This window comes from Prionailurus viverrinus, chromosome D4 (assembly GCF_022837055.1).
Source record: "Prionailurus viverrinus isolate Anna chromosome D4, UM_Priviv_1.0, whole genome shotgun sequence".
Lineage (NCBI taxonomy): Eukaryota > Metazoa > Chordata > Mammalia > Carnivora > Felidae > Prionailurus > Prionailurus viverrinus.
Window position 1 is genome coordinate 41,533,443 of NC_062573.1, and position 244,193 is coordinate 41,777,635.

Below are 244,193 nucleotides of genomic sequence, written 5' to 3' on the forward strand. Positions count from 1 at the left end.
ACAACTCTAACTGGATGCTTAAAAGTTCCACAAGAAAATTAAAAGTCTTCTTCCTAAATGTCTAGTATCTACAGTCTTCCAACAACACAAAATATTTAAGACTCGAGGCTCTTATCTCAGAAATAAGCCATGAAAAATCTATGACCCAAAATATTCCAAAGACTCACTTCATATATGTGATATTTGAGAAAGACAGTGTATTAGACACGTTAAGCTTTTGTTGTTCTCAATTCTCTCCGGTTTGGGTTAAGCATGTGATCCCGAAAGCACTGTTCAAGGGATAACATGCACCAACTAGGATTTAATATCATGTCCCCATGTTTATAAAAGAAAAAGAAAAAGAAAAATACAATGATTTGAATTGAGTTAGACTTTTATAAAAAAAAATCAGTTTGCATCATTTTATTTTTCAGACTGTTAGCTTTTTCTGGTATTGAGACTTTGTCTTACTTGTCTGTAAACTTCAATATCTAGTAGAGTGCCCGATCATATAGTAGGTGCTCAACAAAAGAAGAAAATCAATTAATTGGACTTTGGGCTAGTAAATCTATAAGGACCAATAACTTTACCCTCAGTTCAATGTCAGTAAAAATGCTATTGCTGCTCTGAAAATTGTGTGTGTCCTCTTCTCTGACAAATAGCACTACATATGACAACAGTTTTCACTTTTGTCTTAGCTGTCAGGAAACTCCAGACTAAATTTTGTGCCCTACCATAACTTTTGCCAGAATATCAAAAGCACAGAATTATGAGGAAATTACAGTGCATTCTTATTCATTTATCAAAACATACAAAAACAAACATTGTTAGCCTGACGCTAGTCACCAAATGTACTTAAATGTAACAAAATTGCATTTCACCTAAAATAACCTATAATTCCCAGTGACATTCTTCCCTCACCCTTTTCCATAAACTCAGGCCAATGAGAGTTTATCTTTTGTGTGTTCCAACTTAATCTGGCTTTAGGAATAGAATCCAGAACAGAACTAAGAACTCTAAAAGCCAATGTGCTAAGTACTTCTAGGTAGAGTGGCGGCCGGGTGGCCCAGTCGGTTAAGCGTCCGACTTCGACTCAGGTCATGATCTCGCGGTTCGTGAGTTCGAGCCCCACGTCGGGCTCTGTGCTGGCAGCTCGGAGCCTGGAGTCTGCTTCGGATGCTGTGTCTCCCTCGCTCTCTGCCCCTCCCCCACTCATGCTCATGCTCTGTCTCTCTCTCTCTCCCTCTCAAAAATAAACGTTAAAATTTTTTAAAATATTTCTAGGAAGAAAGTGTTAATTGAAAATGTACAGATCCTTTTTGAGGACCAGACGGGCTATACGGACAAAGTTGCATATCTGCATAGCTTGTTCCACATTAGAGGGGACACGGGAGGGGTTGTAACAGAGTGGGACCTTCAAGACACTTGAAAAGCTTGACGCCAGTACTTCCTTCGATGGTACTGGCATGCTGTTTTCCCAAGGAGAAAGAACCATTCCAACAGAAGCAAGATCATGGTCTCCAAGAGGCAGACAGATGGTAGTGTTGGTCTTTGCAACATTAATCTCACAAAAGCATAAGGCTCAAAAATAATCCTGATGTTAGCAGCTGTATATAATTCGGTACTTGTGGTGGCTCACCGATAAGGAATGATAATCTCTCCTCCCTTATAAAAGGGATAAATCTGAGTTTGTTTGCACAGACTAAGGTTACTGAGAAGGCCTGAAGTATAGAGAGCTCATAAGCTTATTTGGTTACAGATATGATCTTTAACTTTCCCTAGCCTGAGAAGCCAAAAATAAACATTTCATAACTTTTAATGTGTGGTTAGCAAATAGAGCTGGCCCACGGTCGTGTCCCCGTAGCCCGGAGTCCTGGACGGAGTCAGCTTTAGCTGGATGCCTGTGGCTGCCTGCTTAGAGCCTTCCTCTGTAGTTTCAAAAGAACAGGGTCTTTTTTATCCGCTTAGCTCATTTGCTATAAACACTTGCTGTATGTTAAATGACTTCTCAGGTCCATCCAATCCGATTTGCACATCATTAGTCTGTGTAGGATGAAATGGATGCCTTTGGATATTTAGTTTTGTTAAATACTGAGCCCTTTGTAAGTGAAAAGCCCTTCATATAAAATATTACATCAGGCTTGGCTAACATTCCTGTTTCATGAATCACTGGTACCTCCAAGTTGTCCTTGAGATTTCAAATGCACTGTAGATGCTTCCAGACATGTACAGTACTTCTTTTTTTGTTTGTTTGTTTATTTATTTATGTTTTGATTTGGATGCCAACTCTGCTATGAAAGAGCAAAATTTAGCATCAGAGCAAATGCCCTTCACGTACATCAAAAGGGAAAAGAAAAGCAGCATTAAAGCCTCGAGAGGAAAACGCTAGTCTAAATGCCAGAAAAATTCACCATAGATCCTTGCTTTGCCCTGACTCACCACACTATTGTTCAGGGACCATCGCTCACCTTTTCTATTTCTCACTGGTGATGGCCACATTAGTACCTGCTACAAGCCTCTCCCTACAGGCATTCAAGTTCGAGTTAAAAAAACAAAACAATAAATAAGCAACAAGTTTAGTATTTCATACGTACTTGTGAATTTTGCATTTTGATTTCGACAGAGCTCCTGCCCTAATTGCTGATAATTACCAATAGGACTGCTGATCACTGTTAAAAACGACATTCTAATTAGAACAACCAACCATCAGTGCTTTGAAGGCTGCCACTGTGATGTGATCGCAACGAGGCAACTGTGACGCTTCATTGCCCTTTCTGTGATGCTGCGGATCTGGGCTCTACCTTCACTGAGCTGTCACAGAGGTGATGAGTTGCCACTGTGGCAGCCACACAAGGGGAAAAAGCTTGACAATGCAAACCGTATCACTGTCATTTCTTGGCAATACCCCAGTACCCTTTTGCTCATGAAGTTTTCCGGCTACCATTAGACGCTAGCCATCAGGCCAAGCACATCTAGAACTCTCACCAAATTTCAGCTCCTGTCATTCTGCCTGTAGTGTTGCTGGTAGCAGATTTTAGCTGGTAAGATGCCGGGACCAGTTGCCGCGGCTGCTTTCAAATGATGGTCTGTTTTGCGCCAAGAACGTTTCTACAGCCCTTGGGTCAGAATTGTTTTGGGCGAGGTTGAGCTTTTGTTAAGATTAAAGAAAAGGGGGGTTCTTTGATACTTCTTGAATGTATTTGATGATAAGAGTTTAAGATTGGTGTGTGTCCAATATTATTAAATTCCAACCTAGCCCCATAAAAGAGGATTTCCTCATCTTTGCTTTACCAATACAGAAACTAATCTCACAGGGGCCTTGTTAATTTCTTCCAGAAAATATTTTAAATAAATTACTGAAAATGTGACAAGAAGGGTAACCGCCTTTCGAGTGAAAATTACCGAAACTGCGGCAGAATGTTTTTTAATCCAAAACGTTGCTGAGAAACTAGAAACGGGAGAAATTCCTGTGTGATAGAAAGCCAGTGGGATTATGGCTCAGAAAAACAACACCAGAGAAACGCACAATGTTTAAAACCTGTAGAGGTGAGAAGTGTTGTGGAGCTAGGAGTGACTGGGAGATCTTCAGAGCCAGAATCGATAGACACAGGACATCACATTCGGCCCTGGATGAGGCTGCAAGTAAGTTTTTGGAGAACCACGGGGAGCAATGGCATTTGCACCCTGGTTAAAGCCAGGATTATGGGCACTGAGATGAAAGAGGCAGGACATTGCCCCAGGTAGCCCCGTGCCCAGAAGACGGCTGGTGGGAAACCCAGGAGTGTGTTTCATAGCTTGTCCACAATCTGGAAGGAATCCAAATAGAAATATCGTCCATAGACAAGTACAGGGGGAATTCCAAACACAGGGATGACTGCGTAACTAAAAATCACGAAGCTCAACATGGAAGAGACAACAATTTTCCATAAAATAATGATAAATTCAATATGATGCCAGTCAAACTCATGATAGGACTTTCATATGGAACTAGACAAGGCTACCTGGGAGGGACAGTTGGGATGACTTTGCCATAACAAACACCAAAGCAAACTGTGACGCTATGACCATGCAAGGCAGTTTATTAGCACAGGGATAGACAAAGAGATCAATGGAAAAAACTGGAGGATCCAGAAGAAGAGGCGAATGTGCATGTGTGCACATGCACATTAGTGTGTGTACCAATATGTGAGAGAAAAATGGCAATTTAAGTGAGCAGGAAAAGTTTGGATTATTTACAAAGGGCAACTAGCCCTTTAAGACTAAATTAGAACCCTACTGAGCACCATACATAAAATAAGCTACAGAATGATTAAAGTGCTAATGCAAATAACATTTAAAAAAATTTTAAATAGAATAATGGTTTTTTAATCTTGAGGAATGAGGAAAGGGCCTCCCACAAACTAAAGAAAATAATTAACAGAGAAACTATATAAAAATCTTCAAATTTCTTTTTGGCAAAGAGCGTAACAACAACAGCAGTAATAAGAGACACTATTGAAGAAAATATTTGCAAAAAAGTTTAAGGGACAAGTAATAATGACCGTTGTATAGCAAGATCTCCCACATGTTAGGAAAAGAGGCAATGGTAAGAAATTAGATAAAAGATGCAAGGAAAGAATTCAAAGAACGACAAACTGTATACTACATATAGGTAAAATTATGCCAAACCTTAGTAGCAATCAGGGAAATTGAAACTGAAACAACATCACTATAGTTTTTTCTCCACAGGGTGTACAAACTTTGGAAGTTTGCTAATATTTGTTTTGGGGAGGGTATGAAGGAATGGGTACCTTTCAAACCCATTGGTGGGAGTCTGAAGTCACAAACCATTTTCAGAGGGTATCTTTGTCAATATCTATCAAAACTGAACAATTCTGGAAGCCCCTATGCATGATCTTTCCCTCCATATATTTAGCCTATAAGGAATTCCTATTCACTCAAAGATTCATGTGTAAGAAAGTTCGTTGTTGCATTGTTCTAAAGCAAATAAATCAAAGCAATCAAATTGCTGTCAGGATAAGTAAATAGACCATGGCATGTCAGTTTTATGGAATACATTACACTTATAAATCATGACGTATATCTGTATAGACCGACACTAAAGAGTCACCTGGATAAACGCTTAAAACAATAATCCATCTCATAATGTGTAAATGTTTCTAAGATCTCACTTAAATTTAAAAAATGGAGACATGTGAGTGTAGATCTGTATAAAAAGGAGTGTGGATGTAAGTTAAAGAGACAGTGGATTATTTTGAATTAAGTTTTTGATGGTGGTAAATGGCTGGATTTGAGAAGGGAAATATCTCCTATAAGGGATGCAGCAAATTTTGAAGTATCATCTCTCTGTGTCTAATTATAAGTGAAGGTACATAAGCTTTGTCCTACAAGCCTAAGTTAGCCTTTGGAGATCAGCTAATAAAAATTCCCTGATTATTTGGGGCGCCTGGGTGGCACAGTCAGTTAAGCGTCCGACTTCAGCCAGGTCACGATCTCGCGGTCCGGGAGTTTGAGCCCCGCGTCGGGCTCTGGGCTGATGGCTCAGAGCCTGGAGCCTGTTTCCGATTCTGTGTCTCCCTCTCTCTCTGCCCCTCCCCCGTTCATGCTCTGTCTCTCTCTGTCCCAAAAATAAATAAATGTTGAAAAAAAAAATTCCCTGATTATATAGGCTTCACCTAGCAAAAAAATGTTTCTCCCTATTCCTCATGGAAATTTCATAAAAAGAAATTATAACATTTTTACACCTAGATAAAATCTTTTAGCTAGTAACTCAATTATGTGGAATCACTTTTTATTTTTTACTTCCAAACCAAAAGAGCAAAATATTTAAATAAAAAAGAAAACATTGGTGTGGAAGAAACAACGACTTTAAAAACAGCCATGGAAATATCTCTTTTCCAGCTCTTTACCACAGCTTTTTACTAGACCTTAAATCATTTTAGCACTCTTTCCACGGATAAAATTTCTAATTTTGCTTCAGTTACTTGGGTATTTGAGACCAAGTGAATTTGAAGTATGAATAACAAAAATAATTACTGCAGACTTTATATTTTGGCTGCGAAAACCATCATGTTCCTATTTGGCAAGATTTCCCAACAAAATCTAATCTACAGCTAGCTGATGCATTTGACACTTTTCTGTAGACATAATTTATTCACTGGTGTTATAAAATCACATTAAAATGGAGACAGTCTTACAGTTTCTTTTAAAAAAATTAAAGATAGAGTAATCTCTTTATTTTGTTGTAAGTCTTCAGAACTAAAAGTAGTTTAAAATAAGCTCTTCTATGATTTCAGTATCAGTACTCAATTTCTAAATAAGAACTGGGAACGAACAACAGAGAACATCTTTCTCTTCCATTATAAAATCTCTTCAATGGAAATATTTTTCTTTAATTCTAACCAGAAGCCATAAAATCCTCTTTTTGTTTGTGGGTAGTGGCTCTAAGGATCTCCACAATGCTCATAAAATGTCTGGAATTAGAAAATATGTGTGAGCTTACGCAGAAATGGTCAAATTATTTCTCTTCTTGCATTTCGATTTTTGAGCTCCTTGTAGGGGATAACATTCATTTCAACACTACTCACTGAATATTGGTCATTGGAAACTGCAATGAATGGGCCAGAGGCAAGAACAGGTTTGGGGGTGGAAGGCAGAAGTGGCAAGATTTTTTTCAGTTAAATTAAAGCTGAACTGTGGAGTCTGGAATGAGGCTAACTCATCTTTGAAGAGATATGGACAAATTTCACTGCATTCAGACTATATAGTTTAGACCTATCGGTCTGAAATTTTAATGGTTATTTTGCAAGAATACATGTTACATGTTATTTATTTAATGGCCAGGTAATTGTATTCCATGATAATTTAGACTGAAAGGCACATATTATTTTCCTTTACAGGTCTCTCTCCTATTAGATGGAGTTCCAAGAGGATAGGGTTAGGATTTAAAATTTTTTTTAATTTATTTTTGAAGGAGAGGGAGACAGAGTGTGAGTGTGGGAGAGGAAGAGAGACGGAGACACAGAATCCGAAGCAGGCTCCAAGCTCTGAGGTATCAGCACAGAGCCCGACGCAGGGTTCAAACTTGTGAACCGCGAGATCATGACCTGAGCCGAAGTCAAAGTCAAAGGCTTAACTGACTGAGCCACCCAGGTACCTCAAATAGGATATTAGAATTTTCTGAATCCTCAAGTCCTACTATACTGACTGCTAAATAAAAAGCTGGGAAAATTAATACATTATTGCATCAATCAATCAACCATAAATCAATTAGAAAGTGACTCAATATGCCCTTTCCAAATTCTGAACAATTCTTCTGGCTTTATACAAATTGGTAGATAAATCAATACTTATTAAGGTCCTACTATTTATGTAGTCATATGCTTCCCTATGTATTAGAGAGTATTTCTAATGTGTGAACCATGGTGCATAGTCCCAAGAAGTTACAATCTAGTGAAGTGAAAAGAAAGGATAACACTATGAAAAAACAACACAAGAGAGTGACAAATAATATCGCTTGTTTCCCTGTGGGAAATCTAGATTTGTAAATATTTCAAGCCTTAATCCACAACAGAGTATGGCATTAGATAGACACATACAGGAATGGATAAATCAATACATCAAATGATTGATAGATCAATAGATAGAGAGAAAGAGACAGAAAACAGCTAGATAACCAGTGTATCTAGCGTGTTTCGTTCATACATCTGTGGGCCCACTGGAAGTCGGCTGATCTGGGCCGGGTGTGGTTGGGGCAGCATGCCAAGTTACTGACGGCCTAGGCTAGAGCTGGCATACTGTCACTCCTCCCTTATTCTATTAACCAAAGCATGTCACATGGAGGAACGTAAGTCAAGGGCCAGAGAAATATGTTCTTTAATAGGAAGAACCATAGTCATATACAAAGTGCTTATACACAGGGAAGGAAGGGTAAAGGTCAACGTTTGGGACAAATAGGTAATGTACTACAAGAAACAGAAAGTGTAAATATCAAAGCAGAGTATACATATACTACCAATTAGATATGGAAGTGGTCTCGCCAGTATGTAGGGTTTTCATGGCATTTGTAAAGAATTTGTTCTCTACATCATCCTAGTTTCAGTTGTTCTTCAAATACCATGTATGACATTTAATGTTAATTGTCTTCTTGGGATTTTTTAAGCTTATCTATTTATTTTAGACAGAGAGAGAGAAAAAGAAAGCACATGAGTGGGGAAGCGGCAGAGAGAAAAGAAGAGACACAATCCCAAGCAGGCTTCACACTGTCAGCGCAGAGCCCAATGCGGGGCTCCATCTCATGAATGGTAAAGATCATGACCTGAGCTGAAATCAAGAGTCAGACGCTCAACCGACTGAGCCACCCAGGTGCCCTGACTGTCTTTTTGTTTTATACTTAAGTATGAAGAAATTCATACTGAGCATTCTTATTCTAGTGTTCAATTACAAATGAGATAACCATTTTTGTCAACTTGTGTCTTAAATCATAGAAATAAAACTGATCCCCAATACTATTCTTCTTCAGTGTCATGTTGTTATAATTTACTATATATTTTAAAAGCCTATATAATTATATATGCTTTATACAAGGATTATATATGGATGTATATTTAAGGAATATATAATAAATGTAAGGATGTATATTTAAGGATTAACTATAAAGATCAATCATCTTCTTGGAGGAAAAAGAGTTTGTGTTCTTACAATGATGAGACTCACTTTCTTTGACAGGATGATTGGGTCTCCAACATGAGGAGGGCTCAGAGCCCCTGAACTCGATGCCGTTACAGAGCCCTGCAAGGCTCCTTAGTGTTCACTATTTAATAGGTTCCCAAATCACAATGACCCATATATTCTATGATTTCCACACCAATATAATATTGGCCAACCATACTATGCCTGTGTGCGCTGTGTAAAAGCAGTCTTTCTTAACTGTTTTCAGTTTCAATACCCTTTTTGGAATTTACTTATTCTGTTTCATGCACAGATTATTATATGCTCAATAGAAGACAAGGAAATCTTGGCAACCTGTTTTAATCATTTGCAGTAGGAAACACCCTAGATTGAGCCACATAATTTTATAAATTGGACAGTACCTGGTGTACTGAAAAGACAAAGAAATAGAGGAGAGACCAAAGGAAGCAAATGTATAGAATATTTAAGGATTTTAACCTGTGAGAATGTCAATTAAAGTTCAGGGGAAAGTAAATGGCTATAATTAATACCTGTGAACTGCTTTTGGCCTTCAGGCTCACCCTGTCCAATGATGCATAATAATTAGAAAACATTTCATTACCAGCTGGCATCAAAGGATTAAATGTGTGTGAAGGAGCTTTGCAAGCTGTAAAGTTATGAAACAAGGTAGCTGTTATTTCCGTTATTAGTATCAAAAGATGCACCAAGTGGACAGGCCATTGAAACCTCACCAATAAATATTTAGTGACTAATAAATTTTCAATACTATATATACATATCACAAGTAGATTATGTGTCGATTGCTTTTTCCACTAGTCATAAAAGCACAAATTTAAGATTCAACTGAGTTTTCTAATTTTGTAATTTATTTTCAAGTGTAAATTCCTCACTAAATTAATATGAAGAGAGACTACATTTTTCATATATATTTACAGAGGTTTAAAGAGATGGGAAACTTCAAAGTGGTCCCAAATATCAATCATGATTATTCTCATTTACAAATTTAAAAACTAGGAGCACCTGGGTTGCTCAGTCGGTTAAGCATCCGACTTTGGCTCAGGTCATGATCTCACAGTTGGGGGGTTTGAGCCCCATGTGCGGCTCTGTGCTGACAGCTCAGAGCCTGGAGCCTGCTTCAGACTCTGTGTGTGTGTGTGTGTGTGTGTGTGTGTGTGTGTGTCTCTGCAACTCCCCCATTCAAGCTCTCTCTCTCTCTCTCTCTCTCTCTGTCTCACAAAAATAAATAAACATTAAAAAATTATAAACAAATTTAAAAACTAAATGAAACAATTAATGATCAGAGAGGTTCAAGCATTGCCAGTTGTCATGCAATCAATAAATACTGAATGTGGGATTCGAATGAAAAGTCAATCAGATTCCTGAGTCCAATATGCCACTCCAACATAAAATATTGTATTAGAGATTTAATTTCATTATATATAGATACATGTATATGTATATTCAAAATTATTACTCATTAAAATTAAAATTCCATATGAATTATAATACAAATGTGTACGGTAAGAGTTCTAAGGCTTCTGAAAGATGTCGGAGAGATAGGAAGCTATAAGTCTTTACATCTCCAGAACTGGTCTGTTAAAGAGTACATCAATAATTGGTTGCAGTAGTTGGATTTGTTTATTGAGATGTTTTCCCATGTGACCTAATGACCAAAGTCCACCATTCAATACTCAGCAGTTAAACATGAGTTTTGCTTATACAAAGTGCTCATGACAGTCTTCCTCCATTCAATCAAATAGGTACCTTCTGTGAACCAGGTAATTTGATTAGGAGTGAAGGATACAGGATTGAACAGTCATACTACCTGCCTTTAAAATATTTATATCCTAGGATGCCTGGGTGGCTCAGTCAGTTAAGTGTCCGACTTTGGCTCAGGTCATGATCTCAGGTTCGTGAGTTGGAGCCCCACATTGGGCTCTGTGCTGACAGCTGGGAGCCTGGAGCCTGCTTTGGATTCCGTGTCTCCCTTTCTATCTGCCCCTCCCCTGCTCATGTTCTGTCTCCCTCTCTGCAAAAATAAACATTAAAAAAATTAAGATGTTTATATCCTAGGGGTGCCTGGGTGGCTCAATTGGTTGAGCCTCCAACTCTTGGTCTTAGCTCAAGTCACTGTTCATGGGTTTGAGACCCACATTGGAGCTTGGGATTCTCTCTCCCTCTCTCTCTGCCCCTCCCTCACTTTCTGTCTCTCTGTCTCTCTAATAAACAAATAAATAAACTTTTTAAAATGTTTATATCCTAGCGGGAAGGCATGTCTGTATACTAACAACAACTAAACAGTAAGATAATTTTTTAATGAAGAATAGATCTTCCTAGAAGACAGAAAGTTTTTGATCTGAAAATTGATGGGTTCATCTTCAGAAAAGTACCAGAGATATGATAACGTGGTTGTCTAGAGGGAAGAGCAAGTGCTTCTATATGGCTGGAAAGTAAAGAACAAGAATTATGGTATATGGAAAGCTGACAGGGGTCAGAGAGCCAGAGGCTGGATGACTGTTTATCTTACTCAGATGTAAAAACTGAAGAGCAAGTGGACTATAGAATAGAGTAGGTACTTCTGGGGAATATGTTGAAATAACAAAAGCATCTTGCTAAATCGCCTCAAAAAAATATGGGGCCACAGAATATTTTAAAAAAACAAGCAATAAGTTTTATTAGCTATGGAAACTAGAATTTTATCCATCTGTCAGGAATATAAGGAATTTTGGTATGTACAATGCAGATCAAACGAGACAGAATAAGATATAGAGATCAATGGCAAGAAAGTAGAGGAAATTTTAACTGAATCTCACTCAATAACCTTGAACTACAAGGAGTTAGAAAATATCAGGCTAAGGCCAATAGGACGAAGCTTTCTTCAGAGTCCAAGTCCATAGCCAGGAGGCCACAAAGGGGTAGAATAGTAGATATCTCCATCTACCAAGATGGAAAAACAAGAGGAGAAAAAAACCAATAAAATATATGAAGAACTATAATTCAAAAGAAGAGAATATCAATGAGCAGGGGGAAAAAAAACAAAAGAAAAATGCAAGGAAAATTTGGATTCAAATTCTCAGTAATTTCAAGAAAACATCCAGCATCTAACATCAAAGTAAGCAGTCATGAAAACAATATTTTCTGAGATCAGAGAAGATGGCATAGAAACGAACTCATTTGTTAAATTACCAAATATAATGGAGATAGTAAGCGACATATGTCCAAACACAGGCAATGCAATTAAAAATTATACGGCAAACTCTAGAAAATTTTTCAGAACTCAGAAATAATAGGAGATACAGGCTTCCAGTGATGGAATGAATAGGTCATGGAATAAAAAGCACAGCATAAGGAATATGGTCAATGACCTTGTAAGAGTGTTGTGTATCGCTTCTCGGCCTTGTGGCTGAGATCGAGAGTGATAGTGTTGCATGGTGACAGATGGTGACTAGTGGTGAGCGTAGGGTGATGCATAAACTCGTCGAATCACTGTGTGGTACACCTGAAACTAATGTTTTCATGTGTGCCAATTATACTCAAATAAAAAATAGAAATAAAAGCAATAGATAAATAAACATGATGAAAGAAAAGAGATTTGGGAACATTTATATGTACTGGAAATAACAGCATAAAGATACTGAGAAATAGTAAAGAATAATGGAGTAAACCCTGAAATGAAGCTAGACATGGCTTTTCAGATTAAAAAAAAAGCGGGGGGGTTTACCAAGTAAGGGCAGTTCTTACCAAGTAAGAGGTCAAATCCTAGATGCATATGTTGGGAACAATTTTTTAATCTTGTGTTTTTTAAAGTCTTTATTTAAGAAGCTTCTATCACTATAGCAAAGAAAAGAAAGGAAAATATTTTTTTAGAAGAGCAAAAAAAAGGAATCTATTTGGAATCAGACTTGTCTCCAAGGTGCCAAGCACCAGGAATCAATGGTGTGGGAAGGAAATGCTTTTGAAACAAGAATTCCAAGTCCAATCAGTCGGTCCTGCAGGTTCAAGAGTAACTAAAGTTATTTTAGACACCTATATTCTCTTCCTGAGCAATTGACCAAAAACAAACCCTGGCTAAGCAGTGAACCCAGGTAAGGAAATCAGCTATGGAAATTTCAGAGTAAAAGAATTGATAATGATAAAATAATTCAATCAAATATGTTTTGTATTTATAAATATGGTTAATCTTATAATAATTAAAATATAAATATTAACAAGTTCTTACTTCAAAACACTAAAGTAGTATCTAAAAGTTAGTCTTACGGGCGTGACTCAGTCAGTTAAGCATCTGACTCTTGGTTTCTGCTCAGGTCGTGATCTCACAATTCGTGAGATTAAGCCCGTTTGGCTCTGTGTTGAAAGCATGGAGCCTAGTTGAGGGGCGCCTGGGTGGCGCAGTCGGCTAAGCGTCCGACTTCAGCCAGGTCACAATCTCGCGGTCCGTGAGTTCGAGCCCCGCGTCAGGCTCTGAGCTGATGGCTCAGAGCCTGGAGCCTGTTTCCGATTCTGTGTCTCCCTCTCTCTCTGCCCCTCCCCCATTCATGCTCTGTCTCTCTCTGTCCCAAATAAATAAATAAACGTTGAAAAAAAACATTAAAAAAAAAAAAAGAAAGCATGGAGCCTAGTTGAGATTCTCTCTCTCCTTCTCTCTCTGTCCCTCTCTCTTTCTCTCTCTCTCTCTCTCTCTCTCAATAAATAAATAAACATTAAAAACTAATAAATAAAAGTTAATCTTAAAAGAAATAACTGCTAACCAGGACCTATATCCCAGCTAACAGAAAAATTGAGAGAAGAAAGGAATGAAATGAGTACATGCCAAAGTTTTCATCATAATCAAGACAAATCATTTAATAGTATTTTAGTCTTGATGTTTGTAATTATAGAAAATGCATTTGATTATACGACCCATACTTTTGGAACTTCCTCACAATGAAAATATACTGTTTCTAACACTAGGAAAACAAAAAATAACTGGAAATTTAAAGGAATTAAAAGAAAAACAAAAATCAAATGATGACTCTTACACTTTTTTACTTTATCCAAGTGATAACAATCTGCTAGAACTTTACTAAGTCCTTAGATTTCCCTTTTTGCTTCCATACTACCAAATATTACAAGAATAAACAAAGAACTCAGGACATCATGTGGTATTTGTCTATTTTTCTTCTTCCCCATGTCATAACTGGTCCAGAAGAGTAGCTTCTATGCAAAATAGAGAAAAATAAAACAACATTGTGATCAAGTTAAATATTACTTTAAAATTCTATTACAAGGATGCCTGGGTGGCTCAGTCAGTTAAACATCCACTTTTGGTTTCAGCTTCTGATCTCACAGTTTGTGAGTTCGAGCCCCACATCAGGCTCTGTGCTGACAGAGCAGAGCCTGCTTGGGATTCTCTTTCTCCTTCTCTATCTACCCCTCTCCAGCTCTCTCTCTCTCAAAATAAATAAATAAACTTTAAAAATAAAAAATAGGGGCGCCTGGGTGGCGCAGTCGGTTAAGCATCCGACTTCAGCCAGGTCACGATCTCGCGGTCCATGAGTTCGAGCCCCGCGTCAGGCTCTGGGCTGATGGCTCAGAGCCTGGAGCCTGTTTCCGATTCTGTGTCTCCCTCTCTCTCTGCCCTTCCCCCGTTCATGCTCTGTCTCTTTCTGTCCCAAAAATAAATAAACGTTGAAAAAAAAAATTTTTTTTAAATAAAAAATAAAAATCTTTCATGCATTCTTATGAAAACAATGCCATATTAAAAAAAAAAGATGCCAAAAAGCAAGCTTACAGACTACAAATGCTTAAGAGAAGAGGTTATCTACCTTGGAAACAGGTAAGACAGGGAAACAGAAGGATGAGAAAGCATTTATCCATGGTGGTGTAGACTGCTCTACAGAATATACACCTGAAGATTCTAGGTCTCAGTTTGAAAACCAATTATAGTTACTTAGGAAATGACGCTTCTTGCTTTGGGAATTGGGCATGTCTACCTATCACAATGTCATTACGACTTGTGACAGAAAAGCCTTAATGCCTTTTCTACCACAGTTCTTCCCCCGGGTTTTACTTTCATTTGTTTAGACTGTTAAATACAGTGTCGCAAGCAAATCAGTTGTCTCCATCTAGTCATCACAGACTCATTTGTCTGTCTAAAAGCTCTTTTATTTTATCAGGGAAGAAACCGGTTTAAAATATAGAAGCCTCGGGGCGCCTGGGTGGCACAGTCGGTTAAGCGTCCGACTTCAGCCAGGTCACGATCTCGCGGTCGGGGAGTTCGAGCCCCGCGTCGGGCTCTGGGCTGATGCCTTAGAGCCTGGAGCCTGTTTCCGATTCTGTGTCTCCCTCTCTCTCTGCCCCTCCCCCGTTCAAGCTCTGTCTCTCTCTGTCCCAAAAATAAATAAACGTTGAAAAAAAAAAATTAAAAAAAAAATAATAAAATATAGAAGCCTCAGCTCTGAGGCCCAGTTTTCACCTCAGTAAAATTAAAATGTTGAATTATACGACCCCTGAGTCCCTCTGAATTCCAAACACCTATACTTCTACCATCTGGCCACCTAAGGCTATAGAGTTCAGGGAGATACTTACCATGTAGGCCGATCGAAAAGTATTTATGAATAGTTAAAATAAAAGCATCTTAGCATTTAGACTTTTAACTAGTCTAAGCTGATTTTTTCAGTGATCAATATAAGGACTTCCCATTTTTCTCTTCTTCCACAAAACAAAGCATATCTCAAACTAAATAAGCATGCAGTTCATTCAGGAAATTTGCTTACATCGTAGTTGTCAAAATATCCACACTTTAGGCCTGAAAAAAGAACTTGAGTTTTTTGTAAAGACTATAGAAAAAGGATAACTATAAATACTATATCTGTATATGCAGGTAGTGAACCTGATTAAATCACAATTTACCCTTGTAATAAATATGCCAACACATGGTGACTCTCCATCAATTATACTGGGCTCTATTATATTGGTGTCAGACATGTTTTAACTTGAGTTTCAGAAGCATTTACACAGTAATTCATTTCAGTTGCTATACCTAGAGATTCTATTACATTCATGATCATTTACTGCGCACAGAAGATGTCGCGAATATTTTCCTTAAAATGATACGTCAAATGCCAGGAAAGTGTGACTCAGTACCCTGCCTCACTATCTTGCTCACATCTACATCAACTCCAATCACCCAAACACCATATGCTGTAGTGCTAGTGTCGATGAGATGTCAAGTTGTGGAGTGAGACTTGTTACTTTGATGATTCCCATGTTAGACTCTTAAAAGTGAAACTAATTAGAGCATAATCATAGTGTGAATTATAAGGGAGGAAATAAGATACTAGAGGTCGAAGGGGGTAGAAGGGGAAAAAGAAAATTTTATGCATTGAGACCAAGTTAGACTTCAGGTCCAGAGCTCTGGGAGCCTATAGCCTGACGCTACAAATTTGGAACACTTCCCGGAGAACAAGCTAAAAAAGTAAAAACAAGACTAGAAACCTCACGACTCAGACTTCCTTTGTGCTCCAAGGACACATAGAATTAGTAGATGCAAAAAAAAGCAAGATGGCAGTGATGGTTTCACAGGTGTATAACAGATCTCCAAATTCATCCAATTGTATGCATAAAATGTCCATTTTTTAAATATATCAATGATACCTCAATAAAGCTATTTAGAAAAAAGAAACTCTGGCAGATGGGTTTATTTCATGGTACTATTTTGAAAAATATGGAAATAATTGAAATAGACAAGAAAATGTTTTTTCTTCCTGCTTGTCTAGGATCCATCACCATAGCTTCCTTTCTTGGTTTTGCAGGCAGATCAAAGAATTGCAAGGAGCAAGAGAAAAAGGAATGTGTCCTTCAAATTCAGTAAGATAAATTATATTATAAATTAATATTTGTATACCACCTTACATTTTACAGACAATTTTTGAAGGTTAGGCAATATTGGGGATTACATGGTCAAAAACAAACATACTCTGATCTGAGAAATGTTATAATTTTTTGCAGAAAGTGTTATGACATCCAATTTTTCCCCCAATAGAAGATAAATAAATTATCAGGTTGGTTCCTAAATAAAAAGTTATTATTCTTGTTGAAAGAGTAAGATATGTGGACTTTCCAGTTACTGAAATGGGACAGCCAACATAAACAAGAAAATTAGGAGAAAGAATGTCATTTCTTGTTAGAAAGCACGGTCAGTCATTATGTAGAACTTAATGGAAAAACGACGCTTTCATCAAAACTAAATGATAAATATTTGAACTTTGGAAAATAACATTAGCAGAGTCTAAGAATAATCTGCAAAAAGCATTATGATCCAATGAAGCAAGGAGGCATCACATTCCAGTGAAATTAGAAAACAGGAAAGAATTCTTAGCATGTGGGAGAAGATGAACCCAAATCAAAAGAAAAGCACTCCTTTTAGTCTCAGTCCCTGAACTTTCCACCAACTTTTTCACCATCTTTGTGAAAAAGAACTAGAAAAATGCCAAATTCCACTACCCCACTTAGTAGAGTAATGTATCTATGTATCACATAGCTGTGCCATTATATGCAGTTTCTGTTAGGCAGCATGGCTTTCTCTTTTGATGTTCTGAGACCAATTTCAATGTGTGTGTGTGTGTGTGTGTGTGTGTGTGTGTGTGTGTATTTTGCAGGGAGGAAGGAGCTCTTACACCGATAACAAGCAATTCTCTGGACACCCGCAGGGTGTCCTATAATTCAACCCAGTTCTGACACTATCTTTCCAGAGACAGCATCAAATCAGACAAGTTAAGGTTCAGTCCTACAGGACTGACTCCACCCAGCACTTCAGAGTCCAATCACAAACCCAAGTTATCACTTCTATTTCTGACCCACCAGCTAAAGATCGGGGGTTCCAACCACTCCCTCCATGGACTTTAGGTGTCAGTCACAAGCCCAGGTTGGTGTCTGTGCTTCTGACTGACTCACTGTACATCAGAGGTCCCCATGACCACCTCCTTGGGTTTGATTACTTTGCTAGAGCAGCTCACAGAAGTCAGGAAACCAATTTATTCATGTTATAAAAGGATATAATTCAGTAATAGTCAGATAAAATAGATGCATAGAACAAGATAGGGAAAGGGCTTTGGTGCTTCCATGCCCTCTCTGAGTATGCCACTCTCCCCAAATCCCCATGTGTTCACCAACTCAGAAGCTCTCCAAATCCTCTTTTTGGTTTTTTTTTTTTAATGAAAGATTACAAAAATTTGATTGATTAATTCATTGGCCATTGGTGATTGATTCAACCTCCAGCCTCTCTCCTCTGTCTGGGGGTGGGGGGGGGGAGTGTGTGGGGGGGTTTGGGGGGTTGAGAGTTTCAACCCTGTCATCACAGGGTTGGTTATCCTGGCAACCAGCACCCATTCTTATACGGAGGTCCAAAATCACCTCATTAACTAACAAAATACACCTTTATTACTCTTAGCATTTAGGAAATTCCAAGGGTTTTAGGAGCTCTGTGACAGAAAAGAGGAGAAAGATCAAATATATCTTTCTTATAAATCACAATATCACACTTCCCTTAATCTCAATTTACCCTTTTGTTATCTTCAGAGGGTTTTGATTTAAAGAATTCCTTCCAGGAGCCTGGGTGTCTCAGTCAGCTAAGCATGTGACTCTTGATTTCAGCTCAGGTAAGGATCTATGGTTCATGAGATCAAGCCCTACATCAGGCCCTGCACTGGCAGGGTGGAGCCTTCTTAGGATTCTCTCTTTCTGTCTCTCTCTCTTTCTGCCCCTCCCCTACTTGAGCACATTCTCTCTCTCTCTCTCTCTCTCTCTCTCTCTCTCTCTCTCTTGGTCTCTCTCACACAATAAATACATTTTTAAAATCATTTCTTCAACTATTTTTATAGATGCATGTGAACTTGTGAACCTTAGGAGATTCTTAATAGTTAAGATTTGGTTTCATGAGTAAATAAATCAACCTTAATAAAGTGTAAGTGCTCTATGAATATTTTAAATTATCACTAACATAATCATATTTGGTATTCACAAAATTCGTGTGGAATCAATATGGCAGATATGTTAATTCTTCTTTATAACAATGCTTTTAAAAGAACTTATTCAAGAGGCATCTGGGTGGCTCAGTCATTTAAGTGACTGACTGCAGCTATGATCTCATGATTCATGGGTTCAAGCCCCACATTGGGCTCTGTGCTGAAAGCTCAGAGCCTAGAGCCTGTTTCAGATTCTGTGTCTTTCTGTCTCTGCCCCTTCCCCAACTCACATTCTGTCTCTCTCTCAAAAAAAAGATAAATATTAAAAAATTTTTAAAAAGGAACTCATTCAAGCTCATATAGCTTGTAAGTGTAGGGAAGACTTTTTTTCTCCTACCCCTTTAGTCTCTTCAGCTGGTCTAATAATTAAATCGGCATAAAACAGAGTAACAGGAGAAAAACGAAGTTAATTTCATACATATAGGAGCCCCATAAAAATATGAGATCCAAGGGCAATTCAGGAAGTTGAGGCCTATATGCCATTCTGAGCTAAGGAATGGGAAAGAGGCCTGGGACTTCAAAGGGGAGGATGGTATACACAGAACAGTAAGAAGTGTAGGTGTTTGGTAATTAGATATTTGGTCTGCCATATAGAGAGGTCAATTACATAAAATTGTCTCTAGAAATAGCTCTCTCTAAGCCAGGCCCCCTACCATAAATTCTTCTAGGTAGTTAAGGGAGAGGTAAAAGTTTTTCTTGATTGCCTTTTGCTCAAAATAATCCATGTCAAAGTGGCATATTTTGGGGTCACATATTCTGCTTCCCTTCAAAACCATTATAACTTATTTGATACTAAGCTGTCATAAATCTAGAACTAATTCTAAGCATATAACACTGCTCTACCCAAAGCCACACTGAAAGCCTAAAAATTTTTCAGATAAAAACAATTTAAAGGCTCTTCACCCTTCTGTTTAATTTAAAACTCCATTCTTCTCAATGCCAAGCCAAATTTTCATGTTTTTTTAACTGCAACACTTGAATGTATATTTCATTTCAGATAATATCTTTCACAAAAATAAAACTTACCCTGAGAACAATCAGTGTAATTTCCATGCTCAAATGACAGAATTTGTCCATTGATTTTCCTAGTTGACACATCAGAAAAGGCTTACACTAGGGAAGTATCAACACATACCCACTACAATGGCTAAAATCACAACAACTGAAAATTCCAAGTGTTGACAAAATATGGAGTACCTACACTGTGAAAATCACTTTGGGAAAATGGGCAGCAACTACTAAAGCTGAACAAAGTAATGTATTCCTTTCTGGGTATCTAACAGAATCACATACACGTGAACACCAAAATCCACGTACAAGAATTTACACAGCTTTATTCATGATAGCACCAAACTGGAAAACAATCAAGATATTCAAGGGTGGACCACAAGGTCAAATCCAGCCTATTACCTATTTTGTAAATTATTGGAACACAACCACATCTATTCATTTACACATTGTCTATGGCTGCTTTCATGATGCAATGTCAGAGTTGAATAGTTTCAACAAAAATCATATGGTCCACAGAGCCTAAAATACTATCTGGAGATTCACAGAAGAAGTCTACTAACTCCTGGTCTGTAGTATACTAGCTTAATTTTTTGAGGGGTATATTCATACAGTGGAAGGCTCTTTGGCAATGAAAATAAATGAACTACATCTAAATGGAATAATATTGATAAACCTCACACACATAATGTTAGGTTAAAGAAGACAGAAGCAAAAAATGTATATTCTAGGATTTCAATTATATATATTTCAGAAGCTAGCAAAACTTACTTTTGGTAAGATAGGATGACTTTGGGAAAAGGAAGGTATTTGTGGTTGGAGGGACTATAACGGGGCTTTTGGATGATGGAAATGTTCTGATTTGAGTAGTATTAGAAACATTTTCTAATAATTCATTGAGATATTCTTTTATATTTTGCGTACTTTCTTAATCGTCATTATAGTTTGTTATAAAAGTATAAGATCTTAAATATAAACTTTACAAAAATGTAACCAGATGAAGAAAAATAAATTTAACAGGCTTCTTTTGCTCAGCTACTTGGGGTGCAGATCAGACCCCCACTTCCAAAGGGATGTGACAGGAAGAATAAGGAACCCACACATGCACATCCATGATATTCACATCCTAAAAATCTGGAACCTGTAAATATGGTAGCTTAAAGGGCAAAAGGAACTTTGCAGATGTGACTAAGATAAAGAACCCAATATAACCACATAAGTCTCTAAAAAGTAGAGAACTTTGCCCAGCTATAAATACTAATAAATGCTATTAAGAAGATGAAAAATGGTTATATGCTAGATTTACTGGGGAAGAGAAGAAACCTAATTCAGCTAGGATAGCCGAGAAAGACCAACCTTGGAAATACAGTGTGAGCAAAACATCGAGAAAAAAAGCAGCCAGCCAGAGACCTGGGATGAAATGGTCCCAGCACAGGGAATGGCTGCTGCAGAGACTCTGAGATGAAGACAAGACCTGAGGCTTCTCGAGTCAGAAAGATTAACGTGGCTGTTGCGAATGGTGAGGACCCAGATCTGGGTGAGTTCTTTTAGGCTGTGGCTAAGGATTGAATTTGATTCCAAGTGGCTTGAGATAACATGCTCCAGTTTCCATTTAAAAATTTACATTCTGATGAGCATATAGAAGCTAGATTCGAGTGGGGAGATGGAAGGAAAAGATCAACTGGTTACAAAGATCCAGGTGAGAATTGACGGTGGCTTGGACTAGAATTTTAGCAACAGAGATCTTAAGAAGCAGCAGGACTGAGAATATTTCTTAAAGGCACAACGAACAGGATTTGCTGAGAGATTAAGTGTAGGTTATACAGGAAGGAGAAGAATCATGAATAACTCCTAGGATTTTGACTTGAGTAATTGAATAGATGATGATGGTGCCGTCTTTGTTGGAGCATTATCTGCAGACAAATATAAAACGATGATTCGGTTTTGGTCATATATGCTTTTTATGGTCCTTGCAGAAAGGTGTCTTTTGCCATCCAAAATTTCATTTTACATTATCAGTCTTATGTTCCTTAATAAGCTTTAATCTCCTGATGAATGGCTTCCCTTTGTAAACTGTTAACCAAACTAGTAATGCCTGTCAACACTAAGCTAAACAATGGAAAATATACTGACTGTGCAGTAAGCTGACTACTGCATCAACAAAAGCCAAAAAACTCAAGCTGAAATATGAGCCACATCCAATTTTCAGGAGACCGTGCTTCACCAATTACCACTGAGGTGAGTTACTGAACAATGTTCCAATAAAGATCCCACTCATTCCAAATAGGCTGACCCAGCCTGACTTGCTGAATAATTGCTCACATACTAAATCACATGGAAGATAAAAGTTGTCGCCAGGTGGGTTTGAGACATCCTTGAAGACAGATAACTATTAACCGTACAAGTCTCTGGATAATCAAGAGCTTAGCTTGCATTGTTTCCTTCTAAAGTATTCCTTTATCCTTCCCCCACCGCTGGCAGGATGAAATACCTTTTTCTTATGCGATCCCATAACACCCTCATCAAAACATTTAATTCACTATCTGTTTACTGTCTACTCGTAACATTTCTGTCTCACTGGAAAAACTATCCCTGCAGTATGGAACGATGACTCAAATAACTTACCTGAAAAAAACCCTCAAACTATCTACATCAGCCCTTTTATTCTCATTTCATCTTAAATCAAACAATCTTCTAACTAAATGCAACTTCCTGAAGTTTTTCCTATTAGAAAACAACTTTCTGATCATGTTGACTTGAAAATGCAAGGTACATTTCTCATTGTCTTTTTAATTCATAGATCAATCATTGCAAGATGGATTCACTTTGAAAGAGTTATCCAATCCAGTTGCTGATTCTGCCGACGGTGAACACTCTCTGCATAGACCCTTTGGGAAGCACTCAGTTGACCTCTGCTGGTAACAACTTGACTTCATTGACTCTCCTTCAATTTAAACTTCAACCCTATGGATTGGCATTTTGTAGTTTGTTTCATTACTGATTTATTAATGGATAGTAAAATGTCTTCTTGCGAATAATTGGTCAAAACAATCATTATTTTCCTTTAGTTGTTTGTTTTTAAAGGATTTATTGCCTTAGTATTTTATTATGCACTGGACCAAAAACGTGTACGGTGAGATACATTTTCTATTTTATTGTAAGATATAAGGATAAAAATCATTTCATTGCAAATCAACTTGCGCAAAGTTCTTTTGGAAAATCAGCATTCCATAACATGATTAATGCTTATAATACATTGACTGAACTTATAATTGTACCTACTTTCCATTGTAATAAAATATTTATAAGGTGCTGAGAACCAGAAACTCATATCTTCCATTGTCCTTGTAGCTTCACAAGCAGCGAGGGTAGTGCTTATTAGACATCTCTCCTTTGATCATGTTTTGGAGCCCTTAGAAGTAGGCCACATCATAAAAAGAATAAGATCAAAACTGAGGACTTCGCTACCATTGTTCCATGCTGCCTTCTACCCATCTATCACACACACACACATGCACGTGCACACACATACACACACACGCACACACACACCCCTCCAGATGATCTTTACAAAAGTATCACAGGCAATCATCATGTTTTTTAAATTTGTGTGCTTATACTTCTTGCTCCCCAAATGTTTAACAGAAACAGGCTATGATCACCGGTGCCAAAATTATAATATTCCTGATTGCCTCACAAAGATGCCTGGGCTAAGTGGAGTTGGGCATCATTTCTACTGGATCATCATCTCTCAATGTTCTTTTCCAGGGAGAGAATATTTGGAATGAATGTTAAGCCAGAAAGATGAATATAAAATGATAGCAGCAGTTCTTTTCCCTTTAAGGAGCTGGTTAAAAGGGATTCTGGCCAGAATTTTCTCAAGAACTTTCAAACACACCGAAGAACTTAAGTTTGCACTCTCTCCCAATTTTTTCTTGAAGGAGTTCATTTCTCGTGATTCATTTTCTGCATCACGCTTCACCTTCCAAACTACTGTCTATTTTGAATGAGATACTGGAAAGCGAAGGGCAATGCTTAAGAAGTGCATGAGCTCCCTCTTGTGGGGCTGAGAAATCACTTCTGAAACTTGAAGCTCCAGCCACTCAAAGTTGGTGAATTTGTAGAGTCTCCAGGGGAAGTTGTGGCACCTTCTCCCATCCTCACCGATTTGTCAATCCCCATTTCGAGCTATGCTCAGTTGCTCCAGGGATCTATCTTGACTCTTTAAATCAATCCTAGAACCATTACTATGCATTAAAAATTTTAAACTTTCATGAAGGGCTTATTTATATGAAGATCAATATATTGAGATCTCAATTCTTGAGATCAATAATTCAGTTGTGACCAAAAATGCCTACCATTTGTTTTACTAAATTTACATCTTACAAAGTACATTCACATAACATTATTTCGTGTGAACCACGTAAACACTGAACATGTGGTATTAAAATTCTCAGTTTTAGGTTTGGAGTCGGCAGGGAACAAACATTAACCTGCCGTCTCCTGGCACCATGTCTAACATCCCTTCCATCCCCCTCAACCCTTGCTTTCACAACCTTGCAGTTCCTTCTCCCAAGGTGATTCTTTCTCAGGTTGCAAAGTCTCAGATCACTGTCTCAGGGTCTCCTTCTTCAAAACTTCCATGCCAAATCTATAATTGCAAAATTAGAACAAATAATCTGGCATGGGAGTCAGGTGACTCTGACCTTTAACCCGCGCATCAGTTAACACCAGTAGCTTTCTGCACAGTGACAATAATTTTAGCAAGAATTTAAGATCATTTTGGTAGGTATGGGACTGCATTTGGGGACAAAGTGTTTGAAACAGAGTCTCTCGAAAATTCGGAACGTAAAGGTTTCATTCCTATATCCTTTTCATGTCTGGTTACACAGAAACAGCCACTGAATTTGAGGGAAACTATGCTGAAATCTCATTTATCCAAACAAGGTCATTGACTGAATCTTAATCAAATGATAAATGATACCTGTTACACACCAGGAGATGCATTACAAGGCTCATTACAAGGAGATAAGTGACATTTTACTCATCTCCTTATTTACCCAGTCCAGTTCATATCCACTTACAACCAGAAAGCGGTATTTAGTCTGAAAACCAACTCTTCCATTTATTAACTGTGTCCTTGGGTAAGTAACTTAACTTCTCTGAGACTTGGTCTCCTCACATGTAAAATTAAGGTGACAACAGAACTCACCTCATTAGGGTGGTAGGAGGAATAAATGATACAATTCACAAAAAGTACTTAGAGTCTGGCACAGATCAAATAGTCAATAAATGTAACTCTTTTTTTTCATCTTTTTTAATGTTTATTTATTTTTGAGAGAGACAGAGTGTGAGTGGGGGAGGGGCAGAGAGAGAGGGAGACCCAGAATCTGAAGCAGATCCAGGCTCTGAGCTTTCAGCACAGAGCCCGATGCGGGGCTCGAACTCAAGAACCATGAGATCATGACCTGGGCTGAAGTCAGACACTCAACCAACTGACTCACCCAGGCGCCCCTAACTGTAACTCTTAATAGTACTGCTAATATTGCTAATCTATGAGTCTATAAATGCCCTCCATTTCTTGCAGCTTTTGTCCCACTCCTGATATCCAAATATCTTGTCAATTTTGACCTGTCTCTGTACATATACAGTTGCCCTGGTGTCTTACCCTTTGTTCTTGATCTTTGTTGCCTTTTATCATATACTCTCGCTCTCAGTAGTGTTGACAGATGGTACCACCTGAGCCTTCCTGCTAAGCTGGCTTTCATTGCCCCGATGGCTGGCCCTGCCACATCCTCCCTGGAACAGCTGCAACTCCTAATCCTAATCTACACATGGACAGCCTCGTGCTGCTGCCTCTAAGTTCTATATAGAAACAGGACAAGGACATGGGCACTGACTCTTGAATTCTATGTCTCTGTTTGTTAACAGCCCTGTTCCATCCTTCTCAGACATCGACCATTCAACTTATAAGTCAGATCAACAGAAATCCAACAAGAGAAAGTGTCACTTAGTTGTCCGTTTGTTCATTCATTCATTCATTCATTCATTATTTGTCTATGTAGGTACGACTGAAGATGAAAGATGAAAGCCTGCCGCCACCAGAGATGTTTCTGGATCCAGCCACATTTATTACAGCATTATCCACAAAAAACAAGAGTTGGAAGCAACAAGATGTCCATCAACAAATGAATTTAAAAAATGTGTGATACGTACATAAAATGGAATACTATTCAGCCTTTAAAAAGACAGAAATCCTGTCACATGCTACAACGTGGATGAACCTGGAGGACATTACACTAGTGAAATAAGCCAGTAACAAAAAGACAAATACCGTATGACTCCACATAACGTGCAGCATCTAAAGTAGTCAAATTCGTAGAAACAGAAAGTAGAACAATGGTTTCCAAGGGCTGGTGGGGAGGCAGAAAGGACGAGTTGTCGTTCGGTGGGTAGAGAGTTTTACAGATGAACAAGTTCTAAAGATCTGTTGCACAACAACGTGAATATACTTAACGTGACCAAACTGCTTGAAAGTTCTTAACTACTTAAAAATGGTGAAGATGGTAAAATTGATGTTATGGGTTTTAATTTCTTTAAACAGAGCTGCTTGAATCTTCTTCAGCATTCTCTGTGGACACATGTGTGTGTGTTCTTCCGGCTGGGAGAAGTGAGTAAATTCACCGTGCCCAGCCGCTACAACTACTCCAAGCAAAGCAGCCTGTCATGACATTAGTGTGGGTGAAGAAGGGGCAAGAAATCCACGCATGGAGATAACTCAGTTGGAAGAAATGAAGGACAGTCCCCTCTTTCTCCCTTGTTAGAGAAGAACTTACAGGTACCAACTGCTGACCAAAGATAGAGCACCTGGTGCCAAGTTTGTTACAAGGATTTTGCACACACACACACGCGCGCGCACACACATATGTGTGTATGCATATATATGTGTGTGTGTGTTATTACATATATTACATATATATTACACATGATTGCAGCCCTTGTTACTTATGATAACACATGAAACTTTGTAAATAATAAAGAGTATTCCTACCTTGTAATATGTTCTCCAACAGGGTCCAAGCTCCATTCTTTTTGATATGCCCAATAGAAAGTTTTAAGCATCCATTGCCCAAAAGCCTCTCTCTCTGTCTCTCTTTGTCTCTCTCTGTCTCTTTCTCATCCTTTTTCTCTCTGCCCCTCTCTGTCTCTCTCTCTAGCTCCCTCTCTCTCTCTCTCTCTCACACACACACACACACACACACGCACACTCCTATCCTAAAGTTTAACATCTCAGGAATCTTGAAAAGAAAATCTATTTCACCATTGTGATTACATTGCTGATAACTTTATAACTTTGGGATAGTTAATCTCAGTAATGGCTCTGCCTATTTTTGTTGATATTCTTGCTATCTCTGCTAATGCCAGACATGCCTATATTCATTATATATAATGAGACACATCCAATTTGCTCAACTTCTGTGTTTTTTTTTGAGTCAAGACAGCAGGCATGATTATAAGTCATTATCAGTATATATCACAAGTCGGAATCTTGGGAAATGCAAAAGTCATTTTGTAAATGTCTATTAGTTGAATTTTTCTGTCTTCAGAAAGCCTCAACTGTAAATGCTGATATTTTCTTACTCTCTTTGAGACAAATTCAATTTTAGATTAATAACCTCATAGCATATGGCAGCTCCATAAATTCTTACAGCTAAGTCAAGGGGACTCTGCAAAGCACTTTAAACATTACCTTTTTCATTCCTCACAGTAAGCCTATGAAAAAGATATTATCATTATTGCCCCTAATTGATGAATGATAAAATTAAGATTTACAGAGATTAAATAACTTGCCCAAAGTTACATAGTAAGTAGAAGAGCAAAGATTTTAACTCATCTGACCGCACTCTATGCTTAGTCACCATTTTACTACCCATAAACCCAATATCCAAAGCCTTGTAGGAAACCTCTGTTTAACCCATTATGCATTTTACCTAAACAACACTCTCACCTCCTAGGTGTATTTTTAAATGTCCTGATGCATTCATTCACTTTTTCATTCGCTCGTTCATTCCTGTATTCATTCAGTAAGCATTGTTCCAGGTACCATGTGTATAGTTATGTACACATTAAGTCCCTAATCTCGTGGAACTTATGGTCTAGTCCATGTTCAAGGGGGTTTCCTATCTGCACACATGAAAAGGCTTTCCACAGAGAAAGACAGAGTGCTCTCTCTTTCACAGAGAAAGAGAGCCAGTGCAAGACAGAAAAAGTCCACATGCTGTGCTATAGAAAAAAGCAATTGGTCTTGTGAAGAATAACTTTTTTTTTTTTTGCATTTCTATTTGGATCAAGGTTTACAGACCCAGCTTAGCTAAGTGACATGGTTTTCACAAATATTCTTAATTATGTCCTATGATATAAAGTTAGCCATGTATGTGTCTGTGATGTTGTGTCCAAACTTTCCCTTTAAAAAACACATATACAGGGGCGCCTGGGTGGCTCAGTCGGTTAAGCGTCCGACTTCGGCTCAGGTCACAATCTCACGATCCGTGAGTTCGAGCCCCGCGTCAGGCTCTAGGCTGATGGCTCAGAGCCTGGAGCCTGTTTCCGATTCTGTGTCTCCCTCTCTCTCTGCCCCTCCCCTGTTCATGCTCTGTCTCTCTCTGTCTCAAAAATAAATAAACGTTAAAAAAAATTTTTTAAAACACATATACATACTCACTCCTCAAATATCTTCTTCAGCTGTGACTAAAATCTTAAAGATCATCATTTTAGGAGAATGGTTGGGGTTCTCTTCCCTTAAGTGCTTTACTTTTCGTTTGCCCATTCATGAGCTCAAAACTGTTCCATATCCAGCCTTCACAAAACACGGGGCAATTAGTAACAAAGCCGATATCTTGACAAATGGGGATTTATTTTCTCATCATAACAGATTTTTTTCAGTTAGAGTCTCCAAGTGGCAAAACCAGACATCACCCGTAAGTTCGCAAGTCTTAAGACTTCAATATTGCTAACTGAGCAACTTCCATGCCCCATTAAATGTGCAGACCTGAAAATCCCAGATTTACCCTTGTTTTATTTAATAAGGCTTGATTAGCTTTGCAATTAAGCCATATAGTTCGCTGGCTTTGCTCTGAAAGAGTACCCATCTACTTACTGCCACTTAAAAAGTCTTACTTTCAGGGTAATAGCCTTTTCGAGTAGTTTCAATTGGAAAGAACAGACAATATCTCACAGCACCATTTAACACAAACTCTGTCTACAAGTACACCAAGGAACAAGCACCCCTCTCAGTTTGCAGTTAATGAATCAAAGTTTAAGACGACAAATTGGCTCGCTGAGGCAAAATAGTTAATTAACTTTTAGTCAGAAATATTCATCCTGCTTTCCTGGCATAAACAAGTCTCATAAACTCTGTTTACTTACTCAAGTGTTTTTCTCCTCTTCTACATCCCTAGGCATCATTCAGAGCTCTTAATATATCATGTCAGAGTAGCTCCATAATTTTAATCCAATTTTTTTATGTTTTCAGCCTCCAAGACAAGAAAAAAAATACATCTTTCCATCATTAATTTAAGTTCTGTAAACACTGGAGTATAATTGAAAAAAAGAGAAAAGAAAAGAAAGAAAAACCTCCAGCATTAAACTCTCGAGCCTCCATGACTTCGGATGCTGATTGAATCAGACTTTGTGTTTCTTAAAGTAAACACATTAATTCTAAACGTTCGGTTAGCTCAGGCTGCTCGGCCTGTCAGGTGAGGCCGCAGACTGATGTTGGAGCAGTAGCTGGCGTGTTCAATTAGCAAAAAGGTTTAATGGCAACCACTCCAGACCCTCTTGCCTCTGGTACTTTATAGATGCAACATTTCCTTAAAACGACATTTTAAATATTAGCTAATAAGAGAGCTGTGTCAACAGCTTTGATGGATTTATACCTGAACAGCCATTACATTATATACCCCGTACCCACTCTTCCAAAATCACCCTTTGCTAATTTTTTCCCCAATTATTATGTTTCTTCTGGAGAAAACACTCCTACTTTTAGTAAGAACGGCATCTATTTGTTATCTTCTGTCACTGGCCTGTGTTTTCCAAAAGAAGACTGTCTGGGGCATCTGGGTGGCTCAGTCGGTTAAGCCTCTGACTTCAGCCCAGGTCATGATCTCAGTTCCCGAGTTCGAGCCTCACATCGGGCTCTGTGCTGACAGCTCAGAGCCTGAAGCCTGCTTCAAATTCCCTGTCTCCCTCTCTCTTTGCCCCTCCCCAACTCGTTCTCTCTCTTTCTCTCTCTCTCTCTCTCTCTCAAAAATAAAGAAGCATTAAGAAAAAATTAAAAATAAAGGGAGACTGTTACACTGAATGCTTGCATTTAACAGCTACCGACCCTGAACGCTACTCACATTTTGTTCTTTGCAGTGTTGCACAAAATTTACTTTTTTTCGAGCTCTGTGCCAGACTTCTCAAACCTCAAGCCGTCATCATTTTATGAGATGATTTTTCCAAAAGCAAATTACAGGTTCATGAATTAAGTAAGTGTTGGACCAGAAATGGTGCTTAGTTTTGAAAGTGACTCATTCGTGCGTGTATGAAAAGTCAGGTTAATGCCTCTCTACACACGTTTATAGATAGACATGGTGGACTAGAGAACACAAACCTCAACTCAAAATAAATTATTTTCCAAAAGTTTATTTGCAAATTGATGTGTTCCCCCTAAGTTAAATATATTTTAATTTATGTGAGTGTTTAACTTGCGTAAGTGAAGCCTATTTTCCCATGAAACCAACCCTAACCAAGACTGATGTTGTTCAGTTCAACAAACCTGTGTTGGGCTCCTGCCAGGCATCAGGTGAGGTTCTACGAGCCAGGCGTATTAAGGTGAGTAAGACAGAGTGCTGTCTTCAAGAAGTTACAAGATAACAAGACAATTTATTTTTATGGGAAAACCATTCAAAGCTCTTCTTTGGAAGCCTGAACACGTATCATCCTTCGCTCTGCTGGTGGTCTCCTCATCTCCCTCCACCTGCCACCTGGAGCAGAGACTCTCCTATGTATGGTTCCAATACAAGGTGATCACCGCATAGGGTGTTACTGAAGCAAAGAGGGTAGTCATCCAAGATAGAGATGGGTAATGGGAATACAAATGGATAGAAAGATTTCCTAAAGGAAATGATAGCTCAGTTGAATTCTGAGGGATGGAGAGAATTTCGTAAACCAGCGGTCCTCAGAAAGTGCGGGCTTCAGACCTGTAGCGTCAACATGGCCCTGGAACTTGTTAAAAATATAAATGATTGGACTCCAGCCCAGAGTGGCTGAGTCGGAATCTCTGAGGGCGGGGGTCCACAATCTGAGTTTGAACAAGCCCTCAAGATGATTCTGGTGTGCAGTAAGGTTTGAAACCCGCTGCAATAAGGCAAGTTTTCAGGCAGTAGAGCAAGAAGAGGGGCTGGTGATTTTTCAGGGAGTGAATTACGTGAGCAAACACTCAGAACAGTTGTAGTCGATCTCCCAGCTGTTTGAGCATTGGTTGTTAGCAGCTCACAGCTGTGCTCTTCTGAGAATTGTTCCAGACTAAGGGAGGTGACCTGCCTGGGAATGCCTGGGAGACTGTGCCCTTTCCAAAAGAGGCCAACAATCAATGATGGACAGACTTGGAGATATAAAAGGCCGGTTCCCCTATCTCAAAAGAGAAAACTCTGTGGTATAATTCCTGCTCCAGAGCTCCCTATAGGATCAGCTGAACTCATGTCTTTGCCTGGCATATTTCCCTGTCCCATCCTGCTTCCCTTGCTCTGTTTCAGGCTTCTCCTGTGAGCATTCCCTCCATAAATCCCTGGCACAGAATCCACACAGTGGGCAGTTTCTAGGGAACCCAAACCAGGTCAATGGCACGCAGTCTGAGAATGCATGGGGAGCTGCAGGAGATTTGCATTGATGGAGCATAAGGTGAAAGTCAGAGAGTGGCGAGAAAGGAAGCTGGAAGGGTGTGAGGAACCAGTCTGTGAGGTACTTTGGGCAACAATTCATAAGAGCATCAAAATTCACACACACACACACACACACACACACACTGAACTTCAATACACATAAAGTATTGACGTGGGTGAGGGAGGGGAAAGGGAGTGCCACTTTGGATTGCAAGGACAGTATCTTCCCTCCTTACAATAATCATTTACATTCTACCTGTCATCGGGCACCAGATATAAGGAGACTCCTAGATCCAAGCCACAGAGGTCAGGGGCTGTGTGATCACTTGGAGAAATGGAGATTCTCAGAGATCTCAAAGGGAAAGAAGGACTGGCAAAGAGAAGAACCGGGTAACCCTCTAAGTGACGGGAGATTGTAAGGAAAGAGACACTGGGATGAGAAGAAAAGATAAAGACCAAAAAAATGAGACTCAGTGAGGGCCAGTCATGGCTTCATTCTTTCCATCTCTATCTTCTGCAGCTTCTTCTTTCCTTGACTCCGGGAGCTCCGGCCAGTGCAAACTACTTGGGGCACATTTCCAATCCAGGGCAGTTCAATCGTCATACACGTTCTTTTCTTCTAAGAGCTCCTGCTTTCCTTTCCATCCCATCGGTGATTGCTTCTGACCGAAATCTCTCCGATTGGCTCCAGTGCAGTACAGCAATCCAGTCAACACTCCAAGCTTCTCCCCTTCTCCTGTCGCTCAAGTAAGCACACATAGAGCATGTCCTAAGGGTTGTTTTCTCCTATTCGTGCAATAGAAAAATAGATTGGGCAGATGCCTTAGGTTACTGTTCCGACATTTTGATTGTCTGCCTTCCTTGGCATCCATTCCTTCTTCCTTTAAAAAAATGTTGTTAATGTTTATTTATTTTTGAGAAACAGAGAGAGTGCAAGTGTCGGGGTGGGGGGGGGGACAGGGAGAGAGAGGGACAGAGAATCCAAAGCAGGCTCTATGCTGACAGCAGCGAGCCCCAAGTAGGGCTCAAACTCACAAACTGTGAGATCATGACCTCAGCCAAAATCATGAGTCTGATGCCTAACTGACAGAGCCATCCAGGTGCCCCACCCATACCTTCTTCTTATGACAACAATCCTTAGTCTCCTTTCAAGGTCCTCGCTGCCTCCATTCAGAATTCATTTGACCCGAAGGGATCTCCATCTGGGTCTCCAGCTGGATCCCCATTTGCTAGTTTTACCAAAGAAGGGGTCTCTTTCCCATTGATTCTATCCTGAAAACAGGAATGGTTGGAGATTCTATAACTATCATGCCACCACACATAGAGAGGATGGGCTTTCAGAGACTATACAAGGACTCTGAGAATAATGTTAGCACTGGAGGTGGAGTAAAACATTGCTCGATCCCTAAATTTAGCAGTGTCTGGCCAAGTCTACCGTGGACTTTTCAGTATTGTCAAATACTAAATTCCCTTTTTTACTCTAAGCTACTTTGAAAGTTTTTCTGTCCTTTTCGACAGAAAGTCTTCATGGATATGAGATGCCTTATATTTTTCAGAAAGTAAATATGACTGCATGTAATCTTTCTCCAGCCTTCACTCTTTTGCTGAAGAAATGTCTTCATCTTCCTTCTTTCATTTACACACGGTAACCCGAAAACACATTCCGAGGAAAATTAATTTGGACTGTTGTGCCATATAAAACACAAAAGGAAAAAGATGCTCTGTAGTCACATAAATGTGGAACTTACTTCCTCTCACAAAGCTAAATTGGTTTCTTTACTGCAGGACTTCTCAGAGTCTTTAACATACACTTGATGTGCTAAATCCTTAAGGGAGAGTCATCACATGCCTGATGCCCCCAGTGGGTTTGGCTGTGGAAATCTTATTTTCATTGAGTAATTATGGGACAAGATTACACGAAATACATTTCAGAAAATGGGGATCCAGCTGGAATTCTAGGTTCCATTCTCAACTGCTTGGCATTTAGGGGACTTTTGTTTCTCCCACCTGGGCCTTTTGGTCATTTCATCTGGTGAGGCCTAGAAGGGCTCTATATGAGAACAAGTTTGTATATGTGCTGCCGAAGCGAGCACTATGAGAACAAGTTTGGAGAACACCGGGGTGAAGGAGAATGCCAGCTCAAGGAGAGGTATAAATAAGTGTGATCCCCACCGTCCAACATGAAATGAGGTTTCATCACCTTTGGACAGATCATAGGTCTTCAGTGGAATATGTTCATTTTATTGCTTCATGTTATATCCATTTGTGGAACTTGAAGTGGGTATATAAAAGCACATGAAAACTTCTGAAACCCATTAACTTAATTAAAAAAAACAGAAGTAACACAACAATAACAAAAACAACAACAACAACAAAAACCAACAACCTTTACCCAGGATATGAAAACCACTACACCAGTTAATTATCTTGAATGCATCCGAGCATAACAGATTTTAGAAAGTCACGTATAAGGTTTTGGCTGTACTTCCTGAAATGTTTTTGATGAGCTTTTAATGTTTTAAAAGTCTGACAGCTGCTCCTGAAAATTAAATGCTGTTTGTCAGCAAGCTACCGTTAACTCATTTCAATAAATAGGTAATTTGTTTCTTTAGAAAACACTTGAAAGCATTCACTGACATTTGAGTAAAGAAGAAAACCTGGGTGATTTGGGGTGGGGGGGGCATCAAATCTGACGCACCCCCTCATCTTAAGCTCTCTGAAGGTAAGAAGGGGATTGGCACGAGACGGCAGACCTCTCGGTGTCTCCAGTGAAAGGAATCAAGTTGCAAATGATTCTTTTTTTTTTTTTTTTTTTTACCGCTTAACTTAGAGAAAATAGGTTACAGTATGAAAATCTGATTCCTCTGTGCGGTCTTTTGCATTTACTTTAAAGACACAGATCATCCAGAGCCTCTCCCTGAACTCACACTTCCATGCATTAAGGAATGTTCTCATCACGGATTACATGAAATTCAGACATGTTCTTCCGAGAGCTGCTTGGTCAAGACGGTGTCTTCTGTAACAATCCTCTGATGCAGCTAGGAGTTTGCCAGAGCAGATCGGAGGTCGTTCTATTTGTCCCCAGCCTTTGGAACTCCCAATTGTCTGTCTATCCACTCCATAGTTCAGACACACAAACACACACAATCAAATTCTGGTCAGGCAAACAGAAACCACTGTAATATTTCAAAATACACAATTTTTTAAAACACTTTTACATTTATTTTTGAGAGACAGAGTGCAAGTGAGGGAGGGGCAGAGAGAGGGGGGACGGAAGATCCAAAGCAGGCTCTGCACAGACAGCAACGAGCCTGACATGGGGCTTGAACTCAAAAGCATAAGGTCATGACCTGAGCTGAAGTTGGACACTCGACTGACTGAGCCACCTGGAGCGCCAATACAAAGGTTTTAAAACAGGGAATTAGTTGGGGCGCCTGGGTGGCTCAGTCGGTTAAGCGTCCGACTTCGGCTCAGGTCACGATCTCATGGTCCGTGGGTTCGAGCCCCGCATCCGGCTCTGTGCTGACAGCTCAGAGCCTGGAGCCTGTTTCAGATTCTGTGTCTCCCTCTCTCTCTGCCCCTCCCCGACTCGCACTCTGTCTTCCTCTGCCTCAAAAATAAATAAACATTACAAAACAGGGAATTAGTTACAACAGGTAATGGACAACCAAAAGAGTTTTGGGGAAGCTCAGAGAGGAAGCAGCTAGCACCCTAGGGCTGGGGTTAATGTGCCCTGTGAACTTGGACCGGGAGCCTGCAGATGTAGTACTTAGGCCTCTGAGGTGGGGTCGCACCACTGGCTGTGGCTGGTGCCTCCAAGTGGGTAGGAAGACACCGGTGCCTTGAGTGCTGCAAGTAATTACAGATAGGAGCTAACTTACACTGCGGGAACAAGTAAAAAGGAGAGAGAAATCCAGGCCAGTCTCTCTCTAGTGTCCCTATTAGCACATCCTACAAGAGAACCTTCTCAGCCAGTAAAGGAGCCTTGAAAATGGAGTTTGCAGAGACCCACAGCCTCCCAGAGGACAGTGGGAGAGCTGACTCGGAGCTGAGAGGACATAGGTAAATAGCCAGCCCTACATCAAGCCTCTTCCCTCCTCCGAAGCTAGCTCCAGGCTCTACGCTCCACCTTCCAGGACCAAAGAGAACCAAAAGGATAGAAGTAAATACCCTAACAGCCTTCCCTAAGCACCAAGCATCACGTGTCTTGTCCCGGGCCACCATGCTGGTATCACAGACATGGCAAATTCCCCCAAGGACAAGGTGATTGACTTTGGACAAGGTACATAAATTCGCTGACATTAATTTCCTCTTCTGGGATAATTATGTCTACTTTGGAAGGTAGGATCAAGCATACAAATGGATTGCCTGAATAGAGGCTAGCACGGTGACTATTTCATGACAGACGCACAGTAAATATTGGTTGACTTCTTTCTTTTCCTCCCATCCTTCCTTGTAGAATGAAACACTTTGTACCTAGTTACTGGAATTTAGGCAGCAGCAAATACCTGTGAGATCATTGGCAGGAAAATGCCTCTTTTTAGCTGTAGAGGTTTTCCTAGTCCAGCAGGTCAGATTCTTGAGAGTTCCAAGGAAAAGATACACAGATTGCTTACAAGGATTAATTCATTGCAAGGATACAGGGGAAACAGAACGGGGGATCTTAGAAGAACAAGTTCTTGCTCAAGAATGTGTGGCAAACTTCATGAGACATTGGGAAAATCTGCCTGACTTTGCTAGGGACAAGAACTTTTGCTTGAGTGACCTTTTCTTTGCTTAAATGGCATTTGTAATTCCCCCAAATTGTGAATTCGAAGGGTGCTTTTTGCCCAACCGGTATGAAGCCCTACTGTCACACAGAATTCATCCCAAGTCATCTCAGAGATGATCGGCTTCTTAAACCCAGCCCCCAGGTGGTTGATTCCAGCTCATGCACCTTCCCCTACGCAATCACTGTGTTAAAGTAGCAAGATTCAGGCTGGTCTGTAAAAGGCCCCTGTCCTCACCCATTCACCTCAAAGCAAAAGGCTCTATAGGTGTTTTCTTTTGGGAGTCACTTCGCATACTCCTTCCTTCTGTCTTGATAGAAGAAAACACTTTCTACTCCTCCCTTATAATGACCATGTCCCAGAACTCTCTGCCATTGAACAAGGGCTTTATGAAGCATGCTGAACAGTGGTGCACCCAGAGTCCACCAAAGTAAATGATTTGTCAAATAGAAGACACTTCGTCTTTCAACCACATCATCACATGGATCTCAGAAGTGGACAGGAGAGGACAGGGGAAAACAAATCCCTAGATTTCTAAACGGAACAATTAGCAGTTACGAATGTGCTATTATTAACCGAAATTGGGAAAACAATGATAGGACTTGCTTGTGATAAATTCCTTGTAGAAAAGTTGAAGAAGCATTTGTGGAGTGTCCAAATAGATGTTTAAGAATGATAATAGAGATAATAGCTTTAAATCAGAAAATAAATGGGGTGTCTGGGTGGGTGGCTCAGTTGGTTAAGCGTCTGAGTCTTGGTTTCAGCTCAAGTCATGATCTCATGGTTCGTGAATTCAAGCCCCACATTGGGTTCTGAGCTGGCAGCTCGGAGCCTGCTCGGGATTCTCTCTCTCTTCCCCTCCCCTGCTCACGCACTCAGTCTCTCTCAAAATAAATAAATAAACTTAAAATAAAAAAAAATTAAAAATCAGAGAATGAATGAGGGATTTTTTTGTTTTACTTTATTTTTAGTGTAATGATTCCTAAACTTTTTTGGTATCTTAGATCACTTTGAGCATCTAAGGACAGCAATACACACTCAGAAAAAAAAAAAAGAAGAAAAATGTTCCAATGTATATACAGCTAAAACCATGTACACACTTTGAGAAGTTCTCAGAACTCCCAGGTCAAGTTTTACCATCCGACTCCATCTAGTGAAAAAATATTATAAACAGAGATGTCAGAGCACTGAATCTGTGCTGCATTAGAAATTAGTATTCCCTCCTCTTGTATTTGATCTTCCTCACCCAAACAAACTAAAATTTTGTGGGGGGCAAATACAATAGTGCCCCTCTTATCTGCGGTTTCCACTGCTCTCAGTCAACCACAGTCCAGAAGCACATAATGCTCCTTCCGAAACACCGTCAGAAGGTCAGTAGTAGCTTAACGCTACCTCACGATGTCTACGCCAGTCACCTCACTTCATCTCCTCCCCTAGGCATTTTATTATCTCACATCATCATAAGCAAGAGAAGGGTGAGTACTGTACAAGACATTATGAGAGAAAGACCACATTCACAAAACCTTTATAACAGTATATTGTTATAATTTTTTCCATTGTGTTAGTAGTTATTGCTGTTAATCTCTCATTGTGCCTAGTTTATAAATTAAACTTTATCATGGGTATGCATGTATAGAAAACTCATGGTATATATAGGGTTCAGTACTATCCATGGTCTCAGGCGTCCACTGGGGGGGTCTTGGAACATATCCTCTGGGGACCAAGGGAGACTACTGTAGCTTTTTTGCCTACCAATGCTTTTGAGAGATAATGAAAAACAAAACAGGGCAATTCAATGATAAGAGTTTCTAACCACTGCCAGCAAGAAAACGACCCAAGATGTTCATTTTCTCAATTACTGAAATGCTCATTTTCTTGTTGGATGGGCGAGTGCTCCTGCGTAAACCTTAGGGCTAATTGTATATATCCCGGCATATACAGCGCGTCCCAAGCCCAGAGGCAGCAGCTAGCAATTATATTTCACTGATTAATGTGCAATCGTAAATTTACAGGCTTGATGGTCCAAAGAGGCTCCCTGCTATGTGAGATAATGAATAGGAAATTTTCAGAATAATTAGCCAAGTAAGACCTCGCAAGTCTACCTGGGAGTTAAAAGCCATGAAAGAAACAAAAATAATGCCCATCGTTTAACAGAATTAGAGACTGAAAAATGGGTTATAGAGAAGGAACAGCATAGTCAAAATATTCCTTCTACCATTTTTGCTTCATTTAGTTCACTGGCCATAGTGTTGTATTGAATACCATGCTATCCCCCTCAGATCCCCCTTCAGGGTACCAGGACTCATTCCTATTACTCCACCCACTCAAAGTACTGCCGTCTTTCCAACCAATCCTCTCCCAAAGGCAGGCTGTCATCCCAGGGAGAAAAGGGGGCAGCCCCCATTCAATGAGTGGTCAATGCCAGATTAAAAAGGCCTGGCCCCTCTCAGAATAAGACCAGAATTGGAAGGGTCAACCCATCTTCACAACCCCTCTACAGGGTGGACTGAAGCCTTGGTTGAGACTGCGATGCAGACCAACTTCTCCCTCTGTCCATTCTTAGTTCCCTCCCTGAGAAAACTCCCTAGTGAACTTTCTATACACTAATTGCTATGTGAATCTGCTTCCCAGAGAATCCAACATGCAGCAGTACAAATCACACATCAGTGTCAGGATTACTACAAAGAAGTGTCATTGACACAAGGAATAGTCACTTCAACAAATATTTTTTGTACATGCACCATGTGCATGGCAAGTCAGAAACTAAAAAAAGTAAGTTTTCCGTGAGATTTTCCCTTGAGAATTTTTTAAATTACTGTTTGCTTCTTTGTTTTGTATGGTCTTGTGAATCAAGTATACAGACATTAAATTCTACGATGGTTCTTTGAGTAAATTGACCCTTCTTTGGCATCCTCTCAATGTCTAAACTAAAAAGATAACACAGACTTTCAAAAAATGCCCCCAAAGGGGGCGCCTGGCAGGCTCAGTCGATAGAGCATGTGACTCTTGATCTTGGGGTCATGAGTTCAAGGCCTACGTTGGGCATAGAGATACTTTAAAAAAGTAAGTGAATATAAAAAAATAAAAATAAAGAATGCCCCTAAAGGAAACTGTTTATGATAAAAATCAATAACATTTCTATGTTCCATTTGAATTATATAATTATGTGCACAGCTTCACTATAAATTCAAGTAGATCAAAGGAAGGCATAAAAGGATTTTACAGGTCACCTATGAAAGTGATATTTGAAATAAACATCATTATATAGTGTCAATACAATAAAGCACACCACAATCTCTCTTAACTAAAAAGACCAAGAGTGGTGAGCTGCATGGATCATAGATGATAAATTTTTTTTTTCAACGTTTATTTATTTTTGGGACAGAGAGAGACAGAGCATGAACGGGGGAGGGGCAGAGAGAGAGGGAGACACAGAATCAGAAACAGGCTCCAGGCTCTGAGCCATCAGCCCAGAGCCTGACACGGGGCTCGAACTCATGGACCGCGAGATCGTGACCCGGCTGAAGTCGGACGCTTAACCGACTGCACCACCCAGGCACCCCTGGATCATTTATGATAAACAATGGACTAATTTTTAAGAGTTATATAGATATATTTTCGGATTATACAGATGAATCCCACCTTAAGCAAATCTGATATATGAAAACCCAGTTACTCTCGATGACAGTGATTTAAAGAAGAATACGCTACAGGGTTTTTAAAACATTTCATTAATAATATGTCCCCAATTTGAAAATATATTTAACTTTTTATCAGCATATGTTATAGATCTCTGTTCTAGCACTGGAAATTTCCTTTTTTGACCGCATCTTCTGTACATATTATAAATTGTATTATTGTTTTTGTTTCTGTACGCATTGTGATTTATAATAAGAAATACAAGTTTTGTCTTCATCCCCTTTTCTGGCACAGAGCTCCTAAAACCCTGGGATTTAAGTGATGAGAGCAATAGACCATTTTTGTTATGTAATGGGGTGGCTTTTGGACCCCAACTAAGGATGGGGGCTGGTTGCCGGAAGCAATCATGTGATTAGAGGGTTGGAACTTTCAGTCCCACCCCCTGAAGAACAGAGAGGGGTGGAGGTTTAATCCATGGCCACTAGCCAATGAGTTAATCAGTCATGGCTATGTAGTGAAGCTTTCATAAAAACCCAAAAGAATGGGGGTTGGAGAGCTTCATGTTGGTGAGCACACGGAATTTGGGGAGAATGATGCATGTGGAGAGGGTGTGGGAGCTCTGAGCCCCTTCCCACATACCTTGCCCTGACTCTCTTCCCTCTGGCTGTTCCTGAATCACATCCTTTTGTAATAAACTGGTAACCTAGTAAGTAAAATGTTTCTCTGAGTTCTGTGAGCTGCTCTAGGAAACTAATTAAACCCAAGGAGGAGGTCACGGAAACCTCTGATTTATAGCCAGTGGGTCAGAAATACAGGTTACAACCTGGGCTTGACGACTGGTCTCTGAAGTGGTTGGGGGGATTCTTGTAGTGCCAAATTCTCAATGTGTAGACCCTGGTTGTATCCCTGTGTAGACAGTGTTAGAATTGATGTGGATTCTCAGACACCCTGCTGGTATCTAAGAATTGCTTGGTGGTGTTTGGGGAAGCTACCCACCCAAACACACACACACACACACACACACACACACACACACACACCGGAATTCACACAGTGAATTGAGTCCAAGAACTCAAAAGATTAACCTATACGTATCGCTCACACTGTTGCGCCTTACCAGCAGTGTGATCGATCGTACAAGGGTCATTTATCTAGCCAAAGCCTCAATTTTCTCTTCTGCAAAATGGTGTTACAAATAGCTGGCTGAGAGCTATTGAGCACTAATGAGAAAACACCTCACAATTCTCAATGGTTATTGTTTGTTGTCAATAATATATAAGGTTCGATAACATTTTCCATGCAGAGATTTAAAAAGGAATATATCTAAATAAAGTGATGATTTGGGGAGCCTACGTAGCTCAGTCAGTTAAGCGGCTGACTTTGGCTCAGGTCATGATCTCACAGCTCCTGAGTTTCAGCCCTGCCTCAGACTCTGTGCTGACAGCTCAGAGCCTGGAGCCTGCTTCGGATTCTGTGTCTCTCCCTCTCTTCTGCTCTTCCCCCACTCACACTCTGTCTCTCTCTCCTTCAAAAATAAATAAACATTAAAAATTTTTTTAAATCAATAATGCAATGATTTAGGGCACATTCAAATCCTTTATGGCTTACATAGCTCTGTACATTTTAACACAAAAAGAATATTTTTAAAAATAAACCATTAATTCTGTATGTATAAATAATTCCCTGATATAGAACAACTCCCTATTTCTCTTGAAAATGTCCTGAAATAAAGGAAACTCCTTTCAGATTAAGAATATCTACTCAAATCTACTCAAATATATAATGTTCCTTTTACATTTTGGTGTTGGAAAAAAAAAGGCGTCATGAGAAGAGGCAACAGCCTGGTTAAGTACCCAAGTATTTTGTAATATAAGGATCTAGCAAGGGTAATAGGCCTTAAATAATCTCTCTAGAAGAAACTCTGTACTGTGTTTAGTAAATAATTTTGGCTACTGGGATCATTTGCTTTAAAGCTGAATTTGCTGAAAAGCCTCGGGCACCATTTTAACAGTGTCCCAAAGCACTGTAATTGGGCAACTAGTGCTTAATGATATAGAAGAAGGGTATAGCTCTAACCTACATAAAATTGAGAGAAAGGTAGTACTCGAGCTGTTAAGACCAAGGAAGCATGCATTTTCCACTGTCAGCATTACAAGCATTCTGTTGTGTTTTTGTTTTTTTTTTTACCATACAGCAACAAAAATATATTTAATCCAAAGGCAGTCAGTCAACATTTAGAAGCAAAGACGTACAAATGAAAGAGGTTTTGACTTTCATGTTCATGGAGAAGTCTAGCTGAGCGCCTAGCACATGCGTGTGTTTGGTGAGCTTCCTTCCACCTTGTTCTAGTCCCGTTCCATGCACAACACTAGGCTTGACTACGTTTTATCATTTTATAGTTTTCATGCTTTTCCAGTTTAGGACTTTTCTCCTTTATGGAGATAAGGATTTCAGTAAAATTTAGGAACTTTGGGAAATGACTTCTTGATTCAAAGTTTACTCCCATAAAACCTATGTTGCGTCATTTGAAATATTCAACTAAGCAGATATTCACCCAGTGCCACACACTCTGTGAGGCACTAGGAACATAGACCTGACACCGTGTGTGAGCAAGAAGCATTCTCTCTGGTGTTCCTGGCAAGGGGTTTTTATTATAACTACAATCTTCTATATAAGCAACTCATACAAAATTAGGGTTACACTTTTAGAAGGCTGATGTGAAATGACCTTTCATGGATGAATTGTTCTTCTGAAAAACTGACATCAAACATAAGCAGTAATTCATAGAGATATCATTTAAAAAAAACAAAAGAACTACTTTCTTTATGAGATGAACCAATTTGGAAGTAGAATTCAGACTAGTTCTGGCTTAAAATTTACCCAAGGGATAGGTGGTTAACTACTCACAGGACTGAAATATGACCAGGACTGGACCCAAGTTGATGTTAAGTCACAATGACAAATAGTTAAATAGTTATATGCTTAAAATAATCATTCAATTTACCAACATAAGTCTCAAGAAACAAAATAGATTTTTAAAAAACCATTTGAGACCTTATGCATCCAAATCAAAGCTGAGAGCCTAGGGTGAATCTCAGCTTTTGAGTCTCAACAATTCATAAGCCTTGTTCCCTCACCTATGAGTTTGACGTAGTAATGCTTGCCCTTTATTCAAAATACAAATCATAAATATGAGAGCATTTTGTGAATTATTAAATGCCACAATAATGTGGGCCAGCAAACTGGCTGCCATTAGGAGTGTCTTCTAATAAGACCACATATGTTTACTTTAAAATGGTACAAGGCTCCCAGACGCATAAGTCATTTTAGGAATATACTCACCCTCAATTCCCCTGAGCCGAACTTCAGATGGTGTTGACCAGACCTGATGAAGAAAAGGCATGTTTTTTTTTGTTTGTCTGTTTTTTAAAGGAATTTTGAAAATAAAATCAAGGCAACAAGTGTCTGGACTTATTTTGACGCACAAAGTAGAAAGTAAATTCCTGAATTAGAGAATATGCACTAAGAAACAGAAAACGCATTCCTGAGAACACAGTGCCGCCTTCTCTAATCCAAAACCCTCATGTTGCTTGACAGATGGAGGGTTCAGGTGCTCATTGCCAAGTGGGAGGTAGCACGGGCAGGGAAATATGAATTCCATGAATCCTATGGCTGTATGCTTCTTGGACATCATTCTAATGCCAACACTGAACTTTCTAGAGAGTGTTTTCTTCTCATTTATGAAGTTTTTCAAACAAATTTTGAGTTGAGAGACTGCTTGGTCTTCTCAGAATGACTAAGTATGAGCAGATACGTTCCAGTGTGAAAGCCAATGGATTGATCACACCATCCCTTGAGGTTCAGACCCCCTTTTTAAACAATGTAATACAGCTTAATGTGATATCCAGACTCAAACTCAAGATTAAAAGTTGAATTGTCCTTCAAGGCCACCTGGATGGCTCTGTTGGTTAAGAATCTGACTTTGGCTGAATTGTCCTTCAGATGACTGTCTTTGGACACTGAACATCCAAATTAGCAGTGCATAACCTGAAACCCATGCACTTCAGGGGAGGAAGTATATCAGGAATGTTCCAAGATCACATATAAAATATTTGTAAATATGAACAGTTTTCTGGGTAGGGAATTCATTTCTGTCAGGCCCTCAAGATGATCTAAGGCAAAGGTAGTGAGAACTACCTTTGGCTAAACAAGAGTGAGGATTTCAGGCCTATCAAAGCTTCTGTAAAAATTGTATTTTTCATATGCCTTGCGTCCTGTAAAGGACAAATTGGCAAACAATCATCAAAAGCTACTCTTCCCTTGTGTTAAGTACTGTTTTAAACTTTGGGTTGGATTGTTAATTTCAAGTGATGATGACAAATTATGCATTGAACTGAATCAGCCCATAATCGTTCTTCAGCCAGTGTATATAATCTGGGCTCTAACTCATGACATTGCTCCACTCAGCTCTTACTTGTCGGCACAAAGAAATGAGTATGAAGGTTCTTTTCACCCTATTTTCAAGATTAAGAGATTCTTGAAATGATTTCTCTGATTGATGCATACTGACATTTTAATGAATTTTTAAAAATATAGGCTCCCTGCTTCCCCAGCAAAGAAAGCATGACCATAATAAAGATTCTGATTAATAAAGCTGTCTGCATTGCCTCAGCTCAACACTATTCAAGCACTCATGGACTAAAGTTAACTGCAGCAAACGAAGTCGTTTTGGATTAAGGCATCTCCTTCCTTGCCTGTACATGAAACTTCAGAGAACCTGAAAACCATCTCCCTAACTCAAACCTAGGAGTTTTAAAAAAGAAAGTGTTTGCTGATTAACTATAAGGAAAAGGAGCTCTCCAATTTAATGCTTGTCTTTAGAGGGACAGATTGCTCTCGCAATGGTGCTGATGACTAACATTGATACACGACTTTCCTGTAGGAAAATCCTTCTCCCCACTTTTTAACTCCACTCAGTTTTTATGATAACAGTGTAATATTAGTGTTCTCCTGTATTTTACAAAGAAGGAAACAGATTCCCACCTGTGCTCTGAATCCTGGATCCTCAGGAAACTTTCTCATTGAGATACTTCTGCTGCTAATGGCTTATTACCCTCAGCACTAGTCAGTAGTGTAGTCAGGAGAGACAGGGAGGAAGAAAGAGGTGAAGGGGTGAGGAGAGAGAGAGAGAGAGAAGGAGAAGGAAAAGGAGAACAAGGAGGAGGAGTGGCAAAGATGAAGAAAAGGAAGAAGAGGAGGAAGAATAAGGAGAAAGGGGAGAAGGGGAAAAGGAAGAAGAGAAAAGAAAGACAGAAGAGGAGCAGAGAGGAGAGGAGAGGAAGGAGGGAGGGAGGGAGGAAAGGGAAGAAAGGCAAGAAAGGAGGAGGGGAGAATGAAAGCTTTCCCAAATCTTCACCCAAACTTTCTTGTGAGTAGGTAGCATCCATTGTTTCTATGTCGTCACATCTCATTCACCCTTCAACTCACTGTATCAGGGCTTCTGTTATCACCACACTATCAGAACTATCCTTACTAATATAATGGGCTAACTCTATAAAAAATTCACTGGGAGCTTTTCAGTCCTCTCATGCCTGGTCTCTCTGCAACATCTCATGCAAACCTTCCTAACATTTCCAACATCTGACTCCTGTATCACCATATCGTGAACATCTGAAACCTTTGAGTCTTCTTTGAGATTCTCTCTCTACTCTCAAATTCTTGCCTTACTCTTTTAAACGTTTGTGTCACTGCTCAGGAATATACCCTGAACTGCCTTCTTTTAATTCATTTCTTCCCTTCTCCACACACTTTACTAAATGATCTTGTCTGTTCTAATGGTTTCAACCACTAACTATCTTTTGATGACTACTGAATCTTTATCTCCACCTCTAACCTTCCTCCTGAATTCCTACACAAATGGCAGCTATCGCCCAGTTGGACACTTACATCTGTGTGTACCATAATCCCCTGATACGTCCAGAGCCAAACTCAGTTATTTGCTTCATCAGACTTTCTACTCTTGCCACATTCCGTATCTTTATGAAGACACAACTATCAAACCATTTGTCCCAGCAGGAAAGGATCCTCCTCTCCCTTGCCCCAAATTTAATCAGTCAGTCAGCCCCACTGAGTCTACGGTCTTAAGTATATAACTTATCTTTCCCCTCCCCACTACCTCTGACCATGGCAACATCTTCTTAGCTACTCTCACCAATCTACGTTTCACAATATTAACAGTGATCACTCCAAAAAAATATGTTCATGCTGATGGACACATTTAAAATCTCTCAGTGTCAATCAATTAATTTTAGTCCAAGATCTTAAGTCCTTAACATTATATAAAAAAAAGTCATGGGGCGCCTGGGTGGCGCAGTCGGTTAAGCGTCCGACTTCAGCCAGGTCACAATCTCGCGGTCCGTGAGTTCGAGCCCCGCGTCGGGCTCTGGGCTGATGGCTCAGAGCCTGGAGCCTGTTTCCAATTCTGTGTCTCCCTCTCTCTCTGCCCCTCGCCCGTTCATGCTCTGTCTCTCTCTGTCCCAAAAATAAATAAACGTTGAAAAAAAAAATTAAAAAAAAAAAAAGTCTTACCTATCTTTTTAGATCCATCTCCCACTGATTCCCAATGCACCTTGCAAACTAAGCATACTTTTTTTTTTTTAATTTTTTAACGTTTATTTATTTTTGAGACAGAGAGAGACAGAGCATGAACGGGGGAGGGGCAGAGAGAGAGGGAGACACAGAATTGGAAGCAGGCTCCAGGCTCCGAGCCATCAGCTCAGAGCCCCACGCGGGGCTCGAACTCACGGACCGTGAGATCGTGACCTGAGTCGAAGTCGGACGCTTAACCGACTGAGCCACCCAGGCGCCCCAGCATACTTTATTTCCCTAATCATAATATACTTGGCCTCACGTCTCTGTCCTTGCACATACCGCTCTCTCTGCCTGGGGCTTTCTTCTCCAGATAATAGAATTAAGAAAACCATCATTTTACAATCCCTAATGAAATAACGGATTCAGGCAATGGTCACCAATGGATCTTAAAACCATTAGGCATTACGTTTGATGAGAATAACACACCTTCGTCATCTCAATTTACTGATTACTAAAGATAATTTGACTCTTGATGTGATGTGATATGATGTACTCAGCACTGTCTACGAAGAATTCTTGACCTTCCTCCGTCCCCCCAAAAAAACACTGAATCCAAAAAAAACCAAAAAACAAAAAAGAAACCAAAGAAACAACTTTAGTTCTAACTTCTAATTTATAGAAATAGATTAATAGTAGATTAAATGATATAACAAGAACTATTTAACCAAATTTAGATTGTGGCTACCTTAGGCTGGTTCTCCCCAAAGCAGACCTTGAGACAGGTTTATGGTTTATTTGTGGGATATCGTTGGCAGAGAAATGAGGAAGCAAAACAAGCCAGAAAAAGAAAGGAAACCATCAACTGGAGTATTATTGAGCAGGTAATGGCTGCAAGTAACTGGGGTTCAGTCCAACTACGGAAGTTCAAAAGAGTAGATTGTATCTCTGAGTTATCCCAAAGGTTAAGAAGTTGAATCATTTATCTACTTCCCTCAATCATTTGGTTGAAGACTGCTGGGGGAAGAGGGAGTGGCATTATTAGCTCATGCATAGCTGGTGGTGGAGAGAGGCCAGAAAGCCCGAAGAGTCACAGTTGCCTTTTCTTGGAAGCCATTGTGTCAGGTCACTTGGGAACAGTGAGTGCCAAAGGAAAGCATTCAAAGCACTAGGGACATCTGCTCTAGCCAGCGAAGTCATCTATAGGACAACTGAAACCAAACCACAGAAAAAAGGGAGTGAGGAAAAGGCATTATTCCAGAGTAAAGGAAATTGGCAAAAGACTTCGGTGAAATAACCAAATCAGCAAGGGGCTTGTTTGGATCCTGATTTGGACAAACTGAGATAGTTTAAGACAATCAAGGGAATTTGCATATGGAAGCCCATTCCTAGGCAGATTCAAGAACTGAAATATTTTATATAATTTTGTGAATTCCATTTTAACCTCTCAATATAAAGATTGTATTTTCAAATTTAGAATATACTTGCATGTACCCTTCTTCTAGACCTTTAAAGTAGAACTTTTTAGATTTATTGCATTTAGTGTGCATTTTCTTGTCCTCTTATTTAGAAAATAAGCTGTAGGAGAACAGGTATCATTGTCAGTTTTGTCCACAGATATATGCCAAGTGCCATAACCATGCCTAGCAAACAGAAAGTGCTCGTTAAGTGTTTATTGAAAAGATGAATGGACTTAGGAGCTTCAATATCATTCAGAGCTATGGCAGCCAGAAGTTTCATTTAATGGAAATAAATTGGGAGTGTTGCAATGAGGTGATCTTTTCAACTTAGGCTCAATTAGAAAGGCCGTCTTCCTTCCAAAACCCAAAATGGGATAAAACCTTTCGCATCATCACTGCATGATAAAAAGAATGCAGAAGAAATTAGGAAAGAGATGCCTAGAGAGGGAGGTCACAGCACCATGAGAATGGAGAGTCATTGCCAGGAGCTTATAATTATTAGCAGATGTTTTGCAGGACACATTCAGGAAATGTCAGTCCCATGTTTTAATAATAACAAGTAAAGACTCACTACTGAAAGGGTCTGTAGTGCTACAGCAGAATTTTCTGCAAGGAGTTAAGTTTGATGATCCAAGCAAGACCATGTCAAAGTAATATACCAACAGAAGAGAGAAGAGTATCTACAATTCAGTTGTGGGAAAAGAGAGAAAAGTAGTTACTTTCATTGTGACTATATTCCCCCCGGGCATGATCATACACGATGGTCAAGAGAAATAGGTTTCGTTATGAATTGATCTTTCATAACGGTTACAATACTAGGAAGTGGGGTGAGGCCATCTGCTGCATGTGACTAAACTCAGGGTCAGTGTGTTTGTTTTTAAAAACAGGCTAACAGGGGTGCCTGGCCAGCTCAGTTGGTAGAGCATGTGACTATTGGTCTCAGGGTCGTGGCTTGAGCCCCAAGTTGGGCATAGAGAAAATAAAACATTAAAAAGTAATAAAAACAGGCAACGAGTCAGACTCTGAAGCAATTTTCAACTCCTGTCTCAGGTTAATAAGAACGGAAATTATCTCTTTAGTGAAAATACCAATGGAGCCCATGTGTGATTTTGTGATACCCTAAAGCCTCTCTCAGCAGGAAGGCATCTGGGAGATCAAATCTTTCTGATTCCCTTCAATTCCCTTCACAGCAACATCGTCTGAGGGCTTTTGCCATTTCCTCATTCTAGGCACAGAGCTAAGCTTGGGCCAGCTGCTTTCTCTCAGCTCACCACCACGAATGACTTCATCCTGTGGCCAGCTTTGCTGAACCCCAGTAAGCAAGCCTCAAAGTTACTGATTTATGTACACTGCCCTCCAAACCAACCCCTGACATTATAGATGTCAGGCAGCAGCATGATTATGAAACACTGTGTCAAAAATTGGTACCTTGAAAAAGGTATGTCCTGTCATCTGGAAGGTTTTCTGATGACAATCTCTTACCAGCTATGATAGGAAACAATTGATCAGATTATCACTCTACTGTAGAGTTCACAATAGCCCTAATTAATGTGAAAGAACTACACCTAGCCTCATCACTCAGCACATACCTTCCCAACCTTTCATTCTGTCCTTCTGCCCTGTGGAATATCTATCAGTTCTCTGAATATGGCTTCCTCCCTGTCACCATCACATAAGTTGTTCCTGTCACCTACCAGATGGCTATCTCGGATTAACCTTTAAGATTTCAACTTGGATGTCACATCCTCCACAACAAGTCCCATAAGCTCCCTGCCCAAGTTGGACAACTCCTGTTTGCCCCCTCACTTCTCTTCTCATAGTACCCAGGTGCTCCTTGCTTGTCCTTCTAGAATTCTGAAGCCCACAAGGAGGGAGACCATAAGTAATTAGATCAACACTGTATCTACAATAATTAGCACAAGTGCCTAGGAAACAGCAGCCACTCATTTCATATTTATATGGGATGAATAAATGAATAAACAATTTATCTTAAAAATATAGAAGAGAAGGGGCACCTGGGTGGCTCAGTTGGTTAACCATCTGACTCTTGATTTCGGTTCAGGTCATGTTCTCACGGTTCATGAGATCTAGCCCTGCATCAGGGCTTGGGATTTTCTCTCTCCTTCTCTCTCTCTCTGTCCCTCCTCTGCTCATACTTTCTCTCTCTCTCTCTCAAATTAATTAAATAAAACTTTAAAAAATACAGAAGAGAAGGCAAAATAAATTTTGATCAAAGAAAAAAATATGATCCAGAATCCTTGCCTTGATTATACAGAGCCTAGGACTCACCTACTTCCTGGAAGTGTGAGGAGAGGTTGACGCATCATCTCTCCATCACCACCTAAACATAGCATCACAAGCGTTACCTGTAAGAGCTCACGTCATGGAAGGCCTTCTAGGCAGACCTCCAAGTGCTTTTGTGCATTCATTTACCTGATCCTTGCAACAACCTCAAAACATAGATACTAAAATTATATCCTTTTACAGATGAGGGAAATGAGGCACAGAGAGGTTAGTTAACTTGAGAAAAGGCACACAGCACAGAATCAGGATTTATATTCAGAAATATTAGATGACAATAAGAACCATTTCCATGAGATACAAGCAACAAGGTTTTTGCATCAGGGAAATGGAAAACATGGATTAGTTATTTAATGGCTTTGCCCCAGAATAGTGTGCTTCCTCCATCATGTTTAGAGTAGAAGACAAATCTATCTGGTCTACTAGTAGCAAGAATTTTGGACATAAAACTCTCCCTCAAAATAGAAGAAACTACAATTCCAAAATACAATTTCCAGTGATAATTTCACTTTTATTTACTGCGAAGTAAATAAAGTCAAAGAGTAGTTAAATTCTGCATATTCCTTCTTGGTCCTAAAGTTAAATACTGGCTGTAATAGAAAGTTAATATAAACACCTGCCTTGGGGAAAATTTTAATAAGAGAAAATAAGCATACGATATGTTCCATGGATCCCGAGCTTTGCACAATATTACGGGAAAAAAGAGTCATAGAAATTTGGGACTGGTAGTTAAAAGCCAAATAAGAATGAGTACTGCTGGTATTCTCAGAAGCTTTAACATCTTATTCACTATGAAACTCCATATATATTATGCAGTGTTTCCTAAGGTATTTAACCATCACATTATTTTCTTAAGGAGTTTGCTCAGGATTTATGGGTCAAGAAAGTTAATTGGGGAAATTATTGTTCTAGCAGGTGGCATTATTCTCATTTACAAACACCTACAAGTTAACCATTGGAGACTCATCTTCTGGTTTTTACCAATTTAGTATCATAGATAAATGCTATAAAAATCTATTAATTGGATTAGAATTATGGAAAGCTCTCAGAACTGACGTGGTTCAGCATCCCACTCAGGATGAATGATGCTATAAAAAATTGAGGTTTGGTTCAACTTTCCTGTGTAATAATCTTACTAGAAAGATTAAAATTTCCAGAGTAAAATTTTCTGCAAGGAGATCATCACAGAAGTAATTAGATGCCACATAAGCTGCCTCACTAAACTAATTATAAAGGGAGAAATTAGATTGATACTATAATGAAACATAAGTTTCTATTATTGTATTCCTTTAATTGGACTAAAGAGGTTTAACTGTGACTTTGCACCCTGTAAAGAACTTATTCCAGGAAAGTAACAATAAACTCAGGGCAATAAACAGGGCACACTTTAGGTCTCCGGTAGTCCATAATTAATAAATGTCTAATAAAAGTCCACAATTAACCAACAGCGAATAAAAGTCCAGAACACACGCTAGGCAAAGACATAAAGAACCAGTTGATGACACAGAACAGCAGATTTTAGGGGTCAAAATTATGAAACATCAAAATGAAAATGGTCTTTCAAGTCAATATGACTTGAAATGCCCATTCCTGCCATTTAACAGATGAAAACAGTAAGGCCTAAAGGGAATAGGTGAATTACCAAGGTCATAAGGCAAGTCAAAGGCAGAGTCAGAACTATTAGGTTGAACCAACTTAAATTGCCGGTATTCACTGTTTTGACCTACAAAAATGCTAAAAGAAAGAGGAGGAGGAGGAGGAGGGAGCGGGAAGGAGAGTGGGGAGGGAAGGGGGGAAAAAAAAGAAAAACAAAAGGAAAGAAAGCTCCTTAGTCCAGAGCCTTAAAAAAAAAAAAAAAAGCCAGAACTTTGGCGTCTGCAACCACACTATACTAAAAAAAAGGTGGGGTTGGGGGTTGAGGCAGAGAAAGATCAGAGATGTTGAGTCTGAATTACACAACTAGAGCCTTGACCTGAATTTTGAAAACTAAGTTACTGGGAAACTTGAAGAAATAAAGTATCAGATCTTCCCATTTGAAAAATAAGACAACCAGTGGACAAAACGCATTGGAGAATAAATGTCTGGCTCAAATAAGGTACCCACTTACAAATCTTAGAAAATAACAATCTTTCAAATTATTTACAGCACAGTCTGAGGCGTTGTAGTTCATGTCCGAGCTTCCCTGCGAGGCTCCTTAGCGCCACCTAGTGCCAGCCAATCAAAATTCACACCGTAAACACGACCTGGAAATCATTGCCTAAAGCTGCGGGTTCCTTCTTTTCCTTAGAAAAAGCAAGCTACCACCTGGGGAATTGTTAGCCTCTTCACCATAAATAGAAGCTGTGAAGTGTTTCAGCTCATTGGGATCCTCAAGGTTTATGACAACCCTAGGTAGCTGGATACGTCTACGCACTCATATCCTGAAAAAAAAAATTCAACCCAATACACAATTCATTCTTTGGATCGGCAGACCTTATTCAGCGCCTCCTTTGTACCATGCCCTGTGCAATTGGCTAGGGACAGGAAACAAGACCTCACGGTCTGCTGGAGGAGAGAAATAAGTGATTAAATACAATAGAGTGTAATAAGTATTTATTGCCTGAATTAACTTTTAAGAATAGCAGGAAGCATCCAAGTGAAGAATCAAGGGAAAAGGCCTGCCTTAGAGAAATCATAGCCTTGAAACGGCTCATGAGCACAGATGGGAAGGCCAAGAGGAGTTGAGTACAGCAGGGGCCCTGAGGGGCCAGTGGTTAAGAAGGAGGCTCTGAAGCCAGAATGGTGTGGTTTCATCTTGATTCTGCTTCTTTTAATTCTGTGTGCCTTGGTTTCACCTTTGTCAGACTGGGGTAATAATAGCGTCTCCCACATCAGGAGGTTATGAGAATGTGCTTGTAAGGGCACCTGCGCAGCGTGAGTGCTCACCAGCTATTGGCTGTAACTGTTTTGGTTGGAGTGTCGGTGCTCGTGGACCAGAAAGCGAGACAGTCCGCACAGGATGCATGAATGGTTATGCTGCGAACAAACGGGAGCTGAGACTCCTCTCTCCCTCTCCTCTCTCCCTCCGCACACAGGTTCCAGAGTAGAGTGAGCCCAGGGATGCTCACAACCAGGTCTATTTCCCTCGGGCAAGGGCACAAAGGGGTCGTCTAGAGAACCAGGTGCCTCAGAGGTGATCATTTTCACCTTTTCATCCCCGTAGGTGACGTGTCGCCAGCACCTTTCCACAGCCCTTACGGTAACCAACGGCTCATGGCTACATGGGGCTAAGAGTCTCAGACTAGAGAACTCTGTGGTCCCTGCAGCCTCCTCCACGTCAGGACAGAGGAACGGACAGGGGGGACAGAGAGAGAAAGACTACGACTCACCGGAATTATCTGTGATGCTTGTCTGCCCTCTTTTTCTGGTGTCTTGCATTTCCTGGTGCATTCTTGTCGTCTACCCACCAGGGGATCAAGGAGGAAATGAAGTAAAAGGAGACAAGGAAGAGGACAAACAAGGAGGAGGAAGACAGGGAGGAGGGCTGGGACTAGTATTTACTGAGTGCTTATGCCCTAAGCATCTTCCATTAATCTCATCTAATTAGCACGACAGTCCTATGTGATTTTTCTATTATGATTCACATCTTACAAATGAGAAAACACTCTAAGCCCTAGGAAGATTACACAATTTACCCAAGTCACACAGCTGGCAAGTGGCTGGGACTCGATCACGCCTTGTACATAAGGGTGCACGTACATATCCTTAAGCTTTCTGAAAGCCCTCAGCATGAAGGCAACCAGGCACGCCTTCCTCTTGAGGTGTTCCATGCCCCAAAATTCTGTCTCCTCCTCCCCACCCAGACCTTGCCTAAAAGGGCTATTCCTGCAAAATGGCTGAATTCAGTTAGATAATAAAATAGATACGTGCATGCATTCATGCATATGTATCTGTGTTTAAGTCAACTGGCATTAAGATAAAGAGGAGTTATAATTCTCTCCCAGCAGTACGCATCGAAACATGCTGGTGCACGTACACACACATACACACACACACACACACACACACACACACACAGCTCAACACTTAATCCTCCCAGAAACATTTGACTTTTGAAAGGATTGTTAATTTGAATTACCCCTCAACAAAAGATAAAGAAATCTATTTATTTCTTGAGAACTTCTCCTTTTATTTATTTATTTATTTATTATTTATTTGCTGTCACGATTTTGGCTGGAGTTTAAGAGCTTATCTTCACCATATTCAAACAACTAATATCCACAAGATCAGAACCGTCCTCCACTATCAAACATGCACACAGTCCCTTACAGCTCCCTATGCAATGAAGTTCACGTGTTACTTCTCCTGGGGATTGCTTTATGAGCTTCAACTTTATTATAGAATATAAAGTTGTCTCCCCGGTTAAAAGAATTCAAATTCTCTCTAAACCATGCACAACTATTTTTCCTATAAGGACCAAAAGTCAGACTTATGTGAGAGTAAAAAGTCAAACTTGGAAGGAAAGAGAAAGCATAGGTCAAAATTCCAGAGAATAATAATTTTTACACAAAGATATTTGTGTTTGACCCCCCAAATTTTGATATATTACCTTCCCACCAGGAGTAATATAGGTTTGTATCATAAAAGCATTTCGGATCCCTCCAAAGCTAGGCTATAAAAATAGAAAGAGGAAAAGGGAACTAAGTATTAAGAAGGACTATGTGAAATAAACTTTATAAAAGTCATTGTAACATAATCAATTCAAAAGTCAGTGTAATGTAATGTACTCACTACATTTTACAATATACAAGGTCACTGTCTTAGGTTCACCAAACCCACATCATTTGTTTTGTGGGCACCCTGCATGCTGTAAGAAAAAAATCTCAGGCAAGCAATGACTAAGCAGGATTTCAAAATTGGTTTCTTGGGGCACCTGGGTGGCTCAGTCAGTTAATCCTCCAACTTCAGCTCAGGTCATGATCTCGTGGTTCGCGGGTTTGAGCCCCATATCAGGCTCTGTGCTGACAGCTCAGAGCTTGGAGCCTGCTTCAGATTCTGTGTCTTCTTCTCTCTCTGCCTCTCCCCTGCTCACACTCAGTCTCTCTCTGTCTCTCTCAAAAATAAACATTAAAGTGTTTTTTTTTAATATTGGTTTCTTATTCTAAATTTAATTTGACTCATCTAGTGCATTATCTACATGGTTTCTCATTTCTCACTTCTATTGAAACAGCCTGAGTCACTATTTGGGTTTAAAATTTACAAAAGAAATGCTGTCTGCAGACACCGAGCAACTTGAGTCATTGATGTTTTCATAGTCAGAGTTTCTGAAATAGAAATGCGATCTGTAGGTGCTCAACAACTTGAGTCAGAGATATTTTTATAGCCCCATTTTCTTACAGAGACCAAAGGAGATTTTAGGGGTTTTCCCTCAGCATGACACAAATATTTTTAAAGCATGTACTATGAAAGACATTATGCTAAAGTACAGGGCCGAGTAAGACTTACTATCTAACCTTGAGGAGTTTGCTGTCCAGTTGAAAAAATAAAACACATTCATTTTATTGAACATGTATTGTGTTAAGGCAATGAATGCTAATGAAAAACAGGCTATGTTCCTTTGAGAAATATGGTTGGGGGAGAGGGAAATAACTTACATTGACAGTACAGTGTAGTAAATGTTAAAATAGTCATGCACAAGGAGATCTGGGAGTGCAATGAAGATGGGGGCGGGAAGGGAGAGAGGTCATCTGGAGAACCGCTAAGCTAAATCTTAAGGGACAAGTGGAAATTAGAAGTTTACAAGATATCAGGGCACATGGGTGGTTCAGTCAGTTGAGCAAGAGACTCTTGATTGCAGCTCAGGTCAGGATCCCAGGGTCGTGGGATGGAGCTCTGTGCTGAGTGTGGAGGCTGCTTGGGATTCTCTCTCTCTCTCTCTCTCTCTCTCTCTCTCTCTCTCCCTCCCTCTGCCCCAACTCACACTCTCTATAATATAATATAATATAATATAATATAATATAATATAATATGATATAATGAAAAGGAACGGAAAGGAAAGGAAAGGAAATAGATAACAAGATAAAAATAAAATAAAATAGTTTACAAGATATAGTAGCCAGGAATTAACCCAGTTTAAAAAAAGGGTAGAGGCAATCCAGAAAGTAGAAACAGCACAGAAATGAGAGTTGAATGAAATAGCCAGATAACCTGGAAGACAAATTCTGATAAAAGCCTTGAAAAGGTCTACTGGACCTGGAGGTTGCCTAATCTGAACTTCCAAGGTTTTCAAGAGGCCTCAGGGGAATCTAGGCCCCCACTGATCATAGTAACAATTTCAATAACACACCCTCATATGGGATTTCCCACCTTCCCTGTCTCACTCTCCTTTCTCACTCTTGGAATTACTTCCTAAATAAATGACTTACACACAAGTCTTTGTTTCAAGCTCTGCTTTCTGGGAAGACAAAGCAAGACAAAATGATTCATATTTTAACTATAATGTGAGAAAGTCTTAAGGTGAATATCAACTATAGAAATACCTTAATACCTCCCATAATAGTTCACTAGTAGGTAAGGCTTAGTCACATGCAGGGCAAGGACTATGGATTTGTGTGTTAGCTACTGACTAAAGAACAGACTTGTATTTTGGGATTAGTTCTCAACCCACAAACTGAGGGAATGAAAGATGTTTTCATTACACAAAGCTCTCTTGTGATATAAATTTGTCCCACTGGAATTTGAACTAATGTAAGTCTGCACAAATGATGTATAAGAAACATCAATTGAGATGCCTGTTTTCAGGAGGGAAAAATTATTTTCTGAATGATAGAAAGATAAAGATTCTTCTTGGGGGCCAATTTTTGTTCATTTGAAACTCTCAGCAGCCAGAAATAATCTCTGAGGCAAAGGGGATTCCCCAGAAGGCTGCTGAACAAAACAAAAGCTTGGTCAAGGGAAACGTTGGGTGTGTTAGTGTGTGGAAATGATCCAGGACCTTTTTTTATTAGCAGGACTGGTTTTGGTCATTCAATAATGAGCACCCTGCATGAACCAGACACCTTGCTAGGTACAGGAAGCAAACAAACCACCAAAACAGGCATATTCTTCTTTCCACCGAGCATACATTTCTAGGGGACATAGACAATAAACAAATACAAACACAAACACATAGCTAGAAATTATGGTAGGCGTTGAGAAGTAGTATAAGGAGAGAGAATAAGGGAAAAGAGCAAATGGAAATTAGGGTCAGGAAAGAACTCTCTGGGAAAGCCAGATTGTGTGGAACCCTAAGAGTGAGTAGGAGGGAGTTAGCCAGATGAAAAGTAGGAGAACAAGGGGTCCAAAAGGAAGAACACACGTGCTCTAATTTCACAAGGAAAATTTAAAAAGAGCTCCGTTGGTTCACGGAAGAGTTTTAAAAATTAATGAGTAGGAACACGATAAGCGGGGGCCAAGAGTGGTGCAAGATGAAGCTGGAGAAGTGGGTAGAGACTAGCTACGTGGCTCCCAGAAGGTCATATTAAAATGTTTGAAGTTTATAGTAAATGCAGTGAAGGTCATGGAAACCATCTAGTCTAAACTTAAGCCGTATGCAAAAAAAAAAAAAAAAAAAAAAAAAAAAAGGTATCATTAGCCTTCCTGGCAAAGACTGGATCCCGAACCACAACTGCCTGGGAATTTACTATTAAAACATCCGGGTTTGATGCTAGTATCCTAATGGGAAAACTGGCTCTACAGATCTAACTCCATGTTGATTTACCTTGATTGCACAGAACAGACTTATAAGACAAATCTGGGGCGAGCCTGATGTGAATTTCAAGTGAGAACCCTCACAGGGAGACGTGTTTAACTTCTAGGGATCAACTGGGATTAGGTAAAGAGAGAGGGGAGAGGCTTAACAATTATTTAGTATCAACCAGATACTAGGGACTATGTGAGCTGCTTCGACCTTTTACATAATCTTCACAACCACCTTAGGAACTAAGCACACTCACCTCCATTTTACAAATGAGGGAAAGACAAGTCAGAGAGATTAGGTCTTTGGCTCTAAAGACACAGCTGGGAAGGCACACTTTGCCACCAGAGGTTAAGAGGGGGAGAAAAAAACCCTTTCATGCAGATCTTTATCTCGTCTTTGTAACCCCCTCGAAATGCCTGCCTAAACTCAGCAGACCATCAACAACTGTTTATTAGTTGATGAACTGACCAGATTGCGGCCATTGTGTAGCCTTAAAAAGAGGTCATTGGCGTCAAATAAACAATGAACTCATTAAGGACCACTTGTGAGACAATTAGATCCAGGGGAATGTCAGTTGGCAAGCGTGGAAGTTGGGAGAGGGAACTTGGCTGCAGACTCCGGCAAGGGCCCGTCAGTCACCCAGGGCCATGGCAGATCTGTCTTGAGGCTGAAGGCAACTCCTGGCTGCCAGAGTGCCAGCTTTGAGACAACTGGGTCCCTCCCCACCAGCACTACATCCTTCCTGGTTTCTTTCAATTTGCCTTTGAAGAACCCAGCCAGTAAACCGCCGCTAGGTGTCCCCCGAGTAAAAATAATGAGAGACAAAGTACTTGGGCCCTTTGGGTTTTTTTGTTTTTTTGTTTTTTTTTTTAATTCCAGTGGAGTTAACCTACAGTGTTATATTCACTTTTGAGAACTAACTTGACTTATGTGTCCAGGTTCTTTGACTCCTGGGCTCTTAGGGATAGGGTAGTACTGAGTAGTTCAACGGGAACAAACGACCTCTGTAAATGAAAGGGAGTTCTGTCAAGAAAGCGGCATTTAAGCTGCTCCTTTTCATTTTCAATTAGGGTCTGTATCACCCTGCCTAGGGAAGACAGGCCACGGAGGCCTGGAATGGGCAAACAGTGTTCTCGCCCAAACTGCCTGGCTCTCTGCAGGGCGCTGCACGGGACAGAACCCCTGGGCACCCCTGAGCCCTGGCAATTTCCTACTGAGCAAATGTAAACATAGAGAACGGTGCTCTGGCACGTTTCTAACATTTAAACATCTTAAAATTTAAATGAGGTGAATTGCAGCCATTGCCTTTTCCTGAAACAGCAGGTGCAAGTGCCTTGTTTTCTTTAGTTATGGCATGGGCAAACAGAAAAGCATGATTTGGCAAAGTGTGTCCCAAGTTGGCAAAGCTACAAACACAGACTTCTCACCTTGGGCTCTCCGGGCTCGGCGTCCCCTTTCCTCCTCACCTTCCCGCAGGCCCCTTCTCCTTTCCAGTCTTTTTCCCCATCTCCCCTCTTTTGTCTCTCCTCTTCCATTTTCTCCCTCTTTTAACCATTTTTATGCACACACAGAATCAATCTTCTGATTATGATCTTTGACACATTCAACAGAAATAAGTCCTTGCCCTGGCTTTAAAGAGTCAGGAAAGGGAGGGGAGGGTGGGGGGAAAGAGACCAGAAAAGGAAAGGAGAAAGAAAAGATTTAGAAAACAGGTGCCTCTATCTGCACCTGCCCAAAACTTAAGCAGGAAAATGGGCCACCAAGGGATGGGGATAGTGACAAAAGCCTAGAGGTCCGCTTCCCTTCACTTTCCCTGCCTCAACTGCTGGACTCCTATATCATGTCGTAGGAATTTCTAATCTAACCGCAGCCAGATGACTCACACTCGCCGACTGGCTCCCTAGGCTTCCGCAAAACACCTGGAAAGATCAACCTAACCCAGGAAACAATCTCTCCCCAGGTTAACCTTTCAAGGTAGGTCGGGGAATTTTCAGCACTCGCCTCCATCTTATTTGCCAAAGATTCATAAGCCTTAATCTTGATTTCAGACATAGTTGTATCTGAGAGTCCAAAACAATTTCCAAACGAAGTGATGGACTGGAATTGCTTCTGCCTGGAGAGGAAAACTGAAATGACCTTATTTGGGTCCAGAAAGAGCTGAGACGCCTATGAAAGGGCACCCTGTTTGCTTACAGAAGCTGGCTCTCTGGCTCCTCAAAGCATTCCTCCTGTCAAGCACCTCAGTGGCCCCAGGTTGCCTTTCAGGGACATGTCTTCTTTATCTCCTTAAAGCCTAAGAGGACCTGTAACTAAATTCTAAGTGCAAGCCATAAGGGAAAGAGAAAGTGGGGTCCACAGAGGCTAATTCAAAACTTAAATGTTGACTAAACCCCAAAGAAACAATCCTATACCGGTTCGCCTTTTCTTTTTGTATGAGAATCAGAAGGGAAAAGGAATTAAGGAAATACTTTTTGGGAAGTGTATAGGGGAATCCTGAATTTAGAAACTCTAGATGTAAAAGTAAATCATACATGCAAACCAGTTACTACTTTTTCAACTCTTGTTTCTAAGATAACAGCTAATGTTTATCAAGTGCTTCAAATACTCCTGGCTCTGGGTTAGGGGCTCTACAAACATTGATTAATCTAATACTCTCAACAACCCTAAAACGTGTATATAATTTTTTAATTGAGGTATAATTGACATATGTTAGTTTAAGGTGCACAGTGTGTTAATTTGATACATTTATACATTGCAATGGTATCACCACCATATATCATTATTATGTCCTTAACAGGAAAGCTGTTTCTCAGAAAGATCTGAAACTTTCCTTGAAGTGAACAGCAATTTCCTCTGACGTAATTTGCCTGAGGCCCTGAGCATGCCTGAGAGCCTGAGGGACCTGGGTATTAGGAAAAACTGAATTAGAATTTAAGATGGGAAATTAGACCATTTATTAATTTTCAGACCTTCAGAAATGAAAACACCTAATATTTCTCATTATACAAAGGAGAGAAACATATGTTTTGACCATCCCCTGTTTTTGCCTTTCTCTTATTTAGAAGATTATCCATATTCTCTCCCAGTAGACTCCGTAACTCATTCAAAATATCCATGGGTGCAGAGCTAGCAGGCAAATGTCCAAAATTTGAACCCGAGACCATCCAGTTCAGAGCCTGGACTCCCATTCGTTTCCCAGGCTGACTTTCCACCTTTGGCATCTTTCATGCCCCTGCCATGGTGACCAGGTTTGAAGGGTAGAGGGACTGTAACTTTTATAAATCTGAGTACTCTTGTGTGAATGAAGGGGAACAACTGGGAAATGCCAATGGAATGAAGGAAAATGGACTGCCATAGCCAAGTTGCATTAGAAACTGGCTTGTCTTTAGGAAAGCCTATCCACAAGACATTTTCTGAGGTCTTTTATTTCAGTGCTACTCAGTGTTGCCCAAGGGCCTCTGGGTGAGATAAAGACAAAAATTGAGAGTGTGTAGAAACCTTTAGTAGTCCCATATCATCCAAGCAAAAGATTCTATATGTCCAAAAGTATGTCTGCCATGGATTGGAAATAAAAACAACCGGTTCTTCAAGACAAACAGTTCAAGAATCTTTAATTTAGTCCATTAGGATCTTGGTAGGTGTTTCCAGGTCTCCCTCATAAGGCTGAAGAATCATCCAGCGAAACCCAAGTCGACTGTCACCCTTGTCCAAATAAAACCTAAGTTTTCCCAAGGGCGGGACTTTGTTTTGCCCACTGCTCCATCCCTGGTTCCTAGAATCACGCCTGATGTTCAAGGAATATTTGTTGAATGACCAAAATGCACTCATTTCTCAGTGGGAAGTGCCCAAAATCTTGTCCAGGAGTTGCCCTTGTCCATTTTTCAAGTGGGCCTCAAGACAACCCCGGTGATGGCTGGTCCTCTACACCTAGACCACCACCTCACCTTCCTCCCATCTCCACTCCTCACCCAGCCCAGACCTCCACCCCCACCAGGAAGAGAAGTAGGACAAATTATTGACATTTATTTCCCCAGATGAGTTTCAGAATCGTTTGAGCATATTTTCCAAACTGTTCCATTGAGATTCTGACTGACATTACACTAAGCATATAAACTAACAGGAAAGATACACATCTTTACAACATTGAGTCTTTTCACGCATGAGCATGATATGTCTACTTATTTTCTTGTCTTTTTATTTTTATTTTTTTTATGTTTATTTATTTTTGAGAGAGAGAAACAGAGCACAAGCAGGGAAGGGGCAGAAAGAGTGTCTGTGTCTCCACACAGAATCCAAAGCAAGCTCCAGGCTCTGAGCTGTCAGCACAGAGCCCAACGTGGGGCTCAAACTCACAAGCTGTGAGATCATGACCCGAGCTGAAGTAGGAAGCTTAACCAACTAAGCCACCCAGGTGCCCCATTGTCTTTTTATAACTCGTAGTAAATTTTGTAGTTTTCATATACTTTCTGCATATTTATTGGTAAACTAATTTTAGGATGATTTATTTTTATAGTTGTTATCGTGTATGGGGTCTGCCTACTGTTTTGTTTTCTAATTCTTAGTATAAAGGACGAAAGGAATCATTTTGGTAATATTTATTTTACATCTCTTCACTTTAACTAAGTGTTGACTAATTTTCATTTGATTATCTTGGGTGTAATATCATAATATCAACAACTGATCATTTTATCGTATGCCATTTCCTTCCTCTAGTTGTACCTCTTTTTCAGCTCTTTTTCTTATTGCATTTAGGAGAGTAAATTCTTCTTAAATAAACTTTTGGTTGGGGAGACATTTAAGATGCAACAGAAAAAAATTACAAGAGTCTACAGGGATGCTGCCAATGTAGTACGTAGAGGAGATTTATTGCTCTTGATGCCTATACTTGGGAAGGGGAAAAACAAGAGAAACAATAAATTAAGTCAATACCTGATAAACTCTGTCCCCTTTAAGTTACAAACCAAGAGAGAGAAGAAAATGAAGTCATAAACTTAAAATGGAGGAATGCAAAAAAGAATTGGTTAAGAAAAATATCCTTCACCATAAATAGTTTAAGAAGCACTAGTTTACTACACTAAGGTCTTGGTAAGTACCTCTGGGTCTGCCTTATAAAGCTTAAGAATCATTAAACAAAAGCCACTTTATAAAGAGACATTTTCTTTCAGCCAACAGACTACTCTCTAAAGTGCTTGAAGCCTGTAGGTCTTGAAAATAAAACTGATACCAATAGTAGTACTTTTTGAACTTATGCTCCAATGATATATGTGAAATGAAATACATAATTGTGATGAGCCACTATCTGCATATGTTTTAAGAATGGTGGATTTCATGTGCTCAGGCAGTTCAGCCAGAGTCCTTGGTCATTCTTGATAAGAGTCAGAGCTATTCCTTGCATGCCCTATAAAAAAGAAGAAAGAAAGAAAGAAAGAAAGAAAGAAAGAAAGAAAGAAAGAAAGAAAGAAAAAGAAAGAAAGAAAGAAAGAAAGAAAGAAAGAAAGAAAGAAAAGAAAGAAAGAAAGAAAGAAAGAGCAAACCTAGTGGGAATTTCTTCTAGAGTACCTACAGAAACCAGCTCCAGGAATTGCCCTGATGAACAGGATTGACCCAGTCTTCTTGAAGATACAGAGGCGGTGGAAACAGCCCTCGTGGTGCTTCATCAGCATGCACTAGAAGGTGAGCAAATGTCACTTATAACCTGCCTGTGTCAGTCCTTTGCTCAGTGAAGAAAATATCTCCCTGATGAATTTTGAAATTCTATGTTTCCCATCAGGAAATCCAGGGTGGGAGGTTTAATTTGTACCTCTGGGCAGCTCTGGAACATGAAAGCAAATATATTTAATTAAATGTGCCTCTAGGTTGGTAACACTCCAGGATCTTGTCAAAATGAAACACGAGATCTTTTCTGGAACTTTGGGCATCTTCATCCAAGTATCCTCAGTATTCTGAAACAATTATGATTGGCTAAATATGAGGAACAAGATGTTTGCAAAAAGGAGCAAAAATATGTGAGAAAAAGGAAATAAACATAACTTCCAAGAGTGAAAATCTAATTGCCACAATTAAAAACTCACTAGATTATTTAAATAGCAGATGAGAATAAGCCAAAGAAAACTGGTAAACTAGAAGCTGGATTTCAGTAAATTATGCTTAATACTTCACAGAGAGACAGAAAGTTGGAAAATATATGTTAAGAGATGTGGAAGATAGAATGAAAAAAAGGCTAACAGTTGTCCAATTAGAGTTCCAGAAAGAGAAAATAGAGAAAATTGGATTGTGTTAGTTATCAATAACCATGTAACAAATTACCCTAAAATTCAGCTGCTTAAAAACAACAAACAGGGGTGCCTGGGTGGCTCAGTTGGTTAACCAACCAACTCTTGGTTTCAGCTCAGGTCACGATCTCACAGTTTTGTGAGTTCAAGCCCCACATTGGGCTCTGCGTTCGCAGCACAGAACCTGGTTGGGATTCTCTCTCTCTCTCCCTCTCTGCCTCCCAACTCAAGCTGTCTCTTTCTCAAAATAAATAAATAAACTTTAAAAAATAAAATAGCAAAAACAACAAACAGTTGTTTCTCATGGTTTCAGAGGGAAGTTTCAGTTTTGGTGTCAGGAATCTGAGAGCTGCTCACCTGAGTAGTTCAGCATCTAACAGGAGTTCAGGGTCTCACAGGAGGTTTCAGTCTTGCTGTCAGCCAATGCTGCAGTCACCTAGAGTTTGACTAGTTCAATTAGTCAGAATGATATAAAAATTACAAACCCGTATGTAGCTATTAACATGGCCTCCTAACATACAAAGCCAAAAAATTAACGAAGTTGCAAGGGGAAGTTGACAAATGCACCATAATTGGGGGGAATTTTAACACACCTTCTACACAATTAATAGATAAAGCAAACTATTATAATCATGGGAATAAAGAATATTTGAACAAACACAACTAATAATTTTTGTAACGGGGACAAATTAAACCCCGCACACATTATGATCAGAGAACATATTCTTTTCAAACATACGTGGAACTTTGATGAAAGCTGACCACATATCCTACCATAAAAAGATTTACAGTAAATTTCAGTCAGTATACTTCAAACCATATTCTATTTGTTCAATGCAATTATATTTGGAATAAGTAAAAACAAATATTACAAGAAAATAGATTTGGGAAAAGTCATAAACATAATTTATTAAACAATCAAAAGATTAAGAAAAATCATAATGAAAACTAGAATAAAGTTAATACTAGACTCAACTCTGATAAAGACAAAAGCTATGTGTGTTTAATAACTTTACATTCTAGAATTTAGCAGGGACCTCATCAGTAATTGTCAAATAAATATCTGAATGGATTTGAGTCATAAAAGTTAAAAAATATTGCATGTAACTGTTTATTACATTCTTGTTGCTGCCTGCATTTTTCTGAGGTAATTTTAAAAAATTGTCCTCTCACAGCTGTCAAAATGGCTAAAATTAACAACACAAGAAACAAAAAGGGTTGGCAAGGATGTGGAAAAAGAGGAACCCTCTTGCACTGTTGGTGGGAATGCACGTTGGTGTAGCCCCTCTAGAGAACAGTATGGAGATTCCTCAAAAAACTAAAAATAGAACTACCCTATGATCCAGCAATTACACTATTAGGTATTTACCCAAAAGATACAAAAATACAGATTTGAAGGGGTATGTGCACCCCTATGTTCATAGCAGCATTATCAACAATAGCCAAACTATAAAGAGAGCCCAAATGTATATTGACTGATGAATAGATAAAGAAGATGTGGGGTGTGTGTGTGTGTGTGTGTGTGTGTGTATAGGAATATTACTCAGTCATCAAAAAGAATAAAATCTTGCCATTTGCAACAAGGTAGATGGCGCTAGAAGGTATTATGCTAAATAAGATAAGTCGAACAGAGAAAGACAAATACCACATGATTTCACTCATATGCAGAATTTAAGAAACAAAACAGATGAACATATGGAAATGTGGAGGGAGAAGAGGAGAGAGGGAAATAAACCACAAGAGACTCTTAACAATAGAAAACAAACTAAGGGTTGATAGAGGGAGGTGGGTGGGAGATGGGCTAGATGGGTGATGGGTATTAAGGAGGGTATTAAGGTATTAAGGAGACACTTGTTGTGATGAGCACTGGGTGTTGTATGTAGGTGATGAATCACTGAATTCTACTTCTGAAACCAATATTGCACTGTATGATGGCTACCTAAAATTTAAATTTAAAAAATGTTTATTTAAAAAAGCCCCCTAGATGTTGTTATATTGCGAGATGTCCCTAGCTGAGTTCTTTAAAAAGTCAGCTTGCAGGAAGATTAGTTAGATTATTTTTTCCTCTTCAGTTTTACTGAGACATAATTGACAAGTCAAAATTGTATATATGTAAGGTGCACAACTTGATGTTTTAATATACATATACATTGTGAAATGATCACCACAATCAAGTAACTAACATATTACTTTTAATTTGTTTAAATTAAACAAATTAATTTGGTACCTTCTTTTTAATTTGTGATGAACACTTATCATCTATCCTCCTAGCAAATTATAGGTATAAAAGTACACAATGAAGTATTGTTAACTATAGTCACTGTGCTGTACCTTAGATCTCCAGAACTTATTCTTCTTGCATACCTGGAACTTTGTAACATTTAACCAAATTGTCTCCCATTTCCTCTATCCCCTTTGCCCCCAATTACGTGGCAATCACCGTTCTGCTCAGTGTTTCTATGAGTTCAACTATTTTAGATTCTACATATAAGTGAGATCATACAGTATTTATGTTTCCGCATTTAGCATAATGTTCTCCAGATTTACCCATTTGTCACAAATGGCAGGATTTCTTTCTCTGTAAGGGCCGAATAATATTCCATTGTACAATGCGTGTAATTTTTGTAATGACCATAACAGGTTGAAGCAACTATTTTCATGAAATCTGTTTTTAAAAAGAAAAAAAAATATTAATTATAAAATAAAGGAAAACATTAGGAACAATCTATTTTCACCTGGATACAACTACACACATAAAAATGCTATTGTTTCAGAAGGTGAATCATATATCATAGTGAGTGAAACGGCATGAAAATGTTACCTTCAGTTAAATCTCCACATTGTCCCTGTGTACTTATCTTCATAAATTCTACCATTTTTATCAGTTCCCAAGGAAACACTGGCATAAATATTTCTGAACCAACTACCTATGTGCTCAGGAGAGGAAATAGGACCGAGTAATGAGCATTTGTTCTAGCTGAAGATGTCTGAAATTGGCTGGAAATGTGCCTTTTTTTTTTTTTTTTTGCATTCTGTAATCCAAGTTTAATTTTTTTAAGGATAGCAGGGTTATCACTTGCAAAACAGAAATGGAGGTTTATCTTTCACAGTCTAAAGTATTCCAGTAAATCATAAATCAACTGGTCATTTCTCTATTTAATGATTTACCACCTTATCAAGAGCATCTCCTTGTTAGCTTTTTATGAGGCTTATCATCTAGAGCCAGTCTCCAAAATTAGAGGCTAATAAATTATTAGCTACATGTCTAGATGTGCAACAGCTGACTGAGGAGTAATAAAAGATCCCTCCTTCCTTACCATTCAACTGGGTAATTAGTCTGTATTCACCAGCACAATGTTGTAAAGATCTGGAAGCGATTCTATTCATGCATTCAGTACAGGCAGCTGAGGGGAAGGTCTGGTCAAAACAGCTTTGGAGAAAGCAGCTCAGTAATATTTGACTGTTTCTTCTGATCACATTTAGAAGTCTCAGACCTCTACCTCCCTCTGTCATCCGTCTGTAGACAGAGGCAGATATTGATATTTTTATTGACAATTCTGAAAAACATGGGCTTTTCAAGCATGCTGTCCAATTTCACCATTCCTGACTCAGGTTCCACTAATTCAGAAGTCCAAATAATGCTAGCAATAGCTGCAAAAAGGCCATTTTTTAAAAGCAGATCCTTTCTTTCCTGGTAAATTTGCAAGTAAATTATGTAAATATATTTTAAGGGAAGAAGATGTTTTCTATTCCCTTAGACAGTAAAAGTTTTCATGCATCTGAGAAATATCCTTTCTAGCCCAATCTAGACACAGATAGAGTAGATAGCTAGGTAAACAGATGGAAGGAAGGAAGGAAGGGAGGAAGGGAGGGAAGAAGGGAAGGGGAAAGGAAGGGAAGGGAGAGAAGGGAAGGAAGGGAAGGGAGTTGAAGAGAAGGGAAGGAAAGGAAAGGGGAAAAAAGAAAGAAAAAAAGAAAGAAGAAAGAAAAGAAAGGAAAAGAGAAAAGAAAAGAAAAGAAAAGAAAAGAAAAGAAAAGAAAAGAGAAAAGAAAAGAAAGAGAAAGAAAGAATCTGCAGATCACTAGGGACCTAGCACCTACCATCATTCTTGTTTGTAGATCTAGAAACTTGATACGCTTGATTTTCTTGGGATTGATCAGCCTCCTGGAAGCTGACGCAGCCTAACAATCCCACAGAAGAATATTTATGTTGATATTTACAGTCATTTTAAAATTTCACTGGAAGAATACTCCCTGACTAAGGTCTAAGGCCAATCGCCTGCCTTCTTATGGAAAGACATATTCAACAGAAAAGCTTGGTCAGTGGAGAAAGAATTTGAACCCAAGGAGTTGGTATTCTCTGGCAGAGGTCACTATTAATATTACAGAAAAAACAGAACAGAGTAACTAAAGTAGGTGAGCTGATGGCCGAAGCAAAAGGTTACAAACAGCCCTGCATTCTCGGGGTCACCACATTCAAGATTCAGTCCAGAGATCTGAAAGGGCAGAAACTCAGTGCTGATGGTGCAGTCACGGAAGATCAACCAAAGAGGGAATAACCCTTCTGGATATCATTCACAATAGCTGAGTGCATATGGCAACACTCTCCACAAAATGTTTCCTGCTTTTCACTTTCCTGATACATGGTAGGATTATCTTCCCTCCCACCACCATTGATATTAGACATGCTCTTTAGTTTAGCCAAGAAAATATAAATAGAAGTGAAATGTGTCATTTCCAGGCTGAAGCTCGAAGAAGCAGGATGTTATTTGCCTGCTATGGTTATTATGGATGCACAGAAAGGACTACAAGGAGCAAGGAAGGCCCTGTGTCAACCTTTGTTGGGCATGTGTGTGAGAAAGAAAGAAATAATTGTTGGGCTAAGCCCCTGAGACCTTGGGGGTATACTGAACATAACCCAACCTACCCTTCCTGTTGTGGTATATGTCCTGAAATTAAAAAATATTTTACATTAAGGCTTCTTAGAGTCAGGGTACATTGATAAGCTAATTAATACTTAGAAGGTGACTTGCTTTTTATATAATCAGAACAAAGAGAGCTGAATAGTGTTTTGAGATGCCTGGAAAAGCATAATGGACCCCTCCTGCACTGTAATAGAGCATACTCTCTGGTAATGGCATTAGATCCACCTGCCAAACACCTCATTTACTCATTCATTCATTCATCCGTCCCAAAATATGTATAGAGTGCTTACTACGTGCCAGACACGGTGCTGGATCCTGGGGATATGAAAGGATTGAGACAGTCCCGCTCCTTACGTATGGACTTAGCCTCTTTACTCTCATTCTTCTAGATTCCATGCAGACCATGTACTTTAAGCCAGCACATATTCCTTTATCATAACCGTTTAGTATCAAACTGCCACTTTCCTTAGTCATGTTTTTGTTCTAAACACACACTCTACATCAGTGCTTCCCAAACTTACCATGTTTCTTTTCTGCTCAATTCCAGACTAGGGCTTAAGTAAAACACTATACAATAAAAATAAGTTACTAGAAAAATTATTTCGTGTGATTGAATGCCAACACAATGGCGATAAGCTATAAAAGTTTCTAAGTCATTACTTGCAGTTTCGGGACTTCTTTCCTTCCAGGTGGACAAAAGTTCACTGACCATCGCTGGTCTGCGGACTATTCTCTGAGAAGGACAAGCAGTGAGGACCTAAGCAAACTAAGGTTTCTGTTTTCATTTGTAAGACCATCTGCCTCTTAATTACCGAAGTTAAAAAGTTTCATGTGCTGGGTACCTCTTCCGATGAGCCCCCATTGCCTATTCAGCCAACCACTTGCATCATTCTTTAGTTAATGTTTTTTCCAATCACCTCACTTTTTATATGGATACATTTTTTAAAAATGTCTACTCCATGTAAATAGAAAAGCTGTTTAACTTACAATAAATAAGACGTAGCTTACACTTACAATAAATAAGTGAATAATAAATAAGTGAAAATCTGTTTCACTTACAATAAATAAGACGTGCAAAGAAGGGTTATGAATAAGTAGTTATTCAAGCCTAGGGAAAGAGAGGCGGTCGCCTGCTCCGAGGAGAACTTAAATCTTACTAATGTGGAACTAAAACTTCCTACTTGACATAATCAGAAAACTGAGAGAAAACTAAAGAGAGCTTTTACTCATTATGTATTTCAGTGCTATGTAATCCTCTATTTATGTTTCCGTCTAAAACCATTTTAAGGACCAAACAGTAGTCTCCCTATTCTTCAGAAAACAGGGCAATATTTTAACTTGCCCAATATGAGGGCTGTTCCAAGTTGTCCACCACGTCTACAGTCACCAATCTGGTGGTCATAATCACACGGATAACTGAACACAAGCATCGAATGTCACCGCTTCCTTTCCTTGGTAACCCTGTCATAGGGACTACTGGCGCTGTAGGCCATAGGCTTACTTCAATTCTGGAAGTAACACTCTCCTCAGGTCTAAACAGTCTTTATGAGATTTTTTTTTTTTCAGCAGACCTCATGCCCAACATGGGGCTTGAACTCACAACCCAAGATTAAGAGTCTCATGCTCTTCGAACTGAGCCAGCCAGGTGCCCCTATGAGACTTTTGGGAGTCCTACCATGAGTACCCAACTAACCTGTATTTTCTTCCTTCTTCCAATAATGATCAGTTTCTTCTCCTGATGAGACAAGAAAAATATTTTTTAAAGACTGTAATTCCCCCTCAGGCTCCTTTGTAGCTACAAAGAGAAAAATTAACTCTTACCCACTTATTTTTTACTGCTTTAAGTGACTTAATCATAATCCACAGTTTTTTAAAAGAATGTTTTGCATGGTGGATACACAAAAATATTTACAGAATCCACCAGCAGTTAGATGCCATGATTAAATTAGGCGATTCACAAAATTCATGTGGTTTAAAAAAAAAATCATGATCCACAATTATAATATTGGTCATATCAGACAGACCTTAGAGGTTTGCCTTGGCCTCTCTGTTTTCATGTACCTACAGCACTATCCAACTCTGAGCATTACTTTGATGTCAGGGAGCAGGAATTCTAAGGACAGAAGAAGAGTCATTTAGCCTGAGTTTACAATTCAAGTTGTGAATTCTACGTTAATTACCCCTAAGTAAACTCCAGACCCAGGCTGCTGTGTGCACTAGCTGCAAATATGCACAGTGTGAATATTTAAGTTTGTGTGATATTCCCAGAGACGTAAATATGAGCTGAATCTTTACAACAACGGAGAGATCCTTCCAGAGGCATCGCTTACCTAATGCTGACCTTTTATCAAAGAATTTTTTTCCCCAACTAACTGTTTCAAATAAATGCTAACCATACAGGGTCTCTTCTCTCCCTTCAGGATATACAAACCACAGAATTCCGATGACTCACCCCAAAATAGCTTATGAATATGCCAGGGGCGGAAGGGCATGCTGTTTGGTTCTCTAAAACTTCCTGCCAAACTGTAGAAACTGAACATACACAGATATTTGGGGACTAACTGTGAGTAATAATGAGAATTTAATCCCCTTTAGTCTTCTGAGTTAGCAACAGCTTGCCTAACATGTCCGGTTACATCCTGTTTGCTACGCATGTGACTTCTCAAAAAAATAATAATATAATATTAATAGCACAATGTTTCATTGTTAAGACTGCTATTATCTATGTCAATGGTTCTCAAACATTGGCAGCCATTTGTAGACTAAGGTCACTTCTTGGAAGAGCTATAAATTCGTGGCTTTATGAAACAAACATATTATTATTATGTCTTTGAAATAAAAAGCCAGGATTCAAGGTATGGAATTTTAAGGCACCCAAGTCCTTAAAAGGGAAAGGCAGTTACGTATATTGATTAGAATCTTGAGTTTGAATCAGTTCTTTCGCCACCTAGGCCACATTTTGCAGGTACTTGGCCTAAGTCCTAATTTCCCCATATGTAAAATGAAGAAAATGGTAATACTGTCCATATTTAAGGTTAGAATTCTAGGTCCATACAGTGAGGATTAAATAGGGAACATCCCTAAATAAGGACTACTGCTAAGTAGCCCAATAAATAAATTATCTAGTGCCATCTCTTTTCACAAATAAAGAATCTGAAGACCAAAGCTACGAAGTGCCCTATGAACAGCCACTCACTCCTCACAGCAATGCCAGGGAAAAGCCCTATAAATGCTGTGGGTAAAAATGGGTTCTGAATCCAGTCAGCCCAAATTCAAGCCCCAGTTTTCATTCTTGCGAGCTGTATAACCTTGGGCAAGTCACTTAATTTTTCTGTGCCCCGATCTTCTCATCTATTAAATGTTAAAATAATATTTAAATATTAAAGTAATAGTAAAGTTTATTAAAATATAATTAAAATAAGAAGGGTATTATTATTAAATAATACTAAACTTTTAAAATTATTATATCAATATTAAAATAATAATAGTATTTCTCTCACAGGGTTGTTAGGACAGCCTAAGAATGTAACATGTAATAGTGCCTGGCGTGTACTGACTAATCAATAAATACTACTACACCGATATGGAAAAGTTCTAGTTCTTCTAAAAACAGATTTTAGAGTAAAATACACATCCACAATGGCAGGCTTGAAAAAGCTATATCCATAAAAGCAACCCAAACCTAAAAAAAATAAAATAAACAACTCAAAAATTTATTTAATGCAATTTACAAGGTCATCGCAATAGGTACAGATGTCTTTTCAGATTAAGGTATGTGTCTTCTTTAACCACGTTTAGGTGTCATATTTCCCTTCTCTTATCGAGAAAGGATACCAAAAAACAACTTAATATTTCAAACAACAGCCACAATTGTTCAAGAGTCATTTTGATCGGACTTTGAAAAGAATGCCGGTATCCAGTTGCCCTTGACATTTGTGGAGGAAGTATAAGGCAATGGGAAAAACACCAGACTCCCCTTTCCAGTCTAGGCTTTGCCATTTAACAAGCTATAGACAAGCTACTCGATCTCTGAGTCGCCATCTATAAAACGGGGACAGCTTCTGCCTTGTTACACATACTACACGGAAACAAGTGTGAGACATGTTTCATAAATAGACTTTGTTCTATTTATATGCATGATTTGTTATGGTGCTTTACCTGAGTAGTTTGCTCAAAACTGTTCTGCAATAGTTAAGCGTCAGAAATATACTTTCCTTTGCTTATTACATACTCAAAGGACACAGAGACTCTCATTTTAAGGAGATGTGTAGAAGAGAAACAGGAGAAAACCTTTCAATCTCAGAGAAAGAAAGAATTTGAAACTTACCAGTATTGACACGTGACAAAGAGGCACACAAGACTATATACTTCTCCATCTCTTGACAATAATTCGTACCCATAATAGACGGTTAAGATGTATCTGTTAAAAGAATGGGCAAGACATGAATTAAAGGATTTATGGTGTCCTAAATTATTTTAGGATTTTAGGATTTATTGTGTCTAAATTGACACAATTAGTATGCCCTCGTTGACACCACTTTATCCCTACTCCCACCCAATTAGTCCCTGATTTGAAAATCACTGACCCAGGCACAGCCATTGATGACCTCCGAGAGCTATATGCCTATAACTGCTAGCACCTTAACAAAAGGTTTAAAATGGGACCGTGGAATCAATAAAGAATTTCTCCTAAACTCATCATTTGTTTTCTAAGCAATAGACTATACTTTGTCTTTGAATTGTCTTAAAATTCTGCAAGTGATTTCAATCCTGAATTGAAACCAAGAGGTCAAAGGACCTGAGAAACCATACTTCCTACCCTCATAGACGTCATTTCCAAAAGTGAGAGAGAAAAAAAAAAAATATCTGCATGACCTTTGTACTCCATTTGTCTCTTGAAGCACCATAAAAACATGAGAAGGAACGTTTTGTGATGCAGGATGGGGGCCTGGACAGGTATGGACCCTCACAGCTCCTCACACCTCCCAGGAAAAAACCTGCTGAACAGAACTCTGCTTGAAGACTTCAGGGAGCATCACAGTTCAGGCTCCTCCCTCCCGGTCACACGGGACCCAAAGATCAGATGGAGACTGGGCTTCAGCGTTGCACGTGTTTGCTGGCACAGGGTCCTCAGTACGTCAGAGCCTCACCTGACACTGACTCATTGCTGGGTGGAAAGCCAAGGCCTAATTGTGTTGGTCATATGTAACTTGCCACTCCCAGCCAAGTATTCCAAGCCCTTTCAGAAATAGTCCACCAACTTGCTTTCCCACTATACCCTGAAATAGACCCCACAGACTTCTGAATTCTCTTGCCTCCTCGAGTTTACTCCTGCCTCATCTGATGGCTTCCCCCCCCCCCCCACGCCCGCCCGCCCCTGCCCTTGCCCTGTTACTGCCGACCTCTGTGTCAAACTTAATGCAGAGGCTGGGAGGCTCCTCTTTGTGGGCTCTCAATAAATATTCATTCCACTCAATTCAGTCACTCTCAGAGATAAGAGGCAGCAAGGATTACCAGATTTCCTAAATACATCTGAAAACCCATTGCCTGGGGTCAGGGTGACAGGAGGTTGTTTCTTTACTGAAAAACCAATTTTCTCAAATGCACAGCAGTAAGCCTCAGTACAGATACTGTGTCTTACTCGAGCTTTATACAAAATTCAACACGTCTGTCACAGGAGCTTATGGCTTCCAAGGCAGAAAATCTAAATCCGTAACAAATTTCTTCCAAAGTAATAGATGGTTCAAAGAGTCGAACCCAACACGAAATACGTATTGGACAAAAATAGCAAAGAGTCAGCTCTTATTTCTTGATATTTCAAACCATATGTTCACCCATTTTCCATGGTAGATTCCTTGTCCTATTTGTTTGTGTACACACTGTGCCTGCCATGTGCCAGGAACATACATATTTTGGATTTTTTTTGGTCACAGAAATAAAGAACGGATGGGTATGGGATTGTGAGAAATCAGGAAAAGCAAATGAAAAAGGAAAGAAAAAAGAAAGACTAAACCTGTGGCAAATCAACATTTATTCTATGAACATAAGCACTTTAGTATGATTTTTGTGTGAATTAACATCTTAAGTCTAAAAAGGAGCCTCTGGAGCCCAATTCTGTATACAGTGGAAAAAGAGACATAACACCTAAGCCTTGAACCCAAAAGAGTAAATTGGGAAAAGGAATTTTCAACACACACTGTTAAAAAAAAATACCGAAGTTATTTATGATAAAAGTGCTGGACATGTGGCCAAACAAAGCTAATTTACCCAGGACTGGCATATTCTACATTTCTATAATTCGAGAGGCAAGAAAGGCCATGATAGGCAAGAGTACAATGTGTATATATATATATATATATACACATAAACAAGCCAATAAGAAAAAGTAGGTGGGCCTCAAAAAATTGGGGGGGACTTAAACAAAATAGAAAAGAGAGAATTTCAGGGACAAAACTGGGAACGATGTTTCCCAGGTGCATGTGTGTGGAATGACTTAAATTAAGACAAACAGTCACCAAGGAGTGAGGAGGAGATAGATCCAGAGCTGTCCCTCCCCTTCCTGAAGAAATCAACAACCTTTTTTTTTTTAAGTAGGCTTCCCGCCCAATGCAGGGCTTGATCTAACGACCCTGAGATCAAGAGTCAGATGCTGTACCAACTGAGTCAGCCAGGCACCCTGAAATCAATGAGGCTTAATTGTAGATGATAATTAGTAATATTATATTATAAATATTAATAATGCCTGTTAACAAGTAACAGCTACAAATCCAAATTGGGTGGGAAAAGGATGGAGAAAGAGAAAGATGTTGAGAAAGATTGAGTTTGGCAAGGCCATTTGGGGATAACTGGGGAAGGCAAGGGCTGTCTCAAGTAGAAGGCGGGTCTGTGGAGCCATACTTGGCCACTGGAGAGGGAACGGCTCTCTTCCGGGTGCACACCTAGCTCTTTTCACATTTATAAGCCAGAGAAAGTATTCTTATATATTACTGAATTTGTTGTTTTCCTTGCCAAATTTATCACCTCCTATCATGGTGTTAGCTTATAGCAGCTACTTAGTAAACAGTTGTTAAATGAAAAGAAAATCAACCAACAATAGAGACTCTGACACTGGCAGACTTTGCAAGGAGCTTAGGTGGGAGTAAGTTCAGCTCTGGTACAGGCTCTTTGGAAAAAACCCTAACCCTGACTCTAAATTTGAGTCTGCCCTCGCATACCCTAAACAAGGAAATTCAGTAAGAATGGTCTCCCAACCTGGACAAAGCTAAACTCTTATCTATTCTCTGCACCTGTAACCGCTTGATTTATAAATAGTTTGCCCTTTTACTTGGCTTCACAGTCAGCTGCACAGCAGAAGAGATGCCTAAGATCACGTTGCTGTCGTGACTAATCTCTGAGAAGAACAGTTCGTAGATGAAAGGGAAAGTATCTCCAGAGCTCTCACAACCAGGAACAGGGTGTGCACCAGCTCCATGCACACAGTTGAAATGCAGACATCTCCTGAGATGTGACTTGTTGAAAGAAAGGAAAGAAAGAAAGAAAGAAAGAAAGAAAGAAAGAAAGAGAAAGAGGAAAAGAAAAAAGAAAAGAGAAAAGAAAAGAAAAGAGAAAAGAAAAGAAAAGAAAAGAAAAGAAAAGAAAAGAAAAGAAAAGAAAAAAGAAAAGAAAAGAAAAAAAGAAACAGTAAAAGCACTGAAAAGGACTGGGGCACCATGGGACAGAAACAGCACCAGAAAATAAAATAATTGACCAGTTTCTGAGGATTTTTGCACTTACATGACTGCTGTTACAGAATCTTAGTTAAAAATACACTGCCCCAATTAATCAATGCAATGACACATTACACAGCCACAGAATTATCATGATGCTTATATGGTAGCATAAAAAGTCCCTTATTTGTTGATCTGATGAGTACTTATCGACCTTCTCCTATGTGCCGGCTCTGCTTTATATGGAGGTGTGCACGAGGGGGCGAAACAGGCAAAAATCTCTGGTATAATGTGCATGATATAATGCTATATCAAGGCCCAGGAAAAAAAAAATCCAGGGCAGTAAAAATCCAGGGCAGGAAAGAGCTTTCGTGGCCTGGCAGACACAGTATTAAATCCCAGTTGTGCTCCTGACGTATATAATCTTCAGCAAGCAATCAGCTGCTCTTGCTGATTCCCTTTTCTATATTTATAATAAAGGGGGACATAATAGCTATTTTGTGGTATTATTGTAAAGATGAAACAAGGTAGAAAATCAATCAGAACTGAATCTGACAATACAATGCCTTAGGTGTCCAAAGAAATCCTCCCAGGAGAGAATACCCCCCATTCACACACATACACACAAAAGTAACATATAAAGTAATTGTTTTTAATGTAATGCATGGCTAAACATGCAAGCTTATCAGGGAAATCCCCAAAGGCCAAAAACAATGAGAAAACACACATGCAGAGAGATAAGCAAGTGCCTGAGACAACATTTCTCTCCTGGGCACCTGCCACACTACTCACATTGGACCCAGGATCAGGGTACCAAAAAGATGGAGGGAAAACCCTAAAGCTTGGATTCCCCAAAGATCACACTTTCAAAGGGGCATGGTGATACTTCCTTGTCTCATCCTTAGATCTGGTTGGAGAATAAATATCCAGAAAGCTACTAGCCATAATTCTGCACTCACACAGATTTAGGACCTTCTGGTCTCAGTACCTGTGTAAACCTTAAAAAATAAAAAGGTGAAAATTTAGATGAAAAGATTCTTGGTTTGCTGGTGCCTCTGTCCTGTGGCCCACTCCCTACCCCACCAGCACCTGACAGCAGTAAATATAAATTCTTTCTACAGGACAGCTCTTTAAACTCCATCTTCGAAGCATTTCCACAGATAAGGTGGCAAGGCACATGGTGTCTACACACAACAAAACCAGCCACTACGGATGAAAAATCCATATAAATAATAAATGTTAACAAGTAGTCGAAAGTATTAAGTCTAATAAATATTTCAAAGAAAGAAATTAGTACAAAAATACATAAAAGGGAATGAGATTTACAAAAATGGCCAGGCAGATTTGTTTAAAAGTAAAACTCCTAGAAATGAAAGATACAATCATTGAAATTAGCAATGTGCTAGGGGAGGTGTCCAGCCCATATACGGGGGCATGTTTATTTCCGTACACTTATATCAATGAGCCTTATGTTTTCATTGTTACTTTTAACAGCTTTATTAGGTACAATTGATATACAAAGAACTGCACATGTTGAACGTGCAATTTGATAAGTTCAGGCAGATGTAAACACCTCGTGGTATCCTCACCATAATTAACACCTTCAACACCTCCTAGTTTCCTTGTGTTCCTTTGGGTTTTTCTTTGTTTTTGGTTTATTTTGGTTTGGTTTGATTTTTTTTTTTTTTTGTAGTCAGAACACCTACCATGAGGTGTGCCCTCTTAACAAATTTTGAAGCGTGCGATCATTGTGTATCATTTTGTTAACTACAGGTACTGTGTTCTACAGCAGATCTCTATAACTTATGTACGACATAACTGAAATTTGGAACAATCACTCCTCCTTTACCCCAGCCCCCAGCCCCTAGAAACTATTACTGTATTCTCTGCTTCTTTTTTTAAGTTTATTTACTTATTGAGAGAGAGAGAGAGAGAGAGAGAGAGAGAGAGAGAGAGAGGTGGGGGAGGGGCAGAGAGAGAGAGAGAATCCCAAGCAGGTTCTGCACTGTCAGCACAGAGCCCGACGTGCCTCACGAAACCACAAGATCACAAACTGAGCCGAAATCAAGAGCCGGACAGTGAACCGTCTGAGCCACCAGGAACCCCAGCTTCCAAGTTTTTATATAGATGTTTGTCACAAATTTAATAGTGAAAGAGGAAAAGAGTAAAGAGAGAAAGAAGAAGTAGAAGATGCGTTTTGCAATCTATGGAGCTATAAACTCTTACCTCCTGTCTTACAGAAAAAAAAAAGTCATTTCAATGCCTCTACTTTCCTAGTTATTTCCAATTCACTCATCTAAAAATTTCTGCTGGAAACCGGGCATACTTTCAACCTCTTGAGGAAGCAAATTGCTTACATTTACTACCCGATGTTTAAAATGCAATTAGTCTTGAGATGTTTGTCTGAGTTTGGTATTCCGTGCTGTGTTTAAAAGGCGGCGTGAAAAATTAAATAAATAAATAAATAAATAAATAAATAAATAAATAAAAGGCTACGTGATCACATTGTCTGAGATCTTTTTCCAAAATACAGAAATGAAATTCAAATATTTTCCCTTCACACTGATAATTTTACTCACTTTAACTCCCTCTCTGGACCTTTTGTATGGCATTCTCTCTTAGTCCTCGGATGTCTACACGTTTGTGCCTCGGGTTCATTACACTCAGCTGACCCACCACACCCCGGCCAGAACTTCAAAAGAAGCTGGGAACAGCCGCACTTGTTCTAGCTGGAAGATCATCCCAAGTCCCTCCCTGTTTACTCTTGAGATGTTTGGGCCTTTCATCTCTAGTTCTCAGATTCTGGCACAATAACCCAGCTCTGACGTCAGGATCTAACCCTCCGGATTCCAGGCTGTCACTGAAATGTTTATGCCATGATGATTCTGTGGCTGTGCTCTCCACACTAATTGTACAGTTGCCACCGCCTTGAGTGAGAAATCTCCCTATCTAGGACGAGCCTTCAAATCCCCAGATGACGGGGATTTGGACATCTACTGTTTCTTTTCATACATCCCAGCCACACCTGGAAAGATTTATATCATTAGCCATAGTTGAAACAGGACTTTTAAATGATCCACTGTATGATATCATTGATTTTTTTTCCCTGTAACTAAGATAAAATCAACGTTCTTGTTACACTTTCAAGGTATATTTTTGTTATTTGTTTGTTGTTTTATTTTAGAGAGAGGCAAAGGGGGAGAGAGAGAGAGAGAGAGAGAGAGAGTGAGCCAGTCTTAAGCAGGCACCACACTCAGCAGGGCCTGATCCTGTGACCCCTGGATCGTGACCTGAGCTGAAATCAAGAGTGGACCTCTCATCTGACTGAGCCACCCAGGCGGCACCTTCTTGTTACACTTTCAAATCTACTTCAGCAAAGTGACATGCCCAATATACGTGAAAAGTGGCCTTCTCTGAAGTTTTCTCAAGGGTTGGAAAATGCAAGGAAATACACCTCACAACCCAGGGAAAATTTTCCCAAAAAATGTTTCTTACTCATCTTTCCCTACCAAATACAACATCCAGCAGTAGCCTCCCCCCACCCCCCGTCTCTCTGTGCCTCTCTCTCTCTCTGAATCTCTAGCTGATTGCTGCTTTCTAACTTCCATGCAATTATAAAAGAGAATGAGGAATATCACTATGAACTCATTTGAAACAACTTCCCAAAGACGTCGTGAAGTGACCGACAGCACAATGCATAACATCATATATATTATACTACCTTTTGTGTAACGAGTTATACATATACCTGCATATCTTTACAAAAAAAACAATAAACGAGAAACCTGAAAACAATGCCCATGGTTACCTACAAAGAGTAGGGGAACCTGGTGGAAGGAATATGCAAGGCAGTGACATTTCCCTGAGAATTCCTGTTTTTATAGTTATTACTTGAAATCATGTAATTACATACTCAAAGAATAAACATAAATATAAAAAGAATAAAAAGGATAAAAAAGGATAAAAAAGAAAAACTAACAAAGCAAAGTGAAACAAATGAATCCAATGTTATTTCCAAAAAAAAAAAGGCCCATAATATTACAGGGATGGAACAGCAGTGAAAGAACTAGCCCAAGTCCCTAATGACCACAGTATCTGACTCTTGGCCTTGGGCCCAGCATAAAGTAGGGAGTGGAGAACAGCAAACACATTCTAAATTCTTATTAACAGGTTTGTTTTCTAATTGCATGGGCAAAAAGGTCCTGGAATTATTTTATATCTATTATAGGATTTAGAGAATAAAGTAATGCATCGAGATTGTTGAGAACCATGGTTTTCTCACTGGGAAGAATGGGCAAACTGATATGAAACAAGGAAGGCAAAAACCCTGGAGGATACAACTGAATTGGTAGTATCAGTGTGGACTCCAGACATCTGTTTTTGTTTTTGTTTTATTTTGAGGGAGAGAGAGAAAGAGCACATGCACATGTGCACAAGCCGGGGAAGGCAACGTGTGAGAGAGAAAATCTCAACAAGCAGGCTCCACACTCAGCACAGAGCCCAACAGGGGGCTCAATCTCACAACCCTGGGATCAGGACCCGATCCAAAATCAAGAGTCAGATGCTCAACCGACTGAGCCACCCAGGTGCCCAAGATTTCATATATATATATATATATATATATATATATATACACAGACACATGTATATATATATACACACACACACACATACATATGTATATATGTCTACATATATACATACATATGTATATATATGTTTCTATGTGTATGTGCACATATATATTTATGTATGTGCATATGTATTTACATATAGCCTGTATTTTCATAATTTATATATGTGTATATGTATGGTGTGTGTATACATATAGATGCTGTCAATAGAATTCTATTCACAAAATGGCTTAAAGGCTATCACAGTAGTAATGAACACCCCTAGTGCCCAGATATTAATCTCAAATACCATTCCTCAATAAGGGAACCGAAAATCCTAGTTTCCTTGACACCAGACTTCATTTAACTGCTCAAACTAAAACTTTTTAATTAACTTTTAAAATGAATAGCCATTACTAATGATTAAAGATCTCCAAATGCTCTCCATGTTTTTTTGAAAGGTATATAAAGACCCTCAACCTTTAATACTTTAAAATCAAATCAAATTCCTAGAGTACTTTGGCAAATAACTTATTAAAATCCTTAAAGAACCTTATTTTATCATTTGAAACAGAAATAAGCTGTTGATATGAGTTTACTGGGTTTGGGGATAGCAAAAATGTCAGAATGCTAGAAGACATAAAACTCTGTCTATATCTATGTCACCCAAGAAACTATTTAGGAAATTAACTTGTAAATAGAGTAGTCTTAATGTGGAAAACACATCTATCTTTTGCTTCAACAAACTTTTCCTAGATTAGATAGAAGTTATTCAGGAAGATCTCTGATCTACGAGTTAAGTCAAAGGTTTGTCATTAATGCTTCTTCTAACCTCCTTGAGAATAACTAAGTGAACATTTTTTTTTTCATCTAAGACAGTTGACCATATAAGGAGAGTTGTACACCTTTGTTCACTCCAGGCGACCTCCTGTTTTGCATCCTATTTCACTTGATTTAACTTTTTGGCACTAAACCTACAGTTTTGTTCCCAGTAATAGTTAGCAGACTTAGCAGACTAGCCGATTGTAAAGAGTGGCTTACCATAAACATGGTCTTAGCGTGTTCTTCTTTTAATGAGGTGTGACCTTGGGTTCCTTCATGGGACTTAGGTTCAGATGGCATCAGGAAGCAGCCCTAACTCGTCAGCAAATGACTCAGCCTGCTTCCTACTGATAAGGCCAATGAAGAAAGGAATGGCCAAAGCCCCAAGGGGGGGGAAACCCCTAATTGGGAAGGACCCAAGACACCATCCTAGGCAGTTAAACCTATAGTCTACCGGGGATCTGACTACAGTCAGTTCGCCAGCCAGTCAGCGTGGGTGTCCTGAAAACTCAAAACAGGAAAGACACCTGGATTTCATTCAGGTCTACTAGTTCATTCTTCAGAGATCAAAAGTGAGGCGAAGCGAATTGCCCAAGACTAAACAAAACAGTGGCACACCTGGGACTAAAACTCTAATCTTTGGTCTAGGTTCCAGAATTTTCTCTGGAACAGAATTCGTGTAATGCTGATCTTTTATGTAAGCTGTTTTAATCAGCTCATGGATATAATGTACACAAGTTATTAAATGTATATAAAGGAATTGTTGAGGTAAAATTGCCTATTTTTGAAAAACATTACAGATGAAAACAAAGGCAAGTGATGCGTTGTAAAGGAAATGAACAAAAATGCTTAAAGCATGGCGCGTTAGCGCTGAAAACATAACTGAAAGATTGTCTGCTTCAACGATTTTACAAGGAGTTTTTTGTTACTGCTGTGTGTGGGGGGTGGGGTGGTGGTTATGTTTTTGGGGGGAAGGGGAGAGTGTTTTGTTGTTTTGGTTTTGCTTGTTTAGTTCACTTTAAACAGCGCCCCCTGAGGCACCTTTTTCATTCCCAAGGACTCAATCCGTTTCAAAAGCCCCATCTACTTCAGCCCCGGGTTTTCTTTCAAGGGAACTGAAGGCCAGACACCGAGGTCTTTCCGTGAGAAGCAGAGACGTTACTTAATGAAGTAACGGAATAAAAATACTGTCTTCATCCGTTCTTACTAGGCTGCAAAGGGAGACGGAGAGAAAGGGGAGGAAGTGGGGAGGGGCATCTATCCTCTGTGCCCCTTGCCCGGAACCGTGTGTTGCGTCCGGCCCCGGGCCAGACCCGCAAGCCCAGAGGCCGAGCCGGCGCGGACGCGCAGCCACACAGCGCCAGGGACGCCGCGGCCTCCTGGAGACTGGGAGGAGGTAGGAGGTGGCCGGAAGGCTGGAGATCCGCTCCGCTGCTCGGGTGGGAGGAGGAGCGCAGCAAGGTGCGGGCTCATTCAAGAAGCCAACATCTGGAGAGTGAATGCAATACTGCAGGAGGCTGCAAAAGCAGAAGATCGCGTCCCTGCGGGGATGTAGTTTACGGTCAAGTTGGATCCCTGGGGGGCGGGGGGGGGGGGGGGGGCGCGCGCGCGTGCGCGCGCGAGCGAGCGGGACGGGGGTTGGGGGGGGCGCTAAGAAAGAAGCCCCAGAGGCAAATTCTTAGGAGAATTTTGTTGAGCTAGTCCAGAACTAGTTGGTATATATGGATATCCTGCTGAACTGATAAGACACAATGCAATCTTTAAAGGTCTTTTTGCAAAAGATGTCTGCCCGTTACGAGGGTTTCAGAAATACCAGCCTGCGTCACAATTGCTTTGGATGATGAATTAAAATGCCTTAGATCCAAATGTTAATCTTGATCCTGGGGACCGTGAGAATCTAGCTTGGTGCTCCGATTTAGTAAATAACTATGGAAGTTAGTTACATGAAAGAATCATAAGATGGCAGGGTCATTAAAAAACCCATCAGGCTCAGCACCTTTTTCCCCCCAAAGTTAAATATTTAAAACAGTCAAAGCAGACATTTATTTAACTTAAAGTTAATACCTTCTCAGGTATATTAATGACTCATTAATCGCTTATTTCACACAACACATTTTCACTGACTACCATGTTCAAAGTAATGAAGGACAATCTACCAAGGAAAAAGAATAGTAGACAGCCCATTTACTTGTAAATCAATGCACCATTATAGGCCAAAGTGGAGATAAAAGTTTAGTGTGTGAAAAAAAAAAAACTTACTGTGTGATAAAGAAGTTTAGTATGTGATAAAGTTACTATCAAAAAAAATTAATAAGGAAAGGAAAGGTTATCCCTTAATATGATATGAAAATGAAATAATTGGCAAAAGTCCTGTTTGTGCTTTTCATCACACCATACTCCTAAAGTTAATTCAGAGAGAATGAAGGATAAAGTATTTTTAAAAATCATAAATCGACAGAGGTAAATTTGAGTATATATTTACTATTTGAGAATGGGAAAGACTAAGTAAAATCTTTGAAAGAAATAACAATAAAAGCCATTGATAGGCTTGACTGTAAAAATGTAAAAGTTCTTTAGGAAAAAACAAATGAAATTAGAAGAAAAAGAAAAATATTTACCAACATAAGACACACAAAATGTTTATATCTTCACTGTAGACAAAATATTAACAACTCAGTGAGATGAGCCCTGAAAGAGAAAGTTGGTCACACATTATAATAGGCAAAAACTTACAGTTATGGATATAAACATTTGAAAAAATAGTTCAAAAAACACTGAAACATAATTCATTCTCACAGAAAGTTAAAAGAAAAAAAGAAAACAGATGTAGTATTTCATACATCAATTTATCAAAAAGATTGCATTTTAGTATTTCATGCTAATGAAGTTGAATTAAAATTAGTGCTCATTTTCTGGAAAAGGAAAATAATTTCTGAGGGATAATTAAGCAATAGATACTAAAAAGCTTACAAGTATTCATACTCCTGAACACAATAATTCCATTTTAGGGACGTATGCCATGGAGTAGTCATAGATTCACACAAAGATTTTTAAAAATAATAATTGTTGCTCAATGGCTTGGGAAATGCATAAAATAAAATGTAAATTGTAAAAAGTAGGTTACAATAGCCACACCAAAGACTGCAGGAAATATTCCAGGATATTGAATGGTCATCACTGGGTCATGAAATTGTGATTGATTTTCCAACATTTTTATAAGGAACATGAATTACTTTCATAACCAGAAAAATAAATATTATAAAATGGAAAGCAATGTAAAAGAACAAAAATAATCTATCCAACATTCTCAGGAAGCCAACTACTATAAAAATTAAAAAGGAAGAACTTTTAGGAGCACCCGGTTGGCTCAGTCGGTTAAGTGTCTGACTCTTGGTTTTGGCTCAGGTTGTTTTCTCAGTTGGTGAGATCAAGCCCCACATTAGGCTCTGGGCTGACAGCTTGGGATTCTCTCTCCCTCTCTCTCTTTCTCTCTCTCTGTCAAAATAAATAAATAAAAACTTAAAAAAAATTTTTTTAAATAGCAAAACTTTTATTTATTTTTTTTGTAAATTTTTTTTCAACATTTATTTATTTTTTGGGACAAAGAGAGACAAAGCATGAACGGGGGAGGGGCAGAGAGAGAGGGAGACACAGAATCGGAAGCAGGTTCCAGGCTCTGAGCCATCAGCCCAGAGCCCGACGCGGGGCTCGAACTCACAGACCGCAAGATCGTGACCTGGCTGAAGTCGGACGCTTAACCAACTGTGCCACCCAGGCGCCCCAATAGCAAAACTTTTAAATTGACTCTCTAAAGTATTATGCAACTTAAAACTAAGGATTTTTTTAGCTTAATCCCGGAGACAATAATTATTTTTACTATAATAGATCACAAGTCTGTCATCATCATCATCATATATTATTAGTATGTTCCTTCAAATAAGTGGCTTTTATGATTTCTAGTGACTTTTCACATTATTTTTGCATAATTATAACACAGGGAACTTATTGTTAAAATATGAGATAATGATGTAAATTTGAATATATTGACTATATTAAAATTGAATATATTAAGATTGTGAATTGGCTATATGAAATATATATTGAATATATTAAAATTGTTAATTTTGTTAAGTTGTGATAATGGCACGGTTTGTACATAAAACAGTCTTTTAATTAGCAATGCATACTGAAGCATTTATGGGCAAAATGACACAATGTCTGGAATTTGCTTAAGTGCTCTAGGCCCTCCTCACACACAAAAGTGAGGGTCAAAATGAAACAAGATTGCAAAAATATTTATAACCCTTGAAGCTGGATGATGGGTTCATGAGAACTTATACATTTTTCTCTACTTTTGTGTATGCTTTAGATTTTTCACAATTAAAATTTTTTAAAAGCCCAATGGAATAGTTTGGGTAGCTACCAATAAATACTTTTCTCAGATAGGAAAGAACATCATCCAAAAGAAATCCGACAGAATGACACATTTGAAGGCAGCAGAATCTTTCCTCAGCACTTTGTATCTTGTTCAAGTGTAAAATACCACTTGCTTCCGAGTTGCCTCCCCTCCACACCCCCCATGTTCTTCTCCTCTCTATTAAAAATGTTTGCCACTACATGAATACTAGCAGTGGGTCAGGAACCATGGTGATAATGTTTTAAAATCTCAATAACCTAAATGCGGTGTAACGTATTTTTTAAAACCATGTTCTCTAATGTATATATTTTTAATAAGTAATAGAAGCATATTACTCCATTTCTATTTTTTAAATAAGTCAACATCCCCATCAGTTATAAATGGAAATAAAAATGTCTTTGTGGGGCGCCTGGGTGGCTCAGTCAGTTAGGTGTCCGACTTGAGCTCAGGTCATGACCTCACGGCTCGTGTGTTCGAGCCCCGGGTCAGGCTCTGTGCTGACAGCTCAGAGCCTGGAGGCTGCTTCTGCTTCTGTGTCTTCCTCTCTCTCTGCCCCTCCCCCACTCACACTCTGTCTCTCTCCTCAAAAATAAATAAACAATTAAAAAAAATTTTTAAATGCATTTGTATAACTGTTGCCAATGTCAATCTGCAAAAAAGTACCATCCCCAGAATTGGCCCTACTGTGCTATATTCGGTAAAGTGTTCCTTACTGCTAGAGCAGGGAGCAGAGTTTGGGAGGACCATTAAGATGAGATGGACTGCTGTAGATATCTTGTGTTCTTCCAATTTTTTTCTTTTCCCCTGCTTTAGATTTCAGATGGGAGGTAGTACAGAAACATATTATTACAGAAAATGAAACCTCTTACTTATGAAAATCTTTCATCACTTTAAAACCGATATGAGACTTCCTCCATATGGCCGAGCGGACTCTGTCCCAGAGTCTTTAGTTGGCCTGTTTTAGTGGTGATACGCAAACACAATGGGACTTGAGGCCATCAGGTTTCTTTGATTCTAACACATCCTCATAGTCCTTACCCATCTCTGAACTTCTGGCTCTGTGACCCATTCCCATCCTTGGCTGCCGCACCACCATAGGTCTTAATGTTTATAAGTTTTTCCCTTTCTGCAGTTTCCCCCCAAAGGCCTTGATTTACCATGCTTTCGGTTATTCCCTTTTGCCTTAACTTTAGTTCCAATGCGTTCTACATGCCCGCCTCCAAGTTTTTTTTAGCTTTCCTACTTCCCTGCCCCTCCTCCAGCCACTCAAACCACAACCCAATATAACTCAACATAAGTATCTGATGCTCCCAGGGCTACGGACTTGTGATATCGCATCTACCAGCCCTAAGCACTTGATTCTCACAACATGTCGCTTTGAAAAATATTACAAAAGATATGCTGATAATACGTATTCTCTTGGGGTGTTTTGACCATCACCTTGGTCAGAAGGAAAGGATGTGGGCTTCATGTACAGTTGTGGGAAAAATGACACATATATTTTGAAAGTAGGACTTTCCTCATACTCGCTCAATGCAGATACTGCTTCCTGGTAATAAGGAAAATGAGTAAAAACTTAAACTTGAGGCTAAAACCAAAAGCTTCATTTGAGTCAGTATTTTCTAATTTGCCAGAAACCAATCTTACACCAGAAAAGTGGACCAGATTGAAAAAGAACTTAACTTTGAATTTCACTTAATGTCCCTCAGTTCGCATTTAAACATTGTGTAACTGAAAATATTTTCTTTTCAACTCTTCATCTATTCCATGAAACACCTTTTTACTGTGGACTACTCTAGTCAATACAACCAACATTGCCTAGGCATCGGTTATGTTCAAAATACTGAAAATATAAATGTGTCATAATAATCAGAGCTCAGTTATTGAGTGCCTACTCTGTGCACGGCAAGTGTCGTGTATTATTTAACCCTAATGGCAAAAGTCTGAGGCAGAGGGCCTGTTATTTTCAACTACTAAACTGAAAATTCCTTCTCAAGCTAAAAACTTTAGAGATCGAAGTTTAGAGATACTCTAAAGTATTATCAAAAAAGTGAGTTACATTTTTAAACGAAAAAATGACATAAGAAACACATACAGGCTGGAGGCAAAGGTACTGAAGACCATCTCCCACTTATGCAGAGTCTGAGTTCACAATGGGCCTTACCATTGATGTCCTACTATAAGAGTTTCATTGTTTGTTAGCATTTCTTCCAGGAGATGGGAAGGTGTGGGGATAAGAGGAGAAAGGAGAGAAAAATAGAATTAAATTTTTTCAGCTGCTCTGGGGAGAAGTTGGTTAAGGGATAATTGGAAATGACTGATTTAGTCAAGATTTTGAATTCACCATAATCTCCAAGATCCAGATATATATATATATATATATATATATATATATATATATATATATATATAAAAGTTGGAAATTAAGCGAGAAAGCATTCACTTTTGGCCACCTATAAAAACTAAAGGCTTTCTCTACATTATCCCATTTAGTAATTACAACCATACGACGTAGTAGGTTTTCACATTCCTATTTTATAGATAAGGAAACCAAGTCCCACAAAGATAAAGTAATGTGTTGATGCATCAAAATTGTGGTATCTCGGGGGTGGGTAGCTGAGAAGCCTCGAGAAAAAACTGAGTTTTGAGCTCAGGTAGGTATGAGTTCAAATTAGAGCTCTGATACATTCTCGCTATGTAACCTTGGACCAATTCCTTAACCTGTCTGAACTTCTGTTAACTATAAAATGGAGAGAATAATGCCTATTACATAGAAATACTGTAATAATTAAATGAGGTAACATGTGAGGTAGATGATAGTTCTTCAAATGATAGTTTGAAATGATAGTACAGATTATATTTATTCAGATTCCTACCCAATGTGATTAATGTAATAAAGGGAGAATCTAGGTCTGTCTCACTTGGGCCACGAATTTCCCCCAAATGGCAGTCGCTGTGTCCTAGAGTCAAAATGTAGAGAATGACAGAAAATAGGATGAAGTATATATGAGGTGTGGCCAAAATAAGGAGGGCCAGAGAGAGCTATTCATATTGAATGATACCATATCAAAGTTTCTTTCAAACAATGTAAACCACATTTGGAAAGGAATTTATTGGAAAGATATGGGATGGAGTACCTCACAAAACCAAAAAAAAAAAAAACAAATAATGAGACTTCTCACACAATGACTGCCTCACCAGTCATAAAGGCAGGTTGGATAATCTCTTCAGATACTGCCATGGCAATGAAGCCTCCAATCATTTTCCCTTCTTAAGACACTCCCTAGGATACAAGATCCTGGGAGAGAGTGTCAGCCTATGTTGGGTCACATACCTGCTCCTTGGTTAGTCACCTTGAGTGGTAGTCTGGTACACTTCAAATGACAGGTCCTAATTGGGAAGGCATGATTCACCAGGGAAAATTGGGGCCCTGTTAGAGAAGGAGTATGGACAGGTGAAAACAACTGGGTCTACAACAAAGTATATGTGGGTGGTGTGAGAAAAGGCACAGGAGGAAACCTCTTTTATATCATTGATCAAAATGTTTTACAAATGTTCCTTTACCTGGGGGTTCCATGACAGTGTGGACTTCTTGAGGGCTAGGGGCTACTTTGAATATTTGTCCTCAGTGTTGGTCACACAGAGAGCTCTCAATAAATCTTAGACTCACAGAAATTTCCTAATTTACCGCACAAGTGTCACCATGGAACCATTATTGGTTGGATCCCATAAACAAAGGAAGAATATTCATTAACACAAATGCTGCATATAGATGAGTAATAGTCAGGATGAGAGGATGAATCTAAATAAATTTGCTAAAAATTATAATAAAGTTAATAAATAATTTAATAATAAATTAGTTAAAAGTTCACATTTCATTCTCTAGAATTTGTGAGTAATATAAGTGAGAAAGACTGGGGCTCCTGGGTAGCTCAGTTGATTAAACGTCTAACTTCGGCTCAGGTCATAATCTCACGTTTCATGAGTTCGGGTCCCGTGTTCAGCTCTGTGCTGACACCTGGGAGCCTGGAGCTTGCTTTGGATTCTGTGTCTCCCTCTCTCTCTGCCCCTCCCCCCCTCACACTCTGTCTCTCTCTCCCTCAAAAAATAAATAAACATTAAAAATGTTTTTAATATATATATATGAGAAAGAAAAAGATCTTAAAAGTCTGGTAACCAGCAATAACAACTTTTATTGTGTATGTTGATATGCACAATAAATTTATTCCTGGCTAGTTTTAAAAGAAAGTCGAAATTTCATTTAAAGAACGAATGGGATGCATCCAGAAAGAGGTTGTTCCTTTACTTCCATCCATGGAGAGGTGATGACATCCTTTATCAACTACCACTCCCCAACAACCTGCAACTCTGAGTTGTTTTCTCACAGGAGCATGTGTGTATATTGATTTTCTCACACCTCTTGCCCATTCCCCTTAGTGAGTAAGATGATATTTCAGAGGGTTAGAGACATAGTTTAAAATGTTGGGATGCAGTCTAAAACATGGGCCTTAAAACTATATGGTTCATGTGGGAATCCAACTCATGTTCATTGGCCTTGGACACTAGTAACTGATAATAAAGGACTTGCCTTTGGGGATGTTTGTTTTTTAAAACCTGATAGGAATGAGTTTTAGAGTCAGAATTTAAATGAAAATTTATAAATACTATTGGAAATTGTTATGATTATTTTTATTTCAAATAATCACAAAGTGATCTTTAACTTTCATGTAATTAAATAATGAGTCCATTTTTCTAAGAAAGTAGAATTTTTTCTTGTCAACTTTAGATGATCCGTATTGAGTGTGGGACCATTATAGGTTGGTGTATTCAGCATCATGGCTCCAAAATGTACAGGAAAAGACTTTAAAAACTAGAAAGCAGGAAGAAAACTCTCCCTTTTCTGTCATCAAACAAGATTGTTAGCAAGCTTCCAGAATCCATCCCAATACCCCTTTTCTTCTTTCTTCTTTCCACCTGGTCATTGGGGTTTGAAACATTGCCTTGTAAAAAGAAAAGACTGTTCATTAGAAATGGAGGCATTCCTTTTTTCTAAGTGGAAAATCTCAATTAATCTACAAACCATCAATTTAATGGGGTTCCACAATATGTCAACAGTGAAGCTAAAGGGTATTTAGCCGTTATCACAAAGTTGTGAATGAAAGGATCGTGTGATAATTGGAAAAAAAAAAAGGGAAGTGTTCAAATAATGGTACTTGTCACCTTGAATTTCGGGGCGGGGGGGCAGTTATAAAATGCTCTTGCTACTTTATGCCTCCCTTCAAGTGTGAAGCAGGTAAGGAGAGGGGCCCTCTTTCTTACTGATTGCAGCCCTAAAGTAGAAATGGTCAATTGACTTTGCTTAAACTAACAAAGTCACCTCTCAACTAAGGGTAACATCATAAATTCTTTCTGTCAGCAATGGTTAATTTTAATGTGTCAATCTGGCTAGGGTGTAGTCTCCAGTTGTTTGGCCAACCACCAATCCAGATGTGATACTGTGAAGCTATTTCTTAGATGTGATTAATGTTTAATCAGTAGACTTTGAGTAAAGCAGATTACCCTCCATGATGTGGGTGAGTTTTGTCCAATCAGTTGAAGGCCTTAAGAGCAAGGACTGAGGTTTGGGGATATATATAGAAACATATGCTATTGATCTGTGTCTCTGGAGAACCCTGACTTCTACAACATCTTAGAGTGTTTTCAAGGTTTTCAGAAGTGCAAAGTAAGTGACTCTCCTTTTAACATTTAAAATGGTTTGAATAGATGATTTTCTTCTGATTCCATATTTTATAAATCTATAAATAGTGCCACATTTTCTCTCACTTCCTTGTTTAAAACCCACAAATGGCTTCCCAGCTCCCCCCCCCCCCCCAATCCTTAGCATGGTCTACAAGACCCTGTGCAACCTGTCTCAGATAAAAGGTTCATCTAAGAAGATTACTGGCACGAGGTATGTGCCCAAATCACTTCTTCCTGTTGGGTATGAACAATCAGTGGAACAAGGGATGCCTCAGTCTGTCCCTTGTGAACACAGAATTAGAGCACTTAGGCATAGATGCTCTTAATAGCCTCAGTGGAATATCTGAGTGGATTGTCCTATCACTTGCTAGAGATTTCTGTCCAGACAATAGGGGCCTGGCCTCAGACACAGACTGCTGTCTACTCTGAGAACTGCTAACCAGCCAGTGACAAGGATTTACTCATGGGCACTCATTTCTCCGGACTCCATGTCCGTAACTCTTATCGGTTTTGACAATACAACATTCCTATAGGTGGGTTGCAATACTACCGTCCTGTTTTCCTAGGGTACACATGCTGACCACTTTGATGGAAACTGAGAAACATCCTAGTGCCTATTAATTAATAGAAAGGACATCTTTGTCTCATTAGCAGCACATTTAAAAATCTATCTCTTAGGTTATTGCCACGGAAGTTACCTTACATCTACTTTGGATCTGTTTTTATTTTCTTCAGTTTGAGTGAGAAATGTTTTCTAACACAGTCCTTATGTAATCTGAGGGTAATGTTCCCTTGTGGGATTTAGAGCTCCCTGTGCACTGATTAGGTGGTCTCATTCCTGAGTAATATGGCCATGTGGTTTGTCCCTATCTTTGAGTCATTCAGCACCCTGTCCTAAACCTGTCTAATAACACTCTGTTGTCAACATATTGGAAGAACTTAGATTATTCCATTCAAACCCCTCAATAAGCATGGTGCAGTGCTTACTTTTTGGGAGATATGCTGATAAAATGTCCCATAACAGAAGCAGAGATCTATAGAAATTTCGGAATAAAAACTAGTAACAAAATGAATGTGTGGAAAGTTGCAACTACACCCACAGCCATCAGGGCTGCTACCATATCTCAGGGCTATACCACACACACACACACACACACACACACACACACACCCTCACCATCACCACCATCACACCAACAACAAAAAAGGATAAGGAAAAGGGACAAATATCACATAATCTTAATCAATTATAATCACAGGAGGAAACCCTGACCTAATTAAGCAAAATCTGAATTGTGTGGCTGTAAGTGTTAAATGTATCAACAGAAGGAAGAAGGACCTTGAAAAAGAGAAGTAAAAAAGCAAGAAGTGGTCAGTGTATCTCATGTACCATCCAAGGGGAAGTACCTTGAATCTTGAGCTTGGAAATTCCATTTTTCTAGGCAGATAATAAAGGTAATAGCTTGCACCCATATAGTTCCTACCCTGTGCCAGGCAAAATTCTAAGCAATATGCATTTACTAACCCATTTACTATGCATAGCAGCCCATACGTAAGTACTGTTCTTCTCCCCGTTTTCAGAAAAGGAAAACTAAGGCACAAAAGATTTATTTATTTCACTGGCTCAAAACCAAGAGTAGAGCTGGACTTGAATCTAGATAACCTGTCCCCAGGATCAGTTCTCCAATATTAGAAGAGCAAAACTGGAAAAGACTGCTTCCCTTTCTATTTAGGAAGCAAGAAGAGAAAAGTAGCATTTGTTGGGCAACTGCTAATTTCTTAAGATCATGCCCGGAGTTTTATATACATTACGTTGGAAACAACCACATGAATCAAACCATCTGCTCCCTATTTTATAGAGGTAAAATCTAAGCCTCAGAGAGGTCCCTGGAGAATCAAGTACTTTCTCGGGATTACCAAGAACTTGTCAAAATCAAAGCCAGTATTGGTTTCCTTTCATTCATCTTGAAACTAAGCAACAAACACGTTTAGAATATATTAAACGGACCCTGGCAAGAACAGACTTTGGCTCATCTGTTTTTCTGTTATGGACCAGTTGATAACACACACACACACACACACACACACACACACACACGAGAACAACAAAAACAGGAAGTTTTAGTTCGGCTGTCTCCTGAATTGGTCAAATTTTGTCGAGCATGGCTTAATTTAGTAGATTCCATTCTACTGACTATGTGTTGTGTTTAATGAAAAAGATGTCTCAGAATCTGAAGAATTGAGCACATTTTAAATCACTCCAATTGTTTGGTTAACAGCACAAAAATTTGTTTAGGTGTAGGAAAGAGATATAATCAAAGTTACAATAGAAGTCAAAGCTGGAGCCAGGATTAGCATCCCATGAATCTCTTCAAGTATAACGACTTATCCAGCGACATTTCTTTTAAACAAATTTACATTTTCTTTTATTTTTTTTTTAACTTTTTTTAACGTTTATTTATTTTTGAGACAGAGAGAGAAAGAGCATGAACGGGGGAGGGTCAGAGAGAGAGAGGGAGACACAGAATCTGAAACAGGCTCCAGGCTCTGAGCTGTCAGCACAGAGCCCGACGCGGGCCTTGAACTCACGAACCTCAAGATCATGACCTGAGCCCAAGTCGGACGCTGAACCGACTGAGCCACCCAGGCGCCCCTACATTTTCTTTTAGGATAAAAGTAGTGGATCTTCTAGAAGGGTCTATGGAAAATAAAGATAAAACTTGCAAGACTCTAAAGCTCACTATCCTATGGTGATCATGTTAATATCTGAGGCAGAGATAGTATTTTATGATGCATTCATTTTAGGTAATATTTAGATCACACCACTATATATACATTTCTGGATCTTTTTCAGTTAATATTTTATTCAGAATATTGTCCTATGTTATTAAATATTTTTTGAAATTTAAAGACTGCACAATATTTATAGCATAGATATACCATAGGATATCTTCCACTGTTGGACCTTTATGTTGTTACCAGCTTGCACTGTAATGAACCAATGTGGATAAAGGTAGCAGGAGCATTGACACATTCCTCTGAAAATTGATAAATAAGGGAAAGAATCAAGATGTCTTTCCAGCATGAACTGTTTCAGAGTGATCAAACTGTTGGAGAGGGAGTGATTCTGTATAAAAAGTTTCCAGTTAATGCAAGAGGTAGAATTAGAAAAATACCATTTTGTAAATTCTAATGAAATAATGGATCTAGGCAATAGTCATTAATAAATGTTATAACTAAAAATTATATAAAAAGTCAATAGGGACTTTGATAAAAGAGGCTCATCAGAACCTACAAATCTTAGCGTCACTGAAAGTGGGGCAACCAGAAATTATGTGCATGCTGTTATAATATAACAGGAAGTACAAAACACCACACATACAGTATTCTTGCCAAAAAATAAAACTGAAAATGAGCCTGTCTGTAATCAAGCCTCATTCTAAGTACTAGTTTACAGGAAATAAGAAAGAAAAAGAAAAACATTAAATGATACCATGAGGCAGACATCAGCTAAATCTAGAATGTATGACATTCTACAGGACAAATGACCTAGTTTATTTATCAAATAAATAACAGGAGAAAGAGAAAGGGGAAGGAACTGTTATACATTAACTTAAGAGACGTAATATCAACATGTGCAATGTGCAGACCTTTTTGAGATTCTAATGTGAGCAAAGCAATTATTAAAAGACATTCTTTAGTCAATGAAGAAATGTGAACATCAATCTGTTTAATACCCTAGACTTAATAGCGGCCTTTGAATTTTTTAAGGCTTTTATCATACAGAAGTTTTCACAAATAAAATAAGAGGTCCTGCATTTGCTTTTAGCATAGTCCTGGAGAGACAGAAAGCACACAGAAACAGATGAAATAAGAGCGGAGAAATATTAATAATGTCTGAAGTCAGGTAGTGGCTACATAGAGACTGACTGTCATATTCTCTCTACTTTCATATTAGTGTAAAATTTTCCATATAAAAAGCTTTCCTAAAATACAGAAATAAAAATCTTTGCATATATATAACACATATATGCACACACACACACATATACACATAAAGCTATATATATATATATATAATTTATATATACATTGATATATATATTTCTGTGATATATATATACATTATATGTTTTAATTTTTTACTAAAACCACAGAGTATATTCCCAGAAAGAGAATTATGAGGTCAGAAGGTACAAATTTATTTGAAGTTTTTTAAAAAAAATTTTTAAGTGCTTTTCAGAAGGTTTGTGCCAACTTATAACCCAACCAATATGTGTCCATCTCATGAGACCATTACCAAAATGGAATATATATTTTGAAACATTCATTCTATTTTGGTAGAGAAAGGCTATCTTGTTTGAATTGATGCTTTTCTTAGAAAATGAGTTGAAATCTCTTCATTAAAATTAGTCACTTATATGTTGTCTTCACTGAATTTTTCTGGTTATACTTTTTATCTATTTTTTATTGCAGTCTTAGTGATTTTTGTCTTTGATGTGTAAGAACTTTTTATATATTAAAAAGGACTGCCTTTCTTAGTCTGATGTCAAATATTTTCCCATTTGTTGATTGATTTTCATTTTGTTTATTTATGACTATTCAAAAATCAATTTTTATGTACTCAAATCTATAGACATTTGTGCTTTCTTTCATTGTTTTTATGCTTAAAAATTCCTGTTCTCTCCTTAGATGAGGTAAATATTCATGTTCTTACACTTTTTTAAATGACTGTTTGCATTAAAAAATTTTTTTTAATGTTTATTTATTTTTGAGAGAGAGAAAGACAGAGCATGAGCTCTGAGCAGAGAGAGTGGGAGACACAAATAATCTGAAGCAAGCTCCAGGCTCTGAGCTGTCAGCACAGAGCCCGACATGGGGCTCGAACTCATGAACCATGAGATCATGACCTGAGCCGAAGCCAGAGGCTTAACCTACTGAGCCACCCACATGCCCCTTAAATGACTATTTACATTTTAACCCATCTGGATTTCATCTTGGTGTGTGGTTTATGGTGTCAACTGGGATCTTTATTATTTTTCAAATAGTAAGGCAATCATTTTTCTGTTTCCTTTTTAAGGTTTAAGATACTTCCTGGCACATAATAAAGTTCTCAATATACTCTTGTATATTTCTGACCTTCTCAATAACAAGGCACCCTCTTACTAGTGAATTTTGTGCCTACACCATATGATTAGGATTCCGTACCTGGTGAATAGAAATATTTGCAAGTGGCATATCCAATAAAGGGTTAGTATCCAAAATATATAAAGAACTGATACAACTCAGCACCAAAAAACCTAAATAACACAATTTCAAAAGGGGCAGAAGACATGAACAGAAATTTCTCCAAAGAACATCCAGATGGCCAATAGACATGTGAAAAGATGCTCAACATCACTCATTATCAGGGAAATGTAGGCCAAAACCACAATGAGATATCCTATCATACCTATCAGAATGGCTAATGCCAAAATACATAAGAAACAACAAATGTTGGCAGGGATGTGGAGAAAAAGGAAAACTTGTGCGCTGTTGGTGGGAATGCAAACTGGTGCAGCCAGTGTGGAAAACAGTATGGAGGCTCCTCAAAAAATTAAAATTAATCACCATATGATCCAGTAATTCCACCACGGGGTATACACCCAAAGAACATGAAAACATTAAGTTGAAAAGATATTTGCACCCCTGTTTACTGCAGCGTTATTTATAATAGCCAAATTATGGAAGCAACCCAGTGTCCATTAATAGAGAGGAATAGATAAAGAAGATGTGGTAGATATGTTTAATGGAAGATTACTCAGCCATAAAAAGGAATGAAATCTTGCCATCTGCAACAACATGGATGGAGGGGGAGGGTATAATGCGAAGTGAAACACGTCAGTCAGAGGAAGACAAATGCCGTATGATTTCACCCCTATGCGGAATTTAAGAAACAAAAATAAACAAAGAAAAAAAGGCACAAGTAAAAAACCCGACTCTTAACTAGGTGGGTGGGGAGATGGGTGAAACAGGTGGAGGAAGAGTACACAGACCGTGATGAGCACTGAGTCATGTAGAGAAGTGTTGAATCACTAGATTTTACACCTGAAACTACCATAGCACCACATGTTAATTATACCGTAATTAGAATGTCAAAAATAAGAATAAAAAATACAAATTACTCTTTTGAAAAAAGAGATAGGGTTGTTAAACTAGGATAGGAACTGAGAGAAACAAGGAGAGGGCAAGAGATTACTACAGCACGAACAACAGATTCCTATGTATATCATCTATATCACTAGATACAGAATACCAAAAACAGCTATACAAAATGTGTGCTCTAAAACAGCAATGCCCCTAAGTTGGTGTCCACAGATTCAGAATGTGATTTTATTTATTTACTGGCTGTGTGTTCTTGGACAAAGTACTCAACTTCTCTGATACTTCACTGCAAAACCAAGATAATATCTATACCGTGAGGTTCTTACAAGGTTCAAATGTAGGTGAGAGATAGCTGAGAAATTCTTGTAAGACATAAAATGGTGTATTTTTTTATTTTTTAAACAGAAATGTTGTTAATGCCCAGGATACTATAAAATAAACCAACCAATTAATTGGGAAGATGCTAGAAATGTTTGCCATGTCTTTTTCAGTAATTTCTGTTGTAAAGATGTCCACTTTTGGGACAAATGGGTATTATGTAACCTGCCAGCTATGCTGAAGGGAGTTAAAAACACACACAAAAGGTCTTGTTTAAGTCCCGGCATCATTAAGAGAATTAAAAATTTTGCAGTTGACTCCAATTCTATTTGGTCAACTTGGCTGAAGTGTATGATAGACTAAAATCTAACTTCATGACTCTGCGTCTTTTGGCCACTACGAACATGGCTTCACCAGCACACTGAGGAACCGAGAATAGAAGAGAAAAAATCCCCACCAGAGCTGTAAACAGATGGAGCAGAAACAGAGTCATCCTTAAAAATACTTCAGCAAGTAAGCATTGTATGAACTCTCTTCTCTGCTATCAGAAGCTGTGATCTGTGCCTTTAAAAAGATGGAACCAGCACTCACCAGTGCAGCTAGGAGGACTGAAACACAGCTGAAAACACACTTGGGGAAGCAGCCAAGCTTCCAGCAGTAATCTCGAGTGCTTGCTTTCTTTCCCTCCTCCTGCTTTAGCAACTTTGCGGCTACCGGCTACCCTACCGACGGCTGAGCACCCCGCCGTCCTTCTCCTTCTTGTCAATCCTCGGTTTTCCCCCATGCTGGCTTCTCTTCTCTTCTCTTCTGCCCATCTGGGTTCTGCCTCCTCACTGGCTTCCCAAACTTCTGCTGTCCTCACTTGGTGTGGCTGGCTTCCTCCCTCTGTCAACCAGCCCCAGCATGGGGAACAGAAGGGGGAGCAAATTTTCAATCAATATACTTGATGAGAAGAACTGAATTTCAAGTGAAGAAAGAAAGAAAAATGTGCTACTAAAATGGTAAAAGATGTCAGGCTCAAAATAGAAGAATGCAACCTTAGGGCAACCACAGCCATAAAGTTATACAAAGGCTGAATCCTCATGGAACATAGATTCCCTGACTGCTCACGTTTGCATTTCTCTTAGATCAAAGAAGTCTGAGTGGAAAGAATATATGTTGAAATGAAACAGGTACGAATAACTTCTCAGCCCAGCTTGGGTTCTTTCACTTTTAGTCATGAAATCTCCGGAGGGATTTATTAGTCTTCGCATGAAAGCAATTGAAAGAAGAAAAGAATAGCATAAAGGCTATATCTATATAAGAGTGTGAACTATCCTGGAAATCCATATAAGATCCAATACTTAAATTTAATTCATCCAATGTGTTCCCTGTTGATCTAGATTCATACCTACATGCGTAAGATTGAGTTGAATGTAAACAAACTCATCCTTTGCGTCCTACTGTAAAACCACCAAGCACAAACCAGAGCCCCAAATTGACTACAGTCCAAAGGCATAGCCTTTCTCCTTAGACTTAAGTCTTGAAGTTAGAAGCACTTAATTATATTTCTTTCTAATTTCTCAAACTCCTATGAAATGCCTACCATGTGATGATAAGCACAGCCAGGCATTTGCCCATACATTTTCTCACTTAAACCACATAAGAACCGTAGCATTATTATTTTGAATTCACAGAAGAAAATAAAGCTGAGACAGATCAGGCAGCTGTAATGAGCAGAACTAAAATGTTAGCTCAGGTCCTCTGATTCTAAGATCTTTGCATTGCTTAGCTTTCCTTTCCTAAAATCCTTGCTAAATTTAGTCAGTAACTGGGTATAACGTTTTCTCACCATTAATAATAGCAAACATAGAAAGTATCATGATAGAGTATGCTTTAAAGTGTAAAATTGTTTTCCCTTCTATTTAATATTGGATCAAGGATTTTCAAGTAGAAAAAAGACCAAAATCCAATCATTCTCATTAACATGTAAAAACAGAGTGAAGGCAAAAACCCAGACTCTAAAGATAAACAGAAATTCCTGAGAACAAACTCTGGCTCTGTGTGTACTTACTATCTCTGTTTCTCTGGGTAAGTCACTTCACCTCTCAGAACCTTGGCTTCCTCATCGACAACATGAAAATATAATTCCCTCAGAGTGGTGAATCAAGGATTAAATCAAATATCACATAATTACAGTAATACGTATCCAAAAAATCATCGCTGGTAAAGTATACTTTCGGGCTTTTAGGAGCAAATTAACTGATTTGCAGGAGGAAGATGAATCAAATTAAAAAGGGGTGGCGCTTGGGTGGCTCACTCAGGTGAGTGTGGGACTCTTGATTTCAGCTTAGTCATGATCCCAGCATCATGAGATCGAGCCCCAGGTCAGGCTCCATGCTGAGTGTGGAACCTGCTTAAGATTCTCTCTCTCTCTCTCTCTCTCTCTCTCTCTCTCTCTCTCTCTCTCTTTCCCTCTGTCCCTTCCCTCTGTTCTCTGTCTCTATCTCTCTCTAAAATTAAAAATAATACTAAAAATTAGAAGAAGTAAGGGGTGCCTGGGTGGCTCAGTCTCTTTAAGCTCCCGACTTTGGCCCACATCACAATCTCATGGTTCCTGAGTTCAAGGCCCTATGCTGACAGCTCAGAGCCTGGAACCTGGTTTGGATCCTGTCTTCCTCCCTCTCTGCCCCTCTCATGCTCATGCTCTGTCTCTCTCTCTCTCTCTCTCTCAAAACTAAATAAATGCTAAAAAAATTTTATTTAAAAAATCGGAATAAATAAATACATACATTCACATACATAATACTATATTATATATGTGTGTGCATCTGTGTAAATTAGGAGAATATACATGATATTTTTTAATATCATGATAATTGCAGCCTCTGGGATCAAACATGCCGTACAAAGTTGCAGCTTTGTCTGCTCGGCCTCCTCAGCCCAGGTCCTTCTCTTCCTTCAGTCTTGCCATGCCCACTTCATGGCTCTCTTCCAATCCAGGTCAAGATTTGACCTCTTCTCCCTTTTCTATCCTAGCTGCTGCCTAACCTTCCCACGCATGCAGCTCAGCTGGGGAGGTGACAAGGGACCAAGTTCCCTCTGCACCCAACAACAGTTAACTGGCACCTACAAGGCATGGAACTAATATGGTTACATTTACAGATTATTTGGGATTAGTTGTGACGTTACAACACCTTGTCCCACTCCAAGCCCCATACACAAAACACCATATGCCACCGTTGTCAACACTTTCATCTTGGTTAATTTATGTTTGACTCTTGCGTTTTCTTCACCTGGCCTTCCAAATGGCCCTTCAGCCTGCCTGCCTATACCCTGAAAGATAGGGAAGTAATTTATTCTTAAAGATGCATCATATTTAATATTTTGATAACTCTGGAGAATTCCTTTCTCATACTAGGCCAGAGTCTTCTTTTGGATAATATTAATGTATAGGTCTTCTTCTCTTTAATGATCCTTAAAAAAAAAAAATCTTACTTAATCCCTTTTCTATAAAGTCAGCTTTTCTGATGAGTTCCTATATAAATCAAGCTGTACCACAAGGGCATTATCCTAAGTGAAAGATGCCAATCTCAAAAGATTATATACAGTATGATTCCATTTATATGACATTCTGAAAAAAAAAAAAGCAAAACTATAAGGACAGAAACCATATCAATGGTAGCAGGGGCTGGGATCTGGGGAGAGAGGTTGGCATTAGTATGTGACCACAGGGAGGTGCATGAGGGAATTCTTTTGAAATTGTTCTGCATCCTCTTGTGCTGGTATGTTCATGGTTACAATAAGCTATGCATGTATTAGAACTCCTAGAACTGTTTACAAAATAAAGGTGAATATTACTATCTGTAATTTAAAAATTTTTTTAATGTTTATTTATTTTTTTTTAATTTTTTTTTCAATGTTTTTTATTTATTTTTGGGACAGAGAGAGACAGAGCATGAACGGGGGAGGGGCAGAGAGAAAGGGAGACACAGAATCGGAAACAGGCTCCAGGCTCCGAGCCATCAGCCCAGAGCCCGACGCGGGGCTCGAACTCACGGACCGCGAGATCATGACCTGGCTGATGTCGGACGCTTAACCGACTGCGCCACCCAGGCGCCCCAATGTTTATATATTTTTGAGAGAGAGAGCAGAGCAGGGGAGGGGCAGAGACAGAGGGAGACACAGAACCTGAAGCAGGCTCCAGGCTCCAGGCTCCAGGCTCCAGGCTGTCAGCACAGAGCTGGATGCGGGGCTCAAACTCACGAACAGTGAGATCATGACCTGAGCTGAAGTTGGATGCTTAATCGACTGAGCCACCCAGGCGCCCCACTATCTGTAAATTTTTAAAAGAATTACGTTTATTGATCTCTTACTGTGTGCCAGGTGCTTATCATAATTCTTTCATTTTAATCTTCATAATAACCCCATGAGATAGGTAGCATTATTATCACCCCCTTTCTCCAAGTAAAGAAACAGAGAGAGAGAGAGAGAGCGCAGTTAACTAACTTGCCCAAGGTCATAAAACTTGATAAAGGCTGAGCTTGGGTTTAACCCAAGTAGTCTGACTCCAGAACTGAATATCTAGTCTGTCCTATGCTGTCTCTGAAAGAAAGTGAAAACGAGCTTCGCTTATTCTCTGTCAATGAAGCCACATGACCTATTTAAGGAGTAGAACATCACACAAAACTGCATGGACACAATTAGCTTGCAATTGGCAATTAGCATGCCACCAAGACAAACATATTTCTGGGCCACAAAAAGTCTTCACTGCTTTTTTAATAACTAATATTTCAACTCTGCATTTTCCCATTTTCTTTGCAATAAAATGTCTTGTTACTATACTAAATGAATTGTAAACTCAACTTTCTAATGCCTATGTACACTGGGAGTAAAATCTTTCCTTAACTGTCCCTTAAGAAAACCTGGTTCTGATGTAAAGAAAATGGAATATATCTGTTGAAAGCTCAAATAAATTGTTTAAAATTTCAAAAATCTCATTCCACTCCTTCTCCCTCCCCACTTCCCCAAAGCTAAATCCTTCCGGATATTTTTTAGAACTAAAACCTCTTAGTAATGAGACAAGCAGATAAATACACCCACGTTGGGTGCCTTGTGGTCATTCTTACACATTCACTTGGGTTTCTCAGTGCCTGCATTCTATATCCCCACAAACTCCAGCCAGATCACTTTGCAAAAATAAAGCCATCACTGCAGAAGTGGAGCGTGGCATGCCTCAAATTCAGTAGCAGCAGCAGCTGCAATGACAAAACAAAGGGAAAGAATTATGGTGGCTTTGAAAAACAAGCATTGCAAAGGATGTCTTGGTAAGGGCAATCTTGAGATAATCCAGGTTGCTTACTTTGGATGCAAAAAGTTGGTGCCAGAAAATCTGCTTCTGGATTTTTAGTGTTCAAAAACTTGCTCCTGTTGGATTTAATCCCTTCAGTGCTATCCCCAAGACAGATGACAAATGCAGTCACGTACGTGTTTGCCCATCTCCAGGCAACGTCTGGAGACCTGAGGTCTCTGTGACATTTCTGCCTAGGACCACCTTCCCTGAAATATTCAAGAGCTCAGCGAAGCTATTTTCAGCCTACCACCATTTCAGCTACCAAACAGCTGAAGCCTAAACCCCCTTACTATTCAGAGACAGTTCTTCTAATCAATTCTATACCTTATGCAACCTACAATTAAGTTTCATGAAAAGTCACATCAGAAAAGGAACCAAAGAGAGATTTGTGGACTCTAGTTGGTTGTTGGAGTCCAACTATCCTGGTCCCATTCATCATTCTATCATTTGCCATCAGTGTAACACAAGATACATTATTGAATTCTCTGGTGACCTTTCTTCCATAAAAGTGCTTTAGCCATATTTATGTTTCAGGGCTCCCTTAGAATAAAATAAGATGATGCTGACCTAAAAAAGTTCTTGCCACGTACCAGGCAATCTCTGTAAGGGATCATTATAATTACAATCAAGGAAAGAAATCCCACGGATGGAACAGTGTTCATCTATGGCCATTTGCAGCTTTATTTCACAATATTTCCTTAGGCAAATTTGCCTACTCCCTTCCTCGATATCAAGTTTGATCTTGTTACAAACTCCTGGGTTTTTCAGTGTTAATTATTAGTTACCAGCACATCTCTCATGGAATACAATGGCTTTTGGTTTATGAAATCAGGCTTGCTAGAGAAATATTTAAGGGATCTGAAATGTCTTTGCAACCTGATGCAGCTAGCAGGGAGATTGCACAATTGTAATTCACAGGCGCAAGCACACACGCCCACACACCCAGGAAATGTGGGGGTTCTTGTGGAAATCAGTAGCTTATCTATTATGTGCACTCCGGAGCTATAAACAAGACCATGTGAGGACTCAGCTAGAATGCTTCCTCTGAGTCAGTATTAAACAAACTTCCGAACTGTTAGGAAGGAAATAAAGCCACCGTACCCCAAAAGACACCCAAGACAGAGAGCCAGGGATCATGGGAGTTGTATTTAATATTCTGCCACAGACAGATACAATCATTCATGTAAGTTTTTAATGAAAACAAAATGTTGCTTAATAAACAAAAGCTAGCATGAATTAGAATAAATTATAAGATCCACGTGGAGTGCCCTATCAGAAATTTGCACGACCTATGTGGAGTGGCAGGATTCTTTAAAAGCTTTGATGTTCTATTCCATGAGAATGCTAACACAACTGTCTATTTGACGATAATAATATTGGTCTCTAATACAGTGTGTTGGCTCAGAATGAATCAGAGACAAAGATCTCATCAGTGGTGGGGAAAAAAAAAAAAAACCAACACCAGAAAATCATAGATTCTCATAGACCGCGTAGCATGATGCAGTGGAAAAGACACAGGCTTTGAAATCAGGAGTGTTCCAACTCTGTTTTCTAGTGTTGTGATCTTGGGCAAGTTACATTTCCTTATGGAGATTCCATTTTCTCACCTGTAAGGTCATGACATTGATGAATCTCTTGTTAAGAACAAAGCGGATATTCGATGAGTAAGCATTTTGACAAATACAAACAGCTATACGATTATGAAACATTACAATTCACTGCTTTATCCTACAAATGTCCTCATATCAACTAAAACAGAGTTATAAATCAAATTCAGAACGCCCTGGAATTGTTGTTGCTTGAGGTAAATAATGAATTCTAAAGATTACATCCCTTTTGGGCCTTACAACATTTTGGGGTTTAGAAAGGAAAAAAGGTGGAAATCACCTATAACTGGAAATCTGAAGTTATAGCTGAATCCAGAGACTCCAGCTCTTACTTATATATAATTCTATTTCTGAGTTTTAGAAGACTGAATACAGAAATCATCAATCATAAAATAAGAGGAAATAGTTAAAGCTCTTTAATCCTTACCAATGTCCACAAAATAGGATGTTTTATTAAGTGTTGTCTGGGTGCTCAGACAGTAAAGGACATTACCATTTCCGGCAACCCAAAGCTTGACCTCACACTTGGACTTCTGAAGGTAAACTTCCTGAGAGGAAATTAAATACAGAGAACCTCTTCCAGTTTGAGTTACCAAGAACACTGTAAGAAACATTTAGACTAAATTAATTTTTTAAATTTTTCCCTCAAAATATTAAATCCAACTGAAAAGTCCGTGTTTTTTAATTTAGAATAGGAAGTGAAATCAAAATCAAAGATGTCCAAAATGTCCGTTTCCTCTTGCCTATGTCCCTATAAAAATATGCCCTAAAGTAAGATGAGCGTTCTTCCTTCTTTCCCTATAATATTTTTACTTAAACCTAATCTCCAAGCCTTAAAAATGAAAACATTGACCAAAAGGAAAAGAAAGAAGAACTCTAACATTCATAATTTACGTACGTGACTTATGTAAATCACATCAAATATGAAACTTATCCACCTTATTTTCATTACTCAAGAGACCCCGGGTCATTCAGGCTTGCTTTCTTCTCTAAGGTATGATGCACCTTCCTGGTTCAATGGACACTTTGAAAGGTCAAACAGAGTCCATCCTTCAGGCAGATGAAACACTGTTCTATTTTTAAAAGACCTCTAGAGAAGGAAATTCCACAAGCTTCCCCAGCTACACATTCCAGTGTCTATCAAATCGCACCGTCTGAAAATTTTTCCTCTTCTCTTATCTAAATCCCTCATTCTGTAATTTAAGCCTGTTGCCTCCTGTCTGGTCCCTGATGGAGATAGTCATCATCCTTCATAGATCAGCCTTCTCGCACGAGGCTCTTTTCAAATTCTGCAAGCCAGAAACCACTTTATTTCCAACTGTCTTTGTCACAGCTCTTAAGTGATCGCTGTTACTCACCTGTTATTTTCTGCCAAGTTTTCTTCCTTCAACCCTGTATTCAATTCATTTGTCCCTTAAAAATAATACTTTTAAAAAGCAAAGGAAATGAAAATTATCTGGTAACTTTATTACACTAAGCGACCTATTTTTGATTTTCTTTGTTCTTGCCCTCCTCCATACACATTCACACATCATCGTAACTGCAATGTGTACTGAATTTCGTCAAAGTTTTAAAATCTCTCCTTTAGTTTCACAACCCAAAGCATGTGGAGGGTGAGCTAGTTTATTGTCATAACTTTAACAAAGCTGGTACAAAGTTCATGAAGAATTGCCTCCTTCATTCAATAAAATTAAATGATGGATTACATAGTGCTGCAGCACCGTTAGGTTCTAAGGACTCAAAACATTTAGCATTGTCCTTGCCCACACACCAGCCATAACAGGACACACAACCAACTAATTAGAATGAAAAAGTTCCTGTGTAAATGATTCCTGCATCTACCTATACTGTGCAAACTTCGGTTGATTGAGAGAGCAGGACCTCAGAAGAGGGCTGACCCTGCAGAAGCCAGGAGTGGAAAGTCAGATATTTGAGAGGGACTCTTACCATCTACTGGGAGATCAGATCATCTAAGGACAGAATTCTCAGTGATACCCAGAATTCATACTCCCCTGCCTTCAAATTTGTAGTTTTCTCTTTCAGGAATGTTCCTCCTCTCCTGGCCCATGTATCTCTTCCAGATAATTCATTGTTCAAGACTCAGATCTAGGAATACTTGACTCAAGAAGCTGTACCTAATACCCTAGACTGAGTTGGCTTTTCCTCTTCAGGGCTTCCACAGCAACTTCTGCATGTAGGAGCAGAGATTTCTGGGGTGGGGTCTATGTCTGATCCATCTTTTATTTTTTTTTCAACATTTATTTATTTTTGGGACAGAGAGAGACAGAGCATGAACGGGGGAAGGGCAGAGAGAGAGGGAGACACAGAATCGGAAACAGGCTCCAGGCTCCGAGCCATCAGCCCAGAGCCTGACGCGGGGCTCGAACTCACGGACCGCGAGATCGTGACCTGGCTGAAGTCGGACACTTAACCGACTGCGCCACCCAGGCGCCCCAGATCCATCTTTTAACCGCTCATGCTCACATAGCTTCTGCCATCTGAGTGGCTTACTAAATGAGTGAAATAAATATAAAGAGGTATTTAGTAGAGAATGAAGTCACTTCAAATTGGGTAGATAAGAATAGCTTTCATAGAGGAGTTGACATTTGTGTTAGATCCTGAAGGACGGTAAGGATTGGGGCATGCAAATTTAGGACAAATGCTTTTCTAAAGAATTGTGGGAACAAAGGAGCATAGCAAAATAGAATGTTTGGAGAACAGTTCAGTGCTCCCTTCAGCAGCACGTATACTAAAATTGGAGAACAGTTCAGTTTGGCCGGAATATAGGGTCTATGGTGGGGAGATTTTTTTTTTTAAACACAAACAAAAAAATGGAGTGTATTTAGCCTAAAGAATCTGTTTTTATCCTTTTGACAAGGAATAACCACTGAAGTTTTTTAAAGAAATACATGACAAGGTAAGAGCTAATTAATAGGAGAGTCTGGTTCTAGAAGTGGCTGAATACCTATGTTAGACCAAACCTCCTACAGATAACAATTATAAACTCCAAACTAGTATAAAAAACAATTATTTGAAGTTACTTGAGAACATCCAAAAGGAGTCCCAGATGGAGGTGATTCAACCCTTTCAAGAAGGCAGTTGCATTGGGTGAGATTTACTTTTAGAAAGCTTTTCTTCTCAGGGCATTTCTCAGTTCATGTGGCTCAGGGTGGCTAAAATTCATAAAGAGAGCCATTGTCTTTCTGACTGAAGGAGTCAGAGAATGAATTCACAGATGCCAAAATGACTGAAATGAGGGAAGAGAGAAGAAAGCCCCCAAATCTCCATACAGACTCCCTTCAAATCCTTGACTAACCACTGAACTGTGGACATATGGAGGAGGCTCCAAATAGCCCAGCAGAGAGCAACTGTTAAAAGGCTGAAAACCTGAGGGGTGCCTGGGTGGCCCAGTCCGTTGGGTTTCTGACTTTGGCTCAGGTCATGATCTCACGGTTCGTGTGTTCGAGCCCCGCGACAGGCTGTGTGCTGACAGCTCAGAGCCTGAAGCCTGCTTCAGATCTGTGTCGGCTTCTCTTTCTGGCCCTCCCCCACTATTGCTCTCCCTCTCTCTCTCCCCCCCTCTCTCTCTGTCTCTCAAAAATGAATAAACATTAAAAAAAATTTTTTTTAAAGGCTGAAAAACTGAGCAGAGATTTCAGCTGATTGCCCCACCCCCACCACAAAAAATCAGCATTCTTCAGACAAAGGGAGCAGACCCCAAAACCTCTGCAACAAATTATCTGCAATGCCTTGTACATAAAAGCACTAGAAGAAAAAGGAAACTGCGACCTTCAGTCAATAGACAAAACAGTCAAGACAGAGCAAACTCTGAAATGATTGAGATGTCATAATTAGCAAAAAGGACTTCAAAGCAGCTATCATAGTATGTTCAAAGACTGAAGAGAAATATGGCCGTCAAGAGAGAACAGATATGGAATATCAACAGAAAAATGAAAGCTATAAGTACAAAATGGAAATTCTAGAATTACAGCATATAAAATCTGAGGCAGAGAACTCCTCAATGAATTTAAAAACTGGAGACTGGAGATTTCAGGGGGAAAGTAGGGGTCGGGGAAGAGTGAACTTTAAGATTGACTTGCTAAAAGAAAAAATATTGGGGAAAAAATGAGCCTTCATATTTCAGAGCCTTTATGGCTGTGGAACAATAATATCAAGAAGTCTACATGCATATAATTGGAGCCCTACATGGAGAGGAACAAGAAAATGAAGAAGAAAACATTTGAAGAAATAATGGCCTAAAATTTGCCAATTTGTTTAAAATACTAACGTACAGGGGCGCCTGGGTGGCGCAGTCGGTTGAGCGTCCGACTTCAGCCAGGTCACGATCTCGAGGTCTGTGAGTTCGAGCCCGGCGTCAGGCTCTGGGCTGATGGCTCGGAGCCTGGAGCCTGTTTCTCCTGTTTCTCCTGGAGCTCTGATTCTGTGTCTCCCTCTCTCTCTGCCCCTCCCCCGTTCATGCTCTGTCTCTCTCTGTCCCAAAAATAAATAAAAAAAGTTGAAAAAAATAAAATAAAATAAAATACTAATGTACATATCCAAGAGTCTTGGTAACTCTTAAGGGATAAATATAAAGGAAACTAGACCTAAGTACATCAATAACCAAACTCCTGAAAAACAAAGATAAAGGGAAAAGTCTTGAATGCAGCTCAAGGGGAAAGAACACCTTACATACAGGGGAACAATGATACAAATCATGCCTGACGTCTCATCACTCACCACAGACACAAAACACAATAGAACATATGGAAGTAAACAAACAAAAATCTATCAAACCAGCATTATATATCCAGTGAAAATATCCTTTGAAAAGGAAGGTAAAATGGACTTTTTGAGATGAAGGGAAACTAGAAAATGTATTACCAGCAAGTCTGCTCTAGAAGAAGTTTTTCAGGTTGAAGGAAATGACGTCAGACGAAAGCTCAGGAATTATAGGAAAAGAATGAAGAGCGATCAATGTGATAAATGTGAGTAAATATAAAGACTATATTTTTTCTTCTTTTGTTTTTTTATTTTTTTTTTCAACGTTTATTTATTTTTGGGACAGAGAGAGACAGAGCATGAACGGGGGAAGGGCAGAGAGAGAGGGAGACACAGAATCGGAAACAGGCTCCAGGCTCCGAGCCATCAGCCCAGAGCCCGACGCGGGGCTCGAACCCACGGACCGCGAGATCGTGACCTGGCTGAAGTCGGACGTTTAACCGACTGCGCCACCCAGGCGCCCCTTCTTTTGTTTTTTTAAATTTATTCTGAGAGAGAGAGAGAAAGTGAGCAGGGGAGGGTCAGAGAGAGAGGGGGAGAGAGAGAATCCCAAACAAGCTTCCCACCATCAGTACAGAGCCTCATGATGAGGGGATCGAACCCACAAGCTGTGAGATCATGACCTGAGCCAGAGTCAGACACTTAACAGACTGAGCCATCCAGGCGTCCCCATCTTTTCTTCTCTTAATTTATTTAAAAGACGACTGAAAAAAGTAAGGCCTTCCAAGGATTGTCAAACATCCGTGGAAATTTTTAGCATAGAGGTCAGAACCAAACAACAGAGCTTTATCAAGACACTTCATTTGAATCTTCAGAACACTGGAAACCAAAGAAGATTCTACAAGCTTCCGGGGGTGGGGAGGGTCACATATAGAGGATGATAAACAAAACTGCTTTGGCATTTTTCAATAACACTGAAAATCAGAAGATACTGCCTTCAAATATTTAAAGGAAATAATTTCTGACCTGTAACTCCATATCCTTTCAATCACATAGAAGGCAAAAATAAACACTTCTTCAGACATTCAAGGATTCAAAAAAAAAAAAAAAAAGAAAGAAAGAAAGAAATTACCTCCTATGCATCCTTTCTAAGACTATTGAGGAAGTGCTCCAAGAAAGAAAGCATGGGTTATAAGAAATAGAAGTTTTGGCACAAGAGGATAATTACGAGAAATCTCAGGATAACATCTGTACACCAGATGTGGAGATAAAAACAGACTTTTCAATGGAGACAAACTTCAAAACAATCTATTTTCAACCATTCTCTGGACTGCTTAGTGGACCTTTTCAATTTGGCAGCTTACATCTTGTGGAAGTTCTATTCAATTATTTGTTGAATTTCTCCATTTATTTCTCCATTTATTTCCTTGGCGTATACCAAGGAAGTAGCAAAGACAGACAGCATAAAATAGGATAGAAAATAGAGGACAGAGATATATGGGAATGTAAGGATTTTTTTTTTTTTTAGCTTGAATTTTCCCAAAAGTAGTGCTTGAGGCAAGAAGTTGTAAGCAGGGAGCAGAAGTGAGGGAAGAACGAGGGAAAGTGGAAACAAAGCAAATGCGCAGATGCATTATTAAAATAACTATTGTACACACACACACACACAAAGAATAAAATGAATAAAAATATGCAATATATAACTATAGAACATCACCATTGTTTTCAAACATACCAAAATGTATACATTCAAATAAAAGGTATCCACCTCAAGTATACTTGTTACTTTTCAAAAAAAATAAATAAATAAAATAAAAACAAAACAGAATAAAATAAAATAAAATAAAATAAAATAAAATAATTATAGGCAACTGGCACTGGATCGTGACTGGAATTTTCTAAAGAGGATAGAGAATGCCTTTTGGAATTGTTTGCCTGAGAATTGATGATTTTTATCCACAGCTTATATCCCACATTAGTTGAAATTTACTGTGGGATATATAAATCCCTATATACTTCCAGACTGAGCATACCTGCTGGAACAGAGGACTTCCCAAAGGCAACTGTGGCTTTGGAAAGTCCCCGGGGGCAAAAGTGCAAAACAGCCAGTGCTTGAGAAAAGATGTCAGCATGAGGTAAGCCAAACTACCCACTGAATGTGCACTGAAATCAGAGACGAGGCTAAGCGGATGTGAGTCAGGAGTCCAGAAGCAATCGGCACAGTCTGTCCTTTGTACCCCTCAGATATACCTGTGCCCTAGGTAAGCCCCAACTGCCGCTGAGTCTTCAAGGTGGTAGTCAGCCACAATTTCTACACATGACTTAATAGATCAAGATTACTGCAATAAGCTGCAGTCTTTATTGCTGCAACTGGTCCCGAAGTCATAACTGATATTTATTTTATCACCTCCTTCCTCCACCGCCCATATTAAATTTCCCTCTCCTTCAGCCATTACTCCTACTTGTCCAGGTTTCTATCCTAGTGGGGTGATGTAGCCTTCATCCCTGAGCAGGCTGAGCTCTTGACTATCTTGCTGTTGTCAGGCTGCTGTTGCTGTAATTGTCACTATTATCACTAGGCATGTGAATGGCAAGAAATGCCCATGATTGACCCGTACCTTGCTAATGCCTTAGCAACCTCAAATTGCCCAAAACTTCAGTTTCCCAGGTCTCCTCTTCATAAATCACTCCCATACATATATCTCTTAGCTTGAGTTGTACCAGAAAGCAAAGTCCTGGTCAAGGAGATAATCCCAGAGTACAAGTGGGGAACCAGAAAAAAATGGGGGAAGGGGAAGAAGTCTGTATAAAGCTGCCTTTCTGATATCACGGCTTTTGGATACCGGGGTTTAATTCTGGTGTCTAAGGAATATACAGAATGTATCTTGGAGTTGTCCTCTAGAAGAACAATTGGGGAAAACACTGATCCTTAGGTTTCCATCCCTTGTTGATTGAGGACTGCTCTTAGAGTTAACTTTCATAAATTTGGGGGCTTCCTGTTTGGGCTTAACAACTAGAATCTCATGCCCAGCTATAGCGCTGGAGAAGTTAGGGAGCACATTTGAGATGAGACTCTGTTGTAATATAAGTCAAATCCGGAATACCCACTACATCTAGGTTGGAATCAGAAAGGAGATGGAGAAGATGTGAGTTTGAATCCCAGAGGCTCTGATACAGTCTGTATGAGCTTCTCAAGGAGTTTGGACTTAAGATGTAAAACACAAGCATATAGCAAAGGTGGAGAAAAAAGGTGGAGATCATTAGGTTTGTATTGTAGGAAGATTACACTTGAGACACTGAGGAGGGTGAATTAGGCAGAGAATGGGACAGTAAAGTACATGAGACCATTCTGGAGACCCCACCTATAGCTGATTGTGCACTAGGGCAGTGCCAGTGGAGGAAAGGGGAGGAATGAATTAATGAGCTACTTGAGATACTAAATCAAGGGGGTGGGATGGGGGGGGGGGGATTTGGGAAAAGCTCCCCTCTGATAATTTGTTCAAGACTACTATTTAACAAAGTATCAGCAACTAGGCACTGCCTGTCAGTTGGTAGGAAGCAGGGTTTGTTAATACAATCAATGTGGTTTCAAACTTAGGTCAATGAATAGATCATGAGCCCAGTCATAGTACGTGCATAGAAAAAAAAAAAAAAAGAAAACAACTCATGTGTTAACTGTGGTTACATACAAAGAGGTGGGTAGAGGAGAAATTGAAGTGATTTTTCAAACTTTCATTTTCTAAATTATTATCTTTGTGGCATTTTTATCTTTCAAAATGAGATAACAGTCAATATTTGATTCTAAAATCAGGGGCAGGGGGAATAAAGACATCAAAAATTTAAAAAAAGGAATAGAACTTCTCCCATATACTCAGAAATATATACAAAAAAAAAAAAAGAGAGAGAAACTCTTGGGTCTAAGGCCTAGAAAATTTAGTGTTTTATACTTGAAAGAGAGGGGGTTTTTAAATAAATAATATAAAAGGAAGTATAAAATAACGTATGAAAAGCATTCCTGCAGGAACAAACCAAATGCCACGAAAATGCTGAAAGTACCAAAGTCTATCACTTCATACGGTAGTGAAATAAGGTGGAAGGAAGTCTACAAAGCTCTTTAGTTTCAGGGTTTGTCAGTTCTGATGTGGCTTTGTGCTATCATCGGCTAGTCATTTCTTCAGCTATTATTTGAACACTTATCAGATTATATGCCACTTTATTTTCCTTAGTGGAATTTATATCCCTTCAAATACCTAGCACCATCATTTAAAAAAATTTTTTTTCATCAGTAGTATTTAATGAGCAGCTACTATTTACTACTGGGGGAGGGGCTGTTGATACTATCATTGGTAACATAGACATGGTACTTACCCTTCTGATAGTAAATACCTAAATTTGTATCTGACTTTAGCACTTAATTAGCAGTGTAACTTCAAGTAATTTACTTAATCTTTTTTCTGAGCCTCAAATTCCTCATTGTTAAAGGGAGGAGGGAATATTACATACACAGGAATGCATTGAGGTAGATATAATTCATTCATTCCTGCATAACTTAATTCAGTAAACATTTGTTAAGTGCTATGTCTAATATATGTGTGTTTTGTGAACCAAAAATAATATGTCAATAGTGTAAGTTACTATTATGTGTTTGCAATAAACTGAACTGGTATTTTTTTACTTATTGGTCTGCTTTGTTTAAAAAGCATTTTTAGCCATAATGTTCGATAAATTCAAGCACCAAAATGTGTCATCTTCTAGTTCAGGTTTGCTAAACATTTTAATGTCTAAATTCAACAAGTTTGTGAATCTGATGAAACAGATAACATTTTATTTTGAAATAGTCAGACACTCAGCCAACAAAACTGGAAAGTAAATTGAACCAAAAAGAAGAAGAATGAGTAAAAAGAACATAGAGAAAAGCAGGAAATTTGGGGGATAATTTTAAAATGTGCTATCTCAAAATCACATGTGCTCACTTTTTACTATTAATATTTTTTTTAATTTTTTTAAACGTTTATTTATTTTTGAGACAGAGAGAGACAGAGCATGAACGGGGGAGGGTCAGAGAGAGAGGGAGACACAGAATCTGAAACAGGCTCCAGGCTCTGAGCAGTCAGCACAGAGCCCTACGCGGGACTTGAACTCACATACCGCGAGATCGTGACCTGAGCCGAAGTCGGACGCTTAACCGACTGAGCCACCCAGGCTCCCCTACTATTAATATTTTTAATGTAAAGACTGACTAAAGAAAACCACATGCCTCACTGATAACCAAACTGTTTGTTAACTGAAGGTCTGTGGAACATTTTATAAAGTGACTCAACATGAGAAGTCTGTAATATTTATGTTTTGATATTTGCATTACTTGATTTTTGAGACTAAATCTCACACTTATCTTTACATTATAATATTTAATATAAGTAATAGTCATGGCAGAACATTAATGGTACATAGGTTGCACTTACTTTGCTGAGAACATCAAAAATTAAAAAAGATTTTTAACATCTATTTATTTTTGAGAGACAGAGCATGAGTGGCGGAGAGGCAGGGAGACAGAGAGAGAGGAAGACACAGAATCTGAAGCAGGCTCCAGGCTGAGCTGTCAGCACAGAGTCGGATGTGGGGTTCACACCCACAAACCGTGAGATCATGACCTGAGCTGAAGACGGACTCTCAACCGACTGAGCCACCCAGGTGCCCTGCACATCAGAAAAAATTTTAAGCTTATTTCCTTATTTTGAGAGAGAGAGAGAGAGAGAGAGAGAGAGAGAGCAAGCAGGGGAGGAGCAGAGAGAGAGAGGGAGAGAGAATCCCAAGCAGGCTCCACACTGTCAGGGTGGAGCCCAACTCGGGGGTTGATCCCACAAACCGTGAGATCATGACCTCAGCCTAAACCAAGAGTTGAATACCCACTGGACTGAGCCTACATGTGCCCTGAGAACATTAGATTTAAAGGGAGAGAAATATTTTATTATAAAGCCCACAACATTCATCCAACTTAACCTTTTTACATATATTGGTGGGATTAATTATGCATAGACATTTTTCATGCCATTTTCTACCTGCAGTCTAATATCAGCTTTTCTGCTTGATCAAGGCTTTATGATAAATGCATGCACATACACATACATTTTATGACCTCAAAGAATTTGAAACTCTCCCACATATACCACCTGTTCCCTTTATCACTATGTCAACATCATGACTGACAACCAGGAACAAGAGGCAAACGTAGACAGGAAATGTAATAAAATAAGAGTTAAAAATCAGTGGACAAACAAAATACATTTGGAAATGAGTGGGGTCTCTGACTCACAGTAAAAGGTACTGTGCATAAGGACTCTACTCCAGTTGATAAAGTCTTTTGCCACAGGAACAAGGGTTAACGATTCTTTTGTTTTTTAAATGTTTATTTATTTATTTATTTTGAGAAAGAGAGAAGGAGAGAGGCAGAGAATGTGAGCAGGGGAGGGGCAGAGAAAGAGGGAGAGAGAATGCCAAGCAGGCTCCACACGGTCAGCCCAGAGACCGACGCGGGGCTCAGTCCCATGAACTGCGAGCTCATGAGCTGAGCCCAAGTCAAGAGTCGGTTGTTTAATCAACTGAGCCGCCCAGACGCCCCAGGGGTTAACGATTCTGATACTGCTATACATGTATATTGGAATTGGCAGATGGTGGGAGCAAGTTTACTCGCTGTTGGAGCGTGTGCATCCAGATAAGCAAGAGTTGGGGGGGGGGGGGGCCGCTAACATGATACGAGTGGTAATGGATTGCAGTTGGAAACGTCAGTACGAACTCATGTTTAGGTGGAGAAGGTAATCTCATCAGACAAATGCCGGCAGAAGTATCAATGGATACATAACCTTTTAGTATGTGTTTACAAGAGCCTTACAGTTGTTCATGTGTGAATCTAATCATCTATCCTAGGGGTTAGCAAACTGTTTCTGTAAAGCCCTGAGAGCAAATACTTTAGGCCTTGTGGGCCACATGGGCTCTGTTGAGACTACCCCATTCTGCCCTTGCAGCATGACAGAGCCATCCACAATTCTGTGAATGAATGAATGTGGCTGTGTCCACTCAGCGCACCAGATTTGGCCCACAGTCGGCCAATCTGTGATCTCTTCTAAAGAGTAACAAAAGAGGGGCGCCTGGGCGGTTCAGTCGGTTAAGTGTCCAACTAACGCTCAGGTCATGATCTCCCAGGTGCGGGTTCAAGCCCCATGTGGGACTCTGCACTGACAGCTCAGAGCCGGAGCCTGCTTTCGATTCTGCGTCTCCCCCTCTCCCTGCCCCTCCCTGCATGTGTTCTCTCTCTCTCAAAAATAAATAAACAAACATTAAAAAAAAACATTTAAAGAATAACAAAAGTGAAAGAAAGTGTATGAATACAACTACATGTATGTATGAGCTCAAATATTTAAGAAGTACTTGTAGAAAAAATGCTAGCAGAAACAGCTTTAAAACGTTAGCCACATTCTTCTCTGGCTGGTAGAATAGGAACCTTTTTCCCCCTCCTTATTCCTACAGTTGCACTTTTTATGTATTGAAAATTTGAAAAAGAAATCCTCAAAACCAGTGTCTGAATTTGTGCTTCCATCAGTAAGCTAGAGATTCCCAGGCCAATTTAAGCTTTGAAAACCTTCTTACTTGTGATATTTATATACATTAAAAAAAAAAATACTTAATCTTCATCCAAGTCTCCACAATAATAGACTTGTTTTGACATTCAGAAGCTATATTTTGAAATATTTACTTGCTTCTGATCAATTCGGATTATGATTCTCAAACTATTGTTAGTCATTCATGAATGCTTCACTTCGTCCAGAGCTGCTGAAACTTTATGAGGATCGCCTAGAGCCACAATATTGGAAAATGTTGCCTGCTTTCCTAAAGCTCTCTTTAATGACCCGTGTTCTTAACAGCCTCTGTTTAAGCGACAAAAGAGGCAGTGTTGTTAGGAGGGATGTACAGTGCATTGCACAAGTTTACCCTGGCAAGCCGCAAGCCCTGATCTGCAATCCTGTGTCAGCACTTTTCAGTCCCACTAACATGGATACAGATGGGTGTGCGGGCTGCTCCAGGCTCCTCCCGGGGCCAATCAAAACATGGAAAACAAAGGCCTTTATAAGCTCAGCACTGACCACAGTCCCTACAGTGTTGCTAAAGTCACATTTTTCCTTTGACTTTCCATCTACAGAATACCTCTCACCTGAGAGAAATCAGATTGCATTCACAGCCGGGGACTTCAGCCTGTTGTTCTGGGGAGGGGATGTGATTTTTCCCTTCGGAAAAGGGAAAATGAAGCCCTTCTCGCTCTTTCTGTAAGAACTTATGAAACAACCCAATAGCTCTCTGAACACAGGATGCAAACCAAGGACACCTAGTCAGCCCAGAGCACGGGCACACAGTTGGACAGACACTATGCAAATAAAGGAAAATGAAGAAAGTGAAGCCGTTATCTGAGACCATTCAAGGGAGAGAAAGATATGCTCGCTCAACTTCACTAGCATCTCCAAGAGCCCTACCTTAGCCACCATAAAGGTCATCCTCTCCAGTCCTTCACCCCACCCATTATTCTCTCTCAGAAAGACTTTTGTGCTATTATAAGAATTTGTCATCATATTCGGGTTTAAATTGACTTGTTTTTGTCTATTTCCCTTATTAGAAATCTGTTCTTTGTGAGGCCAGAGACTATAGTCTCTTTGTTTTCAGTTTTTGTGGTGTGTGGTGCTGTTTTCCATAGTAAAATGTGATAAATATTTGTTGAATCCCTAGATGAATAACAGGATAATTGTAGCAAGACACCAGATTACTAGTCAGTGTGTGTTCTAGTCTGGCCCTACCATCAACTAGTCAGGTGTAAAACAACAAGGTTCCCACTATGATGGGAACACGCATCCCAAACCTCAGGGACCTACATCAGAAAGCATGGACTTTCGCTCACAAGTCTGTATATTTGCTGGGGCTCCACGAGGCTTGGTTCCAGCCAGCCTTCAGGGTAGAGTCAGGTGTCTCCGTATTCTGGGACCGGCCGCCATTTGCGGCATGTTTTCATCTGTTTTCCTCGAGAATGGCAGAGCCACAGAGCAGAAAGCAGAAACACACAAACCTCCCAAAGCCTCGGCTTGGAACTGACACACTGTCACTTGTGCCTACGTTCATTCCACTGACCAAAACGAATCATATGGTCAAGCCCAACCCCAGGGGGCAGAGAACATACTCCACACAGGATACACCACAGCAAGGATGAGGAGGGAAGGAAGAATTGTGGACAAGCCACATCACCTAGCGCATGACACAAGCAAAATTCAGTTTCAATTTCCAGGAAAAAAAAAAAAGACTGACAATTCCAGTCCTGATAAGCACAGGGCTCTTCTGAGGGCCAGATGCTCTCATGTAGACATTATGTAATTAAAATTGTTTAACCAAGAGCTAAACATTGTGTAGGCACCAGATAATGATTGAAAATGACCATTGACAAGGCGCCTGGGTGGCTCAGTCGGTTAAGCCTCTGACTTGGGCTCAGGTAATGATCTCACCGTTTGTGAGTTTGAGCCCTGCATCAGGCTCTGTGCTAATGGCTCAGAGCCTGGAGCCTGTTTCAGATTCTGTGTCTCCCTCTCTCTCTCTCTCTCAAAAATAAATAAACACTAAAAAAAATTAAAAAAGAAATGACCATTTGCTTTTTCTTATAGAGAAAAAGACTACAATCAAAATACAATATGATCAGGGTGCCTGGGTGGCTCAGTCAGTTAAGCACCTGTCTTCAGCTCAGGTCATGATCTCACAGTTTGTGAGTTCAAGCCCCATATCGGGCTCTTTGCTGACAGCTTAGAGCCTGGAGCCTGCTTCAAGTTCTGTGTCTCCCTCTCTCTCTGCTCTTCTCCCACTCATGCTCTGTCTCTCTCTCCTTCAAAGATAAATAAAAACATTTAAAAAATTTAAAAAAAAAACAAAAAAACAATATGATCATTACTTAACATAAGTTGTGTGTAAAATACTGTGGGAACAGGAGACAGAGTTGTTGAGTTGGCCTGGGTGATGTTCATGATGTTCTGCAAGCTACTTTACAATTAAGGAAGAACAACCATTGTGGAGAACAGGGAAGTGGAAGTGTGTAGGAAGAGAGGAGGCATTAACTTTATCAGTAATATTTCCTTTTTAGGGTAAAAAAGGAAAGATTTGAAGCAAATATGGAAAAAAAGTTGTCATCTGATAAATCGAGATGTTGAGAAAACGGAATCTGTTACATTATTTTCTGTGTATGCTTGAAATATTTTATAACCAAACATCAAAAAATTTTGAATGTTTATTTTTGACAGAAAGAGATAGAGAGATAGTGGGGGAGGGGCAGAGAGAGAGGGAGACAGAGAATCACAAGCAGGCTCTGCAACTATCAGTGCAGAGCCCGACGTGGGGCTGGAACCCATGAACCGGGAGATCATGACCTGAGCCGAAACCAAGAGTCCATTGCTCAACAGACTGAGCCACTGAGGTGCCCCCAAACGTTAAAAATTTTTGAATTATTTTAAATTATTTTCAAATTATTCAAAATAATTATTTTAAAATTATTTTAAAACACACAAAGAAGGGAATGAGGATATTCTTGGCAGAAAGAGCACAAGTGGTAGGAAAAGTAACTTGGTCTTAATGGATAATAGTGCAAAAGGGACAATGGTGGAAGAGAGTCAAACAGAAGAATGAGAAGGCACTGTAGTCATTTCTCAGGGCTGCTGTACAAATAAATACTGGGTGGTTTAAAACAGCAGAAATTTATTCTTCCACAGTCCTCAAAGCTAAAAGTCTGAGATCAAGGGATCAGCAGGGTTGGTACCTTCAAAGGGCGCTGAGAGAAATCTGCTCCATGCCTCTGTCCTAGCTTCGTGATGGTCAGGAATTCTTGGCATTCCTTGGCTTAGAGAAACATCATTCCAACCTCTGTCTCCTTCTTCACATGGCATTCTCCTTGTGTGTCTGTGTCTTCACATGGCCATCTCTGCACCGTCTCTGTGTCCAAGTTGCCTCTTCTAATAAGGACACCAGTCAGGTTGGATTAAGAGCCCACCATACTCCAATATGACCTCACCTTAATTTAACTAATGACATCTGCAATGACCCTATTTCCAAAAAAGATCACATTCTGAAGTACTGAGGATAAGGACCTCGGCAGATCTTTGGGGGAGACCCAATTTAACCCGGAAGAAGAATCAAGATGTTGACACTACTTTTCTTAGCTATTATTATCAGCATATTTTTGTACTAACTAAAAAATTCACAAGAAGGGCATAGTATGTTGTTAACCAATTGAAAGACCTCCTCAGGGGACCTATGACTTCTCTGACTCTGTAGAGGGAAGGAAATCACACGAACGATGATGCTTTCTGCATTTTTTTCCATTTTACTATTTATTCATGTGCCTCCCAGGCTAACCCACATTATGCTCTGCTTCCCTGCTTCACACCAGCCCACGCTGGGTGACTCACCATCCTGCCCTATCAGTTTCGTCATCCAAAGAAAAAACCCTCTGGCTACTACCACCAGTGTTTTGGACGGCAGTGCTTTGCCCTGGAGTTAATTTTTAACCCCGGGCCCTTCAGAAACTCACTTGCACACCAAGATCCGGCACCAGGGGTCCGCTTCATACTTGGTGTCCAATTTAGGAAACTTCCTCAGGAAGTTCTTCACAATGTATGGGCAGAGTTTTCAGGCGTTCCTGACCTGTTTTCTGGTTTACAACTATAGAAACAGTGAATTACTTCAAATCAGTCATTCGACTACTTGGCCCATGCCTTACCCTAGCCAAATGCTTTTCCCCTCCAACTGTATGATCCAGCTCTTGTCAATTTCTCTATCCCCCCATTTCACTCCACCCTCTCCTTTGCTCCCTATTCTTAAGATCGTCTTCCTTTTGTCCTTTTCACCTCCAGGTCATTCCACAAGGTTCTCCCTCCAGCTCCTCAAATGTCTACGCATTCTCAACCTTCACTCTCGGTGGTCGAATATCACTTCTTTGGAGAGGTTTTCCCTACCCCTCTCTACACCCCTCTTCCCTAAAACAGCTTCCTCACATTCTCAGACTTACTGTGGCATTTATTTTCTTCTAGATTCCTTTGTTTATTTCATTATTTACCGACTTATTGTATGTCTCCTTTAAAAAATGAGATCATCTGTCTAGTTCAGGAATAGCCTCTGCTGCTCATACAGCACCTGGCACATAATAGGTGCCTAGTAAATACAAATTGAATGAACAGAATAAAACACTGAGCTTCCCAAAATCGTTACAAGTTTGGGGTCAAAGCAGGAAATGTAGGTCCCTTGCATTACTGGCCTGTTAGTGCTGGTGTCCTAGGCCTCTGGTCCTGTTTGCTGAGTTACTGACACTTTATTGTAAATCCCTTATCTTGAGTTTTTGACTCAGTTCCAAAGTTCTGGATTCCAGACCCTGCTTACAAGAGACAGGGACCTAAAGAACCAGCTGGTCTTCTCCCTCTCTCTCCCTGCACTCGAGCTTTTGCGTGCCGGATATTGTAACTGCTGCTCCTATCCGCCTTGACCCCAAACCCGCCAAAGTCCTTCTTGTCTGACTCAGTTCCTGTCCTCCTTCTCTCTTGTGCCTACCTTTCCACTATAAACCTTCTTTCTTGCTTCTACCCCAAACATGCCATGATGATAAGCATAAAGGAATGGTGAATCTGAACACATTTTTAGAAGCTAATCGTTCCAACTCACGGTGGCCTCTATTGGAGGCTTGTGCAAAACTGCTAGTATATCTGTGTCACTAAAATACAAATAAATGTCCACATCAATCTATGCGTTTGCCAACACCAATATAGATAGGGACTAAAGCTGCGAGGTTTTCACGTTTGGGTACTTTTAGACAACTTTCGGGTATAATTGAGACCATTTATAGGATTGATAAGGGGCATGCCTTGAAGACTCTTCTCTGTAAACCTAATTATATCACTTTCCTTAAAATCCAGTGTCCAGAAAGCATTTGAGAAAAGTTACTTTGAGTTGCCTGGATATTTTCCAAGCTCTGGATACCATAGTTAGTCACATGGAATGTGGAATGGGCTAGACGTTTTGGAATTGTTCTTGTTAAACTGGTGTAAGCGATTGACCCAAAAGCTTTAATAATCATTATTTGTTTAACGAGTTCCTGTGAGGAAAGCTATGCAGTTGTCTTGTGAAGTAGCTTCTTAAAAGGCTTTTATTTTGTCTGGATATGATAAGAATCATTACATGGTATGTCTAACCGATGAGTTAGTGCTCTTTCAGTGCATAGAAACTTCTATGGGAAAAAGAATTAGACAATAAGCACCAATGACTTAATACATGCCATGTTTCCAATTCAATTTGCTTTGATAAAAATCTAATAATCTCCAGGAACACAAATATTTATCTACAGTGATTGGACAGTTGGTTAAAATCGGCATTCTCGGTCCCTTCAAAACATTCATTTGTCCTTTATACGACCCACACATTGTCAAGAGGTTAATAATGTTGAAAAATTCCTGTGGTGTTTTTAGTTTTTGTGCTATCTGGCACAGAAACATCAGGATCCTTAATTTTGTTTTCAACATAGCATATTCCTTATTCACAATCAATGCTCCTCTGTCTTAATCAACAAAATAGGAAACAGATTTTTAAATTCTGAAATCACTATAAATTCATAGCATTTTTCCTTTGAAGTAAAATATTTTACATGACTATAGTGAAACAGGAGAAGAATTTGTTTGATCAGAAGGCTCAACAACTAAAAGAATAATAATTTGTCTTCGGAGAAACAGATCAAGATTTTAAAGGTAAACAAGTATTATTTAAGAATTTGGTAAAAATGATTTTTAAATGCGCTAGGTTTTATGTTATAGAACGTGTTTCAGAATATAATTCAGCCCTAAATACAATTATATACCACATTGCCTGTGTGCAAATATTATTCTTTCCTATTTAGACATTGTTTTAAGTATGACATTCTACCTTAGTAGCAAATATCCTGGCTCCACAGTAAAATGTACCTTAAAAAAGATAAGTTATCTGCTCCAATAAAACCATGGCAGATAAACCCTTTCATTGAATATGTCAAGCACGTGTTAAATCATAAAATCTCATAGGACTGACTGTAGAAGATACCTGCATACAAGGTTCCTATCTTTATATACATTAGATCTCTAATACGTTTCAAGTAAGCCTTTGAAAAAAGAATAATTTATAATTCGTAAGATGTGGCAATTAATATTAGACATCAAATTCAAAAGCATAGATGGGCTTCACTTCTTTCAATAAATCTCAGGTGTCTAGAAGAAAAGTACAATGGGAAGAAAACGCTGCGGATCAAAACAGTGGGTAAAGAGGAACGAACCCAATTCTAACCCATCAGAGAGATGGAAGCCTCCAGAAACAGGATGCTGTATAAGCCTCCCATTAGTCTATATGATAAGCATGTTGCTATTAAAAAGCAAAGCAACTGACCACCATTTCTCTTAAAGTATGTGAGGGAGCCTAGAGATGTTTCCATTGTCCCCATCTGTCCCCAGCTTCTTGTTTGGACTTGAAATCTCCTCCATTACCTTTATTTACCTAATCCACTGACCACCCCTCCTCTCATATCTACCGCTATTTTCTCACCTCCTTAACTTCCTTCAAAGTGATCTTGCCCCATGGGCCCATCCTGATCAACCCCAACCAACCATGTTCACGCCTTTCCCTATTTTTATCCCTACAGTTTCACTCTCAGGCACAACTCCTCTGCTCAAGGCTATCTTGCCTTGGGTCCATGTTCAGCAGCTGGTGTGTGTGTGTGTGTGTGTGTGTGTGTGCGCGCGCGCGCACGCATGCCCACGTGCCACAGCTTGTGTTTCAGGGTAACCATTCTCCCTGTGCTCAAACCCCAGCTCTGCTCTTCTGTTGTGAGGTACGTCAACTAAACCCATTAAGCTTCAATGCTCCCTTTCTGTAAAGTGAGGATTATAATGGAATTTACCTAGTAAGGATATTTTGAAGATAGAAGAGGTAATACAAGTAAATCACTCAATACAGTGCTGGTAAAGAGTAAACACATAATAAATACTGGTTTTTATTATTCTTATTGTATTTATTATTTCATCTACACAGAGGCAATTCTCTTCAGTGTGGACGCAAAATATTTTATATTACTTAGTATCACCTGTAAATTTGGTGACTGCACTGTTTGAACTAAAATTGGGACAAATCCAGAAAATCACACGTACTTATGCAGGAAAGAAACAGAAGCAGTGAAATAAAAACAGTACCAGGTGATTTGAGATGGGGAAATCACTGTGTCCCTAAGTCCTGTGCTATGCTTTTTTTAATAAAATTGAGTCCTCCAAGAAAAGTATGCTGGGTCTACACAAGTGAAGTGAAGGACTAATTGGTTTGGGGTTGAATTCTGAATTCGCAGGCAGGTTAGAACAAGCTTTTTCCCCCCTGCATGGGATGCATAAATACAGACACCTGTGCAGTGTACTAGGTTATTGCTGTTAAAGAAAACCTTATCTTCTCTTCCGACAATTTGTTGTGAGGACAATGTCAGGAAGAAAACCTTCCCAGTACCAGGGTGGGAGGGGCCAGCAGACAGAACAAAGTCGTGAAACAGACTTATTATCATGTGAAAACCAGAGCTGGAAGGAAGTTTTTGATAGAGCTGGAACCCCTGTTGCCAAGGAAAATGGGCCAGGAGGTCTATGATATCTAAGGTCTTCAGTAATTGTATCTGAGAGCAGACTTGTAACAAATGCTTTCAAGTCTGTCAACTGGATTGCTTTGGAAAATCCCAGCTGAACTCTTAGAGTCTCATCTGCCTAATTCCAATTTTGCCAATATTTTAAATGTGTATATAGTATAAGAACCAGGGCTTTCTGAAACCCTGCCATTAAGGTAATACCAGAGGAGGAGACAGAGAGGGGAGCAGGGAAGGTGTGTGGCTGAAGGTTGGTGGCACAAGAAGGCAGCTCCAACAGAGACGGACTATAACAGAATGGCCTTCTATGCTTTTTAAAGGGAATTTCCAGGATAGACACACCTCACAGACAAATCTAAGTATGGCAATACCTTCCTCATTTTCTATAATCCATGCGTCTGTTCTCAAGCACTTATGTGGATAATTGAAAAATGACAGTATATCAGGGACCTGGTAGCTCAGTCAGTTAAGCATCCAACTTCGGCTCAGGTCATGATCTCATGGTTCGTGGGTTCCAGCCCCACGTAAGGCTCTGCGCTCAGAACTCAGAGCCTGGACCCTGCTTCGGATTCTGTGTCTCCCTCCGTCTCTGCCCCTCCCTGCTTACACTCTATCTCTCTCAAAAATAAATAAACATTGAAAAATTTAAGAAAAATGACAGCATAACACATTTCTTTCCTTGAGTCTCCATTTCCCTAAAGGCAGATGAGCTTCAATACTGAAGACAAATGCTCCATGTGGCAAAGGACAGTCGTGTCTCAGGTAATCCAGTGATCTCATCCTGATAGCCCGGCCCTACCAGTGCCCTTCCCAACAACCCTGAATGGAAGCAACACCCATGCACCCATGGGAATAGAATGGCTCCAAATGGCCTTTTGTTTTCATGCTCCTAATCTTCAGAGTCCTCATGTTCTTCTCTTGACCTTGCTTTGTTTCCAAGGTGAAATATTTATATTCCTACTGTACCTTATTTTGATAGCTGGTTTATGGTGTCTCTCATTATGCTCTTTAAGATGTCATTACTGATAACCCATTAAGACTTTGTAATGGAGGAAAAAATATCCATCCTGTACTGGGATAAGAACTAGGGTCTAGGGGCGCCTGGGTGGCTCAGTCGGTTAAGCGTCCGACTTCAGCTCAGGTCACGATCTCACGGTCCATGAGTTCGAGCCCCGCGTCGAGCCCCGCGTCGAGCCCCGCGTCGGGCTCTGGGCTGATGGCTCACAGCCTGGAGCCTGCTTCCGGTTCTGTGTCTCCCTCTCTCTCTGCCCCTCCCCCGTTCATGCTCTGTCTCTCTCTGTCTCAAAAATAAATAAACGTTAAAAAAAAAATCTTAAAAAAAAAAAAAAAAGAACTAGGGCCTAAAAGGTAAAAAGAATATGTATGGTCCATTATCTACTTACCACCAAATGCAGACACACCATAATTTATGCCAACATATATAGAGTATATAGACAGCATAAAACTAGGGCATGAATTATTATTATTGTTGTTTTGAGAGAGAGAAAGAAAAAAAGAGAGTGGGGTAGGGGCAGATGGAGAGAAAGAGAGAGAATCTCAAGTAAGCTCCACATTCAGCACAGAGCCCAACTCAGGGTTCCATCACATGACACTGGGATCATGACCTGAGTCAAAATCAAGAGTCAGATGCTTCACCAACTGACCCACCCAGGTGCCCTAAGGCAGAAATTATTGAAGCCAGGTCCAGGTACCCAGTTCTTCAATATACTGTTCAATATACTGTTCTCTCTACTGTAGTGTATGCTTGAAAATTTCCATCACAAAAAACTTCAGAAATATATATGGGATCCGACAGACAAACTCAGAAAAGAAAAAAAAAGTGATCTGAATGATATTCTCTGATGTTAGATTACTGTAGGCAGCATTCCTATGCTTAGGAGACATCCAGTGTTCCTCTCTGCAACCTTGGGAAGCTTGTGGGAGGAAGAGGGGTGTTTATTTTTAGTGTATGTTACTTTAGTGAGTGCCCAGTTTTCTTGCTGAGGTGGTCCAGGCACGAAATGCTATGTATTTGATTTTTTCAAACTACATGGCGGCAAGGAAATAAAAGTGTAAAAGCTTCGGTATTGGACAGACTAGATTCAAACACTCTTAGGGTACAACTTGGGAGCAATTACTAATTTCTCTGACCTTTCATCCCCTACAAATATCAGTTTCACAAGGTTATTATAGAAAAAGTGCCTACCGATAGGTCTAGCAAATAACAGATTGTCGATGCATTCTCATTTCCTTCCTACTTGTCATATTTTCAGCTGCCAGTCATATAGCATGTTGAAAAAATTCCAAAGACTTTCTAGATATAACTCGGAAACCTTTTCAGTTCTCCAAAACACCAGCAAAATCTTGGCATATCCAGTCACTGCACATTATTAATAGTAGAGCTATTAATAGACAAGGAACCCACGCCTTTAGATAGACACCAGATTGTGTGGTGTTATTAGAAAGGACAACAAACTCTCAGTTAGGGACATGAATTCTCATCTCCACTCTCTCACTAAGAAGCATTGCCTTTAAAAGGGACACCTAGCCATCTCCTGTCCTTGGAGAAGAAATTTTTCTAAAGCATTTTTGAGCCCCCAACTTTCTAAAACGGAGAGAATGATAAGCATAGAAACAGACTAAACTACATATGCCATTAATAATTTGATATGTTACTATACTAAATAGACATCAGTTTGATTGTCCTCAGGTATGAAAACCACCCTTATTAGATTCTGACAAAGTAAAAGCACTATACAAATATGAGGTTTTGACTCTGAATCAAATGGCCTTGGCCAGAGGCCACTGCAAATAGTTCTGTTGTGTGATTATTACTGTTTTTACTATGATGAAAGCAGGATTATGAATTTAATGCAATAAATAGCTGCAAAGTAGCTAAAGCTCAGCATAGAGAATAATTAACAGTGTGGGACATCAGCAGACCCCTGGCCTGGCCCCGTGCTTACCGTGGCCTTGGCAAGTTACAGTTGCTTGATTGCTACAACAAAGCATACCCTGTCTTTAAAAGTTGTTAGAAGTTAAATGAGACAATGCTGGTAAAATGTTCCTGGTATTACTAAGTGCCTAAGAATCTATTTTCTTCATGAATTTCCACTTTGGAAATATTATATCAGTACTTTATCAATCAGGTTGATTTTCCAGAGTTAAAATTCAAAATTTTACTTTTCATATTTATGAGTCATTCACTGTTACATGTGTATGTGTGAGAGAGAGACAGAGACACAGAGATTACACATTTATAGGGTTTAAAAAAACAGCAAAATCTTAATTAAATAGCAAGAGGACAGTATACAGCTGAGCTGAGCAGTCATGAAGGCAACATGGAACTCACAGACAGACTAGAGGGAGTTAAGGAGTGGGTGACTCTCAGTAAGAAACTGCTTCCTTCCATCAAAAGTCACAGATGTCTCTACAGCCCTTGCCACCACAGCCCCGGTCACAGGCAAGTTGTGCACGCACATCAGTCAAGACGATATGCAAATCACCCTTGAACAACAAAGGAGTCACATCTCCAGCATATTCCATATCTGAAGAATTGAAAGCTAAGAAAAGAAAGAGCCTGAACAAGGCATGTAAACACAGTTGAAGGGTCTACATTTGAGATGCTACATTTTGAACAATTGCCGGAGACAGCATTCTCTTCCGTGGAAAATCAAGCTTTCATTCAAGAGAGTGACCCATAAAACCTAGACAGTGCTGGATGTGACCCAGCACTCTGCTACTGACACAGAGCAGCAGGTGCCCCAAAACCCAGAGGACAGGAAGAAACCAACACACAAATGGAACCACCCAGACCCAGCCTTCCTCCGACCTCATTTATCATAATCCTAATGGATGGGGACAGAGGACAAGCCGCTGCTGGTGTGTGCTGTTTTTGCTACGTGTGAATTCAAGGCACAGATGAATCTATGTATTTCCACCGTTTAGGCTGAGGTCTTCTCAAAGATGGCCTGCAGTTTTGTTTTTTTTAAAAAAAGAAAAAAATCAGGTGAACTGGACTGATAACCATACAACATTTGCAGAGAAACACCCATGACAAACGATGGCCAGACAGCCTAATCCTATCTGAGGGCACCACCTCTGATGTGTACACGACAGATATTGATTTTGGCCCTGACAGTCTTCAGCCTCTCACCACAAGACGGGATTTGGAAACCTCAGGCAAGCTGGCTGTCTTTCCCTAGGGGCTCAGTATCATCGCCGGGGACTCCGGGGGAAGAACAGACCCCAGGGCTTTTACTATTTGAGGACCAAGGGATTATCTTCCTGTCTCCGCTCCAAACTGAAAAAGCAAATCGTCTACTTTTACGTTTCTTCTGGCTCATAAGTCTTCCTCAATGCTTCCCTCATTTTTCTTCTTCCTTTCTCTCCTCACAGTTTCTTTTCCCAAAGCCATTCATCTTGTCCTCACCTCCTATCAACCAGGAAATCATTTAGCTGCTGAGACGGGTGGCCCCAGTTTACTTTGTTTTAAAGATAGACTTACCCCCTAGTGGAATCCCTGCCAGAAAGCCTGCTCCACCGCCGCCCCCACTGCCCCGCCGCCCTCACCTCCTCATCCTTGAGTAAGAAAACCCAGACATTTATCTGGGCCTGCAACTGCCCTTGCCGGAGGAGCCAGAACCTCCCAGACAAGGGAGGAAATGCTGTAGACAATAGCTGAAGCCACTCGGTCCACAGCACTCAACTTTTCAACCACACCCATTGGTGGAATTTGTTACCGGTAAACACGCATTGCTCTAAGCACCATTATTTGTTAGAGATGAAAGGGAAAAATCATCTGCTCCTGAAGTCAGCCCAGCTCTTACAGATGATTCTGGATCTGATACACATGAAAAGTGGATTATTTGTGCTTCTCTGAGCCAGAAACTAGACAGGGAAGCCCTTTGCTACCTAAAGATTGCCCTTTTCTCGGTACCTGGAGCCCAGTTGGTCTGCTGAAACTCCAGGATGGGCAATGACTTCAAATCAGATTGTAAAGTAATGAGGGCAGAGAACATGAGAAACCTGTGCAACACTGCTTGGAAACCTTATCAAAATCCCCTTTAAGAATTACATGGTGGTTCGAGTTAGCCTTACAAAATTACATTTAACCTAAGTAAAATGATAATAAGAATAGTGAAGGATACGGAAAAAGAACAATGAGAGTACCAGCAATGATCCACATCCTGAGGGGGTCCTTCCTGACTCACCCAGCCTGTCTCCCCATAGGTGAAGCTGCTACCTGTCAGAACTCGCAACATCTCTCGGGATCCTCTTCTCTTTCGTGGTATCTCTCAACTTAGTCCAGCAGCCATAGCTCCAACCTCTCTCCAGCAACTGGCAAATAATGAGCAAATCATTCAGTCAATGTATTGCATTCAATGTATTTCAAATACTTTGCAGTTCTGTGTAGGGTCTTCAAAGTCAGCATAACCCTGTTATGTTTCTATCTCTTCCACGGTAAACGCTCTGTCTTTTAATGACGGATTTGATTTTTCCAATAGCCAAGAGGTGTACATAGCCAGTCCCTCTGGGAAATAAAATTGGTTATCAAGCGAGATAAAATATTTTCTGTTAAAAATGAAGTGTATTCTATTTTTTTAATGTTTGTTTATTTATTTTGAGCGAGTACAAGTGGGGGAGGGGGCAGAGAGAGGGGGAGAGAGAATCCCAGGCAGGCTCCACACTCAACACAGAGCCCCACGAACCGTGAGATCATGACCTGAACTGAAATCAAGAGTCGTGTGTTCAACCAACTGAGCCACACAGGTGCCCCCAAAATATACTGTTAAATAATGTGTGTGTGTGTGTGTGCGTGCGTGCGTGTGTGCGTGTGTGTAATAAATTGGCTCTGAAAGATGTTTCCACTGGTAGGTTTAAATATGTTTTATACCAGTAGGTATGAAAAGTTTCCAAGGGTCACAGCTCTGAAGGACAATTCACATTTGGATATACACATTATGCTATGTTTGCTTTAAAAGATTGATTATTTTATAGCTACAATTCATAAAGCCTGTGGTCATAAAACACCTCCCTCTATCTTGGAGGCAGACTACACTTGTACAAATAATGTTATCAGGTTCTAACTCAGCTAAGACCACTTCTGGCCCTAAACATGGCTAGACTCCATTCCACTCTCAAGTAGCCAGGACCACAGGATCTATTCCCAAACATGACTTCTAGCTTACACAGGAAAATAAAAAAGGAAATTTCATTGCAAAGGAACCAATCCTGTAAAAGGATAAGAAGTCACTAAAAAATCAAAACAGCTTCAACCATAGAAAAAAGCTTAATATTGGTTTGGGGGCATTTTTGTCAATTACAAAGGGCTTTTAAAGAGAGAGGCAGCAACTTTATCTCGATACCACATCTGCCACTTGCCAAGGTGTGGCATCCATCTCCAATAACCCTGCTTTGTCACCATCCAGCTCCAACGGACTCAACGGTGCCCTTTGTCACTTGCAAGTCTCACTCCTCAAATCTGCTGCTTGCTACTTGAAAAGCTCCTAATCTACAATTTCGTATTCTGTGCCCACAACCTCCACGTTATGTTTACTCATTCTCTTCTTAATTCTCTAAAAAGTGGGATTCTGGTTTCCAGAAATAAAGACTGGACTTGAGATGGATTCAATTCTTGGCTTTTAGTTGTGGCCTCAGAAAATGTCATTAAACTTCCTAAGTCTTTCCAAATAAAAAAGAAACTATTATAGGCTGTCCTAAATTATTTAATATATATTCCTTAAAAACTGAAAAAAAACATGACTATATAAGGCAAGTGTTTATGAGTTTGGTGTATTTTCATCTGCATATGTTACATACATAAGTTTTATGACGTGGGAACATAGTATAATATTTATTGTTGTGCTGTGTGCTTTGCTTCCCTTTACAAGATTACCAGTAATGCAGCCTCCGCTTATACATGTCTTTGCAGTGACCAAGAGCCACATAATTGTGAAAGTAATCCCTTCTGTTGTGGCTGCTGAAATGCTGGCATTGTATCTGATATTGAGAGGTCCTCCCCATTTTGGTTTTAGATCTTCCTCCCTCTACCTGCATACCTTTGCCCTCCTGCGGTCTTCTAGAACAACACATATAAATCTAATCCCTTTGCCATATGACAACCCTAAAATATTGAAAGTGAGCTTTCATATCTCTCCAGCTCTTTTCTTCTCCGATCTGAGTAGCCTTGGTGTTTTTGTTTTTCTTTGTCCATTTCTCCTCTGACGTTATTTGTGGGTCCTTGGTCGTCCTCACCATAGCATGTGCCAACTCTAGCTTCTCACACCCCTGAGGCCTCCTTCAGTTCCATCTCTCACCTGAAACCCTTACCCTGTCAGTGTAAACTCCTCTCTCTCCCCCAACTTCTACTGAACTTCATTCTGTTTTCATAGGTCTCCTCATCTAGGCTGTAAAAGATATGTCTTGGATTTCTTTTGGAACAAACCACTACCCACTTTTCACCTCTGCCATCATCAACCTCATAGGAGACTGTCTCAAAGCTACCTTTAGATTCTTTTGGTTGACTTTGGCAGTTATTTCCTTTTTTTTTTTTTATGTAACCAATACATTTTCTGTGCATTGTTGCAACCTTTAGAACAGTCTCAAAAGCTAATAAACTAATCAAAAGGCTTTATGAAGTGGAAAAAGGAAGGATCAAACATAAAGAGAATTGTATTCATCATCTGGGCCCAGTTTTATTTTCTTTAATGTGCATATGTATACATAGTTGTCAAAATGACTACTCTAGAGTCCAACTGCTAAGGTTCAAATCCCTATCACTTAATAGCTCTGTGTCCTCTCTTTATTTCTGTTTCTTCATCTGTAAAATGGGGATAATAGAAGCCGCCTCATGAGGTTGTTATGAAGATTTCGCGATTACCAGTAATACGTGGGAAGTGCCTAGATCAGTAGTTGGCACTAGGCAAGCAAATGTTTGCTACTGTGATGCTGAAGAGGACAATGATCTAGGTGCTCGGGAAAATCACTTTTCATCTTTCCAGGTCTCAACTCCCTAACCTGTAAAACGAGAAGGAAAAAGGATTAAATGCTTCCAACTGTGATAGTGACAACTGTACGATCCTAGAGCCCTTGACATTTTACAAAGCACGTCCATATGCAGCAGCTCACCGGGAAACACTCATCAGTAGCCCATGCTTTCAGTATACCTGACTTGCTGAAACAGCTGACCAATGTACTGGAAAGTCTAAATACTGACTCTGGGCCCTGGCCTCCATTTAGCAGAAAGATCCAAAGTCCTCAAATAGCTTATGCCTTCTCCAGTATCTGGCTTGCTATCTGCAAAATAATTCACCTTGAAAATCTGGACTACCAAATGGCATGTAAGAAACTGGAAAGAGGCAGGCAACGAATAAAAAAAGGCAAGGATATTTATTGAGTATCTACAATATAGATCATTATAATGTCAATCCCATTAAGCCCTCACAACAACCCGCGTGGAAGGTTTTACTACCCGTATTTCTGAGATGATTTCCTCATAGAGGCTCAATACGAGTGCCAAAGTCACACAGTTACTAAGTTGAAATCAGGTTGGAAGTCTGACTGAGCTCAAAGCTTGAGCTCATGCTAAAGTTCCACACTGTCTCCCTGAGATTTGCAATCTACTAGGATTGGGATACTGGTTGCCATTTTAACTTCTCTGCTCAACCTTAAGCCCACTGAAAGGTTTTGTTCGATAAATGGTGCCAAGAACATGATGAGGTATTTTATCATAACAACTGGCCTATAGGTGGCAATATTTTCCACTCGCGACTGACCCAATCCAGCACTCATCACGAAAGCCTCAATGCAAAAATGTCACTGTATTTTGAAGGCACCCTGAGACAGCTCTACCTCACAAGTCCACCCCGTAAGCGATCCAGACAGCTATTGAGCAATGACATTTCTTCCATATTTACAGTGTAACAGAGAACAAACACGTCTAAACCATGATCATTGTTCCATATAATAAATATTGTCATTGAATGAGCTCAGGCCACTTTTTTTTTTGTTCTTGTTCTTCCTCGTTTATTTCCCACCAACACATTTTATTGCTCCCTGGCTTGATGGCTGCTAGCCCTGAGGGCACGTGAAAGTGAAGTCAGCAGAACTGTTGCTGAAAAGTCTCCAGTTGGTCAACAGACTTGCTTGCCCATTCAAAGGAAGTAGCATGAAAGTGAGGGAGCAACGAAGCCGTGGTCTTGAGATCCCAAAGATATCACTGTGTTTGGCAAACTCCACCGAACTAGAACGTTTGGCCTTAAATAAGTGAAATTATAATTATATGTTAAGCTACATCTACATCAGGGGCTCCTGGGTGGCTCAGTTGGTGAAGTGTCCAACTCTTGATTTCAGCTCAGGTAGTGATCTCAAGGTCTGTGAGTTCATTCAAGCCCCGAATCAGGCTCCCCGCCTGATGTGTGGAACCTGCTTGTGATTCTCTTTTCCTCGTTCTCTGCCCCTTCCCCGCTGTCTCCCTCTCTCTCAATGAATAGATAAACCCTAAATAAAAAAAAATTTTTTTAAAGCTACATCTACATTATCTTCATGGCCATTTTAAGAGACAGTTACCTGATGCCAGGCAGGGTACACTATATATTACTCTGTTTGGGCCTCACATGTAATCTTGTGAGGTAGGCACAGTTGTTATAACCATATTTAATGAGGAAACTGAGGCACAGAAATGTTTTGTAGTGTTCTTATTGTCATAGAACAAAACAATGGTAGCATGAGGATCCACACGCCAGCAGCCAGCCTCCAATGCCCATGCTTTTTCAAAGCAAGTTTCTGATTGCTTCTGGAAAATGGTAAGATACTCAAGTGCATGCCCATAAGCAGAACCATTTAGTTTAATAGTTTTCATGAGATTTCCCAATCCATTTAAACAATCCTGTACCAAGCAGTTAGTGTGATGAAAATGAACGCGATCTGCGTATGCTAAGAAAACCAAAGCCACGGTGATCAAATGAATTTCCTCTGTAGGGTCACTTCACATACCTATTAGATTGATCACACACAGCATTTGAGATGGAATTACTCTGAGAATTTTTGGTATGGCTGGAGCTAACTTATGGTGAGTGTACTTAAGGGATTACATTTGATTCTTACCATGACTTTTAGTCAAAGTATCTGACAATGAGATGAATAGCTGTTAGAAAGGAAAGGTAAAGAGAAAACTGTCAGCCCACAGAACAACTTGTCACTGATTTGTTTCAGAGGCTTGAATTCATAACTCTTCTTCCTCTTTTTAACTCCACAAAGGTCCTTCTCCTTCCAGAAAGTTCCTCTTCCCAAAGCCAAGGACTGATAAGGAATGAGGACAGAATATCAGGTGCCTTGTTGTCTCAAGTGGCTTATTGACATCGCTAAGATTTTTCAGACTGGGTAACACCCATTTAGCTTATTATGCCCCTCATGGCAATAATCTTTAGTACTTTCTCCCTGAGAAGGAGTGAAGTACACTGGAGTGGGATGATCCCATTATAAGAGCTAATTGTATGTGGCCACAAAATACAACTGAAAGGCAAAGGGGGACAATGGCTTGTAACAAGGAAGCTAGGAGACCCCACCTGGGGCAATGCTTCCTATGTTATACCCATATCCGTCAAGGAGGCATGACAAATGGAAGATGGCACAGCCCTAGGGGTTGGAAGGTCCAGATCTGAGTACCACTCACCCTATAGTCTTGGGCAAGCTTCTTTTCCTGTTGAGGCTCCAGTTGTCTCACTGTTATAAGGGATAAAACCTCACCCAGAGGGTCGGGAGACACTGATGAGATTTCATTCTGGCAGATATCGGTCACTCTAGGGATCTATGTCAATGTTAGTTGTGAGTTGATTCTTCAGAGTTCTGGCCTTGCCTCTCACTCTATCCAAAAGCTTGCCCTTGATCTTTGCACCTCTTCCCAAGCCCAGAAGAGGTAAAGATTCGACATTGCCTTGGGTGTGATCCCAAGCAGTCTTATTAATCAACATGACTTCCTGTTTCCCTACAGTGAGAAGAGAGGAGGGAAACAAGGTCTGAGGAGAGTGGCAGGGGCCACACCAAGCGAGGACCTCAGCAGGGACAACAAGAGCCTGCTCAAGCTGAGTCAGTCCAGTGTTTTTTCCTGTTAAATGATTCACATGCTGAGGCAAATCGGTCTGAGATGTGCACACTCTTCTTTGCCTTTCATGACCTTCCAAATGAGTTGGTGATTTTTGTTTTTGTTTTTCCTATTTCACTTCTCTTTCCTTGGAAAAATGATTGTACTGTTTTCATTCTAGGTTGAGGTCCCCCCCAACCCCCACCCCCCGTCATTTCAATGTTTGGGGTGGAGCGGCCGTCATATCAAAAAAACACTGTGCTAATACATGACATTAAAGCCACTTAAATGTCCATTTTAATTGTTATTCATATTCCCTAAGCTTCTTGTGTTTTTTTAACTCAAGTAGGTTAAATTATAAATAAAATCTCATTGCATATTATATACAATAAAGTCTGAGTCTTTAAAAATCAAGCTCTAAATAGATGAATTTTCCATATGTGTCTTAAAAGGCTTATTGTTGTACACAACCAAGACTTTTTTCAGTTATTTTGAATGGGAATTCCTTCTGGAATACATACAGAAAAAACATTTTTCTTCTTAACAAAATTAAAACTTTGATTCATTATTAAAAGCCATAATCCCTAAATCCTTTTAACACTCCTGGCCACCATTTTGTCCTCCTCTCATGTTTAAGTGAGGTCAGTTGTCACTGAGGCCCTTCTTCCATGTTTGGTTGATCTCCACGCATATCCATAGCTGTAATATCCTTTTTAGACAAGTTATCCAGGAAGAGATGGTTTTACTATTTGGTTAAGTCTGGACAATGCTGACATTTCCCAGCTTAAGACCCTCTGGTAACTTCTCACTATAGTTAGAATAGTAGCCAAACTCCTTGTCATGACTTATAGAACCCCATATGGCCTATTCCCTGACCTTCTCTCCAACCGATTTCCCCCTCATCCCCACACTGGCTTTCTCTCTGTTCCTCAAAAGGGCCAGTTTGTTTCAGGTGCTTTGCACTTGCCATTGCTACTTCCCTCATCTTCCTCCGACTGCTTCCTCTGCCTTTTAGGTCTAAGGTCAAATGTCACTTCCTCACAGAAGTCATCAATGTCTCCCACACCAAGCAGGATGTAACCACTTTCCTGCATTATTTTCTTCCCAGCAGGTAAAGCACTTTTGGAATGCTTCAGGTCTGTTATACTCCAGGAGAAGGAGGCCTTTATCTGTCTTGTTCACTGCTTTATTACTGTTTCCAGAACAGCTCTCAATACATAGGAGGCACTCAATAAAGACTGTTAAAGGGAAAAATCCTGGCTCATCTCCACACCTCCTTAAAGCTCTTCCATTTATCATAGGGAGCTCTGGTTGCTTTGAGTCTTATTACACATTGGGTAACCCAGTCTAAATGATCAATTACAATGACATCATCAGATGGTTCTCACAACATTAAAAAGCTGGTAACGTCCAATTTCATCCCAATTTTGGAAAGAGAGGACGAGAATGTTGATGACACACCCTAATTTCTTGGGTAGTTCTTTTCAAACTTTTCCAACAAGACATAACTAAGAGTTTAGGGGGGATCAGAACAGGAGTATAAAGTGGCCCCCAAAGACAATATATCTTTCACATGTTGTGGATTTTTTTTAATTTTTAAAAAATGTTTACTTATTTATTTTGAGAGAGAGAGAGAGCACAAGAGCACACACGTGGGGGAGTGGCAGAGAGAGAGGGAGAGAGAGTCCCAGACTAACAGCATGGGACCAAGACCTGGGGCTCTAATCCACAAACCGTCAGATCATGACCTGAGCCGAAATCAAGAGTCAGATGCTTAACCGACTGAGCCACCGAGGTGCCCTTTACATGTTTTTAAAATCCAGATGGGGGCACCTGGGTGGCTCAGTCGGTTAAGCGTCTGACTTCAGCTCAGGTCATGATCTCGCGGTCCGTGAGTTCGAGCCCCGCGTGGGGCTCTGTGCTGACCGCTCAGAGCCTGGAGCCTGTTTCGGATTCTGTGTCTCCCTCTCTCTCTGACCCTCCCCCATTCATGCTCTGTCTCTCTCTGTCTCAAAAATAAATAAATGTTAAAAAAAAATTAAAAATAAATAAAAATAAAAATAAAAAATAAAAAATAAAATCCAGATGAACTTTGCATCCTAATAATTACATATCTGGGTTTGATTTAGCATAAAAGAAATTTCCCCTCAAATTGTTGGAAGAAATATGCCCTCCAAGAAGATGTGTCCTGTTCACCCTGGAAAACCACCAAAGATCCCCAAGTACATATGATCCAAGCTGGTAATCATCTAGAAATAATTCTAGTGGAGCCGTGAAGGGAGAACAGCCCCTACTCATCCTTTGCTACCCTCACCCCATCTTCACCCCAGTGAGGAAGAGCTCTGGAATAAAGACACCTAAGTGAGCCTTAAGTCATAAGGGGTGTGAAGTTTTGAAAAGGAAAAAAAAAGGCTAAAAGTTATATCTTTCTGCATCACTCTTTTTTCAGACATTTCTTTTAAATCATTTCACTGCTCTCTTTCTTTCCATGTGCTTGACAAGGTGGGAGGTATAAACTCTCCTTGCTCCCTAGAGGAGAGAACCTACAATGAGCATATAATTCAATTTTCCCAGGACCATCCTGGTTATGACTATGTTGTCCTGGCAGTATTATTCATGCTCCCTCTCCATTTGTATAGTATATGGTCACTCCAACGGATGCCTTCCCCACTCTCCCTCCCACTTAAAAGGACAAGCAGGAACCACTCTGAACAAGTCATAAACAACATGATGTAAATCTTCTTCCAGTCCAATTTCAACCCACCAAGGAAAAGGAGTCCTTATGACTCAGATGAGTTGTCCAATTGATCCATTGAGAAAAATCATAAAAGCATTTGGGGTCCAAACCTTGGTTTTAGCAATGACATTTCCTTTGTCTAATACATTTCTGCAATTAGGAAATCGATAATTACCATGGGTTGCTCATTGAGGATTGGAGGTTCAGGATCCAAGCCATCATGGCACAAATTACAATAATAATATTTATAGGAACAAGACAAAAGAAGCAACCAGGATGGTGAGGGTGAATTGAGTTAATTAGTAAAAGCATTTAAAAAGAAAATGTAATAGGGGCGCCTGGGTGGCTCAATCGGTTGAGCGTCCGACTTCGGCTCAGGTCATGATCTCACGGTCTGTGAGTTCGAGCCCCGCATCGGGCTCTGTGCTGACAGCTCAGAGACTGGAGCCTGTTTCAGATTCTGTGTCTCCCTCTCTCTCTGCCCCTTCCCCCACTCATGCTCTGTCTCTCTCTCTCTCTCTCTCAAAACTAAATAAACATTTAAAAAAATTTAAAAAAATAAAATGTAATAAATGTAATATATTCAGTCAGAGATGCCACATGAATTTGAATAATCAGCCCTTTCAATGACCTGGCATTTGAAGGCATGAAAAAGAAAACCGTTATCCCATGAATGTACCAAAAAAGATTGCTGGGGTAGTAATTATGGTGGCCACTGTGGGAAGCATAATAGACCAATGGTCCCAGCTGCTGCCCTCTGAGATCCATCACCACATTTGTTCTGAGGCCGTGCTTTCTGTGGCTGCTCCCAGCCATGACTAAGCACAGCAGGGCTACTAAGGGCAGGCCTGTTCCTGAAAGACCTCTGATGCGACTCCCAGTTAGCCTTGCCAGAACTTCCTCAGAATTGAAATCTTAAGGCCTTTCTTCCTCATCTTCTCTCCCTCTCTTCTTCACAGGGATCAGTCCTGCATGGGGGTCGACAGCTCTCCCAGCGTCCTCCAGCTCCCTCCCATTTTCTCTCACAAGGTTTTCCTCAACAGATCTCTTCAGGTCTAATCTCATTTTAGCATCTGCCTCTCAGACGACCTGAACTAACAAAGTGATCCAGGCAGGAACTAGTTGAGGGATAGGGAGAATTAAGCCTTTTAATGCATTTAAGATCATTTGATCTAATACCAAGAAGCAGGGTAATGGGTGATCATAAAAGAAGAAGTTTGAGGAGTTTAATACTTAAAAGGGAACTTTCCCAGAATAACTAAGTCATGATAGAAGTGGCTACGACAGTGGGGGTGGAGGTGAGAATACTCAGGGTCAGAAGTTATTCATTTGCATATCTGACGCTACCTTATGTCCAAAGGCCTGTAGGAGATCTTTTTGATGTAGAACTAGGGAAATGTTGACAACATTGTTTCTTGCCATCTAGAAGAAGCCAATCTATGGTGAAAGAGAAGAAAGGCAACACAGAGAGGGAAGCAAGAGCTTGAGGGGGATCCTTGAGGGAGATTTTGACCTCTTATTTCAATTTTTGAGGAAGTCCGTCTGCATCCTGATAGCTCTCATGGGGGGTTGATTGTTCAACGTTTCTCATTTCACCTAAACTAGTTCAAGATGGGTTTATTCACTTGTCACCAACAGAGATGTGACTCACACAACAGAGAAATTTTATTTTGTTTTCTCTGAAAAACACTTGTTGTTGTATAGTATAAAAATATCCAAGGCCACATTACTCATAACAGCAAAAATAAATAAAATGATAACAACTCAGACATCTACCAATGGTAGAATAAATTGTAGCAAAATCATCCAATGGAATATTATTCAGCAATAACCATGAATAAAACCACAGCTACACATATCAATAATGATAAGTCTCAAAATAAAACATTGAGAAACTAGTAAGTTCTAGAAGAATTCACACTATAAGATTCCAGTTACATCAAGTTCAAAAACAAGTACAACTAAACCATGTATATTACGTAGGAATACAAACACAAATGGCAAAACTAACGAAAAGCAGGTAATGGTTTATGCAAAATTTAGGATAGTGGTTACTTCTACAGGTAAGAGGGGGATGTGACTGGAGAGGACACACAGGGACATCTAAAGACTGAAAAAGCTGTATTTCTTAAACTGAGACATGTACATAGGATGTTTGTTTTCTAATTCTATGCATATATATTTAATTCACTTACATACAATTTTATACATATATTTATATTTTTAAAGTAGGCTTCATGCCCAGCATGGGGCCCAACATGGGGATTGAACTCAGGACCCTGAGATCAAGACCTGAGCTGAGATCAAGAGTCAGACACAACAAACCGAGCCACCCAGGTGCCCCTACATATGATAATTTTAAAACAAAAATAATTATTACAATAGCTACTATTATTTTATATAATTAAATAAGACTACAGATGTTTAGCAATAGTGTCTAGCATAGAGTAAGCTCTCAATAAATGATAAGAGCCATAATGAGATGCAGATATTTGTACCACTTAGGAGAAAATACCAAAAAGTATGTCTTCATCTGTGTACACACCGCTGTGTTCCAAGATGCCTGAAAAATCTGTTAGAACCACAGCCCCATCAGAGACTGAAACTTGATGGTTTTCAACTTTTACTCATCTAAGTGATAGTACCAGAAGAGATTCTCAGATTCACAGCCACAGACAAGAACGTACTTGGTTAATATCAGACACTCGGTGGATATCCAAAGTAATGAATATAAAGTGTTTAGTTACCTGATATCACATAATTAGCCCAACACTGAAAGAAAAAATAATATCTGCATCTTAGTAGAGAAAATAAGAAGCAATGGATCAAGTGTCAGCTTTGATCTATTCTAACCGGGGTCTCTTCGCAAAATAAGAGAATTGTGGAATTAGTCACGTACCCTGACCATCATTTTATCTAGCCGCTTATTTTACGACTGAAGAAGGAAAAGCTGAGGGAGGTTATTTGGATTCTTCAAGGTCAACAGTGACTTTGTGGTAGAGTCAGGACTAGAACAGAAGTTGGGATGGAAGCTGCAGAAAATGTCCTGCTATCGGTGTTCACAGACCAAAAAGAACAGAAGAAGAGACTAGAAGGAAAAGTGAGCGAGATCAGGTATGGACAGTCCAGCACCCCATCCCTTTCAAAGGAGCAGAAGAGCTGGAATCCACTGAAGCTTGCAGAGGATATAGGCTCACCACTTTACTTTTTTTTTTTTTAACTTTTTTTTTTTAATTTATTTTTGAGACAGAGAGAGACAGAGCCTGAATGGGGGAGGGGCAGAGAGAGAGGGAGACACAGAATCCGAAGCAGGCTCCAGGCTCTGAGCCATCAGCCCAGAGCCCCACGCGGGGCTCGAACTCATGGACCATGAGATCGTGACCTGAGCTGAAGTCGGACGCTTAACCGACTGAGCCACCCAGGTGCCCCACCACTTTACTTTTTGAGTAGCACCTCTGAATGAACTCTACTGGAGACAAGTTCCTGGGAAGAAGCCACACTCAGCTAATTCTCAGAGCAGAAAATATTTCACAGGCAATTTCAGAGAAATTTCCTTTTTGTAACGTTTATTTATTGGGGGGGGGGGGGGTGGCCAGGGCAGAGAGAGAGAGGGAGAGAGAATCCCAAGCAGGCTCTGCAGCTATCAGCGCAAAGCCTGACGCGGGGCTCGAACTCCCAAACTGTGAGATCACGACGTGAGCCAAAATCAAGAGTCCAACACTGACTTAACCGACTGAGTCACCTAGGCGCCCCTCAGAGAAATTTCTATCGCAACCTCACTCTCATCTCTATCATCTGCATCTAATGCACTTGATGAGCATACAGTACAATACTTGTTATTAACTATTTTATTTTTCTCTTAAATCATGTTTATCCCTAGCCAGTTACCAATCTAAGGCTAAGTTCACAATTATTTCTTCAATAAGTACTCACAGGGATAAAGGATAAAGGCTCTGTACTAGGCACTAGAAATCTAATGCAAAGTGTTTAATCAAACCCCATTTACTGTGTCCAGTCACGGGAGACAGTGATTTATTCAGAAGAACATACCAAGCAGAAGTAACTCGACGCGGACAATTCCCCTCAACCTTTTTGTCACAAGACAATTAAATAAGAGCTCATAAAGAAACTTTGCTTGCTTCAAAATCTTATCATCTTCAGCCCAGCTGATAGGGAAAGTAGGTCTTATGGCTGAACTCTTGAACCAGGAAAGGATCAGTCCAAAGTTTCTGTCAGGTGACGTGACCTGCAAAACTATTTCCATTCCTTGGCTTATCTTTACGACCGAAAAATGATTGCCTCTTATTTGCTTTATATGCTGGAAAATGTGGTTGAATTGCTGAAGCTGTCCCAAGCTAGAAGTTTCCTTCTGGGAAAAAAGAAAAGTCATCCCCTAAATGCAAGTTTTAATTAATGAAAAAGTAGCCTAGATTATCAAACTATGCCTTTTTTTTTTTTTTTTTGGTCTGATGTTTAGTGGTTTGGGAGTTTGTTTTTTTAACAAGCAAAAGACCTGTAAAAAGGAACCAGACCCTTCTCTAATTTTTATACTCTAATCTGTTGCCACTTCACAGTGTTTGTAGTAGCTCATAACAAGAAAGTATGACCTCATCAGTTATTCACTCACTGCCATTCAGCAATTTAATGAGTTTCATTGGAAATTCCCATTTTAGAGGAAATTTCTGAATTGTAAAATAACTCTTTTTTGTTATTTACAAATGAAAAAGTTGAACTGTAATCAAAGCATAGTGGATGATTTCTCTAAAGGAGTAATTCAGGGCGCAAAGCCAAGTTTAAGCTTCTCTGTTCATTAAAGAAAGCTAGATCTAAGATCCTAAACCAGGACTGTGACCAAACTGTGTGAGCATCTAGTTGGCTCTACGCACTGGTATAGTTTAACCAGCTTATAACTTCAGAGACTGACAGCAAAAGGAGAAGTTAACAACTATCTATTGAATGACCAAGCAATGTGCATAGACAGTGTTCAAACAATTAGCGTAATACTCTCTTCCCAAGTGATATATTGCCTGAAACACTGGGTTAAATGGGGCACCCTCTGTATCTAACGGCAGCAGTCAGTGGACAAAAGCTGTTGATCAAATGTCAACCTCCATAGTCCACTGGGAGAGGCAATAATTTATTCAAAATGTAGCATCAGAATAAAGTTACCTTTCAAAAACTAATCCTTTTATATGGAAAACAGAGAAAGAAACAGACAGAAGGCACAAACAAGTAGATAACCATGAATAAGTCTATCAGACAAGGTCACAGCATTTTTTTTTTTTTTTTTTTTTTTTTTAGAGAGAGAGAAAGAAAGAGAAGGAGAGGGGAAGGAGCAGAGAGGGTGGGAGAGAGAGAATGCCAAGCAGGCTCTGCACTGTCAGCACAGAGCCAGACACAGGGCTTGAACCCACAAACTGAGATCATGCCCTGAGCTGAAACCAAGAGTTGGACACAACAAACTGAGCCACCAAGGTGCCCCATTGTTTTCATCTCAGAAATTATTCCAGTTTAAATAAAATAATTTGAAAAAATATTTTCATCGTCAGAAAAACTAGGTTTGGGGGTTGTGTGTTGGTTTATTGCTTGTTTTAGGTAACTTTCCTATCAAGGGCCAGTTTGTGCCTCAGATTTTGACCCAGCAATAGATTAAAGTCCCTTATCAGAGATATGGAATGCTGTATCCAATGACACATATCCTTTCTCTGTCCTTTAAAGCACATATAGTCCCTCCAAAGGAACTTCACCATGAAACTACATGACACAATCAATAAGCACCTCCGACGGAGACCAACCCCTCCCCCGCCCTACCCCCCCCCCCCCCCCCCCCCCCCCCGCTGCCTGAAGACCGTATCATTGCCCCAGTCAGTCATCCTTTACGCGAACCAGTAAATTGCATGTGTAGCTCCAGCACTGGATGAAGGAAGCAAGGACAGCAGAAAGCAGCCTTTGGTCATCCTCCCAAGGCCCCTGATGTGGAAGGAACAATCGCTTGGTACACAAAAACGATCATTGTAATCCCCAGTACGAGGGCTTGGGGTGTGGGAAAGGAAGGGCGGCCCGGAATTTGAAAGCTAGAATAGCAAGGTAAGAGATCTGAGAGCTTCAAGAGGAGTCTGTGTTGTTTGTTTTTAGTCTAGACTGAGAGCGCAAGGACTTAGGAAATATGCGTTAAGTTAGAAGACACCCTGGGGTTGTTTTCTTTCTCCACTTGGAGCCCTGAGTAATTGTGCACAGGCCAGTGCCTGCGCCCAAGCTGACTAACAGCTACAGCAATTCCCTCCCTTTCTCTCCACATCCAATCAGGAATCAAGAATGACTGCCACTCACTTCTTAGGACCTCCTCCACCTTTCCCACACTATGTGTGTCTGCAATATATCAGAAATCTCCATATTTCTCACCTGATTAGAGCCCCTGATCCATAAACCAGCCTGCTTTTTAAAGAGCAGGTTTAACCAGAGGACTGCCCAGTTTAAAAATTCTTCAGTGGCTCCAAGTAGCCGAAATCCGAGCTGGCCTCCTATACAGGCCCTGTCAAAACAATTACCTTGGTTCATATCCTGTCTTTGCTATTTGCCAATCTGGGAAATTTTCTTAAACTCTTTGATCGTCAATTTCATCATCTATAAAATAGGGTAACAATAGTCATTCTTCATAGGTTTGTTGTGAAGATCAATGAGACACTCCTTTTAAAAAGCTTTGCGCTGCTGAACTTGGGGCGCCTGAGTGGCTCAGTCCATTAAGCCTCCGACCTCGGCTCAGGCCATGATCTCACGGTTGGTGAGTTCAAGCCCCACGTAGGGCTCTGTGCTGACAGCTCAGAGCCTGGAGCCTGCTTTGAATTCTGTGTCTCTCTCGCTCTCTGCCCCTCTCCCACTCACTCTGTCTCTCAAAAATAAATGTTAAAAAAGATTTTTTTAAAGACCTTAGCACTGCCTAGTGTTCAGTCACTTAACTATCATTGCTATTATTATTTTACCAACTTACTATTCGCTACAAAAGCCCTCCCCACGTTGGCCCTTCCTCCTCTCCAGCTATCTATCTTGTTACTGGCCGATCTGTAATCCCAGGTTTTGTATCCGAAGCACCCACTTCGTGCCAGCCCCCAAAACCAAGGGATTTACATATATTCTTTAATCATTCACAACTCCATGAGATAAGTACTGGCATCCTCATTGTACAGAGAAGGAAACTGAGACTCAAAAAAGTTAAGCAGGGCCCCTGGGCGGCTTAGTCAGTTAAGGGTCCAACTCAGTTTCGGCTCAGGTCATGATCTCATAGTTCCTGAGTTCCAGCCCCTCCCCATCCCTCCCCCACCCCGCACTGTCAGCACAGAGCCTGCTTGGGATTCTCTGTCTCCCTCTCTCTCTGCCCCTCCCCTGCTTGCTCTCAAAATAAATAAATAAACTTTAAAAAAAAGTTAAGCAACTTGGCCAAAGTAACCCAGCTACTAAGTGGTGGAGTCCATAGATGAAATCAAAGTCCATCACACTCCAAATCTGTTGTTTTAATGACTACTTTCTGCTGCATTTATCCCACCTTATTTCCCCTAAAGTTGCTGAAACAATTTTCTGGCCCTGCATGCTTTTCCAGAACCTCACCACTTCTCCATCAAGAGGTGGAATCTATGTCATCTCTCCTTGAACCGGGGCAGCACCCTTTGGTTGCCTCCGCTGAGTCTGGCACAAGTTAACCTATGTGATTTTCAAGTCTAGGTCATAAAATGAAATGAAGCCAGGGCACTGGGCGGTTCAGTCGGCTAAGGCTCCGACTTCAGTTGAGGTTGTGATCTTATGGTTCATGGGTTTGAGCCTCATGTTGGGCTCTGTGCTGACAGCTCAGAGCCTGGAGCCTGCTTCAGATTCTGTGTCTCCCTCTCTCTCTGTCCCTCCCAACTCATACTCTATCTCTCTCTCTTTCTCAAAAATAAATAAATAACATTAAAAAAAAAAAAAAGGAAATGAAATGAAGTTTCCGTCTGGCAATCTCTTTTAGAGCATGCACCTTTGGAGGCCTAAGCTGCCATTCAGAAGTTCAACTACCTGAAGCTGCCATGCTTGAGAGACCATGAGAAGAGATCACATAAAGATAGAAATGCTCGGGGAGCCCCAGCCATCAGCCGTCTTTCGAGCACCTCCAGCAGTCACTGCACAGAATGGAAAGGAGTCGTCTTCCCCAAGTCCTGCCCAAATTGCAGATTTGTGAACTAAATCAATGATCATGATGACTGAAGCCACTAAGTTTTGGAGTGTTTTGTCACACACTAATAGAAAACCAGATCACCCACGCAAACCTCCAACACTATTTAATCACTTTCATTTCCCCTGACAAACACATCTCTCATGGCCCTCTTCACGGGAGCAATTGCTTCTGCCTACAAATCACTACCAGCCCAGGATGCCTCAGCCAGCGCACACACATCCTCATTTAAAGAGTTACTTGGCTTTCAAGAGTCATTGTAGGTATTGTCATTTTAGTCATCTTTCCCAAATTTGGAAGTGAGTGGTTAAGGACCCAAACTGCTAGTCAAAATGTCTAGACTTAAACTTTTTTTTTGTTCACCGCTTCCAACCTGCAGGACTTAATGTCTCCAAAACCCCTGTGCCTACAAAAGGGAATAATAACAAAACCCTATTTTGGTATTATAGCGATTCATTTGTAGCTCCCAGCAAAGTTCCTGCTATTTAATAAGAGTTCAATATACAGGGCGCCTGGGTGGCTCAGTCAGTTAAGCGTCTGACTTCAGCTCAGGTCATGATCTCATGGTTCATGGGTTCGAGCCCCCCGTCAGGCTCCACACTGTGGAGCTTGGGATTCTCCTTCTCCCTCTCTCTCTGTCCCTTCCCCACTCGTGTTTTATCTCTCTCTCAAAACTAAATAAACTTAAACAAAAAAGTTCAATACATGTTGCTGTAATAAGAGCACTAATTATATTGCATTGCAATTATCTATGTTTTTGTTTGGTTCCTCTTCTGAACAAGAACAGTGTGCCCTCAATGCCTGGCACCTAAGATATGCAAAAAACATTTTTGTTAAATATATAAACAAATGAATGAACAAAGAAACAAACAAAGGAAGGTGAACAGGTATGTGTGCTCTAGCCTCCTTTCAACTCCTCAGATCTAGTGTGTAAGAGGGTAAAATGACAGAGATCTCCACTCCTGTGGGAAGCAGTTCTAGCCATTACTTCTGAGACTCCCACACACCCAAAGCCAAGGGAGCATCCTCACTTGGCCAGGACAACCTTTTTGCTTCTGACACTCCAAACCAGATGCCAGGACTATAAGGAAAACCAGTGCCAAAATGTGAGATGGCCTCCAAATGCAGATTCTCTTTCCTCGTCTAACTATTTTATAGCCTGCCATCAAGACGCCTGACCTTGCCAAGTAAAACCCAGTTAATCTTTTACAATGTCAGTCTCCTTTACGGACTCCACGATATGGCAACGCCATATGGTGGCGATGCTGTAAAAGGGACTCTGCTCTTTCCTGAAAGCAGGTTTATGCTGCACTTAGCAAATAATGCGCCTCTTGCCTCAAGCGTGATATTTCCCCACTGATTTCTGCTCAATCTAAAGAAATTGAGAGAAATTATTAAACAGCAGCATAACTTTCATTAATAAGGTGAGAAACCTACACTTAATTTTCATTTTCACCGTAGAATTTACATATATGTATATACATAAAATTCTCATTATAACAGCTAACAAGTTACAGATACGTTGGCTGAGCTCCAATAACTGCCGTTGCAAGTCTATGCCTTCCCCAAGTACCAATGTCATTCTAGTACGCCTTAATTTCAAGATCCAGAAAACCCCAATGCACCAGTGGGGCACCTCCAGCCTCGGCATAAAAGTAAAAGTTTAAATATTTATTAAATGAGTAAAATTCCGGGTGTTGGCTGTCTATAGTCATAAATTGCTTTAAAAGCAAATATGGACTTTGTCTTACTGTTGTTGTTATTATTGTAGATTCTATGCTTTTTGTAAGTTAAATCATTTCTGCATTCTTCTCTGAAAGGAGTTGTCTGAAGGCTGCAGAATGCTGAGAGTTAGAAAGATTTCTGAGGCGTGGCACCACATTCTCTGATTGGGCAGCTGCTCTCGAACGATGTGGGCCTTTTGCTGTTGACTCACCAGAGGGCAGCAGCTTTGCAGCTTGATGTCAGCACACAAGAATGTCAGACACTTCTCTTTGCCAGCCACCCCCCCACCCAGCCCCCAGGAGTAGCCCAGAATTAAGCAAAGCTGTTTGGGTTAGCTTCTGACTAGCCTCCTGGTTGGGTTTCTCGCTGCCCTGGTTACTATGCTCCAGCAAAGAAAATCCCCACCAGATCTCTGCAGGGGAACAAGAAACGTTTCCAGCTATGTGTCTCTGGGGATACCAATATAATTGCCCGAGGAAGGTTTGGATATTTGGGGGAATGGGTATATTTGGGGGCCTGGGTATGGTTTTCTGGGTGCCCCTTTCCAACACACACACACACACACACACACACACACACACACACACACACATATACTTATCTTCCCTAGAAAGAAAACAATACAGAAAGAACCTTGCAAACAAGCACTAGCAAAATTTCTAGATTCTAAATGGATTATGCGTTGCTTGTACTCCTGGTATTTGATCTGTTTCAATCTCCCCCACATTTCTGACTTTCCCAACTGAAGCCTCAGATCTAGTTCTAGCCTAGCTGGGATATCCCCGAGGTCCTTTCTACCCTACCAGTCTATGTTCGCATGAAATTAGACAACAAAGAGCTTTCGGAAAGGATCATTTTTTTGATGATGCCCATGGGACCCAGCAGAGCTGTCTGCCCCACAGTAACTAGTCCCAGCTCCTGAGTGCCTAGTTTTATATGTGACCTAGTTTTACATCTCCTGTCCCACCATCTCCCCATTTAACAGAGAAAAGCGTCTTGGTTCTAAGTTAATTAACATGTTCATATTTGCTGTTTTTAGATGGTTCTTGTGGTTTTAGGCAACTGAAAGCAGTAAGCAGACAGTATATTGCATACCCACTTAAAGTAATTGTGGCCAAGGTCATTAAACCAGTATAGTTAAGCCAAGGTGAAATTGATGGGTCACAGCAACTAAGTCTGTCCTAATTCAACTTGAAAAAGCGTGGGGATCCCAGAGCTTAAGGCTGTTTGATTCTGGGGATCCCAGGGCTTAAGGCTGTTTGATTCCCTTGATGCACTGATATTTGAGGCAAAATCATTCTCTGTGATCTCATCCTCATTCCACTTCTTTAACCTGAAGGATGGCACCAGCCTCAACTCCCCATTCCACTTAAATGTCCTCCAGGATTCTCCAGTTTGCTTATTGCAGTGAACTAAATTGTGGCCCCTAAAAAGACATGTCCATGCCTAATGCCTGGAACCTGGGAATATGACCTTATTTGGAAAAAGTTAAGGATCTGGAGATGAGATCATTCTGGATGATACGACTGGGCCCTGAATCTAATGGGAAATGTCCTTATAAGAAACACCCAGAGGAGAGACATGGAGGGGGCCTGGGGAAGAGGACAAAGCCATATAAAGATGGAGGGAGAAGTGGAGTGATACAGTCACAAGCTAAGAAACTCCTGAAGCCACCAAAAGCCAGAAGAGGTGAGGAATGGGTCCTCCTCTAGAGCCTCTGTGGGGAGCACAGCTCTTGCCAATGTTTTGATTTTGGATTTCCTACCTCCAGAATTGTGAAGACCTTTCTGTTGGGTACTTAGTTATAGCAGCCATAGAAAACAAATACAGTTATAAACTCAAATACCTTACAGGAATCATACAAGCAATGAAATGAGCAAGCAGTCCAGATAGGGAAATCGTGGTTTTAGCATCTCATATAATTTTTCATTAACTAAAATTGATCATCTCAAGGCAGGGAAACAACAGGAAGTACAAGTGGTCTTTAGCAAAAGTGAGAACAAATATCCTAGCCAAAAGTAGTATCTATAACCCAGACCCACCTAATTGTTACCATATGAAAACATAAGCCCAGCATGGCCACATCTTCCCATTTTTATTGGATTTTTATTTTAAATCTTTTGTATTTTTTTTTTGAGAGAGAGAGTGATCCAGAGCATGAGCAGGGAAAGGGAAGAGGAAGAGGGAGAGAGAGATTTTTTTTAAGTTCATTTATTTATTTTGAGAGAGAGAGAGAGAGAGAGCATGAGCAGAGGAGGGGCAGAGAGAGGGAGAAAGAGTCCCAAGCAGGCTCTGAGCTGTTAGCGCAGAGTCCGATATAGGCCTCAATCTCACAAACTGTGAGATTTTTATGACCTGAGCTGAGACCAAGAGTTGGGTATTCAACTGATTGAGCTACTCAGGCACCCATAAATCTCCTACATTTTAAGTGTTGGTTCACAAACCAAATAGGCAAACTGCACTCTGCAGGCCCAACCAAGTATGTTTGAGGACTGAAGTATGACCACAAGTGGCCAGTTGTAGGGAGCACTTTGACTCTTGTAACAGTATTTAAAGTATGTGCTACCAATAGTTCATGATAAAACTAAGACCAGGGCCTTGTTTTTCTCCTACTCAACCTGGTCTGCCAACCCACACCACTTACATTCAAAATCTTTCCCATCGTTGGTGTAGGCAGAGAGAAATATTCTGTTGAACCCTAAGATAGTATATCTCCTTCCTCCTTTTAGGCCTTCTAGGCCTTGTGTCTTAGTTTATATAAGGTAACTTAATTTGGACTCTGACCACTTAGAATCTAGAAGTTGTGTGCGTGCGTGTGTGTGTGTGTGTGTGTGTGTGTGTGTGTGTGTTTGCATGTGTGTCTTGAAGAGGATTACAGATAGGTACCCTGCAGTATGAGTGATTACTTTAGAAGGAAAAATAAAATAAAATTATTCACTAGGGACAAGTAAAATTCAAAGGCCATTTTTCTCTGCTTATTTTATCCCATAATATTAAAATATATTTTTACTAAAAGGATTGGTATTTAGGTCAGATAAAACTGAAGATCTAAAACTCAGACATAACTTGATAGTGACACAGCCTCTGTATTTACTTTATTAAATGTTGCTATTTCTTTGATCATTTATCTAATCTCTAGAGCTACCCATTTCCCAATTCAGACAGTAGGTGTCCTACAGAGCACTATAAAGTAAGCCATGGTTCAACTAGATTGAATTTTTCAGTCTGTCCATAAAGGTGATTAGGAAGATAGTTATGAGCTTTGAAAGTACCACAAAAATGAATGCAAGACAAAGATTGATATTGTAGGGGCACTTGGGTGACTTAGTAGGTCAAGCATCAACTCTTGATATCGACTCAGGTAGTGATCTCACTGTCGGGAGATCGTGGGTTCGTGCCCCGTTGGGCTCTGTGCTAAGTGAAGCCTGCTTGAGAGTCTCTCCCTCTGCCCCTCCCCCATTCATGTTTTCTCTCTCTCCAAATAAATAAATAAACTTAAGAAAATATTTATATTATAACTCTTGGTTGAGTCTGTAATTAGGAAAGAAAGTTGTATATAATCAATATTCATCATTGGTCCCTATGTTCTTATGGAAATATTCTAAAAATAAATAGGACAGACTTTTGAAGGGTCCCTCTAAAAAATTTAAAAGATTTTCAGAAATAGAAAGAGAAATGAGTTTCCCTACTGGTGGAGAATTTTCCTTTGTCAAATTAAAGTGGAGGATGCAAAGAATTCTAACAACTCAATAAGAAGACAACCCAATTTTAAAATGGGAAAAAGATTTAAATAGGCATTTCACCAAAGAAGATGTATAAACGGTTTATAAGCACATGAAAATGTGTTGAACATCACAAGTCATTAGTGAAAGGCACATCAAACCCATAATAAGGTACCACCTCGACCCACTAGGATCAAATCTGTCACCAAGACAATGAAAAGTGTTGGTAAGGATAAGGAGAGGCAGGAACCCTCCTTAATTAATCAACCCTCCTTGTTGATAAGGATATACAGAGATGTAGCTACTTTGGGAAACAGTTTGACAGTTTCATGTAGAGTTAAATATTAATTTCCATACAACATAGCAATTCTTGTCCTAGATGTCTCCTAAGGAGAAATGAAAAAATGCTTCTACATGAAGACTTGAACATGATGCTCCTAACAGCATTATTAATAATAGTCAAAAAGTGGGAACAGCTGAAATGTCCATTAACTGGTGAATGTACACACAGAATGTTGTATGTCCATGCAATAGCATGTTACTCAACCATAAAAAAGAATGAAATGCTGATATATATGTATATATATATATGGATATATATATATGAAACATTATACTAAGTAAAAAAAACAGACACAAAACACCACGTATTATATGATTTTATTTATATGAATTGTCCAAAAAAGATAGTCATAAAAATAGACAGTTGACTAGTGGTTGCCTGCGCCTGGGGTGAGGACGGGAATAACGGGAATGGGGTATCTTACTGGGATGATGAAAATGTTCTAAAAATATTGTAGTTATGGTTACACAGCTCAGTAAGTTTATTAGAAGTTTATTAGAATTCACCGGATTGTGCACTTCAAATGGGTGAATTTATGGTATGTGAGTTAAATTTCAATAAATCTGTTTTAAAAAGTTAGAGAATCATTAAAAGACTAAAACCTGACATCTAAAAATTTTCTCTTTTATTCTACAATGAATCTGTCAACAAATTTGTCAATAATTCCTACCAAACACCTCTTATTTTTTTTTATCATTTTTGTATTAGTTTATTTATTTATTTTGAGAGAGAGAAAGAAAGTGCAAGCCAGGGAGGGGCAGAGAGAGAGGGAGAGGGAGAATCCCAAGCAAGCTCCACACTGTCAGGACAGAGCCCAATGCGGGGCTCAAACCCACCAGTCATGAGATCAGGACCTGAGGCGAAATCAGAAGTCAGACGCTTAACTGACTGAGCCACCCAGAGACCCATTTTTATCATTTTATGTATTTCTTTTTTTAAGTTTATTTATTTATTTTGAAAGAGAGAGAGTGTGCGTGTGAGCAGGGGAAGGGCAGGGAGGGGTGGGGAGAGAGAGAGAGAGAGAGAGAGAGAGAGAATCCCAAGTAGGCTCCACACTGTCAGCACAGAGCCCAACTCAGGGCTTGAGCCCATGAACATAATCATGACCTGAGCTGAAATCAAGAGCCCGACACTTAACCGACTGAGCCACCCAGGCACCCCTCATTCTACATAGTTCAAAATATAACATGTACAAAATAGAACACAAAGAAAAAATTTTCTTCCACTATTTTCCCTCAGCCCCCAAATGCCCTTTCTTGGAAGCAATCATTGTTATTCGTTTCTTGTGTGTCTTTCTAGAAATATTTTATGCATCTCTAGAAATATATATGTATGTGTATTCTACCCCCAACACAGACACACACACACACACACACATACACACACACACAGACCCACATACACACAGACACACACACACACACACACACACTCTTTCCCACAGCTTGCAGCATATTATACATAGTGTTCTACACATTTCTTTTTTTTTACTTAATAATCAATAATCTAAATTTCAGAATCTAAACATATGAATCTAAATATTACTCAAATCTTTTCCGTCTTTACTGTCCCACTTTGCTTGGACCCACTGTATTTTACTTATTTTGAGATGCCATCAGCTATAAAACACACTGGTATTTGGGGACCATTAAGAGAGAAAAAAATGCTGCCAATTAAATTATGACATAAAATTGATTGTAAGATACATCTCAGTTTTGGGGAAAAAACCCATAATGTTAACAAGTGCATATATATACACAAACATGTAAATAATAAAATATCATATTACAACATTGTTTAGCATCAGACATTGACCCTGGCCCCTTCTCAATTCATACTCTCCTGCCAGAATAATTTTTCTAAGCTCTAAGTTTAATCTTTTCATTTATTTCTCTGCTAAAAATCATTTATGGCTTCCCATTGCTACAGGATGAAGTCCAAATAACTCAGTGTTACAAATGTCAGTGTTACAAGACCCTTCCCTTTCCTGGCTTCATTTCTTTGCACGCTCTAGACAGGCCCAACTATTGACTCTTCCTCAAAAATGTAGCATTCTTTCAAAATTTTGTGCTCTTGTACATGTTGTCCTCTCTCGCCTGGAATACACTTGACCCTAACTGGGAGGACCTAGCTAAATACCATTTGTCCTCCAAGACTCATCTCCGGGAAAATCGCCATGAACTTCCCCAGTTCAATTAAATGTCCTTTTTGTACTGCCACCCTCGCTGTGCTTAATTCCATCCAGAGCACTCCCTGCCCAGGATCAGGATTTTTTGCTCCCTTGTCTGTCTTCACCACTCTTATTTTTCTCGCATCACCAGGGATTGCCACAGTGCCTAGGCCATGGTGAGCATTCAATAAATATTTATTGAATGAATGTGTACTTTAGCCCCTGGAAGTAATCAACACATCTGCAATAAGGGAGGTGTGGTCAGCTTATTATAGGGGAAAGTGCACACTGTATCTGAAGTCAGAGGATGCCGGTTACAGGCTCTGAACACTTCCTTTTTTTAATGTGTATTTATTTTTTTAAATGTTTTAGTTATTTATTTTGAGAGAGACAGCATGCAAGCAGGGAAGGAGCAGAAGAGAAGGAGAGAGAGAGAGAGAGGGAATCCCAAGCAGGCTCCACATTGCCAGTGCAGAGCCCGACATGGGGCTCAATCCCACAAACTGTGAGAATCTGAGCTGAAGTCAAGAGTCAGATGCTTAACCAACTGCAGGCTCTGACACTTCTTTTTTTTTTTTTTTTTTAATGTTTCTTTATTTTTGAGAGAGAGAGAGACAGCGTAAGCAGGAGAGGGACAGAGAGAGGGAGACACAGAATCCGAAGCAGGTTCCAGGCTCTGGGCTGTCAGCACAGAGCCTGACACGGGGCTCGAAATCACGAGCTGCAAGATCATGATCTGAGCCGAAGTCGGACACTTAACCAACTGAGCCACTCAGGCACGCCTCTGACACTACTAACTCTCTGATCTTGGTTTGATGAGACTTGGTCTCATCATCTAAAAATATGAACAGTAACTACCAGCCTAGAAGGGAAGTGACTGGCATGGAGTGGGTGCTCTAAAGACAGCAGCTTTTATTAGAGTGACGGGAACATCCTATGCCGCTGAACAGATTTTGTTTACCCTGAAAGCAGACACACCACGGACATGTGTTGTACTACCAAACGGACTTTGTTTTCCCGTTTTTATTTTGTATCAGTTGAAAAAGAAAGTAACGCCTTTTTAACGCCTTTTGACAGACTTGAAAAGAGGACACATAACCATGTTTCAGAAATCAAGATGACAAAAAGACACACAGCCAATTCTTGCTCCCAACTTTACCCCAGCTCCAGTAGGTAATCACCTGTAACCGTTTTTTGTTTGTTTTTATTGTGAGAGAGACCGCATGAGCAGGAGGAAATAGGCAGAGAGAGAGAGGGGGGATCTTTAAAAAAAAAAAAAAGGTTATTTATTTATTTTGAGAGAGAGAGAGAGAGAGAGCAGGGGAGGGGCACAGAGGGAATCCCAAACAGGCTCTGCACTGTGCAGAGCCAGATGTGGGGCTTGATTTCATGAACAGTGAGATTACGACCTGAGCTAAAATCAAGAGTCGGAGGCTTAACCAAGCCACCCAGGTGCCTCAAGAGAGAAAGAGAGAGAGAGAGAGACATCTAGAGAGAGAATCTTAAGCAGGCTCCAAGCTCATCCCAGAGCCTGATTCGGGACTTGATCCCACAATCCTGGGATCATGACCTGAGCTGAAATCTCAACCGACTGAGCCACCCAGGCATTCCCACCTTTAACAGTTTTTTTTTTAATCCTTCTCATGTTTATTCATAAGACAAATACAAGCACACATAAATAAATACATATTATTCCCCCCTTTTTCTTACACAACGTGTGCCATGTTATATATATACGCTATTCTATATGTTGCTCTTTCCGCTTAATATCTAAAGGAATTCTGTGACCTTCTAAGTTTGCCTTGCAAAATTCCAATCAAGTAGACAGGTCATGGAAAGGGGTATCTTATTTATCGCTTTTGCATCCTGGCTCTAAACTATAAGCAAAAGTTAAAGGCTTGACTCACAGCTTCAACCACAAAGTAACTATATGACTAAAACAAGGAGCCGTTTGCCTGCCTGTCGCGCCAAGCCACAGGCAAAGAAACCCCAGCCCGGCTGAAAAGGTACAAAGAACGCTGCAAACAGCACTGGAAGGCAGGCTAGTCAGTCTTTAGCACCTACTATTGCCTACCTGGTTTTCATCACGTAAATGATAAGAGCCTTCACCTTTAAAGGAAATGATTATTTTCAGAATTGTAAATAGCTTCCATTTGGGGGCTGTGACTCAGAACAAGATCTGCATTTTTTTTTTCCGAGAGCTGGTAGCCTCTAGCCTACCAGCCTAGCTGGTAGGACAAGGGGATGTTTTGGGCTCTACAAATACCTTTATTCTTTCAGTTCTGTTGATCACATAAATGATAAAGGTACACGTACAAGAATATTAAAACATTTGGCAAAATGAGGATATTAGAATAATAGACCTTTCTTTCACTGGCAAGTTTAGTTATGGCTCAGATTGCCCACGTCCCCTCTGCCTTCTGATTTCTTTCTCAGGCATCCATCACCTGAGTTGGTGGCCCAAAGTCCCAAACTCTCCTCCAAATGGCCCCAGTTTAATCACTATGCCCCCCACTCCAAGTCTCTGACTGCCCACTGCCCTTCCAGAAGTGCTCCACATGAGCAAACAGACTAGTTAGAAGTCAGCACACACAACAGATTCTCTGTCTCATACACAGCAAACCACGTCACTCTGACCCCATTTGTCATGTATACGCACTGCAGGGAATTTAGCAGGAAGATTAAAGATGAGCTTGGAAGAGAACAGAAACTTCCTGATGTCTCAAAGGGATTGTGTCTGACCCATAAGCCCAGCAAGTGGGAACCCAGGTCACCTGTCTACACCGTTCAGACCACAAACACTGCAAGTCCAGCAGGCAAAGAAACATAAGTGCAGGAAGCTATGGGAGTCAGCAGCAAAGGCATCGAATCCAACACAGTGACACGGAAGGATGGAGGGTTATTAGGGCAATAAGGTTAAGCCTCTTAGCAGCTGATTTCTCCGGAAACCATAAGATATTGGCATAATATACTTACTATTAGTGTTTGAGCCAGAACAGTAGGAAAGTCTGAGGAATGAGCTGGGAATGGCCAGGTAGAGAAGGGCAGAGGGAACAAAACACACAAAAGCACTAAGGCTCTAAGTCTGGAAATAACAAGGCATTTGAATACCTCCAGACTGTTCCATGTGAATGCAGACAGAATACCCGGAAGCCAAGGCCAGCATCATGGTGAGAGACAAAATGAGGCTAGAGAAACGGCCAGCTGGTGAAGGATTCTGTGAGGCCATGCTCAGGATCTTGGATTTTAACTTGAAGGCACTACTGGGAGCCACTATAGGATTTTAATCAGAGAATAACAAGATCAGATTTAAGTTGTGGGAAGGTCAATCATAGCATATAGATCACGGATTTGAGTGCTGTGTCCACAGCACCTACTATTCGACTGTCTAAGCTAAGCTGTAACCTCAATGAAAGCAGGGAGTATATCTGCTGTCTCGTTATATCTCTGGTACCTGATACAATGCCTAGCACACTGCTGGTCATGAATGAATGAATGGATGGTGGGATCCAGTCTCATTCGTCTTTGTGTCGCTAATGCTTATGTAGTGATTAGCACCATGGAGGTATTTGATAAAGATCTGTTGAATAAATAAATAAATACTAACTTCTGCCTCATTCTCTCCCAACGCTCCCCTAAAACAAAAAAAATTGTATAATTTACCCAAATTCCCTATATTGTTTGCCTCTTGTATGCTGTTCCCTCTGGAATTCCCTATGCCTCTTTCCTTTCTATCCTCTGAGTTGCACTTATGCCTCAATACTCGACTCACATTTTACCCACTTGGGGGTCAGCCCCTAACCACTATGCTGACCCACATAGGATTCCTTCTGACCTACTTACTCCTTGGTTCTGGTTATATACTTTCTCATTTGTATAGTTTTTGTTGCATTCATCACATTTGTAGTATAATTTACTTATGTGTGGCTTTAGATTTTGAGTGTCTAGAGGACTGTCTCATTTTGCTTCCTTAACACCCCTCCCAGCTTAGGTCTTGACCACAAGAGACATTCAAGAAATGTCTTTCTGAAATGTAACTGTATATTATTTGAAGCTCTTCATTTTTCATCACTTCTGAAATTGATTCGCTTCAGGGTTTACCATCCAGTGTGTTAAGCAACTCTTCCTTTTCATATCCTAAAGTCACCTCAGGCTACCTTCAGCAAGGGCTTTGGGAGTTGGTGAATAATTCTGTGTCCACAGAACCTATCACCCTTGTGATTTCCTCTCTGTCCTCTCTCCTTTCATGTCTGAAGATTGAAGAGTCCAAAGTCAGATGAGGTAGCCCCTTAATTATCGTTTTTTAAAAAACATTTGTCCTTCGGACACCATCTTTATCCAAACTATCCTGTAGGAAACTTACAGAAGCCAAAACCACAGTATTCTAGGAGCAAACACATCGCACAAATGAAAGGTAATGCATTTTGTCTCATTTACCACATTTTTTCCCAGTGCATGATCATGATTGTAGGTTTTTGAAGGAAAAGCTATAGATCAAATCAGAGTCGTGGCAATAATCTCTGTCTCCTTTTCGTAAACAAGAGCTCAACTCCCAGTGCAGCGCCCCCTCACCCCCACCACATGTCTCTTTCCCTGATTACCATTATGGCCGCCAACCACTATATACAAGGATTTCTTCCAAACCTGGTTACCAAGCATTGTGTTCAGAAAGATGGAGTGTGCAACTTACTCCTTCCAACTAGAATAGATGAAAAAGGGTGCCTGGGTGACTCAGTAGGTTAAACGTCTGACTCTTGATTTCATCTCAGGTCACGATCTCACGGTTTGTGGGTTTGGGCCCCATATCAGGTCCCACACTGAGAGCACGGAACCTGCTTGGGATTCTCTCTCCTCCCCCCTCTCTCTCTGCCCCTCCCCAATTGCTCTGTCTTTCAAAATAAATAAATAAACTTAATTTAAAAAAAATTAGAATAGATGAAAAAAACTAGAAACAACTGTCAGTTTTCTCTAAAATTAATCATTTTCCATTTTGCCATTTCCATTTCTAATTCCTGCTCTCAAGGTTTAATAATCATTATTATTGTATTATTTAATAATCATAATACTTGTAGAGTGCCAGATTTATGTCAGGCACTATTCTAAGTGATTGGTATTATATACATATAGTTATTTAATCCTCATGAAATCCAGATGAAATTCATACCATTATTACCTCTATTTTACAAATGAAGAAACCAAGGCACAGAGAAATTGGGTAATTTGTCGATAACACATATTCTAAATCTAATATGTGGCAGAGTGGAGATTTTAACCTATGCACTCTGACTCTTGGCCTAGAGCTGGGGTTTGGTGGAGAGAAAGGGGTAGGGAAAGCAGACAGTTTTATCTGAGCCTTTGCGCTATTAGCAGTGACTTTGGGTGAATATGCAAACTTGCTGAGCCTCAGTTTTGATGCCTGTAATGTGAAGACAGAAATAGACATTTCAGGGGCACCTGGGTGGCTCAGTCAGTTAAGCGTCTGACTTCAGCTCAGGTCACGATCTCACACTCTGTGAGTTCAAGCCCCACGTCAGGCCCTGTGCTGACAGCTCAGAGCCTGGAGCCTGCTTTGGATTCTGTGTCTCCCTCTCTCTCTGCCCTCTGCTCATGCTCTGTCTCTCTCACTCTCAAAAATGAATAAATGTTAAAAAAAAATTAAAAAAAAAAGAAATAGACATTTCAACAGTTTGTTGAGAGTAGTAAGTATAAACACGCATGTAAAATACCCAGTTGACTGAAAGTACTTCACAAATGTCACGTCTCTTTCTCCTTCACCCAATTAGTTCTCTATTTTTACATTGTCACAACCATTTGAGAGCCACCACCAGAAACCACATGGTTTACTACCCAGTCCTGTCCTATACCAGCTGTGTGAACTGAAGCCCCCATTTCCTCTACTGTAAACTGGCAGTCATAAAACCCATTGTAAGATTAAGTGAGATCATGTTTGAAAGGCTATTAGCACAATGCCTGGCATATGGTAAATGCTCAATAAATGAAAGAAGCTATAATGATGGTGATGATAAAGAAGAGGAGGGGATTATGAAGGACTAAGGCAATGATGTTTTCAGCTCCATTCTCCCTTCCCCCCTAAAAAAACCTGCCATCTGCCCTCCAGGGCTATAAGAAAAAGAAAAGCGTGCCACCGTTACTTCCTGGAAGGGGGGAAATTACTTGAAGCCCCAGTGACCACACTCAAACACAGTAGTCTCAACCTTCTAGTGCATAAAATAATCTGGGACATTTATTAAAATTGCAGAAAGCACAAGTTCTGGTCAACAGAAAAATGATGTGGGCCAGAGAAACGGAGATCTACACTTTGAACCAGCTCTCAGGTGATTGCTTTGGTAGCCCTGGGATCACACTAAAATCACTGCCTTGGGATTAAATCAGCACATTTACTGCCTTGAACCAAGATTATTTCTAAGAATCTAAACAGGACTTTCAGTGAGATTTAAGACTGATTGTTGTTTGAAGGGGATTATTTATTAGGAAATATTCATTACTACTGACCAATTCAAAGTATTGTTCAACTATCGGACAGTTTAATTCTTGAGAATAAAATAAATAAATAGACACTCCTTTGACAAATATATGTGTACTCAAGTACATGTGAGTATTGATCTCAGGACTTTGAAGTATCCATAAAAGAACTGCCAGTCTATTTTCATTATCTCATACAACCTAGTCTTAAATTTCAGCCTGCTAGCCTATAGATGGTTTCACCCAAATTTACCTACTGTTACAGAAAGGATAATGAATTTGTGCATTGTGTAATCCTAAAAGGGCTTTATTGTTTTGTTCAAACTTTATTCCTCTTACACTCATCAAGAATGTTTCCATGCAGGGACACCTGGGTGGCTCAGTTGGTTAAGTGTCCAACTGCAGCTCAGGTCATGATCTCATGATTCGTGGCTTCCAGCCCTGCGTCAGGCTCTGCACTGACAGCTTGGAGCCTTCTTTGGATTCTCTGTCTCTCTTTCTCTCTCTGCCCCTCCCCCGAGCATGCATGTGTGCACGCTCTCTCTCTCAAATAAACATTTAAAAAAGTATATAAAAAAAGAATATTTCAATGCACTTCATTAAGTTCACACAATGAACAGCTTCAATATTGGTAAAGAAAATATATGCATGGATAGTGCCACTTGTTAGATTAAGAAGTTGAGGGGGACAAGTTTCCATTTCCACAGGCCAAAAAAAGTCAACATAATGAATTCATTGTCATCAAATGATTCTGTGCCTGAATCACTAGACTTTGTCTGCCATCAATTAAATTTAGTCAATCTTTGTGGGTTTAGAAAAAAGAACTCTTAAAGATAAAAAAATAAAATTTTCATATTTCACTTATGGCCATGAAAGATTATTATTATGGCTTCCACAGTATTATTAAGAAGTTAAATCTAAAGTCCTTCAGGGACAAATTTAAGCTCACAACCCAGTAAGGCAGATAAATTCATCTTTACTGATCTTAAAAAAATTTGACACATTTGATAACTTTTCATTATTTCTGGCCAAGCCTTAAGTAAACCAAAAAATACAGGAAATCTGAGAGGTGGTTCTTAATATAAACCAAGGAACTTCACTCAGAGATAATGAGCGCCTCGCCTTTTATAAGGTTTTTCTAGTATTTTTCAAACATTTGTTATGCAAAGAATTAAATCAGGTGCATATCACCAATTCCAGATCTCCTTTTCAACATCACTTTGATCAACTATTTTTAATCCAAACACTTCTTGTAACGTTTGGGAGTAAAATGTTTTAATTTAGCCGTTTACAAATGTTTGAAATTAATCATTGGCTCAATTTCATACCAATTTAAAGAAAAAAATTTTAAGAAGCTTAGTTTATGATTTTAAAATTTTTAGGTGCACCTGGGTGGCTCAGTCGGTTAAGCGTCCCACTTTGGCTCAGGTCATGATCTCACGGTTGGTGGGTTTGAGCCCTGCATCTGGCTCTGTGCTGACAGCTCAGAGCCTGGAACCTGCTTATGATTCTGTGTCTCCTTCTCTCTCTGCCCTCCCCACTCATGCTGTCTCTCTCTCTCTCTCTCTCTCTCTCTCTCTCTCATAAATAAGTAAACTTAAAAAAATTTTTTTAAATTTTATAGCCCATTAACATTTGTTTCAAAAACTAGTTGGGGTCTTATTACATCTGTAATGTCTTAGCCCTACAGTTGAATGTTTTTAATATTATCTTTTAAAATTAGAGGTTAAAAGCATCTATTTCAACTTGCTATTTATCCTGTCCCTTTTAAGGGAAAAATTATTTGTCTAAAAAAAAGTTGGAGGGTGTTTTTAAAGACTAATGGACCATCACAAATTAGAATCACGTGATATCTTTGCTCGGTTGACAATGTAAGAAGCAGGTGTCTATCGGGTTTCTCTTTGGTTTGACAAGCAGGTGTGCGGTATGCTGCTGTTGCTGATCCAGTCAGACACCCAAGTTCAGACAATGGCAATCCAAAGTTCCGAGTCATTTTTGTTTATTCTAGCCAAGGAACACCTGTGAACTCCATCCAGTCTGGGGAGTCTGCTTGCTCAGGGACAATTTTACTGGGTACATTCAGTGGTGTTTCAAAGTTTACAAGGATGAATATATATATATATATATATATATATATATATATATATATATATAGTTGACTGATTTTCTTTTTATAGAGCCTGACCTCATCGCTCGAAGCCTCCTGGAAGGCAGTATCAGTGTAATCTATGTCTATTCAAAGTAGATGTTGAGGGGAAAGTAATTCTCCAGTTTAGTGTATTTAAATTAGCCTACTACTCTTACTCATGTGTAGACATTCTAAAACCATGTTTTGCACTCAACCACAGTTTGCACTGAACTGAATCCCACGGTAAGCTCTAAAAGGACACATATAAAATATAAAGAATGCTGCTTCTTGGCCTAGGGTCCTTGGGCCCTCTGATCCTATGTGAAAATTCTGTGTGTGTGTAATTGTGCATTTTCCTGAGTAGAAGAACCACAGTTTTCCAGAAATTCTCAATAGGGCACACGATTGCAAAAACTCTCTGGCATGGAGAAAATAATAAATGATTGCTTGTCCTTGCTTTACTACCAAGTGTAATAAAACATAGCAACATTGGATTCTTATGCCCCTTCATAATCGCATCAATAAAAGGCTGATTCTTAGGCCTTTCTCCTCTCCTCAGGGTTACCCTGAGCTTCACTCCAGTAAGAATTTCTCAGGAGGCCAGGCCCTTTTGAGGGCTCTCTGGAGGGTCAGTTCCAGGGACAGAGCACTGGTGGAACACCAGATGACTTTAGATGGCACAGGCATGGCAATTAGATAAATTCAGATGGCTACCAAATGTCTCCCTTAACCTTCTCTTTTAGTTCTTCCTGTGATGGCAAAGAAATAGTCCAGTTGGTGTCAGGATTATTTTTACCACCTCTAGAACACTCCCTAGTTTCTCTTTTCAACAGAGAGAGCAAGCCTCAGGCTCAGTCTTCAAAGGCATATATATCTGGCAAGAATTTAATAACATCTCTTTACTCATGGCATTTCTTTTTATAATTACCTTCTCTTTAAGGCAAATAATATTGGTTTTCAATTTACAGCTAGTGAGAAAATTTATTTTTTAAATGAATATATCTAATTTGAAAAAGGGGAGACAACATCATAAAAATAAATGATAGAAATTTGGAAAACACTAGGCCCAACAGCTGCTAATCAAGTCATGCTTTTTTTTTTTTTTTAATTTTTTTTTTCAACGCTTATTTATTTTTGGGACAGAGAGAGACAGAGCATGAATGGGGGAGGGGCAGAGAGAGAGGGAGACACAGAATCGGAAACAGGCTCCAGGCTCCGAGCCAACAGCCCAGAGCCTGACGCGGGGCTCGAACTCCCGGACCGCGAGATCGTGACCTGGCTGAAGTCGGACGCTTAACCGACTGCGCCACCCAGGCGCCCCTCAAGTCATGCTTTTAATTTTTGAGATTGTCTTTTTGTTTTTTAATGTTTGTATTTTTTTAATGTTTCTATTTTATTTTTGAGAGAGGGAGGGACATAGTGCAAGCAGGCAGGGGCAGAGAGGGAGACACAGAATCCAAAGCAGGCTCCAGGCTCTGAGCTGTCAGCACAGAGCCTGAGACCGGGCTCGAACGCATGAACCGTGAGATAATGATCTGAGCAGAAGTCAACACTTAACCGACTGAGCCACCCAGGCACCCCAAAACCGACTGTCTTTTGGAAAACTCAAACTAGTTAGGACAAATGTTATAGCCAACCATAGAAATTTCTATTAACCATCTCTGAAAAATAAGTGCAAATGGTGAAGGATGTCTTTAATATTAATCAGGATGTTTTCCAATGCTTGTAATAGAAAACACAACTAAGGTGCACCTGTGTGGCTCAGCTGGTTAGGCGTCTGACTTCAGTTCAGGTCATGATCTCGTGGTCCATGAGGTCAAGCCCTGCATCTGGCTCAGCGCTGACCGTCAGAGCCTGGAGCCTGGTTCGGATTCTGTGTCTCCTTCTCGTTCTGCCCTTCCCCCACTCATGCTCTGTCTCTCTCTGTCTCTCAAAAATAAATAAACATTTAAAAAGAAAGAAAGAAAGAAAGAAAGAAAGAAAGAAAGAAAGAAAGAGAGGAAGGAAGGAAGGAAGGAAGGAAGGAAGGAAGGAAGGAAACACAACTAAAAGTTACCTTAACCAGTAAGAACTGTCTCCTAATAGTTTCAGAGCAGATTCAGTCAGTGACTCAGAGACATCATCAAAACCCAGGTTCTCTGCCATTCTTAGCATGTAGTTTTGTCTTCAGATTTATTCCCTCACGATCTCAAGACAGCTTCCAAGACACCAACTCCTCATCTAACAATGACCAGATTCAGGAAAGTGTGAACCACTGTCTTCTGGCCCTTTCAAGAGCAAAGGAAACTTACTCAAAAGTTTCCCAAGTTTTCCTTCACATTTCATTAGCAAGGTTGTACCTCATGCCTATATCTAAATAACATCGCCAAAAAAAAGAAACTACCAGTTGGGCCTTAGCCCAATCCCCATTTGCCCACCAGAGGGACTACTGAAGATACCAGGTCTAATAACAGAACAATACTGGGGTTCTCTTGCCAAGGAAGTATGAAGGGAATGGCTGTTGGGTAGGCAATCCACATTGTTTGCCATGAGCTTGCATTATTAATACAAGATTTTAACAAGTCTGAGGGGTACAAAAAGGTTAAAAATACAAGGTTAAAAGTAGAAGATGGTAGTTTTTTTCAGGGTCCATATAGAGCAAACTCTCAAAAAAATAATAATCTTAGGGGGGTTAAAAAACATGATTAACCAATAATCCTTTTCCCCTATCCCAACCCCTCAGATATTGTGAGCAGGAAAAAGATACGCAAGGGCAATCCCACCTCAGTAAAAAAGTGGTTATTGTTGTTCTTGTTAAGAATTTGATCTATTTTTTAAGGCTGCACAATAGTTATCATGGGGAAAAGATAAGATCATTATTGGACTTTGTTAGACCCTTTCATTTTTAAAAGAAATTCACTTACATGTGGAATCTGTCAACGGGCATCTTTATGTCACCCATGCATAGAACGTATAAATATTTAATCTGCCCTGACAGGTAATTTTAGTGATAGTAAATGAAGTAGGATATAAACCTCCAATTCACCGCTCTCAGGTTATTTGTGTTATAAATGCTTTCTAAGCATAATTCTTGGCTTTATTTCCCACCCTAGAATGAATGGAATTAAAGAAATGGCTGAATTAGGATCTGGACGGAGCCATGAGAAGACAGGAAAGGCCATTCGACAAATATTGAGATATTGCTTGAGCATGTAAGGGATATCAGGTTCTTTGCATTTATTCTGACTCAATAATAACTCTTCAAGACAGACAATTTTGTCCAATTTTAAAGATGTAAAATTGAGGACCAAAGAAGGGAGTCATTTGCTAGAGTTTACAGAGCTAGTAAAGAGTGGAACAAAGATTTGAACACAAGGTCTTTCTGAATTCAAATCCCATATTATTTCTATTGAACTATCCTGCATTTGTACAGCCCAATACCAAAGGACAAATTCAAGAGGTTATAAAGTGGGTTCAAAACAACAAGTTAAAAGATGTAGAGAAATAGAAAACCAAAAGTCAAGAACAAATCTAGACAACAAATAGACATTTAACATCTACTGTATGCCAACTGGACTAGAAAAGAGACTGGAAAACCTCTCTAGACATGGTGGGGGAAGGGAGGGAGTCAAGAATCAATAATGACTCTAAGATACTCTGAGATCTAAAGGGAGGGGCTTTTTATATGTTCCTTGGTGTGGGGCCAGAACAGGGAGTAGGTGTGGCTGGGACTTGGGGATAAACAGGCACACCTGGGGAATAAGGAATGTACTTTGCAGGGTGGGGTTGGGGGAAACCTACTTTATGGTAAGGTTGCCTTTTCACCGCTAGGTAAAATTTCCCTTACTTTACACTTCTATGGATCTGGGGGCAAAGTCTAGCTACCTAACTCTAAATTAACTGACAGACTTTTTCTCCTTGATCACGGACGGCCCCAATATTTCCATGGTTTATACATTGGTAGAAGTTATTTTTATCATAAATTTTAGTAATTACAGTTTATCAGGAATTATTAAAGCTATGATAGTATTACCATATTGGAGATCCCTCCGGGAAAATGATTTTAGCATTTCTTTTGTTCACATAACAGAAAGTGGGGCATTGTTGCCTGAGTTGTCATTTGAGTGTCAGTATTATCCAGATATCTGTCACTTAGATTAAATATCATTATCACAGTTGTCGGTCAAAATAATACCACATAGTTTCAGCCATATGACTCATTTGTAGAAAAGAATGCAATTTCTTTTAGTGTATCAATTTTAACCTGCCAATCTTCATAATGGCCTGCATATTTTTCATTAGCCTCTTTCATACTTATCAGTGCTACCAAGAAGACTTGGCAGATATCTGTATTTATCCAAACCTAAGGAAAAACAATGCTAGTGCTAGGACATATTTTCAACTTGGGCTTACCAAAAGCCGATCTAGTTTCAACCCAAAGCGGGATATACCCCGTGCCCTGAAAAGCAAGTTGGGAAAATCCCAGGGGGCCAGGCCATGCAACAGAATTTCCCAGCAGCAAACCAATGCCACACTCCTACTCGCCCCCTTTCAGTCTCTGAAAGTGCAGAAAATGTAGACTACTCCACATGCTCTTGGTCAAAGGTCAGAAGGTACTTTGAACAGTCTAATCCTGCTGATCTGTGGGAAGTGTACATAAATTCATCTTACTAAATATAATTTAGTAAGCATCTCATTTCTCAAAAACCATTAAGCTCATTTTTCTAAATGAATTTTTCAGTATTTAAACATACTTTGGAATTAGCATGCAAAAGTTACTGGTGGTAGATTGTTTTGCTTCTTTTACAAAGATAATATGAAGACTGTCTGCCTGATCAAAAGCTCTGAGCCTGGAGTCAGAAAGTCTTGGGTTCAAGTCCTGGCTCAACCATTTGGTCAAGTTACAAAACCTCCCTTGATCTTTGCATCTAACACATAAAGATAATAAATTTTATTTCAACAAGTTGTTGGTTTGACCCCAATGAGATGGTACAAATAAGTGGTTATAATAGTGGATGGCCCTTAAGGACTATAAAGAAATGGTAACATTTAAAAAGCAGTAGACTCAGTCAAGAGTCAGAAAGGAAATGTAGGGGCGCCTGGGTGGCTTGGGTCAGTAAGCATCCAACTCTTGGCTTCGGCTCAGGTCATGATCTCATGGTTCATGGGTTTGAGCCCCATGTCTGGCTCTGTACTGGCAGTGCAAAGCCTGCTTGGGATTCTCTCTCCCCCTTCTCTCTCTCTGCCCCTACCCCGCTCATGCCCTCTCTCTCTCTCTCTCTTTCTCTCAAAATAAGTAAACTTAGAAAAAAAATTTTTTTAAAGAAAGGAAATACATTTAAGATATAGGGTGATTATTTTACTATTGAGAGAAAATTGAAGGTTTGGGTATTTTAAAAATTCCATGTAAAATATAGAGCAACCACTCTCCAAATACCAAATGATCGCCACATCTTAATCTGCAGCTTTGACCTCTATTCCAAGCTTTAGACTCTGATATCCAACTTCCCACAGGTCCTTCAAGACTACTGTTATTTCCTAACTTAGCAGAGGGTACCCATAATTCACTCAGTCACATAATTCAGAAACCTGGCTGTTATCCTAAAATCCTCCCTCTCATGTTCCACCCCAAACATCTAGATCAAGGTCAATAGAGCTGTGGTTCTTGAACCTGGCAGAGTTTCAGAACTAGGGTGTTTTGTAAAAATACCAAGTCTACCCCAGAGATTCTGGTTCAGAAGGCCTGAGGTATGTCGTGGGAATCTGCATTCAAAAATAAATAAACAGGGGCGCCTAGGTGGCTCAGTCAATAGAGCATATGGCTCTTGATCTCAAGGTTGTGAGTTCAAGCCCCACATCAGGAGTAGAGTTTACTTGAATGAATGAATGAATGAATGAATGAATGAATGAACAGACAAACAAAGAAACAAGACTTCACAGAGAATCTGATGTTCATGGAGATTTAGGAGCCACTGCTATAGTGTACCTACTAACCAGGTCTCATTTCTGTACCTTCCTCACATCCTTACTATAGCTGTTTTACTACAGACCCTCATGTCTGTCCCGAATACTGAAATTACTCTATTAGTGGTCATCTTGCATCCAGTACCCCTGGCCCTTGCCACATTCAATCTATCCTTCTCAGTGCTGCAAGATTTATTTATCTGCACCTAAGCTTTAGAGAAGAACAAACCCTTGCATTACTAATTAACAGGCCTGTAATCTTGAGCAAGTAATGCATCTCTCTAAGACTCCATTTTCTCATCAGAAAAATGAGGATGATACTAATACCTATTAAAGGAGATTAGGAGCTCCTGGGCGGCTCAGTCAGTTAAGTGTCCAACTCTTGCTTTCAGCTCAGGTCATGATCTCATAGTTTGTGGGTTCGAGCCCTATATCAGGCTCTGAGCTGACAGCACGGAGCCTGCTTGGGATTCTCTCCGTCCCTCTTTCTCTGCCCCTCCCTGGCTTATTCTCTCCCTCTCTCTCTCAAAAAACACATAAACATAATTTAAAAAAATTTTTTAAATGAAGAAGATTAAATGAATTAAATATGTAAAGTTCTTAGTACAAGGACTGGCATATAGCAAGCTGTTACAATTATTATCATCATCATTGTTCTGACATAAGTCTAATTATGTAATTTCTGTTTCATGTCCCTCTCCTGCTTACAAGCCTCTTCTTCAGTGAGCAAATCCCACACTTAGAACTTCTGGATTCCAATTCCCTTTCTCCAACCTGGACTTTTAATTATAAGCAGTCAGGAAGCATCCTATGATATTGCACGTCTTTCCAGATTTCCTCCTGTGGCTCACTCCCATGCCCGGATTATGTGGTTCAGCCAAATGGGAAGATCTAGTCTGTGATTTGGATCTTCCCCTGCTCAGGTCTGACTCCTCCAACTACCAGCTAACCAGAGTGAAGTATCCTGACTCTAAACGAAGTTAATGAGCACAATACTCTATATGTTTTGTACAGCACCATATTTACCACAGATCCATGGTATACATAATTATACACTCTTCTCCAAACATGAAGTTCTGAGTGATTCCTGCCTTAGCCAATAGCTAAAGTTTAAGCTCAGGTAGAAGTAAAGATGGATGTGAAAAAGGTAGAAGCTCAGGTAAAGGGGACCAGGGGAGAGATGTCATTTTCTGGGGGTGGGTGGGTCTTGTGGTCAGATCAGCAAGAGTGCCGTTATTCTTTATTGAAGGTGAAACATCTCGATTTCAGGAAGGTACATTGTGGTTGAAGCTGTACCCCCAGCCTGTGACTGGGGGGTATCTGAAGGGCAAAGGGAAGCAGAGTGAAGCCCTCAGGAAGGGAGATTAGTACAACACACACAAAAGGTAATGACGATGGTAATGGCAGCTGAGTTTTATGGAGTATCCATTAGGGATTTGATGCTATGTTAATTCTTTCACAAACATTTTCTCCAACGTACAAGAGGTTGAGTGCCAGATGGAAAAACTGAGTCTCAGAGGAGGTGAGAGACTTGTCCAAGATTACACAACTAGTAAAAAAAAAAAGCCCACCCCCAACCCCACCCCACCTCCCACAGGAGCCCAGCCATAAAAACACTTGAAGGAGACATTTTAGTTCACTGAGCACAGGCATGTGCCAGGGGCCCTTGTGAATCAATTTGCATACTGTGCTCAGAATAGCAATTAGTGCCTGTTTCTTTCATCCCTAGGATTCCCCCCGCTTTTATTTCAAGTTTTTATTTAAACTCTAGTTAGTTAACATATATGGTAAACTTGGTTTCAGGTGTAGAATTTATTGACTCATTGCTTACATATAACACCCAGTGCTCGTCACAAGTCCCCTCCTTAATGCCCATCACCCATTTAGCCCATCCTTTGCCCATCGCCTTCCATCAACCCTCACTGTATTTGTTCTCTGTAGTTAAAAGTCTTTTATGGTTTGCTTCCCTCTCTTTCTCTTTTTCTTCTTCTTCCCCTATGTTCATCTGTTTTGTTTTATTTTTTTCCTTAAGCTCAACATATGAGTTTGGTTCAAGCCAGATGGGGCCAAACCTGGTCGTGGCAGGTGAGGCTGGAGCAGAGAATGACTTCACTATTTTAAGTCCCAACTCTAGGTTGGCAATACAGTCTCAGATACTGGCTTACACAACACTATCCTTTTAAATCACACAAGAGGTCACTCATAAATCCACTAGATTCTGCCCATTATATACAAGTAAATAATCTCCCTGAGAATCAATTCTGGAGAATTAATCCAGGACATTCAAAAATAGCCTTAGTTATAACCTTCCCCCACACACACGAAGGAAAAAAGGAAAACAAAAGAAAAAACCCAACAATTAGAAGGACGAGTAAGTAATTTTTGGCATAAATCTACAAAATGGCCATTAAAACCTACATGAAAAAATGTTCATGACCACTTTGAAACAGACTTAGGGTATAAGCTAAAGTTTAAAAAGGAGTCAAATCGTATCTACCATATGGACATAATTACGTTTTTGTTCAAAGCATAGGAAACAAAACAACAACAAAAAGAATGAACCACAGTCAGAAGGGAGGGGTTGATCCTAGACAGTGGGAGCATTTTTATTTTTCTGCTTGTTGACATTTTATATTTTTAATGAGCATAGGTTAATTCTCAACTAAATTAAATTCTCAATTAAAAAAAACCACTGTATTTAAAAGTATATATATATATATATATATATATATATATATATATATATACACACACACACACATATATAAAGAACTAACCTCCTGGAAAGTCCTAGTGCATTTTGGAATTGTTTCTGAGTCTGGCGTGGCCCACCCTCCTATTTTTGTCGTCATGTAGCCATGATCCCATGACCCAATAGCCCGGTGGCCTGTGGTAATCAAAGCTATTAAGTAACTTCCCTGAAGTTTTGAGGGTTTTGCCGTTTTCTCCTGTACCTTATAAAGAGCCGTCAACAGGTTTTTGGCTTCATAAACTATCAGAAATTCAGTCTTCCTCTCAGCAGTCCATTTTCACAGAGTGATGTGGTGAAAACACAGGACCACACAAGCAAGGACTGGTTTCAATTGTCAAACATTCCCTGCTGTGTTTGGTTTCTTTCTTCTCCCTGATGGGCTCCACTAGAACTCATCTGTAAACTGCTGCTCGTGAAAGATTCCACAATCCAAATAGGGCCACCCCCCCACCACAGTGTATTCAGAACAGAAGTAGCCAGGTCACAAGCTTGCATCAACCAGTGATACCTAAGAATCCTTACCTAAGAGGAAACAGATGCCAGCTCAGTCACAGTGAACACAAAAATATCAAAGGACTCTTGTTACAATGTTCCAGTGGTCGGTACATATTTTTCAAGTTCTGTTCTAAAATATCTTGGCAGCCATTTTACTCCAGGGATCCAGACAGGGGAAAGTCTGTTCTTGCATCATTACCAACAGCTTGGGGAAAGCCCAGCCCCTTCACACACAAACAGGGCTGGCTGCATTTGACTGCACAAAGCCAGCCAGACTGGGACTCCTTAATATCTCATACCTTCTGTGATTATTCACTCAACACTACCTCTGAGATTTAGTGAAGAGCACAAAATACTACCACACTTTCAGACTGTAATACTACCACACTTTCAGAAGTACACCTAGTTTGTTTTTTTTTTTTTCTACCTCCTGTCAGCCCTGCTTTGGGGAACAGGCAGATTCAGTCAAATTCATTTCTGTAAAACAGTGCTGCTCCATATGACTGTACTGAAACCACATTAAAGGTCTCAACTGAGGGCTATCTGGATTACTAGAAAGACACTTCAAGAAACATAAAATCTCAAAACAGTGTGACGAGTGCAATATGAAGCCAGATGAACCCAAGAAGATGAAGAAGGAAAAAGCTGTAACGGTAGAGGAGGGACAGGGACATCTAAGGGGAATATAGATCGATGGATGATAAAGAAGTCAAGAGAAGAGAAAAAATAACAAACCTGGAACAAATTTCTATTCTCAAAGAAAAAGAAGCACCTCAATTAAAAAAAATGTTTTTTAACATTTATTTATTATTGAGAGACAGAGAGAGACAGAGCATGAGCATGGGAGCAGCAGAGAGAGAGGGAGACACAGAATCCGAAGCAGGCTCCAGGCTCTGAGCTGTCAGCACAGAGCCCCACGCGGGGCTCAAACCCACCAATCGCCAGATCATGACCTGAGGCGAAGTAGGACGCTTAACCGACTGAGCCACCCAGGCGCCCCAGAAGCACCTCAATTTTACTTCACTTTGGGTCTGCATCTGGGAGTATAAGTGGCACTGAGGGGCCCCAAACCTTCCAACAGGACTAAATTCACTTCTCCACAAATCGTTTCCTCACCCTCTCTCAGCCTTCCTCTCTCTTCCACCTTCCAGTGAAATTAAATGATCTCGCACATTTTACGTTTCGCATTGACTTCTTTTTAATTTTGACAAAATGAATCAGAACTGAGGAAAATAAAGTTAAAATACGAAACAAGACCAATCAGAAAAATATTTTCCAGAGATTGACAACTGCCTTGGTGGACCCCGCCTTCCCTAAGGTTTCCCTAGCTCTTGTTGGGGAGCCAAACAAACTCAATAAAAATGGACACCGTGATAGTCTTCATCCTATCAGACTATGAGGAAACCCAAAAGAAGGGTATACATGGCTCCTCTTCCCTTAAGGAAATGAGAATTTCAAAATTCTACATACATAAGCCCCAGCTAAGATTTTAAAGGATCTCAGAGAGCTGTTTTACAGTGAGAAAATGTATATTCTTGTGATAATGAAGAAAATATGGAAGGAGGATCGGTGGTTTAAAAAAAAAAACAAAAACCTTCAGATACCCTAAGAATTTTTTACTCAAAATGTAGTCCATGGGAGCTTGCTCATGTAAAATCTTGGACATTACCCCAGATCTACTGAATCAGAATTTGCATTTTAGTAAGAGCTACAGCGTAGACATGTGTTCATTAAAGTTTTGAGAGGTACTTACCTAAAACCCTTCAGCCCCTGACACCCTCTGTTCAAACTGAATACAATGTGGTTTAAAAATGTTGGATGGGGTAAAAAGAAATCTAACTGCCTCAAATGGTATAGAGGCAAGATCAGCTTTCTTTTTTCATCAAAAAAAAAAAAGGTGAAGCATTTCAAAAAGTAAAACAAAATTAAACAAGTACAGGAAGAAGGAAAATGGGGGTTTCAGTTACTGATAAGCTTGATATGAAGCAACAGACTGTGGTTTCAAAAAAATTGAAAAGCAAGCAAATAACAAAAGCAAGAGGCTGCATTAATAGACGCGTGGTATCTAGATCAGGAAGATGACCGCCCTACTGTGCCTCACACTTATCAAATCTTATCTTAAGTACATTCATCTCAAGCCATCATAATGAAGGTAATACAAACAAGAACATGTTCAGGAGAGAGGGTCCAGAGTAATGAAATTGAAGTCATGACACGGGATGGTGGTGGGGATTTTTTCGGAGGAACTGGAGTTGTTAAACCCAGTTACAAAAAGATTTGGTAAGGGGCGCCTGGGTGGCTCAGTCAGTTGGGCGTCCCACTTCGGCTCAGGGCATGATCTCACAGCTTGTGAGTTCAAGCCCTGCGTCGAGCTCTGTGCTGACAGCTCAGAGCCTGGAATAAATAAAACATTTAAAACATTAAAAAAAAAAAAAAAGATTTGGGGAAAAGGGTTATAAGAGAATGTCATGAGGAAAGCACATGCTTGGTCTGTGGACAAGCAATCAAGAACCATTGGTTAAGATATTTGAGGACCATTCAAACCCCATAAATCCATTATTTATGGCCCTCAATGAAACTTTCAAAGTATCTTCTGCAAAAACCAACAAGGTAGAGGAACAGGTGCCATTCTCCTTGAATTACAGGAGAGGAAAACATGATTAATGACGGATCTTGATCTAGAATGAGGTTTTCTGAGCTTTGTCCAATATGTTTTCATACATATGGTTTCTTATGACATTCCTACCTTGGTCATCATTACAGAAGAAAAGGGGCTAAAAGTGACCCCAAAAAATCATTTTTTTTTCTCCTATCCTATGGTCCAATCTGGTTGTCACTCGGCCTCATGGAGTACTGAGCACCTGAAACATAGCTAAGTGGAACTGAAGAAATAAAATTTTATTTTCGTTTAACTTAAGTTAATTGAAATAATAAATATAATTATTTATATTAAACTAATATTCAATTCAGTTTTTGGAAAACTTTAAGTATATTTGAAACATTTTAGATATATGTCTACTTTTTCAACCGCATATGTTATAAAATTTAAACATTATTTCCAGTGACAATTTAACATCTTAATTAACATATGCTATAAGTGGAAAATACACTGCCAATATCAAATTATTTCATGAAAAAAATGAAAACTATTTCAGCATTTTGTATATTAATTACACATTAAAATATTTTAGATCTATTGAGTTAAATAATATATATTATTAAAATTAATTTCCTATTTCTTTTTATTTTTGTAATATGTTTATTAAAAATGACAAATGTAGGGGCGCCTGGGTGGCTCAATCCGTTAAGTGTCCAACTTTGGCTCAGGTCATGATCTCACAGTTCGTGGGTTCAAGCCCCACATCGGGCTCTGGGCTGACAACTCAGAGCCTAGAGCCTGCTAAGGATACTGTGTCTCTGTCTCTCTCTCTCTGCCCCTCCCCCATTCATGATCTGTCTCTCTCTGTCTCAAAAAAATAAACGTTTAAAATAGTTTTTTTAAGGGATAAATGTGGCTCAGTTTATATTTCTATTAGACATCCCTGTTCTACGTTACTCTGAAAGAGCATATTATTTGTATTTCTTTGTTCATGTTCAAAAAAGAACTCAAACCCCTCCAAGCTGAGGTTGCCAGTAGTTGACTTTTCTATCAAGCATACCTTAAGAAGGAAATAAAGGGGCACCCTGGCGGCTGAGTCAGTTAAGTGTCTAGCTTTGGCTCAGGTCATGATCTCACGGTCCATGGGTTCTAGCCCCACATCTGGCTCTGTGCTGACAGCTCAGAGCCTCGAGCCTGTTTTGGATTCTGTGTCTTCCTCTCTCTCTGCCCCTCCCCTGCTCACACTTGTCTCTCTCTCTCTCAAAAATAACTAAGCATTAAACAAAAATAATTTTTAAAAAAGGAGGAAAGATAAAGAAGGAAATATAGGGGCACCTGGGTGGCTCAGTCGGTTAAGTGTCTGACTCTTAATCTTGGCTCAGGTCATAATCTTGAGGTCCACACGCGTCCGGCTCTGCACTGATGGTGTGGAGTTTGTTTGGTGTTCTCTCTCTCCCTCTTGCTCTGCCCTTACCCCACTCATGCTCTCTCTCTCTCTCTCTCTCAAAATAAATACATAGATTTTTTAAAAAGAAGAAAAGATAAAAACTGCCAAGAAGAGCAAGATCTCCGGCATTGCTCTCTCCTTGTGTCCCCTCCAGATTTAAGCAGAGCCTCATTCTTAGAAACAGTTTCCCTGCTGGAAGACACTCCCAAACAAAGAAATGGGACACTTCTGGAACATGTTAAATACAGGAAGAAATTCCTTCTCTTTTCTGCTTTTGTTTCAGATGCGTGGCCATCCCTCAGGTGGTTGCCCTATTTTGCTATTGCCCTAGTTGCCTTTGGTGGGACTGGTCACAGAGAAGACCGTTACCCTGTTCCTTCTGTCCTTCACAGGAAAAGAGGTACATACCAAACTGCATACACTCGAAAGCCTGTGTCAGAAATGAAATTACAGATAGCCTGGTCCTTCCCATCTCTCTCAAATTAACGAAGAGCTCAAAATTTGCATTCATGGTTTAAGAAATGAGAGTAGAATACATCATTTCTTCCCTCTTCTTCTTCGCCTGGCTAGCTCCTGCTAGTCAACTGAGGCTTCTCTCTTTCAGGAAACCTTCACAAATCCAACTGTTAAGTCAAAATGTCCTTTTCTCTATTTCAGTCATTTCCTGTGCCTCCTCCTTTCATATTCTTCACCACTCTCTAGGTTAAAGGTCCCCTAGAACCTGTTGAGATGTGTTTCCCCATCATTGCAAGACATTCTCAAGGTAAAGGCCAACCTGCAAAGGACATCTTGACTCTGGAGTCTAACTAGTTTGTGGGCCTGGAAAGAAGCAAGGAGCTAGCCTAGGGTCTACTATAGTGCTTAGCTAACCTCACCCATTCACATGCCACCTTCATGTTTTCTGCCACACCTGAGATCCTCCAGAACTCTTTTAATGTTTGTCTTTAAATCAACACACACTTGTAATGTAAATAAATGTGTTTAAAGAAGAATTAGGGGTGCCCGGGTGGCTCAGTCCATGAAGCATCCAACTCTTGATTTTGTCTCAGGTCATGATCCCAGGGTCATGGTATTGAACCCCACATCAGGCTCCATGCTGATTGTGGAGCCTGCTTGGGGTTCTCTCTCTCTCTCTCTCTCTCTCTCTCTCTCTCTCTCTCTCTCTGCCCCTCTCCTCTGCTTGTGCTCTCTCTCTCTAAAATAAAAAATAAAAATTTTAAAATGAAGAAGAATTAAAGACATTACAGAAACTTTATATCATTGCATCAATGGAAACGAATGTTTTTCCTATGCATTAAAAATACATAACAATCAAGGGGCACCTGAGTGGCTCAGTCAGTTCACCTTCTGGCTTCGGCTCAGATCATGGTCTCATGTTCGTGGGTTCAAGCCCCACATCGGGCTCTGTGCTGCCAGCTTGGAGCCTGGAGCCTCCTTTGAATTCTGGGTCTCCCTCTCTCTCTGACCCTCCCCTGCTCACGCTCTGTCTCTGTCTCTAATAAAATAAAACGTTAAAAAAATATTTTTAACTATATAACAATAAAAATAAAAGATTTATCCATGTAGCATCTAAAATCCTCTCTTTTACCACCAACAGTGTGCCCATGAAATGGAGGAACAATGGTCTAGAATGTCAGTGGCAGACCAGATGAAAGTCTAATGTGCGGACTGGAGCCTATGAAATTTCATGGCGAACTGATCCATATGCTTTAGAAGACCAGATAACGCTTTCTCTGAGCCACGGCCCACAGAGAGTGCAGATCCTCTCTCTGAACTCAGAGCTGAGGATGGTGGGGGAGGTGGGGGGCAGGAAATAGGGAAGCACAGATATCCAGTAAAGCCCAAGAAAAGCAAAAACGATCCCCCAAACTCATTCCCCACCCCACTCCACTGCCAGCTTCCAGCTTCCAGCTTCCAGCTTCCAGCAGTGGTATCTGCCTGAGCAACATATTAAGAGTCTTGGGATGGATGAAGACTTTATTGGGGAGGCAAAAGGAAACAAGTATATGAAGTCTGAGGTTTAGACTTCGAGTGTGCTGTGTATCCCAAAATGAGCAGGTAGGTTTCTCAAGTGCTTTACGCAAACCTCCCTCCCCAACCTCTTTCATCAAAGATCATATCTAGTGATAATTTCAAAATCCCCTTTAAACCAGGTTCTGCAGACAAAATCATTTCGGCTTGACTTTTTCTTCTAAGTCTTGTTTCTTCTTTGGGACTACTGTTTTTATCAGTATCATATAGTTGCTCTTTGGCCAAGCATATGAGATGAAACAAAACTCCTCCTTTTGGAAATAGGATCTTAAAATTCCAAAACCTCAAATTTTATTAAAATCCCCTAGTTGTGTATAATGACTTTAGGTCTAGACCACAGTTTAGTTTTACATACATCGTCTTATTTCAGTCAACTCTCAAGTTGAAACAGAAAGAATGTGTTTTTTAAAAAGCTAAATTAAATAAACAAATTAAAAAAAATTTTTTAATGCTTATTTATTTTTGAGGGGCGGGGGGCAAAGAGAGAGGGAGACAAAGAATCCAAAGCAGGCTCCAGGCTCTGAGCTATCAACACAGATCTCACGATCCGTGAGATCATGACCAGAGCTGAAGGTGGACAGTTTAACTGACTGAGCCACCCAGGTGCCCCAAACATAAATTTTATATAATATATCTATAGGCAGTTAAGATGGTAAAGAGAGCTTCTGGTAGCTGAATGGGTAAGCGACAGTTTCCTTTATACCAAACAAAACTAAGGGGCTGCAAACAGGTTATTTTAGAGGCAGGTTTCCAAGAAATGTCAATCACTCTCAGTTAACAGAAAGTTACACCCATATATTCTTAGAAATCTCTCAGTTCTCTCCTCACTACAGAGTGCTATGGTAATTTTCCTCTTTGAGGTGGTGTATATTAAATACACATGGCTTGATCTGAAAATGTTAGGGGATTTTTGCAGTTTCCCAGCTTAGATGCACAGATACTATTAGAAATATTAAAAAAAAAAAAAAGAAATATTTAGCAGAAGAAAGTAAAGGCTTGACACATGTCCCAGATAATCTTTTGAATAGTTAAAATATTGTCCTAAAAATTGATAGTTCCTTAGAAGGAAACAATTATTTTCTTGGTAGAAAAAAATAAGTTGACAATAGTTATAAATTTTCAACGGTATAGTGGTTCTAACTCTTTTGCTGGAAACATTTGACAAATACTGCTTTTCTGGAACCCTTTTATAAAGTACAAAGGCAGTGTTAGTTAGCCTCACAGAAATTAATAAACAGAGAAAAGATGGGGCGCCTGGGTGGCTCAGCTGGTTAAGCGTCCGACTTCGGCTCAGGTCATGATCTCACGGTTTGTGAGTTACAGCCCCCCGTCGGGCTCTGTGCTGACAGCTCAGAGCCTGGGGCCTGCTTCGGATTCTGTGTCTCCCTCTCTCTCTGTCCCTCAAATATGAATAAATGTAAAAAGTTGTTTTTTAAATAATAAATAAAATAAAATAGAGAAAAGAATTATTTTAATAAGTGGTAGAGGCCAATGGATATAAAATAATGTGTATTGTGTAAAAAAAAAAAAGGAAAGGTATATAACCATATTAATTTTTAAGGTTAATTGTACCATATTAACATGAACTTTCACATTCATGTTTTCTATCACAAAGACTTTAATATTCACTATCTCCTTTTAGTTTCTATAAAATAGGATTGCAATATTATTTTCAACTTAGCTACGAAGATATAGAAACCTAGAGAGGTGAAATAACATCCATAGAGTTACAAAGCACAGTAGTAAGTTAAGCTGGGACAACCTGGGACTTTTATCCTCTGGCCAAGTGAAATTATCAAACTGTGGTTTGTCTTCATTCTGTATATTGACCTTACAAGTTAGGCTGTCTTGTGCGCCTGTCATTTTCTTTCTTTGGAACCTAATAATTCACTTGACCACAGTTCAAACGAAACCCCACTCATACACTATTATCTAATAACATTTATTTAGGCTCTGTGCTGGGCAATCCCTTGAGAGAGATACCATTATTCCCATTTTACTGATGATAAAACTAAGGCTTAAAGAACTTACATCACGTGTGCAGGGTCACACTGGCCAACGTGGTTAGAGAGGAGACAGCACCTGGCTCCAGCAAGCTGCCCAGCCGGCGTCTTTGCCCCTTCCCCAGACTCATGTGGAGCTGCAGAACTCCGGGTCACTGTGCAGCTGACAGAACTGTTTGTGGACAGGCTAAGAAACGGACTACAAGCTAAAAAATTACTTGGGTGAATCACATTAATTGCTATATGACAAAAAAAAAATTATCCAAAAGAGTTCATCAACCAATTAAGTGCTTATAATATCATACAAAGAAAAATGTTAGTAAATTGTTCCCAAACTTGGAGACAACCACTCTTAAAGGACCCAGAGGTGGGTTTCCTGGGTGGCTCAGTCGCTTAAGCGTCTGACTTCGGCTCAGGTCATGATCTCACGGTTTGTGAGTTTGAGCCCCACATCCGGCTTTGGGCTGACAGCTAAGAGCCTGGAGCCTGCTTCGGATTCTGTGTCTCCCTCTCTCTCTGCACCTCCCCTGCTCATGCTCTGTCTCTCTCTCTCTCTCTCTCTCTCTCTCTCTCTCTCTCTCTCTCTTTCTCTCTCTCAATAACAAATAAACGTTAAAAAAAAATTTTTTTAAAGGACCCAAAGGTATCCACAGTGATAGGTATGGTGCTGATCTTCTAAAGACTTATGATTCAACCCCAATTCTGTTTCAGACGGAAATGTATTTCCAACCTGCCTGTGCTCCTCAGGACTGTGCTCTATGCCTCCCTCTGAGTGCCGACAACAGTCTCACTTCTCCTACTGATGCACAGAGTCAAGCCGAGCCCTCTCTCTAACCCTGCTCTTGTTTGGGATCACACGTTCCCTGGATTGTTTGGGGCTACAAACAATATCAAATTGCATCTGAGAATACAAAAGTATGTAAGTAATACTGACTAGAAATAACTACTCTCTTTTGCAACCCCTAGCCCATGATCACTGTTCAGTAAATATTTGTGGCATTGAACCCAATAATATAAAAAATAATCCAGAAGGAAGGTTAGCCCAGAATATGTAGGAATATGTAAGATCCACCATGGGTAATTGAACATTGAGTGTACTTCTTCTTCAAATCATAGAAATGGAAGAGGAATTAAAGATAATTACATCCCATGAGCAACTCAGGCCCAGAGATACACCCAAGGTCACAATGATGATTAGTGGCAAATAGACCATGAAGCAATGCTCTTTCTGCAATGTTGTCACTTGGAAATGTCATTTTAAAACTAAACTCAGTCACACTCTCAAATATGTGGTTCCCTCAAAACAGATCTCTAGATACATGTATATTTAGGTCTTCACAAGCATATGCTTTTTAAATGCTGGATATTCCTAAATCTGGCCTCTGAGTCAAGAGACCTCAGTTTTAGTCTCAGTTTTTGACTAACCACTTGATAGTGAGTCACTTTAGCGTAGTGAAAATTAGTCTCCTGAACTGTAAATTAAGAGGCCAAATATATCTGTTAGGTTGCAAATGACCAAAAATGCATATAATTTATATGTACATATATATGTACATTTATACATATATATTATATATATATATATGTATCAAACTGACTTCAGCAAAAAATGCAAACTGACTTATCTCTTGTAACTGAAGAATTTAGAAATGCACCTGTTTCAGGTGTGGCTTAATCCAGCGGCTTGAATAACGTCACCAGGATCTAATTTTCTCCCATCTCTCTCTTATGTTCCTATAAACTGGCTCTGCTTTCAGGCCCCGTGTGTCACAAGATGGCTGTCAGCTACTCTAGGCCTATGTGCTCCCAACTCAAGTCCTTTGGGTCAGGCAAAGTCAACAACTACACTGGACAAAACACCTTTTAGGTCACTTACATGTGCATTGATTTCTGGTTCTGTGAGCTTCTGTTAATGTCTATCTTAGGGTATAAGAATAAGTTAACTGTTTGGAGGACACTTAGACTCCTACTGCCATTGCCATGACAAATAACAGGCACTTCATCATGTGCCCCACGCTTTAGTTCTGCCCGACTATAGCTTCTTCCCTGTACTCTGTCGTCACAGGTCCCTCTGCCCTTGTACACAGTCTTCCCTCTGTCTTAGATGCCTTGATTCTTCCTTATCTCTCCAAAAAGTGTTTATACCCACTGCACCAAACTTTTCCCTGGGAAATCTTCCCTGATTACAGCCCTCCCCTCAAGTGAAACTGACCACTCGATTGTACTTAAACCTTCTCACTTACCTTGAAGGGCATGCATATCATATTGTATAGTGTTCACATGTTTGCATATCTTCTCCAAGGATTATTGGCATTTGAAAGGCAGGAACATCCTTATTCAACTTTACATCCTCAGGGCCACATGCAATGCCTGAAACATAGCAATCATTTGATAAACATTAATGATTCAATCAATGAATCAATGAACTTTAGTTCCTCCAAACTAGAACATTACTGACTCCCATTTTGTCCCTAAAACATACAATTATGCTCTAAAACCCCACCTTTCAGGTTCTTTGAATGAACCACACTTTCTCAAATCCAAGTTTGTGCATACTGTCGTATCTGCCTAGAATATCCTTCTCCCACTCCCTGCCTGATTCCCCAGTGTCACCTAATCAAATTTTCTTTTCCTTCAGCTCACAGTTCCTCAGGAATACCTCCCGTGATCTCTTGAATTCAATTACACCCCCGTGCATCCTGAACTTTTCCTTCCCTGACCCTTTTCACACCTACAGTTATTTGTTCAATGTTTGCCTTCCTTGACTGACTATAAGGTCCATGAGGGCCGGGACCCTACTGTCTTCACAGCTGTGAACAGGAAAACAGGACTGTGGAGTAGTCTGATTCAGTTTGGGAAGAATGAAGAAAAGGAGAATAGAAACAGATTCTGGACACTTGCCCATCTCCACTGATTCCTTTTACCTTCTTCATCTGGACCCCAACATACAGCCGGCTTTTGGACTTGTGTTTTATAGCTGAATATGGAACATTAAAGCCTGTTTCTTCTTATTTAAGATTTATAAGACATTTTAGGCTCCTTTCTCGGTAGATCATTGTAGTCTTTCAAAAAACAATCCAATCAATAAGTATTATGGAACTCCTGTGGCCAGCACGGAGAACTCTGTGGCCAGAGATGCTTTAGCCTGCCTTCGTATCTCACGTCTCTACATCCTTCCTAGACACGTGGCTGCTTGTGTGTGTGTTCATCCTTTTCAGTTTCTTTTTATTTTCGTTTTAAAATTTTTTAACTTTATTTTTGAGAGAGAGAGACAGAGAGAGTAAGTGGGGAAGGGGCAGAGAGCGCGGGAGAGAGAGAATCTCAAGCAGGTTCCACACTGTCAGCACAGAGCCCGGTGTGGGCCCAAACTCACAGATGGTGAGATCGTGACCCGGAGCCGAAACCAAGCATCAGACACGTAACCAACTGAGCTACCCAGGCGCCCCTTTTTCAGTTTCTTTTTAAATCGGCACTCTGTGATCGCAGGAACACACTTCGGTGGTGCGTTAGGTGAGAAAGTTGAGATACTTGCTTACATGACTCAACCCAGCTCATGTTTTCTCTGAAGCTTCATTTATTCCCTCCCTCATTCTGACCACACCGTTTTGGCAACACCACTAAGTACTGAAGATGGCAATGATTAAGTCCAGTCTCCTAAATAAAAGATGCACTATACATCTGTCTGTTTATAGTAAGAAAAATCCATGCTACGATCTGTCTGAACATAATAGCCTGTACCATTCCACAAGGAACACTCATGCTAAATTTTCCCTGACTTACAAAAAAAAGGAGGATTCAAAAATTCTGTGCAACCTTGGAAAGTGGGATCAGCTTTCTTCCAAAGCTGATTCTAGAGAAGGAGACTCTAACAAAAATCCTCACCTCCCAAATCCCTATGCTTTGAGGGGAACGCCCCAGGCAGTTTGGAGTGACGTGATAAAGGATAAGCATAGAGTTTGGGAAATTCTCAAGAAGCCAGAAGAGCAGCATTACCAAGGCAGAAAATGTAAGTTGAACGAGACTTTTAAACACATTAATGTTTACCTAGTAAATGTCAACTCTTCGTCACCCAGATGGTGCTGTAAAGGAAGTCAGGGGAGATTCAAATGGGTAAAATCAGAATTTCTGGAGAGAAGTCAACATGAGCGATCTGAGAATGAAGGCACTGGGAGGTCACCAGCCTTCCAGGGGAGGATTCAAAGCCTCAGACAAAATCAGTGACAGTTCAAAGAACTTCTGTCTCTAGGCGATTCTCCAAGGCAGTTTCTACCTGAAGGCCCAAAATGGCCCTTATTCCGGAATGAAGAGGCAGGGGTATGAGCCCACCCAGCATAGAATACATACATCACATAATGTTGTAAGCTAAGAGAGAAAAGGGAACATATAACCGAGTTTTCTTCTCTCGAGACGAAATCACATTTTACTAAAAATAATCTGGGCACTTCTTCCTCGTTTACCAAGTGTGTCGTATCGCGCTGCACGATAGAGATAGGTGCACCCCATTACTCTAAGGCATGTGGTTTCTGCAGAAAAACAGCCTCCATGTCCCAGGCCGTGAAAGGAAAACAAAATCACCATCTGTAGGAAAGTGATGATAGAACAAAGCTAATGAACCTGCTTGGAAATTACCCTTTAAAAAGTCTACTCCACCACAGAAGCTGCCTTTCCCCTTCCCAGAGTATCCAACACCTAAAAACTCGAGTACAGTCTCAGTTCAATTTCAAAGGGAGCTAGGAAATACTCAGAAAGGAATGCCTTTCTCTTGGTTAGAATCAAAGCTGCCTGTCTCCGTGAAAGATTTTAGACAGTTTCAAACTGCAATTCTCAGAGTCTAGCACCACTTTCCTGTGGATGTCTTCTGTCAACTCATTCAGGGGAACCTGGCAATCTTGGCTTAAGGCATGCCAGTCAGCTCAGCTCTGCAAATGAGCCAGGAGCTGGAGGCGTTTTTAAGCCTGGAGCAAGGAACTTGGTGGGTGGTCTAGAAGGAAATCCAGGCTTTGTAACAGAAAGATACAGAGATGGAGCTTCTGGCCATGAGAAGCTGCTGAGGGAGACCAACTCCAGGGAAAGATGCCAGTCCACATCAAGACTACATAATCACCGAAGAGAATCAGCCCAGGTGCCAGCCCAACGCTATAAATAAAGAATCTTGGCTTTATCAACGGGAAGCTCTTATTATCCTAGGGAATATGTTACAGATACACAGATGAGCACACAGAGAAATACATCAAAGGTGTGGGTAACAATAAAACTTAGCATACATCTAGCAATTACAGTTTTTAAAGTGCTTTTCCACAAATGACTTCACTGAATCTTCTCAGCTCCAGGGATGGAAGAAAGGCAGATATTTTATTATCCTTATCGCTGTGGCCGCCTTTCGGCTTTATCATGAGGCTAGAGATGAGATGTTAAGTGAAAACTATCTTGCATGTGGCCACTCATCACATCATGAGACCACCCCAGGGATAAGAGGCCTGATCCCTCCACCCTGCACACAGGAGACAGACCATGCTCACATCCTTCATGACCCCAGTTCCCTCACAGTGAGCCCACCCACACATGACTGGGCCAGATCCCACCTCAGACCCTCAGACATCTTTGTCACCAAATGACTCACTCCGTCTTTGGAATATCTGTGGTCAATTAATTTCAATCAAGGTTTCCACTCCTATAATCCTCCTATGCCAGAAGAAGGCCAGTTTACCTCCCCTGTTCTTAACCCCTTAATTTCTGCACTTCCTCTCTCTGGCTTCTCTCTTCAAACCACTATGCCTTCGGGAATCTCCTTACTTTATGTAAAAGGAAAAAAAAAAAACTTAAAAGCAAAGCATCTCCCCACATTATGCTATGTATTTCACCTCCCATAGAACTAAGGGTAGGAGTGACAAGCTATGAGCTCTTTGATCTACTTTAGAACCACCAGAGTTCCACTCTGGTATCCATGCCCTCTGACTATACTACCATGTACAATTCTACGTTTCTATCATCTGCTGACCTTCTGGTTACATTCGTTAGGACAGGACACTCCTCTTTCCTCCTCAACCCCACTCCTGCCCACATCTAGAAAACTTCAGTATCTCTGCGGGCAATCCACCCAACACCTTCAATCAACTGTTCCTTGACCTCAAATACACAATAACAAATCTCGCTTTCACTCAGCTTAGACTCCCCCACACTGCCAGGGAAACATCCTGAACTTTGTCATCACCAAGAATGGCTCCACACCCAAAATCTTAACTGCAAACATTGCATTCTCTGACCCAGATGCCTTTCAGGATCCTCCCTTGCACACACCTAGTCCTCAAACTCACTGAGTCCTTCAGTTCCTGAGTCTTAATTTCCCCCACAGTCTCTCAGCCTTCCTCTAAAGAAACTACAAACAGTTGGGCATATGAACCACTCACCACCAGTGTCCTCAAATCCATGCATGTATCTCCCTGTATTGCATTTATCAGGCCAACTCCCAACATAGGGTCAATGTCATCCTGGTACCTCAAAGCAGAACACTCCTGAAGAAAATGTTATAACCACTAAGATTATTGTCATGACAAACATATGGCATCTGATTTTAGAACTTCAATACATCTCCTCAATCCTTTCACTTGATCAACTGTCCTTCCTACTTTCCTTGGCCATTATTTTAAACCTAAGTATCTCTATTGAGGACCTCTATCAGAGCCTGCCTCCCTATTCTAAGCAAACAACATAATCGTTTCCTTCACTGATAGAAAAAGGATGTCCAGAAATGTAAGAGGAAAATTGTGGTATCGTAAGAGCAAACTCGCTTTGAAGAATCTTCTACCCTGTCTATGAGGCTATTATAGAGAAAATTTCTCAACCCTCACTCTAGGCTCTCTTGTCTCCTCATTTTCAGAAGTATATATCATCTACTACTATAGCTCCAATTATCTCTTTTACGCAAAGGACTCTGAAGTCTCTATTAATCAGTCCAGACCTCTGTCCTAGATATCATTAAAACTACGGGGCGCCTGGGTGGCGCAGTCGGTTGAGCGTCCGACTTCAGCCAGGTCACGATCTCGCGGTCCGGGAGTTCGAGCCCCGCGTCGGGCTCTGGGCTGATGGCTCGGAGCCTGGAGCCTGTTTCCGATTCTGTGTCTCCCTCTCTCTCTGCCCCTCCCCCGTTCATGCTCTGTCTCTCTCTGTCCCAGAAATAAATAAATGTTGAAAAAAAAAAAATTAAAAAAAAAAAAACTTCATGGGGCGCCTGGGTGGCTCAGTCGGTTAAGCATCTGACTTTGGCTCAGGTCACGATCCCACAGTTCATGGGTTTGAGCCCCACATTGGGCTCTGTGCTGGCAGCTCAGAGCCTGGAGCCTGCTTCGGATTCTGTGTCTCCCTCTCTCTGCCCCTCCCCTACTCATGGGTCTCTCTGTCTCAGAAATAAACATTAAAAAATTTTAAAAATAAATAAATAAACATTTTTTAATTTTTTTTGAAATTAAATAATAAAATAAAACTTCAACTCAAAATTTCCACTTATATATCTATCAACAAAGCACCTCAGATCCTCATGTCCAAAATTGACATTTCACATCTTTCTCTGTATGTCCATCTCTCTGTGTGGTTCTCTCTCTCTCTCTCTCTCACACACACACACACACACACACACACACACACACACACATCATTTCTCTTATCTCCTCCTGAATAAAAGGCATCACCACCCAGTTGCCTGAGATAGAAACCTGGTAGTCATCCTGCCTCCTCCCTCTGCCTCACCCAATTCATCAACAATTTCTAATATTATCTCCTGCCTTCCCTCAAATCCAATTACTTCCCCCTGTTCAAATAATGAATGACAACCTAGTTCAAATAAGGAAACTAGAGCTGAAAGAGAGGCTAAGACATTGCACAATGTCACACAATTAGTATGACAAAGGCACCTCAGACTCCCATCTGCTTCCAAAACCCTTGCTTGAAACTAGAGAATACTGTCTCACTTGGGGGAACTCTCAGAGCCAAAGATATTTCCAAGAAATACATATTAGACTATTTCAACCACAAGATGGTCCAGATCCCAAGTGAAGAAGGCACTGGGGGGTAATCAGCTTTGCAGGGAAGCACTTAGAGCCTCAAACAAAACCAATAGTTCAGAGAACTTCTGTGTTCAGATTTTCCTTGGGATAGTTTCTACAGAAAGACCAAAAAATGGGCCTGTGACCAGAAGGAAGAGATAGGGGTACAAACTGATGCTGAATAAAAAAAGCCATTGATGTGACCATGGATGAGCATGTGTCATGAATGAGAATAATCCTTTGTTTTTTAAGTTACTGAGATTTTGAGGTTCTTGTTACCACAGCATAACCTGGCTTATCTTGACTGATTCAATATCTTTCTGTTTTCATTCATGCTTGTGTGGTACTCTCACTATCAAATCCAAAAAGAAACAAATATTTGAAAGGGCCGCAAAGAATGGTTCTCTCCGGGAAATAATAATAATAACTCTAATAATTCTTTTTGTTTTCCTGTTAAGTTCATGTTTCTCCCTAGTTTCTCTCTTTATACTTCTGATGTCAGTGAAGGTGACCATCGGAGAGACTGAGAAGGGGAGAAAATGAAATGAACGGCAATTTTTGGGCAGCCCTCCCAGATAAAATTACATAAGAATACACCTTGAGTCCTATGGAAGGTAGATAAATAGGATCGATTCATTAAACTACACCACCTTTCTAGGGCTCTATTCTTTATGTCTTCTTGAGTGTGGTCAGCCAAAATACTCTATGAACTAGAAGCTGCAACGACTTTTGTTCAGTGGTGCAGTGTTCTAAATTACTTTCGGTTAAAAACATGGGCTTTGGAGTCCAGCAGAAATAAGTTCACATCTTGGTTCTCTGCCACTTCCCATCTGTGTGACCTTAAGTGGGTCAAAAATGAAGGCAATGACAGTATCCACCCCAGAGGGCCACTGTGAGGTTTAAACCAGCAGTGAATACAGTGTTTATTACAGTGCATGGCAAGGTTGAATAGATGCTGTTGAGTCCTACTAGCAGTAGGAGTACTATTATATTTATCGTTACTGTCATTTTCACTATTATGACAGATACATGAGGACATGTATTTGTGTACCTAATCCACAGCAGCTTGGTCTGAAAGGCGAGAGAATATGAAAACTCTTTTGGAAGATGTGAAAAACAGATTGCGACGTGCGTGCAAACTGAAGAAAACAAGGCTCTTCTAGACAACTTGGGAGTTAATTTCTGGAAAGGAATCAAGAGACGATCTCCAGAAAAATCAATTTTTTAATTTAATATTTATTTTTGTCTCAACAATTCATGCGCATTTGGAGGCAAATCTTACCACCATGAGGCCTATAACAAAAACCAACAGCCACTTGTGTGGGGTGGGGTAGAAGTGAACTCACAATACGTGTTATTAAATGGTAAGGCCATATGTCGAGTGACTCCAAGTTCGGGGGACCCTAAGCAACTAGGTGGATGGCAAGCCCATTAACTAAGATGGGAAAGACTGGTGGAAGAGGAGGATTTCCAGCAGCAAAGCAGAGGAGGTTGGGTGGAAGCTAAGAATCAAGAGTTCTAATCCGGGCCTACAAATTATCACAGTGGAGATGTCCAGCAGACAATTTGATATATAGCCTAGAGGTCAGGGCATGGGTCAAGGGAGAGTTATGGATCTAGAGGCCACTGGCATGTAGATGTTAAATATTTAGTATTTAAATGATAGCAAGTTAGAAGAAGAGAGCTAAAAATGGGATGCTGAATCCGTGCAATATGTAGAGCTCAGGCTGAGGAAGAACAGCCAGGAAAGGTGACTGAGAAGCAGTGGTAAGACTAGTGAAGAGCCAGGGGGGAGCCATGGTTCTTCAGTAAACAGTGGTTCAAGGAGGGTGGCACGCTCAACTGTGTGCATGAGACTCAGTACTCATGATATAAACCCAGCCACCCTCACTTCCCTGCCCCTACCCTGCTTGGCAATAGTCATAGTTCCCTTCAACTTTCTCACAGCTGCACTTTGGCTCTTATTATTCTCTTGCATTGGAATGCCTCCTCATCTGCCAAGATTCTATCCTCATGACCCAGCAAGAATGCCATGACCTTGGTAATGCATATCTTGACTCCACTAATAAAATAGGACCTCTTCCCCCATTATATCCCATAGCGTGTTGTATACCATATTTTATTTTGCCTTGTGCTATATTTATATGTAGTCTCTCTTCATCCTTCCTGTACATCAGTTGGACTATAGTGGAGGCCCCCAAACCCTCATAACATAGCAGAATGTTTGGTATGCACAAGGTGCTCAATGAAGATTTTCTTTTTTTTAAGTTTATTTATTTACTTTAAGAGAGAGATTCGGGGGGTGGGAGGGCCAGAGAAAGAGGAAGAGAGAGAATCCCAAGCAGCCTCATCATGGGCCTCGCAGGGCTCCATCCCATGAACTGTGAGATCATGACTTGAGTCTAAACCAAGAGTTGGATGCTTAACCAACTGAGCTATCCAGGTGACCCTCAGTGAAGATTTGCAATGAGTCAAATCCAAAAATACCTAACTCATGTCTGGAGAAGTATCTACAAAGGACAAAATCTTTTATGACTTTAGATTTCTGTTTTCCAGCACATGCATCATTTGCACTCAAGCCCAGGAATTATTTACACATTTTCCTCTTCCTCTATAGGAAAATGGTGGGAGTGATCATTCTTGGGAAACAACTTTTTTTTTAATATCTTTCTTTTTTTTCAGACTATGTGACTGAAAAACAGGGTAATGAAAGCAAAGCTCTTGCCACAGGCCTTGGTTATGTATCTCCTGAGCTAATGGCTATTTTAAAACCCATTTCGGTTTCTTCCAGATCTCAGGTCTGAAAATAGAATAACAAATCGCAGAAGTCTCATGGATGAAACAACCTTTGTGATCCCTGAGCCTCACACTAAAAACTAGAAAGATTATACTAATCCAAGCCTTGGGTTAAAAGTCAGGCAGAAGTTCTTGAATGTTCTTGCTTCAAACATCAACATGTACTTGTATTCTCTCACACTGGGGAGGAAGAGTGTGGTAGAAAGAAATCCTCTGGAAGGTAGCTCTGGTTAAGAGTTGAAGGAAGAAGAGAGAAAGAGAAAAAAAAAAACAGGTTATCAATGGTAAACACAGAATCGAAGCTTTATGAACCAAACAGAATTTCCACAGGCCTAACTATTAATGAGAATTATCTGCTCAGCTGCTATGTACAACATGCTGTAAAAATGGCTGGGGTTTATGGCAAGAATGTTAAATATTATGATTTCCTTTACCCCCTCTTCTATTGTGTACTAGGTTGTACCTCAACTGTCTTCCAAACTAACCGCTCTTTCGTGGCCAATGACAATTCAGAAACACAGATCCTTAAACTTTAGCTAAAAATTCCAGGTCTTTACAGATCTTTGAAGATACACAAATAGCCTAGTGATTAAGGATATACATCCTTTTTAAATTATATTCCAGACCCACGACATATGAACTATGTGATCATCCAAATTGGTTGTCTGTGTTAAGATTCCTACCTCCCGTGCTTTCAGACTCACGTGTTCAGAATCGGAAAAATTTCTGCGAGGACAAGGTGACACTTGTTGCCAATGCCCAGTAGTAGACTGCGTAAGCATAAATAATCAAACTCAACTCCCTTTGCTTGCTAACATTTTCTCACAAGACTAAAAAGTTCAGTAACCTCCTTTTCTTAATGGTGGCGCCACTTCAACCACACTCTGGAAGGTATTGGTTTCCTTAAGTACAATGTGGAACCATCAGAATAAAAGGGCAGCATGAGGGAAAACGACAGTATGGGGCTTTGTGGCCTATCAATTTAGTTGCTCATAAGAGAATCTGGGAGGGGGAAACCCCCAAAAGATTAGTCACTTCATTTTGTGTTGCAGAGCTCAATTCAGGTTAACAAAGCATTTGCCAACAAAGGAGATGGGAGAATGGCAGTATTCACTTGCTCCGGACTGAATAAACAAATGTGGGATTTGTGGGCTGACTAATGTCCTGGGATAAACCAGGCAGTCAGCCAAATTCTAGGAGTTTTGATGAAAAGACAGCAAGCCCACACTTTTCTTCTTGGAAAGTGCTCCATGGGGAGTATTGATGTCCACCAGGCAGCCTGAGCCCTCAGCTCGCCTTAAAAGTTTTGCCCATGTTCAGCCACAGGGAATTCTCAATGCCTCCGTAATCAAAGACCTAGATCAAGTGATAGAAGCTGCATTCCTTCTTCTTGGAAAGTGTTAAATATGCCCTTCATCTCCTTTTAGAAATGTGTTATCACTGTCCCTTTTTAAATACTACATTACCCGGAAATTATACAGGTAGGCCACTAAAAGGTGACTCTGGTTCTATCTGGTTCCACTCATTCATTCATTTCATTCATTGGGCACTTTCCATATGCTCTGGATGCCATCTAAGTCTCTGAGGATAAAGTAATGACTGAATCAGACCACAGTTAATGCCCTCAGGAAGCCCCCAGACAACCTTGAAATCTTTAAGAGCAATGGAAAAGTAATAAAGCCTTATAATTTTATTTTTGGTTGGAGGAAAGTGTTAAAATTTGCAATTATTTTTATTGGGAAAGGCAATAAATCCTTCAATTAAAGACACACAACATAAATTTGTAGGGATGTCAGAAATTAGAATAAGGGCTTGCCCTTTATTTCTACCATGTTATTAGGACCATATAACCATGGTCTAGACTAAAGTTGATTTTATTACAAACTGCAGCTCCTGAAATGTCAAGGATTAAGTTTCACGGGCTCTTAACTAAAGAAAAACTTCCCGGCAGCAGCTGATACAGCCTCCTTTAAATCTATAAATCTGGCTTATCTACCCAGATCAGAAACATATATGGTACCCGCATGGAATGATTCAGTGTGAGCATAATATACACCAGGGGGAGAGAGTTCACTGTGGTAACTGACAGAGAGCATCTTAAGAGTCTCCACAAAAGTCTCCAAACTTCCTCGAAATTTCAAGTCTTCAGTGGTATTTACCTGCATCAGAACTTTCATACCTCTGTTATGAAGACTAATCTTCAGACTTATTAATGCTCCAGAGTGACAGCAGGAGGCTGCCAAATGATGAATGTAGAGAATTTGTTTTAGGAGGCATTATGTGTAACTGCATTTAGGAGAAAACTAGATTAGCAAAGATTTTAGGCAGATTCTTTCACACACACACACACACACACACACAACCTGGCAAGGAATCTTGACGAAGTCATCAAACCGATACCAAGTTTAACCTACTTACATTAGTCTTATAAACACAATTCGGCAAAAATGACGGTATTGCAAAATCAAGGTTTGGAAAAGGGGGGTAACTCCTCCTTACCTACTATGAAGGCAGGAGGGAGAGTTGAAAGGGCAAGCTATAGACAAACTGGGAAAGAGCTATTGCAGGCTTAAAAACTGGGAACACCGGAGACTGGGGTTGGATGATAAGCAGGCAGCAGAAACCACCCACAAAAACTCTGACCAGCGGCTCAGTGTGAGCCTTGAAGGAACAAGATGACGCCTAACAGCCCACAAACCAGAGGAAGGCCTGCACAGGAAGTGGAGAGGAAAGGTGCAGGGCTATGGACTCCCGCACAGGATGAAGCCAGTCCATGTGAGGTTCAAGAAAACCAAGAAGGCAATACAAGCATCAAAGTGCTTCCTTATGTCATTAACTCAGGACCACATCCTGATTTCACACAACATGGGACCATAGGAAAGCCATACAAACTGGGGTCATTTTTGAAAACATGTCACAGACAATCAGCACCCTCTTGGAGTATTTTGCTGGCTGGATCCCACTGAGGTGAGCGATTTGACGGGAAGCGTCCAGTTTCCCAGAAAAATGAGACAAACAGCTTGACTTGACAAGTAGCATGAAGTAGCATAAAGAGCTTCCCCAGACAGTGCCAGAGAATTTGGTGCCAAAAGCCTGAGGTGGTTATTAGAAAATGGTTACCGCCCCTGATTGGCTGACTACAGCCTCTTCATCACCAGAAAAAAGCCACGGCAGAATCCAGCCAAAGCAATCACCGCTCCCTTGGGAAGCATTCGCTGTTCACCGTGAGCTCTTGCTAACATCCCTGCTGTTTGCAAAGTGGCGAGACAGGGCAGTGACAGCAATTCCTGTCGTCAGTTAAGGAGAGATTGCCCAGTGGGATTTTAACTTTTAATTGGATTTCAGCCACGCTGTTTCCTTCGGTTACTTATCAGCTGGGAATCCTGTGGCGCCAAATTCAAGTGCAGTTCCCTTCCACAGTCTTCAGAGCAGTATGGAGGAAGAAAAATTGCCAAGGGGCCAGAACACCCCAGCTCTATCCCTAATCAGCTGCAAGGCCTTTGGCTCAGTCAAGTTGCTTCTTCTCTGTGCCCCCTATTCCTTTAGTTATAAAATAGGAAATATAAAACCCACCTCACAGGGGTGCCTGGGTGGCTCGGTCGGTTAAGCATCCAACTTCGGCTCAGGTCACGATCTCTCAGTCCGTGAGTTCGAGCCCCGCGTCGGGCTCTGTGCTGACAGCTCAGAGCCTCGAGCCTGTTTTGGATTCTGTGTCTCCCTCTCTCTCTGCCCCTCCCCTGTTCATGCTCTGTCTCTCTCTGTCTCAAAAATAAATAAACGTTAAAACAATTAAAAAAATTAAATTAAATTAAAAAATATAAAAAATAAAACCCGCCTCACATGCTTATAAAGTCGGAGAGAACAGATGAGCAAAAGGTTACAGAAGGTATAGCATATAAACTTACATATGTGTGTATGTGTGTGTGTACATACAACTTTTTAGAAAATATTTTTATTTATTTTTGAGAGAGAGAGAGAGAGAGAGAGAGAGCACGAGGTGGGGAGGGGCAGAGAGACAGGGAGACACAGAATCTGAAGCAGGCTCCAGGCTCTGAGCTGTCAGCACAGGGCTGACATGGGGCTCGAACTCGTGAACTGCGAGATCATGACCTGAGCTGAAGCCAGACACTTCACTGACTGAGCCACCCAGGCGTCCCTGTATGTACAACTTTTTTAATGTTTTCCAATTGCATGAAAGAGAAGTGTAGATTGACCAAGCACCTGAATAAATTAAGTGATACAGTAAAACCTTGGATTGCAAGTAACTTGTTCTGTGAGTGTTCCACAAGACAAACAAACATGTCTAATAAATTTTAACTTGATAAATGAGTGATATCTTGCAATACAAGTAGTATGTGATGCCGACAGTCACATGATCACAACTGAGCCAATGGTTCTTCTCTCTCTCTCTCTCTCTCTCTCCCTCCTGCTGAGGGATTGTGGGTGATTGTCAATGCAATGTCACATTTCCGTGAAATCCCCAAAAGGAGGCAAAAGCAAGTGTCATTGGATAGGTTCCTTGTTAAAGTTGCACAAAAAGAGAAAGATTCCATTGAGCCAATAGATGGCAGTGATTCCGTCAATGATAGTGAAAGTCGTCCTACGTAATAACCCTCTTCTCTCTTGTCTCCCTCACACCAGCCACGAAGGTTTTCAAAGGTAAGTGCAGGTTAATTTGCTTATTTTTCTTTATATTTTGTATTTTTTTATTATTTTATATTACATTGCAGTGATCATTTTTATATGAATATTTTTGGGTTGTGAAGGAATCACCTGAGTTTCCATCATTTCTTATGGGGAAATTCGCTATGATATACAAGTGCTTTGGATTGCAAGCATGTTTCCAGAACAAATTCTGCTCACAAACCAAAGTGTTACTGTACAGACAATCTAGGTATTTTAGAACAAACATGCCACCCTTGGTTTTACGGGAAAAGACAGTTGTCTAAATTGTTCAGACCATTTTTCTTCTCTAAGTCTTTGAATTTTTTTTTCAACGTTTTTTATTTATTTTTGGGACAGAGAGAGACAGAGCATGAACGGGGGAGGGGCAGAGAGAGAGGGAGACACAGAATCGGAAACAGGCTCCAGGCTCTGAGCCATCAGCCCAGAGCCTGACGCGGGGCTCGAACTCACGGACCGCGAGATCGTGACCTGGCTGAAGTCAGATGCTTAACCGACTGCGCCACCCAGGCGCCCCTCTAAGTCTTTGTCATGGAGTCTACAGAAGACTGACTTTCATGATTGCAAAGAGGTCAGAAACCAAGTATTATGAGGGAAAAGCAGGAAGAGCAACTGATTATTAAATGTTTACTACATGCTGGCCAATCTGTGAGGTCCTTTACAGATATTATTTCACTTCGTCTTATTTAAAGTCCCGTGAAATACGTATTATTTAATAACATTATACAGCCTAAGCTTATGAGCAAATGTATCATCTGAACTGACTGATATTGAAATTAAAATCTGTCTCACTCTGGGGCTTCATCTGAATTAGAGCCATTCTAGCTCCCCATGAAGGAAACTATGTTTCTCTTTTGTCTCTGCTTGAGGCTTTGGCATTTTTTTAATTTTAATGTTTGATTTATTTTTGAGAGAGAGACGGAGACAGAATGCAAGCAGGGGAGGGGCAGAGAGGTGGGGAGACACAGACTTTGAAGGAGGCTCCAGGCTCTGAGCTGTCAGCCCAGAGCCCGACGTGGGGCTCGAACCCATGAACCATGAGATCTTGACCTGAGCCGAGGTTGGACGCTCAACCTACTGAGCCACTCAGGCGCCCTGAGGCTTTGGCATTTTGCCTTGCTATTAAATGTTGGACCATGTGCTCCAGCTGGTCTGTGGGTCAGTCCCTATGTGGCCCTTCACGAAAGAGCAGACAGTTACTGGAGGGTGACATGGGGGAGCCGTGTGAAAGAAAAGCTCCAAAAGGAGGAGACAAAGAAGCTTCGTGAGTAAAGCACCTATGGGACCCAGTTCTGAAGGGCAGCATTTCTTGGGTAAATGCCCAAGGAATTCTCTTACATTCTCTGGTCATTCCACTTAGATAAAAACTACCCTTCAGATGTAGCAATGAGCTGTTTTGTAAATTTATCCAATTAGGATTAATGTCTAAAAAGTTGTTTCCTCTCTCCACCCACTCCCTCAGGTGGTTGTTTTGGGGTTAGATACGTTCCAAATAGGCATATAATTTTTGTCAGAAAAAGAAGTATTGACTCAGGAAAGTGTCTAATATGCTTCACCAGAATGCTCTAACCCTAGAAGAACTTCACAGCATATTAGCTTAGTTATTAGAAAGTATTTAGAAACACCAATTGGGATGATTTAAACAATAGCATTTTAAAAGTGGAGTAATAGTAATATCTGAAGAGCTGATATTTGTTGAGCCTTCACACAATGAAAAGCACAGTATTACACCTCTTACCCACATTATTTCTTTTGGCTTTTGCAATATCCCTATGAGACAAGCACTGTTAGGATTCTCATTTTCAAATAAGATTAAGTTTGTCATCAATATTTCTCATTGTCAAAATGCTCACCAGAGTGACAAAGGAGGGTAGAGTTGAGGCTAAAGCAATGGAACATTTTCACATATCCCCCCCTTCCAGCCTCCCCACTTTTCCAGTGTTCTCCCAAATATCTTATTCCGTCACCCAAGGCAGTCCAAAAATCCATTCATTTGTCCTGCTGCTTTGCTGAAATGGATTGCTGACTCAGTATATTTCATGAAATTATCCCCAAAAGAGCCAAAAACAAAACAAAACAAACACAGAAAAACCTTAAAAGAAGCAAGTAAAGACAATTAACTGAAAAGGACTTGAGAATGAACCATTACTCCAAGAAAAGGGTATATGCAATTTATGACATTGATTGTGAAACCTAATAATCCAATGGAGAATCCTACTGACCAGACTTGCCCCATAAGCAGTCTCTTTCAAGCAATTCAATAAAATTATTCCACTGGAGTTATACAAAAGACAAGTAAAAAAAGAGATTCTGTTGAGAAATGCAGGATCAGGAGAGTTAGGCCAATATGATGAGCCAATATGGTATGTGTCCTTTGGCCAACTCCCTCACCCCTTAGGGCCTGACCCAGCTGAGAGATTTCCTACCAGCATCAACCTTAGAGGTACACAACCTGGGGCAGTGAGGTTAGTACAGAAAGACATTTACAGGATGATAGTGACAAGCTAATTGTTGATGAAATCCAGCTCTAAACTATACCCAGTAATCTACATCATCCTTGGGTTTCCAACATAATATTTGTTCATCTAGCATCTAAGCACAGAAAAGCTGTATCTCAAAATCTCCTTAAAGGGAAAATATTTAGGAGGAAGTTATATAGCCAGGACCCTGTTTCTTTTCCACTGTTGTTGTTACTAATTGGCTATGTTTTATAATATACTTTCTTTGATGAAGACAGTATAAATCATAAAATGATATAAGGAATTTTGTGCGATTTAACCTGAGCTATAAGAATCATAATAAATAATAATTATGATACATTTTAGCATCTGTAATGCAGTGGGTACAGCTGTTCTAGATGCTCTGCTCACTTCATACTTGCACTTGGCTAATCCATCACACGTGCTAAGTGCTGCAGCTCAGCAGTTCTTGGAAGCATGGACTTGTACCAGTGGTGAAAGACTGTCTCTCTGATGCCAGAGTCAAAGTTAAACCTCAGAAATAACTGCTTCTTTCTCACCAATTCACCAGCAGCCAAATTTTTCCCTCTAAAACTTGTGAGAATGAAATACTTATAGCAGCATATAAATGAATGCAAACATTCAGTGCTCCTTTATACATGGTTGCTGCAACCAAAGACATATACATAACTGTAGAGCTTGTGCAAAACTTTAGCACAGAAAAAAAATAAGGAAAAGAGAAGAAAAGGGAAGAGAAGAGGGAAAGGAGGGGATGGAAGCTTGGGCAAAAAAAAAAAGAGATAAAAAAGACTCTTTTCTCGCCCAGTTCGTTTTATGTCTACTTGTGTGATAAATTTACCTGCATTGCTTACATTTTATCTGTATGATAACTCTGGAGGTAATCTGAATCACCTTCATTTCTCTGAAGAAGAAATTGGTGCTCAAAATAGTGACATAGGCCACACCACTGAAAAGTGTCAATTCCAGGATTTGATCCTAGGTTGCTATGATTTTAAAAATACCCACTCTCTTTCATTGTATCTCATTACCTCTCTTCCCAAGGGAAACCTCCTCTAATGCAGCTTTCCATTCTTTAGGTGCTGATAACATATCTGAAGCCAGTAAGACAGAAGTCTTTTCCTTGATCTCTACATCTGAACAAGAATGAGGTTTATTCTTCTTCTCATCAAAAGAGAGACTGGATATAGGAGAAAGAAGAGGCAGATGTTAATCCTGTGATTTGGCTTTGACCCAAACATAGCAGGTATTTCCTAATCCCCCTTCCTAGACACCTTTATCACCATGGACAGTGTATGGAGTGGAGAAATACATCGAACATGATATACCTGTACTTGATAAATAGAATACAATAGCTCTACCTTTTCATTGAGTACAGATGTCTACTTGAAACCTAAGCATCACATCTTCCTACATTTTTCCTCCTCTTGAAGCAGCTATCTATACAGAGTCAAGTCTCCAAGACAACCTTGGGAGTTCCTTGAAGGGCAGGCAGTCTAGGGGTTTAAAAGTACATGGGCTTTCATATCATATCTGGGTTCAAATCCTGGATCCATCATTGATGTGGCCTTGGAAGCACCCATTTATTTTACTTCTCTGATCTTTCTGTGGTTCCTCAGTCTCTTAAATGGGGATAATATCTTATGGAGTTGCTATTAAAATTAAACAAAATGATGTGCATAAAATTCCTAGCATGGTGCTTAAGACATAATAAGAGTCAGTACATTTTTCTTGAATTATTGCTCTGATCCAGCTCAATAAAACTCTACTTTGAGGTAGCTCTAAGGGAATCATTCTGATGGCTCCTATTTGCTACAGGGAAATTTGTCTGGAAGAAAAGAAGCTGTTCAAAGAAGCTGAGAACTTTCTCAAGAAACCTGAGCTATTGAAGTTGTCCCAAATTTGTTTCCTAAGTTCTAAGGCCAGGGAAAACAAAATTTCAGTCTATTAAATATGTAATATTTAATCTAGTCTATAAATTCATGTTAGGTCCAATTTGTGATACTGTAGTATAGCACTGGATTATTGCATGTATATATAAAATATTGTTAAATGAATGTGCATGGTGATTTATGAAGATTTTAAAGAGCTTGGACCACAATTTTGAGGAATTTACATCATGATAGAACTTTATACGTTGTATCTTCACTTTTATAACATATTGTTAAGGCTATACGGCTTATTTAACACCAAGATCTTGGTGAAGAATATAACCTCCAAGAATGACTTCAGACTTTAAACGAACTACTTTTTGACCTACACTGTGACAAAGAGGCTGTGTATTTTACTATATCCTCCATCAAAACCACAGCTACCCCCAGAACCCACCAATTACTGCTCCCCAAACCTAATCCACTTATTAAGGATTGACAGGTGAAAAAAAAAAATGATTGACTAATGTAATGAAGCTAAGTTATCTGTACATTTGCTGAGACAGTACAAGCTAGAGAGGTTATAGCAGTGACTCTGGGTGAGACCACCAGGTTTAAATCCCACCCCACCACTAATTTAGCAGTGTGGAGCTGAATGAATTCAACTCTCTAAGCCTCCATTTCTACACCTACAAAATCTAAACAAATTCAAAATGGTGATGAGGTCATTCAATTAGATTAGATATTTTGACCAGTGTTTCATCTAATATATAAGAAACGCTCCATACAATAGCTACCCAATGCCAGAATACAGACCATTCATTTTCACTTTATAAATCTACCCATGTTTCCTTTCTCCCTTTTTAAAAATCTACATATTTTTCCTTTCGCTCTTAGCCCTACAGTGTTATTTGGGTTTGTAAAACCCACTCAAATCTTTTGTGGAAGGACATCAGGTATTAAGAGAAAAACATGCACAGGTAAATAAATAATATTGAAAATAGTATTTAAGTATAAAAATAATATTACAAATATAAAAATAATTTTTTTTTCTATTTCTTTCATCAAAGAACAACTCTCTGAGTATTGAGTTTGTGAAATGTATGTGCAGTGGGGATCGTCTGGCACTTTCTACCTTGAATACAAAGTGCTCTTCTCAGGAGAGGACCAGGAGGGTTGTGTGAGGACACTAACGAAATATACTCAGGCACCTTTGGCCTTCAAACCTCTTTTCCCAGACAAGATAAAAAATGTGGGCGCAACATTTCCACTCTAACTGACTCATTTGGCAGAAAAAGATGTCCGGATGCCAGGAGGAATCGGAAGGGGGGAAAAAAAAACTGGCGGAGGAAAAAGGTGCCGGAAGGAGGGGGAGGTAGATGAACCGTGTCACATTTCATCAAGCTATAAAAACACCCATCTTGAGAATTAAAAAGGAGGATGCATTGACCTTCACAGATAAAAACAGGGCCCTGGAAATAGGCTGATTCTTAAAGTAGACCTCACACCAAAAAGTGTTAACCATCAAAGTGTTTTTGTAACAAATCACTATGCTGCAATTCAGTTATCTACAGGATAATAACAAAGACTATGTGAACCGACATGGGAAAGCCACTGGTGAAACCTCCAAAACATTCATGTTCAAATATACTAACAAATCCAAAGCTGCGCTTTGATTAGACTGCTGTGAAAAATGATCACAGTATGGTTACACATATGTCCAGAATCATCATATTGTATATATTAATTGTGTGCAGTTTTTGTATACTTATATTTCAAGAAACCTTGAGGGAAAAAAGAAAAATAATCAGAGTAATTGTTTGGTAATTTAATTATGTGAAATAGCTAGCATAGTTTAATCTTTTTCTAAGCATCTTATAATTCTAGCTAATTTGTTCCATAATAATCGATCCAGATCAATCGATCTTACAATTGAGGTAAGATGTAAATTGATCTGGACCAATTTTCTTACAGCTCCTGTCATTTATGTAGATGTCCAATTAAAATATTTAATCAACATAGTCCATGCACCTTAGGGTTTTCATCTTTTTAGGTCTGGCCATTCTGAAATGGAGTCTATGCCCAGAATACATAAACGTGACAAGGGACAGCATACTCTTCCAGCTATTTGAGTCTCAAATACACTGTCTGACACTTTTACAGGGAAGGTGAGTAATGGAATGCTAAATGAGGTTTAAGTACCTAGAAAGTTTATGTCAAAGAAGAATGAAAAGGCAGGTTTATGGGGTATATCATACCTTTTAGGTAGTTGAAAAATGATTACTCAGTACCAAGGAAGTACACAGCACACTGCCAAAATTGCAGGGCGGGAAACAAACATGGTTTGTCCTCAGAGCCATCATATATGGTTCAGAGCCACCAAAATTCAGGCATGCAAATAAAAACAAGTGCATGTCATGAGCTTTATGATGAAAATATTAGTTATGAAAACACAAGGAAATTTTTCAGAATCATTGCTGTTTCAACCTTTTTCTCTCTGTAAAGGGAGGGAGCTGTCTTTGGTCCTGTAGGTCTCTTCCAGCATTAATACTTTGAGATAATATGTTTATAAAAATATTTATTTCACTATTTTTTAGCAGAGACCTAGGAGAACTTTGTCTTTAATAAGTTAGGCTCTTATGCCAAAGAGCGCAAAGGCTTTTGAACAAATGCCTCGGTTCAGTAGGACAAAGATATTCTTGCTGATTAGCAACTGGAGAAACAGAATACCAAAAACTAAAGAAAAGAAAATGTGTTTTAATCAGATTTCTCTCACTTGATCCTGCATTCTTAGAATGGGCACAATTACACTAACATGCTTTTTTGGGGATTATTATTTTGTTTAATTAATAAATATATTTGATTAAAAAGTTTTTCAATCTGCCACCATCACGCTCTAATTTACATGAAATAATCAAATGTGAAATCTCAGTCAAGTAAAGAAAAGAACAAAAACTAAAACGTTGTGGCACATGTTAGTTACAGCTGCCCTAAGTACGATGAAATTTCACTTCTACTCTTACCTCTTTCTTGCTCTTTTGCCTCACATTTCTGTTATCTGCGTGCCTGCAAGAGAGCAAAGATTAAATAAGATAAAATTAAATGACACATGTAAAGCCTTTAGTAAATAATAGCTTTGACCATTGCCTATGATTATCATGACCATTGCCTTAGACCATTGCCTATGATTATTATCATTACTTATGCATTTTATTTTTTCCGCCATTCTTCACTCTCAAAGGTGGCCCTACTTTTGTAAAGCTTCCCAAAGTATATGTGTTGTGAGCACTTGAGAATATTTGGGGATGCATACAGACAATACGTACATAATTTAATAATCCTATATTTACATTAAAGTATATTTGAAAATTATATAGCCAGCACATCAACCTGGTGATTTTAAAGATACTATTTTTTAATGTTCATTTATTTTTTGGAGAGAGAGAGAATGTGTGTAAGAGCAGGGGAAGGGCAGAAAGAGGGATAGTGAGAACCCCAAGCCAACTCCACACAGTCAGTGCAGAGCCCGACATGGAACTTCATCCCATGAACCATGAGATCATGACCTGAGCCAAAATCAAGAGCCGGAGGCTTAACCGACTGAGCCACCCAGGCGCCCTAAAAGATATTATTATTAAATAAATTTAATTAAGCTGAAATAGTAGTATATTTACAGAGTCATAACAGCATAGGTGGTATGTGAATATAGCAAAAATTATGAAGATGGTATGTGAGCAGCTGAAGTTTGGGAAGCAATTAACTAAAGTACCAAATATTTGCTTTCACAGTCTAAGGAGCAGAGGAGTAGTGTCACATTTTGAGAGAGGCAAATGTTTTACCTCCTAAATTATAAGTTACTTAAGGGGAAATTCAGTCTCCACCTAGGTGAGTAGTAATATGTGCTCAACAACTGAATGCTGCATAGATTTGAAGATCATTGAAACTGTATGTATGTGTATGTGTGTGTGCATATAATGGCAAAGTGGCTATTGGACACAGTGGAGTCGGGGTACAACAGGGAGGGTGGGGTTTACTCTGAACTCACAATGACAGATGAGCTGGCCTTCATTTTATGTGTTGAAATCTATAATCACATTTCTATGCTATATTTCCAAAGAACATTTGTGCTCTTTCTGCTTTTTAAATACAGAAATAAAGATTTAGATTACTGAGCTCTGTCAATAGTAAAATTTCCCACTGACTATTATAATTATTCACTTATAAGTTCTAGAAGGCAGGAAATGTCTGGCTCACTATTGTATTTCTAGAGCCCAAGACAGTGCCTGGCACGTTATAGGTTTTCACTAAATATTAGTTGAATGAATGAATTTATAAATGAATGCTTTAGTCTCCAGAAGCAGAAGAAGGAGTTTGGGGGAGGAAATAAGAAAGAGAACTTTTGAGACCCAAAGTCAAGCCATTTATTTCATAGCCTCTTCTGCGTACCAAGCCCAGCAATGAGACAGCCAAGCGGTGATCTCACCTGCAGAACCTGCTGAGCCAGTCCAGTGAGCAAGTGAGGTGAGTCCTTACCACTCATGTGTCAAACACAGTCAACCTGGCTAATAGATTCTCAGAAGTACACTGTGATTGCTCTCTCTATCCAAATTGGCCCTGGTGCACTGCATCTAATTATCCACCATGGAATTTGGCCAGTACAATGAGATTATGGTATATTGAGAAATTTGAACTTTAACCACACATAAATAAAAGCACAGGGATCAGGGCCACTCCTTATTACTTCTGTGTGATTCTCAAAACAAAAAAAAAATTTTTTTTTCAAAAAGAAAAAAAGTTGCTTAGGAGTCTGTGAGTTTTCAACTAGAGGGAAATATAAGTCACATTGATTCAACTTTTAATGTAAACTCTCTTTCAAATGCTTTTAAAATAATTTAAATTTATTGAATAATAATATCTGGAATCTAAATAAAACTCAGTACCCTGTGTTAATCTTCAAAAAAAAAAAAAACTCGTTAGATGCAGAGAAAGATACAAAATAAGTAAAATACAGTCCCCGGTGCTGACTTTTTCAGTCAGATTTCAACTGAAGTAGTTCAAAGCCCTAAGAAAATGTTCTCCTTTATCTCTCAGCAATAGATGCAGGAAGGTTAATTCTTTCCAATTTACCGTAGAAGGTCACCATGCACATTATCACATGTCCATGCAGTCTTAATGTTCCTTTTTAAGCAAATTTTCCCGGCAAAGAAAAATGGTCTCAGGGTTATATGCTATGTGGTATTCTCAAGCTTTCTGGGTACAGCTGGGCAAAGTCCTCTCCATAAGCAAACCAGAGGCTGATCAGAGTTTTCTTCACTTTAAAAAATGGCTTACAGTAGGATCCCAACAGCTAGACAATTTCCACAGCGCATTACACTTTTGCCCACAAGTCTTCACGATCATGCCTACTGAAGAGGGTCAGGTACACGTGTAACATTTATTCTCCTCACCATCTCAGAACTGACCTGTTGCCTTTAATATTCTCTCATTTCCTTTCCTTTTTTCTTGCACTGAAGGACACCACTTTGCAACATGCCTTCTCATCTCTGTCTTATGTCTTTTTTTTTTTTTTTAAATTTTTTTTTTTTTAACGTTTATTTATTTTTGGGACAGAGAGAGACAGAGCATGAACGAGGGAGGGGCAGAGAGAGAGGGAGACACAGAATCGGAAACAGGCTCCAGGCTCCGAGCCATCAGCCCAGAGCCCGACGCGGGGCTCAAACTCACAGACCGCGAGATCGTGACCTGGCTGAAGTCGGACGCTTAACCGACTGCGCCACCCAGGCGCCCCTGTCTTATGTCTTATACCATCAACGTCTCTGGTACATTTGTTTTCTGTTTTCATGGGAAATTCTGCCTTGACAGAGAGCTGTTTAATGGGAGAGAGGGAGTGGTATAAAACCACAGGAGCGACTAGAAAAGTCACAGAGAGCAAAGCTGATTTTACTGGCAGTGAGAAATGATAGATAGAATGCTGGATGGAAATCAGAAAACCTAGGTTTTGGTTCTGGCACCAACGATTACTTTGTGGCCTTGGAATTCAGGGAACTTCTTGAGAATTTCAGTTTCCTCATCTACGCAATTGGCATGCTCATTTGGAATGCCTGGGTGGCTCATTCGGTTAAGCATCTGACCCTTGATCTCAGCTCAGGTCTTCATCTCAGGCTCATGAGTTCAAGCTCCATGTTGGACCCCATGCTGGGTGTAGAGCCTACTTAAATATATATATATATATATATATATATATATATATATATATACACACACACACACACACACACACACATATATAATAATTAGCCTGCTCTTCACGGCCCTGTCTACCTAACAGAATTGACAATAAAATTCAAGCAGACTGCAGGAGTTTCATGCTGCATTAATTTACAAACTGTATGTCTCTGTAGCACATGAGATGTGGTGGTTGATGATGTTAGACACCCAGATGCAAAGGAGGCACTCATGCACACCAGCTGTCCCCAACCTCATGTCTACTCTTGCTTGGACTGGACTAACTTGGGAAAATTTTGCAGTTCATTCCTCAGGGTACAAGAAATTCATACATATGAACAATCCTACCATCTTTAGATCTACTCCAGAGAGTTAGCTTCATAAAGCTTCTCCCAACCCTGCTTTATGGACCTGGTGCTGACCATGACCTCCTTTCAACCTGTAAGTACTGTCCACACCCCCAGCTGCAGTCTGGCTCTTGTGAGCATCTGGACTAGACAAGAACTGAGTAGGGCGATGGCTCTGGTATTAGACTGGCTTCGGTTCAGACACTGGCTCTATAATGAAGTAGCTTTGACACCTTAAACTTGTTATTTAATTTCTCTGAGACTCCATTTCCTAACTTGTATGGAGAAGACACTAATAGCTACATTGTAAAGAGATGGAACAAATAAAAAACAATAAAGCTTTATTAGAGCCCAAGAGCTAAAAGTAATAGACATCACAAATATGGATAATTAGAATTGTCCAGATATTTAAGTTGTAGTCTTTTAAAAATAAAAGATTTTGGGGGCACCTGGGTGTCTCAGTCAGTTGAGCATCTGACTTCAGCTCAGGTCATGATCTCACTGTTCATGGAGTTGGAGCCCCACAACAGGATCTGTGCTGACAGCTCAGAGCCTGGAGCTTGCTTCAGATTCTGTGTCTCCCTCTCTCTCTCAAAAGGTAGTTGAGGGCCCCCACTCACACTCTGTCTCTCTCTCTCTCTCTCAAAAATGAATAAACATTAATAAAAAAAATCTTTTAATAAAAGATTTTAAAGATTGCGATTAAAATAAGACACATTTGTGCCTTCTTTGAGCTCACAGCTCTTGAATAGATTATCAAATCTGCACTGGTACAGTAATTAAGCCTAACAAGTACTTAATTACTTTTTAATAATTAAATAAGTAAATAATTGAATGAATATGTTGAGTGAGTGAGTGAATGAATAAATGAATGAATGAATTCTACTGAAGTTGTTTGGAGAAATGTTCAATTTCACATCTCTCCTCTAGGTGGCGAACTGAAACTTCCTACGGTGTATTGTGTTTCCTGTGTCTTCCACAATTGACATGAAAATTGTACTAAAAAAATCTATGATTTAATGTCTGTCATGGTATAGAAGTAAGAAACCATTAGTGTATTTTTTCCCAAAGTTATCTCTTTATTGTTACATCTTTATGCTTCTCGTCAAGAAAAAATTGTTTATAGAAAGTCATTAAGAAATATGATTGTGTAAGTACTCTAAAGAAACTGAATTGTGCAAGAGACTTTTCAAAGCACTTCTGCAAGCTTGCTGTGAGTTCTTTCCATTTCGTGGTGTACTCTTGGGAAAACACTGTTTTGTCCAAAGTTTTTTATTTTCCTAGGGTGTTCATTCTCCTCTAAATCTGGGGAAGAATAAAAATAATTCTCCTAGCAATGACTTTTTTTAAACTAAGTGTCAAATATGTATTTTTTTCTTCTAGATTCACTGTGACAGTGACAGATAAAATTAAATAAGAGCTGAATGCATTATCCTGTAAATTGAGTAGAGAAGAACAATCAAATGAGATAAATTAGTCCAAATACATTGCTATAATTTTCCTTCAAGTCAGGATATGAGTTCCCTGAATGATTTAAATAATGTCCCCCAATCCCACTTCCCTTTGTGATGACATAGTCTATATTTTCTTATACAGGAAATATGACTCGAAAATATCTTAGAGTGCCATGAAAGCTGAAGGACAAAGCTAAAATCCACCTAAGAGCACACCAAACAGGATCAACAAGAATTGAAGATGCCTGTCCTGTTTCAAAAGCAAGGGGAGGAGGTGAGTAAAAAGAACAATGACATGTTATAGCCCAAGAGCTAAAATTAAATGCATGTAAACAATTCTTGTTGGAACTAGAAGCCAATGTAGATTAGCCAAACCAGGTAAAGAGTTCTTTCTTGCCAAAACATGCCAGGAGAAGAGTCACCTAGCATTGAGACATGGCTACTGACAGAAATGAGGTTAATACTGGCCGATCACAGGGGATTCTGAACTTGCATGGCAGCTCTTAAAAGGTGGTATATACCTAAAGCCCATATTTCTTTTTTATCCTATCCAAAAAGCTGAAAGCCACTTTGTTCAGATACCGGAATCTGAGTGAGAATTGTAGCTTATGTGTAAATATTTTTTCAACACACATTTCTTAAGCAACAACTCTGAGCCAGGCCCTTGAATAATACAGAGATGAATAAGGCATGGTCCCTGCCCTCAGACATGTACACACATAATTATATGAGATTAATCAAGGGAGAGGGAGAGAAAAAAAAGGAGCTAAGGCCAAACTGGTATGTTGATGTGAGAGTATGGAAGGTCCCATTCCACAGTTAGGTTAGTGGCAACTTGTCTGACCAGAATCCAAACATAGCAGTAGTTTTTGCTGAATTTCTAGTTAAACCCATCCTTCTGGGACTTTGATGCAGCTAAAGCTATGGAAACAGACCTGGAAATAGGGAGATAGAAGCACCTAAAAAAACCTTTCCAAAGGCATCACAGGCTTGTTTCATAAGATCATTCCCAAAGGTATGCAAGAAGCCAGAGGAGTTACAGAAGAAAACACCATCCATTTAATCAGCATATTATTCCTAACTTTGTCATGAGCATGCAACCCTAAACCTTTCTAAGTAAACTAAGTATAATCATTAATAGAGGAGTATAAATAAATCATAGAATATCGCATACAGTAATTTTAAGAGAATGATGTGGCTCTAGAATAGAAACGTCTCCATATGTACAAAAATGAAAGAAAACAGCCGGGGGAGACAATTTGGGCTATAAACTTGCCTTGCGACTTGATATAATTTAGTCTTTTTCTGAAGGTTAAGTAAAAGCAGAAAATGACACAAATATCTTAGTAAAGTATGAAATAGGATGTATTCTTTACTTATCACTATTATGTTATGCCTCCAGAATCATGATGATTTAAAATGAATTTTGTATTTAAAATGTTTTTGGTGTTTGGACTGTTATTTTACCTACAAAAAACACATTTTGTCTTGAAATGCAGTGTGTGAAGATTTTTAATACCATCCCTAAATATTACTATGTTGTTTTTGGCCCTTTCTCTATAGCCACTTTTGCAAGCTAACACATATTTAAAGTCTTTAGTCCAAATAGCCCATGCACACTTCAATTTCAATTCAAAGAGAGAAAAGTAAATTTTGACCTAACTTGTATTATTAATTTGATCCTATCCCCATATCAGCCCAAGGCAGATCTGTTATCATTTGTCTTTCCTCTTCATTACAAGAAAAGAAAAAGAAAAGGAGAAAAGTTGGAAAGCGGCTCAGTAAAAGAAAGGACTGACCACCCCTTCCGATAGCAGGAACTGAAAGTTGTCTGTTACCTGTAACCCTTTGGTTTATGGTAAGACAATAACCCAGGCCCTGTGGCTTCTGCTTTACTGTAATTGTTCCATCTTTTCCCTTAGTGAAAAATTCTCTTTGAGTAAGTTCTCTTCAATGACTCAGGCCCTCTAGATATGGTAATAGTTTCCTCCCCTAGGGAAAATTTTGAATACAAAAGCCAGAGTCTTCCTTCTTTGAGCCAAACTCCCCTCTAGAAATGAGGCAGAACATCACAGAAAGAAAGCTCCTGTGGCCTGCTGAGGATGCGGGGCACAGCCCCACAGCTCCAATCAGCCAGTGACCTTTCACAAGAAGACAAACACACAGAGAAGCACCGCCACGTTGGTGCCAGAGTTACACAAGCACAGCAGGTGCATCCACGCCCTTCTGGTGCCACAGCCTGAGGTGGACACACCCAGCCTCTCCCACTCGCGGGGCCACCCGGGCTTGTCTGGATTCAAATCAGTAGAAGCTCATTGCCATGGGGATATAGGTGAGATCTAGGTTTGATGCCAATCAACATATGCATGATTGCCCAACAAGGAAAATAAAGAAGTAAAGCAAACATAGGCACCCATATCTATACAATTCTTTTAAAAAGGACTTGAAGTACAAAAGCTAAAACCAAGAGAGAATGGTATTAGCTCAGTAAGTATGAAATAGCACCAACACTCTCTAAAACAATTTTCTAATCCCAGCAGAACAATCTTCAATGATGAACCAGCAAAACACAGTTTCCACTGCCTTCAATAGCACTTTTTGCTTTACTATAAATACATTAGTTAGACTACACGACCAGCCAAAAAACCTACAAGAAATTAAAATAATAGTGTTGTAATTATGATGATAATAATTACAGTTACCATTTATTAAACACTTATTAGGTGCCAGTGTACTATATTTTAGCTACATAGCTTAATCTTTGTAACAGTCTTATGAAGTAGATTTTATTATCCCTATACAGATAATGAAACTCTATCACATCTAAAATAAATATCTTTTCCCAAAATACCCAGCTAAAGTGAAAGTGCCATAATCAAACTCCAGTTGAATTTTTTTCACTATACCAGGGGTCAGCAGACTATGACCCTTGTGTCATATCCGTCTTGCTGCTTGCTTTGGTAAATAAAGTTGCATGGAATTCAGACATTCTCTTCCATTTATGTATCATCTGTGGCTGTTTTGGTGTTGTAACAGCAGAGTTAAGTAGTTGTGACAGAGACCATATGGCTCACAAAAGCTAAACAATTTACTATCAGGCTCTTTAGAGAAAAACTTGGCCAACCTCTGCTCTTCGGTGTGCCATTAAGAATTTTTAAAATGTTGAGGCGCCTGGGTGGCTCAGTCGGTTAAGGGTCCAACTTCAGCTCAGGTCATGATCTCACTGTTCGTGAGTTCGGGCCCCACAGTGGGCTCTGTGCTGACAGCTCAGAGCCTGGAGCCTGCTTCAGATCTGTGTCTCCCTCTCTCTCTGCCCCTCCCCTGCTCGCACTCTGTCTATCTCTCTGTCTCAAAAATAAATAAACATAAAAAAATTTTTTTGAAAAAGAATTTTTAAAATGTTGACAATAAAAAATATTTCCTGAGAATTATGAAATTCTAAGAAGCAGGTGTTCACTGCAATTAATTATTAATTTTTTTGTGAACAGCTACCCCAAGACATTCCGCGTCTGCATACAGCTTTCTTCCACTCCCTAAAAACTCCATTAGGGAAAGAGTATTGGAAAACAAGAATCTAAATTTCACTGACTAATTCATTCATGTCCTCCCAGTCCTGCCTCCAGCTTCTCCTCAGCTCACCTTCTCACAGAAAAGGAGAGAGAAGAACACAATGAAAAAGTGTTGTTATAGCTTCATGGAACTTCTATTTCATTTTCAGACCCTGCTCACATGCCACAGGGGACATTTGAAGGAAACATGACAAATATCAGGGTTTACTTGGTTTAGGCTTGTCAGATTGATATAAGCCTGAGTGGATGAATAATATAATTTTAACATGGAAGACACATCAGATAGTAACTAATTGAGATGATTCAGTTTATCAACTAAAAACAAACAGCAACAAAAGCAACAAAAAACAAGAACCCAGCAAGGCTGAGTGACTGATTTCTTGCAGGTTAAAGAGGTAGCAACAGAGAAGAGGCTTCTTATCCATTCTACCATACATTCAACAGGATCCAGTTTAAGGCCACAACTGTAGCTTATTCACCTGGTTCCATATATACATTGAGTTCATGTCCTTTATCAAGGCCACACCTTTAACGGAAAGGTGAATCAAGCCGATTCAGGTTCAAATCCTGTTTTGGTCACTTACTACTTATATAAACTTAGGAAAGTCAGTAAACCAGTTTAAGCCTCAGTTTTATAGAAGTAAAATATGGTTCATTGTTGCTGAGTGTAAAGAAGAGAAAATGGGACAGCCAGTGCCTGACAAAGTATCGAGCACATTGTAGGCACTTTCTCAATACATGGCAAATGCTAGTATTGTTCTCAAACGACAAGTAAAACCATCATCTCAGTCTTTTATTGGACCAAGGTCAGTAGGTATTAAGTGGACAAAAAGGCACCTCACGGTCAGTAGGTATTAGTTGGACAAAAAAGCACCTCACGGCTCAGGTATAGAGGATAACCTGCTGGCCATATACTATAGAGGTATTTTCACTCTGAGGGAAATTCAGAATTTTCACCTGAGAAAGCTAAATATTAATTTTCTAATCAAGTCCTGTACCAGTTGCACATAATTGTTATTATATGTTATGATTTATGGACAGCCCTGTTTTTAATTACGAGGTTTTTATTGGAGAGACAGGTTTCGGGGTGAGTCTGCCATCTGACTTGCCAGCACTTGTTAGAAGTTTTCATAGTGTGACTCATTTATGTGTGTGTGTGTGTGTGTGTGTGTGTGTGTGTGTGTGTGTGTATTTAGGAGTGTTATTATTAAATGTTGCTGGCAAATTTGTGATTCAAATTTGTCCATGTATACCTCCCCACCACCTACTCTATCCCTTCACATGCCCCACCCCTCCCCCATTTATCAAGGCTAGTTTCAGATTATTTTCAAGGTTTCATACAGATAACCTTACCTGGAATGGTCCTTGCCTAATTCTCTTTAGCTATTTGTGCATGTGAAATAGAAGCAAAGACTGCCCAAGAGTGAAAATCTTTTCAGGTCGTGTGGTGGATGGAAAAACTGGAGAGAATCAGTAAGACAGTGTAAAGCATGAATGTTATTTCTTTATGCTCTATGTTTTTAATTCTGTAGGTACCTGCAGGAAAAACCATCTTCACATCAAAGTCAGTGAGAGGTACTGGTAGATCAGTGCTATAAATTGCCTCCAAAGGAAAAGACAGAGAACATGAGTATACAAAGCCTATAAAAGAATCAAGACATTGCCACAAGTAGAAATGGAATGAATAGCACTGAATCAACTCCATGGGGATTCAATAACACCAACAGCCGAACCTTCGTTAGGTAACTCCTACATATGCACTAGGTAGCCTACATATGGAGCTTGGCACAGAGCATCATGGAAAGATATAAATGATGACATTTTGCAGATGCAGGACTTTTATTTTGTGTTGCTACTGACTTTAAGTTTCCAACTCCTCTGTTAATTAAAAGTATGAAAGGGGTGCCTGGGTAGCTCAGTGGGTTAAGCATGTGACTCTTGGTTTCAGCTCAAGTCATGATCTCGCAGTTCATGGGTTTGAGCCCCGCGTCAGGCTCTGCACTGACAGTGCAGAGCTTGCTGAGGATCCTCTCTCTCCCTTTCTCCCTCTGTTCCTCCCCTATTCGCTCTCTATCCCTCTCTCTCTCTCTCTCTCCTCTCTCTCTCTCTCCCAAAATCAATAAATAAACATTTAAAAATTTTTGAAGTGTGAAAGAGTAGGAGGAATGAAGGGAAAGAGAGAAGGGAAAAAAGAATAGAAAAATGAGAGAAAGAAAAAGTGTCTCCAGTGTTAGATATCACAGTTCATCAGAACTGCAAACACTTGGGGTCCATGCACAGCAGTGATAACTTGGTTCCACTTCCACTGAATCACTTCTGGAAATGAGTCCTGAAGACTCGTGTTATATACTGCTGAATAACAGATTAACCCACTCCCCAAAAATGAGTAGCTTAAAACGCCTGTGGTCAGGGCTCTGGAGATGACTTAACTGGGTCTTCTGCTTCACAATCTCCCACAAGACTGCAGGCAAGGTGTCCATCAAGGCTGGATCTCATCCAAAGGCTCACTTATGGAAGGATCTGCTTCCCAACTAACACATGGGATTGTCGGCACGATTCATTTCCTTGAGGGATGTTGAACTGAGGGCTTCAGTTCCCTGCTGTCCTCGGGTCTTCTCTCCTAGGGCAGGAGAGCCTCCCTCCTGTGGCAGCTCACTTTATCAAAATCAGTGAGAGAGAGAGAGAGACAGAGACAGAGACAGAGACAGAGAGACAGAGACTTCTAGCAAGACAAAAGTCACAATCTTTTGCAAACTAAGCAAGGAAGTGACACCCCTCTAAGTTGCCATATTATATTAGTTAGAGAGCAATTTCACAAGTGGAGGGGATTACACAAGACACGAATGCTAGAAGGGAAGATAATCAGGGGCTATCTTAGAGGCTGCCTGCCACAACTTGGCAATCTACTCCCCTCTCCTTTGTTTACGAATTTTTTTCTGTCTCATCTCTATTCAGATTACCACAGTCAGGTCTAAAAGGATAAAAGTTTATTTTGATTCTAAATTTGCATTCCTTGGAAGAGTTGGTAGTACAGAAGCAGTAGGTTGATGAGGAGAAAGCACGAGTACCAGGCCCAGTTCCGGAAATATACTGGCTATAAGATTTTATCCATGAATCTGATTTTCTGACTTGTTCATCTTTGAAATGGGCACAATTACGTTTTGTCTGCTCATCTCGCAAAATGATTACGAAGACCAAGAAATATCCTGTGTGTGAGTGTTTTCCAAAACACAGTAACATAGGGCAAGAGGTACTTCCCGTGACTATAGGTGGTATACGGACTGGAGGTGGAACTTTTTTAAGGTATTTGTTTTTCGAGTGCATTAGAAAAATATAACTCGCACAGCAAATCCATGATTTTATAGCTAATGTTGTTTAAATGGGACTTCAATAAAGTTGGAAAAAAGGCGAGTCAATTTGAAGAAAACTATTAAGAAAATAATGATAGATGGTCTAAGAATGGGGCAAACATTATGAAGGTGATATACAAATAACTGCATAAAATGTAAAATGCTCCACAAATGCATCCAATCTTGTGCATTGACTCATGCTCCATGATTCTGGTTTAAGAAGGAAACTAGATACATTCTTTACTGCCAGCAGAGTAACCCTAAATACAATGATGAAAGAGATGACCACATGAAAATCCAATCCCAAGTGCTTTGCCTACAAAGAATCCTTCCCATGTTATTAATAAAACACTTATATCATTTGTTCCCTGATGCATTTTCTTTCCTAGCAATGTATTAATAATAATTCGAGTTTGGGGCGCCTGGGTGGCACAGTCGGTTAAGTGTCCGACTTCAGCCAGGTCACGATCTCGCGGTCCGTGAGTTCCAGCCCCGCGTCGGGCTCTGGGCTGATGGCTCAGAGCCTGGAGCCTGTTTCCAATTCTGTGTCTCCTTCTCTCTCTGCCCCTCCCCCGTTCATGCTCTGTCTCTCTCTGTCCCAAAAATAAATAAACGTTGAAAAAAAAAATTTTTTTTTAATAATAATAATAATTTGAGTTTATTAGGAGCTTACTGTATGCTAACATCTATATATATACATTGTATATATATAATGTGTACATATATAATGTGTGTGTGTGTGTATATATATATATATATATTTCCAATTAATACTTCTCCTATGAGGAAGGTTGTGTTATAGCTTATAAATAAGGAAACTGAAGCCTAAAGAGGTTAAATAACTTGGCCAAAATCACTCAGCTGGAAAGTTAACAGAACTAGAATTTAAACTCAGTTTTACCTAACTCCAAAGCCCATGTTAATGTTACTCCGCCAGTAAAGTTTAAAAGGACTGAACTTCTCACTATGCCCATACTTCACCCTTTTCTACTTCTTACACTTTTACATTTGTGCATTGCAATATTTTTTTCTGGAGCATGGGAAAATACGTCCACACCAGAGCATTCAAAACAAGGTCAGAGAATGAGTCACCTTGTGCCAAACACCCAGACACTAAACACACACTAAACAGAATAAGAGAACCAACTACCTACTGGCCCAAACTCTCACCCCACTCATTCCCAGGGGCAGAGGAGCAAACAAAAAGATAAGGAAGGGCTCCTTCCCAGGCAGAGATGTGTCACTCACCACTTCCGGTATGACCTCCCAGCCAAGGACAAAGAAGAAGCGCATGGACTCTAAACACCCAGTGAGCTGTTTAACTGCACAGTCTCTCCTCAAAAGAAGACAATACCTCACTTTTGCTTTTTTCCAAATGACATGTAAGTTTTGGCTGAAACCATGTATTCCAGGTGATGAGGGTAACTGAAATGTTTAATTCTCTTTCAAGAAGAGCTTTGAGCTTTATATCTTTAGATCTAGAAAAATAGACTTAAAAAATCTATTTTGAGAAAACTGATTGCTAGGGTTATAGCTCACTAAGCAGTAAGTATGATTCAATAGAATTGCACAGAGTGAAATGGTCCCATATAGGAAATATTACTTTCTATACTCAGGCTATCTACTATCCATGTTGTAACAAAAAGCAACTTTTTGCTCATTTGAATCATGGAATATTAACATTACAATGCATTTATACTGATTATGTTTTTCCTAACTCTTTATTTTGAAACTTTCATTTCAACACTGCCTAGGTTTGTAACCACATTAAATACAACTTGAGACTAGGGTGTCAACACTAAAATCCTAAAGCTGCCATCATAATGATACTAAATTTTGGCTTATGATAATTTTCTAAACTTTCATTTCAACTATGCCTTGGTTTATAACCATATCTAGCTTTTCAGCATTGAATTATGAGTATGCATTTAGTATGGGAATGGCAAAATTAAAAATCTAAATGTAATGTGCCTTATTTTGGTACCAAAGCCTAGTTCTTGAAACTTTTATTTTAACTCTGCAAAGGTTTCTCTGAGATGAACAATCACTTTGCAATCAGTTTATGATTGTTAAGGAAATGGTTTTATCATCGATTCATTCATATAACAAAAATTATTTTAGAAGTCTCATTGTAATGTGGGTATTGATTTCTTATAAGCCAAACCTTGTATGTTTGATGATGTAGTATAAAAACACGAAGCACTCTTTTAAGTGATATGTCTATCATGTGATTAACTTTACAACAGAAATGGACACCCATGCTACAATGTAAGAGCCATGAAGACAGGTGTCTTTTACTGTTTTGTCACTGATGTATCTTAAGGGTCTAGAAGAATGCCTGGCACATAACAGGTGTTCAATAAATATTTGGTGAGTGGCTAGCAGATGAATGGAATAATCAACACAACAGGAATGATAGTTATAGTGCATTAAAATACATCAATTAAGTTCAAATCCACAAGTTTACAATAATTCAAAAATCATCAGTCACCTTTGGAAGATGCTGAAGCTCAAATCATTATTTTTAAAACTTATAAGTAAATTTGAAAATAAAGTACTCAGCCGTCTTTCGTATATGTACCTGAGGGCAAACAGGTAGATAACAAAGAAATCTTTCTCTTTACAGAAATTTTTCAGCTAGTAAATGAAGAAGAGATGGTTGAATTAGAATGCCACCATTTTGCAAGCTCTAAGGAAATAATATATTATAGAAATAATTATCAATGGCTGCTATAATCATAGACAAAGAAGCAGATTATATGCCTTTGGGTAGAAGTTTATAATACTTATAAAGTATTTTTGCCAAAATATCAAACCTGAATCACATCCAGACTCTAGAGCTAAATAACAAATTACAAAAAATACAGGTGACAGAGAAAAATGTTAAATGCCACCGTGAAGAAGCATTCTGCAAAGTTCAGACTACAGAAAACTACAGAACTAGCAATCCAATTCCTGCAACAAACAAATTGAAAAGAATAAAAGGAATAAAGAAGAGAATCTATAGATTAAAAGAGACACAAGTTGGGGTGCCCGTCTGGCTCAGTCAGTAAGTTAGAGCATGAGACTTTTGATCTCTGGGTTGTGAGTTTGACCCCATGTTGGGTATAGAGATTATTTAAAAATAAAATCTTGGGGTTCCTGGGTGGCTCAGTCAGTTAAGCATCCAACCCTTAATTTCACCTCAGGTCATGATGTCACTATTCAAGAGATCATGAGATCAAGCCCTGCATCAGGGTCTGCACTGACAGCACAGAGCCTGCTTGGGATTCTCTCTCTCTCTCTCTCTCTCTCTCTCTCTCTCTCTCTCTCTGCCCTTCCCACCCCCCTCTCAAAATAAACAAATAAACATTTTAAAAACTGAAATAATTAAGAAATAAATAAAAAATAAACAGAGATAAAAGAGACTGGTATCAGTATCAAATTTCAATGTGTTGATATTATTTTCATCCTTATCCAAATAAATAAATTATTAACAAAAATGATATGTGTAAAAACTTGGAAAGATTCCATTATGGACTGAATTGTGTCTCTCCAAAATTCACATGTTAAATCTTTAACCCCCACTACTCAGACTGTGACTATACTGGAAGATAGGGCATTTAAAGAAGTGATTAAGTTAAAATGAGACTTTTGGGGTAGGTTCTAATCCAATCTGACTGGTGTCTTTATAAGAAGAGGGAATTTGGATACACAAGAGATTACCAGGAGCTTACATGCACACAGGATGACTATGTGAAAAGGCAGCAGGAATGTGACCACCTGCAAGGCAAGGAGACAGGCCTCAGGAGAAACCAAAACTGTGAGAAAATAAATTTCTATTGTTTAAGCCAACTAGTCTGTGGTACTTTTCTATGGCAGCCTTGGAAAATTCATACAGATGCTAAAATATCCACTGTTCAATAAAAGTCTAGAAATATATATGAGAATATAGAAAGAGATACCCTATGAATCCTGAAACATACATCTCAACTGATGAAATGGAGAGAATCAAGCCTCCTGATGGGAGGTGGATCATATATAGTTTGAAAAAGTCCCCAAAGTGATTTTGAATTCCCTTCTCTCTCCACTTAGAAACCATGGATCCAACCATATGCAAAGTTATGTCATTATCTCTCTTGGTCATTCAACCGATTCTATTCACACCTTCATAGTGAGTTCATATACAGTTTCACCAACTAGAATATAAACATTGTCACTAGACATTTGCATTATTTATTATATTAAAACTGATTCTATTTATTCATTCCCTTCTATTTACCTCCGAAATTCTATGTCAGTTTACCATTTACTTCCTCTCTTTTCTCACTTATAAACTATCCACCCTATTAAATGGCATAGCTGTGACAATTCTAAGTTTCAGCTGCCCACTATGTTCCCATCCACTTCATCTCTTAAATGTGTTTAAAGCATTAACAATAGGTTGTGTTTCATCCTAGAGACAGCTAGGTTTCAGGGAGAGGTAAAATGTTTCATTATCTCACCCTATTGTCCAAGACAAATGTGCTATTGTATTACGTGTGAAATATCATCTTTGAAGTCTATTAAGGGTGTGCTGTGAGGTGAGCCATCTGGAAAACACAATGTAGACTGGAAAATAATTATAATCCAGTTAATTGCATTTTTTCCCCAGTTAAGCCTACCATGACAGCTGCTAAAAACACTATGTAGTGTTATGGATAGAGGCACTGAAGCCACACAGGTCAGACCCTACCTCCAAAAATGCTTAGCTAGTATGCAAGTTACTTTCTCTGAATCTTTGGTCTTGTCTGTAAAATTGAGAAACTAATGCATTTTGCATAGGGGTGTTACAAGAGTTAAATGAAATAATGCTTATAAAGCACTTGGAACAGGGTAGACATTGAGGTGTGATCTCTCTTCTTTTAAATATAGAGGATATTTAATGTTCTTTACATACAGAATATTAGATAATCCAGTAGTATTTGGAAACCAGATCGAGCAGTTCATTGTAAAGATGTTTCGTAAAGAAGCTCATTGAGTTTCCATGTGGCTTTCTTTGAATTTCAGTAGAGAAAAAGGGTTTGAAAGATCATGTGTGAAGCTTTCTCAGCAATTCTCAGTCTGGAGTGGGTTAGGACCACCCACACACGCTTACTAGGAAAGCGCTGTCCGTGGTGCTAGCGATCGTATGTAACGCTGGCAACATTTCCCCCGCCCAAATTCTTTTCCTGTCAACTTACGTGGTGAATCTCTCACATTAGCTGCCTCGCTGAAGATTCTTACTCATTCCGCTAACTGGATTTTTCCCTATCTTGCCACTCTTTATCTATGTCCCCTACAACTAAAAACAATTTTCTCCAATCTCTTTATCAACTCCAAATAGTTTTTATTTTTCAGACACTTTGGCCATGCTTACCACTTAAGAAGGTGACTCAAAAATTGGTTCAAGCTATCTTTTTCTACCCTTTTTGTTGAGTTTCAGAGAAACCCAAAGCTCAAAGCTAGAACACAAGAAAGAATTAATGATGCATTCTCTAAAGGCTCTTCATCTGGCAACGCCTCTAAGAAATCCCCTGCATCTCCATCTTGAGTCAAGTTCCCCCCTTCTTACTCCCAAAATATCCTATAGGTACATCCACAGTAAAGTTATCACATTAAATTGAAACTCTCTATTCGTTTTGAGTGACACCAGGGAGACTTTCTTAAAATCTAGCACCCAGGGGCGCCTGGGTGGCGCAGTCGGTTAAGCGTCCGACTTCAGCCAGGTCACGATCTCGCGGTCCGTGAGTTCGAGCCCCGCGTCGGGCTCTGGGCTGATGGCTCAGAGCCTGGAGCCTGTTTCTGATTCTGTGTCTCCCTCTCTCTCTGCCCCTCCCCCGTTCATGCTCTGTCTCTCTCTGTCCCAAAAATAAATAAACGTTGAAAAAAAAATTAAAAAAAAAATCTAGCACCCATATCTTACTCAGTTGTGGACTCCTAGAATATAGGATATGCTGGAGCTAAATTTCGTTGAACTAATTTAATTACTGGACCCATTAGAAGAAATATCTGAACAACCCTCCTTTAAAAGCAACCTGCCTTGTTACCTTTCGCTGTGCACTAAATTTCAGGGTAGCCAGGCTATTCTGATGAAGATACTATGATGAAGATATTCTGATAAAGACATTTGCTACTGCATCCACCTGTATGAGTCTGATGACTCAGCCCCTCAGAGTGACTACCAAAAAACTCTGACTTCCCACTGTCCATATTTCCTCTTCCCTCTCCCATTCTACCTACATATCTGCAATCCCCAGAACACTGTGGGTGGGGACTGGCCCCAAAGACTGGAGAAAAAAAAGCTCATCTATTCTTTTCATCCAGAAATAGACTTCTATTCCTCTGGCCAGGCCAAGGAATGGAGCCACCATCAACAAATAAAAGGAATTTTCTTTTTCAGGTAAGTGTGGAGGTTCAAATAAGAGAAAAAGATAGGAAAATTAAGAAAGAAAACTAAGAGATGGAGGTTGGATAAGAGAGAGAAAAAAATGGTTATTAATGCTGCCTTCCTTCTCTTCCCTATCCAGGTGGATTTCGACTCTGTCTCAATCAGTAGATCTCCATCCCTAACCACCACTTCCATGGGCTCCCCTAACTTTAAAGAGCTCTTCTTTAGTCTACAACGGACTGGGGGGAAGGGAGTCCAAGCTAAGGAATGCTAGAAGAAACATGTGAAACAAACTCATTTGTAAGCAAGCAATTGCCTTCCCTTAAAAACTGCCTTCCTCTGCACTATGAACCAATAAATGATCTTGTAAATGAGAACTGTTCCATGTTAAGAGAAGCTCAGTGTAATGTGGTTCCTCACCAAAACTTTCAGACAACAGATACATAACTTGTGGTTCTCTTCCTATTTCAACCAAACATCAGCTGTAATTTCTTAAATCTTCAGAGCAATGCATACGTTAATTCAAACTCACCTAGGAAGATTGGGAAGAAAAGAAAAGCAACTGGCCTTTAAATCTTCAGAAGAGGATTTAATGACAGGTTCAGCCTGTTTAATGACAGGCCCAGCACCACACCCCTGTTTTATTATGTTTCATTATTACTGCATAAATTTCCTTTATTACTCAGGATAAATAAAAATCAAATACTTGCGAAGTGGGTTTAAATAGGTAAGCGTGCAAACAAAAATAATACTGTTCAAATATCATGAAACTGGAATTTCAGATTCTTAAAATATATATTTATATTTTTTAAATGTCTCACGTGCACCAGTTTGCCATTGTCAATCTCAAACTAGGTTTGTTTTTTGGAGCTGTGTGTGTATCTATTATTCAAAGATGAAAAGAATAAAAATCACATTCAAAACAGGATTCTCAGGATTTTTCACTGTAACTGATTTTTGACTGATTCAAATAGGAAGACACACCCAAAAGAAAATTGCTAAGGTTGATGCAAGATGAAAAGCTAGTGAAGTTCAAGTACTGCCTGGGGGTGAATTTAACCTGCATGACAGGTGCAAAGCTGTCACTTTCAGAAATCTTGGGAGAGCCAGAGTTATTTTAAATGCCTTTCTCTCAGCCAGCCATTCAATTATACAAGGAGCGACTAACGTCCCCAAAGTGAAAGCAGCTGGCACGGGACTGAGGAATAGAAATCCTCTGCTCCGCCTGCTGGAGGAAGGGGATTAGGAGCTGAGTGCATGGATTCAACTTTTCCAAACCTTAGTTAAGGCCTTGCAGGACACTCGGCGAGCAGGACAACAGGCTCTGCGCGCTTCCTGTCTGGCGCATGCGTCCCAGCAGAGTCTGGGCTGGCTTCCCAACACCGCCCTCCTCCCGCGCCCCGCCCCTACCTCGTCGGCTGTAACGTCATCCGAGGGCCGGGCCTCGCAGCCTGCAAAGTGGGGACTTGCCCGGCCCGGCCAGACGGACAGGGGGCGGAGCCTAAGGGGGTGGGGAATACCCTGTCCGGCCGCCCAGCTGGAAACGGACTCATTCCCTTGCAGGCTCTCTACCTAGCCGCACCACTGCGACCAAGCGAGGCGCTTTTTCCCGGGAGCGAGCTGGGAAAAGCCCGATTTAGCCACGAGTGGCTCGGCCATTGCACGGGCCGCCTAAGCCACAGGAGGACGGTGAAAGAGAGCTGAAGCTAACCTGAGCTCTCCCACGTAGGGGTGAGCGCGCCAGGGCGAGGTGGGGAAGAAGGGAGGAGTGTGGCGAAGCTCACAGCCAGTGGTGGATTATCCGGGCCAGTCTGCGTCTGTGGACTGCGAAATGCGCGAGGAGGACAAGGGCATGCTCCGTGGTGGCGGCGACGGCGCGGGCCTGGCCAACGCCTCCGCGCGGGGGCAAGTGGACACTGTGCAGCAGCTCTTGGAAGCCGGTGCGGATCCCAACGGAGTCAACCGCTTCGGAAGGCGCCCAATCCAGGTAGCTGGGGCCCTGGGGCCTCGCCGGCAGGGGGCGCAGGAGTGCAGGGGAGCGGCCTCCGTGGGACGCGACTGGGACCGAGATCTTCACCGACGTCCCTTTTTCTCTCTTCCTGGAGGTGTGGAGCCTAGGTGTAAAACAGGTTCTCCCGCCCCAAAGATCCTAAAGAACGGGATTGGAAAAAAAACATTACTTCAGTTTGGTTTTCTTTTTAGTGGTGGAAAAAATGTCAATAGTCTCTCCTCCGTCTCATGATCACAGATACAACGGATAGATTCAATTGGGAAGAAAAGGAGAGGTTATTTGGGGAGAAAAACTTTTGTCTTGTCTGTCTTTAAACAAATATCTATCAACTTTGAATGATAATTAAATTACAAGTTACACAGTCCGGATTAAATTTGAGGAATCATGCAGAATCACATTACATGAAAAAATTCGCCGTGAACTTCTAGGTTGTGATATAAAATTCTTTGTATTTTTTCCTCATAGAGGCAAACTGAATACAAAGAGATGAGCCAGGATTCCTCGATCAAAGTATTTAATTCCTTTTATGTTAGAAGTGTCTCTTGAATATTACATAAGAAAAAAATGCTTTTATGGATTTTTGCTTAATTATCATACAAAATGATTGGATTACAAAAGCATGCTTATAGCAACTGTTAGGTCCTTTTTAAATGGCAGAGGTTCTACATGAATAATTAGCCTCTTCGTTGATAAAGTTCTTTTGTTCAATATGTTTATTAATCTCGCTTTAATGAGTACATCTGTATTTTTTCATTCCTTTAAAATCCAATATCTTGTGCTTTATTGTTGACTATAATGGTCACAATTAGTATTCATCTCAATGTCACATTCTAGAACCAAACTATTATTAAGGAGTCTTGTTAACTGTATAGATTTTTAAAGGAAATACGTGTCCATTCCTTTTGCATTCTTGGAAAAGTGTTCTAAGAAGCAGCAAAAATCTTGTAAAGTAGTTCTTAGACTTCAAATAATATTAATAATTGTAAAAAGATTTTAATTATAGTTTTAATTCACCATTTTCTGAGATAACAAAAAACCCTTTTTTCCTTCTATGTATGAAATACCTTACATTAACAGTGATAATGATAACATATCATGGTTTTTAAGGGAGGAAATGGATGCTTCTAATATTCATGAAACAAAAAAGTAGTATGCTATCTTTCAGTTACATGGTACATTTTAAAATACATGAACTGGCAAGAACAAGTAACTCTGTTTTGGATATTTAATTATCAAAAACTTTTATTGTTAATTACAAGAAAGTAAATGCTTGCATAATGTACATATACACAAATGGCTGCTACAGGATTACTGCTCTAAAACATCTTTTTTCTAAGTTATGCATTGCTCTGATTTGACTAACATCCAAGCTCTTTTTTATATAGCAAATTATTTACCATCTAACATTATAAAATCCTGTACAATGTAAATACAGTGTTTATTTTACATGCTTATGTTACATTAAATATATTACCCTTTAAACTTTATCCCTTACCTGTAACACCAACTTAAAAATATTAAAACTGGTAAATCATTTGTTAAAAAAAAACTTGTTTTCATCATCTTATTTTCTTTTTCCCCTCTATCTCCAATTTGACCCAAATTATCAGACCATATTCAGTTTATGACAACAGACATGCAGGCCAGTGAAAAGTAAAAACTCTGACAAGGGATTTACTATGAGAACTAAACAACCTATTTCTCCTCTAAAGCATGACTCTAACTCTTAAAAATATCAGCTGACTGCCTAATAAATATTTGTAGAGGTGGATTATGGCTGAGGTAGGAAACACATCAAGGGAAATAATTTAAGACTTTAAAGGCTTTTAAACTTAACTCTGCCCATAAATCATTTAACAAACTAGATTCCCATGTTCCAACGAAAATCAAGATTTTTTCTTTTTCTGCACAACGAGGATTAGTGCTTTATTATCAGCTCTTTCTTGTCTCCCCTTGTTTGGAGAATGAAATGGAACTCAAGCAGGGCTGAGTAAAGTGTAAAACGGGACGGGGGGGGCGGTGGCGGTGAGTGCATCAGCCAATGAAGCGTAACCAGACGGTCTCGAGGCTCCTAGCCCCTTTGCGTTAGTGAGAAACTTCATGAATAGGTATTTCTTTGAAATGGTTCTACCTCTGGTGGCCAGGCCTGCGTGTCGCTGCTCCCGCTGCCGCCCTGACCACTCTGCTCTCTCCGACAGGTCATGATGATGGGCAGCGCCCGCGTGGCCGAGCTGCTGCTGCTCCACGGCGCGGACCCCAACTGCGCGGATCCCGCCACCCTCACCCGACCTGTGCACGACGCCGCCCGGGAGGGGTTCCTGGACACGCTGGTGGTGCTGCACCGAGCCGGGGCGCGGCTGGATGTGCGCGATGCCTGGGGCCGCCTGCCCGTGGACCTGGCTGAGGAGCGGGGCCACCGCGATGTCGCCCGGTACCTGCGCGCAGCCGCGGGAGATTGATGGCCGGTCCAGCCAGCCGCCCACCAGGACATTTCTTTTCTCCCCTGTGCCCCACGCCCAACTTAGTTCAAGGAAGGCTACGAACTTGGAGCGGCGCAAAGCCTGAAAGCCTTCCAGGAGCCTTGACTCACCGTGGGGGAGGAGAAGCAGACCGTGAATAATTTTTTTTTTCCTTTTTCTTTTTCTCTGGATCCGGTCCTCACGCTCACCGTGAAGCAAGCGGACTTCCCAGAGATTTAGGAGCTGAACGTGAAGCCCCCCGGTGTTGTTGACTTTTCAGGCTTTTCTGGCAAAAAAGTGGCCTGTAGAGTCTCTAATGATCCGAGGTGCCTGCGAAACTTCACAGGAAAGACGCTGGTGGCAAGAGGGGCAGGCGGCGGCCACTGGCATGTGAGTGGGGGACGGGTGATCCGTTCGCCCCTCTGACCTTAAGGGAGCGCCCCGGAAGCCCCTACTGTAAGGCGTTGGGCCCCCGGAGGCTGGAGGGGAAACCGGAAGGCCGAGGAGACGGAGGACGACGAGAAGGACCGCAGACCTGGGCGCCACCAGGTGCCCAAGGCTTCCCACGCTGTGTGTTGCGCTGCAAAGCACTCACCTGCGAAGCGCTGCTTCCCGGAAGCCCCGCAGACATGTGCCGAGCTCCACCGCCAGGGACCGGAGGACGCGAGAGCGCGGTGAATTTTCCCACAGGTTCGAAAATCCCTGAGCCAAGATGACTCAGAACGGCTCTCGGAAGAGGGCTGTAGCCTGCCGGTGTTCCTCAGAGGAAAGGAGACTCTTCGGGAGTTCCAGAAGTCAGCGATCCGGAGGAAGTGGTGGATTGCAGGGAGGGCAACCGCCTCCATTAACCATTTGCTTCATCTGTGTACGACGGGATACACCCCCCCCCCCCGGAAGTCGGAAAAGATTTGGAGATGTTTTGAACTTTCGGGGTGTTCTTAACTTACCGGCGAGGCTTTAAGGAAGAAAGTAACTCCTTGGTAAAGAAGTGAAGAACTGCAGCTTTTAAATGAAACCTTGGCACGCTGCCAAAGCCTAGACCCATTTATCCATAACCTATTTATTTCTTTAAGTTTTCTGACCGGTTCCTTTACTAGAGTGTCTCGGGGGTCAAACTATGAAATATTCCAAATGTCTTTTAGAACACCGATGCACCCACCCAGTAAATTATCACGGGGTATTTCCCAGAGGGCTGCTGAAAGAGTAAACTGGGTATCAAACTGTTGAAAATGTATGATGATGGCTCACGGAATGTCTTAATATCCGCTGAACAAACTAAAGGGGCACTGCTTTTGGGATTTAATTTCCAGTGCTGCTTGATTCATTACAGCATTGGAACAACTGATACTTCAATACTTTAATAAAGAAAAAAAAAGCAATAGATGGGACTCCAAGGTCTGGCTAATTTGTTTTAAAAATGTATGATCATGGATTTACCACTAACTCCTGAGAAATGTTAAAGACTCAAAGAGGGTCATTTCCCTCACTCTTTGTAATGATTATTGATAAATGATACCAACAACAATTCATTAAAAAAAAAAAACCCTGCTACCCATACTAGGAAAAGATTTATACATGGTGTGTGTGTGTATGAGAGAAAAAGAGGAAAAAAATACTAACTTGGGAGACCAAAGGAAGGGGTTTCTTTGAACTGACTAAAAAATCTTTACTTCCCAATCAATTCTTTATGCCTCAGATGAATATATTACTGGGGAAAGGTAGTTGAGAATCAGAGCATTTCTTACTGGAAATAATATGTAAGCACTTATGGACACATACCTTAGGCCAGACATGCTTTAAAATACATTTGTGAATTTAATACTTAAACCTGAGAGATAGGTACCATTTCCCAGATGAGAACAAGACAGAGAAATATTGATTATTTTTATAATAGGGTATCATTTTTCCAATGTTCAAGACATTGCCACTCTACCAAAAGAAAAGTAGAATTAGTGATCTGAAAAAGAACAGAAATCATCAAAAGAGGCACTTCTATGGACTGCCTTCTGAAGAAAATGCAAAAGTCAGTGTCATCTAAAATACAAAAGGTCTGGGGCTCCCAGCTGGCCCAGTTGGTAAAGCATGTGACTTAATCTAGAGGTCCTGAATTCGAGCCCCACACTGTAGGGATTACTTACATGCAAAGATTACTTAAGTAATTAAATAAATATCTTAAAAATACAAGAGATCTGCTTTCATGTATATGTCAGCAGCTAATCATAACCAAATTCTGACATACAGTACTTACTAAGTTTTCATTACTAACAACCTATTGAGTTCTTTTGTGAAAACCTGAATAATTTTGGGCTTGGTATAATTTCACAGTGTCCAATTACTAAGCTACAAATAGATATGGACATGGAGATCATAGATGACAGAATGTATGTAAGAAAGTAAAATTTTTGTTTAAAATTTGTTCAATGTTTATTGTTGAGAGAGGGAGACAGAGTGCAAGCTGGGGAGGGACAAAGAGAGAGGGAGACACAGAATGCGGAGCAGGCTCCAGGCTCTGAGCTGTCAGCACAGAGCCTAAAGCAGGGCTGGAACTCACAAACTGCGAGATCATGAACTGAGCCGAAAATCAGGTGCTTAACCAACTGAGCTACCCAGGCACCCCTAAAATTTTAATTTTAAAAATTAGTTGGAGCAAGAACAGTTTTTCACCAAACTTTCCATGATCTTTTCCTGTTCTGTTTATAATGCCAGGGAAGCAGGAGAGGATGAAGGAAAGAGAAGTTAGGGCCTGACGAAAATAGAAGACCAGGGTCCCAGTATTGGTTCTTCAACTACATGATGTACTGAGTCATATAACTTTGATGAGCCTCAATTTCCCTCACCTTTAAAAGGTGGGAATTGGGCCAGATTACTCCTAAGTTCCCTACCATCACTAAAGTTTTACCCTTTACGAATTTGTCTCACACCTGACTGTAGTGGTGTCTTATATTTTATTAGTAATAATTGTGCCATAGTATGAATCCAGGAAGGATTATGTAGAAGAATAGAGAGGAACAACATGTTTTAAAATTCTGGAGCCCTGGGAAGGAAAAAAATCTTTATAAGCACCACCTCCACCAGTTAGTTGAAAAATGACACAACAAATTTGTGAGAAGTAGGAACAGAAAGGATGCTTTGCAAAATCAATAGTTTAGCATTAAGGTCTTTCTCACTTCATTTTACTTCTCATTTTGCCTGTTGCTGTTTGCATTTCTCTTATGCCACCTGGAGTCACTAGACGGATTGGTTTCTTAAAGTGAGATAAGCAAGTAGACCCAATAGATTTATAAAGTAATGCTGAATGAAGTAGGTAGCACAAACTAATACAAATGTTCTGAAAGAAAAAGCACTTTTAAAGGGAGCATATAAGAAGGGAGTCTGACCTAGAATGGGTTGGTGTAGGAGTTAGAACCAAGAGAAAAAGTTGGGCTGGAGTACCTAGCGGGCTTAGTGGGTAGAGTATGCGAGTCTTTATTTGAGGGTCTTGATCTTGGTGTTGTGAGTTCAAGCCCAACTCTCTGTTGGACTGTAGAGCTTAGTTTAGAAGAAAAAAAGAGAGAGAAAGAGAGAAGGTTGGGATATCAAAGTGCAAAGGGAAGAAAATGCTAAAATACATAGTCAACAGGAGATAAGTAACTCTGTAAACAGGTGTCATGGATTTTACAGACCCATTTCTAAGTGTCTGTACTTTCTCATTTGTTTCTACTGGAATCCTTAAATTTTGTCTGGGTGGTAGCAGAAACCGTCTGGTTAGGGAAGACCTTCTGTATCACCTAAATATGTACATGACAGCCTCAGAGTTCGTGTCCATACTCTGTCAGGAGGACAGAGAAGAGGAAAGCAACAAAAGAAAAACGAGGAGCAGCTCAGTGGTGTTTTGTGGAAGGAGGGTCAATAACTCAACAGAATTCATCAAATCAAACCCAAACAAACTTATATGGTCTACATATTTATGGGATTTGTGCAATATTCTCAGGCCTAAAATAATTCGAATCTGCTCATTCCCGACTACCCTGATTTTCTATAAAACTTTCTCAAGTTCAGCTACTACAAATGGGATAGCTCCTTTCTTGCCTCTTGAATCCCCCACTCAGAAGATTTTAATATCACTCCTTGCATAAGGAAAAAATTACCTTTAGATATGGTAACTTTTATATATCACTTATGTTTATAATTTATATTTAATTATATAATTATGTATAATATAGGTATAGTGTATACTATATGTAGTTATCTAATTTATATATTTATAATCCCATTACTAATTTTACCACAAATTTCCTTCAAAACCAGTGCAGCTAATGAAATACTATGTAACTAGCATGGATTACATATTAGGCACAGTAATATATATCAACATGTACATCAAAACTGAGCAACCAACTCTGATTTACTAATTTGAAGTTTGAAATAAATATAAACCAAAGATTTTACTGGGGAAAAAAAAACCATTAGAGATGTGTGAAGATAACGTGCTATCTCACAGCCATCTACATTACAGTGAAAGTTTACAAAGGAACCCCAAACACCTATGAATCCCCTTCCCACTCAGAGGCCCCCCTCCCCCACCCCCACCCCTCCATGAGACCTTCAGTACCTGTGGGTATGAGTTGCTGAGCTTTACCACCTTTCCTAGGGCACAGAAGAACCCTTTATCCCTGTACCCCCTCCCAACATGTCACCTAGACTTATAAATACTAACCTTGCCTAAAATATTTTGTCATCTTCTACTACTCTCTATTGTCTGGATTGCCTTTGATAGAGTTATCACATAAGGATCTATTCAATATTGCAGGAGCCTTTTATCTGCTTAAATCTCACCATAAACAAAAGAACTTACTATCATCCTTTCTAGGGAAAAATTGAATGATACTTCATTTTACATTCACCTTAGGTATTTATTATATCTTTACAATGATAGTGCTATCCCCAGCAGTCATTTGCGACCAACATATAAGGATGCAGTTCTCTATCTTGGCTCCATATTAGAATCACCTATATAGAGAGATGTTCTAGAATTTAGATTTATTGACCAACATCCAGTCTAAAGAATTAGAATCCCTAGGTTTGAGGCTCCAAGTGTCTCTGGTGGTTACTTTAAAATTCTTGTTCATGATAAACTTTCAAACAGTACAGAAAATAAACAAAATTAAGTGAAAATCTCCTAAAACCTCGCTACCCCTCCCCATTCTCACTACCCAGGGGTAACCATGATTTTTAAAAATTTTTAACTGACCTTCCAGAAATATAGGTACATATAATTGTAAACACCTCTCCCCAATAATCACACTTGGAAAACGTAAATGGGATCATACTATTCTACAACTTGTTTTCTCTGATTAGTAATAGATCTTTGACAACTTTCCTTATCAGGACACAGAGATACACTTCATTTTTTTATGGCTGTATAGTATTGTGGTTTAAAATGTTTTTAACGTTTATTCACTTTTGAGAGGGAGAGAGAGACAGAGCGTGAGCATGGGAGGGGCAGACAGAGAGGGAAACACAGAATCTGAGCTGTCAGCACACAGCCCGTTGTGGGGCTCAAACCCACAAATAGTGAGACCATGACTTGAGCTGAAGTCCCAGACTGAGCCACCCAGGCATCCTGCGAATAGTATTGTGTTTTATGGATGAAACCCAGTTTTAAAAAGAAACCTATTGATAAACAAATTATCTCCTTTTTCCTTTCTTGATTTTTTTTGTGCTACTACCTATGATGCTATAAAGAATCTTTTTTGCATCCTTAAGTGAATTATCTGCAGAAACTTATAGAGAGAAATTCATAGGGTTAAGAATACATCTCTCTTTCTCACACAGGCACACAAAGTGTGTGTGCATACATGTGTCGTATGTAAAACCTTTCCATACTTATATATACATATATATATTATGTGTATGTATATCTTCAATATTAAATGAGTGTGTATATATTCACACATATAATTATGTATTTTTCATACTTGTATGAGTTATAGGAGTGGGACTGCATATCTTTACATATGTATATAAACATGTCTGTATATATAAAAATACAAATAATATCATAAATACAAATATATGCATGCATAACATGCACCTCTTTCCATACATGTATATTACATATAGCATATATATATTTCCATACTTATATTTATGTATGTGTGTATCTTTGCATACGTACATGAGTTATGGGAGAGGAATTGCTAAGCCAAAGGGATACATATGCATGTTCAATTTTTATAAATACTATAAAGTTGCCTTCCAAAACAATACACCAAGTTACAATAGTGTGTGTGATTGTTTCCTGACAACTTTACCAACACTACCATTCCTTTTTTTATTTTTGCCACATCCATAGATACTGGTCATTATTTCTGTTATCCTTCTTCACTAATGAGTAAAACTGAGTGTCTTTCCATATATTTTTCTGCCCATTTGACCATTTGTATATGCTCTACTATAAACAACCCATTGTATTCTTTGCTCATTTTTCTACAAGCTTATCTTTTCATATATGTATTTACTTACATATTCTAAAAGTTACTCTTTTGTCATATATGTTCAGATGATAGTTTTTAAATCTTGCTTATGGTGACTTTGGTCTTATACCTTTGGGGTTTTCAGTTTGAACATGTGCAATATTAGAGAAGTTTCTCATGGAATTCTCATCGTCAAGAGTTACCAGAGGGAAGAAACTAGTATCCTGGGACATCATGGGAGGAGACGGGCAGGTGGTACAACATAAGTTAAGTAAAATGCTCTCTTCTATCTCTGTCCGTGGGATGAACTTTCTGATCCAAAATAGAAAATCCTTTGCCTCCATTTGAAAACTCAGAGAGAGCTGAGAGATCAGTTTTTTAGGCCAAAGGAAGAGAGCAATGAAAAGAAATCACATTCAGTGATTCTGCACAAATGACCCACTGATAGCTCACTCCCTACTGACACCAGCCTTTAGTACAACAGAAAGAGCACGAGGCTTGTAGTCTAAAGACCTCCTTGATGATTACAGCCCTTACACTTGCTGGCCATAGACTGTCCAAGATTTGAGCCTCTCCGGGCCTGTTTTCTCACCTGTAAAGTGGAAGTAGAAATCCCAAATTCAAAGGGCCACTGTGAGGATATAATAAGTAATACATGTGAAAGTGTGTACACATAATACTACCCAGTTCTTAAGGATGCATTTTTTAAAGATCCCATAGCCAAAAGCCATTTGGGATTCCAAAAGTCTTTGTAATGCCACAAATTAGTTGTTTTGCTAAAGATTCAGCTCCATAATTATATTTTGCTTAGTCTACTATTAAAATTGCATAGAATTCCCCCTGCATACCACAACGTACAAAACACAGGTGTTCGGCAGCAGGGGAAAACCAAGATGGAATTGAAGTTTAAATGTTAAAATTTATATTCATTGGACACAGAGCTTACTGTAGAATGACCTTAATGCTCTTACTCAAATGGCATTCCTCTGAAGTGGGCAACTTCCCTTATCCCCAGACCAAGTTTGGGTGGAGATGAAATGGCTATAGGTTAAGCTATACAGACTGCATCAATACAGACAGATTCCTGAATTTAAACTTGTCTGGAAAACTGAGGCTCAGTAAACCCCTCAGACATAATGGGATAATGTGATAGCTAATTAGGTGTCAACTTGGCTAGAGTACCTAGATGTCTTCTCAAACACCAGTCAAGATGTTGCTGCAAAGGCATTTTTTAGGTATGATTAACATTTAAATCCAAAGACTTTGGGGGGGGGGGAGCAGATTATCCTCCACAATGCATGTGGGCCTCACCAAGGCCGCAAGTGAAAAGACAGGTTTTCGGAAGAAAAAGGAATTCTGTCTTCAGGCTGTCTTTTGACTCAAAGCTGCCTCCTCTGTTCTTCCCTGCGTCTCCAACCTCATCTACGTATCTTGCAGATTTCAGACTTGCCAGCCCCTATAATCAAGTAAGCCAGTTCCTTAAAATAAATCACACACAGAAACACATGCACACATGTCCTATCGGTTCCATTTCTCTGAAGAGCCCTAATAATTTCAAGAGATGTGCAATACAGGTCTTCTTGACCTCACCCACTATGGTTTACTGCCACAGCTAATCCCCCCTTCCTGGAAACCCTTCACTCTACCACTTGTCCAGGGTTCTTCTAGAATACCATACTGGATATTACACTGTTCTCTAATGGTGTGCAAAGTCGCTTCCCTAAGATGGACTGAACTTCAAATTCAGTATCCCTCTTCTACATGATTTTTGTATTGTTGTTATTATTACTATCATTAGCATCATTGGTGACAGCTTAGGGAGAATCTCCCAGGGAGGTGGTGTTTGAGTTTCGACTGGCTTTGAGAATTTGATGATCAAACTATATTCAATATACCCAAGGACAAATGGAAAGTATTACTCTTAATAATTACATTAATAGTAAAAGTAATGTATACGTGAAAAAAAACTAATACCTTCCTGGAATTGGGCAGCATTTTCCCTCCAGGATGCTTTCTCTACCCACCCTCTAATGTGCCCCTCCTCTATTGGCCATAAAATGAAATCCCCTCATTATAATCCATCTCACCCATGAAGGGTCTGGGGGAGGGGGTCATGGGTGTAAGTGTAAGACAGAACAGAATCTGGCTCCCATGGAGTTTACCTACCACTGTAAGAGACAAACCACAAACAAGTAAATAATCACATAGGATAATTTCTGTATGCTAAATGCTATGCAGGGAGAAAAAAAAAAAAAAACACACCACCACATCAACATGGTGATAAGATGGGGCCTGAAAGAGGAAGAGTCTGTGAGCAGGGAAACTTGAGAAGAGATCTGAAGGAGAAAGAGCTAGCCTCGTGAAGACGGAGAAAGAGAATTCAGTCTAGTCGGAGAAGTAGCACGTAGCCCCAGCACGGAACACAGTGCTCAGTAAATTGAGTGAATCCTACAGGTTCCGGGAGAGGTGCGTTTGTGAAGACCTAGACATTTAGAGTAGCTACTTAAGACTGGTACCTAAGTCTCGCTTCTTCTAACCGGCCTGGTCGGCGGCTCGGTCTCGGGATGAAGGGAGGGATGGAGAACGGGAAGACATCTGCCGCCAGACCCGGCCTCTCGGTACACTGCTTGGGCAAGGCAAGCCTCGCTTTTCTCCACGTAGTGAGGGGCTTGGCACCTGATCTGTAAGGCTCTGTCAGCTCTCACGCTGTGGGTCCTCTTCGGCAGCTAAGCCACCACCCCGGGCACATAGAAGAAACCACCGCGCCGCGGGGCCACCTTTAGGGTTCCGCGAAGGCTGGGCCTAGTCCCACATCCTCTGTTACACGCGCGGCCGGCCAGGCCGCGCCTCCAGCCCGAGAGGCTGTAGATCGATCGCTACTGACTACAGGCCCTGGAGGTTGGGGAACCGGGTCAGCGCCACCCGCCTGAAAGCTGCGTCCTGGGCTGGACTTCCCGCCTTTGGGGAGCCAGCGAGCCGGCGTCCGAGCTCCATCCAGCCCCGGAGCGGGGACCTGCGCTGCTGCGCTCTGGAACTGGGCTCCGTGTCCTTAGGCCGCCTCCGTATCCTCGACTCACCCCTCCTTTATGCTGCCGCTTCCTTTCCTTCCCCCGCTTTTCCTGTGCTGAGTGGACCACGGAGGGGAAGGGGGAGGGAGGGTGGCCGGCAATAAAAGATCAGTGGTGTGGAAGAAACCGGAGGGCAGGGGCAGGAAGCCGGGAGCGCGGGAGAGCGGACAGCGACCGCGCTGAGGAGTCGGGCAGCGAAAGCCGAGGGTGTCGGAGCGCCGGGAGGGAGGAGAAGGAGGAGGGCTCTCCGCCGGGAATCACTGACCGCGAGGAAACCGGGAAAAGCGGGGAGCAGCCCCTGGGGGGGAGGGGAGTGCCGCGGGCGGAGGAAAGAGGAAGAAGCGTTCAGATGTTGCGCCGCTTCTCGAAGGTTAAAACCGAAAATAAAAACTGCCGGGCTTCTCCGCCCAGTCCCGCGCTCTCGGCGACGCTGGAGCACAGAGGGGAAGAGGTACCCCGACCCAGCAAGGAAGCCGGGGTTGGGGTTCGGCTCCACCTACCTGCTGGGGCGCCAGGCCCGCTGCTCCGGCGGCGCCAGCGCCACTCAGTGTCCACATGTCGCGTCGGCTGCAGGCAGCGGTTTCCTTTAATTTCGCTCGTTTCCCAAATCAAGAAGTGGAGCGTAGCGCCATTTCTTTCAAAACTGACATCCAGCCTCCTGAGTGGCTGATCGAGCGCTGAGATGACCTTGCTTTTCCTTTCTTTTTCCTCTTTTAAATAATCCGGTTTGGAGGAGTGGAAGATCTCTAGCGAGGAGCGCGAAAAATAAAAGAAGTGGGGGGGGGGGCAGGGGAACTGGGGCGCGAGCGAGCAGGACTGGAAGCTGCCGCATGGCAACGCGGCGGTTCCTGCTTACGGCCGTGTCAGGTGACAAATGTTGCGAGGGGGCGGGGGCCTGGAGATGAGTTCTGGCGACAGGCCCTTGAGCTGTCACTGCGTGGGGCGCCCGCGCGGATCGGGCGGGAAAGAAGTCGTGGGGGAAGGGAGGAGAACCTTGGGTGCTAGCGGCCCGCGCGCGCGCAGCACTCCGAGCTTCTCCGCCGGCCTTTCCCGCGCGCGCCGGGCGCAGAACGGTTCTGAGACCTGGGGAGGTCGGGGGCGCGCGAGCGCGCGCAGGGAACGCGGGGGCGCGCCTGCGGGGCGGGGATGGGCGGGGGGCGGTGCGTGGGTCTCAGTCTGAGATCGGGGGGCGGGCGCGGCGCTACCTACCTCTGGTGCCAAAGGGCGGCGCAGCGGCCTCGGAGCACAGCGGTGGTGGCGGCTGCTGAAGTATGGTGCGCGCGTTTTTGATCACAGTGCGGATTCGGCGTGCTGGTGGCCCTCCACGAGTGAGGGCTTTTGTTGTGCGGATCGCGCGGCCAGCGGGTGAGTGGGCAGCTCCGGGTGTGCGGGCCGCTGCGGCCCTGGTGCTAAAGCTAGTGAGGAGCCGTCGCAGAGCGCAGCAGCCGCATCCTAGAAGAGCAGGTAAGAAAGGCCTCGAAAAGTCCCGGGCGCAGTCGGCCTTTGGAAGACTTTGTTTGGTATGATTTAATACAGATAAACCATCTTCTAGACCAGGATAGGAGGAGGAGGTTTCTAGGGGTGGAACCTCTTTCCCGGTTCGGGTTACAGTTGCTTAGAGGTGTGGTGCTCCCAATGTATTGAGCCCGGGGCTCCTTTCACACACCTCCTCAATCCGGTGAAACTCTGGGAGGAACCGGGAGATCCCAAACCCACCTTAGAAGTCAGTCACTCCTGAATTTCCTGGGTGAGAGCCAGTAAACACTCGCGCGCGCACACACATGCAAACACACACACACACACACACACACACACACGCACGCACACACTCTGTGAAGGTGTATTTCTAGGGCACTTTATTTCGCCCTGGAGGAAAGTATTACCAAAGGTCTTAGTTTTAAGGGGGCCACCTGTTGTCTCCTCTGCCAGGTCAACTCTCTCTCCTTACAGTAGTGGGGGATGTTAGAGGTTGGGGGCTGGCACGTGGTTTGACTTCCCGAAATAGTAACACTGATCGAAGAAGCAAACATTTGCTTTTGCAGTCTATAGAGAGAGTTGGGCTTTCGTAGTGAGGCGCAGACTTCTTATTTGAAATCTTGACAGATTCAAACTGCTCCGAATGATGCTTAGCATCAAATGTTTAGCAAAAAATAGACCTACAGTGGTGAGTCTGAGAAATCACTATTAATCATACTTTAATCCTCTCAGGCCACAATGAACACTTGTTTAAAAATGAGGCCTACTTCTTGAAAAACAAAATCCTGGGTAGTTTTGTCTTCACAACAGACAAATCTTTACACGGTGTAATTTCCTATGACCAGAATAATTGAAAAATACACATTGCTACAATATGCAGAATCCTAATTAGAACTTGGATAATAAATCTAAAAGCAATTTAATGAGACTTAATTTTTGTGACCTTACACAAGTAAGGCATCCATTTCCACCAATAGACGTTTTAAAAAAACAAATGCGGGGGGAGGGGGAATTTTTTTCTCCCCAACGTTAATAGGCCTTTAACACGTAAATGTAAAACTGTTAAACTATAGGTGTTTAGTTAGGTACCTCCATTTCTAATGCCAAAAATTTACAAGCAGGGGCGCATGGCTGACTCAGTCGGTAGAGCAAGCACCTCTTGATCTCCGGATTCTAAGTCCGAGCCCCACTTTGGGTGTAGAGATTACTTAAAAATAAAATCTTAAAAAAAACTTACAATGTATAGAGTAAATACACATTTTCTTTTTCATATAATTATGAAAGTTCAGTATTTTTAAAGAATTAGTAAGAGCTTGTAAAAGATTTCATGGCATGTTGCTGGACTTAACTTTCCTTCATTTTAAAACATTAACAAGACCCTGTTTGTTTTATGGTGCTTTATTCTGGCCAGCAAATGTTTAGCCATCATATATTTTTGAATATCAGAGTGGTTACTATTACTCTCTACTTAAAGCTATTTTATTTAAAGTGTTAGGTTGCTTCTGGAAATCTATAGTAACAAAGTAGAAAGTTTTAATCTGTGTAAGTATTATAATTATGTGTTTTCTATTTTAGGAATACACAATGTAATAGTGCAATTAACTTTAAGTTAAAGACATATTTTATACATTTTATGAAATGTTAAAAATACAAAAATGGTAGTTCTTTGAAAGTAGCCATTTATTCCTTGTTATTTAGGTATAAATCAATTTTCAGGAATAATATGTAAAGTTATTTAAAAATGTATTGACTATTTGAAAAGCCCAATTTTTAGTAAATATCTGAAGGCAGAACACATGACTTAGGTAGAATAGACTATTTCTTAAATATACGCGCAATTCTCCAACTTCATTTTTTAAGTTATACACATATATAAACTTATGGAAGTATTAATTATAAATGACATATAATTATATAGTTCACATAAATATATATTATGCCTATGGTTATATTGATTTAAGAACGTATATAGAATGGATGGTAATTATGTTGGGACCCATACAATTTCTTAAGAGCCACAATGCTTAAAAAAATTCTTGTGTGAATTACTTAATATTAATATAAGTATAGAAGGTGTTATTTTTTGTTTTTAAAGTTTCTGCAACTATGTTCATTATGACTTTTTATTTTTATATGACTGGAAAATGTATATAATAAAATTCCACATTACTAGTTTCTTATTCACACATGCCTGATGAATTACATTAATTGATTTGTTGTTATTTCTACCTTGGTGTGTTCACAAAATAGTCATATTTATATAACAGTAAGTGTTTATTTGTTTACTGCTATTTGGGAACCCTTAGGATTTTTTATCCCCTTTGACAGAATAGCATTCTCTCAAGGTAAGCTCTATACAGTTAGCATAAACCATAATTCGCAATGCGTACATGATCCCCAGGTTGTATTATGTAAAGAAACAATAACACTTAACCAAACTCAATATTTATTTACTTCTTTGGGGTCTCTTGAATTTTAAAAAGTCCATTGTCATCCTCAGGTAGCAAGGACATAACCTTGTCTACGTCCATAATATTTTATATGTCTGTTAATACATGTTAGTTCATCCCTAGTAACTACCATGGTAGGGTTAATCTAAACCATTTTCCCAACATGTGAGTGACCCCTGTTAGTAAAATGATCCAGATCATCTCAAAAATACTTTCTTAGCTGAACATTTGATCCAGTATTTTTATTCTTCACAATTTTTCTTCCTTTTTGAGAAGCATAACAATCTCACTCATCCCCTCCACACTAAAACTCCTTGGGCCAGAGAATCCTTCTGTCTGCTGCAAAATCTAACCTGATTAAAAAAAAAGTTGTGATGCTTTATTTCTACAGTTTAAATTATGTAAACAATGGATATTCTTTCACTTTATAAATATAAAATTATAGTTATTTACTAACTTTTTAAAAAAGCTACAATTCTCTAAATTCTCATTGTCACATAATGATAGCTATTAATGCACTTCTTAAACCCCTCACTGGCAAGGATATTTTTACTGTAGGTATGAAGAACTTTTAAAATATCCATACATTTTTGGGGGCACCTGTTTGGCTCAGTCCACAGAGCATGTGACTTGCAAGTTCAAGCCCCATGTTGGGCATAGAGCTGACTTAAAAAAAATTTTTTTAATCAGAAAAAACATCCATACATTTGTATTCTCTGTGTGGGCATCATCCAATGAAAGAAAGATTCTGACAGAGGTTAATACAGACAAATAGTAGCAAGAAATTGAAAATTGCCTTACATTCTAGCAACAAGATGTTAAATTGTGGTACAAAACTATGCTCTGGAATAATGGTCTGGAATATTCTGCACTCTGGAATACTAGACAATCATCGTGTCTTTGAAGAATATTTAGTAGAATGTGAAATGATTACATTATAAAGTTAGGTGATTTTTCAAGATTCAAAACAGTAAACAATTCTTATTCTCATTTTTCCTCCTTTCCTCTCTCTGGACACACACATACACTCTGTACAAAAATTTTTATAGTGTTTTCCTCAGGATGAGGGGATTGGGATTGGTGATCTTTAATTTCTTCGTTATACTTTTGAGTTTTTCAAGAAGTTATGACCATCACCAGTAAATATATATAAATATATATATATAGTCATTTTCAAACCCTGAAATGATCGTGCATTAAGGATGAACTGAGAGCTTGCTTAGCCTTAGATTGTTGGGGGGGGGGGGGCTGGGCAGTGAGGAAACTGAGTTGTGCAAGGATCATAAATAACAAGGTTCTGGTAAGGTCTGGAGAAAGCACGAGAGAGTTGTGACTTCAGACCAATGCTCGCTGTGCCTATTCACAACCTAGTTCGTTTTTACATAGACTATAAACGCATAGCTATGTCTATTTCCAAAGAGCTTGGGTATTAGGCCTCTGGTCACATAACTTGCCCCCTTCTAGGAATCCCTCTCCCTAGTCCTCTCCGGACGATTTCAAACTGGGGCTCACCGCCTCCCACAGCCTGGCTGGGGTTGCAAAGGGCCTCCCCAGGACCTCAGAGAGAGTCTACCGTAGGAAGGGAGACTCAAAGCTGCACCGACCTAGCCTGCCCCACCTCCTAGCTGCGACCACCCTCCTCGACCCCATCGCCCCACCCTCTCAATTTCTAGAGACGCTGCGGATCCCAGAGATTTAACTGGCAGCTGGGGTAGGACCCCGTAGCAAGAGTTTAGAGGCATAGCCCACTGATCACCCCACTCCGCGAATGCACCCCTTCTGTTGTTAACCGCCCCGGGCCTCGCCCCACACCCCAACTGTGTCCTCGTGTAAGATGTGATCTGCGTTAACAGTGACTGACGCCTAGAGCGGGATTGGGGCCCAACTAGGTGGAGGACGAAGTGGGGGCCTCTCGGATCCAGGAGGGGTGCAAGGAATGATGAGGAGGTCTCTTGGTCATTTCCCCAGCTTGGAACTGGCCAGGCCTTTTTTCTGGAGGGGTGGAGCGGAATGGGTCAGGTTCATTCGAGGAAAGTGTCCAAAACTCGGCAGCCAATCCCTTCCGCGCCAGTTGGCCGCCAGCGAGTGTTGAAAGGCCTTCTTCTCTTTGTTCCTCTTTCTGGGGTACAAGACGGAATGGAGGATGGAATAAGAAGTTTTTCCAGTGATGTAGAATTTGCCTCCAATTGTTCTCTCAACTGTTTTCTTCCCATACTGCAGCTTTCCTTGCGTTTGAACACTTCCCCTACGTTAAAACATTCATTTATTAGAATGAAAAAAAAATCACTAAGCGTTAAAATACGATCAATTTCTATGACAGTAAGCCAACCAATGGAGATAACCTTGGGAATAAATAAAGGCTTTGTTCAGTAGGGGAAGGAAGGTCTCTTTGTAAGGCTCTCCCCCATCCTAGAAAATGCCCAACTTGGGACCTGCACTGGTTTACCATATCCTAAGCCGTGCTGTGTCGGTGTGTATTCAGCAAAACTACGTATATTGACAATTGTTGCACTTGCTAAGTGTCAGCATTTATATTTTAAAGAAGGGAAAATTGAAGACAATCTCTGCTTATCAGTGCAGTTATTTATTTCAAGAGCCCTAGAATAATGGCTGCAACTGGGCAGACCTACATAAAGAAGTAATAGAAGGGAAAAAACTAAACCGTCAACTACAAGACTTAAAGTTCCAGTGCCTCAGAGGTCCTTTGAAAAATAATAAGTTGATTTTTATTTTTTATATTGTAAGTGACATAATGGCTTTGTTCATGATAATGTAAAAATTCTATCACAAATGACTTTTTAATTCTTCTTCAACAAGATCTTT

General features: G+C 40.0%; 1 protein-coding gene and 2 long non-coding RNA genes across 23 annotated transcripts; 2 read left to right on the forward strand and 1 right to left on the reverse strand.

The window, feature by feature from the left end:
* Positions 1–43,337: 43,337 nt before the first annotated feature.
* Positions 43,338–239,056, reverse strand: LOC125150883 (uncharacterized). 14 transcript variants are annotated; one of them, XR_007146524.1, is made up of 16 exons: positions 238,654–239,056; positions 237,945–238,190; positions 225,163–225,600; positions 204,377–205,184; positions 201,279–201,427; positions 184,496–184,622; positions 182,281–182,451; positions 134,274–134,410; positions 131,605–131,731; positions 122,297–122,427; positions 121,526–121,718; positions 73,605–73,697; positions 70,971–71,012; positions 67,670–67,869; positions 64,710–64,799; positions 43,338–43,399 (listed from the first exon to the last, which is right to left on the reverse strand). It is a non-coding gene; the product is annotated as an uncharacterized LOC125150883 (long non-coding RNA). The 14 variants fall into 14 exon arrangements; XR_007146523.1 differs by lacking the exon at positions 43,338–43,399 and adding an exon at positions 62,468–63,746 and having other exon boundaries at positions 64,710–64,788; XR_007146528.1 differs by lacking the exons at positions 43,338–43,399; positions 64,710–64,799 and adding an exon at positions 66,214–67,017 and having other exon boundaries at positions 204,377–204,428; positions 205,142–205,184; positions 238,654–239,055.
* Positions 197,686–240,792, forward strand: LOC125150885 (uncharacterized). Of its 8 annotated transcripts, none has more exons than XR_007146536.1 (8): positions 197,686–197,746; positions 201,327–201,493; positions 204,172–204,286; positions 206,467–206,639; positions 208,646–208,784; positions 210,287–210,418; positions 223,591–223,817; positions 240,781–240,792. It is a non-coding gene; the product is annotated as an uncharacterized LOC125150885 (long non-coding RNA). The 8 variants fall into 8 exon arrangements; XR_007146534.1 differs by lacking the exon at positions 240,781–240,792 and adding an exon at positions 209,621–209,729 and having other exon boundaries at positions 223,591–223,827; XR_007146540.1 differs by lacking the exon at positions 240,781–240,792 and adding an exon at positions 218,249–218,445 and having other exon boundaries at positions 223,591–223,827.
* On the forward strand, positions 225,283–229,300 carry CDKN2B (cyclin dependent kinase inhibitor 2B). The gene is made up of 2 exons (XM_047831326.1): positions 225,283–225,438; positions 227,661–229,300. The coding sequence occupies exons 1-2, from the start codon at positions 225,283–225,285 to the stop codon at positions 227,919–227,921; spliced, it is 417 nt and encodes a 138-aa protein (XP_047687282.1). The 3' UTR covers positions 227,922–229,300.
* Positions 240,793–244,193: the final 3,401 nt, after the last annotated feature.

Bases quoted from the DNA above. Each gene is read 5' to 3' on its own strand.
- CDKN2B (XM_047831326.1), top strand. From the start codon at position 225,283: ATGCGCGAGGAGGACAAGGGCATGCTCCGTGGTGGCGGCGACGGCGCG. The intron at 225,439-227,660 runs GTAGCTGGGGCC...TCTCTCCGACAG, and splicing joins TCGGAAGGCGCCCAATCCAG to GTCATGATGATGGGCAGCGC.